At 38.0% G+C, this 288358-nt stretch overlaps 1 protein-coding gene and 1 pseudogene across 1 annotated transcript; one reads left to right on the top strand and one right to left on the bottom strand.

Annotated features, from left to right (window-relative positions):
* Positions 1-54717: 54717 nt before the first annotated feature.
* LOC122754692 lies at positions 54718-61392 on the top strand (annotated as a pseudogene).
* Positions 61393-87955: 26563 nt separating this feature from the next.
* Positions 87956-241956, bottom strand: DISP1 (dispatched RND transporter family member 1). Its single transcript, XM_043964541.1, has 9 exons — positions 241873-241956; positions 217394-217432; positions 155951-156465; positions 115783-115812; positions 106337-106460; positions 105351-105478; positions 104521-104618; positions 100717-100814; positions 87956-91600 (listed from the first exon to the last, which is right to left on the bottom strand). Exons 3-9 carry the CDS (start codon positions 156448-156450, stop codon positions 87971-87973), a joined length of 4608 nt encoding a protein of 1535 aa, XP_043820476.1. The 5' UTR covers positions 156451-156465; positions 217394-217432; positions 241873-241956; the 3' UTR covers positions 87956-87970.
* Between the last annotated feature and the right edge of the window lie 46402 nt (positions 241957-288358).

Genomic DNA, 288358 nt, shown 5'->3' with positions numbered 1-288358 from the left:
GATTTGAAAGGGGTATAGAGTGATTGAATTACTTTCCCATGGTGTAACAGCTGATAAGCGTCAGAGGTGAGATTTGAACGCAGGTCTTTCTGTCTGCAAATCAAGCACTCTTATCTTCCACATCACAGCACCTCTGGAATTTAAATATGTCACAGGATCAATAGCATTTCCCAAACATCAAACATAGAATCATAAATTTAGATCTGGAATGGACCTTAGAGACCACTGAACCTAACTCAATTTACATATAAAGAAAATGAGGCACAGAGAGATCAGGTGATATGTCTAGGATCACACAGTAAGCATCTGAGCCAGGATTCAAAAACAGGCATTAAAAAAATTCTGATAAAACTTGGTTACCTGAAAAGGTGAAGAGTTGCTTTCAAGCTGGGTATGGAAGGATGACAAAGTTTCAACACGTGGAGCATGGAGATGTGAGTGATAAGCATCATAGAAATGGGCAATGTCATTGCATAAACAAAGGGAAAAGAATGTGAAACTCTGGAAAATATTTAGTATAATCCAGGACATAATAAGGATCTTTCTCTTAGAAAAGCTGAGCAGTTTATATATCCATTTACATGGATGATATTTTGTTTTAAGTGGAAGTAATTACTTTTTTTTTTAAGTGAGGCAATTGGGGTTAAGTGATTTGCCCAGGGTCACACAGCTAGTAAGTGTTATGTGTCTGAGGCTGGATTTGAACTCAGGTACTCCTGACTCCAGGGCCAGTGCTCTATCCACTGCGCCACCTAGCTGCCCCAGTAATTACTTTTTATTCTGGGCCTGATTCTGACCAATTGATAAGGAAGAACTTATTGCTAAAATAGGAATAATGGGCACCAGGGGATGAAATGACCACTGCATCTTAGAAATCAAGATATATAATAATAGCTAGCAGATGGAAGACTAAGTGACTTGCTCAGGGTCACACAGCTGGTAAGTGTCTGAGATAGGATTGAAACCAAGGTCTTTATGACTCCAAGTCCAGATGTATAAAGCAGAATTCATAGGCTTTCAAGAAAGGATATATAGAATCTAGTGGTTTAAAACTCTTAAGAGAAGTCAACCCAAGAGAGATGGGAAGCTCCCAAGAATGAAAATCTGACATAAACACAAACAACTTAAATGAAGAAGAAAAAAGAAGACATAGAAGTAAATGAACAATTAATCAAATTGAAAAGGTCATTTAAGCAAGGGCAAGTAATTGAGGATGAATATGAAAGGGTCATAAACCTGTAAGAATAGTTAGTCACTATACATGTGTCTGGTGATGAACTTTAAAGATAACAAAAGAAGGGCTCTTGGCTAAGGGGCAAGACAAAGATGAAAGAACAGAGATCACTACTGTTCAGGTTGGATAGCATGATAATAAGGATGACAGAGGGATGGCAGAAACACTCAATTCTAATGTTAGCTCTATTATCTCTACTGAGGAGAATGATTTTAGGACTAGGAAGGATAGAATATGATTAATAGGGAGTTGAAAACCAAAGTGAGTAAGACAGTAAGGAAGCACTAACTACCACCAATTAATCCAAATTACCAAGCAAAATAAGATATCTCAGGGAATTAAAAAAAAAGATTTCTGACCTACTGATGGTGATATTTGAGGGGGAAATCATATAGAACTAAAGATTATAGAAAGGTAAATGCTCTGACTTTTAATGGGGAGGAGAGATCCTGAAGAGGGTAGAATCTGCAAACTATAGGTCACAAAGGACTTGACTTTTTTTTTTCCTAGAAAAATTCTTGAATGTATAGTTTATAGGTAGTTTTAGCATAAAAAGGAAAGCAGTGATGACCCAGCACAGCTTCATCAGTGACTATTCATGTTGGAAAATTACCATAAGGAATGACAAATAGGAAGACTTCAAAGAAATGAGAGAAATGATTTTTTCTAATATTAATTACCATTTACCATTGGGTAGATCTAGGATTTTTTCCCTTGTATTTCTTCATTTTCTAGTAGATTAAATAAACCCCTGAAGAATAGGGCTGATAATGAGATTGGATTTAACATTCTCCTCAGTCTTGTTCAGAACCCACCCAAATAGGGAAACCCATTCTGTTCTACTCAGGCTGGCGGAGCGGGGAGGAGGGAGAAGAGGTGGGAAGGGTAGATCCTTTATCTAGATTGCTTGGGAGTGGTCTGAAAGTAAAAGTAACATAATCAAAGTCAGGTGTCCCCCCCCTCATTAGAATAAATCTACCTCTCATTATAATATTCATTCTTTTCATGAATTCTTAGCCAATCAGGGGCCATCTCCAGTCATCTTGACCTATGTCTTGCCCTTGGAATCAGATGACTCTGAAGGAGAGAATGAGGCTGATGACTTTACAACAGGGCCCAGCGTCACTTAAATCCAATTCACTTGAAAGTTAAGACATTATCTTCCTGATGTCATTGGTCCTCTTCCAGAATGAAGAATGAACAACAACAAACCAATCAGAGTTGATTGCTGCCTATAGGGAACACCCACTCTTCCAAGGGCATATAAGCATCAAGAAGGTGCAGTGATACATCTTTGGTTCCTGTGAAATAGACAAATGACCAATCCTTTTATTAATATTCACTAGCCAAAATTAATAAAATTATTAACTACCCAGAAATTATAACTCTCAAACTTTTTATACATCACAGAAATATGAGAAATGAAACAGAGCAAACAACAAAAAATTATACATAATTACTACAGTTATGCAGGTTAAGTGGCTTGCCCAGGGTCACACAGCTAGTAAGTGTCAAGTGTCTGAGGCCAAATTTGAACTCAGGTCCTCCTGAATCCAGGGCCAGTGCTTTATCCACTGTGCCACCTAGCTGCCCCCCCTTTCTTTCTTTCTTTTTTTTGGTATAAATAATAACTTTGAATGGCAACAAAATTCAGATTTTTAAAAGCTGGGTAACACCAATACCAACTCAGGTATATTCTGATCATCTCTCTCAGAAGAACACACCTAAAATACAAGAGTTGAAAGTACTATCTATTGCAATCTCTTATGCTGTTGGGGTTTGGGGATATATAGTGTATGAAGATGCAGTTATCATTACCCTTTGGCTTTTATGTGATGTATCAAATCAAAATTTATCTACAATTTTATAAAGCACATATCATGCCAGATGGCTCTCATTTCCTTTTTTTGACTGGACTGATAAATCAAGCAATAACTATAGACATATAATATAGTTGGATTTCAGTAAAGCATTTGAAAAGGCTCCTTGTACATTTCTTTGGCCAGGATGTCAAGATGTATATTAGGTAATAATATGGATCAAATAATGGACAAAGCATAAAAGAAATATTCATTCAATATTAAGATGGAAATACAAAGGCACACATAGCAAGCTTGTCAGAAATGCAAATGACCCGAATCTAGAAGGTATAACTCAGGTATTGAATAACAGTCACTGTTTTAAAAAATCTTGGCAAGCTAGAATCAAATCAGGTAAAATGGAATAGGGATAAATGTAAAGTCATGCTTCTTGGTTTAAGAAATCAATTGGCCAAATAAAGGTTGAAAGAAACACACAGTTAACAGTTTGTGTGAAAAATATCTGGGGTTTTTAGTGAATGGTAAATTATACAGTAAATGAGTCAATAGTATGATATGGAACCCCCAGAATAGATGCATTAAGATAGGCATAGTGGGGGCAGCTAGGTGGCGCAGTGGATAAAGCACTGGTCCTGGATTCAGGAGTACCTGAGTTCAAATCCGGCCTCAGACCCTTGACACTTACTAGCTGTGTGACCCTGGGCAAGTCACTTAACCCCCATTGCCCACCAAAAACAAAACAAAACAAAACAAAAAACAATATAGGCATAGTGTCCAGAATAAGGATAGTGTTAGTCCTGCTGAACTTTTCCCTGGTCAGACCATTTCTGAGATTCTGTATTCAGTACTGAGGACCACATTTAGAAATATTTACAAACTTGAGTGCATTCCAAAGAAATCAGCCAAGAAGGAGAGAGGGGGAACAGTTGAATCAATCAACCAATGAGAATTAAGTAATCCTCCTACTTTGTGCCAGACATTAAGGATACAGATACAAAAAAATAGAACAATACTACACTCAAGAAGCTTATATTCCATCAGGAAGACAACATGCACATATATGTATAGAATAAATACAAGGCTTTTAGGGATCAACTAGTAATTGGGAGCCACTAGGAACTATAGAAACATGTAGGACATGCAGAAATGGGTGCTTGAGCTGTGTCTTGAATGAAGAGAGAGATTCCATGAGTAGGAGGTGAAGAGAGAGTCCATTTCAGGCCTGAAGAATGGTTGGTGTGAAGTCACAGAGATGGAAGATGGAACATGGTGTGAGAAGCAGAAAGAAGGCTGGACAATAGGAAAGGGAGTATTGTATTATGAGACTGGAAAAATAAGCTAAGGACAAGTTATGAAGGACTTTATAATGAAAACTGAAGGGAATTGAGAACCACTAGAGTTGATTGAGTCAGAAAGTGGAACAATCAGATCTCATTTAAGGAAAATAATTTTAGCAGGTGGGTGGAAGACATATTGAAGCAAGTAGAAACTTGAGGCAGGGAGACCAGTTAAAAGAACTTGAAATATTTAGGTTAGAGAAGACTTAGGGTGAAAGGAGGGAATATGCATTTCTCTACCACCCAGTATGTGCCAAGCACTGCTATGATCTCATTTGATTCTCACAATAACCCTGAAATGTAGCTTCTGCTATTATCCCCATTTTTTACAGTTGCAAAAAGTAAGGCAAACAGAGGTAAAGTGATTTGCCCAGGATCACACAGCTTGTAAGTGTCTTGAGGCCTGATTTGAACTCAGGTGTTCCTGATTTCAGTTCCAGTGATTTAAGTACTGTGCTACCAGGTACCTTCAAGCATTTGAAGAGGGATTCAACTTCTGCTTAGTAACAGAGGACAGAATGAGGACCAATCAATATAAGTTGTAGAGAGAGCTTTAATTTGGATCCAAAGAGGAAATGCCCTTTCATTTAAAGCTGTCCAGAAGTGGAATCAATCCATCGACCAATAAAAATGTATTAAATGTCTACTATGTGCTAGGCACTGTGCTAAGCATTGGGGATGCCCCAAAAAATGTCAAAAGACAAGTCCCTCCCCTCAAGGAGCTTATAATCTAATGGGGGAGACAATATACAAGTGAAGTAAGTTCATCCTTCATTTTTTTTAAGAGAACCAATGGCATCATGGGATGATGTCTTGCCTTGCATATGAACTGGATTTAAGTGAGGCAAAGTTGCAGAGTCACCACCCTTACTCTCTCTTCCAGAGTCATGGAAGTCCAGTGGCAAGACAAAAGTTAAGATGACTGCAGATAGCCTGGGATGTGATGGATAATTTCACTTTAGGAAAATCACTTTGATGGCTAAATGGAGGATAGACTGGAATGACTTAAGGCAGGTAGACCCACCAACAGACTATTGCAGTAGTCTGGGTATAATGTGATGAGGGGCAGAGTGGTAGCAATGTCAGAGGAGAGAATATATTCAAGAGATGCTGCAGAGGTGAAATCTACAGGCCTCAGCAATAGATTGCACATGGCGGGTGAGAGAAAGTGAGGAGACAAGAATGACCCCAACTTTGGTGCAGGCCCCAAGGTCCACACAACTGAATGTCTCTTAACTTCTCTGGGCTTCAAATTCTTCAGCTATTAAATGAATGGGGTTGGACTAGACATCTTCTAAGGTCCTTTCCAGCTTATGAGCTTATTATCCATCTCCTTGACACTTCCTAATATATGGGCTCAGTTGGAAGTTCCAGGGTCATGACCAGTATTGCCTCCCATTGGGGGCTCTCCCCTAGGGACATGGGAGTTAGTGGAAAGGCTGCTCTTCTGAAAGGCTGTCAGTCTATTTGGTCTCAAATCCCACATAGCTGAACATCTCTTAACCTCCCTGGATCTTGGTTTCCTCATCTGTAAAAAGGTAGGGTTAGCCAAATGGATCATGAAGTCCATTCCCACTCTAGACCCATCATTCTGTGATTGAAGCTAAAGAACATGTGCTTCCTAGCTCTTATCCAGCCTTTCTGTTAGCGTTAGAATAGATGACCTTTGAGAACGTTTCCAGCACCACAAAGTCCTGTGGCCTTAGGACAACTCTTAAGACACAGCTTCATTTCCCTGTAGACTATGTTTCATGGCCTGCATGTTCTGTTACTACCTGGTGATCACTCTTTTCCCCAGTACTTGCCTCATGCACCCAGGTTTCCATGTCTTCCTAGGTCTAGGTCTAGAGCTAGAAGGGACCTTGGAGGTCATCTAGCATAGTCTCTTTATTTCACTGATGAGGAAAGTGAAGTCCAGACAGTTCAGTGACATGTCCAAAGTCATACAGGTAATAAATGTCAGAGGTAGGATTTGAACCACCCCTGAGCAGTCACCTAACTTTAGAGAGTGTTTTTGCTACCCTAGAACAAGGCATCCATCCATGTATTTAAAACCAATTGAAAGAAGAGAGAAGGGAGAGAATGACTACCCAACTGAAGGTCTAAAGAGATGTTGTGCTAACCTCACTGTTGTATGCCTGTGAAACCTGGGCAGTCTACCAGCGCCATGCCAGGAAACTGAATCTCTTCCATTTGAATTGTCTCAGGAAGATTCTGAAGATCACCTAGCAAGATAAGGTTCTGAACACTCAGGCCTTTCTTGAACTGAACTGCCAAGCATTTAAACTCTACTGCAGAGAGCACAGCTTGGATGAACTGGCCATGTTGTTCAAATGCCAAATGTACATTTGCCTAAAAGACTATTTTAAGGAGAACTTACACAAGGCAAGTGCTCATGCAGAGGTCAGAAAAAGTGATACAAGGACACTCTTAAGATAGCTTAGAAGAACTTTGAAATTGATTGTCAGACATGGGAGACACTGGCAGAGGACCGCCCAGCATGGTGTGCCCACATCAAAGAAGGTGCCGTGCTCTGTGAACAAAGCCAAATTGCAGTAGCTCAAATGAAAATGTGAGATGTAAAAATTTAGAGGCATCTCTACCCCAGATGTTCATATGGACTATTTGTACCTGACCTGTGGTAGAGTTCATATTGGTCTGATCATCCATAGTCAGGCACACTGTACCTTGACCCCAACATAGTGATGTCATTTTGGTCCTCTTCAAGCATGAAGGAACAACAACCGACCTTTCCCATTTTCCAACAAGAGCCGTCAACTCCAGCCAGAGGGATTTCCTCATTATTCTCTGACAGAAGCACTCTTCCAATTCAATTGAACTCAGCTAATAGCTCTGAAGTACTCTGTTCAACCAACATTTATTAAGCACATCAGTTAGTACTTGGTTTTTTTTCAGTTACCTAATGTCATTTCATATGGCAATGGGTACTCTCTTTGATTAGATTATACACAGTAGAGCATTTGTTTTGGGCGCCTGGCCAGGCTCTGACCCTCTGACAAGCCAGATTCAAACAGTAGTTTAGATTGCTTGGACCTGCATAGGTAGAAGATAGTTCCCACAGCCACACATACAAGTCTCCTTGCCATAATATTGACATATTTGACTAGATAGTAACAGGAATTACACTATTATTGTTCCATAGGGGGAAAGAAAAAAACACTAGATCTGAGGTCAGAAGACCTGTGTTCATATCCTGCTGCTGTTACTACCTGTGTGACCTTGAACAAGTCACCTAGTCTTTAGAGCTGTTTCCTTCTTTATCTGCAAATGAAGGAGCTAAACTAGATCAGAAGCACCAAATGTCACTACAACATTCCCAAATGTAGCCCAGAGCAAATAAAAATGTGATTGGGAAATATTTAATAAAATAAAAATAAAATGAAACATAGATCTGTTGTTGTGTTGTTTGTCCTTCCTTCCTGAAGAGGGCCATGGCATCGGGGTGATGTCATGACTTGCACCGAATTGGATTTAGGTGAGGTAAGGCTGTGGAAAGTCAACAACCTCATTCTCTGCTCCAGAGCCATCTGGGTCTAGTGGCAGGATATACATCAGGATGACTGAAGATGGCCCCGGATGTTTGAGGTAATTGGGGTTAAGCGACTTGCCCAGGGTCACACAGCTAGTAAGTGTGTGAGGTGAGATTTGAACTCAGATCCTCCCAACTTTAGAGCCAGTGCTCTATCCACTCTGCCACCTACCTGCCCCATAAAACATAAGTAACATTACATTTTAAAACTAAGTCAATATGCAGTCAGCAGGGGTCCTAATGTACAGATGAGTGGCCCCCATTTTGATTTGAGTTTGACATCATTCAACTAGATGAACTCTAGTGGCCATCCCATCTCTAAAACTGTGATTTCCAACATACTAAGAGACAATGGATGTAAAGCAATTTTTAAACAGAGAGATACAGAGACACAGAGGCAGAGAAATTGGTTCTATTCTGAGGGCTTAAAAGAGGGGAAAGAAAAGAGAGGGTGGAAGGAGAAATACACAAGTGTAGAATGGAGGAAGAAAGAGGTAGAACTTGCTATTTCTCATAATTGGGATGCCTAAGAGTATAGAAACAAAGGAAGTGGTGGAAGAAATGGGTATCAGACAAACTTCATTTTTATCCAAAACTGATAAGAGAAGGTTGAACACACATACACACGTGCATTCATGCACACACACACATAAACACAAAATTTGGTGTATAAAATACATCAAACTTAACAGACAAACTAAAGGGAAAGGGAGCCAGGTGGGGATGGGGTTAAAAAGAGGATAAATACTGGGAAGGAAATAATCACAAGCAGAACAAATTACCTGATCCTGAAGGGAAAATTAAAGCATAGGGAGGGAATAGAATATAAGGGGGTGCCTTAGTTTGCCTCTTGGGCAATTTGAAAATGGCTGAACAAATTGTGGCATATGGAAGCAATGGAATATTACTTCACTATAAGAAATGAGATGTTACAAGGAGGTTTTTCCCCTTTCTTTTCCTCTTTTAATTGGAGGGTGGGGAGAGAAGGCTAGCAATAATGATCAAAATAAGAGGACCATTGTATTTTAAAAACATACAGAAAAGAGCAGAAAGCAGTTCTGAAAGTAACAGAATTTATTATATACTTTTAAAAAATCAAGTGAGTGGAGATTTATATCTTCATATATAATCCTCTTTTGTATTCTTCTATATGTATGAAATCATTCTTTTTTGGTGTTTAAGTTCAAAATATTTTTTTAATTAAAAGTAAATTATTAAGAAAAAAAAGTAAATGATTGGGGCAGCTAGGTGACGCAGTGGATAGAGCACCAGCCCTGGATTCAGGAGGACCTGAGTTCAAATCTGACCTCAGACACTTAACATTTACTAGCTGTGTGACCCTTGGGAAGTCACTTAACTCCAGTTGCGCCCCCCCCCCAAAAAGTAAATTATTTTAAAAGACAACATTTTAACTCAGGAAGAAAAGATGTAGTAAAATAGAAATGAAGGTGGGAAATTACCCCCATCTTTTTCTTCCTGTCTCTCTACAACCTCACGCAAGTCAAGTTAATAAACATTTTTCATATTCTTACTATGCGCTAGATACTACATTAAGTGCTGGGTATACAAATATGTACAAGCAAAAAGAAAGACAGTTGCTGCCCTCAAGGAGCTTTTGATCTAATAGAATCACTTCTACCATATAACTTCTAGTGATATGATACACCTCCTCTTTTTTTTTTTTTTTGGTGAGGCAATTGAGGTTAAGTGACTTGCCCAGGGTCACAGAGCTAGTAAGTGTCAAGTATCTGAGGCTGGATTTGAACTCAGGTTCTCCTGAATCCAGGGCTGGTGCTTTATCCACTGCACCACCTAGCTGCCCCTGATCCACCTCCTCTTAATGCTCCTAATGTGCAGACTCAGATCAGAGGCCTGGGATAATGATTATTATGCCCTGAGAAGGCTCCCCTTTGGGGGGGGAGGGACTTTCACCTGTGGAGGGTCAGTCATACCACTGGGATTTATTTGCAGGCCTTGTTGATCCATTTGACCGCAACATAGCTGAAGGACTTTCCCTGACATTCTCCACATTAGCCCCCAGGTGGCACTGTAGGACTGACCACAGTCACAGACCCCCTCCCACAGCCAGTTGTGCCCAACCCAGGGGCCCCTTTGGACAGAAACCATTCTGAACATAGTCTGAAAAACCTGGACAAAAGGCTATGCTTTAAACTCCAGCTTTGGCTTTCTGCCAGCACGAAGCCTTCCAAATGAAGGCACACGTCCAAACCCCTAATCTGGCCTGGCGACCTTTGGACACAAGAAACACCATTGTCCACTTACCCAGGACTGAAAGAATTCTGCTCCTTGCATCACCCTGCCCTCCCTCCCAGCCCCCCCAGCTCCCTGGATGCTGTTCAGCTGTCCCTGCTTGCTAGAAAACAGAGAGGTTGGGGGTTAAAGGCAGATAGAGTCCTGGATTGTGTCTTCTGGCATCTCCAGCCTCCTCTACTTTCCTCCCCCACCCCCATATACACACACACAGACCTCTGGGAGAAATCCCCAATACAGGACAACTGTCTCACCTTTATTCAGAGCCTGAGTACAGTCCTCAGAAAGAAAAACTTCCCTGGTTTTTTCACAGCCTGGGCCATCTGGCAGAGTAACAGTCCACAGACGCCTCCCACATTCCATCTATGAACCCAAACTTAGTGTTCCTGTAGGCTTGCTCAAGGGGGCCGGTCTCTGCACACATTGAGGGGGTTAATGAGACTTCAAAATTGGTCTCTGGGCTTTATATTTGTACCACTCATGTCAAAGTGGGCTGCAACGTGCTCAATTCGGTGATTCTGCTGGAAACAATTATTATTGTCCCATTGAAAGAGTAGGAGACTAGAACGGTTAACCCTATGGACCAGATGTGAGAGACCCTGGAGGCACCCAAGAAACTGGCACCAGAAAAGTACATTGGACCAATGGTTGAAAGTCGAGGAATAATAGAATGAAGCCAGACAATCCAAGCAATCAGCCTTCCCAGAGATGTAGTGACTACACCTGGGGTGGCAGGAGTTTCATCTAGGATGCCAGTCACTCCACATAAAGACCCTCAGTCTCTCCCTTCTCCATACCCTCCAGAATCCCTAGCCCAGGTAACATTCTTATTGTAACAAAATCATCCTAGAATCAATGCCTTTGCCCAGAGAAAGCATTTCAGCAGGAGGAATACCAGATACGCCAAAAGATGATTGGAAAGGATTTGGGGGCTGGGGGGGTATTTGTATCACACCTTCTTTTTCTCCCTATGTTGCCTGCACAAGGTCAAGCCTGATCTCTAAGACGCAGACCCTTTATAAGATTCTATGCTACCCAAGTGCAAGTATACCTTTCCGGTATATTTTGGAAAGAACATTAAACTGGGGTTCATGGTACTTAAGTTCCAATTCCTGTTTTGCCACTTATCAACGCTGAGGTCTTGGGCCTCTAATTCCCCCTCTTAATCTTGGGTTCTTCCACTGTAAAATAAAGGGGTTAGATGCCCACGGGCCCTTCCAGCTTGAATTCCTAGTTATCCAAACTGTTGGATTGCTCCAATCTGCTCCCATATCTGTCCATACTAGCTCACCCTGCTATGTAAAGGCTGAAAAACCACTTGCCAGGAATGTTGTAATAGAAGATTCTAGCACTGGGTGGGAGGTCAGACCATATGACCTATAGGGTCTCTTCCAACTCTCAAGATTTTTATGATTCTAAATTTAGACAATCTGCCTTTGTGTTTTTTTTTCTCCTAATGTTCAAAAATGCCCCCACCCTCGCAGTCAGCCTCAGCAATGAATTGCTAGACTAGAGAACCCTTCTCCTCTCTGACACTCAGTTATGGCCCACTGTGGGCCGCTACCAACTCTTCTGGGGTGGGAGGGACTAGAATCCCAAGCCTTCAGCCTGACTTTTTGACCTTGAACTATTACTCTACCTTTCTCCTCATACCCAAAGGAAAGGAAATCCCATAAGGTGGACTGGTCCTGTAGTTGAGACGTTATTCACAAACAGCAGGCAACATTCTTTTGTGTGTTGATTCCCTGAAAGAAAGGCTCAGCTGATGCTAGAGTTGAACCAGGTCTCTGGCGGAGGTTATTGGCTCCCCTTCTAGCTTGACCTCAGTCTTCCCAGAATGCTCTGTAATCCCATCCTTGGGGCTACTGCTTTGTGAGAGTTAGGTACACTAATTTCACACACACACACACCCAATCTAAGAAACTAAAAGGCTTGGAATGAGAGGACTTCCCTCATTCTGACACCAGCAGGGGTACCATACAAACTCCTTCAGGTAGAAACAGAATTGATAAAAACTTAAATTCTTGGCCCCCAAGCCATTCTGACCTGCTTCCCTGGAGAGGCAATATACAGGACCAACCAGGGGTCAAGAGATTTGGAAGAGAGGAACTGGAACTCCCATGGGGAAATCACTTAAACCTTTAAGCCTGTGGCAGCTGGTAGTAGTAGAGAGAGCACTGAACCTGCAGTTAGGAAGAGATCTGGCTTTAGACACTTCCTAATTGTGTGACCCTGAGCAAGTCACTTAACCTCTGTTGACCTCATTTTCATCATGTATAAAATAAAAAATAAAAGTATCTATCTTGCAGGGTTGTTGTGAGGATCAAATAAGATCATATTTGTAAACAGTGCTTAGTACAGTGCCTGCAACATAGTAGGTGCTTCATAAATACTTTATTCTTTAACCTCAGACCCCTTATATAAAAGGAGAGTAATATTACTTTTACTACCTCTTCTTACAGAGTTGGGTGAGTGACTATATATATGAAAGTTCTTAATACACACAAGAGCCAAACAAGGTTCTATTTTCCTCTCTGTCTCTCCTGATGCCTACCACCCCATGCCTGACCTCTCCAGTCTCTACAAGAGATCACCAAACTCCCTCTGAGGTACAGGAGAAAGGGGGCCAACTGAAGTCAGTGGGGTCAGTTCAAATCCTGCCACTGATGCTAACTATCTGTGTGACCTCAGGCAAGCCGCTGAACCTCCTCAAGCCTCAGTTTCCTTCTCTGTAAAACCAGAGGGTTGAATCAGGCCCCTTATATACCTTCTAGCTATCATCTTGGTATTTCTGTTACTACTCTTTTTGGGACCTCCTTTGCTTCAAGAACATTTAACAATTTGGGAGTCCCGTAAGAGAATTTACACTTCCTGAAAAGAATTGGATGTTTTGCAACTAAGAAGATCCCATGTTCAACTTTGATTCTCTCTATTTCTGTCTCTGCCTCTCTCTGTGTCGGTCTCTCTGCCTGTCTCTGTGTCTGTCTTTCTGTCCCTGACTATCTCTGTCTTTGTCTCTCTGTCTCTGTTTGTCTCTCTGTCTCTGTCTATCTCTTTGTCTCTCTGTCTCTGTTCTCTGTCTCTCTCTCTCTCTCTCTCTGTCTCTGTCTCTGTCTGTCTGTCTGTCTGTCTGTCTCTCTCTCTCTCTCTCTCTCTCTCTCTCTCTCTCTCTCTCTCACACACACACACCAGAGCCTTTCCCCACTCTAAGAATGACCTCTGCAGCAACCGTCCAATCAGGTGATTGTCTTTGATGGATTAAGCACATAGACTTCACCCAGCTCTCATAAATAAAAGGCAACTATCGATTCAGTCCTCTCTTGGTTTCCCCAGTCCATTTCAGCATAATTAGCATTTTATCTAGCCATTGCGACGTGGATAGAAAGGAGCAGGAGGGAAGAAGGTTGGCTCTCCAGCTGTCATTAAGCTCTTCGGAACAGCTTGCAGCAGGTGACTTTGGCTCGGCATGGGGGTGACATAGGCTAGATGCCGCAGAATCCATCGCCCTGTGAAAATAACTCAGTTCCACCACCCTGAGCCAGTCAGCCAGGGGAAGCTGATCACGGTGTCACTTTGCATTATCCCAGGTTCCCTCCTAGGAGACAGCACAGACATTACCTCATCTACCCAAGTCGTGACTTTTTCCAAGATGGAAAGGGAAAACATCTTTTTTTTTCCCTCCTTGGGTCTTTCCTGGCCCTCCCCACCCTCAAGATTAGAGAGAAATTAAAAACCAAAAGGGAGATGTAACTGACTCAAGGATATACTAATGTCCAATCCTTGCATGTTAAAAGGCTTGAAACTGGGGCTCCTGATTCCCCTGAGGTATGTCAAGTCACCATTTATCCTCACGCAACCAAATCAGCAAGCATTTATTAAGCATCAACTATGTGCCAAGCACTGTGTTAGGTGCTGGAAATAACAAAGACAGTCTCTAACCTTATGGAGTTTACATTCAATAAGAGGAAACATGGAAGAATATATGAAATATAAACAATATAAATATAAGATAAGGCATTTAAGTGGCACAATGAATGGACTGTGCAGCCTGGAGTCAGGAAGGCTCATCTTCCTAAGTTCAAATCCAGTCTCAGACACTAGCTGGATGACCCTAGGCAAGTCACTTAACCCTCTTTGCCTCAGTTTCTTCATCTGTAAAACAAACTTAAGAAGGAAATGGCAAACCACTCCAGTATCTTTGCCAAGAAAACCCTAAACAGGGTCATGAAGAATCAGGCACAACTGAAATGATAAACAATAATCATAAGTTAGAACCAAAATTTGCCTCTCAGAAATTTCCCCCTATTATTTCCAGTTCTGCCCTCTGGGACCAGATGGAACAAGTCTAATTCCTTTTCCACATGATAGGCCTTCAAAAACTTAAGCTCTTTTTATCATGCCTTCTCCTCTAGGCTAAACACCCCCAGTTTTTTCAACTGATTCTCACAAGGCATAATAGCAAGGCTTTATACCACCACAGTCTCCCTCCTCTAGATAAGCTCTGGTTTATCAGTATCCTTCTAGAAACATGAGTCTAGAACTGAACACAAAATCCCAATCCAAAGCAGGGTCTGGCAGTATTATCACCTCCCTGGTCCTGGACACTGGGGCAGTTAGGTGGTACAGTGGATAGAGTGCCAGGAAGACTCATCTTCCTGAATTCAAATCTGGTCTCAGACACTTACTAGTTGAGTGACCCTGAGCAAGTCACTTAACTGTTTGCCTCAGTTTCCTCATCTGTAAAATGAGCTGGAGAAAGAAATGGCAAATCATTCCAGTATATTTGCAAAAAAAAAAAAAAATGGGTCAAAAAGAGTCAGACACAACTGATCAACTACAAGTCTTAGACACTATATCAAGAATCCACATATTCTTATGCTCATCCCAGATAGGGTCCTCTGGAGGCCATGATTTCTCATTGATAATGAAGAATGGTTTTAGTTCCTCCCCGCCCCAACCCCCATTTGCTAAGGGACAAAAGGTAATTCTTGGAACTGAGCCTGGCTATCTGGTCACAGCAATGTCTGTTTGCTTTGTATGCTATGATTTCCCTTCCTTTCACAGGCACTATTGTTGGTCTTTCCCCTCATCTTCAAAAAAAAAAAAAGTTAAAAAAAAATTTAAAACCACAAGAAATGGAGAAGTTTTTTTTTTTTTAAACCCTCTATAAACTAGACCCCTTCTGAAAGTCACTTATCTCCAGACAGGAAGGTTGGGACTTTCCTGTTTAGACATTATGTCTGGTGAGAGGAAATCAAGATTTGAAATAACAATAATAATTACATAAGCTTATTATATGTTCACATCATCAGCATCAGAACACACTTCTGTTTATGTGGGGTTTTCCAAACCAGACAGACAAGGCTCTTTGAAAGATTTTTTAAAAGGGGATGTGGGGAGAAGACAAGGGTCCTTTGGCAATCTTTGGAACCTGAGACTTATCCTCTGGGCCTGCCCTATATTTCTCCGGCTACCAGTTCACTAAAATTAGGCAAAAAAATGGGTCATGGTGATGCCAAGTGTTCTATATTAGAGCTGATTGGGCACTTCTTACCCTGATAGTTTCTGGGACAGAACCTATGAGCTAACCTTCATTCATTCAGAATCACAGACTATCAAAGTTGATGGGAACTTCAGAAGTCATTAGTAGGAATCCTTTTTATAAAATCTCCAAAAAGTAGTCATTTAGCCAGCAATCCTTGGTATTGATTCATTCAACAAACATTTATTTTTTGCAATCAGCTAGGTGACAGTGGGGAAGCTAGGTGGCACAGTTTGGAGATCACTAGGCTTGGAATCAGGGAGACTCATCTTTGTGAGTTCAAATCTGGCCTCAGACTTACTAGCTATATGACTGTGGACAAGTCACTTAACCCTTTTTGCCTCAGTTTCCTCATCTGTAAAATGAGCTGGAGAAGGAAATGGCAAACTGATCCAGTATCTATCTTTACCGAGAAAACCCGAAATGAGGTCATGAAAAGCCAGACACAACTGAAAATTGACTCAACAAGGTGACACAGTAGATTGAGTGCTGAACTTGAAGTCAGGAAGACCAGAGTTCAAATCCACCCTGAGATACTTACTAGCTGTGTGATTCTAGGTAAATTACTTAACCTTTATTTGTCACATCTATAATACGGGGATAATCAAGGCACCTACCTTTCAGGGCTATGGTGAGGATGAGATATTTGTAAAGCACTTTGCTAATCTAAGTGATATAGAATTGCTTATTAATATCATCATCTAGTCCTACCCCCTTATTTTATATATGAGGAATCTCCTATAAGTCCTTCTGAGCATCCCAAGTTTTTGTTGTTTCAACATAGTGCCAGTGAAGTCCAGATTCTGGATTCATCTCCCCTCTTATTGGGCTAATAAATTTCACGAAGACAAGAAATTGTTTCACACTGGGGTAAGAGACTCTCCTCTCATATATATGTGTGTGTGTGTGTGTGTGTGTGTGTGTTCTTATGAACAGAGATTTTAAAGAAGAGATCAGAGAGTACTTTATAGTAGCTCGTATTTATACTTTACAGACTGATAGATCCTCACAACCCTATAATATGAGTAATTATTCCCATTTTCCCACCCCCACCCCCATTTGATCAATTAAAAAAAAACCTGAGGGTAAAGTGATTGCCTCAAGTCCTACCTCCAGGTAATAGCAAAGCCATGACCAGATACAGGTTTTTGAATCCAGCTCCCTTGTTCTAGCCACTGTACCAAATTGTCTTTTTATGCCACCAGCTCTCTTCAAGTATATCTTCCTGTGGGTTGTTCCGACCAATATTGTCTCTCTTGTGTTATACATCATCAGAGCACAGGAAATAGGATCTTTGTAGATTGGTGAGTGTTCCTTGTTAGCTCCCTTGACTTCAAGCAACCCCCAAATCTGTATAGCCAATCCTGATCTCTCTTCTGAGCTGCAGTCCCACATCACCAGCTACCCACTGGCTAATTCCATCTATATGTCCCATAGTCAACTCGAACTCAACATATATAAAATGCAGCTCATCTTCTTCTCCCCCAAAACTGGCCCTCCTCCAAACTCTGTTTGGTTTGAGAGCAAACCAGCCATCCTATCACTCAGGCTCATGACCTCAGACACATCCTTAACTCCCTCTGTCTCTCTCCCTTACCCTCTACATCCACTCAATTGCCAAGCTTTATAAATTCTACTTAACCATCATCTTCCACCTATCCCATTCTTTCCACTTGTATGTCCATGATGACCCTAGTTTAAGCACTCATCACCTCTTTTCTGGACTATTGCAGCAGCCTTCTAATCAGTCTTTCTGCTTGCAGTCTCTCCTCCACAAGACCATTTCCCAAATATTCCTAAAGCAGAGATCTGACCATGCCACTGAAAAAACTTCTTCAGTTCCCTATTGCATCTAGAATAATATACACACTCCTTAGCTTGATAGTCAAAGATCTTCCCCATCTAGTGCTGCCTTACTTATACCTATTGTGTGTTTCTCCCCTTCATGCTCTCTATGTTACAACCAAACCAATCCACTCTGTGTTTCCTGAATTTAGCATTCTACTCCTGTCCCTGGGTCTTTGACAAGCTACCCTCCAATGCTGAGTCCAAACCTGAAATGCACTCCCTTCTCACCTCCTCCTTAGAAACAACTTTCTTCACTGATAACTCAGATGCTCCTTCCTCTGGGTAACATTTCCTGATCCCTATAGCTGTTAGCACTCTTGAACACATCAAATTACCTCCTACTGGCTTATTTGTATATGTGTTTATATCCTCTAGTAGACGTTAAACCACTTAAGGGCAGGTCTGTTAGTCATTTGGTCTTTGCACAATACTCGGCCTCTAAGAGGCACTTTCTAAATGCTTTGCTGATCGATCCATTGATAAATCTTACTGATTTCAATGCTTGTTGAATTCCATTGGCCCTATTGCCATCTGACATCTTCCTAAACTCATGAAGAATAGTAAATCCTTGGTGCCAGTAGCCAACCCAAGGCTAGAAGCGGGAGGGGGGGTGCGGGGGGAATAGGGGATGCGGTGTTTCTAGCAATGTGTGAGTCCCCCTGCAGAGCATGTTTGCTCTTGGCCATGGTCTCCATACCAATGTAGTCCCTTTCCCCAGGGCCCTGGTGCTGAAGGGCTTCATTCATTCCCAGTCACTCAGCCACAGCCCCCTCGCCCCCTCCTTCCTTCCCTCCCCCAGTACACCCGTCTGTCTGTCTCCTTGGACCTCACAAGCCAACAGCTTCATTGCGCACATCAGAGGGCCCTCCAGTCAGGAAGTTTGCGCTCCAGCGACTTCTATTTTGGGAGCTTGGACGCAGCCCTGGAATTTTACAAGACTGAGAGGAATTGGCAGCACTGTGACACTTTCCTTTTGAAAGCCCCCAATGCCTCTTTCCCTCATGGTCCCCAAGAAGCAGGGGTGACCAGCACAGAGTGGACAGGGCACCTTACAGCAATAAAGAAGAGAGAATGCTCTACAGTGGACTGACTGGTAGACGAGGGAGGGCAGTGGAGAGACTCCTGGTCTGGAGGGACCAACCAAGACAGACCGAGCAAAGAGGACTCCATAGCACTGGAAAGAGCTATAGAATTTTGTACCCATGGTGGCCTCTAGTTAAACTCCGGGGCTCCGGATCTAGAACCACTTTCTAATATGTTAACTATGAAATAAACAAGCTTCCCATGAAGTGGGCTTGGGAACACAAAACTTCACACAGGGAAAGACTGTTCTATAAGCACCATCTCATTGATGTGGGTCCTTCCTTACAAGGAGAAACTCAGGAAAAGCAATGGGCCAGGGCAACCCATTTCCAAAACTAAGAAACAGTTCAAAGCCTAGGTCCCACTGTCCAGGGCTACCTCGAAACTCCCAAAATAAAAGCCACAGGAGCACAAACCTAGAGTTTGTGTTCATAACGAAGGAATATATAAATATATATATATATATATATATATATATATATATATATATATATATATATGTGTGTGTGTGTGTGTGTGTGTGTGTATATATATACACACACATATACATACATATGTGTGTAGTTTTTATGTATATAGTAATATATAAACACATATATGTGTGCATGTATATATACACACATATATATATACATGTGTATATGTATATATGTGTGTGTATCTATCTATCTATCTATCTATCTCTATCTCTTTATGTATAATTTCATAGAACTAAATACAAGAGGAAATGAACTACAACAGGAGGGACTCAGGTTAGACACTAGGCCAAACTTATGGGTTCTTTGTAGCCACTAACTTCAGGCAATGCTTTGAAGCGGAATAGGATTTGAGTTAAGTTTTAGAGAATGAGTAGAATTTGGATAGGCAGTGGGAGAGGGGAGGGCATCCCGCACAAGGGTATAAAGGTTGGGAGCAGGAGAAGAGAAAAACGACTTGAGTGAGACAAGGTGTGGAGATGCAAGAGATGTGTGGAGCACCCAAGGAGACCACATTGGCTAGAATAGAGAATTCATGTTGGGGAGCAGTGGGAAATAAAGTGAAAGCAGCAGTTTGGGGCTGGGTTGAGAGTGGGTCAGCCCATTAGCTATTCCCACGTGGAATCTCTCTAAGAACACACTGTGGTTAGACTCTGGAAGACAGGATTCCCCAACCACATCCAAGAGTGAGAGTTCAAGATGGTGTTACCTTCATAACCCATAGATTTTCTAAGTTACCTTATAGATGATCTCCTCTAGAGATATGTTGTTTGTATTGAGATAGGTTGGAGTAGTTGAGAGAGCACCAAATTTGGAGTCAGGAAGACCCTGGGTTTTAATCCTTCCTGAGGTTTTGGACTAGCTGTATAATCCTACCAAGCTGCTTAACCTCTCTTAGCCTCAGTTTCCTCTTCTGTGAAATAAAGGGGTTCAACTCAATGACCTTTAAGATTCTTTCCAGCTCTAAATATATAATCCTATGAATTATTTTACTGAGGAAATATTTATTTTTAGGAGGAGCAGCCACTTCAATGACCTGGAGAGGGTCATTCATAGGCAAATCTACAGTGTTGATTTTTCCAGTATCAGAATTTTTTCACCAAACCAATGGCCAACAAAGACACCAAATATCCTAGGAGGTAGAGGGGAGAGAGAAGGTTCTGAAAGGGTTCAGAGAGACTTTAGAAATCATCTAGTCAGTTCACTCATTTCACAGAAACCTGAGACCCACAGAGATAGGATTTGTGCCACTATTTTGCTGATGAAGAAATTGAGGCTAAGAGGTAAAGTAATTTACCCAAGATCACACAGTGGCAGAACAAGTATTCAGACTCAGTTCTTCTGACGAACCCTAGCATTCCCACTTTAACTATGCCATGTTAAGCATCTCTAGCATCTTTTTCTCGTGGAGATCAAAGAATAAAAAATTATTAAGCTTTTGTGTGTGTGTGTGTGTGTGTGTGTGTGTGTGTGTGATTGTGCTAGGCTCTGGAGATACAAAGACAAATATAAAAGTCTCTGCCCTCAAGGAGTTTAAATTCTATTGGAGGGGACATGTACACATATAAGTGTATGTATATATATGTATGTAACATACATATACATAAATGTGTGTACACACACACACACACACACACACACAAAGTTAAGTGCAAGGAAAAGAGGTAGTATAATGTAATAGATAGATCTGAGTTCAAATCTTGCTTCTGACACATATTGGATTTGTTCCTGGATAAGTTGCTTAACTTCTACATTGGTAGAGAAAGTTCCCTTGTTTGAAAGTTCTCTCTACCAATGAATTCATAGTTCTGGCTTCTATCCTCTAAGAACAAAATAACTTCTAAAATGGTGGTAGCAGTAGCTCTGGGGGACCAAGAAATATCTCCTAGAGAAGGTAGTGATTGAACTGAGTTTCAAAGGAAGCTAGACATTCTAAAAGGCAAAACTGGAGAAGGAGTATTGTGGTAAAAATTATTGGAATTTAGCTGACTCATTTGGGAGGGGCCACACCTGGCCCACTCTAAAGTTACATATGCTACTGAGGTCAGAAGGAGAACTCTCCATAGGCAGTTTTTGAAGGACCTCCCCTTTTGGGGAGGGAGATTGAATGCTCCTTGAGGGGAGGGGAGGAGTCACTTCTAGAATGCTGGCTGCCCTGCTCTGTTCTCTTGGTTTCCTGGTGATGCAAGAAAGCTAGCAGACTTTCCAAGTGTGGTGAGTGAACACAATAGACCTGAATTCCTTTGAATTAACTTAATTGGAACCGATCTGGGAATTATATAGACTTAGGTTTTAGTTAGGGAAAAAAAGACAGATAAATCCTCCTATTTCCTTATCTTTGATTTTTTATTAATTTCACCTTTGTTGTTTAATTAATTCCCAAGTAATAAAATCTGATCCTTTTGTGGAAAAGAAGCTGTAAGGCTCCTTTCTTATTAGCCTGGAAGAAATATCTAAAAGGGCAGTTAGGAGGGGAGGGAACTTTGAACCTAGTGGTCCCTCATTATTTCTGGGACCCCAATATTTCGGCGAGTCACCCAACTAATGCTCCATATATTAAATTTCGGACCCTACAGTTTATTCCAGGTAATAGAGACAGAAAATGCAAAGACACAGAGACAGGAGATGGAAGGTTGCATGTGAGAAACAACAAAAAAGCCATTTTATCTGGACTAGGGAGAGTGTGAAGAGGATCAATGGATCAAACAAACAAGACCGATTCAGAAGTTGACATGTCAATGGAACATTTATTTATTCACCTTAAGGATGTACCATGAATATGTCCTGATATAAAAAGATCTGAAAATTCATTGAAAGCCCCAAATCCATGCTTCTAAATCCCTAGGCCATTTTCTAGTTTGGGAGCCCCTTCTGTGTTCTCCAGGTGGCTGTGATGGGGTGAGGTTGAGAGGAGACTCCCCCCAAAACATAGAAGCAGCTGCAGACAAGCACCACAGCTTCTCTACAGGAATCAGCCACGGCAGCCTGGGATTCCATGCTCCTCACTAAGGGTCTCAGGGGCCTTGCTTCAGTGTAGGCCAGAGGCTGGAAAGCCTGGCTAGCAGCCTACAGTTTCTTAGAAGAAGGGGTCCTTCCTCCCTCACCTACTCAGAGACACTCACATGCTTGTTTCTTCTTCCTCCTCTTCCACTCTGCAGTAGGAATTTCCAGGTCAGTAGGAAAAGTACATCTTATCTAAGGGTACTTCTGTTCTCAGAGAGCTTTGGAGAAAAAAAAAAACCCAGCATCCAATATATCCAAAGAGAGGGACTTCCCAGCCCTCTGCAAAGCCCTGGGCCTACACAAGGAGACAAGAAGCTCTGCTTCATATCTCTCCCAGGCCATATACATCTGCACATTCTTTAGTTAAGGAAGACAAAAAGACCATTGGTATTGAGTGCAGATTCTTCCATAACCCAAGTGAGCACCTTCCCTACCCTGATGCCTGTAGATTAAAGCAAATGAACTCCCACTCTTGGATGTGGTTGGAGAAACTATTCTTCCAGAGTCCAGCCACAGTATACTCTCATTTCCCACATGAAAGTGGCTAATGGGCTTGCTGCTCTACTCCCAACCTAGCCCCAAACTGCCGCTTCCACTTTATCTCCTACTGCTCCATACACCAACTCTCTTCTTCAGCGAATATGGCCCCCTTGGGTATCCCAGATATCACTTACTTGCATGTTTACACCTTATGTCCATTAATTTGTTCCTCCTTCCCTTCTCCCCTATACTCTATACCCTTGCCCTCCCCTCCCCCACAACCTATGCAAATTCTACTCACTCTTCAAAGTTCACTCCAAGCCCCACCTCCTCTTTAAAGCATTCCTTTAATACCCCAGTCACAGTTCTCCCAGACTCTTAGGGTATTTCCTCACTATACCACTCACTTGGCTCTTAAGACTTCCTCATATGTTGTTTGAATTTTCCTGCCTTTGTGTCCCATCTCTCTAAGGAGATTGTAAGCTCCTTGAGGGCAAGGGCTAGGTTTCATATTCCTTTGTATCTATCCCTCCCTCACACACTAAAATAACATAGGTCTTGTGTTTCATAGCCCCCACAGTGCCTTGCACTTAGCAAACATTCAACAAATAGCAGTTAATTGATTGAATCAGGCTTACCTTCTTCCAGGAAAAACACATGCTGTCAAAGGTACCAGTGCTGATTCAGATTTAGAAAGAACCTTAAAGATGCAATCGTCCCATCTCTCATCCCCATTTTATAAATGACAAGTGAAGTAGCATATGCAAAGTCACACAGCTAGTAAATGGCAGAACCAGACGCAAACCCATTTCTTCTTCCAGCTTTCTTTCATGGGCACAAACAGACTACATACGAGTCTGCGTTGATTCACTTGGGTAAAAATCAGACTATTTGTGAACTGGCAGATAGGATCTGCCCAAATTCATCACAGCTTCTAACCTGAGGGTGCACCCCGCCCCCCATGTGGGCAGAGCATGCAAGTGTGGTATAGTCAGGAAGGGGAAAGGAAGGAATGTGCATTGATTAAGCACCTACTAAGGTCAGAGATCTATTCTACACACTTTACAAATGTTCTCATTTGATCCTCAGAGCAATCCTGTGAGGTAGGTGTTAGCAACCCCATTTCACACTTGAGGAAACTGAAGCAAACAAAGCTTATGTAACTTAAATGACTTTTCAGGTCATACAACTAATAAGTGTCTGTGTCCAGATTCCAGACCCAGCATTCTATCTATTGCTCCATCTAGATGCCTAGAAGCAAAGGAGTACTGGACTTAGAGTCAGTAGAAGACTAGTATTTTAACTTCACCTCTGTATGATCATAGTAAGGTCACTTAACCTCTCTGGGTCTCAGTTTCCTCATTTGTAAAATGGAAATCATAATACCTGTAGTACTTACCTCAAAGGGTTGTTTTGAGGACCAAATGAGATACTACAGCAGGAAGAGCAATTTGTAAATCTTTGGGTACTATATAAATGTGAGTTAATGGATGTTAGTTAATGTAAACTATAATAGTGATAAAGTGAGGTTAACTAAAGGAAATGCACATTTTATTGAGCTAAAAACAGCCAGTTCAAAAATAATTAAATTCATTGTCTTACTCCCATTTGAATTGAGTGAGAATGGTTTGGGGGTTATCTTAATTGTTTTAAATTCGCCAGTGTTGACTTAAGAATATGGTTGTTTTTACAACATTAACATAATTAAATGACTAATTTTATAGCTAATTTCCAAGAAAGACAGGTCTGGCTAATGTTAATTCTTATGAGAAACAAATAGAGGGCATACTCATAAACTGGACTTGTGCAATGGGAGCCCTCCCCCATGTTCAATATGACAATAAGTACTGATGGTGATGATTTCATGATGATAATATTGAAATTGTCTATTTGTTTTTCTCAGATTTAACCATAACTGGTCCACACTGATATTACCCAGAGTTTTCACATAAATGTATGTATATACACATGCACATATATCTGTTTAGATTTTAAAAGTTACTGGACTTGGGACAGCTACCGGCACAGTGGATAAAGCACTGGCCCTGGATTCAGGAGGACCTGAGTTCAAATCCAGACTCAGACACTTGATACTAGCTGTGTGACCCTGGGCAAGTCACTTAACCCTCATTGCCCTGCAGGAAAAGAAAAAAAAAAAGAAAAAAGTTACTGGACTTGTGAAAATTACACTGTGTAGCACAATTTCCCTCTCTTCTTCTGACGTTTATTAGTCATATCATCCTTTCTTACCTCCCCAGCTCTCCCCCTTACTCTGTACTCAACCTCAAGTAACTGCTTCCTATAGGCACTTTTCCATATCTGTCTCGTAGCTCCCTTAAATGCTAGTCAATGAGGAGCAGCTAGGTGGTGCAGTGGGTAGAGCACCGGCCCTGGAGTCAGGAGTACCTGAGTTCAAATCCAGCCTCAGATAATTAACACTTACTAGCTGTGTGACCCTGGGCAAGTCACTTAACCCCAATTGCCTCACTAAAAAAAAGAAAAATGCTAGTCAATGAAGTACCAAAGGAGAGGCTGAGTTAAATACAAAGCCTGGTTTCCCAAAGGATTTGAGCCAGCTCCAGCACCCTCCTGGAAACCAGGACCCACCCAAAGTTTGCCACCTCATCCCAAAGCACCAAATCCTTCAGGAATGAGCATGAGACCCCCAAAGGTGGCCAGGGTGCAGACTCTGCATTCCCCAGGGTGTATTCTATCCAGAGCAGATCAGAAGCCTGCTGAATATCCCTATTTCACTTACACCGGCTCCAAGGTCCCTTCAAACTCCCAGTCTATGTGACTATTAACATGCACTTATCCTTTTGTCCCCTGCTGTGAGAGCTAACTGGAATGATGCATTAATGACTCACTTAGCAATAATGAAGCAGCCATTTATCCTAATCAGGAGAACACTAATTACCCAGCAAAGTGCTGGAGGACCTGAGATGTCACCACCACAGTCACATGCACACAGACCCACAGATTCTTTTCAACAAGTTCTAAGTAGCCCGGGCTGAGGATGAGAAGTCCTCATTATGTTCCAAGTGACGAAAACTCTAAGGAAAAGAGGGACTTCTTGAACTCTTGAGAATCCAAGTGACTGCAGGTAAGAAATAAGTGCTGTCTCTAACCATCTCAACAGTGGATACTGCCAGGCCAGAGACTTGTCTGGAAAAAGAAAAACAAAACCCATATAGAGTGATGATGAATGCTACAACAGAAATATTGCATAGGTTTAGGGGCAGCTAGGTGGTGCAGTGGATAGAACACTGGCCCTGGTTTCAGGAGGACCGGAGTTCAAATCCAACCTCAGACATGACACTTACTAGCTGTGTGACCCTGGGAAAATCACTTAACCCTCATTTCCCTGCAAAAAAAAGTATAAATTAAAAATTAAAATTGCATAGGCTTGGCAAAGAGAAAGTGAGATAGAGAGACCAAAGATGACTGAGACAAGGCAAAAAACAGGGCTTCCCAAATGGAAGAGGCATTGGACTTGGACTCAGGAAGACCTACAATCTAATCAAGTCACTTACTAGCATATCCTGATTAGGATATGTGATTTGACTTTTCTGTGCCTCAGTTTCTCCATATACTCAAAGGTGGCATGGCATAGAAAGGCTAAAATTGTTGAACTGGGAGTCAGGGCCCTGAGCATGATTCCCACTTAAGACACTTACTTGCTATGTGATCATTTGAGGGGGGAGGGTTATTTGAGAGGGAGGTAAATTCACCATTTGTTCAGACCTCCCCACTTGTTTTGGTCACTGTGTAGACACAGCCTGAGGGAGCCTATAGCCAATCCCGTGTCCCTCTGGGGCTCAGCTTTTCTCCGTGGGGGAAAATCGCAAATATCCTGGATAAACCAACCTGGCTCTGGCAGCTCCGAGCCAATGACTGAGCACCTCACATCCCACCAGCCCCTCCTCCACCACACTTAATAACTAGTTTATAAATTAAGAACTGGGAACACATGGGCTTTTATAAGTGAGGCAAGATACTGGAGCTTTAAAATGTTTACCCTGCAGTGTTGGTCAGAGAACCAAACTGTACAGAACAGGTTGCTCAAACACAGAAAATGTGAAGGCCCAGAAATAGGCACGGACATCACTCAGGAAAACAAACCCACTGCCTACCACATGAGCGCAGAGAGGAGAGAGGGAACCTGAAAGGGGACTTTATGGGGTCTTGGGGTGTTCTGTTTTGTTTTGTTTTGAATGTCTGGCTATAAAAATCACCCTCCATATGAAAATCTTCAGACAGAAACCAGGAGAAATATCTCACTTAAGTTTTTTTTTTATTATTATTATTTTTTTTTTTTTTTTAGTGAGGCAATTGGGGTTAAGTGACTTGCCCAGGGTCACACAGCTAGTAAGTGTTAAGTGTCTGAGGCCGGATTTGAACTCAGGTACTCCTGACTCCAGGGCCGGTGCTTTATCCACTGCGCCACCTAGCTGCCCCTCACTTAAGTTTTAATGGAACTAAACTCTTCTAGTTTCCAAGACCCTTCAATGGGTGGGCTCTCTGGTATCTTCAATTGCATTCCCACCCATCCTGTCTATTCTGGTGAGATGGACAGAGCTCTGAGATGAGACACACTCATTTGGAGGTGGGAGGGTGGCAGGGGGAGGGGAAAGTAGGGGGAAGGGCTGGAGGTTGAGGAACAGGAAGAGAAATGGGAAAAAAAAATAGATTAACAGAAAGGAGGCAGATAGACCTCTGTTTGCTTTGGCAGTAATTACCTGGCTCGGGGCCCTGCCCAGGCCTTTAAAAATAGAACTGTTAGCCCTTTGGCATAAGGAAAAGGGCAAATGAGTGAAACTACATGAAAATAATTTAGAAAGGAAGATGTGCCTAGTGACGAAGGGTTGACACAAGAGACAAACTGTCCCCGATCAAGGAACAGCCTCTGTCTTCTAGCTGACTCCTACATACTACTACACACACACACACACACACACACACACACACACACACACACACACACACACACACACAAAGACATGTAAGCGTGTCTGCTGAGGCCCAGACATCATCAAAGACAGAGAGGCCTTCTGGGGTTTCATGGTGAAAACAAAATGAGGCACCATTTCTCTCTTCCCAGTTGTCACTCCATGATCCAGTCCCTTCTCCTCAATCTCCATGAGTCAAACAAAAAGTTTATGTCAGAATGTTTAGTGCAATATTGGACAGCTAGCTTTTCAGGGTATCGGAAGACCCCATGGGTTATGTAGCAGCAGGGGGATTCTATCACATGATTTTTGAGCTAAGAGGGACCTTAGAAATCATTTAGTACAACCCCCTCATTTCACAGATAAGGACTTTGAAGCTCAGAGAGTTATGTCTTGCCCAAGGTCACATACAGGTAACAAAGGGCCACCCAGAATTTGGACCTAAGTTTTCTGACTTCATAACAAGTATAGAAAAGCAGAATCTGGGGCAGCTAGGTGGCGCAGTGGATAAAGCACCGGCCCTGGATTCAGGAGGACCTGAGTTCAAATCGGGCCTCAGACACTTGATACTTACTAACTGTGTGACCCTGGGCAAGTCATTTAACCGTCATTGCGCCACCCCCCCCAAAAAAGCCGAATCTTAGGATCACAGACTTAGAGCCAGAAGGGATGTCAGAGGCCGTCTAGTTCAACCCACTCATTTTACAGATGAGGAAACTGAGGTTCAAGGTGGTTAAGTGACTTGTCCAAAGTCACAAAAGTCAGGATTTAAACCCAGGTCCTCTAACTGCAGGCCACCTAGGTGATGCAGTGGATAGAGTACCAGACCTGGAGTCAGGAAGACTCATTTTCCTGAGTTAAAAGCCAATCTCCAACACTTCTAGCTGTGTGAGCTTGGGCAAATCACTTCACCCTGTTTGTCTCAGTTTCCTCATCTGTTAAATGAGCTGGAGAAGGAAATGGAAAACCACTCCCCAAATGGGGTCACAGAGAGTAGGACACAACTGAAATGAATTATCAACAACGTCTAACTGCGGACCAGTGCACTTTCCACAAGGAGAAACTTGACTGTGGAGAAGAACAGTGATTCCTTTGTGGCTCACTAGTCAGCGATCCTTAACCCACCTTTGGATGGGACCCCAAGTGGATAAGGATTGAGATCTAGCACAGGAGCTAGCAGAGAAGCTGTCATAGTATAGGAAATGTGGGCCCTCCAGAAGAAGTGTCTTATCACAAGGGGAAACACTTCTGAACTCATGTTCAGTTCTGTCAAATTGACATCACACAAGATGACACAAGAGCAGAATAATCTTGTAAGAACAGTGTTGGGAACACTAAAGAACTGAGGCTGGCAAGGAAGCTGAGGATAACAAAAAAAGAGGTTTCTTGTTTTTTTATTTGGTTAGGGGGGTGGTGTTTGTTTTTAAAGCTATTGGATAGGACAGCCAGGTAGTGCAGTGGATAAAGGGCTGGCCCTGGATTCAGGAGGACCTGAGTTCAAATTTGATCTCAGACACTTCATACTTACTAGCTGTGTGATCCTGGGCAAGTCACTTAACCTTCATTGCCCCGCCAGAAAAAGGAAAAAAAGCAATTGGATAGATGGGGCAGGAAAGAGAATCAAAGATGGGATGGGACTGCTACTCGGGGCAGATGAGACCATGATATCTAACAAGGGAGAGGAGATTTCACCATTCTGCTCTTAATTTTATTTGTTTTTCTCTATCATAAAGATACAATAAACATGTATTAAGATTTTCTGGCTATTAGGCACTATGCTAAGCAGTAGGGATACAAATAAGAAAAAGAAAGACAGTTCTTGCCCTCGAGGAGTTTACAATTTAATAGGGGAAGACACACAGAAAAGGAAGCTGAAAAGGGAAATGCACCAGAGAGTACCTGACACAGGGGCATTCTGAAGACTGCAAAGCGGAACCATTCAGAGCAGCTGGTGGTAAATGATCTTTATGCTGAAAAGTACCAGGGGTGGGGGGGGTGCAGCTAGGTGGCACAGTGGGTAAAGCACTAGCCCTGGATTCAGGAGCACCTGAGTTCAAATCTGACCTCAGACACCTGACACTTACTAGCTGTGTGACCCTGGGCAAGTCACTTAACCCTCATTGCCCTGCAAAACAAACAAACAAAAAACAACAACACAGGAATAGGAAAGTCATAAGCTAGTAAGTGAATGACAACTAGCTGACCTTGATGAGTTCAGGCAGGTCATGAGGATTCCCAAGCTACTCTCTAAAATACTGAAAGAACTAGGAGATTTAATTGTGGAGCCACCTTAAGCAACCTTAGAGTGAGTAACTGGAGAGAACAGAGAGGTGTGGAAGACTAGGAAATCCCTTAATTGCCAAATCTGAATATCTGTACTTATCTCTCTTGTTCTCTTTTTTTCCTCTTAGATATTCTCTGCTCTCTGAGTTTTCACCACGCTGGTTTCTCTTAGATGCCTTAGCCTGTCTGATATGCTTGTCAGTCTCCTTTGCTGGTTCCTCGTCCGTATCCCACCCCCTATCCGTGGGTCTTCTCCAAAGCTGAGTCTTGGGCCCTCTTCTATTCTCTTCCCCAGTGACTATGTCAGCTTTCCTGTGTAATTATCACCTCTATGTTGATGGCTCTTAGCTAGCTCTTTTGTCTCTTCCGAGCTCCAATCATACATTTTGGACTGCCTAATGGATATTTTGAAATGGATGTTCCATAAGCATCTCAAATTCAATGTAACCACAACAAACCCCATCATCTTTCTGCCCCTTTCCCAAATTTCCTTGTTTCTGTCGAGGGCATTACTACTTTTTTCCAGTCTCTCAGGTCTGTAATTTCAGTGTCATTCTTGACTCCTTACTTTTCCTGACCCCATATTTCCATTCATGCCAGACCTTGTTATTTCTACCTCCACAACATCTCTCTCATCTGACTCCTCCCTGCTCACACAGCCACCACCATAGTTCAGGATCCAAGTGATGACAGATAGGAAATAAGCGCTATCTCTAACTATCTCAATGGTGGATATTGCCAGGCCAGAGACTTGTCTGGAAAAAGAAAAACAGAACCCATATAGAGTGAGGATGAATGATACAACAGAAATATTGAATAGGCTTGGCAAAGAGAAAGTGAGACAAACCAATGATGACTGAGACAAGGCAAAAAATAGGGCTTCCCAAATGGATTCCACAGAGAGGAAGAATGGCATGACAGAAGAGGCATTGGACTTGGACTCAGGAAGACCTACAATCTAATCAAGTCACTTACTAGCATATCCTGATTAGGATATGTGATTTGACTTTTCTGTGCCTCAGTTTCTCCATATACTCAAAGGTGGCATGGCATAGAAAGGCTAAAATTGTTGAACTGGGAGTCAGGGCCCTGAGCATGATTCCCACTTAAGACACTTATTTGCTATGTGATCATTTGAGGGGGGAGGGTTATTTGAGAGGGAGGTAAATTCACCATTTGTTCAGACCTCCCCACTTGTTTTGGTCACTGTGTAGACACAGCCTGAGGGAGCCTATAGCCAATCCCGTGTCCCTCTGGGGCTCAGCTTTTCTCTGGGGAAAAATAATAAACATCCTAGATAAACTAACCTGGTCCTGGTGGCTCAGAGCCCCTGACTGACTTGCCCAAGGTCACACAGCAGTTAGTAGGTATCCAAGGCCATATTTGAACTCAAGTCTTGCTGACTCCTACAAATATGTGATTTAATATTAATTCTATTCTCTCCATCATAGAAGGACAACAAAGAGACAGAGAGTGTGAAAGCTCATCCTAGCATCAAATGTGATGCAGGGTACACGCTAGGTATAAGTACTAATTGACCTACTAAAAAATCTTATTGGCTAAATGAATAAATAATTAGATAATGAATAATCTGGATTTGAGGTCTGGTGACTAGAACCCGTGGGTAGAAAGCACTGGTTCTGTTACACAATAAAGAAACTTGACATCCCACAACATTCTCCCAAAGTCCTAGGCACAAAGACACAGTTCATAAAATTGAGCTGAGCTGCCCAAATGAACTGGAAGACCCTCAAGGGATCCATGATGAAGGTGACCAGATGTCCCTATTGAGTAAAATGCTCTTAAATTCCAACTTCCGGTCTCATTTGACAGCAAGAATTCCCAAAATAAATATCTTACTGGTGTCTTTTGCTCTTTACTAGGTCCCGCACTTCTCTTTCTTCTCCTCTTCTCTCTGCCTTTCCCTCCCTCTTGTCAGTGAGTTATGTTTCCTTGCTAAATGACATGCTTTCTATTTGTTATACCCTGGAACCTCACTATCACCATTCACTTTAGATTAGAATGCCCCATAAAATGGGTGTCTTGAGCCCCATTCAAGGTGGCCTGATTACTTAGGAACTAAACAAATCTCTTCATTCAATTCACAAAACACTGATTCAATGCCTATCTTGGTCTCCCTGACTCCCCAATGATTAGTTTTCCCCTGAAATTACTTTGTATATGTTTGTTATTTTCTTATATATGTGTAATGGGTGTCTGAAGCATGCCCAGACTACCTAAGATGGTGTCATCCACATGGAAGATACTGGAGAAATACTTCCAGGAGACTGGAGTAGAGGAGCATGGATGGACATTCTACATTGGCCTAGCATGTGGTTGGGAGGAAGGAAACTCTTTCCATCGGCCATGTAGCCAGAACTGTCAGCATCTTCAAAGGGCCCGAGTCAGCACCTGCCGTGCCCTTGGCGGCTGCATTTGTATCTGAAGACTTGAGGTGCCTCCTTCACTGACAGTTGCTGAGACCAAGCCGTAAGGCCTTAGGGCTTTCTTCTCCCTTCCCCAAGATCATGTGGTCCCTGAGAAATGAGCCTAGCTCTTAAGCCTTTTCATTCATTTTCCATTCAAGCTTCAGGGAATGGAATCTCCCATACCGCCAAGGAGCATGAGCCCAGAGGCTGGTGGTGCAGCCAAGTCAGCACCGAGTGACTTATGTGGAGTGATCTTTGGGACTCCAGTCCAGCAAAAACCGTCAAGTTTCTTTCTTGTGTAACAGAACCAGTGTTTTCTATCCACAGGTTCTAGTCACCACCTTTGCACTTGAACTTGGTAGGATCAGTGCTATGTAGTAAGGGCAGTAAACTGTGAACCTAATTCTACCCCATTCCCCCCTACACACAGAAAACAAGGTGGTGTGGAGGGGATTGTGTCCCCAAGGTGTTGGGGAAAATGTTTGCATCTTTGTTCTTGCAACAGCCATGAAGTCAATATACCTTTATAAAAGCTGCACAATGCAATCTCTACTTTATCCTGTATATAGTTTGCTGATACATAGTTGTTTGCATACTGTCTTCTCCAGTGGACTGAGAGCAGAGGCCAAGTTTTTGCCTCTTTGTTTCCCAAGTGCTTAGCATAGTGCCTGGCACACAGTAGGCATTTAGTAAATGCTAGTTGACTGTTGATTGATTGTTAAGTGGTTAAATGAAACTGGGATACTAGTTACTAGGCCCTGAAAAATGAGGAAATAGTTAACAAGGGCTCAAATCTATGGAAGAGAAGAAAGACTTCCCACATTCCTCAGGGCCTAAGAATCCTTATATAGAGAGAAAAGTAATAGGCCAGGCTCTGAGAGAGTGGGGCCAGAAGCAGACATTTTACCTATGTATAAGTTACTTTCCTCAAGTAGAATGTAAATTCCTTAAAGGTTAGGGCTGTTTCATATTTTTCTTTGTATCTCCAACTCAGAAAAACAGTTCCTGGCACATACTAGGTGCTTAATAAATATTTGTCCAATTGAATCCCATAGAGCAGACCTAGAGGGCAGTGTGACACTGAGGTCTCAGTATATTTGTACAATGTCCCAACACTTCTAATCGAGCCTATAATGAATCACCTAGGAGACTCTCCTTCCATTTCCCTTCTGGCTACAGAAAGAAGATGTGCCAGGTATGTGTGCCTGCCCCCATTGCAGAATTTGATTTCTGGCCCCTTGATGTATACCTAAAGCTGAAGAAAGGGGTCACCAACAACAGATTTATTCTGAAACACAATGTCTCAAGAGACATAGATGCTCTGTAGATAAATAAATTAATTGATATAAATATAAATATATAACATTTCTTTTTTAGAGGCAAAGATGCAAGACTGCTCCAATGCTGACCTCAAGCATGAAAGTCTCTCTCAGCAGCCTAGACATTTCCTTTCATAAACTTTCAGGGGAACAGTGACCCCCAGGGAGCTATTGTTACCTGTAATGGAGGCCTGGGGCTGGGGAGGCACTTAAAGCACACTGAAGAGAAGATAACTGTCATTTAGTTTTATCAAACTCACTTGAGCATCCAAGACATAACAGGAACATCCGGGCCCGTGGCCAAGCTGTGTGAAGGCGGGGAACTGAAGAGGAGCCAAGGAAACAACCCACAGATACCCTTGAACACCAACAACACCTCCCCAGCAGGCTGCTCCTAGATGCAAGGAGACATGGTAGATGTGACCAAGAGATTATGGAGTACAATTGAAAGTGGGAAGAAGAGATCATGACAGCCTTCAGATAAATTCTGGCATTGGAAGACAAGGGTAACACCCACTTCATCAACAACACCCCCCCCATTCACCATCACACCACAGTCTTACCCCCAACAATTAGGCTGTACATGTGTTCCCCCCAGCACCACACACACACACACACACACACACACACACACACACACACACACACACAGAGTCAACTCTCCATAGATGCCCCATAACTTATTTCTTCCTCAGTAAACAGGAGAATATGGTAGGAAAAGTCTTGGGTAAGGAAGCAGAGTCCAAGTTAATTTCTCTGCAGGTCAGTCTACTGATCTGTAAAGTGGGAGTGATAATATTTGCCTTCTCCATCTAATAGGGTTGTTGTGAGGAAAAGCGCTTTGTAAACTTTTGAGTACTGGGTAATTATGAGCTGTTATTACTAAAATACTTTGGAAAGCACAAGGGATTACCAAAAAAAGCGAGCTATCATCACCATCACCATTATCATCATCATTTAGGGCAGAAGGCCTAGGAAGGAGCTGGGGAATGGAATAGAATGGAATCTCATGTGGTAGATCCAAAGCATACTGTGATGACTCTGCATGAGCCATTCCCTACAGTAAGCAGAGTTCCCCATGAGCAGCTGCAATTTGACAGAGATTCTCCAAGTAACTGGAAAATGAGAAGAGAACTAGACAGAAAACAAGCCCAACCCATGGTACCTACATTCCTAATGGGACTTCTATCTCTCTCTCCCTCCCTCCCTCCTTATCTACCTCCCTCCCCTCCCCCCCCATGTCTCTCTGTGTCTCTGTCCCCCCCATCTGTCTGTCTGTCTGTCACTCTGTCTCTATCTTTCTGCTTCTTTCTGTCTTTCTCTGTTTCTGTCTCTGTCTCTGTCTCTCTGCCTCTCCCTCTCTCTCTGTCTCTCCCCCAGTCCTGTGGCACTTCCGTCTTTCCGTCTCTGTCTCTCAGTTTCTCAATCTCTCCTCTGTGTTTGTTTCTATGTCTCTCTCCACACTTCCTGCTCTCCCTTGCCCCAGTTAGCATTTCATGGACCCTAGGAAAGCCTAAGGCCTCACCCTACTCTCTCTTACATCAGAGGCAGGTGCTCAGTGCCAGTCCCTACAGTGTGTGTATGGGTGTGTTGGGTGTAAAGAGAGAGGGATGGGACAAGAGCATACACACAGCTCCAAGTCCCAAATCACCTAAGCACTCATGGTAATCTGAATCTATTTCAGCAGGTCTTAGGATCCAAGGATCATAGAATTAGAGCCAGAAGGGGCTTTATAGTTCATCTAGTTCAGCCCTTTCATTTTACAGATGAGGGGATCACATTCCAAGGAAGGTGAGTGACCTCAGTTTGTGGCCCAGGTAGTGAGCGTCAGAGTCGAGATTTGAAACCGGGTCCTTGGATGCCAACTCGAGCATTCTTTCCCTCAGTGACTGCGGCCTCCTCTGCATGTTGGGATTCAGAAATCTCTTCTAGCATTTCATCCCAGTCCCGGAGGCCTCTCGAGGTTTACCATGCCTCTGAGGACACAGAATGTCACCGTGTCTGCTAGAAGCATTACCTCTCAAGGCCATTTCTGTCAGAACAGGATCACAGCAAGCTTTGGGGGCATTCCAAATCTGTGCACAGATGCAGGCAGGATACCTGCCTCCAAGGCAAAATTAACTCTGTGACCTTCTCGTGATCCATTGGTTGCCAGCTAAGCAGCTTTAGAGAGATTCAGATCGGAGCCAGAAGAGCACAGTGGCAAACTATGGCCCTGGGGCAGGGTGCTTGCACCTTCTGCCTTTAGTCACAAGAGTGACATGTCTCTACTCCTCATAATGAAGAACAAGGAGCAGATGAGGAAATGATCTGAGGCTTCCCTGTTCTCACTCCACCCCACCTCCTTTTCCACTAAGAAAATGGTTGATTTATTTCTCTCTTTATCTTGGAAAGGAGTAAACATATCAGCCAGGTGATCCAGAGGATACAGCAGCAGGCCTGGAGTCAAGAAAACTCCTCTTCCTGAGTTCAAATCTGGTCTCAGACATTTACTAGCTGTGTGACCCTAGGTAAATCACTCCACCTTGCTTGCCTCAGTTTCCTCAGCTATAAAATGAGCTGGAGTAGGAAATGGCAAACCACTCTTTGCCAAGAAAACCCCAAATGGGTCACAGAGTTGGAGCAACCAAACAACAATTCCATACCCAAATAGTTCTGAGTAAATCCTATTCATGTGAAGCATTGGTTTGGCTTGGCCCTTCATCTGATCATCTTCCCCAGGGCACATACAATATTTTCCACTGGAAAATCACACATTCTTGGTGTTACATAAATGTTTCATGATTGCAAGAACATTCCAACAAGCGCTTGTCGAGCCACTTGGAAAATGCCCCTAGTCAAAATTAGCAGAAATATATTCTCTCTCCCCTGTGCCCCAACAAAAAGAATAAAGAAAGAAAAGAAAAATATAATGTTATGGATAGTGATTAAGAGATCTATCTATCAACTAAGTCTTTCCTTCTGTGACTGAAGAAAGAATGGAGGAAACAGCAGACATTTCAACAACTCATCATCTTTCTTCCTCTAGGCTGCATCTGTATTAAGGCAAATATCAAATGAGATCACCCATATAAAAAAAGGCTTTGAAAATACAAAGTTTTAAATAAATGTGAGGCGTTGCCACCTTATTATTATTATCATCATATTTTATTCGCCATGAGAAATGAAAACAGGTATTTACATGACGTCTGAATTAGCAAAATGTTCCCATGTGGAAACGTGTGCTAATTACTAGCATTCTCACATGGGTTTTGATGACAGTTTCCATCTTGGTAAGCCAAGTTCAAATAAAGTTATTAGAGGAATAGACGTTCAGACCAAAAATGGATTCCTAATGATGGTCACCATAAAGCCCAAATGTTAAGGAGCAGATTTAGAGTGTGCCAAGCAGTAGGTCAAAGCAACGAGAGCAACCCATATAGTCTTCTGTCGCAATTACTTAACTCTGACATTTCAATGTGAAAGTAACCATGGACAATATGTACACTAATGAGTATGCCTATGTTCCAATAAAACTTTATTTATGAAGACTGAAATTTGAATTTCATAAAATTTTCATGTCAAAATATTATCCTTTTTATTTTTTTAATGATTAAAAATGTTTTTTTTTAAAAAAAAAACATTCTTAGCTCATAGGCCATACAAAAAACAGGCAACAGGCCAAAATTGGCCTGGAGGATAGGCTGACCATTTCTCTAGCCAGTCAAGATCCTTTGCGATACTGACTGTCTTCCACTGTGTTCATGATGTCTCCCAGATTTGTGTCACCTGCAAATCTGCATCATCTATGCCTTTATCTAAATCTGTGATTAAAAAAAAAAAAAAGTGGGGGCAGCTAGATGGTGCAGTGGTTAAAGCACCGGCCCTGGATTCAGAAGTACCTGAGTTCAAATCCGGCCTCAGACACTTGACACTTACTAGCTGTGTGACCCTGGGCAAGTCACTTAACCCCCATTGCCTGCAAAAAAAAAAAAAAACCCAAAAAAGTGTTAGAAACACAGGGCCAAGGGGCAGCTAGGTAGCACAGTAGGTAAAACACCAGCCCTGGATTCAGAAGGACCTGAGTTCAAATCTGGCCTCAGACACTTGATGCTTACTAGCAATGTGACTTAACCCTCATTGCCCCACAAAAATAAAAACAAAAACACAGGGCCACCCACATATCTATGGGGATCTCCACTGGAGACCTCTCACTTAGTTGAAATTATTAATAGATCCCTTTTTAATCATTAAACCCATTTTGAATCTATCTTCTTGTACTATCACCTAATCCATATCTATCTTTTCTGTTTTGCTTTTTTTTTTTTTTTGGTGGGGCAATGAGGGTTAAGTGACTTGCTCAAGGTCACACAGCTAGTAAGTGTCAAGTGTCTAAGGCCGTATTTGAACTCAGGTCCTCCTGAATCCAGGACTGGTGCTTTATCCACTGCACCACCTAGCTGCCCCCCCCCTCTATCTTCTCTAAAAGAACACTGTGAAATATTTGAACACTTTCTTCCTAGTTGTAATCTTATAAAAGAAAAAAAGGAAATAAATTAAGTCTTAGCTGACTTGTCCTTGGTGAAATCATGCTTTGTAAGCACTGCTCCTTTTTCTAGATGTAGAATCAGCATCTCTTTAATGATCTATTTGAGAATTTTCACAAGGATCAAAATCAAGCTTCCTGATGTATAGTTCACAGACTTTGATTTCTTCCCTTTAAAAAAAATAGGACATTAGTCCTTCCCTAGCCCTCTGATTATTGTTTTTCAGTCATCTCAGTAATGGATGACTCTTCATGACCCCATTTGGGGTTTTCATGGCAAAAATACTGGAAGGGTTTGATATTTCCTTCTCCAGCTCATTTTACAGATGAAGAAACTGAGGCAAACAGAGTTAAGTGACTTGCCCAGGGTCACAAAGCTAGGGTTTGAAGTTGAATTTGAACTCAGGTCTTCCTGACTCCAGGTATGGCACTCTATCCACCTAGCTGCCCTTCTGGTGTCTCCCATTTTTTACAACCTTCCACGGAGAGTGGCTTAAAAATTCCATCTGCCCATTTACAAGGTTTTCAATCCTTGAGGATGTCATTGATGTGAGTGTTTTCTCACTCTTTCCTTACTTATCTTCAGTATCAGCTCCCTTGTTGGTCATTTACCTTCTGTGCCTGACATGTAGTAGGTATTTAACAAATGTTTATTGATTGGTCAATATCCCAGGGAGAGTAGGATCAACCTTAATGCAGTTTCTACATAGCATTAGTCCCACAGAGTTCACTTCTAAATGTACCATAGCTAATGGATAGATGAGCCCACATCTTTGCTATGAATGGTCAAGATCAAATGAATACCTCAGGACTTTGCTCCTCACGGTCTGCTTTATGAGAAATCCTAATCTGGACTCCAGCTCCTGGATCTGTAGTGGCTCATTCTCCTGACCTTTCCACCACTCACAAGGTCATAGCTGTCTCTAATGTTGGTTCACTTAAAACGGGAAAAATAGGCAGAAGAGAGGTAGAAACAGCAGGAGAGCCAGGAACTCTTGGGCCACATTGCAGTAACCCCAGGAGGGATATAAAGGCCTGAGATCTCGCTATACACCAAGGAATCTAAGCAGTCCTTGCTTTTTTTGCTTGAAAGGCAAGGAAAAAGGACAACCAAACCTCACTTTGGCTGGTTAATGCATTTTGAATAATACACCTCAGTTAATCCACCTTCTGTCCTTTTATCACATGGTTAGCATATCAGAACCAGTTATGGGATGTCTGTTCATGCAGGGAACTTCCATTTGCTGTTGTTCAATAATGTCCAACTCTCCATGACCCCAGTTAGGGTTTTCTTGGTGAAGATACTGGAGTGGTTTGTCATTTCCTTTTCTACCTCATTTTATAGATGAGAAAACTGAGGCAAACATGGTTAAGTGACTTGCCCAGAGACACATAGCTAGTAAGTGTCTGAGGCTGAATTTGAACTCAGATCTTCCTGACTCTAGGTCCAGTGCTCTATCCACTGAACCATCTAGCTGCCATTAGACTATTTTAGAAATAAGCTCCATAGCTTCTCCCAATTGGGCATTGTATCATCTTAATATAGTGCTCAAGCACACCAACCCCCCCCACTACATGTATATAGATACTTCAGGCCATATATATTATTGTTGTTGTTAGTGATTATTTATTTCATTAATCATAATAATAACCAAAATAGCTCACAATTATATAGCTCTTTAAGATTTGCAAAACCCTTTACTTTTTACTTATGGCCTGGGTTTTAATGTTTGCAGTAAGCTATAATATATGCCAAGCCATGTTAGCCCTCACTGCCTCCTTGCCCTGGTCCCTCATGATCTGACTTGGTCTGGCCCATCCCACTGCTGACCATTACTCAACAGAGAAAACACACTGACTAAATATTACAAAGGCCATCCTTCAAAGTCCTATCATCTCTAGGACCATATCTAGAGATGCTAGTAACCAAAAGGAGCTCCTGCCTCTGTCTCTGATCCCACAGCCAAAACTGTTCACTTCCCAAATGAGACATTTTTAAGTCCCCCTGCCTTCAAAAGAAAGTAGCAGTGGGGCAGCTAGGTGGTGCAGTGGATAGAGCACCAGCCCTGGAGTCAGGAGTACCTGAGTTCAAACCCCGCCTTAGACACTTAACACTTACTAGCTGTGTGACCCTGGGCAAGTCACTTAACCCCAATTGCCTCACTTAAAAAAAAGAAAAACAAAAACAAGAGAAAGTAGCAGCAAAAATACCCCCTCTGCCTCTAAAAAAATCCTACAGTTTCTCACCCCGAACTTCATGGTCCCCAGCTCTGATCCCTGGGTTCATTCTGGTAGCATCGTTTGTGACCATAGAAATTACCAGAAGTGGTCAGTGATCTTCTGGTTTGACAAATATAAGAATAGTCATGCCCCAAATATTTGCCCCAGGAAGAAAACAGAACTCTTTTGTTCATATAAAGTTGACAAGAGAGGCAGGGTGGCATCAAAGCAAAGAAGACCTGGGTTCAAGTCCTATCTTTAATAGATATTGAGGGCAGCTAGGTGGCGCAGTGGATAAAGCACTGGCCTTGGATTCAGGAGGACCTGAGTTCAAATCCAGCCCCAGACACTTGACACTTAACTAGCTATGTGACCCTGGGCAAGTCACTTAACCCTCATTGCCCTGCAAAAAAAAAAGAAAAAAGAAAAAAGAAAAAAAAGAAATAGATATTGGCTCTATAACCCTAGGAAAGCCAATCAGCCTTTCATACTCTAGGCAATTCTAGTTGTAGAGAAGGTGTCAATTTGAATTGGTAGAGGTTGTTTCATTACCCAGGAATTATCATTTCTCAGTGGTTCAGATCAGAGTTTGCTTGTGCTCCATCCTTGATGAAGTCAAATTTACAAATCCATCTTCTTGTTAGTTACAAAACCAATGGCAGATCATTATCTCCAAACAGCTGGCTTATCAAGTTTTAAGTATTAATCTCTCAAATTCTAAAATTTTCACATGCAAAGAAGCTAAGGTACGTTGGCTGCCTTGTAGTCTCAGTCATTATTCTGTGTTCAAACAAGTTCTCTCACTTTTAAATCTTGTCCTTGTAACCTGTTTCTCCAACATTTTAACAGGAAAACAAAAAGCACATGGATTTTTATCAATTTTTCATGCACAAAAGTTCTTTTTCTGCCCCTTTCCACAAACTTTTCACATATGAATTTTTTGGTTATTACAGGCCATGAAATAGACAAACAAAAAAGTCCATAATGACCCTTAAATCTTGGGCAAATCACTTTTAGTGACAATGACAAAATGGCGGAAAGTAAGGTGGAGGGTGTTGAGTCACATGATAAGCATTAACTTAGCTACTGTCACTTTAAATGAAAGAGCTTTGTTTAATTGAAATCCAACTGGAACAAGTGAAGTTTGATATTATCACTATAAATAAAACAAAAGTCAAAAGGTAGTTGAAGCTTAATAATAGGATGGCTCAACAATTGTCCTTGGAGAAGCAAATCGAGGAGTTGACAGAGTTGATTTTGGCCTGTGACCACACTGGAGGCAATCCTAATACGATATATTTAAACAAATTATTGACATTAAAAATGGGAAATGGATAAAAGAACAGACCTTGACAAAGGCTACCACTATTTCTTAAGAAAGCTTAACTGTTGTAAATCAATCACCACTATAAGATCAAAAGAGTCTAGAAACTGCCCCAGCCAAAAAACACTTGATCTTCCTGCCAAGAGGAGAGATTTGGCAGCCAAAGGCTATGTTAGTTTATAATAAACTCATTTATAAAATCTTATAGAGGATTATGGCTGAAGATTACAAGCAGTATTACCTCATAAAACAGCTAGAAGCAGCAAAGGAGAAAACAAGTTTACTGAAAGTTTAGCAAGAAACTCAATTAAGCAAAATCATCCTACACCCATTTAAGGATAAAACTTGAAGGAAAACAAACATATAAAAAAGGGGATGGGTGGAATATGTTAAGATATTTATAATCAGTTATTTTCTCCATCAATGATAGTAGAACTATCATTAGAGTTAAACTCCAACATCACAGTCCTTAATATGCTGCATGAAGAAATATAAATGGCACCAAAAAAAGCAAAAATTGGAAAAGCATCATGACTGGACCAAGTATACACAAAGGAGGTCTGTGCTAGAAGTGAGACAGTTTTGAGGGCATTGAATGGCTAGTTCTTAAAGCAACATATTTGAAAATGAGAAAAGTACCAAAAGTTCAGCAGGAAAAAAACTCAGTTTTTATTATTACCCATTTTCCTCAAAAAGTGACCAAGAGAATATCAGTCACTGCTGAACCATATGGCTACTTTCCTGGATCTTCAAAATTTTTATATTAATAATCTACATACACAAAGTCATTCTTACTGAAGTTTTGAGAAGAGAAAGTTAGGCTTTTGCAAATTATTTTCTATAGCAGATCATATATTTATAGTTATACAAATGACTGAAAGGTTTATTGAATGCAAGGTCACACTGTGGTTAATGTTTGTTAACTAAGGATTAAGTAAAACACTACATTAAAAGCTCTCTTCCTAAAAGATGTCTCCTATTTATACATATGTCAAAACTCTAAAAGATTCTTTTAAAGATGTAACTACAAAAGAAACTTTTATTTATTTCATATTATTTTATTATATTCATTATATTATATTATATCATTTAATTTGTTTGTTGGTTGGTTGGTTAGTTAATATCAAACAAAACATAATATAGGGAGATATATGCTTCCTAAAAGTATATATCAATAGGATGGAAGATGGGAAAGAAAGAGGGATTCCCTATAGATGGTGCAATTTCCATGTTACTGTTTTCATAAGACATGACAATGATTGTCTTGAGTCTTAGAACCATCCAAAGCTTCCTAAATTTCATAATTACTTAAAAGAATTTTGCTTAACTTAGACCAGGCCATGTAATTAGATGAATCCAAAGATCTTGGACAGACAATGAAAATGGTCAAAAATTGGGCCCTCGATTGAGTAGATAAAGGTGCTACATTGCCCTTAGGAAATTGTGCAAGTGCTTTAATAACTTCAAATGTTTTCCTAAAATAAAGACCAATCTTTTCTTTTTATCAGAGTTTATTAACACCTTCCCCCCCCACCACCACCACAGTTTTTCCTATCCACAATCATTTCCCTACACATACTTTGAATGCTGCTTGTAAAAAAACAAAAAAAAGAACATAAAAATAAAAATCTGTTAAGCAAAACTGATCAACAAGGCAATTGTATCTAATAGTATAATGAAATATTCAGAGCCTGTAGTTCCCATCTCTTAATTGAGAGGAAATAAATGTGTTTCATCATCTGTTCCCTTGGATTAATATTGATCATTGCAATTAATCTATGTCTGACTTCCTCTTAGTGTTGTTTTCACTTATTGTAATCATTATATATATTTTCTTGGTTTTGCTTTCTTTACTCTTCTCAACTCTTCCATGTTTCTCAGAATTCTTCTTATTCCTTGTTTCTTACTGCACAATAATATTACATCACATTTATTTTCACAATTTGTTCAGCCATTTAATGAGCATCCATTTTGTTTCCAATCTTTTTTCGCTACTACATAAGGTGCTACTAGGAATACATTGATATATATAATATATATACACATATATGTATATATATATAAAGATATGTGTGTATATATACATACATGCATGCATTCTCTCTATATATATATATATCTATATAGATATATATGATCTATCTTAGACTTCCTTGAGGCATATGCCAGATAGTGATATCAATGGTCAAAAGATTTGAAATTTAGTAAATTTTCTCACATAATTTCAAATAAGTTTCCAAAATAGTTGTATCAAACGACAGCTCCTGTGATGCCATATTAATATCTGTATGGAACACAACAGCCCTCAATGAATTAATATTGGTCATTACTCAAAGGATAATGGAGAGAAGTATGGTGGATATGAGTAAGCTGGCTCTTCCCCATGCCTTGAATGGTTTCCCTCCTCATCTCCACCTCCTTCAAGTTGTAGCTAAAATCCCACCTTCTACAAGAAGCCTTTCTTTCTCTATTCCCCTTAATTCTAATGCCCTCCCTCTATTGACTATTTCAAATTTATCCTAATATATCTTATTGGTACATTGTTATTTAAATCTCTCCTCCTCATTAGACTGTGAGATTCTTTTTTTTGTTTTTTAATAAAGTATTTTATTTTTTTCCCGTTACATGTAAAGATAGTTCTCAACTTTTGTTTATACAAGATTTCCAACCAATTTCAGATTTTTCTCCCTCCCTCCCCTCCCTCCCCCCTCCCCTAGACAGCAGGTAATCTGATATAGGTTATACACACACACACACACACACACACACACATCATAACATTAATCCTATTTCTGCATTAGTCATGTTATAAGAGAAAAATCAGAGCAATGATGAAAAACCTCAAAATAGAAAAACAACAGCACCAAAAACAAAATAAATGGTATGGTTCTTTCAGCATCTATACTCCACAGTTCTTTTTTTTTTCCTGGATTTGGAGATCCTCTTCTATCACGAGTTCCCTGGAACCCCTCTGTACCCTTGCATTGGTGAGAAGAATATAGTCCATCACAATAGATCAACACTCAATGTTGATGATACTGTGTAAAATGTTCTTCTGGTTCTGCTCATCTCACTCATCATCAGCCCACGCAAGACCCTCCAGGTTTCTCTGAACTTCTCCTGCTCATCATTTCTTACAGCACAATAGTATTCCTTTGTATTCATATACCACAACTTGTCCAGCCATTCCCCAATTGATGGGCATCCCCTCAACTTCCAATTCCTTGCCACCATGTACAGAGCAGCTATAAATATTTTTGTACATGTGGGTCCCTCTCCCCTTTCCATGATCTCTTTGGGAAAAAGACCCAAAAGTGGTATTGCTGGGTCAAAGGGTATGCACAGCTTTATCACCCTTTGGGCAAAATTCCAAATTGCTCAGACTGTGAGATTCTTTATAGCAGGGACTTTTTATTTTTTGCCCTTTCCTCTATTTATTAGTTCCTGTTTATCCAGTATGTAGCAAGTTTATACTTAGTTGTTTTCCTGTCATCTCCTCCATTAGATTGTAAGCTCCTCAAGGACAGGAACTGTCTTTTTCCTTTCTTTGTATCCCTAGTCCTTAGCACAGTGTCTGGCACATAGTAGGTGCTTGATAAATGTTTACTAAATGATTGATTTTGGCAGCAATGGAAAGATGGAAAGAGGGAATATAAAAGGAAGTCATGGGAGAGCTGTTTGAGTAGAAAAGAAAGTTGGACAGTTATATAGAACAACTGAAAGCCAGCCTATAATACTGATACCAGTTCAATGATTAGATAGCTAGAGGAATATCCCTATTGGGTTAAGTGGACACCCTGTGGAAGATTTACAAGAAGACATGAATGAAAATTATACAAAATAAGAAAGCACAGATGGGATTGGATCTTAACTGTCAAAGGGGATGCTGACATCATTGAGATCATGGATATACTGAAGGATCCATAAGTCAGAGAAATCAGCAAGTCAGATTCTATATTGTAGATGTAAAATTTCTGAGCTCCCTATGGTCTCTGCTTGGGAAAAGCATGCTGAGTGATGGACATAGGAGGCATAGCACAAGAGAAACTGCAGCACAGGGTAAAAGTGACTAGCTAGGATAGAGCTGTAGACTTTAGAAGAATGGAAATGCTTTGGGACAGCTGCTATTGGGTATCAGGAAAAGGATCAACTAAAGATAAATCAAATCACTGAGCACCATTGAGAACCCAGCTTAAGCCAGGAAATTGAATCAATCGGCATGGCTTGGGGTTCATAACCCTATCAGCACTGGACAACTTGGGGAGCAGGTAAATGCTTGAGGTTACATGATTGGAAGTCAGTAGCTTAGGACTAGTGGAAGGTCAAAGGAGTAAGGAACTCCAAGGTGTTCAGAAGACTGCTATTGATATGGATGATCATGAGGTAAAAGTAACATGGGAAAATAAGTAGAGAGGAGGAGGAGGGGGAGAAGGCTGATGGACTTTAAACATAGGGAGGGGAGATCACAATAAGGGCAGAAAGTAACTTCAAAGAGTGAGGGAATAGGAGAGTTGGAAGGATTGAAGATTGTGGCTAGAGACGGGGATTTTAGAGTTCAAAACCTTAGAATGATGGAAATGTGACAGTTCTGAATGATGAAGGGATCTGTTTATGTTTAGCTATGCACCATCGTTTTGCTCCTTTCATCTGAGTCCATTACACTAATGAAAGAATGGAAAGCTTAAAACTCAAAAAGAATACCTCTTTCTCTCAGAGATAGAGTTCTTAACTATATGCTCTTGGTTGTTAGCTTCACTGAAAAATAAAATCATTTATTATTTTTGATAGAAAAAAAAGATCTCCCCTGCTTCATTCCTTTTTCTTTCCTCCATTCTTTCCCTTATTCCTCCCTCCCTTTTTTCCTTCCCCCTTTCTTCTTACTTTCCTTTTTTCATTCTTCCTTTCTTCTTCTTTCCTTTCTTTCCTCCTTCCTTCCTTTCTTCCTTCTTTCCTTCCTCCTTTTCCTTATCCACACTTTGTCTGTGGAGTATGCTCACCCAGAGCAGCCAGTTGGCACAGTGTTTAGAGCACCAGGTTTAGAGTTAGAAAGCTTCCTCTTCCTGAGTTCAAATCCAGCCTCAGACACATACTAGCTGTGTGACTCTGAGCAAGTCACTTCAGTTTCCTCAACTGTAAAGTGAGCTGGAGAAGGAAATGGCAAGCCACTCTAGTATCTCTGCCAAGAAAACCCCAAATGGGATCATGAAGAATCAAACGCAACTGAAAAACTGAACAAATATGCTCACTCCAGGAATCCTAGACATAGCCATGCCCCTTCTACAATTAAATGCCTTTTTTCTTTGTATCTCTGTGTTATCTGCTTTGGTCTTGGAACAGGGAACATTGAATGAAAACTTACAAGCTATGAATTTGAATAGAAATTGTCTGGTAGAGCACCATGAATTTAGGTATAGCTTTCAAGAGACCATTAGCTGCATGTAGACAAGGAACCTGAGTCCAATCAGACAGAAAATTGTGGGCAGAGCTGAAGCTAGTACCTACATCACTGCATAGTACAGAGCTCTTTCCACTACATCATATTGGCTTGTAATTCCACCAAAGAAAGTTAATAAGCAAAGGCATCAAAATAGGCAGGAATAAGTTTGTCAAGGACAGACCAGACAAACCAAATATATAGGCAGGCATTTCGTCAAAATACAAGGTGAAAAGGAGGGATTAAACTGGGTAGAAATGGAAGAATGAGATGTTGTTCTCCCTAGCCAGAAGCACGGTAAGTAGAAAGAACATTCCCAGGGAATACCCCTTCTAACAGATTCCTCATCTATAAAATGAAGGGACTGCATATACAAGGAAGACAACAATGTGAATAAGGATAAGGAAACTCAACTCTGAAGAATTTTTTTAAAAACCAGTTAGGTTTTTCAAGCTTATATAGTTAAAATTAAGCATCACCAATAAAGGAAAATAAATTATGGGATATATTCCCCTCATCATGGCAGAGAGACAGAAACCTATCAGGTAGAGTGTTATATACATTTTTAGATGAAGTCATTCTATTGGATGTTTCTGTTTCAAATTTTCTGTGATAAGAGAGGGTTCAATCTAATGGGGTAGATAAAAGGGGATTATTTGCAGAAATGACTATGATATTAAAACATAAGGCATCAATCTTTTTTTTTCAAATTAGGAAAGTAGAGGAAGTGGTCTCCAAGGTCCTTTTCATCTCCAACTCTGATAAGTAAACTAATCTTGTAACATTTTATATTTCTGTTTAAATCCTTACTACTTTATCCTAAAGGGGCAACTAGATGGGGCAGTGGATAGAGTGCTGGACCTAGATTCAGGAAGACATGAGTTCAAATTTGGTCTTGGACACTTATTAGCTATTTGACCCTGGACAAGTCACTTAACCCTATTTGCCTCAGTTTCCTCATTTGTAAAATGAGTTGGAGAAGGAACTGGCAAACCACTCTAGTATTTCTGCCAAGAAAACTCTAACTGGAGCCATGAAAACTCAGACATGACTGAAACAAATGAACAACCACAAATATTATCTTTCTTGTATTTCATTCTCTCCTTCCCTTCCCACTCCACCCACCCCCATAGGATAATAAACTCCTTGAAAATGGTGCACATGTCCTATTTGCTTTTGTATGTCTTCTAGAGGCTAGAACAGGAGTTCTTCACCTTTTCTGTGTCATTGATCCCCTTGGTAATCTTAGTTTTCTCTTACCTGGGAAAATCATTAATCAGTAATAATTAATCAGTCAATAATAATTAATCAACTAATTCCTAGTAAAGTATTAAAAATAGATGAGGGCAAGGGGCAGCTAGGTGGCACAGTGGATAAAGCACCGGCCCTGGATTCAGGAGTACCTGAGTTCAAATCCGGCCTCAGACACCTGACACATACTAGCTGTGTGACCCTGGGCAAGTCACTTAACCCCCATTGCCCTGCAAAAACAAAAAAACAAAAAACAAAAAAACAAACAAAAAAAAAATAGATGAGGGCAAAACATGTTACCCTTATAGGTACATATGCATTTTTAACACAAAAAGCCTGAGGAGACAATTACTTGCATCCAAAGGGACTAGATAAGTCATTTCCCCTCTCTGGGACTCAGTTTTCTCATATGTAAAATTAAGTTTTTAATGAGATGATCTGTAGAGTTATTCTGTCACATAAGAATGCCATTCTAATTATAGCATGTCATGCTATATAGGTAGGGAAGATATTTGGTATTTCTCAAATCATAGTACATGGACAACTACACCTATGCATACCTTTACCTCTCTACAGAGGGGCACTGGCAAGAGACAGATGTTTCAAGTTTCCCACTGGGCAGCAAGACACAAATATAGGCTCCCACTGTGGTCCTTTTCCTGACCAAGGTACTCATAGAATCTGCCCTCATCAGATTTCTCCTTTTCCACCAAATCTCAGAGCCCTAACACATGCAGGAAGTGAGTCATGGTCCAAGAAAAGAAATTTATCCAAAATTTTTATTTTTGAAATAGGAATAGTTATTCCTATTTTGAATAGAATAGTTATTCTATTCTAAAATTACAATAGAAATTTTAAAATATAAAATAGTAACAGAAGTATAAATTTCTGTTTTCAAAATATTTTTCAAAATTAACTATCACCAAACTCAGTAGTTGTCCTCCCACCCCCTTCCTAAATGTCTCTCCATTTAGGTCCTTACTATTTGGCTTAAGTATCATCTCACTGTACTACTGGACATCATAGAAATGATCTTTTAAAATTAGAGGATATCAGAATGAAAACCAAGAAGGAAAAGCACCTGAAATGGCAGAGAAGAATCTTAAGGTAAAAAAACAGCTCATCTTCCTGTAATCAGAGGGTTGAATAATTTCACATAGAGGAGAAAGAAAAGAACCACTAAATTCTTGGAACTAAAAAACAAATTTGAACTTCTTTTTGAATAAGAGGGAACTACCAAAAGGTTTTTTGACCTAAATTTAAGAGCCAAAAAAAAAAAAAAAGAAAAGAAAAAAGAAAAGAAACTTGAAGGAGGATTCATTTACAACTATATGTAGGAAGAGAAATCTTAACCAAATAAAGGACAGGTGTTATCACAAATGACAAAATAGATTATTTTTATTACATAAAATTTCCTTTGCATAAACAAAATCAATGCAGCTAGAAAAAGAAGAAAAAATATTAATCAGAAAACTTTTTACCTCAAATATAATGGATAGACGCCTACTATCCAAGATATATGAAGAATTAACACAAATACACAAGACCAATAGCCATTTCCCAATAGGTCCAAGATGTAGCAAAAAACTGGAAATGAAGTGGTTGCTCATCAATTAGGATGAACAAATTGTGACATATAAATATAATATAATATTATTGTGCCCTATGAAATTATAAATATGGATATGAATGATTGTGAGTAATTTGGGAATATTTATATAAACTGATACAGAATTAAATGAGTAAAATCAAGAAAATAATGTACACAATGATGATAATATAAAGGAAGACAACTTGGAAAGACTATGGAACTCTGATCAATAAAATAATGCCATAACTTCAAAAACTGAGTGACAAAGCATACTTCTTTTTTTGTTGTTGTTTTTTGGGTTTTGGTTTTGGTGAGGCAATTGGGGTTAAGTGACTTGCCCAGGGTCACACAGCTAGTAAATGTTAAGTGTCTGAGCCCGGATTTGAACTCAGGTCCTCCTGACTCCAGGGCCGGTGCTCTATCCACTGTGCCACCTAGCTGTCCCCAAAGCATGCTTCTTGATAAAGAGAGAATGGACTAGAGGAGGTATCTGGAGGACCAGTCTAGTCCAGAGGACTAGAGGACTGAGACTTACCTTTTCAGACACAATCGACATGATGTATTTTGCTCAACTTTGCTTATTTGTTATTTGTGAAGACTTACATTGATGGGGATAAGTTAGGGATAGGGATGGAAATGCAAAAAGAAGGAAAAACAAGAGCAACAGGAAATATTTGAAAAACTCAAAAGAAAAAAAAATTCAGAAATCCAAAGAAAAAGGACAGTTTTAATAAACACAAAATAAATTGCACATAACAGAAGTTCATCATTTCACAGGCCATACTCTTTTTTGTTCCTTTCATATTGAAATGTTTACATTTGTTAATGATTAGACTCATATTAAAAAAGAAAAAATTTAAAAACAAGTGATCTCAGAAAATGAACATTCTCTAAAGAAGACTTAAGCACCATATGTGGGGAAAATACTCCAAATCACTAACCATAAAAGTTCAACTTAAAACAACACTGAGGTTTCACCTCACACCCAGAATATTGGCAAACATAACGAAAGATGGAAATAGACTAGGAGTGACTTTAAGAAGACACACACACACACACACACACACACACACACACACACTCGTAATACTCTATTAGTAAAGCTGTGGTTTGTTCCCAACCATTCTGGAAAATAATTTGGGATTATGTAAGAAAAATGGCTAAGATGTTTATATTTTTTGACCCAGTGAACCCACTACTGGGGTCTAGGGGAGCCCAAGATGGAAAGCATCTTTATATATAAATGCAGCCTACTAGCCTTGTATGCATTTCTTCATCTCTGTGGAGATCTAAGGGGCCAGAAAATTATTGCTCAGAGGGAAACAGTTGGAGCAGAAATTATTGGACATGCCATCAAAAATTATGTTCTCATCTTCTCTATAATGGGAAAAAGACAAAAGAAGTGGTCTTGTCCCACAAATAACGAGGCAACTGGTGGTGCTGAGTGGGGTATTGGGCCTGGAGTCAGGAAAAGCTGAGTTCAAATATTTACACTTACTAGCTTTGTGACTTAGCTTTTTAACTGCTGTCAACCTCAGTTTTGCCAACTGTAAACTGTTGATAATATTAGCACCTATCTCATAGGTTGGTTGTGACAATCAAATGAGATAATATTTGTAAAACATACTGTGATGTACAACTTATATCAGATTGCTTACTGTCTCTGGAAGCAGGGGGGGAAAGTGAAAGAAGGATAGAATTTAGAACTCAAAACTTAAAAAAATAAAAGAACGTTGAAAAACATTAAAATTGGGGCAGCTAGGTGGTGCAGTAGATAAAGCACCAGTCCTGGATTCAGGAGGACCTGAGTTCAAATCCAGCCTCAGACACTTGACACTCACTAGCTGTGTGACCCTGGGCAAGTCACTTAATCCCCATTGCCCCACAAAAAGCAAAAAAACCCCAAAACAAAAAAAAAAACCATTAAAATTGTTTTTACATGTTATTGGGGGGAATAAAATACATATTTTTTAAAATACACATACTGTGCACAGAGTAGGCCTTACATAAATATTTTTGCCCTTCCCTTCTCCTAGTGGTTGATAAGGCTACTCAAGGCCTTCTTGATGCTTAAGGAGAGACTGTGGTACAGTTGCCAGCAAGTCTCTGTATCAGTGATTGGCTGGAAAGAGGTCCCATAAGTAATGGGCCTATAGAATGTAGGATGGGAGGTAGAGGATGAGGGAGAATTAAGGCAGAGCACAAAGGAAGGCAAAAGACACAACACCACAGCCCCAATCCAGGGGCTGTGCCTCCACCCTGGAACTGTTTCTGCCTCTGTATTCCCAGGGGCCTTTACTTTCTCTTGAAGTTTTCTTCTCTCTGACTTCTCAAACTTTCCCAAGACCTTCAGAGGCCCAAGAGTAGACAGGAGGGCAAAGTTGAAAGAGTGAGGGGGAAGCTACACTATGAGTCAAGAGTGGGGAATTTTCAGGCCTCCACATACCCCTGAGTCCTGTGGGGAATAAGGACCAGGCTTCCCTGGGGAAGCCTCAGAGTATTTGACTGTGGCTGTCTCGTCTGTTCTGACACAGAGAAGTAATGGGCATGGGAAGACAATGTTTCAGGTAGAGCAAGGCATGAGAAAAAAATAGGCCCTCAGTACCTGCTAGAAGGTAATACCTTTCCTGGGAATACCTCTATTTGCAGGCCATTTTTGTTCCCTCAAAACTTTAGCCTCCTAAACTATTAAAAAACATTCATTGGGCGGTGTGACCCCGGGCAAGTCACTTAACCCCATTTGCCTCACACACAAAAAACAAAAAACACACACATTCATTGGCAGCACAAACTCTAGAGCTGGGTTTGGAGTGGGGGGAACCTTGGAGCCACTGGGCTGTGAAGGAATTGAGGGCCTCTCTCTCTGCTTAGTTGATTGTTTTGAGTCATGAGATCAGGGACACATGCTCTGTAAGGGCCAGTGCTTCCGTGCCACCAAGCAAGGTCTAATTTCAACACCTTGCCACAAAAAGCACTAGTATACTTGTTCAGTCACGTCTGACTCTTCATGATCCTGCATACCATAGCATGCCAATACTGTCCATGGGGCTTTCTTGGCAAAGATACTGCAGTGGTTTGCCATTTTCTTCTGATGTGGCAAACAGAGATTAAGTGATTTGCCCAAAGTCAAACAGCTAGTAAGTGTTCGAGGCTGGATTTGAATTCAGGTCTTCCTAACTACAGGTCCAGTGCTCAATCCACTGAGTCATTTAGCTGCCCACTAGGATAGTAGGAGCCAGTGAATCTGGGTTCAGGTCCCTACTTTGATAACAACTTTAGGTCTTTCCTCTTTTGTGATATAAAGAGGTCGGACAAGGTAGTCACAAAGTTCTCTTTTAATTCTGAGACTAAATCTATAAGATCTGGATTGCAGTTAAATCCACTTAGGCTCAGTTTCAATAATAATTGAAATAGTTCTTTGTGATCTTAGTAAGTCATTTCTTCTTTCTGAGTCCTCAGTTTCCTCTTCTATAAAATCAAGGAGTTAGACTAGGTGGGTCTGAAGGTCCTTTCCAATTCTAAAAAAAGATATGTTGAAGGGTTTGGGAGAGAGGGTAACTTCAAACTTTCTCAAATTCCCTCTTAAAAGCATCTGTTATTATTCTACCCCCACCTCTCTCAATAATCAGTCTTCTTGGATGATTAAATAACTCATCTTAGTACCTAATCATCAAGAGTAATTAGCTAAAACAAGAAACAACTCAATGATCCAATAGAAATGGGTTGTCCTCACAGCAGTGGCCTGGAGGTGTCCCAAGGTCTCGGTCCAAAAACCGCCCCAAAATTAGCTTGTCCCATAATTCCTAAATATATTTCTTCATACTGGAAGCATTTAGGAGAGTTTTTAAAAGAGTGGATAATGTCAGAGTTCTAAAGTTTATTATTTCAAGTCTATTAACAACCCCACCTCCTTCAACCAGAGTTTCACCTCTTCTTCACACCCTACCTGCATGGGACTGCCCAAAGCTTGGTTGGCTGATGTTTAAAAACACAAACAAACAAAAAAAGAACAAACCCCCCCAACAATTATCCCATAACAATGGGAGGTCAGCAAGGGCTTAGAGGATATCTAAAATCAGAAAGGCACATCCCCAGGGCTGAAACATAAACCCTTTGTGGCTTCCTCGAAAGCCTGAATTTCCTAAGGAAGGGTGGACCCAGTTCCAGAGATGAGAGGGAACCAGAGAGGAAGGTTAGGCAGGGGCTAAGGGCTGCGGGGAGGAAAGGGCAGAACCTGAGAAAGGGAGGGTGATCCCAGCAGGGAGAAAATCCTCTAATGGTCACAACATCTGATCAGAATCTGTCTTGCTAATCCTAAATCACAACAGTGTGAAACCAGAGCAAGTGTGAGAGCCTGAGGATCCAGCTGCTTTTCCCATCAAGCCCCAGTCCTGCCCCAAGTCAGGGGATGAAAAGCGGCTCCCAGGTTCTTAGGGATGTAATGGATAGAGGAGGAGGATGTGACCATTTTCTAATCACTGTAAAATGGAAGTGGACCTTAGGGGGCATGCAAACACACAGCCGGAGCGGAGTCTGCATGGGAGAAAGCTCATTTTTCCTTCCTCTCTTTCAGCTGTTGATGGAGCTCTGCTACCCTCCCCATCCCTTTCGCCTTCACCTTTCATAGTGATCTGAGAATAACCCTCATCGTCGCCAATGTTTCCCCAGCAGCTCTCTTTAAAAAAAAAAAAACCCACACACCTGCCTAACTCTCAGAGACTGGAAATGCAGAGCCAAAGCTGACCAGGATGGCAGATTGGACCATGGCAGAGGCTCAGGAAGTACAAACCAGGAAAGGGTATATAACAAAATGGACAGGAGCAGCTGCCTTCTGCCAGGAGAAGGGAGATGGTGTGGGAGAACAGAAGTCAGTGAGGAGCAACTGTAAGAAGTAAGACAGACCCCTGGCAGACAAACCCAGGATTGAGGCCAGGGGTTAGCCACTAGAGATTTGTTTGGGACCAGCTCAGTTGCGGGGACTTGAATTAATGGGATGAAACTGAACAAAGGGAGATTCAAGGGGATTATCAAGCACAGAACATTGGCTGGCTAGCCCGGAAATATCTCAGGAAAGAAGTTACATGGCTTAAGTTTTCTGGGGAGCTGGCTGCTGGCATCAGTGTTAGACGAATGACCGTAGAAGATTGAGGCTTCTGTTACATTTGGAAGTGGGATGGGGTGGGGTGGGGTGGGGTACCATGCGGATTCCTCTCAAGAAGGCCTGAATTTATCTGACCCAAGTTTTAGTGTATTCACCTAAAACAGAGGTTCTTTACCTGGGGTCCACAGATCCCTTTACAGGGAGTCTCTGTCTTGGATAGGGAAAAACAATTACATCTTTATTTCAAAATAATTGGTTTCCTTTTAAATACTATGTACTTTATTTTTATTCACTTAAAAATCCTTTTCTGAGAAGGGGTCCATAGAGTTTTACTAGCCTGCCAAATCCCAATTCCTGTCTAGGTGGGTTGACAAACATTTATTAAGCATCTACTATATACCAGTCACTGTGCTAAGCACTAGGAATACAAATACAAAAAACCCAAAAAACAGTCCCTGACCTCACCAAGCTTACAATCTAATGAAAGGAGACACTATACAAAAGGAAGCTGAAAAAATTGGGGGAGGGGAAAGTACTCAGTCCAGAGGGGTGCAGCTGGATGAGAAATGTAGAGATGGCTGGCCAGGGTGTCTTCCTCCAATGGAGGTTCTGGTGTGATTGATCCTGGTTTGGGGTTGCTTCTTGTGTATCTTGTTTTCCTGAATATTAGTGAATGAAAGCATACAGACTTGGAGACAATTTCTGAGGTCAAGAGATTTGGAAACCAGGTTCCTCAGTCAATGATGGCTGTACTTTCGAAGTCCCCAGTCATTATTCTTGTACTCTTGGAGAAAATGACCTAAACCAGGACCCAAAACAAGCCCTGAACTAGATTGGCAGAAGCTGTGGAGTGGGAGTTGTTTGGACAGTTCATGTCTGATGTAAAATATGGAATGTCTGTTTGATGTTCCACAATCTGCCTATGTTTCAATGTTTATGATTCCACCTCCCAGCAGACTATTACAGGAATTGCATGTTAGTAGTTAGTGACTACTTAAGTTTTGTTCAATGTATGATATGAGTCTTTTGTGTCTTTTGGCACTTTTTTACATGCAGGAAATAAATATCTGTCCCATATCTGATTTGTAGCATACTTTGACTACCTGCTTCTTTGTGAACCAGACATGAGTTCAAACATAACCCTTGAGCAACTTTCCCCCAGAATGTCACTGTGTGGTATCCAAGCCAAAGACTGTGAGAAAAAGGAGCCCCTGACCCCTTTCCTAAGAACAGGCTCCTTTGATGACCAAGCTACGTCCAGGCCTTGTATGTGGGTCCAGAGCAGATGGGCCACTTAGGGGAAGGAAATAGGTGTTGTACTCTAGCCCCACAGGCCCAGTCTACCCACCCATCTGAATGTTAGACTAAAACAGTCACATTTTTCTTCAGGGATTTAAATATATCAAGGGGATGATCTATAAATACAGGAACACAAGCATAATAAAAAGGAGCCAGGAAATTTTGTAGCATCTTAAATTTTAAATAAGAAACAAAAAGAGAAAATGAAATCCATAATGACAAAAATGCCATATTAAAATATGCACATCATTTCATGTTTAAAATTTTAACAAGAAAAAATATCACTAGCATTAACTTTTTCTTGCAGAAAGCTGATTCACAGCATAGATACCCTGGGTCCTTTGGAGCACTCTTTGGGAAGTTCCTGGATCAGGAACTGCAACAGCTTGAAGTTCTCTTTCAGCCTCAGGATTCTAAGGCTTTCTGTGGTCCCAGTGACTCCATGGCAATCAAAGCACCATTCCTGGCACTCAGAGGAATGCTTTCAAGATGATAAAACGTGCCCCCACCCTTCCAACATTCAACAAGTCTTTCAGAACAGCAGGGAATAATCTAGCCTTGGCCCAGGGGGACAGGCCAATTGATCTGATTTAAATAGGGCTTTTTCCAGCTCCAATTTCCAGGGAAGATGAACTACATTATTTAAATCTGGAATGTCAGGGGTATCATAAGGTCAGGCTGAGAAAAATGAGCAGTTGATAATTTACTGAAACTAGAGGGCGGGGCTCAGCAGACAGGGCCACTAAACTCTTGGCAGCAGCTTCATATGTTGGATAAGTTAAAGAATTTCTCTGGAGGTTACCTTCCTCAAGTTAGTTGTACCTTCTCCTCCTGCCCTCCACCCCATCCCCTGGCTCATCCAGTATAGTTGTATGGACACTTGAAATATTCCATGCATCTTATTTAGACAAATAGGCAATGAACTAGGCCCAGAACTGAATAGGAGGAGAACAAGATGGATTGATTATCTTTGAGAAATTACATAAAACTTTTAAAGATTCCAAGTTTCTCAGTAAAACAAATACTTGATATTTAAGGAGCATTTTCCAGCTACAACGGATGCTACAAGTCACGTAATAGCACATTCTTTGAAATTAAGTATCATCCAAAGAAAAATGGAGAAGGGCATGGTCTGCGTGAGCAGGCTGTGACACATCATATGAAGAATCATGTAGCTATAAAGGATGTTAGGAAAGGGATATATGACCATAAAAAGAAAAAAACTAAAAAAACACTGGCCATGTAACAAGAGTAAGAGATGAAGAATGGGTAGGTTTTGTGTGTGTTCCATTGGTATTCAGGCAATATCAAGGGACTTCCAGCAGGGGTTCCACAGATTCCAAAAACTTCCATGGATAGATTTCAAGGGGTCTTTGTACTTGGATGGGAAAAAAATTCTATCTTTATTTTCACTAACCTCTAACTGAAATGAACAGTTCTTTCAATTATCTAAAAATACAAGGCTCAGAAATGTTCCATACCTTCACTAAGCTGACAAAACTGCTCCACCCCCAAACCACACAAAAGATCAAGAATCCTTGGTCTAGAACAAGATCCCTAGTACTTTGATTGCATCCCTTCATGGAAAATTTATGAAAACATCAATAAAAGTTGCATGGATAGATTGTGATCTGTACCACTGAACCAAGCAAGTACATTAATAAGCTTACAGATGCACTGAAATATTATTGATGTAGAAAAAAGTCCAGAATGAGCAACATTCTAAAGGAAATAAAAAGATTACAGATAATGCTATTGTTTTAATTTTTTTAAAGAGTGACTGAGAAAGTATCAACATTTATCAGGTTTTTTTTCCTCCATAGTCTTATTCCCTTCCCCTTGATATTAGCTCCAATTTATCCTGTATGTAACTTGTTTGTACTTGGTGTTTTCATGTTATCTCCTCCACTAGACTATAAACTCCTTGAGTGGAGGGAATGAGTTTTTTGTTTTTCTTTGTATCCCTAGCACTTAGCACAGGGCTTGACCCAGGATAGGTACTTAATAAATGCTTGTTGATAAGTGCTTGTTAATTATGTGTGTGTGTATATATGTATGTATGTATGTATGTATGTATATAATGTGTATATATTTGTTTTATCGATATAATTTAATATATAGTTTTTATTTTATATATTGATATGTAAATATTTTTAATTATATATGTATGTATTGTGATGTTTAAAATCTAGATTGTGGTCACCTTAAATTATAAGCTTTAGTACCAGTCTTTGGGCATTAAACATTTATTAAAGCATAAAGGTATTCACAAGTTGTTCAGGGGAAAAAAAAAATCCTACCTAGCCTAGAGTTCCAGCCAGGTTGGGTTCTTCCTCAAGTCCTCCTCCAGGAGCCTGCTTTAATCAGGAACTCTCCAGTAAGCTGATTGTGGAAGCATCTTATAGGTCTGGAACAGAGGCAGTCCTTACATACTGCTTCAAGCTGATTGGTTGGCATCATCCAAATCCATTGGTTTTGAAGGTGTTCTCAAGTTGAGTTCACAGTCTAGCTTCTGAGAACAATACCTTCTTAAGGGATAATCAGGTGTGATTACAATCCAATTAACTTGAAGTAGGCTAATCAGCAGTCAATCACTCTCACTTGATTCAGTCTAGATTAATCTCCAGGTGGGTCTTTGAGTATCTATGAAATCCCATTATTTCATCACAGTATATATATAATCTCTCTTAGAATAGTCTGTGCATGTATGATAGGTATCTTTGGTGAAAGCATGAAAAGTAAATCTTCTGATTCACTTTCATAGGTGATTTCTACAACAGATCACAACTTTATAGCCATACAAGCTAACTAAAAGATGTAGAAATTATGGAGCCTATTCTGTCTACTGTTTATTGTTTTTTTCTTTAAAAAGCATTTGATACCCCAGGCTGAGCCAAATGGCTACCACCCCCAGCTGCAGCTATAGCTCTTCCTCCTCCTGCTGTTTCTCCTTACTTTCCTTCCACTCCCCAGTAGCCACCTGTCCTGGCCTTCCTGTGCTACTTCTTCCCTCAGCCACACTGGTCTTCTCAGCTAATGTAAAATGGGGAAAATAGAAGGTTGATGGGGGTAGAACTGAATAGTGATGAACCTCTCGTATTCTCAGCTTTTTACACTGACTGGAGTCCAGCCTGTTAGACAGAAGTTATAGTGAAAGGAAGTATTCTGAAGGTGATGTTTGGGGAAACGAGAGAGAGAGAGAGAGAGAGAGAGAGAGAGAGAGAGAGAGAGAGAGAGAGAGAGAGAGAGAGAGAGGAATTGCTCCATTAATGATGGGATCAGCAGATGCTTGTCTAAGAAATCCATAGCTAGAACCGTTTTCATAGAAGACATGACAAAAGAACAGCAAGCATCTGCTAAGGAATTGCAATGCAGCTTGTTACATGAGTGCTACTGTTGTTATGCTTGTTCCATGAATGAACAGTGTAACTACTCTGTGGCAGAAATCAAAGATGCCACTCAAGGGTATGCTGATGCCTTGCAAGCTTCATAGAAAATGGCCTCCATGTGGTACATTATAAAGCCTTTAGAGGTTTGTTTAATTCCGTAGACAAAACTTCTTTCAGGATGGAATCCCACCTATTTACTGCAAATTTTGCATGTGGCTTTCCCCACGGCGTACAGAGAAGGGTGAGCAAGTATCGTATCTTCATCAAAATGCCAAGAATGTTGAGTGCTGCGACAAAAACCGAATGTTTTAGAAGGCGATTCTGTTACAGAGAAAGAGGCAGCTAGCTGGTGGCTCAGTTGGACAGAGTGCTGAGCCTAGAGTCAGGAAGACCTGAATTCAAACCCAGCCTCAGACACTGTCTGTGTGTCCCTGGGCAAATCACTTACAAAGGAAATGGCAAACCACTCCAGTATCTTTGCCAAGAAAACCCCAAATAGGGTCACAAAGGGTTGGGCAAGACTCAACAACAATAAATATGTCATGGAGACACAGTTGAATCACCAGCTGCAGGAGTACCAACACCTAAAAAGAAAAGCTTGTTCAGTACATCGACGTTCAGTTTGAAACTACTAAGAAATGTAAAAAAAGCTAGAGAAGAAGTCATCACTGGAAAGGGGAATAAACCTCAGTTCAGCTGTTTTCTCAATTAAGAAGTCAAGTATCTTTTTATAGGACTTAATTGAGACTTGAAGAAGAAATCACCAAGCAATTCCCAGTGTGGCAAAGAAATGCTCTGTATATAAAATCACCCAAGATTTGCTGGTTGCCTACCTGTATTACTATTCAGACGGTTTGATTTTTTTTTTTACAAAGCAAAGGAATATGTGCATATCAAAGTTCTTAAGGATGTTAAATTTCCTCTTGTGTTGGATGTATGGGAACTATGTACACCAGAACTTCAAGAAAAAGACAATCCCAAAGGACTAATGATGAAGCATCTTGTTTGAATATACACTGATATTGTTTGAATACAGTGAAGCATGATATTTTTCACATTCTTTTATTCTTTTTCCTTTTTTTGAGTCTTCTTGTACAAAATAACTAAATGGGAATGTTTTACATGATTGCATATGTATCACTTCTTTCTGATTGCTCACCTCTCAGGGAGGGGGAGGAGAGATCGGAGGGATAGAATTTGGGACTCAAAACTTTTTTTAATGTTAAAAAATTGTTTGAACATGTAATTTGAGGGGAAATATATATATGTTTTTTAAAAGTTCAAGAAAAATCTCCTTTTGGTGAAAATTCAAGGACCTAGAAAGCAAAAAAAGTAAATTAACAGTCAAAGTTAAATATAAACCATCTTCTTTTCCTGATGATAGTGGCCTCTAATAACCATGGTTATTATGACTTACAAGCAGTGCTGACGTACCAGGGAAGGTCTAGTTCTTCAGGCCATCCATTATTATGGTTAAAAAAAAGGAAATAAGATGAATGGATTAAGTTTGATGATGATAAGGTCAGCCATATTATACCAGAAGATATGGTGGTAATCTGGTAGTAGAGACTGGCACATAGGTTCAATTGTATAAGCCTCACAGAGTTGAAATAGTCAAAGAGAAAGCTTTATAATAATATTCATTTTAGCTATTTCTTACTAGGTATGATATAAACATGGTTTGTTAATCATTTCTAAACTCCAGAGCTTTAGAAGATATTTGAGGTGGTTCTATATTATTTTCTCTCATGTGTAGTCAAGATTGTGAAATAACATTTGAAAAGAAAAGGTTTATCTTTGGACTCTACTGCCCCGAATAAAAGGAACAAACATGAAGACTTTTTTTTAAAGGCATCGTTGCTTTTTTTTTTTTTTCAAAAAAATCCTAACTAGAAATGACTTTCAATCTCTACCTTCTGTCCCGGTGTTTGCTTTTTCTTTCTTCCTTTCCCAGCCTAAGATTCAGCAAGCAAATATTTATTGCACACTTATTATTCCATCATTTGTTGTTATTCTTGCATAGTTCAAACCACCATTCAAAACTGCCCATCCCTTTGCTTTATCTAACAAAGTTTTGGCAGCTAGGTGGTGCAGTGGAGAGAGTGATAGGCCTGGGGTTAGGAAAATCCATCTTCCTGAGTTCAAATCCAGTGTCAGACACTTACTAGCTATGTCACTTTACCCTGTTTGCTTCAGTTACCTCATCTGTCAAATGAGCTAGAGAAAGAAATCACAAACCACTTCAGTATCTTTGCCAAGAAAACCCTAAATGTGGTCACAAAGAGTCAGACATGACACCACCACCAGGACAAGAAGAACAACAAAGTTCTGCCAGAAGGTGGACAGAAACGTATTGCCTTTGTCATGTAATTCAGTGCTGCTACCCATAGCCCATAGAGATGTGACTACAATCAAGTATTTGTTCAGACTGACCAGCTGACTCAGTCTGTTCTTTCGCTGGCATTTTATGACTTCAAAATAAATTGTGAAAAAATCCTAAATTATGATAAATAACTATAATTTTTTTAATTTGAAAATGATAAAAAGCATTTGGTAGCCAGATGTTGAGGTATGAGACTGTGATCCCTGATTGACTTGCTTGGGAAACTTAGGCTGGTGGATTACTTGAATTCATGAGTTCTTAACTACAGTGAGCTAAAGGTGATCAATTGCACTTACTAGGTATAGCACCAATATGGTGAGCCTCCAGAAGGGAGTTGGAGGGATGGGACACCATCAAGTTGCTTAAGGTGGGATGAGCTGGTGAGATGGGAAGTAGAACAGGTCAAAGTTCCTAGGTAGATCAATGATGGGGTCAGGCCCATAAGTGAACACTGTACTTCCAGTCTAGATGACATAAGAGACCCACTCTAAAATAAAATATAATAATTTTAAAGCACTTGGCCCAATAGAACTAAATGAAATCTTGAACAAGGTGTCTCCTCTACATGAATTAAAATTATAAAAGACTGACAGATGGAGTTAACTTCATTCAAGAATCCTCTGAGTGTTGACATAAAGACAGCCATAAAACAGAAAGACATAAGCTCACTTATTACATTCCCCAATATCATAAAAGGTATCCAGCACAAGGTTCTCTAAATGATCCTGTTTGCAAGTAATATCATATTAACTGTGTAGAGCCAACTTCCTAGTTGGAGGCACCATGATTCAGTGGAAAGAGTGGTGAATTGGAGTCCAAGGGATAGAGGACAATTTCTGACTCTGCCACTTACCACCTGTGTAGGGACTGGGAAAGTCACTTAACCTCTTTGGACCTCAGTTTCCTCATTTGTAAGATGAGAGTTGGACAAAAGTCCTTTGTAACTCTTCATCTATGGCTCTTTGGAATCCAAAGAAATGTGAAAGAAATTGTCCTAATCACTCATAATGGAAAAAGAAACTGGAAAAAAAAATTCATGTTGCCCAGATATTGCCATTCAATTCAATGGGCAAGTTTTCAAGTTAGTTCAAGATAAATATGTAAACATGTATATTGTGTGTGTATATGTATATATTTCACCAAGTATTGAGTAGCAATAGGAAAGAAGGCATGGCAGCTTTTGAGAACTTGTGCCATCCTTTCAATGAGGGAGTTTGTATTGGAAAGAGCCTTGTGTTTGAAGTTAGAAGATATAGGTTTCAGGGGCATCTAGGTGGCTCAGTGGATAAAACACTGGCTCTGGATTCAGGAGGACCTGAGTTCAAATCCAGCCTCAGACTCTTGGCGCATACTAGCTGTGTGACCTTAGACAAGCTACTTAACCCTCATTGCCCCACCAGAAGAAGAAGAAGAAGATATAGGTTTTAATGCTGGTTCTGCTGCTTCCTACCTATGTGACCTTGGAAAAGTCACTTAAACTTTCTTGGTTTCAGTTTCCATATAACAAAATCCAAAATCTTTTCCAATTCTAAATGTATACTCCCCAAGTAGTTGCTACAGCAAAACAAACAAACAAACAAAAAAACCCAACCAACTTGATGCTGGGGAATTCCTGATTTGGAAATGCCCTCCACCGATATAGATTGCAAACTCTCTAAGATTTAGTAGATCATAGAATCATAGATCTAGAACTGGAAGGATCTTCACAGGCCATCTAATCCATACCTCTCACTGTACAGATAAGCATCAGGGGCAAAATTTGAACCCAAGTCCTCTGATTCCACAGTGGTCTTTGCCTAGTAGAAACTGATTTGTCTGGGTTCACATATCTAGTATTCACATACAAGTCGAGACGTCACCCTCATGATGTCATTGGTCTTCTTAGAAAATGAAGGACAAACAACAATAAGTTTGAGAGACAGATTCGAACTTAGCCTTCCCTGATTCCAAGCCCACTGTTTTATCCACATGTCTTGTTGCCTTAGTGGCTAGGACATAGGTAGTGACTACTCCTACCACCTGTCAGACCAAGAAAAATCCTCTAGGTGAGGATTTAAATAGTGAATCTAATCATAACAGAATTTGAAGAGAGGGGAGGGAAATAAGCATCATTTTATAATTTCAAAACCTCTATGGCTTCATCAATATGACTTCTCTCCACTATCAAATCCTATATAAGCATTATTTTTTGTTGTTGTTTCTCATTCTTTTCCTTTTCATATTCTATGGAGTTCAGACACACGTGATCCCAGAACAAATCATTCTCCTATTATTGTTATTATACTTAATACTTGGCAGACTATTGTGCAGGTGGATAATTGTTTAGGGTAATTTGGGGTTTTTGTAATTGAATGAAAATGCTGGGATGTCAACTCATCTTCTGTAAATTCACTGGAAGCATCCTTTGGTACAGCTCCAGTAGTAGACAGGATGGATGCCATATACTATTTCCTGTCCCACATGGTTTGGATTTCTCCTACTAAGTCTCTTATTTTGGAAGCTCTTCATTCCACTAAGTTTGGAATTTATGAGTGCTCTGGAAGGCAACATCTGTTTAAAATGTTGTTCTTGAACGTCTGGCTGAGAGTGTTGGCAACAGTCATTTCTACAATAACGCTACAGTACAGTATGGTTTATTTCCTGGATTTCTCAAGGATATTCTGAGGGTATATTTGTAACATGTGAATTCTTCATCTATTATCTTATTACTTAATACTGATAATGGTAATTATTATCATTACTCTACTTGGTATTCCCCTGATGCCTCTTAGCATCTTTGAGATAACCCTAAGTTCTATTCAAGTGGAGCACAAACTCTCAGCAGGTCTTATCAAGATGGGGGCAGCTAGGTGGTGCAGTAGATAAAGCACCAGCCCTGGATTCAGGAGGACCTGAGTTCAAATCCAGCCTCAGACACTTGACACTTAACTAACTGTTCGACTCTGGGCAAGTCACTTAACCCCCATTGCCCCTTGCAAAAAACAAACAAAACCAAACAAGCAAAAAAAAAAAAAAAGATGGAAAGGTCTCCAGTATGGAAGGAAACTGGCTATGAAATATGTACCTGCAATCCAGGGTCCACTCAGGCTAAATTTGGAATAGCTCTTCCCCAAAAGGTTATTGCCCAGCTACTGGTGATTTATTTGGGCAGAACAACTGATAAAGACTGCCTAGAAAGGTAGAATGGAAGCGTCTTGAGGGCAGGCACAGTTTCATCTTTGTTTGTCCCTGACAAAGTGCGTCGTACACTGGGGGTCAATAGAAGGATACAGATCTGTAATTTCATCCATATAGGGTGCTCTCAATTATGGAAACTTCTTTCACCAGCATAGATTGGCAATGGGACTGGAAGTTAGATTCTTAGAGAATTACCTGAGGGAGGAGAGCCTGAGGGCTGAACTGACAAAGCTAAGTGCAAGAGCATCAAGAAAAGGACAACCAGCATAATGAAAGGCTGAAGAGACCCATATACTGAAGGGACTGTAACGATTGGAATAACGCCACCTGCTGGATACTTACTGTAGAGGAGTTCTGCCCATGAAGGGAAGGTCTTTGAGGGCAAGACCAGGAGTCAGGAAGTGACGCGGGCTAGTGGGAGGAGGAAGGAAGAGACTGGCGCTCAGTCTCGTTTTCTTTTCCTCTGGACTCTGGTGGAGAAGGGAGCTAGAAATGTGCTCTCCCTTTAATAGATAGAAATCTAGGCCTTTTTCTCTCTCTTTACCAAATTCTTATTCTCCTTAATAAATGCTTAAAAGTCTAACTCTTGCTAAAGCTTATAATTTATTGGCGACCACTCATTAGATATTTTAGACAGTTTAGCTAGAATTTTAGCCCTTAACAGGACCACAGTGAACAGTCACACAACCAATGTATGGCAAAAGTAGGACTTGAACCCAGGTCTTTCTGACTCCCAGGCTAGTCCCCAGCTGCTCTACCAGGCTGCCACTTGCTTTATACATAATAGTTTCTTGATATTTTAAATGTTTGTTTAATTAAATTGAATTGGAGGGATTGTGATCTGTGCAATTGGAAAGACACCAATCCCAATGAAATTATTGATGTTTTGAGGTAATGAAATTAATTCTATTATTCTTAGTACTGCTGGTTCTATTATTATCAGATTAGCTATTTCAGCCCTGGGCTAGAGAAGGAGTTGAGTAGGTCAGAGGGACAGCACCTATACATCCCAGCCCATCACCAGGTCCAGAATAGAATTGGAGCAGTCAGTGAAAACCTCAGATTAATGCCAGGATATCCCTTCACTTCCACAACCAGTTAAAAAAGAAACAATTTCATTCTGGAATTTCCACTTGCATAGACCAGACTACTGTTTCTCACTCTCAACTGACCCCAAAGAGGATGGATGAGGAAATACACATTGTAATTTTTTTCCTCTTAAATCTGACACATATTTCCTGCCAGAGTTCTAGGTGACCCATTTCCAGCTTTCCTTGAAGAGGCTTTGAAGGGTCCAAAGAGGAGGAGATAAAGCTCTTCCAGCATATGATTTATTGTTAGAGGCAGCCTTGAGCATAGCAGGGCCATGGAAAGGCACTGGTGAGAAAGTCTAGGAAAGAGAAAGGTGGCTACCAGGGTACACTGGAGTCAGAATATACCCTGAGGCAATTGTGAAATTTTCATTATGAACATTTACAGCTCAGAAATATGCAAATGATACAAACTAGGACTTGATTTATCATTTATTTAATGCATCATTTATTTATTCATATTGTTACTATTAATGATATTAATATTATTGATATTTATTTACTGTCCTGTTGATTGTCTAGACATAAAAAAGTGATGGAGGACGTTTTAATAATGCAGATTAAACCTAAAAGTATGTCACAAGTACATTTTTTTTCCAGAGACATTTACTAGAACACCATTGATATAAGAAGTCCTATGATGTACCACCTGAGTCTAATATAACTTTGCTCACTTGGGTCTCACAACTTCCCTTTCCACCCTTACTATGCATTACTTCTCTTCATGCCCTTTTTTGGTTCAGCCAGATTGGCTTCCTTACTGTTCCTCATGACATTCCACTTCCCATCTCCATATCTTTGGACAGGCTGCTCCCCACACCTGGAACCTATTGTGGTATGGTGGATAGAATGCTGGAGTTGGAACCAGGAAGACCTCGGTTTAAATCCTGCCTTAGCTGTGTGACCCTGGATAAGTTCCCTAAATTCCCATCTGCGAGTACCTCCCCCCCAAATTGCCATGTCATTTTTTCTCTATATACAGAGAAGCAGGGCAGTATAGTAGCTTCACAGTCAGGAAGGAAAGAAGTCTGATTTCAAGTCCCATCTCTAACATATACTGGCTTGTGTGACCCTGGGCAAGTCACTTAGTTCTCCATGCTCTGAGTAACTCTAAATTGATAAATTGCAGAGAAGGTGCCAACCTGCATTGGCAAAAGGAGTTTCCTTATCCTGGCGTTCCATGAACTGATGAAATCATATATCCAATCTCTATCCTTATCCATATTCTCTATATGTTAAATGTGCACATGTTGTCCCCAATAAAATGTAGAGATTGTTTCATTCTCCCCCTACCTAAGATGCGGCATGGCACATAGAAAGATTTGTAGATATTGTTTGATGAAGAACTGTGAAAGATTTAACTATTCTCAACAATACAATGATCCAAGACAATCCCAAAGGACTATCAATGAAACATACTATCTGCCTCCAAAGAAAGAACCGCTATTGATGGAACACAGACTGAAACATTTTTTTTTCTTTTTGCCTTTTATTCAAGTTTTCTTATTCAAAGTGACTATAATATGGTGATGTTTTATTTAATTGTACTTGTATAATCTATATCTGATTGCTTACTGCTTCAGGGAAGGGGGAAGGGAGGGAGGGAAGGAGGGATAAAAATTGGAACCCAAAATTCTAAATAAAAATGTTTATGACTTTAAAAAGAAAGTTTTCTTAGATGAGCAATGCAAAGAATTTTTTAAAAAGAGAAAGGTTTGTTGTTGTTGTTGTTTTGGTTTGGTTTGGCTTGGTTTGGTTTTTGAGGCAAGAGGGGTTAAGTGACTTGCCCAGGGTCACACAGCTGTATCTGAGGGTGGACTTGAATTTGGGTTTTCCTGACCCCAGGACTGGTGTTCTATCCACTGGGCCATCTTGTTGCCCCACATAGTAGGTTTTTTAATAAATGTTTATTGGTTGGTTCATTGACTAATATGAAAACATGAAAGTCTGAAGACTTTCTGGTGTAGTTAATGGAAAGTTAAGGGATTTAGCTTTGTGCTCCGGTTCCATCACTGACACAGCCTTAATCATTCTTTCCCTCCCTGGGCTTCAGTTCCCTCATCTCTGAGATAAGAGAGGGTTGGATTTAATAGTCTTTAAAGCAGCTTCCTGTTCTAACAATCTATGATTTCATGACTCCCAACATTTGAGACTGTCAATGAAATGTCCAGTCCTTGTGTACATCACAGCAGGGTGGTGATACTTCTCTCCAAAAAGTCCAGACTCGAACAGACTTTTGTGGTTATTCAGACATGTCTGACTCTTCATGATCTCAGTTGGGGTTTTCTTGGCAAAGACACTAGAATGGTCTGCCATTCCTTTTCCAGCTCATTTTACAGATTAAAAAAACTAAGGCAGATAGGGTTAAGTGACTTGCCCAGGGTCAAACAGCTGGTGTCTGAGGCTGGATTTGAATTTTAATTCAGGTTCTCCTGACTCCAGGTCTGAGTCTCTGTGCACTGCATCACCTAGCTGCCGTAGGAGGAATTTAAACCTTCATTTTATGAGTGTGAAAACTGAGAACCTAAGCAGGTCACACACCTAGGAAGTGGTAAAAAGCAGGACAAGATCCCAGGTCATCTAACTACCAACTCTGTGCTTTTCCCCCTATGTTATATAATCTGGTCTGAGAAGGAGTGGGAATGAATATCCTAGGAAACTAGACAAGACATATGTATACTTATATACACCTCCCCACCCCCAGAGCCAGCAGGAATCCCACTCCACCCCCCTCAATACCTAGGATCACAAATTTCACTCTGGAAAAGGCTCTAGAAGTCACTTAGTCCAACTCCAGCTGAGAAACTGAGGCTCAGGGAAGTTAAAAGACCACCCGTAAGATACACAGGTAGGGGGGCAGCTAGATAGCAATGTGGATAAAGCACCAACCCTGGATTTAGGAGGACCTGAGTTTAAATCTGACCTCAGACACTTGACACTTACTAGCTGTGTGACCTTGGGCAAGTCACTTAACCCTCATTGCCCTGCCCCCCCCCAAAAGATACATAGGTAGTAAATAGTAGGGGTGGGATTTGAACTTTGGTCCTTGGAGACTTCACAACCATCTAGCTTTTCCCTGAAGGCACTCTGGGATAGAGTTATTGGTTCTCCACTTACTAAAGTATTGGAAAGGACAGAGCTAAGAGATACTGAACTTAGTGTACCCACTTCTCCAGTCACCCCTGGATGGCTTATGGAAGTCCAGTGGCACCACCCTTTTCCCTCCAGTCATGATGTGGCAGTCCAGCTGCCATCCTTTGCACCCCTTCCCCCACACTCCCTGAGGGAACAGGCACCTAGAATGCTCCTTTGATTAAAGGTTCCTATTCTGCTCCCATATCATCTTTCCTGCTATGCTCTGAGTTACTCTGTTTTGCCAGTTTTCCTTCGAAATCGATACCCTTCAAAGGATGCCAGAAGACTACTTATTGAATTCCCTTTCTGTAATGGGAAGACAGTGTGTGTTTCAACTGGGACGTATTAGCCTTGCTAAATGCTTTTAAGAAGTCTCCCCAGCCCCTTCAGTACCTAGCTCCCCTTCTAACCACAGATCGCCTGCTGACAGTGCGCTCCAATTTCAAATGCCTTCTTGGGTCCTGTGAAGTATTGGCTGTCTAAGCAACAGACAGCGCTGAACCCTCTGTGCCCAAATCGGAGGGCCCTAAATGGCCACATTTTCTAGATGTCCTTTGAAAATGCTTCTCTGGGAATCCGACTGCCCTCCCCTTTAATCCCAGTGGAAGCTCATTTGGAATTTCTGCCCTTCCCAGAACTTTTTAAATGGTCACCCAGGGCTTGCCCCGCCAGGCAGCGTTGCCACATTGGGCTGGCTTGTAGTCAGGGGCAGGGGTGGGAGGCAGAGAGGGGCCACGGAGGACAATTCCTGGGGTGGGTTTCAGGTTTTCTAAGATGGACCAATGTCCCAAAGCAGGAAGTAACTCTATTTACATAGTCAGGGGCTCTCCCTCCCCCAGAGGAAATAACTCTGCTTTCTCCATGCTACAAAATATTATGTTGCCTTGACTGAGGCAGACCTGTCTCTTAACATATGGAAATTTAGAGACAAAGCAAAAAAACAAAGAGGACTCCAACCTTCAATCTCCTGATTCCAATTTTCAGAAATCTTACTCAGAAATCAAGACCTTGAGATCCATTTCTGTTAGGAGCATAATCTGACAATAAAGAGGACCAGGGGGGAGCTAGTTGGTGCAGTGAATAAAGCACCGGTCCTGCATTCAGGAGGACCTGAGTTCAAATTCAGCCTCAAACACTTGACACTTACTAGCTCGTGACCCTGGGCAAGTCATTTAACCCGAATTACCCTGCTCCCCCCAAAAGAGGACCAGAATATTTGGAAAGGAAACCCCCTTTCCCTCCCCCACACTAATTACTAAAAGAGAAGCATTATAAGGCAGGCATAGTAGCCACATCCTGGTAAACCTTTTCAGCAGATGGGCTAAACCAGGGTCAGAGTGACCAGCAGGCCTCAAACCGGCTGGTGACTTAGGGAGATGTCTACCCAAGGGTGGGAAGATTCCCCACACCCCTGTGGGATGGGCAGAAGAGAACAATTTATTTTAATACCTATGAAGGTGGCTGAATCAGACACTGTGGAGCTTTGTCAGATAGTGAAGCTGCCAAGGTCATCCTGGGCATGAACAATCCTGACTTTTGTCCTACCACTGGACTACAATGACTCTGGAAGAGACAGTGAGGCCCAGACTTTGGGCAACTCTGTCTCACTTGAATCCAATTCACAGGCAAGTCAAGACATCACCCCATAATGTCATTGGTTCTCTTAGAAAATAAAGGATGAACAACAAACAACAAGATTGTACAGGTCAACAAGCCCACAACAGGCCCTAAAGCTTTGCTTTAGAAGTGGAAGGCCCAGCAGTTTAAAGTGTCAGGTACATAGAAAGGCCTCGATTCACTGATTAACTTTATACGATAATAATAAAAACTATCATTTAGTGCTTTAGAATTTGCAACATCTCTGTCCCATTTGATCTTCACAACAATCCTGTTATTATCCTAAATTTACAGATCATAGGATCATTGATTTCAGCTAGAAGGAACCTCAGAGAACATCTAGTCCAACCGCTTCATTTCACAGATGAGGAAATTGAAGTTCAGGAGTTAAATTACTTTCCCAAGGTCAAATAGATAATAATCATCAAAGGTGGCATTTGAACCAAGGTTCTCACACTCCAGTTGGTCCTTATTCTACTGGAAGACTTCCTATGCTAAGAGAAGTTGTATAATCTTTCTCTCTCCCTCCTTCCTTCCTTCCTTCCTGCCAGCTTGCCTGCCTCCCTCCCTTCCTGCTCTCTCTCTCTCTCTCTCTCTCTCTCTCTCTCTCTCTTACACACACACACACACACACACACACACACACACACACACACACACACACACACCCTGTTAAACAGTGGGGACCTGTCCTGGTGGATAGTGGTCGTATCATATGGTGCCAGGTGGAGACTTGGCAAAAGAGAAAGAGAATCATTGAGAGAAGCTAGGAAAGGAGGTGGTGATACCTAGAATAATGGAAGGAATAGTGTGCACTGTGATTCATTACTGGATTTGTGCCTTCACTGGTACAGAGTCATGTACACTGAGTAAGTGTTGAGGATCCCTGGAAGAAGAGGGTTTCTTGATACTATTAAAGAAGGAGGGGCAGCTAAGTGGTACAGTGGATAGAGCACCAGCCCTGGATTCCAGAGGACCTGAGTTCAAATCCTACCTCAGACACTTAACACTTACTAGCTGTGTGACCCTGGGCAAGTCACTTAACCCCAATTGCCTCATCAAAAAAAAAAAAAGATACTATTGAAGAAGGAGAGGATTGTTTTCCTGACATCAAGATCCTCTATGTTGGTAGCACAGTCTGTGTTTTCTTCCCAGTTAAACGAAACCTGTCTCATACTCAGTTACTTATTAGTCTAGTTCTTACAGGTGAGTGAAAGGCCTTTTCAGGAAGAGCAGACATAAGCCAAATTCTGATGTTCCCAGGAAAATCCTGAGTGGGGGGAAAGAGTCTGTCAGTCAGGAGACCACTAGCAAGTAAGTCAAGTACTTACTATGTACCAGGCACTGTGCCAAGTTCTGAAGACACAAAGAAAGGCAAAAACATGGTCCCTGCCCTCGAGGAACTCACATACTAATGGGGAAACAACATGCAGACAACTTTGTACAAGTAAGATATACACAAGAGTAGAAGGAAGGTAACCTTGGAGGGAAGGCATTAGCAGTGGAGAAGACCAGGAAGGGCCTCCTGCAAATGGGATTTAACCTGAGTCTTGAAGGAGGCTAAGGCCACCAGGTAGTGGATACACTGCATAGAGTGCCAGAGCCGGAGTCAGGAAGACACGAGTTCAAAACTGGCCTCAGTTTCCTCATTTATAAAATGAGCTGGAGAAGGAACTGGTGAACCCCTCCAGTATCATTGACAAGAAAACATCAAATGGGGTCACACCTGAATAACAACTCCTATCCAGAAAATCCCTCTTCCAATGGAAAATGTACCATTATCCTTCAATTTATGCTCTTTGAGTGTTTCCTGGGTTTGAGTGACTTGCCCAGGGTCACACAGCTAGATTCAAACTCAGGTCTTCCTTACTCCAGACCCAGTGCTCTATCTACTGAACCACTACCTGCCTCTGGTACATATTATCATCTGTAAAGAAAGGAATATATGCAGGTGAGTGAAACAACAAAAGCACCTTTACAGTGGTTCAGCACACAGAGATATTAGGAACCAAACTTGTTCTTTCTTAGGTATAATAATGATCACTGTAATGACTATTATTGTTTTCTTTGTCTTCTCTTCTTTTTGATATTTCTCAGTCCATCCTCCCAACCTTCTCCAAAAGCTTGCAGCCATCCTTTACCTCTCTAGCTAGATGTTTCCTGGAATTCCCCTCCTTGTTTTTCCCTCATGCTTCAGTCTCAGTTGTTAGAACACCAGCCCAAGGGTAGGACATTAGGTGTCAATTAGATGGTCTAAGCACTGGCAGAATTAATGCATACCCCTGAGGGTCATCCAGTCTGGTGGTTTCCATAGTAAATATCCCCCCGCCTCTGGGGAGAAAGCTTTCTTAGGCTCCTTTTTTTTTTTAACAGTATCAAACATAATACCATAGGTACCTGCCATCTATTAAAATAAACAAAATTCAAAGAATATGTCCAAAGTGGGGCATCTACTGGTGTGAACAACTTACTACTTTCTACTTCAATAAAATGAGGGTAATGACATCTACCTCACAGGGTTCTTGTGACAATCAATGAGGTAGCACTTGAAAAGCACTTCACAAACCTTAAAATGCTACATAAATGCTAACTGTTACTATTGTTGTTGCTATAATGATGATGATGATGAAGAAGAAGAAGGCAGAGTTCTAAATAAAAAATGGTTCTTGTCTGCAGAATGGAATTGAATTAAATTAAACTTACTCCCTTCTCACCTCTGCCTCTTGGAATCCTGGTCTCCTTTGGGACAGCTCAATGCGAACTTTTTTTATAGTTTTCAACTGCAAAGTTCTTTTAATGATCCTTAGCTTCTCACTGAAACAAATGCTGATCTTTTAAAATACCACTGTTCTTGTGGTATTGTTGTGTGTAAGGGTATGCTAGTAAATGTTAAACAAACAGCTCTATGAGGTGGGGGAGGAGGAGATGTACTTATGAGACACTTTTAAGTTGAATGTACATTGCTAACATGTTCTCCATAATTTTTAAGTCCAGACAACCAGAAAAACAATAAATAAAGCCCTGATCTGTATCATTTGCTAGTTTCAGAGGTGCAAGTGCTCACATTGAATTTTTTTTTAATTTTTGAGGCAATCAGGGTTAAGTGATTTGTCTAAGGTCACACAGCTACTCAGGTACTCCTGACTTCAGGACCAGTGCTCTATCCACTGTGCCACCTACCTGCTCCTCACATTGAAAGTTTAACCAGTGACTTTTGAGGGCCAATTTGAGCTGCTTCTAGCACACTCAGTGTTGATAGCCTGAGAGCCATGGGACACTGTCATCTCTGAAGTTAAAGATCATCCAAAAGGCAATGGAAGAAGGTATATCATGGACATGGACAGCTTACATAATACTTTACATAGAGGGAATTTCTAAAGAGAAATAAAATAAAGAATATCATCAAAGAAATGTATGAACAAAAAAAAAAGCAAATGGTTTGGTCACAAATGCTAAGAGGGAAACTAATGGAAGATCTTTGTGCTCCCCTGGTATCCTCACGGTGCCAAAAAGAATCAAGAGTTGTGGTATATGAATGTAATGGAATACTATTGTGCTGTAAGAAACGATGAGCAGGCAGATTTCAGAGAAACCTGGAAGGACTTACATGAACTGATGCTGAGTGAGATGAGCAGAACCAGGAGAACATTGTACACACTATCGACAACACTGTGTGTGGATCAACTGTGATAGACTTGACTCTTCTCAGCAATACAGTGGTCCAAGATAGTTCCAAAGGACTCATGATAGAAAATGCTCTCCAAATCCAGAAAATAAAAGAACTATGGAATCTAGATGCAGATTGAACTATACTATCTCTGGTTTTTTTGTTTTTCTTTTTTTGAGGTTTTTCCTTTCTGCTCTTCTAGCACAGCATGACTAATGCAGAAATATGTTGTGTGCTTTTTTCATTTTGGTGAGGCAATTGGGTTTAAGTAACTTGCCCAGGGTCACACAGCTAGTAAGTGTTAAGTGTCTGAGGCCGGATTTGAACTCAGGTCCTCCTGAATCCAGGGCCAGTGCTTTATCCACTGTGCCACCTAGCTTCCCTGCAGAAATATGTTTAATGTGATTGTACATATATAACCTATATCGGATTGCTTGTTGTCTTGTGGAGGGGGGAGGGAGAAAAAATTGAAACTAGAAATCTTATAAAAAACAAATGATGCAAACTATCTCTACACATAACTGGAAAATAATAAAATACTTTTATGGGAAAGAAAAAGAAAAAAAAAAGAATCAAGAAAGACTCCCGGGGCGGCTAGGTGGTGCAGTGGATAAAGCACCGGCCCTGGATTCAGGAGTTCCTGAGTTCAAATCCGGCTTCAGACACTTGACACTTACTGGCTGTGTGACCCTGGGCAAGTCACTTAACCCCTATTGCCCTGCCAAAAAAAAAAAAAAAGACTCCCCACTTGTTGGGTGCACCCTCTGTAGTGAATTTAAGGTATGTATTACCCATCAGACAGGATGGGCAGGCAGAGATGGGTTGCTCTCTTCACCATTGGAAGGAATAGCCACATTGATGAAATCAGCCAAGTAGTCAACAAATATTGATTAAATGCCTTTTATGTGTCAGGCACTGTGCTAAGCACTGAGGAAACATATACAAAAAGTGAAATAATCACAGCTTTCAAGCCAGCTCAGAGATCCTTTTGAGTATATTTTGACAATCTTTCTCTTCCCTTCCCCAAATCCCATCATAATAAAACAGTAATCTTTTTTAAAAATCACATTACTTTTACTAGAATGTATTTTCTTATCTTAGGAGATGGATTGTGTTACCAAGGGAGGCTGTAAAATTTTATTTTACAGATTGCAAGAAAAGGTTAAAGGACCTCTCTTTTTGAAATGGCTTAAATAGACCTCGGCTGAGGGGCAGTGGGATGGATTAGATGGCTCCTAGGGAATCCCGTCAAGGTCTGAGATTTTGAATTTGTGATTTAGTTCAAACATTTGTCCATGTCTTAAATTCTTGCTGCAGTGAAATGTACACCAACAGGAAATGAAACTTTATTTCAACATTTCATTTCCAAGAGCCATAACAATGATTTTTTAAAAATCAGCCTAATTTGAAGTTGACTTATCATACAAAGTTGTTTTCTTTGATCTGGAAATCAAATAGAAATGTCCTATAAAAATAATAAAACCCTCCTAATTGAGACGAATTAAGGGAATACAAGTCTGCTTCAGTGAATTATAGAATTTTTCTGGGTAGGAATAGATTTTAAAAAATAAATATCACTGGAAAACATTTATTATGTATCTCTTTTGTCTTTAAATCATTTATCTCTAGTCTAACTCTTTATGATAACAGCAATATTACTTTGGTTTTATTTTGACCTTTCATGATATTTTCCCTCCTTGAGGCCTTTCCCTACACTATTCCTTATTCTTTCTTTCTTGCTTGCTTGCTTGCTTGGTGGAGCAATGAGGGTTAAGTGACTTGCCCAGGGTCACACAGCTAGTAAGTGTCAAGTATCTGAGGTCACATTTGAACTCAGGTCCTCCCGAATCTAGGATTGGTGCTTTATCCACTGCGCCACCTAGTTGCCCCACTTATGCTTTCAATATCTTCCCTTCTTTACCTGTTGGATTCCTATCCATCCTTTAAAGTTCAACTAAAATTCCAGATTTGCCAGGAAGCCCTCCCTGATTGTCGCTGTTGGTAACAACCTTAGACTTTCACCAGCATTTTGTCTTCTATCTCTCTAAAATTTTCTTGTGTGCTATAGTTACCTATTTCAGAATGTGTCCCTTCCTCTCCACTCACAGAGGCACCACCCTCCTTCAGGCACTCATCACCTCTTGCCTAGACAATTCCTTCTAGCCTCCTAATTGGTCTTCTTGTCTTTATCTCTACCCTTTCCAATCCATCTTCCACACAGCTGCCAGAGCTCCTACTAAATATTTAGCCCTAGGGCGAGTGTAAATGTATACACCTCCTCCCTCTTACCATAATTATCATAAATTCTGAATTAATGAGATTTTCTTGTGTGTTTTTTTTTTCAGGATAGCATAGAAGCTTCCATTTGGATCCAGAATCATCTCTTCCCCAACACCCAATGCGACCATAGTGAGACCACCCAGGAAATCAAAGGGAGGATGGCATCTATAGGGGTCAAGGCTGGAAGCACCAGCATATCAACATTCCAAACAAAAATACAGAATTCTCCATTAACCAATCTTTGTTTGGTAATTTCCTACTTGTGTGACTAAAATACTCCAGCTCACTTTTTGTCTTCTTCTTTGCCTAATGTCTACCATCTGAAAAACTATCCTAGGTACAATCCCCATCTAGTCACGCTACCGTGCCCATCCTCACCATTATCTCAGTTCCCTTCATGTCCACCTTTCCCCCAACCCCATTATCTCCTACTGTTCACTCCCCTACTATCTGTGCTCTTTGGAAACTATTCCATGATTAACAAATTCTGGATTTAATCTGAATCTATTCACACTTCTCGCACTTCCTTAAAGACATAGAAAAGAAAGTTCTTGGCAGTTTTAAATGGTTTAACTTTGGAAACACATATGGTTTTATTAATGGAAATGATACTAAAGAAAATAATACTTTTTTGATACTTCCCCTTAAATCCTGGGCCTTTTTTTTTTCAGCCCTGTCGCTAAGTTACTCTGTATGTGTTATCTGCCTTTACTGAATAATTTTTTTTTCATTCATTCACTGAAGCCCCAGCCCCACCTCTTCCTGTCTATCTGTCTGTCTACCTATCTCTGTCAGGACTCAGCAGTTCTAGCAGTTCCTTCCCAATGCTGGCTTTTCTTTCTCTGGATCCTCCCTCCCCCATCCCAGTTACCCCCTGAGTCAGCATGTTTCTTGCACTCTACAGCCACAATCATTCAACAACCTTTCCTCCTACCATAGTTTTCTATCTCACATCTGTCCCCTTCTCTCCACTCACACAGTCACCACCCAAGTTAAGGCATTCATCCCTTCTTGCTTAGACTATTGCTACAGCCTCCTAATTGGCCTGTGATCTTTCCCCCTGGCAAGGTTTGGACTGACTCCCATTGTACCATCCTCTGTTGATCTTTGTCATTGACTAATACCTTTTCTTTCTCACCTTTACCATGAATTTTGTAGGGTGTTCACCATCTTTGTCCCTGCCCTTAGTGCTGCCTTCAACCTTGGAGACTTTACTAATTAGATTAACCACCTTAATAATATTTAGTTTCCATCATTTCTTGAATTAAATCAATCCACAAAAATGTTTCAGGCAATTTTGTACAAAAACATATCTGCACTAATATGGGTTGATCCTACTATGTGCCAGGTTCTAGGAATACAAAAACACATTTGTATTGGAATCCCCATTGCCTAGCATAGGATCTAGAATATCATCAGGTACTTGACGAAATACTGAAATGAAAATGAGACAAGTCTCTTTCTTCCTTTTGTAGCTTTGAAGCTCTGGAACCAAACTGGAGGGAAGAGGGAAGGATCATCTTCCCTCCACTTCTGAAGTGTGTAGAAATGAAGTCTACTACCCTCATGTGGTTTGGAACAAGTAACCCACTGATTGGAGCCAAGTTCAGCCTTTGTACCCAAATTGGTTTTCTGAAACACCAGGACTAAGTGGATTATTTACAGAAGAATTCATACTGAATAGAATTTCATAGTCTAACCATTCCTTGTACAGATTGTGCAAAACCACTGTGTAATCTCCCACAAACAGCAGGTCCTACACTGTAAGGAATTCTTTTTTTTTTTTTTTTTGTGAGGCAATTGGGGTTAAGTGACTTGCCCAGGGTCACACAGCTAGTAAGTGTCAAGTTTCTGAGATCAGATTTGAACTCAGGTACTCCTGAATCCAGGGCCAGTGCTCTATCCACTGCACCATCTAGCTGCCCCTCTGCAAGGAATTCTAACCAACTATGTATCTGCCCAGTAGGATGAGAGGGGATGGTTTCAGAGCAAGACAAAGAGACCCGGGTAGGGGAGGCCTATGGGATGGTCATACGGCTCTATATTTGTAGAAGATTGGTGAGTGAAGATTAATATGCCATGCACAGAAATTCAAGCTTTTTTTCTAAAGAAGCGCGTATCATAGAGAACAAATGGGCATTTCAGTTGTAAGCCCTACCATACAAACTTGTTTAAGCTGCACTTTGTTTGGGGGTGGGGTAGGGGGGAAGGAGGGAGAGGAAGGGAGATCAATCAAAGGACTCCCCCAAAGTTTCAATACACAGAAATTTGGCCCAAAGGAGCAGGGTGGGTTGTGGTTTTATGCACCATCTCTGCTGTGGCAAAGGGATTAGTGCCAACTACTAATTGAATCCCCAACTTTTATTGTGGCCAGAGATTCTGCCAAGAATAGCAGAGGGGTATCTATGTACCATAAAACCTCATTTATTTGAAATAATTGGTAGGGGAAGATGGAGGGGAGAGGGAAGCCAGGATTGAGAAGTCTGAATTAGTGAAAAGTCTGAATTGAAGAATATTTTAAAATAAATACCATCAATGTAGATCACACTCAAGAACATATGTTATATGAAACAAATATCAGGCAAAACTTTTTGCCAACTTGGAGTCCTATTGGCCTTGTTTGGCATAAATAACTATTTGTAACTTACACAGTGTCTTATAGGAGAAAGAATACTGGCCTTGAACTCAGGAGACTGGGATACGAATCCCAGCTCTGACACTTACTAGCCGTGTGACCCATAGGCAAGCCCCTGTTAACTTCTTTCAACTTCCACTTCCTCATCTAAGATTTCTCAGTCCAGTTCAGGTTGACCTTAGATGATCTCTGAGGTATCTGCCAATTCTGAGATTCCGTGGTTCAGCTCTATAAAACTGAGATAATATTCCTAACGTTGTTAGGAGGACAGTGGTTTCCAAGCCTAAAAAGCTGCAGCACTGTTAATGTTAGTTTTTAAGTATTGAAAAAAAGTTTGTTTTCTGAGGGAAGGCTGGATATTCTTCTTGAAAGTTTATGAACAGTCTTGGTTTGCTGTGCCTTGTCACCTCCAATGGAAAGTAGACTAGAGGAAGGTCTGACTTTGAAACCTGCCTCACATATTCAATAGCTGTGTGACTGTGGGCATGTCACTTAAACTATTGCAGCCTTTGTCTCCTCATCTATAATATGGGAATAAATGGTAGCATCTACTTCACTGGGTTGTGGTGAGGCTCCATTGAGATATTCTGTAAAGCTCTTTGCAAACTTTAAAATGTTACATAATTATGAATTATTATTATTATTACTACTAATGAGGGGACTTATCACTTTCCCACAAATTCGTTTTTACTAGCCTGTGCTCACAACAAAATGTCCTTCCTTAGGAGACCCTTTCAAACCAGAGGACAAATGTATGTGGATGTAGAAGCATATCCGGGTATTGCCCACTGTTCTCCGGAGCCATACGCTCAAGGGTTAAAACTATTAGAGTGGGCACCTTCTGAGGGACCCCAGTTCAAACAACAATCTATCCAAGGCAACTTGGTCAATTCCATAAGCATTCAGTAATCATACCATGTGCTTTCTTACCCCCCCCCCCCCGCCCCTCGCCCCCCACCCCCTGGTTTCCTTATACATTTTGGCTATGCCGTGGCCCCATCCATTCTCCACCATATCAAACCCTACCTCTCCTCCAGGACCCTGCTCAAACTACGTTGTCTAGGAAGCTTCCTTGGCTTCCCACCTGCCTCATCGCTTCTTTCTCCCCTCAGAATGCCCTGTGCACAGTTCCATGGTCAGCCCCATAGGGATAAGGGGTGAGTCATTGAGAACAACCCATATCTGAACAAGAAATTATCACAGAATCTCCGCTTTGATGATCTTTAATTATGGGGGACCCCAATCCTCCTGGGGTGACCCATTCTGTTGTTTAGATAGCTCTGAGTGCTAGGAAGCTATTCTTATCTGATGTGAAATCTGCCTCTCTGCAAATTCCATCTTCTGCCCTCTGGGGTCATGCTGAACAAGTTTAAACTTTCTCAAAGAGTAGAACCCTTCAAAAGTCTTGTTCTCCCTAAGACTTGTCTGGTTCAGGCTCTACACGTCCTTTTTTTCTTTTCTTTCTTTCTTTCTTTGCCTCGCCAAAAAAAAAAAAATAGATTACTAACAATGTCTGCTATGGTAAAGATACTGATAGAACCAGTCTGCCATCCTGCTGAGAATTCCAGTTAATTATAGCTTCTTTTTATTACTTATTGTTTAATTAACCAAAAAACCCCAACAAACCCTGTTTTCTTCTTCTGTTGGGAAAAGAAAAAAAAATATGCATAGTTATGCAAAACAAACCAAAAGAGACAGCTAAGGGGCACAGTGGATCAAGCACCAGTTCTGGATTCAGGAGGATCTGAGTTCAAATTTGACCCCCTTCACTTGACACTAGCTGTGTGACCCTGGGCAAGTCACTTAACCCTGATTGCCCTGACAAGAAAGAAAGAAAGAAAGAAAGAAAGAAAGAAAGAAAGAAAGAAAGAAAGAAAGAAAGAAAGAAAGAAAGAAAGAAAGAAAGGAAGGAAGGAAGGAAGGAAGGAAGGAAGGAAGGAAGGAAGGAAGGAAGGAAGGAAGGAAGGAAGGAAGGAAGGAAGGAAGGAAGAAAGAAACAAAGAAAGAAAGAGAGTCTTATCCTGAAACCTGAATCTATCACTTTTCTGTCAGGAGGCAGGTAGGTGGAATGGTGGTTGCTCAGTGGGTTGATCAGAGGTATTATGTTTTTCAAAGTTGTTTGTCTTTACAACATTGTTCTGAGTGGCAGGTTCTTGACCTCACAAAACTGAACATGGAAGTCGCATGGAGTTTCCTTTTGTCAGTTAACAATTATTTATTTTATTTTTTATTTTTGGCAGGGCAATGAGGGTTAAGTGACTTGCCCAGGGTCACACGGCTAGTAAGTGTCAAGTGTCTGAGGCCGGATTTGAACTCAGGTCCTCTTGAATCCAGGGCCGGTGCTTTATCCACTGTACCAACTAGCTGCCCCCAGTTAACAATTATTTATAATAAACTTACTATATGACAAGCATCGTGATCAAAAGCATGGTCCCTGTTCTCAAGTTCACATTCTCATGGCAGAAGCAGCATGAAAGGAATTAGCAATGTACAGGATAGATAAAGTCCAAATGGAAGGCGATCTCAGAGGGAAGGGACTAGTAACAGGAGGGACTGGGAATGTTCTCTTGCAGAAGATAATACTTAAGCTGAGTCTTGAAGCTAGGAGTTAGAGATGAGGGGGAAGAGCATTCCAGGTGTGGGAGACAGCCAATACAAATACATGGAGTAAAGAGATGTAGTGTGGATTGAAGAGTACATGAAGGGGAGTGAATTGTAAGAAGACTGAAAGGTTAGAATGAGGCCAGGTAGGGAAGGGCTTTAAAGGCCAACCAGAAGGGGCAGCTAGGTGGCACAGTGGATAAGAGCACAGGCCCTGGAGTCAGGAGGACCTGAGTTCAAATCCAGCCTCAGACACTTAACACTTACTAGCTGTGCGACCCTGGGCAAGTCACTTAACCCCAATTGCCTCACCAAAAAAAAAAAAAAAAAACAAGAAAGAAAGAAAAGAAAAGAAAAGGCCAATCAGAGAATTTCATATTTGATCTAAGAAGAAAATAGGGAGCCACTGAAGTTTACTGGGGAAGGGGCAAGAATGACAAGGTCAGATCTATGTTAGGAAAACCATATCGGCTGCTGAGAGGAGGATGAATTGGAGAAAGGAGAGACTTCAGGTGGGGAAACCAATTAGAAAGCTCTCATGTAAGTGAGAGGTGATGAGGGCCTGTACTAGAGCAATGAGTATGTGAGTGGAAGGCATGGTTCATCCTCTCCCCTCCAGGGGGCTCTCCATAGCACTTTGTACCTCTCATGTACTTTTACACTCTTATACTTTAACACTTTTATACTGTAGCTATTTGTGTACAGGTCTTATTTTACCTGTTTTAGACTGCAAAATATGGAGGTCATAGACCTACTTTAGTCAGCTGTGCATTTTGCCCTCAAGGAAAGAGCATTGGTGCCTTATGAATGGAAGACTTATAAATGTCTATTAAATTGAGTTCTGATCTCTACCCTTTGTACTTTTTATTTAAGTATGATGTGTAGTCAGAGATCCTAGAGCTCATTTTTTTTTTTAAAAGGGAGGATTCCTATTGGGCAGGTTAACACAGGGCCACTTTGCCTACCCACTCTCTCACCCACATTCCTGATTCAAAAGGAAAGATCCACGGTCAGAGTCCTACCTACAAGTAGCAACTCCCAACACCGACAAGACCAGGCAGGGCTCACCCTTGGGCATTGCTTTCTTATTAAAGATTTCATTCTCTCTGGATGGTCATAATTCTGATAAACCTTAAAAAGGAGGCTGATGCGCCTCATTAATATTTATCAATAATCAGCAGAGTAGTGGAATGCCATCTTTATTTTTAATGACTATGCACATGTAAACAGTATGGTTTGATCCTGCAAAAGTGATTAGTTAATGTTTGTTTTCAGTTACACTACCAAGGATAATTTCGATTGGTTTTTTAAATCACCCTTTTGATGGGCTGAGGCCATAAAAGGCATAAACATTAGACAGGTAACAGAAGCATTTACAGAACCCACCAGTTCTCTGCTCCTGATATTTTATTAACTGCTGCTATTGTATATGTCTTACCCCCTTACTGGACTGTAAGCACTATCAGGACTGAATACTTTGTATCTTTCTCACTATCTAGCAGTTTTATGCACACAGCAGGTACTTAATTATTGTTGAATTAAATATGTGTAACAAAATGTATTATATCTGGCACATAAATGCTGATCCCCAAGATTTATATACTCTCTGAGTTATCTTCCTTCTTAGAACTCCTTATATTGAAATTCTGTTCCTTTAAGACCCAGCTCAGAGCCACAGCCTCAAAAAACTTTCCCTTTTTTCTTTCCCTATGCTGCCACCTCTAACACATACTTTCTTGCCATATTTGGCTCATCCACTATGCATTTATCATAAGTCTAAATGATATTATAGTTAAATGAATACAAGCTTCATTTGCCCATTAAATGTTTTTAAGCTCCCTTCTATCAGAGATTACATTATTTTCCATTTTTTGCATTGTTGGTCCCTAGCAGCATCTTTTATCTACTGGGCATTTAATAGATACTTGTTTGTTGAATGATAATGAATGTTTAAAAAATGTTAACGCTGGCCAACTGATGGAGCATGCATGGATAGATCTGGGCCATGGCCATTTCTGGGGATAAGTGCTTAGCATTGAAAGACTTGGCATATGGGGATAACACAACCACTGAGTGGGACCCTGGGAAACTCCTCTGCATCTCTTCCCCTGCCCCAAGCAGTGATTCCAAAGCTGTGTTACCCTAAATGCCAAGTCCTTTAGCACTGAGTATGTGCCCCCAAAAGCGACCAGGGCTCAGGCATATTCCCACACATGCCCTACAGGATGGTCATTGTATAGCAATATTCTGGCTTGACACAAAAATCACTGGCCATAAAGCATTGAAATTTGAATGTCAGCTAAATACATTTTACAATAAAGTGAAGAAGTCTTAAGCAGGGAATCTGAATGCAGTAACGGTACTGCCACACATTATGAATGTAATTGAAATAAGTCCTTATGGACTTATCAGATTTCCATTTCTGATTATTTGTGAAAGCATTTAAAATTGAGTCTTTAGATTCAATTCTGGACATAAACTCAAATTCATGTTTCCATTCAAGATTGATTGTTTTTGTTAAATTCAATTAATTTAGTTAAGTCCAATGGTTGGAGTTTTCCCATCTCCTTTAAAAAACCCCAGAAACCATAGGTTCTTAACACAAACAGAACATAAGAGCTGGTTTCCATTTGGGACAATATCCACTAGGAATGTTTCCTAATCTTCCCATACCACTTATATTTCTCGAACTGCTATTTAGATTATACTTTTAAAAAGTTGCAATGACTGAGGCCTAGGCATGGCAGATTATTGGAAAGAATATTTAATAGCAGCTTAGTATAGTCTTAAAGGCTCTATTGATATTATAAATATGTGTATTTTTACAGTAATTACAAACAGAAAATGAACATACACACTGAAGATGTGTAGTTTACCCTTTAAATAATACAGCTATTCTTCCCTGGGGGGAAAAAAGCTCATTGCTTTCAGAATAATCCACTTGTTCAACCAAGTAGAAATTAAGTAAGTGGCTTGGCAGGAAAAATCAAGAACTAGTTTGGTAACATGGCTATAATCACCATAGGAAAAGCCATGACATTGTGCTGTTTAGCAGAGAACAAGGGAAAGGGTTTAAATAAGCTATGCATACAAGACTTATAGCCTGGCTACTACAGAGAGACTTTCTATCTCACTGCTTACAGGAATACAAATTAGTATTTAAATCTTTCCCCAAATCAAATACCTTCCAAGTTACACACATAGTTTATCAGGAAGAAAAAGGGCACTCCTTCCAAATGCAACTTAACCACTCATGTGCTGGCAACATCACTCTTAGAAGACGTGTCTAAATTCCTTAGTGCCACTGAACTGGAAATAATGATGCCTTATCTCTGTACGGCCCCAGACTCAAACTGAGTTCATAAAGTTTTCTAGGCATCAGCCAGCACAGGCTCACAAAAAGGCTCTGGAGGGAAAGAGGAAATATTTAATGTGACTGGCCATTGTATGGGAGGAAAATGAGCAACAGATTTAGTGACATAGTCAAGGTCACACCATAGATAAATGGTGAGATGAAAATTATACTTGGATTTTTAAATGATATTGTTTCTTCCACTGGTCCATATGGTCTCTCAAAGCTTTTCTGAATGACTGAAGAGAGGCATGATGTGTGGAGGATGAAAACCAAATTATTTAAATTGTATTTAGTGTCTAAAGACCATAGCATACTTCAGAATATGGATGGCTCTCATATTCTTTTCAACCTAGGAAATTAGGAAAAACAAAGTCAAATGATGATTAACATACTGGCTGTCTAGTATAATGGAAGAGCCATTGAGGTTTTTAAACATTTTTTTACTTTGTTTAAAAAAAAATCCAGACCAATAGAAACAAAAGAGTAATAAAAGTGCTAAGTCCTCATTAGAGTAAGATGTGTCTCTGAGGGAAAATCTACCATTAAGGCGGTGGCGCCTGCTCTCTGTTCTTATTAGTTTTTACTCACCATCGGCTGTTTTCAGGGCCGGGGATGATGGGCAGGACTAATTTGTATGCATTCTAGTGGAATAATTGATATTATGCTTTTTAGAAAATAAACTCTTTTGTAGGGAGTATTCCTAAGATCAGAGGACTCCATTTGATACCCAAGTCTTTCATTTAAAAAACAAAACCCCCAAATACATACAAGAAAATAGAAGGTGGCTGAGATCTGTCTGTCTGTATGAGGTTATAATGCACTAAGTATCAGATGACATCCTGTTCTATATGATGTGTTGTTTGAACTATTACCCAGAAGGCAGGCTCCAACAGCTCAACTCCTATAGACACTGATCCAACATTAGATATGCTATTGTCAATTAAAACGGCTGCCTGAAACCTCAGTTTCAAATCTCTCTTGGCAAAAAAGAGAACAATTCTGGGTCCTTACAGTATAGTAGAACAACATTCACAATGTCATCAAACACTGACGATTTAATCTACCAAATAACAAAAGAAATGAGTCACTGGAAAATCTCAGGCACAGAAGATAAAAATGGACTTTTCCCAAGAATAAAACACCCCAATGTAGGGATATTTTGGAGACCTAATATCCATTCTACCATGTGGAAAATAAATGTTAGTAGACCTGCGTCAACCAATCCTTTACTCATCTCATGTAGTTTAATACTGGTTTGGGTGTGTAAACCCTCTAACACCAGATTTTTATTAATATTCTTTATCTAGTTAGATACACTATCTTTCTTAGCAGTGAAATGATGGTTCAATTGAATACTGCTTGTGGCTGTTTTCCCAACCAATTTAATAACTGAATGAGAAAGACAATTATGGATGTCAGCTAACACTAAGAAGATCCCAATTTCAGCATGAACTTGTATTGAGCAAGTTATTAGTCTCAGGAACATTTCAAAAAGGATCTTCTTTTAATTGCCTCCCTTGAATGGCTGAGATGATCTATTAATCTTTGAATGTGGCTTCACCAATAATAAAGTGTTTTCCCATTGCTTGGCCCCAAAAGGCATTGTGGAATTACTGTTGGGACCATCTCTATATTGACTATTAAAACCAAACTCTTATAGCTTTGTGTACAGATAGGAGAAAACTTTCTATACTCAACTGATGTTAATTTTAATCAAAATCCAGGATGTCAAGAAGCAGTTAACTGAACCTGAATTGGGAAGGAAATATGACTGCCTAATAGAAGAGAAACTATGGGATCTAGGATCCCTGAGAAAAGAGAGGCCCTTGAACTCTGGGTGAAGATGGTTTATCCCTGACTATAAGTTGCAAAAAGTACTTTATTAGGAATAATTCTATAACAGTCATAATATGGCGCCATGGATAAAACATTGGCCCTGGAGTGAGGAAGACCTGAGTTCAAATCTGGCCTCAGACACTTGACACTTACTAGCTGTGTGACCTTGAGCAAGTCACTTAACTCTCATTGCCCTGGAAAAAAAAAAGGAAAAAAAAAAGAAAAATGGACACAATTTTCAGTGAGGTTCATCTACTCTTGAAAAAAGAATAAAACAAATATCTATGAGATGTTTTTCTGCTTCACTGAGGTTTCCATTTGGTTCCATGACTCAGTGTTAATCAAGGCTAAAATATTCATTTCTATGTTTTCAGGGTCTATTCTGAATTTCCACTTGAAAAGAAAGATTGAGACACTTTCTAAACTTAATATTTATTATAGTGTTTTTATTAAACTTTCACTGGAAAGTTCTGAGTGTGTTAATACAGCAGGCACATTGGCTTCAACGTTTGGCATCTGATAGTCCACAGAATGGCACTTCACCTTGATGACTCTACCACAACACTGGGAATTGCTAGGGTGAGATACATAACCACTCTCTCTCCTTAAACTATTAAATATAACTTTTGGTTCGTTTTGGTTTAAATGTTCTGAGCTTACAATTAGACCAGTCTGTGGTGAACTCAGCTCCCCCTTACTCTCCGGTTTGTCGGAAATGCCTTTGCTTTCACTTTCACTGACCTCAGAATTCCCTACTAGGTCACAAGTGTCTCTATTTTTACAGAGTTCCCTTTGGTTTGGTAACACAGTATTCTCGGGATCACAACATGACTTTATTATAGAGCTTGTGCTTCTGCAGACAAATGGTGAGGAGTCCACTGTCTTTGGAAGAGTCCTCAAGTTCTCTTCAATGCTCTGAAGACTATGTGCATTGGCATTGCTGATTTTCTCTTGGGACTGAATGTGTTGCACTGAATGGAGAAAAAAATTCCTGGGTAGAGAATTCTGCATTCCAGGTCGTTTTACTCTCCCTTGTAGGTGGGGACAGTGGTGGATATGCTGAATGGGATGCACAAAGCCTTCGGGGGCTTGCTGCACGGTATTGAGGGGTGCCATGCTATTCTGGGCCTGTACAAAGTTTCCTGCTGTAGGAGCACATTGGAAGCACAAACAGTCATCCAGCTGCTGGCATGAGTGAGGACTGTATCTCAAATGCTTATAGGCATGTGGGCAGCTACACCTCCTGTTCAGAGAGAAGAGCTGGCACATGGTGTGATGTTCCACAGTCGACTGCAACAAAGCTGAGCCGGTACCATTTTTAGTGCTTTTGTTGAGTTCACTGTTGTAGGCCGCATGTACAGGCACAACCAGGTTCTTTGCTTGGCCATTGAAAAATTCAGAGCAAATGTGGGTTTCTTCATAGGTTGCCTTCTCTGGGGTGTTACAGTGATGGGATGCCAGAGGTTCTAACTCATAAAATTCATGTTCTAGTTCAGACTTTTGACCTCTGGGCTCCAAATGATATGTATTCATGGCATGTGCTTTATTCTGTCCCTTGTTGCCTGGACTTGGAGACAAAGCGTGAGAGAAGGCACTGCACTGAAGCTTTTTAGGTAAAGGAATTTGGCCGCAGGTGCCTTGGGGTCCGAGGCATCGGCACATGCATTGGAAAAAGAAGGTTGCAAAAGCCCAACTGATGCACATGATAAGCATCATAAAAGTGCCCAGCTGAGTATAAGCCAAAACGGTGGAGGGCATCATCATGGCACCTGCTACAAAGGTGGTCAGGGCAGCCATTGCTATGGCAGAACCCATGCGACTCAAGGAGAAGATCACCTTTCCTTCTCGATCAGGATCTGGTGCCAGGCGGTAAGCAACCCCATAATGGACAGCAAAGTCTACAGACAGACCGACAGCTACTGAAATCGTGACAGATTCTAGGACATTCAACTCCCAGCCCAGGAGAACTAGGGAGCCGACGGTGACAAATATAGTTCCGGCTATTGAAACAATTGCATAAAGGCTTATTATTATATTCCAAGTTGTAAGGAGCATTACGCTAAATGCAACGGCCACTGAAAGACCCATGGCGATGAGCGTGCCATCCGAGAGACTATCTTGAAGATCATAGAATTCCAAGTTGCTGACAAACCAACCATTACTAAGACCTTCAGGAGCAGAACTAAGTTCATTGGAAATCCACGAGTCCACCTCTTTATAGAACTGATGCATTTTTTCATAGGCCAGCGTGAAGAGGTAGGTGCTCTGGAACTCCAGCACCACAGCCCTGATGGTGTCATTGATGTCAAACCTGGGCCCTGGGGTCTTGCTGTCCAGATGGTAGCCGGTGCTTCTTTCCAGCTCCATGATTGCTCTCTTGATACACAATTCAAAAATGTCCTGCTTGTAGGGGAAGCTCCAGTGGCTGCAGCATGGGTAGAGGGCAGGCTCATCACAATCCTGGTTCTCCATCCACTGCTTGAACGTCTCGATGAAGCAGCTGGTGAAGTCTTGCTCATCGGTCTGGTAAAAGAAAGTCTGATTTCTCAGCTTCTGGCAGAAGTGCAAGATCCAGAGCTGGGAGGCCGGGCTGGTAATGTTGAAGCTGGTATCCAGCTTCAATTTCCCTTTGCTTTTGGGGTTGAGTGGATTTCCATTATCCTCAGGGGACACACCCCAGATGACCGTGATGGGCATGTGCAGCTCTTCTCCATGGTGAACACGTTCAAACATGAAGAGCTTTTTGTACTCCGCGTCATAGCGTTCAAATGGGTGAGAGGACCTGAACACTTGGAATTCAGACAGCTCGAGCGAGGGCAGTTTCATCTTTGGATTAATGCACACAATGTACGCCCCACCTATGGTTAAGGCGAGGAACCAGAAGAGCCAGACATATCGGAACTTGATGACGATGCACGGTAACACTTTTTCAAAGAAAATCCGAGATGCTTCAGAAATGGCGAAAATCACTTTGTGGCACTTTTGACAAATGGCTGCCGTCCAGCAGTTTTTGTCGCTGTACATCTGCTGCTGAGGCTTCTTGAAGCAAGTGAATATATTGAGGAGATATCTCTCATGAAGCACAACTACGGCTGGCAACCAAGTGACCATGAGGACGTAATTCACCAGGATGGCAGTCCCGGCATAAACTCCAAAGCAGCGGATAGCAGTGATGTTGCTGACATAATTAGCGTAAAAAGCAGCTGCAGTGGTGAAGCTGGTGACGAACATGGAGAGCGCGGCGTGTTGAAGCGTGATGCTCACAGTCTCGGAAGTTTCAGCATGGGGTTTGTCAAATTTGGTGTAATTCCAAACATCGCACAGAACAAAAGCATCATCTGCTCCAATTCCAACCAAGATGATGAGTGCAGTGAGATTCATGAAGGGAAAAAACTCAAAGTTAAATACCACTCTATAGAGAAAATAGGACACAATCAAAGAACTGATGATGGCAAACATAGTCATCAGAGTGATAAATATGGACTTGGTGTAAACGCACATGACCAAGAGCACAATAACGATGGCAATGGCGGGATACACGGTATCCATTAACAGATAGTCCTGAAACAAACTGTGTTTGATACCAAACTCGATTCCCGTGACTGTGGTCACACCGTCCGAAGAGTTCCAGTTCTCAAAGTTGTCCAGGTAAATGTTCATCATGCTTTCCCCTTTTTCTGTGGGTGAGAAGAGCATGCTGTACTTTAAGGCCGGCACCACGTAGTCAATTGTCTTTGGGCTCAAAAAGTCTTTGTCCACCAGGTAATGGAGGATCTGGTAAACGGCGTTGTACTTGGTGCATTTACGAGGCACACTGGTACACTTGAGTTGATCCTTCCTCCGGGACACTATGTCCCAGCAGTCTGGCCTCAGGGTGCCATTGTAGTAGTGTTTGGCACAAGTTCGAAGCAGCTTCAAGGTATGGGAAACATCTCTCTCGACAATTTTTTGACAGGACGATCTATTGTTAAGTATAGCAATGTAGTTTCCCAGGGTCCAGCTGGGGCAACAGGAAGCAGCTGTGGCCCTCTGGCAGAGATCACCAAACTGGGAATGGGATCTGATCTGCACAGGGAGAAATTAAAAAGGAAAATTTTAGAACAGCAGTAAATACCTCAAATTATATCTTCCCCAAAAATAGGAACTGAGATTTGAATGAGGCTATATTATCTTCAATAATCTGGTTTTGTACCATATAATAATTTAGATTGAGCACCATTCTTAGTAAACAGATTATTTTTTAAATGCAAGGGATCACTGTGGTATAGTAGAAAGAGTACTGACTCAGGAGTCAGAGAACTTGGATTCAAGGAACCATGCTATTCATAACTGCATAATGCTTATCTTTCTACAAGATCTACTGCAGGTGACCCCCTAACATGCCATGACTCAAATGTAGCAAAACTTAATGAAAAGTTACTTTTATTTTACAGAACTTGATGAGATAATAACAAAATTCATTTGGAAAAACAAAAGACCTAAAATATCAAGAGAAATGATGGGGGAAAAAAGTAGGGACGAAAGTGAGAATAGCACTTCCACACCTTAAATTATATTATAAAGTGGCAGTCCTCAAAGTCCATATGGCTCTGGTTAAAGAATTGAAAGACAGATCAATGGAAAAGGCTAGACAAGGGGGATTCAGAAATAATAGAACCCAATAAAGAAGAAAACAAAAATTACTTAGGAAAAAACTCTTTATCTGATAAAAATCAGCTGGGAGAATTGGAAAGCAGTATGGCAGATATTAGGCTTCCTTAGACCAACATCTTACACCATATTCTACTCATACTATAAAAAAATTAGGAGAAGTACATTATATACCTCTCAAAGCTATGTCTAAGAGATTCATTCTTAACTTCACAAGAGATAGAGGCAAGTACAAAAGATAAAATAGATAACTTTGATTACTTGAAACTGAAAAGCTTCCATAGAGATAACATTAATGCTTCTCAGATAAGAAAGAAAGTGCTTGAAAGGGGGGAAAATCTTTGTAACAAATTTCTCTGAGAAAGGTTTGGTTTCCAAGATATATCTATATTTATATTTATATCTATAGATATATACACACATACATATATATCATGTGTGTGTATATATATATGTGTATGTATGTGTGTGTATATATCTATATCTATATCTATATCTATAGATATCTATATCTATCTATATATATATAAACTAATAGCCATTCCCCAATAGATAAATGGTAAAAGGATATAAACAATTTTTAAAAATTAAAAAAAAATTACAAAGTATTCACAACCACATGAAAGGATGTTCCAACTCAAAACAATAAGAGAAATGCAAATCAAAACAATTTGAGGTTTTGCCTCACACCTTGAAAATTGACAAAAATAATTTAAAAATGGCAACAGTCAATGTTGGAGTCAATGCTGCAAATGCAACAGAATTAGAAAGGTAAAGTGGGACTCAAAGGAAGAGACATGAGAAGATACCCTCACCCTACCCCTTCATGGAGGTGGGAGGTCCACAGTTGTTAGACACTGCATATGTTTTCAGACTTTTTCAATGTATGTATGAGTTGTGCTGATTCTTTTTTCCTCTCTACAAAACACTATTTGTCATATGGGATGGTTTTCTTGGAGGGGGAGGAAAGAGATACCTGGGATAACCACAGTGATATAAAAAACAGAAAATATCAATAAAAACTTTCAAAAAGAAACAATTTAAAAAGCCTATGCATCTGGAAAATTTTACAGGGTTTTCAATGACTCCAGGCTGCTAGCTGAAATAAAAACCCAGGCTTTTAAACATGAATATTTATCCCAATGTTGCTATATAGCTGTCAATCACGGAACATCACAATCTCCGAAGGATCAAAATTGTAGGTGACCCAAAGGGCAATGGAATGACATATGGTGAGAGCAAAATGAGCTGAAGAATATTACCAAATGTGACTTGTGTGCAAGAATAGTATCAAAGATATAATCCAGGAAATGCACAATAGAAGATAGAAGTGGACTAGGGAAAAGCCTCTAGTCTGTCTCCTCTATTGAGCATTTATAAGAAGACATGGCTAAAGTCAATATCACAAGATGAGAAAATGTAGATGGGTGGTGATATGCACCATTGTAGGGGGTACCCACATAGATGAGATCACGGATCCTCAGAAATTCTGAAGTATAATAGTCTGGAATTCCTCAAAAACAGGATAATTCATATTTGATTGTTTCCAGATAAAAACATCCATACATGCCAACTCAGAAAAAACTGAGCTACCTCATAAAGAAAAGGAAGTCTTGAAAAAGGATATGCCTATTTTTCATGGCAAGCATCCAAATTCAGCCTAAAAGGAAATAATATGCAAGTCCCGTAGGGTCATTCCACAGAACTGAGAAGGTACAGGGTGATCAGGGTCTGATAATCAGTTTTAAGTTGAGAAAAGATGAATTTTTGTACCATTTTGAAGTCCACTATGAGTTATAAGCAATGTATAATTAGTTGCTAAAAATAACCACCACTAAAGATAAAAGTAGTAAAGTTGCCAGCAAAAACTTGGAAAATAAGAACAGGATTCCAATCTTGAAAAACCTTTCTGAATAATATTGTTTTCTTTGTGCATTTGACAAAAGATTTGAAAAACCTGATGTGATAAATGCAGACCAAATACTAATCTGATTGTGGCTATCCCAAATGAATGCTAGTCATCTACCACATCTCCAATCCTCAAATTTAGAGATAGGTGTGGCTGGTGTGTGTTCTCTGGTAAAATATCCTTTGGAAGTGCCTGAAGGATAGGGTTTCTACAAGTATAGAATACTAGAACTTCTGGACGACCTAAACTACATGTCATGGCTCTTCACTTAAGAAATTTAAAAATAGTCATCTGGGCTATTCATTGATAAAGTCATCTCTGTTGACTCTTTCTTACTAAATACAGGTGAAAGAAAGCTGCACATCTATTTCAGGGAGACATACAATGTGCTTGGCAAACGGATCTATCTTCATAGGGCAGAATTATATATTTGGAAAGACATTCATAGGAATAATTTTAAAATCTTTGAAGCTTATAAAAATAAAAATGTGGTTAGTAAGAATGACTTCTTGTAATTCATGTTAGGAATACCAAGGCTTCTTTAATTCTAGTCATTCAAAAGTAGGGTATTTTAAGGAAGTCCTTCGGTTTATGTGGTTATAACATGCTGAAGAGAGCTTCCCTAGTTAGATAGTAGCAGGGGTGGAGTTGACTTCAAATTGGGGGGTGAGGAAGAAGGGGATATGAAAAGAATGAAACAGAACTTCATATGGTATCTTGGCTTTTAGATGTGGCAGCCTTCTGGGATATGCCATGAGAGAACAAGGAAACATTTAAACGGAGTGATTAAGAATAAAGGGAAGAAAGTTAAGCTACTGATCATGGGTTCTTCTAAGGAACATAATACTAACCAAAGGCACAACTTCTTCACCAAGCAGTTTTTGCTAAAGTTAACAAGAATGATACTTCTAAAACCTGTCCATAAAAGATAATACGTGCAAGTTTGATACTTGGGCTAGAACCTGATAATTTCCCCCTAGCACATACATACTAAAGTCACAATGGCTCTAGGATTGAAAGTGAGTTTTAGGACAGATTCCCACTCTTTCAAGAATCCCTTCTGTAGCATCTCTAACAGGTCATCCATGCTCAACATGGTGCTTTGATTGGCACCCCCAGGAAGGGACTGGAACCATATGAATTGCTCTAGTCCTGTATTTCCCTGAACAGTTCAAAAGAAATATAGGGAGAAAAGACAAAATCAGGACTACTCTTCTTTACCCACCTCCAATCTTCCCCTCATCATGGTTAGAAAATCATGTATTTGGGATTCTTCAAGACAGATAACCCTCCCTCATCCTTGATTTGTAAACAAGCTAAGGACTGAGTTTGGAACAGAACCCTCTCGACCACTTCATTACCCAGAACTGCAATCAAAATGCCTACAAAATAAGAAGAGTGGGCTGAGGTCCTCCCATAAAATAAAGGTCAGGCAAAAAAACTTTGGTAACTAAAATGCATCCAGCCAATGTCCTCTTTAGGGCGTCCAAGAAGAGGTGGAGGCCATCAAATGAAACTCATTTTCAAAGTGTCTAAGAAAATGGGCATTCTCACTAAGATGGAATGTGAAACAGAGAAGCTATTCATTGTGGAAATCAATGTCTGTCTACATTACAAATACAACTAGCATGTAATTTAAATGGAATCTGCTGGAGTTGGACTAAATGTGCCACAAATGCAGACAGGCAACAAATAAAACATCTGTTCCCATCAAGATATTACATTGATTACCAGACATTCCCTAGAGTCAAACAACTAGCAATTAAACTATTCCATTCTCTGTAATTTTACATGCATCACATCCAACTTGATACTCGATAATAATCAAGTGCGTGAGTACAATAACTAGGATTTGAAGAGGGAGAAAGAAAAAGTCCCACCAGATACTCACAGGGATTCAAATGTCTTCTCATACCACACTTAGGATAAACAAGCAAAAATCCTATAAAGGGCTGAACTCCTTGGGGCCTGGCACTAGGGGAATGTAAGGTATTATTATTATCATCATCTGAAATTGAGTTTGTTAACCATGTTTTATTCTTCAAACAGCTTTTTGTCATTCATGTCCTTTATAAAAAGGACCTACTATTCTGGCATTCACCAAAGAATATCTGAGATCACAGTGTAAACAACAGTACAACAGGACATTAGAAAAGACAGACATTTGGAAATTGTTTATTAGGTAAACAACTCTAAAAACTAAACACAATAATATATCTTTTTTTATACAAACACAATAACAAACATTTATTCATTGTGTTACATTGTGCTAGTAGCTCATAAGCCATTATCCTTGTCTTCAGGGACTTTCTAGTAGGAGCCTAAGAAAGACACCAACACAGAAAACTCAAACACAGTATTACCTGATACGTTACAAAACAAAGTTCTGGCTGAAGTCTGAGGTGACATGATTACTAGCTCTGGGATCAGGAAGGGCTTTGTGAAGATGGTACTAAATGAGTGGAACTCTAAAGGATGGGTAGGACTTCCACAATTCTGGAGGGGAAAGGAGGGCATTTCCAGCATAGAGAATTGAAAGGCATGAAGGCAAAAGTCAGAGAATGATCCAGTTGGCTAAATTTTTATTATTATTATTGTTATTATTTTAGTGAGGCAATTGGGGTTAAGTGACTTGCCCAGGGTCACACAGCTGGTAAGTTGTCAAGTGTCTGAGGCCAGATTTGAACTCAGGTCCTCCTGACTCCAGGGCCAGTGCTTTATCCACTGTGCCACCTAGCTGCCCCTTGGCTAAATTTTTAGTGAGTGGAAGAGAGTGATTCAAAATGAAACTGTAAAAGTAAGGTGATACTAGAATAAGAAGGCCTTGAATACCATGTAGAGGAATCTAAACTTTAGTTGGTAGGTAATGGAGATCCACTGAGGAATTTTGAGCAGAGGAATGACACAGAATGTTTCAATTATAAACTTATTCTATAAGTGACATACAAGATATATTGGAAGGAGAGAATGAAGATGGGAGAATGGATGAGATAATAAAGGTTCACATTTAAATAGTTTTCTGAGATTGACAAGGTGCTTTCATCACAATAAAGCCTGTTAAGTAAATTATCTCAGGTTAAGTGACTCGAAGCTGGGTTATGAATCCAGATCTTTTCTGGTTCCAAGTCCACCACTCTTTCCACCAGACCTTGCTAAATAAGACTTCCACCAGATTCTGCCAAGAAAGTGAGGGTAGAAAGAAAAGAAGATAGGCAAGGACAGAATACTGGGAAACAGCCATGTAGCTAGTCATAAGGGGTTGGGAAGAAGAAAGAAACCCAGTGAAGTAGACAGAGAATAAGTGGATAAAAAGGTAGGAAGAGATGCAAGAGAATAGTGTCTCTGAAACTAAGAGAGGAGAGTTTTTAGTACAGTTTCAGAGAATGTAGAGAACTTGAGAAAGATGATAACTGAAAAAAAAATCACCATTATATTTGGTGATTGGGGGTCACTGGTGACCTTTTTTTTTTTGCGGGGCAATGCGGGTTAAGTGACTTGCCCAGGGTCACACAGCTAGTAAGTGTCTGAGGCCGGATTTGAACTCAGGTACTCCTGAATCCAGGGCCAGTGCTTTATCCACTGTGACACCTAGCCGCCCCTGTGCCACCTAGCCTCCCCAACTGGTGACCTTTTAGAGGAGAGTTTCAGTATGGAGGTGTAGTAGAAGTCCAACTGCAAAAAGATGAGGAATGATCAGGTAGCAAGGAAGTAGAGGTATTAGGTTAGACAACTTTTTCAGTAAGTGAAAGGAAAATGAGAGATTATGTAAGGTATATTTACAGTCACTCAGTGGCCAAGTTAGTGATCCTATTCATAGCCTAACACTTACCTGCAAAGAATGAACTCCAGCTTTTTCCTATTTCAGATGATGACATGATATATAACTCTAGAGAGGGCATTCAGTTTTAAAGTGTTACAGTCATGGAATGGAAAGGAAAGCATCTATCACATTTAGTTTATTGTTATCAGTGTTTTATTTCTTTGATGGGGGCATTTAGAAAGAACCCCAAACTGAGAAATATTTTGGAAGAAACAGCCAGAACAACAGAACAGAGAAACTACTTAGGAACCCAGTGTCCAAATGAAGTAGGTTCATATGAGGTGAGACAGTAGAAGAACGAAGTTGGGTTTTACACTGAGTTTGTGGAGTCCTTTCCAGTGATTTGTCACAGCTCATATGCATGATACTGAATGGGGCATGTTCTAATATTCTCAGTAAGAAGGAATAGCTATAGAAAAGGAGCAATTTACCTACCCTTAAATTATCCACACTGCACTGGCTATGTTGATTAAGATGGTCTATGGTATTGTTCTGCTCAGAGCTGAGTAGAGAACAGATGCTCTTCACAGGAAATAATGACCAGTCTCAGTTAGAAAGCACAATGGATCACAAATATCTCTGATTGTTTTTGTGGTTGAGTCATTTAGTTGTGTTATGGGCCTAGCACCCCAGAAGTTTTCTGGGGGTACATCAAAGAACCTTCTCCTTGAGAAACTAAACCAAAGGACAGACACACCTAAGAGATAAGTGGCACTGGATGGGACAGAGCTAGCTCCAGGACCACCACCCTTCATTCCAGTCTCTCCCACCCCTGGGGAGATAAGATTAGGTGTGGCTGCTGCCTTTGTGGTGGGAGGAGGAGAGAGATGGCTTGAGGGATCCTCTGCCACCCCTCACCCAACTCCCCAGCCACCACCAGTGGGGGATGGTCCTCCCTCAATAAGGGAATTTTCCACAGTCAGATGATCAGCCCCATCAGTCCTCTTTAAAAAGTATCTGCCTGTCTCCTGCTCAAGGAGATTGGTATCTCAGAGTCATGCCTCTGTGCTATGCCTTCTCCCCATGAGAAGAATTCCAAGGATTTCTCTCTTTGTTTTCCCTCCCCAGCCCCTAAATAAACTATTATCATATGCTATTGGATTTGTGTGCAAGAAAATGTAATTCTTTTTTTTTAATTAATAAAGCATTTTATTTTTTTTTCCGTTACATGTAAAGATAGTTCTCATCTTTTGTCTATACAAGCTTTACGATTTCAGATTTTTCTCCCTCCCTCCCCTCCCCTCCCCCTCCCCCAGACAGCAGGCAAAATGAATGATTTTTTTTTTTAGTGAGGCAATTGGGGTTAAGTGACTTGCCCAGGGTCACACAGCTAGTAAGTGTTAAGTGTCTGAGGCCGGATTTGAACTCAGGTACTCCTGACTCCAGGGCTGGTGCTTTATCCACTGTGCCACCTAGCTGCCCCTGAAAATGTAATTCTTTAAAGAGGAATTCCTAAGAACCCCAAACCCTAACCCCTACCCCAAACCCCCTAACCTATTTCTCTATAACAGTTGTGTTCAACTCTTGTAACCCTGTTTAGGTTTTCTTGGCAAAGATATTAGAGTGGTTTGCTATTTCTTTCTCCAGCTCATTTTAGAAATGAGGAACTGAGGCAAATAAAGCCTAGTAAGTGTCTGAGGCCAGATTTGAACTCAGGAAGTTTTATCCACTGAGCCATTTAGGTGCTTCCAATAGCCCTAGAGTAGGAGTCAAAAGTCTTGTTACTAACTGGCTGCATGACTTTAGGCAGATCACTTCTATAAATTAATGGAATGGATTATGTCATTGCTTAAGGTCCCTTCCAACATTTAAATTCTACCAAATAAATCCTATTATAGGGCAATAACTTCACTGACGTCTTATCTAAGAGCATGCTACTTTTTTTTCCCAACCATGTAATAACTCAAGGTTTTATAATTATAATAAGAATATAATGAATTCATTTTCTATATGGATATTATATGTCTTGTCATGTTCATTTTTTATGTTGACATTGGACAGCAGTTTTCACTAGGAAAAATTACTTTTGAATACATGAAACTGGCAATTATTCCAGTCCCCAAGGCTGGCTTTATGCTTCCAGTATAAGTTGTCATTTTGGCTCTAGGGAGGATAAAGTCAGAGAGGAAGTGTCTGTCTTCTTGGACCCTTCAGTTTTCTAAAGGAACAACAAACTTTGAGCTCAGTGCAATCTGGATCAGATTACTTTAGCCATTTATATTGATACTGTATTTACATTCTTTGATGTCTCCCTTTTCCCAACCTACTCCCTAAATTTCCCTTTGAGGTCACTGGCCTAAATGACCTATTGATTGCAAGAGAATCAGGCACTTAACAGCATAATTAAGATGCTGACAAACTGCCTTGGGGGAAAATAGTAGGAACAATGAAGAAAGCCAATTCCTTTCTCCAGAGAAAAAGGAAAGAAAAAGCAACAAAAGAGGGGAAAAATCTTAACCATGGACTATTATCTTGGAAGGAAATATGCTGTGAAATAATAAAATTGATCCATCAAAAGAATATGAGTTGTAAAAAAAGGAGAGGTTTGGTTTTTTTGTTATTGCTGCTGTTGCTTAAAAGAAGAGATGATGTGTTTTTGAAGGTGGATGAATACAGAGACACTTTGATCCTGGATCAGAAAGAATGCAAAGCTGTTAGTGAGCTAGTGCTGGCCTGCTAGTGTTTACACCACAGTAGGTAAGTCATTTAAGTACTTTCATCTTATTAGACAGCAGGGTCAGCAGTATAAGGAGTTTCAAAAATATAACCTCATCTGTGTTAACAAGATTTTATTTTACCTACCCTTAAATTATCCACACTGCACATTGATTTAATTGCATGTAAGTTCCACAAAGTGTCTCCTCCTGTGGAGGTAAATACTACTCTGGAATATCGGTCACCTGGTGATAGGAAAGGAAAAAAGTTTGTGAATTTTTCATCTCTTTTTGTAAAGTGGAGATATGGGAAACAATTTAAACTGGAAAACTAGAGATTAGTTATATATAATGACTACACTTTTTTTTCCCATATATCCAGCAAAGGTATTTAAGAAAGCAAGAATTAAAAGAGAATTTCAACCGCATCAAAAATTGCAGATTTAAAAAAAATCCAATTTTATTCCAATCACTTTTTCAATACATGTGTAGGTTTGTTCAAAGAACTTGCCAATTAAATGGGGAGGGGTTGGGGGTGGTGGTGGAGGAAGAGTCTATTTCTAATCAGTTTGCAATTAGGTAGCAAAATTGTAAGAACTTTTAGATGGAAATTAATTGAATTCTCTTTCTAATTTCATGGCACCACATAGTAATGGAGGATTAAATCAAAGGATGTTACACTTGGGAACATCAAGAAAGACTTACAAGGACATTCCCACCTATGATTCTAAATGGAAGGTGGTAACAGATTTAAAATCAACTGGAAAATGGCCAGTTTAAATTCATAGAAAAGTTTTTTTTAAGAAGATAAAATATAAAATCTTATTGACATATCTATCATTAATATATAATTGTTTTTTAAGAGCCAAGTAAAATAATTGGCATTAACTTAATATCAAATAAAGACAACCCAGGTGAAATGGAAAATGAAGAACAATTAGCAAACTCACAAATTACTCATTTCCCTAACTGTAGCGCCATAACCTTTGTATCTCTAGACCCTATCACAGAGACTGTTGTATAACAGGTACTTAGTAAATGGTAGCTGACAACAATTTTAAAAAGCTAGCAATCACGTTTGAATCAGAAGCATTATTAACATATGAAATATTGAGTTTAGCTTTCAGGTAGGAGAATGAAACCTATACAAATTCAGACACATTTTAATTTGTAACCAGTAATAATTATAATCCAAATAGAATTTGTTAATTAAGAAATTTTTTAAATTGCTTAGACTATACAAGTACAAAAGAGATAACTAATGAACTTGACTCTTCCATATGAGAATATTATTTGTCCTTTAGCACAAACACAACTAATTGGAATCTTTAATTAATGTGAATTTTTTTGGTACTCTGCTTTTGTGAGAAAGAAAGAAATGGTACCCAAAAAAAGCCCCAACCCCACCAAACAAACCCCTAGATAATGTAAGGAACATAAACTTCTAGGGCATATCTTGGAGATGGAACCAATCATTATATGTATGCAAGCATGCATGTATACATACACACTTATGTGTGTATATAAACACACGTATACACATATATGTGTATACGTGTGTGTATATATATGATTGGGAGGATTGTGGTGGTCCTTAAATGTTCTTCAATAAAGAATTACACTCTCACACACAGTCCAATTAGAATTTTTTTTTCCCCCGTGAGGCAATTGGGGTTAAGTGACTTGCCCAGGGTCACACAGCTAGTAAGTGTCAAGGGTCTGAGATCAAATTTGAATTCAGGTCCTCCTGAATCCAGGGCCACTGCTCTATCCACTGCGCCACCTAGCTGCCCCTCCAATTAGAATTAAAGTGGTCTTTTATTTATTTAGTCCTAGGAAAGGGACCAAGTGGGAAGTCAAAGATTTCACTTCTCGGGGAGGAGGGCTTAGAAACGTTCTCCTCCTCCAGAGGGAAGGCAAAAGCTTTTATAGAGGATAGATGGAGTGTCCACTTGAAAACTGGACAGTTCCCTTTTGGGGTGGGGTGGGGAAAGCTGGAATGCTTGTCATATTCCTGAGAGTCGAGGGGCATTTTTGGAAATGATGGTCCTGACCTTTGAGGTTATCTTTGTCTCCTAGCTCTGGTCAGGTAGAAGCCACACCTTATTGATTTTTCTGCTATAGAATTTTATTTCCCCTTACTCCTTAGGTGTATACCTGTCCTGATATCTAGTTGGTCAATCTAAACTTTAATAGTCCCTTGATTCTTTGATATGTCTGTTCTGTTATCTGATTACCTTTGGTTTTGCTTCTCACAGGAGAAACTTCTTCTGATTTATCCTAAGCCCCATGCCAGGACAGATAGATTATTTGGTTATATGCTATATTTATATATAAATCATATGCACACACATATATAAACTCCTCTCTTATAAGGATATTACTTGGTTACATAGGCTATATATATCTTGCTTCCTTTAAATGTCTTTACTGGAATATATGGAAAGAAATGTGCGACCATTATATATAACTAGCCTCTAGTTTCCCAGTTTAAATTGTTTCCCATAACTAAAATATTATATACGTAATTTATATATATACATATATGATCAAATAACATTATCACAAGGAAGAGACAAGTTTTTTAGCTGTTGTTCTCTTTATACATTTGCAGGCATAGCAAATTTTAACATTTTCATACACACACACATTTAACTATATAATGAAGACTAAAGTTTAAAATAACTATGAGAAAGACATATAAGAGTCCATGAGAATTAGTATAATGATATTACTAAATCAGGAAAAAGTATATTTTAGAAATATCTCAAAGCAATATAGGGATAAAAAGTTTTATTGTCAAATATCAATTTATAAAAAATTCAGTGAACCAAAACACTCCATTTATAATTATTCTAATTAATCAATTAAATAATGTGTGCACATTTACTGCAGTGTTATATAAAAAGGTCCTACTCTGGTGTTTTATCATAGTTTGGAAGTGGCTCTGGCTTACCAAAGACTACAAACTTTAGTAGAACCTTTCAATATGCAAAAGCTTCAAGTATAGTCCAGTTATTTAAGAAGCATCTTGGTAAAGTTCAGAGAGACTCATCACCAGAGGGATGACTCTCAGGTATACACTTTTTCAGTCATAGCAACTTAGAAAGAGAATCTCCTAAGGTGTTTCTGAGGGGTTGTGAGATATAGAGATATAGATAGAGATGTATATACACATACATACACACACACACATATGTATATATATATATATATACACACACATACATATACACACACATATACATATACATATATATCAGGGCAATATCCATAAGGATGAAATCCTGCATACTTAAAGAATATATACAGGTACTTCCTTCAAGTGTGCATCTCTTTCCCTCTCTGCCTTTCTCTTTCTGCCCAATAGATGCTTGCAAAACAATGTCAGAGTGATTCAGAAGTGATCAGAAGAACAGTTGATCTTCACACTTACTGGGAGGTGCAATGGAAGTAAAAACTGTATTGGATAACTTAAGTATGTATAATATGTTCACTATATGTGGATATTCTAAAAAAACCTGAAAAATCTGTATTCCTGTAAATTTAATGATTATTTTGGAATTAATTATTAAATGTATTAAGTTAATAAATCTGTAAGTCTTTTAAATAGACTTTAACAACTATATTTTTAAAAAATACTGAAAACTATCTGGCAACAAGGTTAAGAATTTTATTAGATTTATGTCTATCTGGAGAGATCAATTAATCAATTAGCAAGCATTTATTAATGGCTTACCATGTGCCAGGCACTATGACTGGGCAAATTTTTAATCAACTAGAATCTGACTTATTCAAATACTGAACTATGAAGTGTTAATTAAGTTAATTAAGTTAAAAATCACTCTGAGCATGACAGGAATAGGGAAGCAGTCCTTGATGGTTTAACCCCTCACTCACAGCAGTCTAAGATTGATGAACACAGGCATAAAAAAATTATTACAAGACTCACTTGGAATATCACAGAAAAAGCTGTCTTTGTGGAAGTTCCATTCAGCTTGTCTCTTTTCTCTTTCATAATGATTGTCTGACCATCTGTCATCACGATGGCTGAAATAGAAGCAAAAACTTTTATCTTTCTATAAACCACATCTATTTGAAATTTGCTTTGATAGATTTACAAAGAGGAACAAGAGCACTATTGGTCTTCAGAAGTCAAGTCTTCTGGCTCATGATACTAAATACCAGAAGGGCTACTTAAAAAGCAACCTCTATCTTATTGCCTCATCTCTTTAAAAAAAAAAAAAGTAAATTTTTTTTTTGAAGGGCAATGGGGGTTAAGTGACTTGCCCAGGGTCACACAGCTAGTAAGTGTCAAGTGTCCAAGGCCAGATTTGAATTCAGGTACTCCTGAATCCAGGGCCAGTGCTTTATCCACTGTGCCACCTAGCTGCCCCCCCAAAAGTAAATCTTAAGAGAAAATATTAAGTTACAGCATCAGGCTTATAAAACTCTGTAGTTAAACATAGTAAGTCTCTAAACTCCAAAATTAACCTTCGTTTATGATAATTATTAATCACATTTATACAGCAATTTACCTCCACAATGCATTTCATTTAATAGCTGAAATTTACCATTTTCAAAGGCTTTGCTCATAACCATCCTGTGAGGGAGGCAGTGTAAGTATTATGGTTCTCATTTTACATATCAGATAACTGAGGCTCCAAAGGTTAAGTGACTTGCCCATGGTGATAGGGCAACCACACCACTTATAAGGCCTAAGGGGAATGCTGCCTTTAGTAGAATATGAGCCTAAAAATCACCCAAACAGGAAACTATTACCTTTTGACTTGCTCCTCTGCATATTTAAATGGATAATTTGCTAGTGTTGCTTTGTATCCTGTATTTTTCACCATGTTATTCCATGTGACCAGCCTCTGGCCTATGGTAGTCCCTCTTGGTTCAAAACCCTTAAGGCAAAAACATTATAAATCTTCATTAGTGTATTTCATTTCAGGTTAAGTATAGCTTTAATAGTATCTTGGGAAATTTCATGTCAGAGTGATACAGAGTTTTCATTAGAGGGCTTAGTTGTTCTTCACACCGACTGGGAAAGGTGAAATGCCTTACAGAATAAAATGACCTGATGGAAAATGATCTGCTACATTTAAATGACAGGTATTTGAGGATTACTGAGGCATCTTTTGCATGCCTCAGGTGAAACATACTCCCTCATTAGAAGCTTATTTTTCTAAATCTTCACAAATCCTTTAGTAAACTAATTCCTAGCATAAACTGAATGACAATGAAATAGAATTAATTTTTGTCATTAAATATATACAGATATCATTACCTGTTGGTTTAAATGTATACATACCTTCCCTTCCTCCAAATAAGGAAACTTTTAACTTAAAAACTGAATGTCATCTGCTATAAATACTAAAATTGATATAGCTTTCTCAGATAAAAAAAATGATCATGCTTCAATGTGCTTATAAAAACTTTACGATAGCATTCTGATTCTCTGTGAGGTTTCTTATATAATACAACCCCCCCTATTAAAAATCTCTGTTTATTACACATATGACATAAACGTAGCCTTTTGACTGGAACATGACACCAAGAAGCAGGAACTTTTGAATTCTGATGGTGACAAAAGTTCCTTGGCCTTTTAAGATTCATAAATAAAGGAAACACATTTCCCAACCTTCAGAGATGAGATTAGATAAAAGGGTATTAAATATATGTCAAGTCTCCATTGCTTAACATGATGACAGACAAAGAAAGGGAACTACACACAATCATTCTGTGTTGACATTTTTCCTTACCAGCAAGGGGTCGGAGAAGTCAGGAAGATCAGGTACCAGTATTCCAACCAGGGCACAGACCACAATGAGCACAGTGCACATGCCCAGGACCACCACAGGCCAGTCAGCTATCAAGGCTGCATAACTACAAGAAAACCATAGAAAGAGGATTTTAGAAGCAAGAAATCAAAAGGTTTGACTTCATAAGAAAGTAATGTGCTTTTATGTATACACTTGGGACCTAGAAATACTGGTAGTCAGATAGTATTAACGACTAGTTAAGTGGTAATAAATGTGTTTCTGCAAGTAAATTGTTGTTTCATTTTTCAGTGGTGTCCAACTCTCTGCAATGCCATTTTGAGGTTTTCTTGGCAAAGATACCAGAGTGGTTTACTATTTCCTTCTCCAGCTCATTTTACAGATGAAGAACAGAGGCAAGTAGGGTTAAGGGATTTGTCCAGGGACACATAGCTAGTAAGTATCTGAGGCTGGATCTGAACTCAGGATGGGTCTTCCTGATTCCAAGCCCAGTGCTCTATCCACTCCACCACCTAAATATAAGATTGCAATGTCCTTGAGGGCAGAGACCGCTTATTTAGATTTTTAATTTTTATGGTATTTTACAAATAATGGGGCCTTCAACATTTGTTGAATTTAAATTTCTATCTGTGGATAGTATTTTATTAAGCAATTGTCAAAATCATTTTATTTCTTGTTGCTTTTTCATATACTTTTATTTGTCTTTCCTACTTCCTTTTTCCCCCTTTTTTCAAACAAATCTTGTCTCATGACAACCAATCTAAAGGCCCATAGCTACCCTGTCATACTTTAGGAATGAATGTTTCAAGTAAAATCAACCTGTTTTATTTATTTGTTTGTTTGTTTATTAAGTGACTAATATGCAAAGGAAATATAAGGCAGTTATTATTCTCAAGGAGCTTCCAATATTATCCGCGAGATGCTCATGGTGAAACAAAGGTAGACTGACTCCCATCCAGTTCTTAGATCTGCACTCTATGTTTTCCTCTTGAGGCAGAGATTCATTCATTCCACAGATCTTCATTAAGTGTCTACTATGCCCAGAGCACTATGTTAGCCGCAAGGGATATACAGATAAAAATGACCAACAGCTGTCCTCAAAGAGCTTGATACTCTATTGGATTGTGAGAAATATCATCCATCAAAGCCTGGAAAGTACCTATCGTATTTTTATTATTTGTAAAGATTGTGGGCTACATTGTGATACAGGCTTCTTTTATTTATTTATTTGGCAAGGCAATCAGGTTTAAGTGACTTGCGCAGGGTCACACAGCTAGTAAGTGTTAATCTGAGGTCAGATTTGATTTCAGGTCCTCCTGACTCCAGGGCTGGTGCTCTATCTACTGTACCACCTAGCTATTCCATGACACAGCCTTCTTGAAGGCCATTGTTTTTATTTGGGGGAGGGCGAGGGGTGGAAAGCAATGGGGGTTAAGTGACTTGCCCAAGGTCACACAGCTAGTGTCAAGTGTCTGAGGACGGATTTGAACTCAGGTCCTCCTGAATCCAAGGCCAGTGCTTTATCCACTGCGCCACCTAGCTGCCCTCAATAGAATTGTTTTTTAATGACATACAGATTGTAAATCTTTAGAGAGATAATGTATCACAGAATATGCAATAGTGGAGAGCATTTATACAGTGCTTTAAAGTGTACAAAGTGCCTTTACAGATGTTAACTCATTTAATCTTCTCACAACAATGCTGTGGTATAGGTGTTATCCTTATCCCCATTTTAGAGGAGGTTAAATGATATGTTACAGTCACAAAGCTAATCAGTATAGGATTTGAACTCAGGTCTTCTTGATTCTAAGTCCAGTGCCTCTCTACTATGCCACCTGTCTGCCTCAAGAGAAAACATTATTAATGGTCAGCAATTAACATAGGAGGCAGCATGGTTTGGTGTAATAAGGAGCAATGGATTTGGGTTTAAAATCTGGCCCTGCTGCTTATTACTTCTCAGGGTAAGCTTGGGCAAATCTCCCAGTTTCTTCCTTGGTAAAATGAGGATGCTGAATTAGAAAGCCCCTAAAGTCCCTTCCAACCATAAACCAATGATCCCATGACTTTTCCCCACTTTTACCAAGACTGAGAAACTCTGAGAGGATCTAACTTAAAGGGAATAACAACAACAACAAAATTAAATTAACAGAGAGGATTTTAAGAACTCTCATTTCCACCAGATGCAGCTTCCTCGAATCTTGATTAGGAAAACTTTGGTCTTAGAACATTACTCTTCGATGCTCATAAAATGTAATTCATAATTTAAGACTATTTAGCTGCTCTATAATTTAAGACTACTTCTGGCTCATTTGAAAATGGGCTTCTGGCTCGCAAATTTAGTGATTATAATTATGAGCTACTTCTTCAAAACCATGCTGGCAGCTATGAATACAGTTCTGAAAAAGCTATTCTATGTGCCTAGGAAGAGATAACTATTTTTTTATTATTCATATCTTTTAAATTTATAAGGATACGCATCCAAAGCTTCATCCTCAGATGAGGAAATTAAAATATAATGTATTTCTATTTTCAAGTATAAAGTTCGCTACAATCAAAACTTAGATGAAAGACATTTTTCAAAGCTGTTGTTTTATGGCACTCATCCTAGACAGAAATTAGGAGATATAACCCTCTTTTCTTACATAAAATGAAACATAAGCATTAGGGCAGTGGGGTATGGCTGGCTGGCTGGAACCTCAGCTGGAATGGTAGTTGTAGGTTGTTACTTGTTACCTGTGTGACCTTGGGTAAGTCTCTTAACCTTCCTGGACTAATGTTTCCTTTTCTGTAAAAGAAGGGAATTGGACCAGATGGTTTCTGAAACCCCTTCCAGCAGTAAAAGCAGCATAACAAACCTCAATCCATGGAGGCACTCTAGACTGATAAGAGTGAGGAGCATTTTATTGATCATTGCCCTTTCCTAATTTTAGAGAGGAAGCAACAGAGAAGTTGCCAGACTTGCCACACCCAGAGTTTAAGTTAATAGCAGAGCCTCTGAGTCCAGTAGGGCTCTTTTCCATTAACTACACTGCTGCCTCTTTCACCTGTTAAATACTATAATGCTGAAAATGAAAACATTGTTTAAAAAACCCTTCTTTTTGAATTCAGTGATAATTCTTTATCCACATAAAAATCTTCTCTCTTAATCCTCTGATGCCAAGGATTTTTCAGGGCGGAGGGGGAGTGTTTTAAAGAGAAAATAAAAGAAATCAAGTTTCCTATTTATTGTCTCCAATATAATTCACTAGAAAGCAAGTTCTGGCACACACACACACACACACTCATTACAGAAAAGCTCCCCCTTTTTAATCTGGTAAGTGAAATACAGAAAACAATTCTTCAAATGCTTTTAAGAAAGCACATAAATCAAAATTTGCTGATTGTGGTTGTTCAAATGTAAATGCCAAGTGGTCAGCAGCTTTCAATTTTTTTTTCTTTTTTTTATCTTTCAAATTTCTACAACATACCCAACATACACAGAAATTCTCCACATTTGACTTCTTCCTCCACCAAATGCAAACTAAGATCAAAGTTACTTGTTTTGAAGCAAAAGGGTTGTTGGTATAAATAGCTCGATTTGGCTTTCCCAATCTAAGACTTACTCTTCACTAATGACAAGGATTTGTTTTTGTTTTTGTTTTAAACAGAAAATGAAAGAAATAAAACTTGTGGTTAACTACCTCAAACATAATTCACTAGAAAGCAAATTCTGGAATACACAACACATACATTCATAGCAATGAAATGCATTCATCTTATATTTTGAAAATCTCACTGAAAACAGCCTCAGACTTACATAACTATAGACTGTAGATTGGATCAATTTTTACGCTTTTTATCAAAGCAGGAGCTAATATATATATATATATATATATATATATATATATATATATATATATATTTTTTTTTTTTTTTTTTTTTGCAGGGCAATGGGGGTTAAGTGACTTGCCCAGGGTCACACAGCTAGTAAGTGTCAAGTGTCTGAGGCCGGATTTGAACTCAGGTACTCCTGAATCCAGGGCCGGTGCTTTATCCACTGCGCCACCTAGCCACCCCCTACTATATATTTTTTAATTGAGGCTTCCGAACTGCTCCACTGCCTTATGGTGGCTCAATTAGCCCAAATAACCATTTTGTTTTGTTTTGTTTTCTGCAAAGTACACACAGACACACACATACACACATCTCAGCACAGTAATTTAAGAGAACCTCATTGGATAATTGCCCTTCTTCCCTTTGAAAACATTTGGTTTTTATTTGACAGCTCAGGTCTATGCCATAGACGTGTGCTGACTGCAGATGGAAACTTTAGACCATTACTGATTTCAGCACATTTTTCCTGAACTCTTTTAACCTTGCTAAATGACAATCTAACTTCCTTATCCAGTAGATGTTTCATGGGCTAACCTTGCTTAGAGAAACTCTTACAATTCAGGAATGGGATCAGTTCCCTTAGCAGATATATTATCACGGTGTGAACACAAACCCTAAAAGTCAATTTCATTCATTTCTTAGGCCATACACAGGGAATTTGTTGCTTCCTCCAAACATTGTAAAATTCCTGTATATCTTTCTATTCCTTACTGCTGCCTATACAATATCCTGAAGATAAAATGAACTCTACAAGTATTTCATGTACTTTATGAAGTCTGGATAAGAGTATAATATCAAGGCAAGAATCTAATAAAATAGAAAAGCTAGAAAAGTTAAGGAAATTAAAATGACCTATAAATCCTTTCTTATGATCTCCTGAGAAAACTCTTCTTTTCCCCAGGTATCCAGGGTTATGATGAGGAACTTGAACAATATTCTTTTGTTCTTCGAAAAGTAAACCATAGGATCAATGGAATTCTTAAGAGGACTAGTCCCTTGGCCATAGTATCATTTTACACCTCCCTTTTCTTCTTTCCCCTTTCCCTTTGCCCCCCTCCCTCCCTTCCTGTTCTTCCTCCTTCTCCTCCTTCCCCCCCTTCTGAATTTAAGGACTATGTCTGTCCATCTGTCCAGCCTAAATAATGACCTGGTGACAGATTTCCTGAGTTCCTGGCTGCTATGTATACTATTCACCTAGGCTCTAAGCCTCAGGGCACTACCAGCTAATTATAAAATAGCTTGTTCATTTACTGAACAAATCTTCATAGAGCTCCTACTCTGTGCAACTTTAATCACCCTACACCTGAAAGCTCCAAAGGTGAATTTATTCCTCTCCAACTTTTTTTTTGGAAAAGAGGCTGATAATATTAAAATTAAGAAGTAAATCCACTATGGTATCGTCACATAGCAATTGAATGGGCAATGTAAGATAAAAGACATCTTTGTCTGATTTTCTAATTGGTGATGGTGTAGTAGAAAGAACACTGGTTTATGAGGCATAAGACCTAGATGTCAGTCTTGGGTCTGCCACTAACTCACTGTGTGATGTTGGACAGGTCATTCTGCTCTTCGGAGTTTTTTTTTTAGTGTCTTCATTTATAAAACATAGAAGTTGACTAGATAATCTCTAAGGTCTCTTGCAGTTATAAAATAATATGATTCTATTCTATTTTTGATAGTTTTCATGACTAAGATAAATCTTATAATGTAATGCAAAATCTTACTGTTAGTATAATCAAATTAACTTATGTTTACCCCTGTTTGCTCTAGAAAGGGATCGATGAGAAGAGTTAAGTTCAATTAGTATCAGTTAATGATTAATAATTAAACTAATTAAAATTTAATCATTTAAAGCCATGCTGAATCTATTGGGGACTTATATATCATAATAACAGCACTGTGTGCTTTCTTGAAAGGTATTATCCCCAGTTCCCACTGAATTTTCCATTGGGAAACATCATCATTCTTTAGCTGCCTCTGTGTTTCTGAAATTCTAAGGCCACTCTTCCCAAGTTGAGAAATTTCTCCTGCTAAACATATTAAGAATGTAAGCTCATTATGACCAGAGCCTAGCATACTTCTTTGGCACATAGGACTTAATAAATACTCATTGACTAATGTTAATATGTCTAGGATGTATACTGTTGGTTTGAAATAGTTGAACATTCAAAAAATGTCCTTTTCCTTTGGACTTATAATAGGCTTTTGGATATGTTATCAAGTAATCACTATGCTTTCATATGAATCCATTTAAAGCCACTCAATTCTATTACTTAATAAGTGACTTCTTTGAAAGTCATTTTATATATAGATAATATATGTATAAATATTTATAATAAAATAAAATTTTCATTTGATTCTCATGACAACCCTGGAAGCCATTGTTACCTCTATTTTACAAATAAGGAAGCTTAGAGAGATCAAGTGAATTAGTTGCTCCAGGGCATTGCCAGTAAAGATGTCCATCTCCAAGTCTAACCTCTATCCACTGTATCTATCACTTAAAGTCAAAACTAAGTGTGTAACCTTGGCCAAACAATTTAGCCTCTCTGTGTGTCACTTCAAACACCTGTTAATACTCTAAAACTCCAGGGCAGCTAGGTGGCACAGTGGATAAAGCACCGGCCCTGGATTCAGGAAGACCTGAGTTCAAATCCGGACTCAGACACTTGACACTTACTAGCTGTGTGACCCCGAAGTCACTTAACCCCAATTGCCTCACCAAAAAAAAAAAAATACTCTAAAACTCCAATGGACTTAGGATCTCATCAATGTGGGTATTCTCTCCAGTAATGCTGTTGGCAACTCATCTATAAATTTCCTACCCCAAGTGAGTGTCATCCATGTCTTCCTCTTTGTTGTTCACAGGGGAAGGGGAGGGTACACCCAACATGCTAGGAGCCTTCCTTATATTCTTCTGACATCACAAGGATGTTAATAGAGCACACCTCTCGCTTCTGTGACACGTTTAACTTCCTTTTCAATTATACATTCCTTTGATGACAAAATTTACACATTTTCTCTGGAGTTATCCCTGATTTGTGATTAGTTTGCAGACTGCTCATGTTCACTATGCTCTTCTTCATTGTTCTTTGGGGGATCCTTAAAAAAAGATATGGGAAAAGTCTTGGATTCCACCATTATCCTAAAAAAGGCAACTGAGAGAACATCAATAACAACGAACCCATATGCCTACCTTCCTATCTATAGACAATTTTCAAGAGAACAATCTACACACAGGAAAGACATCCTTGATAAGTATACTTAGAAGGGGAAAGGCAGCCTTTCTCAAGAGATTTTCAACAAGAGGCCTTTTTAAAAACCATAATATGACTAATTGAAAGATGCAAAAAAACCCCATGATCCTACTGTACTTATTAGCTTATTGACAATAAAGGATTTTAATTTGGTAGAACAAAATATTGCCTTATATCCTCATTCCAATCAAGGTATCTCCTATACAGGTGTCAACATTATACCATTGTCATACAGGTGAAAAAATACCTTCTGTGCCTTAATGGGCTATGAGGATAAGAGAAGATAAACAGATATGAGACTGCTCTGGAAATCAATAAGCTGTAAACGTAAAACGAGCACCTTGAGCCATTACTCTTGGAATGATCATTAAGAGCCTATAGTCTGTACTTTTTAGTATTACCCATCTTTTCTCTATTAGATCTTCTTTCTCTCTTCCTCTTCCCTCTTTCCTTTCTATCTCTTCACTCTTTCTCCAAGCTTAGCTGTATGTTTTATGCTCAAATTAATACTAAACCTAAAAAGGAAAGCAAGGGGCTCTTGGTAATCTATGTGGAATGATAAGCAAATTCCTGCCCCTGTTGAAACTGCATACGAATAAGGAGCATCTACAAGGGTACAGCATACATCCAATAGAATACTCTGATATCCGCCCCCCCGCCCCGTCTTATATGCTTGTGTTTAATAATCTATGCTTGCTATAATGCTATGCATGAAACCAAAAAACAAGGAGTGTTGTTATAACCTAAAGAGGCATCCAGAAACTGTTTTATCATCTGTTGCTGGACCCCAAATAAAGAAGGTACTGTCCACATCTTAAGAAGTTTCTCAGGAGATAAAAGGGCTTATAGATTCTTTCTTGTGTTACTACTGCAATAAACTGGGAAAGTGTAGTGGTAATAAGACCAGACTGGAACTTTTTTCTCAAAATACTCTGGACATTATACTCCATTTGGGAAAACCAAAAGTAAAAACCCTATAAATCTTTTCCACAGGTAAAACTCATTTATTTAAGAGACTGGGATTGTTTTTAGAAAAACAGAAAGTCATTTTCTCAGTAATGTAGCATATTTGCTTGATTAATCTCCTTCTCTTTTCTTTTTTCTTATTTTTACCACAAAGAGGGTGAGAAGTTGAAAATGGTGACTTAGCTGACATATTGCTTCAGAGAGATGATAATTCCCCTCAGCAGGCTTCATCACTATCAGCATTTAGAGTCCCTAAGCCAATAAGGATTTCAAAAGCCACTTATAGTTAGATAAATATAATGGTTTTATAACCAAACCTGCTCAGGGTAGGGGTATTCTGGCTGGTTTAGAATTGGATCAGAAACTTCATGGTTTTCTTTTCTTTTCTTTTCTTTTAATGCTGAAGAAAAGAGAAAATCCAATTTGGTGCAATGGAAAAGGCACTGAATTTGAAGTCTGAGGACATGAGTCTGAATGAATCCTGCCTTGGTCACGTTTTGTCAATGTGACCTGTACCTTCATCTCTCTAAGGATCAGTTTTCTCATCTGTAAAAGGCAGAGGTTGAAAGAGATGAACTCTAAGCGTCTTTCCAAATCTCTACATCCACTGTCCAAAGCTTCTGTTTGAAGATTTAAAAATAATTTTTTTTTAGGGAATAACAAACATACAAAGGAATAAGACTTTGCCCAGAGTAGGGGCTTAAAAATGTTTGTTGAACTGAACTGAGATTCTCTCAGTTTATCTAAAAATATTAAAGACAAGTACAGAATGACCATCATTTAAATGTACCCCTGCCATGAATTTGACTCAAAGTCAGAAAAATTGGCAGAATAATATTCCTCTAGATCCAATTAGAAACGGAAACCTTATCTATTACAAACAAGAATAGAAACTAAGGCAACTAGGTGATCCAATGGATAGAGTGCTAGATTTGGAATAAGGAAGACTGGAGTCCAAATCTGGTCTCAGACACTTACTAGCTGTGTGACCTTGAGCAAGTCACTTAACCTCTGTTTGCTTCAGTTTTCTAATCTATGAAATGGAGATAATAATAATTACCTCAAAGATTAGTGGGATAAAATGAGATACAGTATGTTAAACCTTTGGAAACCTTAGAGTGCTATATAAGTGCTACTTAAAGATTACTGTAGCATTCTAGCATTCTCTAAATGATTATAGCTAATGCAAATGGCTAATTTTGCTAGAATATAAAGGGCCATTTCTTCAGAGATTCAGGACTATCACCATAGCCTTAGGAACAAAATTATGCTCCCCAAAAATCATCTTTTATTTTTCTTGGGGGGGGCAGGTAAAAAGGTACTTGTTTTTACCTTTTTGGTAACTTGAGAGGTCTGGATGGTCTGAAAAAGAAAGAAAAGAAAAAAGTCCCATTAATTACAAATAAAGTACTATAGATTATAAGTTATACAATATTACATGTGTATATAGAGAGGGCCACAGAACAATGGGGAGAGCGCCACTCTGGCCATCAGAAAGACTGTCCTTTCTCTGGCACATATTACTTGGGCATGGGCAAGTTGATTAATTTCTTGGTGCTCTCAAATAACTCTTTTTTTTTTTTTTTGGATGAGCCAATTGGGGTTAAGTGACTTGCCCATGGTCACACAGCTAGTAAGTGTCAAGTGTCTGAGGCTGGATTTGAACTCAGGTCCTCCTGAATCCAGGGCCAGTGCTTTATCCACTGGGCCACCTAGCTGCCCCCGTAACTAAGAGTTTTAAAGAGTTATTTGAGGGGCAGCTAGGTGGCGCAGTGGATAAAGCACCGGCCCTGGAATGAGGAGGACCTGAGTTCAAATCCAGCCTCAGACACTTGACACTTATTAGCTGTGTGACCTTAGGCAAGTCACTTAACCTTGATTGCCAGGGATGGGGAGAAACAACCAAAAAAAACTTCTTAGTTACACAGGAACTGTACCAGTGAGAGGAGTTTCTATCCCTAGAGTTCCTAACGTTGACGAAATTACAGGTCTGGACCAATTCTTTGCTCCTCCTCCTCCATTTTCTCTCTCCTTCCCTCTCCTCCCCATCCCCTCTCATAAAATATATGTCTATTATTATAACGTAGAGGTGAATCTGTATCCTTGGAGGCTAGGCAAGCGGAGTACAAGCTCTGACAAGTTTCACCAAACTGGAAAGATTTCAATTATGGTCCCGGCAATAGACTGTATCTTCTTTCCAAGGACCACCCTAGCTAATTACAGAGACCATCATCATCATTAGATTGACCACTTTGTGACAAATTATTTGACCACAGCAACCCATGAAACAAGGAAAAATACCAAATGGCCTTCAGTTGTGTGCAGCCCACTTCCACTTTCTTTCTTTCTTTTTTTGGCAGGGCAATGAGGTTTAAGTGACTTGCCCAGGGTCACACAGTTACTAAGTGTCAAGTGTCTGAGACCAGATTTGAACTCAGGTCCTCCTGAATCCAGGGCTGGTGCTTTATCCACTGAGCCACCTAGCTGTCCCTCTCCCCCTTCCACTTTCTCAGTAACAATGACACTCAGGTGAATGAATGCAGCTTTCTTATTGGAATGCTAGCTCCTTGAAACAAGGAACTGTTTCTATCCCCAGCACTTTGCTTGTATGCAGCAGACACTTAAAAATTTTTTGTTGAATAAATAAACAGCAAAATGGTGGAAAACAGGGCTAAGGATGTTAAGATTCACACAGTTTGGGACCAGATAAACCTTAACTTGGCTGCTGGAAGTCTAAAATGTGACATTCTTGTCTGATTACCAACAAGCAGGCACATTACTAGAAGAAATTAATTTTATCATATAACATAACATTCCTACTATAAATAAAAGCAAAAGACAAAAGGAAGTTGCTATTAAATGGGAATATGGTTTAGCAGCTCTCCTTGGAGAGGCAAATAAAGGAGTGGGCAGAATTTTTTTTTATCATGAGTCCAAAGACCATTTCATGGAACACTAGTTATCTCGTATGTCAGTATTCACGATAAAACAAGTCCACCGTGAAAATAATTGTACTTTATATTGTGTTGCAGAGGATTAAGAAGGGGGAAAAAGGAACTCAATAAAATTCTCCATAACAAATAAATTTTATTGATATCCTTTGTTTTTACATCATCTACATTTCCCAGTGAATTCCTATCTCATTTTCCTCTCAGAAAAACCATGCCTTCTAATAAAGAATTTTAAAAAGAGGGAGGAAAAAGTTCAGCAAAACTAATCAACATTGGAGACAGTTAGGTGGCGCAGTGGATAAAGCACTGGCCCTGGATTCAGGAGGACCTGAGCTCAAATCCGGCCTCAGACACTTGACACTTTCTAGCTGTGTGACCCTGGGAAAGTCACTTAACCCTCATTGCCCCACCAAAAAAACCCAAACAAACAAAAACAAAAACAAACAAAAAACCCCTAATCAACATCAAAAATCTAATATTCTATGTAGCATCTTACACTCATTAGTCCCCCTCCTCTACAAAAATTCAGGGGAGATATTTTCTCTTATCTCCTCTTCCTCTATATTTAATTATTTAATTTAATTTGAAATCTGGTGGTTTCAATACGAATGTAGAATATAAGTTCCTTTAGAGAAGGGCTAATTTTGTTTTTTGTCATGCTATCCCTAGGATCTAGCACAGTGCCTGGTATAATGCAAGTGTTAAAAAAGAATTCTTATTGATTGATGGAAAGGTAATTTATATGTAAGAAAGGTGAAAAAACATGTTGGAAAACATGTGAGAAATGAGAGAGGTCAATGACTTATGAACTACACAGAAGCCTCATACCCAAATATGAATTCTTTCTTCAATAAAAGAATAAGAAGGCAGCAAACATGATGTGGAAGCATATTAAAAACCTTTTTTTAAAGAATTAATAAAGTATTTTATTTTTTTTCCGTTACATGTAAAGATAGTTCTCAACTTTTGTTTATACAAGCTTTACAATTTCAGATTTTTCTCCCTCTCTCTCTTCCCTCCTCCCTCCCCTAGACAGCAGGTAATCTGATATAGGTTATATATATATATACACATAATAACATTAATCCTATTTCTGCATGAGTCATGTTATAAGAGAAAAAATCAGAGCAATGATGAAAAACCTCAAAATAGAAAAAAACAACAGCATCAAACACAAAAGAAATAGTATGGTTCATTCAGCATCTATACTCCGCAGTTCTTTTTTTTTTTTTTCCTGGATTTGGAGATCCTCTTCCATCACGAGTTCCCTGGAACTCTTCTGTGCCATCGCATTGGTGAGAAGAATATAGTCCATCACAGTAGATCAACACTCAATGTTGATGATACTGTGTACAATGTTCTTCTGGTTCTGCTCATCTCACTCATAATCAGCTCACGCAAGACCCTCCAGGTTTCTCTGAACTCCTCCTGCTCATCATTTCTTACAGCACAATAGTATTCCATTGTATTCATATACCACAACTTGTCCAGCCATTCCCCAATTGATGGTAATCCCCTCAACTTCCAATTCCTTGCCACCACGTAAAGAGCAGCTATAAATATTTTTGTACATGTGGGTCCCTAACCCCTTTCCATGATTTCTTTGGGAAAAAGACCCAAAAGTGGTATTGCTGGGTCAAAGGGTATGCACAGCTTTATTGCCCTTTGGGCATAATTCCAAATTGCTCTCCAGAATGTAAAAACCTTTTTTTAAAATAAAACTGGAAATATTAGGAAATAATATTCCTCTCCAGACTTTCCCCTTTAAGAAAATGGGTAGAACCAAAGCTAAGGCCTTTCTTAGGGAAATGAATTAAGAGCAATAATAAAATTTAACTAATGTCTTCCTCATCCCTGAAATAACTAGTGCTAGGACCCACCCAAGAGAAGTGCCCTCTTTAGTACTGAAAGGAAACTTCTGATACAGAAAAGATACTTTTGATTCAGTCTGATTCCCAATCTAGATTTCAGAGAAGAGCCTCACTGATCATCCGAGGAGAATGGACTAGGAAGTAATGTGATGGTGACTTGGTTACTCAACAAATTGGGAATATGAACCCAAACTGTATTTTTACATATTGTGATAGTTTCTCGTTCAAGATTCCTATAAAAGTTACTTAAAATTGTCTTGGGGAACAGAGTCATTTGGAGGGCATGGGAAGTTTGGATATAGAATGATGTTAAATTAACCAAAATTGTTTCTGGCAGACAAGTCTAAATGCAGCATAGAGTATTAATATATACTTTTTTCACAATGATGAATAAAAAATACTGGCCCAAACAATGAACCTGGTTACATTTTAACAACCAGGAAAGAAGTCATGACATTAATGATGACACTAACAATAACAATAATGCTAATCACCAACCTTTACATATGTGCCATATACTGTGCTAAGCACTTTACTATTATTATCTCATTTGATTCTCACAACATTACTAATGTGGGAGTCACCCCTGAATCAAGTGTCTGTATATAGTCAGACTGCTAAATTCTTAGAGCAAAGAATAAAATTAATGCAAAGCCAGAAGAAAATAAAAACGAGAAAAAGACTTTATACCCATTTTTAAAAAAACTCTCGTGAACGATTTTTAATAATACATTTGACTGATGCCTCTTGTTTTCATATCATAGTCATTTCCCAATAGGAGAAATAGCTAAACAAAACCAACTAAAACAATGGTCTTTATTCCACTGAATGGAAACTTTTGATTGAGAAAGGTTCCTCTAGATCTCAGGGAGGAGTTTCATAGATGCAAGAGGAGATTGCACCAGACAGTATATGCAACACTTTGACCTGTCGTCCCCTACCTTCCAACAAAAAGAGAATGGTGTACTTTCTAATCTCATCTTTTGGGTTAAGACTGGGCATGCAGTTATTGATCAACCAGCTTCTTTTTAGTGTTTTCATTTTAACCATTGTAATAATTTCTGTATATTGGCTTTCTCCCATCTGATCTATTTAAACAAATTATTGAAGAACAAGAAATGGGAAATGGATGGAGGGAAGGACAATTAATTTCATAACTCATTTAACTGATAAAAATCACTTGCCAGAATGACAAGAGCATAAAAGTATAAGAACTGTCATCCTAAGAACACTTTTTCTACTTGCCAGAAAGAGAGAAGACCAATAGCAACATCGGTGTCGAATATAAAATTGTCTTATGGAGAAGGAAGGTGGAAGAATATAGCAGTAGCAATTCATAAATAGTAAGATACAGTAAAGAGGGAAAGACATTTACAGAAAACTTGGCCATAGACCCAACTGAGTCAAGTCATCCTGAAGACATTCAATCGTGACAATGAAAGGTCAATAAGTAGGCAAAATATGTAAAAGAGCTTTAAATGATTTTTAAAATAACAAATGATTTTCACCATTAAGGATAGTGAAGCCACCTTACATGGACTCTAATATCCTACCACCCAAGGTACTTAATGAGGAAGAAGAAATTGCACGGAGGAAAATAAAGATGAAGGAATTGAACAAACTAATTCTATATGGAGGTGGTCTATTCTGACCATGAGCAAATCATTTTACCTTTCCAGGCCTCATTTTTCTTATCTACAAAATAATACTACTCTAGCGCTACCAATCTTATAAGCTTGTCGTGGGAAAAATGTGTTATTAACCATAAAGACTTTTATAAATGTAGTCCATTTTTAAAGAGGGTTTTTTGTTTGTTTTGCGGGTCAATGAGGGTTAAGTGACTTGCCCAGGGTCATACAGCTATTAAGTGTCAAGTGTCTGAAGTCAGATTTGAACTCAGGTCCTCCTGAATCCAAGGCCAGTGCCTTATCCACTCTGCCACCTAGCTGCCCCCAAATGTAGTCCATTTTTGTTACTATAAAAGGAGGACAATAATACATATACTAAATGCTATGCAAATATGAGTTGTTATTGTCAATATCTATAAAAAGAGGGGGTTAGACAAGAAAATCTCTATGGTTCTTCCAAATTCTATCTAACGGGGGCAGCTAGGTGGTGCAGTGGATAAAGCACTGGCCCTGGATTCAGGAGGACATGAGTTCAAATCTGGCCTCAGACACTTGACACTTACTAGCTGTGTGATCCTGGGCAAGTCACTTAACCCTCATTGCCCCTCCAAAAAAAACCCAAATCAAGCAAACAAAACAAAAAAATTCTATCTAAAATTTTAGGATTACCACAATTTCACATTTCTATTCTTTCTTTTCCTGACCTAGAAGCTTCAATCAGGTTATCCCACCCTTTTAAAAAAAATTAGCATCCTCCACCATCTCTATTTCAAAGTACCTTAATTTCCTTCTAACATTCAGATCTCTATTTAAGTTCTTCCTTCTGTCAAAGAGTTTTAAACCTTCCTCTTTAATCATTCCTCCCTATTCTGTATGAGCAAGGTGAATATTAGTAGGTATGGATTTTTTCTAAACTTTATTGTGATATAATATGTATAGGTATGTTTTAAATCTTATATTTTAACTCTATCCAGTAAGAGACTCTTATGACAGCAAAAGATCATTCAAAGACCCACAACAATTAGCTCCTAATACAAGGAAGTTAAATGGATCTGTAGGTTGAGGGTTCTGGTGCTGAATATCAATATAACTGGATTTGTTACTGATTTCTTTGGGCCTCAACTTCCTCCTCTGTAAAATAAGGGGGACAAAAAGTGCCATATATATATATATATATATTCACATTAGCAAACTATAAAACATATTAACAGTAGCAAGGCAGGTTTTCACTGATTGGGGAAGCGCTAGACAAATTGTGGCACATGAATATATTGAATTATTGTACCAAACAAAATGACAAATATGAGAAATTCAGAGAGGTATGAGAAAGATTTCGGTGAAATGAGGCAGAATAAAGTAAGCAGAACCAGGAAATAAATATACACAATAATCAGAATAATGCAACTGAAAGTTCTATAATTATGATGACAAAGTTGAGCAGTGAGAACAGGTGTAGAACTGAACTGAACTTCTTTTCCTTGAAAAGGTAGGATATAATGGGTACAGGATGCTACATACACACACACACATATACTTGATAGACATGGTTAGTGTGTGTACATTGATTTTGGGTAACTTAAAAATCTTTGTTAAAAGAGAAAGCTAAGCTGGATAGCTGAGAGGACAAGCATATTTGGAAATGAATGTGATATGGAAACAAAAGGTAGAAATTAAACCTTTTTTGTTAAAAGAGGGAACAGGACTAGAAGATTTCTACTATCTCTTTTAGCTCTAACAGACTTTAATGATATGAAGACTATTTGCACTTTGGCAAGTTGCCAAGCTCAACAAAAGCCTTTTGATTTTACTAATAGCCCAGAAGACAAAAGCCATCAGCCAAATAAACCAATTGAGCATAGAAGTGTCAACACAGTTATAATAGAGTACACTAATTTAGTAATTGTTGATGTACATTAGCCAGGGCACATTTATATATAAATGATCTACAAAGAATCTTAAGTCTATATCCTCTACCAAAAAGTTCATGTCCTGGAAAGTACTTCCTATTTTTCCTAAAAAAGTGGAAAACTACTTAACCTAGTGTTTGATAAATCCAAAGACTCCAGCTATTGTAGTAAAAACAATATATGATAAAAAAACTGCCAGGAAAATTGAAAAGAAGTCTAGAAAAAACTAGGAAAATAGTAAGATCTCAGACTGTATACTGATATGTTCCAAATGTGTACATGGCTCAGTCATAAATGATGACATCATAAATAGAAGAGCAAGGAAGAAATTGCCTGTCAGATCTATTGATAGAAGAAGAGTTCATAAACAAAAGTTAAAGAGGATCATGGGAGGCAAAATTCTGATTACATAAAATTATAAAGATTTTGCATAAACAAAATAAATGCAGCGAAAACTGGAAAGCAGGTTTCTAAAACTAGAATCAAATTTCTCTAATAAATGTCTCATTTCAAATATGTTTTAAGAACTGATTCAAATTTATGAGAATAAAAGCCATTCCCTAATTGCTAAGTGGTTGAAGGCTATGAACAGGTGCTTTTCAAAGGAAAACATAAATATATTCAATACATACTAACAATTAGAGAAATAAAAATTTTTAAAACTCTAATGTTCTACCTTATACAACTTTGCTTATTAGCAAAGTTGACCAAAAAAGGACAATGACAAATGCTGGAGAGGCTGTGGGAAAACAGGCACATTATTGCACTGTTGTTGGAGCTGTGAATTCATTCACTGATTTTAGAAAGCAATTGGAACTATGCCCCAAAATTTATTAACCTGGAAAAATTTTATCAGACTTCAACCCAGCAATACCACTCTCAAGTCTATACCCCAAAGAGATCAATGAAAGAGTAAAAAGATACATATGTACAATACTATTTATAGCAAATTTGTGTTGTGGCAAAGAAATGGAAACTAAGGGGGAGTCCATCAATTTAGGAGTAACTGAATAAATTTTAGTATATAAATGTGAATATTATTGTGCTATATAAGACAGAATGAAGGGGACAGCTTCAGGAAAAATTGAGAAGACTTTTATGAACAAAGAGTGAAGTGAGTAGAACCAGATGAATAATTTATATAATATCAAGATTACTGTAAAGACAAACAATTTGAAAGACTTTAGAATTCTGGTCAGTGCAATGACCAACTACAATTCCAGAGGACTTTTAATAAAATATGATACCTCCTGATAGAGAGGTGGTAGACTCAGATTGCAGACTGAAATATTTTTTTGGACATGGTATATTGGGGGAATTTGTTTTGTTTGACTACATATGTTTATAATAGGGGTCTTGTTTTTCTTTCTCAGAGAATAGAAAGGCAAATTTTTGTTGACTGAAAAAAATAAAATTTAATTAAGAAAAAAAAGAATAACCATAAAGGTTCAATACAGGCCTTTTCATGGTGCCAAGTTTCTGGCAAAAGAAGTAATTCCAAAGAAATAAAATTCTACCATGTATAATTTGGGTTAGCACAAGATATAAATGCTCTTTCCTCCCCCTCCCCTACCTTCCCCCAGTCTACCCCTTAGAGAATGTTACAACCATAAATGCAATAAAAGTCATTGCATTCTTTCTGCCTTTAGTAACAAGTTCATTTTATGTTAATCAAAGCAATGAGCAGAAGTCTATTCTGAAAAACAGATAATTGGGGTAACCACAGAGATGCCTCCTGGGAAAACATAATAACCCTCTGAAGTTGCTATCCAAACAGATGTTCTGAAAAACCTACAGCATAACTAGAGGTAAAACATGATCACTAAGGTATATAAGAATTTCTGTCTTTAATCCTACCACTGCTGCTTTTTTGCAGTCAGAAAATACCAGAGGAGGTGAACAGCAAGCCTGCTAAGGAGGCACATACAGAAGGTCCTTTGTATAGGATTCTATCCAGTTCTTCTTTGCCTTTACATCTCCCAGGTTTCCTTTTTTTTTTTTATTAAACATAATGATAAAATCTTCAGCATGACTCTTTCAAGATAATATCAGATTTTGTAGGCTGATGAAGAGATTGGGTATAAAAGGCTAGACTGAACTGAAGTAAGATCATGCAGCTAAACATGGGGGAAAAAATCTGTCAGTATTTGCAGGTCCCTGTGATATTCTGCCAACTACTCTAACTACTTGGTCATTATCTTTTAGTGGAACACATAAATGAGGCTATGATGAGAATGAGAAAGAGAAAAGCTAAAGGCATAGTAAAATGGAGGTAAAGTTACATGGTTGGAAAACTAGGGGAAAGTAACCAGAGATTGCAGAGAAAAGGGAAAAGATGAGAGAATTTCTAGCAGGAAAATCAGAATGAACTACAGAGAAGACATATCAAAGGGGGCGGGGGGGGGGGGAAAGCAATGAGAAGAAATTCTTAAGCACAGAATCTAATAGCTTAGAGGGACCCTGGAGGTCATCTGGCTCCCTGACCAAGAATTCCCTTGACAGCCAGAGTCATCGTCTAGCATCTACTTGAAGCCATACACTGTACAGAACTCAGAGGTATCCCCCCTTCCATTTCTGGACAACTCTAATTGGTGCCAAGTCTCTCTTCGTATTGATCCTAACTCTGCCTCTTTGTAATTTCTATGGTAGGTTCCTAGCTCTGTCCTCAGGGGCCAATCTAAAGGAGTCTAAACCAAAACAACGCTTCAGGTACTTGAAGGCATGCACCATGTCCTTTCTTAAGCCACATCTTCTCTAGGTGAAGGTTTCCTGGTTTCTTCATAGGGTCATCCTAAGGCATTGTCTCTAGTCCTATTCATCATCCTGCTTTCCTTTTCCCATTGATACTTTATCCAGCTTGTCAATGGCATGAACAAATGCCATCAAAATGATGATGCTTGTTATGAAGGAGGAAGAGGGTTCAAGGATATGGTGAAGATAGAAGATAAAGTTGCTCTAAGGGCCACAAAACTTCTTTATCATGTTTGTACGACTTCTGCTTAGAAAACACCATATTTTTAGTGCCTGAAGTATCAATATTACCTAAACCAATCAATAAACATTTATTAAATGTCTAATATGTGCCAAGCACTGCGCTGTACCTCTATTACAAATTCAAACTTCAATGACACTGTGAGAAGTTAAAGAATGTCGATTATGTTCAAATAGTCTGGACAAAGTTATTTCATGTAATAAGGTAATGAGGAAATGAACTAAAAACCACAATTCAAGGGTTTTTAAGATACCACAGATAACTGGCCAGTTTTATTTCTGAATCTCTGAAATGCTTTAAGGGAATTTGGACTTCCAACTTTTCTGTGAAGCAAACAAAAAGAAGCAACCAAAATAGCTGTAGAAAATATTTAGGAGGCCAATTTTTAGACTCATTAGAAATCTAATTCAGGGCAATATTATGACATCAGATATTTCAGCATTACTTAAAAACAAAAGGTTTTAAAGTTAGTTTACCAAAAAATAAATAAGGTTAATTTACATGTATTAAATCCAGGTTGGTACACTGCTTTAGAAAAAAGATGAACTCAGAGTAAGAGTCACACATTTGCTGTGAATTCTTTTAATGACTTCCAACAAAAACAAAGTCATTCTTCATCATTAACTATTACCATGAATCATCACTGGCACACTTGGATTCAGCTGTGAAAATGAAATAGATAAACTGCAGACAAGCTAAGCTGAATTTCTAATCCATCTTTCATGCATCAGGGCTAAATGTTTATGGCCTGTGTCAAGTGACTTGAAAGATAACAATAAACACAACCACTTGTGCAGGGCATTTCCTGTATGCATAAAAGATAAGCACTCAGGAGTACTGGTGGTACTAACTGTAAAAAATGGAAAAGAGTCACAGTCACCCCTTAAAAGGGGGGAGTTTGGAGTATGTTTGAAAAATTAATTCTATCAGCCAAAATATCTGGCCTTTCTATTTTAGCTTCCCAGGTCCAGAAAATGGCATTTATGCATTTCCTATAGTTAAGTAAGACAGAAGGCTGCTGCTAAGCACACAGTTTGTCTGTTGGCATTAGCTGAAATGAGCTTTCCCTAAAGACTTTTTTTACATTGCTGAAACCATTCAGCATGGCAGAGTAGATGTTTTACCCTTACTAGCACTTCAAAGGAAAAATAAGGCAGTCACAATGTTAGGTGTGAATGAGAAACTACAAACACGTTTTTATCTAACCTCTAAAGTATATTCTGCCCTGTGTCAGTTATTTTCCCTCACTAGATAAGAAGTTCTTTGATAGAAGTGGCAGTCTTCCATCTTTGTAATCACCGGCCTCCAGCTCCCGCCCATGACTAGCACAGTGTCTTGCACATCACCAGTGCTCAATAAATACTGATTTATTAAAACACTATCAGCAACATCATCTATAAAAAAGAACAAGTGTGGAGACAGACAGACAGACAGACAGACAGATAGATAGATAGATAGATAGATAGATAGATAGATAGATAGATAGATAGATAGATAGATGAAGGATGGATAATTTATGAGTACAGTAAATTTCCATGTATACAGAATAGTTGGAGAAGGGGGGGTAATCAAATATTTGGATCAAGTAAGAATTACTGTAACTACCACAAATGGATCACCAATTTTAAAGAATTAAAATTATATATATGTATATATAACTAAAACATATATAATTCAACCCATTTTATGTCAATTCAACTAAAATATTGAATATCTACTGTATGCCTGAAACTGTGATAGGCACTCTGAAATTTAGCTAGGGAAACAAGACCTCTTTCCATGAAATAATAAGAAAATAAAAATAATAAATTAAATAATTAGTGTCTAAATATACACAACAGGAATCTGTGAGAATAGAGAGACCCATGTAGAAAGTGATAGAGTTGGAAGGCTTCTCATGTATCAGGTAAAACTTGGGCAGTGATTTTAAGGATGTAGTGGACAGAAGGTATCAAGGAAAAGTGAAGTCACAGAGGCAGAAATGCACTTGGTGTACCTGGAGGCAGTGAAGAGGCCAACTTAAATGGGGAGTGGGAAAAAAAAAGTTAGTTAATAATAATAGTCAATAGGGCTTGCAAGAAGGTTCTTTACAAGTATTATTTGATTTGGTCTTCATAACAACCATGGGAGGTAGGTGCTTATAACTATCCCCCTTTTACAGTTGAGGAAACTGAGGCAGATGGAGGTTAAATGACTTGCCCAGGATCACATAGCTAATAAGTAGCTGAGGTTCAAAAATCCCTTCTGACAGAGGCTATGGTGACCCTCAGCAAGTGACTTAAACCTCCTTTGGTTGGTTTCCTCATCTGTAAAATGAGCAAGCTGGGCTGGAAAGTCTCTCCAGTTCCTTCCAGCTGAAGATCTATGATCCCGTGAATACTTAATCCTGAAATTTCTTTATAATTCCAAATGTTATAGAATTAGAGTTAGAACTAGGAGGAACCTCAGGTCAACTAGTCCAACACCCATATTTTATAGATAAGGGAACTGAAGTTTTGAAAAGTTAAAAGACTTATCTACTAGCCCTAGAACTTGGGGGTATCAGAGCTCTAGTCTTCTCATCCCAAGATTAAAGTGCTTTTACTATTCTATCACAGTGCCTCTCTAAATGCTTCCGTTTATTCTTTGCATCCATAGTACCTGATGAAATATATCTGAACAAAGTGTAATCTAAGTATTAGAGGTAATATTAACGCTCCTATGAGGAAGTGTTTTGGGGGATCTTTATAATGCAGTTCATGTGATCACTCATCTCTGTTTTTAAGAAACTACTAAGGGGCCTAGGTGTTGGCAGTGATTTGGTGACTTAAAATCACACAAGGCATTAGAAAAACACCTTGAGACTTTTCCACATGGTTGTGGGCATATCTGGTTACTTTCTGAAAGAGTAGCCAAAGTAGAATGAAGCAGAGGGTAGTAGACAGAATACTAACTCTGAAGTCAAAGGGCCTCTGTTCAAATCCCTGCTCTCTGGCTTACTGTCTCTGTGACCTTGGGTAAGTCAGTTAACTTGTTTGGCCTTGATTTCCTCATCTATAAAATGGGGATAATATATCTTGTTCTGTCTACTTTACAGGATAATTGTATAAACAGCTTTTTTTCTCTCAGCAAAAAAGAAAAAAGGTATACAGGAATTATCAATTTTCACCTTAAAAAAAAAAGCCAAATGGCCATAATTGAGGATTATTTTGCTTTTCCATTATGAACATATAACTGTCTCTAAGATATGTAGAAATGTGTATATATCTGGTTATATACATTAGGATATCTAAAATATATAAGAAAAATTTTCAAGTCCATGAACTGTGCTTGTTTATAAAGTCATAAAGCTATTTAAGTAAGAAGCTACACTTTGATTCTAGCTGTAAGTTAAAGTGTGTGCAAGTATATTTTAATCCAATATGTATCACACAAGGGAGACAGGGTTATCATAACTTTTACCTTTTAACAGCTCTAATTAAGGTAAGGACCTAGAAATGATTAGTTTTAAGAACATATGTACATATGAAACCAAAATTCATTAATGTGGGGCTTTTTTCCTTCCTTTCTGTATTAGCTGATATTGACTTATTAGTTGTAACATATATGTATAATATATATACATATATAACCACATTATGCTTTTTTACCATAAAAGTTCATTTTTATTAAAACCTGTCTTATAAAAATAGTTTCCAAATCTTTGTAAAACAAACAAGTCTTTCACACATTTTAGTCCCCCTCTCCCTGCAAAAAATATTTAATGTTATATTAGAGATGCTGATGATTAAGTTTTCTGCTTTGGAAGGTTAAAAGTCACACCTGCTATCACATTTTGAAGGGCTGGGAAAAATGCATTAAAAAAAAATCCATGTGTATCAAAATGAATTCCAGCAGTGTAACCAATACCTTGCAGCTGTTCTGATGTCTTTATTATACTGGTCAGTAGGAAAAGCTATTCCTATGAAAAATTCTTTAGTTATGCTCCTAAGAACAGAAATACATAATGGAATTGACTTAGCTTAATTTCCATCTCCATGTTCAGCCTTTTCATAATTTAAAATAACAAGCGAATACAAACTAACTTTTACTAGTGAAGAATAAAGGAAAATCTTAACCCAGTCAAGTTCTTCAGAAACAATAGCGGGGTCTTTTTTTAATAGAGCCCATGAAACTTGAGTGTAAAAAAGGTAATATTGAAATATTTGAGCATAGGATTAGAGCCAAAGGAAATCGGATCGAGCTTAAAATGAAGCAAGTTAACAGAAAATAATAAAAATGAACAGCCCATGCTTGTAGGTTATATGTGTTTGGACTACTAGTCCTCAACATATAACAGGCTAAGGTATGTATGCTAGGTATATATACCATATGCCAGGTAAATTCTCAACATTCTTCATGCTCTTAATTCATAATTCTAAGTATCTCTGAGAAATCAGTTAGATACACTGATACCTACCATATGAACATTTAAAAATATTTCATCCTCATCATGGAGGACTGCCAGGAATTGACCCTAAAGTTCCACTCCAGGCTTTGCCACTAACTTTGTGACCTTTGGTAATTAATCTGAGCGCCTAGACACCCTATACAATGATAAAACTGAAGTTGATAATCTAGTTTACATTTCAGTTTTGAAACTCTACTGTAGTCTATTCCCTCCTTTTGTGGAATTTGAGATCATCAAATCTCTACAAAAAATGAGAGAATCACAGAATTTGAAAGTTTAAGAGTATTTCAGTGATACCTAGTCCAATCCACTCACAGAAGGAATTTCCACAATAAAATTCCCATAAAGTATATTCACCCTGCCCATTCTTAGAGACCTCTTGAGAGGAGGAGGAATCTACCACCTTTCCAGAAGGCAGCCCTATTCCACAGGATAGCTCTTTTGTAAGTCTAGAATCATGGGGAAATTAAATTCTAAATAATAAAAAAGTGCTCAAAGGAATTAATAATAAAATAAATGAAAACAAAACAACTCTGAGGTATCATTTTACTCCCTATCACATTAGTCACATTAACCCAGTATAGGCAGCTGTGAATTGGTTTCAGTGTTTTAGAAATTATTATACAAAAGCTACAAAATCATTCATATCCTATTGCCCAATGATCCCACCACTGGGTTTTCAAAGAGGCTAAGTGAAGCAAGAAGAGATCTATTTGTATAAAGATGCTCATAGCAGTATTACTTATTATACTAAACAGTTGGAAAACAGTATTAGCCGTAGCTGGAGAATGACTGGACAAATACTGGTATATTCACGTCACTGAATATTATGTTGTAAAGAAATACAAATATGAAGAATAAAAAATATGGAAGGATGTATATGAAGTACTACATAGAAAAGGAAACAGAGCCTAACAAATGAAACACACTATGGTGGGTTCCAGGGAAAGTACCCAGAGAGTGGCAGGGCATTTTTTTCAAGAAATGGTTCACAGAGGACCCCCTGTATACTGGCCTGCCCTGTGACAACATCACACCCTCCAATAAGAAGCTCAAGTAGCACCAGAAGATATGAGTAAGGACTATAGACACCATCTCTTGCTGCCATTAATCCTCCCTCTAAGGTTGAAACCAAAACCACATACTGAATTGGCCAACCACAGTCTCTCCCTTGTTCTGATTCAAATATGATGTAGAGAATGTGTGTGTGTGTGTGTGTGAAATTGTTCATATATGATATTCTGAGACTCTTGGGTATAAATAATACATAGTCCTAAGGGAGTCTGAGCTCTCACATTGAGACCTCCTCAATGACCTGGGAGTATTATACTCCTCCAGAGTATACTACGTCTTCCCCCATCCCCTTCTCCTGTTCCTCCCACTTCTCTTCTCCCTACTCCTATTGCCCAGTCCTCCCCTCACTCCCTGGACTGCAGACTGCCCTCAAGCCTCCTGTTCAACACAGCACTAAATAAAACATGCTTAAAGATGATCTCTCTTTCTGATATGCTTCTTACTGACATCCTTGACCCATAGGCCACTTTTATCCCTAGCTATAAACTAGATCCTCAAGCCCTTAGGATTTAGCTGACTGGCAGAGCACCTAGTATCTGGTGAGCATAGTATTGTGAGCTGATGCCAGAAAGCAAGGACTGAACAAAGAATCTTGTACTCTTCTGGGAGACTTCCTCTTAACATTAGTATATGAGTGGGGACCAGGGCCATGATTAAAGCACCAATAGTTTTGACTAAGGCACTAGCAACTGCATCTACCAGGAAATTTGTATCCTACATGGTAGAAAGCGAGGGTCAGCATTGAAACCATGTGCCCCCTAGACAGAAAGACCCAGAGGGACCCAGGACCCAGAACATATATGATGAGTACCACTATGCAAATGAAGATATGAAACAGCAAAGAAAAAACAAAACCAAAAACTCTAATCTCAAATACAATTGACATGGGGACTGAATAAACCTTTGTTTTTTGTAACAAACGATAGGCTGCAAAAGAGCAAGGTTACACGCATTGTCAGTTGCAATCACTTTCCTGTATTGCTTTGTGTAATAGTTTTTAGGCCTTTGGATTTTGTTTGTGGGTTTGTTTATATTTATCTACCATGACAAAACAGCATTTGTCAATCCAATATACAAGGTACTTTTCTATCAATATCAAGGAAAAATGATGAATTCTCTTTACCATATGACTTATAAGAATAAATCCTTGTAAGGTTTTTTTTATGGTTTACTCTCTAGCTGGTTTGGTGGTGTTAGTGCTATCTTGGGGTAAGTTTTCAAAGAAGGCCTCCTCTTGGGGGAGGGTTAGCAAATACAGACACCCCTTTCCTCCATGATCTTTCATGATAGTGTGGGTGTTAGGAACATGTCTGTGCAAAGGTGAATTAGTGCTGTCAGAATACAATGCTTAGTAATTGAGGTCATGCATGGTTAGAAAGGAGCTTTCAGAAATCATTTTGGTTCATTGACTTAATGGGCTTTTTTTTTTTTAAGCAGGAAAGTAAACATGCAAGGCTTCTCAAGTTAAAAGATTTTTTTTAAAAATTCCAAAATCCTTTTTCCTTGGTCTTCAAACCACCTGTCTAGTCATAAGAAAAAGTCAGTAGAAAACTTAAAAAAAACAAAAAACCCAAACCCAGCCAACACTGAAGAAGTTTCCAAAGCTGTAAGCAGTTTCATCTCACCTAAATGGTAGAGATTGTTTTATTGGCCTCTGATGACCTCTCAGGGTTTTTAGCCTCTGGATCGGATATGCCCATATAATTTGGGGCAGCCTTTTCAAAATGTCCCCTTACACCTTCAAATATTAGCCAAAGGGGCAGCTAGGTGGCGCAATGGATAGAGCAGTGGTCCTAGATTCAGGAGGACCTGAGTTCAAATCTGGCCTCAGACACTTAACACTTACTAGCTGTGTGACCCTGGGTAAGTCACTTAACCCCAATTGCCTCACTAAAAAAAAAAAAAAAAATTAGCCAAAACTTGAAGAGGAATTTAGAAACTGGTAATTCTCCTCAGGTTTAAAGAATTTGTCTAACAAAGGCAATTGGATGAAAAGGAGGAAAATAATAGCTGATATCTAGCACTTTACATATATTATTTAAATTTAACTTCTAAGGCAAACCTTAATCATAGGATATCAAAATCTTAGATATTAATTAGATATTATTAATTATAATATTCACATGTTATATTCCCAGTGCTTAGATTAGAGCCTGGCTCATAGTAGTTGCTTAATATATGTTTATTGATTTATTGACTGCTAGTGAATGAAGGCAAAGAATTAGAAAGCTAGAAAGAACCTTTAGAAGTTATTTAACTCATGCAAAAGTTATTTGTTCCAAAGCTATGGCATACACCTAAATCCAAGCCAGCCTCCAGAGTATTTTATATATATTCAGTGTCTGCGAAGCTCTCACTTCCATTCCCAAGAAATTTGATTCAGGATAGCTGATTCTTCCCAATCCCAATCAGTGTCAAAGGGTATCGGCCACAGTGGAAAGTCATGTTTTGGGGCAATAATTCTCAGAATATAAGGGCTCTCCCTGGATTCCTACACTTCACCTTCTTCTCTGTCCTGACTGTTCTTTCTTTCTTAAAAAACTTATTTTATTTTCACATCTCCATTTGCAAATATGCCTCCCCTCAACATCTTACATACGAAGCCATCTCTTGTAACAAAGAATTTAAAAAAAAACAGTTCATCAGAATTAACCAGTAATCAACTAACTGAGTCTGGCAGTATATGCAATGCCCCAAGAGAGTTACATTTTGTCCTCTCTTTGGAGTCTTCTGAGCTGTTCTTTCATAAAGACATATTTCTCTCTCTCTCTCTCTCTCTCTCTCTCTCTCTCTCTCTCTCTCTCTCTCTCTCTCTCTCTCTCTCTCCCTTTCTCCCTCCCTCCCTCCTTTCCTCTCTCTAATCTTGGCTCTTTCTATTTATTCTAACTATGGCAGAGATGAAAAATATTGGGTAACTCTCCCCCTTCAGACAACCTCATATGCTTTTAGAGGATAATTAAGCCATTCTTTATTCTACCTCTTTTCCAGGTTCCAGCATTTAAGTACTGATAATATAGTCAACATTGTGATAATAATACTAATGAAATCTAACATTTATTATCACTTTAAAGTTTGTAAAGTTTTTTACATCTATAATTTCATTTGATCCTCACAGTAGCCTTGTGAAGTCATTATCATGCCCATTTTACAGATGCAAAAAATGAGTCTAAGGCTTTAAAGTTAAGTGACAAGACACTATTGTGGGGGGGGGAGGGGGGGAGATACAAAAGTAGCAAAAGACAGCCTTTGCCCTGGAGGACCTAAAAGTGGTAAAACAAACACACACACACAAACCAACCAAAAACACAACAAACAAAAACACAACATACAGAAAATGCAAATAGGGAAAAAAATAAGGCAACAATGCAAGAAGTTATAAATTATATTTGTCTTTGACCAGGAAATATAGCAACACAGTAACCACTGGAGTAAGTTTATCCAAAGGATGCTTCTTGAAAGAGAGGATGGGGGCTAGACAAAAAGCACTAATGGGAATTATAGGTCTAATGACCAGTTTGTTTAGTATGTCAAGTTTTTTTCCCTAGCACTTTAAGTATTTAAAGAGTTCTCTTCTTTCCAGTTTTCTCAACCTATTTTGAAATGTGGAGCTTATAAATGGACATATTTTAGCACTAGGAATGTGAAAAATGCTCCATAATTCCTTTGAGATTATTTAATCTTCTAAGAAGGCCCCCAGGGGGCAGCTAGATGGCCTCAGTGGATAAAGCAGGCCTTGGATTCAGGAGGACTTGAGTTCAAATGCGGCCTCAAACACTTGACACTTACTAGATGTGTGACCCTGGGCAAGTCACTTAACCCTCATTGCCCTGAAAAAAAAAAAAAAGGTCCCCAAAAAACTGTACAAAGCATGTGCAAACCAGGCATTTCCAAGTTCAAAGTAACTCATAAAAATTGGGTTCATTGTAAACAAATGCTAGTCAACTATTAAATGGGCCACTTATATGCTGAAAACGAGAAATCAACACAGGCTGTATAATAAATGTAATTGGTCTTGCTCCTCTAAATAACTTCTACACAAATTCTATACAATGAAGTGCTTACAAAACTTTCAAAAATAAGTATTAGGTTTTGACAGACTTTCTACAAAACTTAATGACTATGTAATGGTAACTTAAAATTAAATTTCAATCAGCCAGATTTAAAAAAAAAATCCACACAGCCTTACTTACTTTCTTATATTTTCTTTGGTCTAAAGTTCAAAATCTCTGTTTTCAATGACAATGAGTAGTCATGCTTAACTAAAATTAAATATAAAAATATCTTCAGTTTAGAGATTATGAACTCTGACACTACATTTTTCCCAGGGGGGAATCTTACTTTATTTGAAGATCCTGTTGTAAATAACAATAAAAACAATCTTTGGCCATCTTTTGCATTCATCTACAGATGAAACTTCTTTAGGATGGAACTGGATCCATATCATAAGTAGGGCTAGTTTTTCCAAAATTCTTATGACAATAAAGCATGTTGATTTCTTTTCTTTTTAGTATTGGACTCCCCAACTAGCTTATCTTGTTCTCAGCTACCAATAAATCCTCCTAAAGCTCATATCAGATAACGACTACGAGTCCTAGTAAATTGCACCATCTTTAAAGGAAGCAGAGAAGTTGAGTCAAGACAAAAAGAGATTTAAGCTCAGCATAAGATTGTCTGAGAAGAAAAAGAGTTAAGAACCTTCTGCTTCGCAGACTCCAAGTCAATATAAAGATGAATGTCTTCATAATTAGAGATAGTCTCTCAACTTAACATGCCACTTTCCCCATCTCACAAAAGGCAGAAACTGGATCATTCATTTGCTGTCTGGAATAGAGTTCATACTTTGAGAAAGGTTGGATTAGATAACCTCTAACAACTCTTTTAATGCTAAGATCCCATGAAACATTGTATAGAACACATGAAAAGCACCTTCAAGACAAAAAGAAAGGAAGCACTGGCTATGGTGGTTTGGTATTTTCCTAGCTCTTCCGCTTCTGAATATAGTTTTTAACACTAGAAGGATTAGAATTTGAGAATACCTTGAAGGGACCAGACCAAGCTGTGTTAATTGACAGAGTATTTTTTAAATCCATAAAGCCAAGACAATAGAAATATTTGGAAAAAATTATTTCAAAGTAAGATTATAATATTTTTTGCTTCTAATGACACACCTGGTCCGTCTAGTGTTCAAATCTATTTATGAGGTGAAACTCAAACTGGATTTTGAAGGCTGAGGATTTGGATAGGTAGAGGATTGAGGAGGGAGGGCTTTTCAGGTAGAGGTAACAACATGAATAATAATCCAAGGCTCAAAGGTAGGAAAAAATACGTTGGGGTAAGGGGAAGAAAGGAGAGAACACAGAAGGCAAGCCCAATTTTGGCAGTGAGGTAAAGTAGAAGGAACCTGGATTTGAAGTCAGTGTAACTAGACTTGAATCCTGGCTGCTATTTACAAGTGAGGACATTTGAGTAGATAATCTTTAAAATCACTCCTAGGTGAAAGTCCCATAAGAAAATTTAGGATGTTCTGGTATGCTTATTATAGGAAATATATTAGGGGATCAATAAGAAAATTATTTTTTTGCAGGGCAATTGGGGTTAAGTGACTTGCCCAGGATCACATAGTTAGTAAGTGTCAAGTGTCTGAGGTCATATTTGAACTCAGGTACTCCCAACTCCAGGGCCAGTGTTTTATCCACTGCACCACCTAGCTACCCCAATAAGAAAATTTTTGAAGAGCCAACAACCAAAAGTTGTGGACTGCCCAGCTGAAGTTGAACAGCATAAGTCTGTCATAGGGCAGGCCTGGCTGGTTCTCCAACTATCTCCAGTAGGGTTCTGGATCTGTAATGGGGAGCAAAACAAGCAGATAGTAGAGGCAAATCCAAGTTGGATCAAAGATGCTGAAAAGGATAGACAACAGTGAGACTTGGAGTTTAGGGTGAGGTGTTAGGACAGTGTAACCAAAGGGAATGGATGGAGTAGCTCTTGTTTTGCCTCATGATCAGAGTGCATCCTTGGCTTTGACCTGAGATTTTTGGCTTACAGATAAAAACATGACTAAGCTGAGCCATAGCTACAACAGTAATATTGACACCCTTCCCTGCCCTCTCTCCTGATCCTCAGTTATGTGATATGCTAAGCACTTGACAAAGTGAGTGGTACACCCACACTTACATGGGCTTCTTAATTAGAAAGGAAAGGAGTAATCCATGAAATTAGTTACCACTGTATCCAGGTACTAATTTGGACACTACAATAATGAAAACAAAGCAATACAAACTGAAAATACAACATTAAAAGAATATGTGGGGGCAGCTAGGTGCTACAGTGGATAGAGCACTGGCCCTGAATTCAGGAGGACCTGAGTTCAAATCTGACCTCAGACACTTGACACTTAGTAGCTGTGTGACCCTGGGCAAGTCACTTAACCCCAACTGCCTCACCAAAAAAAAAAAAAAGAATATGTGCACAGATAAGTTAAATACACATTTTTTAGGGCAGTGAAGATCTGTAATTTCATTTATATAGGGAATTCACAGTGAGGATATGGGGGGATGTTCCCACCTTCACAGGAGGCATTGGGTCTTTTTTGGTTCCTGACCTCACCATGGCAGGTCAGATGATGGAGTCTCTTAGAAATAGTTAGATTTTTACCTTTCTCTCTCATCCTAGTTCTCTTTAATAAATACTTAAACACTTAAATGCTCTTGCTAAAGCTTATAATTTATTGGCAACCACTCATTAGATTTTAGATAGTATAGCTAGAATTTTAGCCCCTTAAAATAGGAACAAAATATACACAAAATAAATGCAAAGTAATTTGGGCGTAGGTGGGTTTGGGGGACTAGCAACTAGGTCATGATAGGCCACAAGAGGGAGATGGCAACTAAGCTTGAGTCTGAGCCTTAAAAGAACCTAGGGATTCCAAAGTATAGGACACAGCGTGTGGAAAGGTAAAGAGACAAGAGCCTGGTAGGCCAAGTTGGCCAAGCTACTGAGTATACAATAGTAATGTGTAAAAAATCTGGAAAGGCAGGTTGGAGCCAGATTGTGAAAGGCTTTAAATGACCAAAATGGGAGTTTATCACTTCTTCTAGAGGAAATAGGAAGCCCCTGGAGCTTTCTGAGCAGAGGAATAACCATGGTTAGACTCATGCTTCAGGAATATTGCTTTGGTAGTTGAGTGGAGGATGGATTAGAGAGGGAAAAAAGAGAGGCCAGGAGAAGAGTCAAGAAGCTATTAGGATAGGGGGCAGCTAGGTCGTGCAGTGGATAGAGCACCAGCCCTGGAGTCAGGAGTACCTGAGTTCAAATCCGGCCTCAGACACTTAACACTTACTAGCTGTGTGACCCTGGGCAAGTCACTTAACCCCAATTGCCTCACTTTAAAAAAAAAAAGAAGCTATTGGGATAGTTAAGGAAAGATATGGCAAAAGCTTGAAAACTAGGCTTGTGGCTATGTGAGGCAGAAAGGAAAGGATGAATGCAAAAGGTAGTAGGAGGGCAGAATTGAGTGACAATTGACAACTGAATGTACATGGATGGTGAAGACTCAAGAAGCCTGGTGTTACCGGTAAAAGAAAAAGGGATCTGTTTAGATGGGTATGGTGTGAGATGCCTGTGTAACATCCAGTTGGCAATATCTGACAGGTAGTTGCTTCTGTGGGCCTGGAAAGGTAGGAAGAGGCCAGGTTATGAAGAGATTTAAAAGACAACTGGAGGATTTTATATTTGATACTGGAAATAAAAGGGAGTCACTGGAGTTTATTAAATAGGGAGACTGCATAGTCAGACCTGTGCTTTAAGAAAATCAATCTGACAGCTGATTGGAAAATATACTGGAATGAGGAAGGAAAGAAACATGTAGAAAAGAGGAAGCTACCATCTCCTGAGCCTCTATAGCACACTGGATATTAAAACCCAATCCTGCATTTTCAACAGTTGAGTTTATTCATTCCTTCAGTGAGTATTTATCAAGCACCTGTTATGTGGAAAGCACTGTGGGATATATAAAGATGGCTCACTGAAATTTACCAATAGATCATGAAATGTTTAGTGAATTCATAACTCAAGCACAACAAACTCCTCTCCCCCTCTTTCTCCCATTCTCAGCAACTTGTACTGTTAAGCAACACACCGCCTTCCATGCTTATCAATTATAGGACTATAAGGAAATCAAAAGTAGGTCTTCATTAGGAAGAGACTGGAAAACTTTCAGGGATTAGATAAAGCTTTGTCTGCTTTGTTCCCACATTTTAATAATGATCAAAACATATGATAAGTGCATGAAAGAAGTACAAGGTGCTATTAGATGAGGGAGGTAGCATTACCAAAAAAGTCTGGAGTTTATAGGGCCAAACTTATGCTTTCTGGTTAGCCCAAAAATTAACACTTGTGCTGCATGTATGTAGCTATTGGAAGCTTTAAAAAAAGACAGTTGAACATGAAAGAAAATTAGTGCATATAATGGGACTTGAGAAATATGATTTGAAATCCCAGGATGCTTCGTAGCACAGTTACCATCATGATAACATTAGTTGTCATTTACTTATCTATATAACATTTTTAAAGTTTACAAAGTGCTTCATATAATTTTCTCCTTTTCAATTCATACCCTGAATTAACATTAGCAATGGAAATTATTATGCAGATAAATATTCTTTTCTGTTAGAATTTTTCAAGGTGACTAGGAGTTCTGGGTTTTGCTTTGTTTTGTTTTGTTTTTCTCTAGATTATTATACAGTTTTAAGGGGATGTTGTTAGAAATATCCTTTACATTTCAACAAATCGGATATTCAAGAAAATTCAGGATCTTGAACCACATTTTCCCCAGTGGCTATCATTTAAAACAAGGACACAGATTTCAATGCACAACACAGGATTCCCTATCACATCAACCCATCAGAATGATAAGCAGGAAAACCTCAGATCCCAGGAAACTTGCACCATGGAAGCCCCATGGCAGTTGTGACAACTGTACCTACCTTGGCCAACCACATTGCCTTGTCAGAAAATGTCACTCTCTCTCTTAGGTTTCCTTAAGTGTTTTGCCAAAGCAGCAATGCTTTTCTGAAAGAAGCAGTTTAGGCTAGTGGATGTAGGGTTAGAACCCAGGTTCAAAGCCCACTTCTGACATTTCCTAGTTTATGACCACTGATAAATCACTTAACTTCCCTGTGCCTTCTCTGATGTGTAAAATGGGTATAGTCTGCAGTACTGTCTGTTTGCAGATAACACTGTGCTAATTACCAAGCATTCTGGAATACTAGGATGTCCTAAACCTTCTAAATGGGATTCAAAACCACTCAAGAGTTTGGCCAAACTATCAACAGTGAGGGTTGGGGGGAGTGAAGAAGAGAATGCAGAATGTCTCTAGATTATCTTTTTTTTTTTTCGGGATAAAGAGGGTTAAGTGACTTGCCCAGGGTGACACAGCTAGTAAGTATCAAATGTCTGAATCTGGATTTGAACTCAGGACTTCCTGAATCCAGGGCCAGTGCTTTATCCACTGTACTACCTAGCTGCCCTCTAGATTATCTTTTGCAGTTAGTTGGACAATGCAATGAGATAGCTCATTTGACTTGGACAGACCCTGAAGACGGACAATGAACTGGATACGGTATTGAACAGAAGGACAAGGGCAAGCTAGAGTGCAACTGGGAAACTGAGCAGGGCTTTCAATGACCCCAAGCTTCTAAGTGAAATAAAATTTCACCTTTTTAATACTACTTTTCCAATGATATCATAGGGCACTAATCATGGAATAACATATGAAGAACTAAAATTATAGTTTCCTAAGAGAGTGGGTTTTCCAGCAGGTAATATACCATGGGATATTGCCAATGATGAATTGCTTGCATGAAATGGTAAGAAAGAATCTATAGGGGCAGCTAGGTGGCACAGTGGATAAAGCACCGGCCCTGGATTCAGGAGAACCTGAGTTCAAATTCGACCTCAGACACTTGACACTTACTAGCTGTGTGACCCTGGGCAAGTCACTTAACCCTCATTGCCCTGCAAAAATACAAACAAAAGAAAAAATCTATGACTAGGAAAGGACATGGGTGGATTCCATAGAGAAGCTAAGAGATAATGAATGGCACTGGTACCCACGCCATGGGAGGAAGGCACCCCAAGCATAATTAGCTTCAGGAGAAGCATGAGGGAGGTAGCATTACCAAGGCATATTTCTCAAGTCGCATTATGTAAAAGAGAAGAAGGTGCAGAAGGGTGGTGATCTATACCACTGGAAGAAGTGCTCATATTGATAAGTGCATGAATCTAGGGAAATATCATCTTCACTATTATTATTGGTGTTAACAACACCAAACCCCCAAAATAAATATCTGAAATTGGAGTAGTCAAACTGGGTTTTAAGCAGAGGAATTTCTAATGATTACTGGATAATGGCATCAGGTATTACTGCTACTAACAAATTAGAATCTAAAGGAATGGGGGAAGTTCAGTCAATAAAAGAGAAGACAGGCCCAGACTTTCTGAAGGGTAGAAGGACCAAACTGATCCTATTTAATAGGAATATTCCACTATTACAAATTACACATATGCCTGACTAATTTGACATTTAACAAACATTTACAAAGTGTCTACTATGTGCAATGCACTGTGCTACGTGCAAAGGGAATATAAAGATAAATAAGACAGGGTACCAGCCATCAAATAACTTGGCAGCTAAGTAAAGAGATTAGATAAGTAACTATAATATAAATGGGAATGTAAATGCATAAAAGAGTCTTAAAAATGTAGATGAAATCTAAGTGCTGGGGGCAGCTAGTTGGTGTAGTGGATAAAAGCACCGGCCCTGGATTCAGGAGGACCTGAGTTCAAACCCAGCTTCAGACACTTGACACTTACTAGCTGTGTGACCCTGGGCAAGTCACTTAACCCTCATTGCCACACCAAAAAAAAAAAAAAAAAAAAAAAAGAAAAGAAAAGAAATCTAAGTGCTTGGCACACAGGATTATGCTTAAAAAGGCTCTTTCTTTCTTTTATTCATTGATTCTGAATGAAAGAGATATCCGACTTTCTCAAAATATTGCCTTGGTTAATCCAGTCCAACATTCAACATGCCTTAGAAAGTTTTCTTAAATTGGATCTAAATCCTGAATATCCTTGTTCAGTGCCTTGAATATAGTGTAGTGTGTTCAATGTTTATTGAATTGAATTTATTTCACCAAGAAGATAAAAAGGTAAAAAAAACCATAAAAGGTAACTACTATTAAATAATACTTGAGATTTTATTATGCTTGAAGAAAGTCGTTAATTTAGCAGTGGCTTTTGATTCAAAATTACAATCTGTGAACACCTGTGGCGCTGATCAAATCAGCCATTACAATTCTCAGAGAACAAAAACATTTGCTATAAGGCAAAGTCCCATGAAGAGACCCTTAGGGAATAAAAGGATGGATAGTGAAAATATGCAGAAAAAAAATAATGTTGAAGCAGGCAGGGGATCTCACCCCTATACCAAAGGCTGCATATATTTCTACCCTAGAAATTTTCAAAATCAGTTAGCCATTCATATGGAAAATAATCTGTAAATGCTTTCAGCAGAAATAATGAAATGTACTGTACTGCAATACAGAGGTTAAAAAGTGAATATTTTCTTTATCTGAGTGACCAAAAACTCTACTCTCTATATGGTCAAAGTACGCTAATATACATTTATATGTAATTTGGATCTGACCACCTTAATTCAAGATAAGATTTTTCTTTTAAATCATACATTTTGTGGATTATTTTCCTTTAGAATATGCTTGCTACTATAAATGATTATTCTTGAAAACCACTAGCAATTTGTCTTCCCCTATATCTAGACATATGATGAATCTGACATTTCTTTCCTCAAACTGAAAATAACTAAATTCTTTTTGACCCCAAACAATGAAACCCAACACTTTAAAAACAGCAAAGATGCCTTCAAATTTAAAGTTACTAAGGAAACTTCTATAATGTTTGTAGCTTTGGACAGTTTTATTGTTTTTTTCCCTCTCTCTCTCACTTGCCATCTACTCTCAAACCCACTTCACTATTCACTTGCTACTGATTAGCTGGAGGGGAAAAAAAAAAAACACCCTTGTCCTCCAGCTGCTAACAACTTGCTATCACTGAACCCCAGACATTAACAAAGAAGGTTACAGAAGAGAGATGATGAAAGACTGTGGGAGGGTGAGAGAAACATCCCTTATAGCATAGTTCACACATATTTCCAAATCCCCAGGCCAACCCAAACAAAAATCGCTAGTGAAAGATAAACAGTTATCACCTAGGGATGTCAGTCCATGGGAATGCTGAAGACCAAAATGGTATACTTAACTGGGACTGATTATTTGAAAGCTGTCTCAATTAGCAATTAATACTTGTAACTAATCAGTCATTATAACCTCCTAATTGGTGTCCCTGTGTCTAGTCTCTCCGCTCTCCAATCTGTCTTCCACAAAGCTGTCAAAGTAATCTTCCTAAGGGAAAGGTCTGATAATGTCACCTCCCTCCTCAAAAACTGCCTTCCCAAGCTCCCTATTTACACCCCTAGGATAAAATACAAAACTTGTCAGGCTGTCTTTTAATGTCCTCCCAAGTCTGGCTCCAATTTACCTTTGCCACCTAATTTCATATTACTCCCCCTTAAATACCCTATCTACCAGTCCAAATGGACCACCAGCTGTTACCTGAATTGGACATTCCATTTTTCAGCTCTCACATAAGCTGTCTGATCCTCCTTGCATGGAATGCACATCACTCCTCATTTCCATATTTTCTTAATTTTATTTTTTCTTATTTATTTATTTATTTGTTTGTTTGTTTGTTTATTTATTTATTTATTTATTTTTGGCGAGGCAATGAGGCTTAAGTGACTTGCCCAGGGTTACACAGCTAGTAAGTGTCAAGTGTCTGAGGCTGGATTTGAACTCAGGTCCTCCTGAATCCAGGGCCAATGCTTTATCCACTGTGCCACCTAGCTGCCCCCCAATTTTCATCTTTTCTGATATTCCTTCAAGGCTGGTAACTTTTCCAGAGAGCCTTTCCTGAGCTCTGAAATTGTTGTTGTCGTCGTCCTTCATCAAATTAACCTTTTATTATATACTTAACATCTATACCTGTTTTTCCTAGCCCCACTTCCCCAAGCTCCTTGAGGGTATAGACTATTTAATTTAATCTTAGCAGCTGTCACAGTGTTTTGTACCTAAGGGGGGCTTAACAAGTTAGTTGAATTGAATTTTTTCGAATTTTTTTACATTTGCTTTGTATATAATCTAAATCCCCTCCAAAATTTTTTTTAAACTCCAAATAAAGTAAGTAAGCCTCTTGATGTTATATATTGAAATAGTTTACATGAAACCTATAAAAACAAACTTTTTGTTAATCACACATGCTCAAAAAATAAAATGGCCTTGATGTCATTTTTCTAGTCATTTCAGTAAATAGGAAAGGGATTCTATGATGTAGAATTAGGTTTTGGTGAAAGGTTTGGGATGGCATTTCCTCTTATATTATCAGTTAATTATTTCTTCTAAAGACTACAGAGTTCAAAGGCCCTACCAGATCACTAGTTAAAGAGCAGCTTTGCTGCTGTCCTCTCAAAGGTGAGGGAAGTAGGGCATGGGAAATTCATTTTCAAACACATCTTGTTTCTTCCACTTATTAGGATGGGAAGAAGTGGTTCTAGAGGTCAAAGTGTCACAGGGCTCCATGAATCCCAGAATGCCCCCTACCACAGGAACTAACACACACACACACACACACACACACACACACACACACACACACACGCATGCACGCACAAATTCACATAGATCTAGATGTATGAGTACATATGCATATCATAATTTAAATATCTTTAAAAGGCTGAAAAGTACTCTTTGCTTAATTCATGTAGCTGCTGTGTTGTTTGGTTAGACATAAAAAACAAAGAGCCTTGTGTCCTATATGTCTTATATTTCAAAGTTAGCCAAGCACTGAATTAAAGGACTTGCTTTTGCACTGATGTCTTTTCATACCAGTCTATTGCCTTAAGCCTTGCAGAAAACATGCTTAATGAGAACATCGTATACTGTTTTCTTAATAAGAGGTGAAAAATTATCATTAATAAGAGTTCCAAGAAAAGCTACTAAGAAAGCCAGAACTGCTAGATCTAAGTATAAAACTCCCCATCAAAACACTCATGGTACTTCAATACTAGTTACTCAATTGTCAGCTTTGGGGGGTGGGGTAGAAGGGAACAAGCAGTTGAAGAAAAGAACATTAAAGTCAATCTGGTGTTGAACACAGGATTTTATGGTCTTTACAGTTAAAAACTGGGAATGTTAATAATTTTAAAAGTAAGTACTTCATCTGATTATGTTTTCTTAGGTATTGGTGTTGTAGTTGAGTAGTTTTAAGCTTAACAACATTATATTTGTTTGAATCAGATAGTACAATTATTTTTAAGTAGTCTATGTTGGACTTTGTCTTAAAATGAACTGTCAAGTACCTCAAACCCAGTGGCAGTTGGGATGAGCAATTAACAAAAATCTAAGACTCATAAAAATTTTTAATTGAGAACAATTTTATAGATATTTTAGTTCATTTTCCTTGCTGAGTGAAGAAGACTGAGAAACAGAGATCCAGAGGTCTCCTTTAATGTAAAGCCTGCCCCCATTAAAGTGAATACTGCTGAGGATCTGCTGCTCCTTTCCCCCCCCTCCCAGGTATCTGTAAACAGGGGAGTCACCTGGAGTCTGAAAGCAGAAAGAACATGTTCCCGGGGTGATTTATACCAGAATATTAGATCTAGAAAGAACCTGAGGTATTATCTAGCTCAATTCCCTTATTTTACAAATGAAGAAACTGGCACATGGAGCTGTGAAATGATGATGTACCCAAGGTCTCAGAACTGGTCAGGGCCAGAGCTGGGTTCCTGATCCAGGTCTTCTAACCCCAAGTGGGGTACTCTATCCCCTCTAATATTAATTATAACAACAACAGCAACAACAATTTCATAGAGCATTCTTAATCTTGCAAAATGACAGATACAATATTTCATTTGAGCTTTACAACAACTCTGTGAGAAATTATTACCTATATCTACACACTCTACTATTTGAAGCTGCTTAGGTGTAGCGTGCTGATAGCTCCATGTGACCTTCAGTAAGCATCAACTACAAATAAGAAACTTAAGCAAGATCCTTTAATTATCATGCTTAGTAACTACTAGCTAGGTCCTTTCCTGGAAGTGAAAGATATGTGAAATTCAAATGATATCCATAAACATCATAATTTTCTGAAGGTAAAATATTTCACCTAAATGCAACAAATGAATGATGAGAGGTTGAATCCATCGACCTCTGAGTCCTTTCCAGGTTTAAATCCTATACTCTATAAAAGAGGGAGTCTGTCGACTTCCTGGGGTAGGTAACTAAGACAACTGAGAACCTCTCAAGACTTGTTAAATTTGATGAACATTTTTGCTGATTTCTGCTGATTCACTTGGGCACATTTGATTATGGTCCTTCAACCTCCAGGAACCAGAAATAATCTTCAACTCCTTTCCTACCTAGGGAGTGCCATCCCAGCTTGTTTATTCCAAAAACCAGTTGCTCTGAGTCTGTTCATAGCTCTCAAAGGCAGCATTGCCAAATCTATCTATAATACAGCTGAACACTGGAAGCAGTGACCCCGGACTAATACCACCCTTCTATCTCCTCTTCTCTTGAGGCTACAATTTTAAAAGTTAAGAAAGAAATGTGATGAGGACAAGGGAATAAATGGCTGTGGGGTATGGGTTAGAATTGGAAAAAAAAATTCTGTAAGGAGAGATGAAACAAACAAACCCAAGTCCTTTTAAATAGTATTTTCATGTTTGGAAAACCTTTGACCAGGTTTTTATTTTCAAATTTTCATTCTCTAAGCATGGTGCTTTACCTATTTATAAAGTCTGTTTCAAAACACATTTCGGTGACTCATAACCTTACAAAGAATAGGGACATATAAATATTTGTCCAAAGTACTTAAGTATTTGACAAATGTTTTTGGTAATATTTATGCAAAATTCAATCCATTCAAAATAGTTCATCTATCTGCCCCATAAAGGAAGAGCAGTTTCCGAAGGACATAATTTTTTTTTATATTGCTAACGTCTATATATATTCCTCCAAAGGCCTAGAAATATACAAAAAGTGAAGCTAGCAGGCACTGAATATGGGTTGACCATGTTGAGGAAGATGCATAGAAAAACCACCTTTATTAAGTATTTGGTAAGTACTTACTATTTACTGTACAGTAGATACTGTGATGACTGTGGTGGTAAATGAAAGATGCAAAAAGCATGGTCCCATGCCTTCATGACTCTTGTAGTCTACCAGATATGAGCAAATAGACAACCAAACAGGTGATATCTGTAAGCTGCATTCAAGTTTCTAACATGTTTTCCATGCCTCAGATAAGGGGTATGCTATATAATCACCCCTGCATGACAGTTATCACACTGAGCAATTTCACTGGAAAACAGGATGCAGAGAAAAGAATGCAGGAAAGGATTTTGAAAACCTGGCATACAATTCTCACCAACATAAAGAATGCTTTGTTCTAGATCCATGTCTATACATATACCCAGTTGCTCATTATGTGCAAAGACGACAGTATTATGAACAGATATCTCAACATTCGTATGTTTGACATGTTGCTGAAAAGTCTGACAAACGATCAATGATCCTTTCTACACTGAGCATCGTTCAATAAAAACCATCTGAAAACATTTCTACATAACTCAGTTTTTTGAATTATGAACAGTACTTAAAATTCTGTTGTGGGATAAATAAACTCAGAGATGGGAAATAGCTTAGAGATCATTTAGTCCAAGCTTCATTTCACCAAAGAGGAAACTGAGGTCTAGAGAAATGAAATGGCTTTTCCAAGGTCATATAATAACAAAGACTAGCAGCAAACCCAGGTTCCCTGACGCCACATATGTGGCTCCGGTCTGACAAGCCAAGTAGCTGCTAGGATTCAAACCATGCCTTCTCACTCCAAATCAATTCAATTCAACAAACATTTCTGTGCAAGGAACTACTTGAAGCATCAGGTATACACAAAAACCAAACCAAAAGAGTTTCTGCCTCCAAGAAGGTCCTATTCTCTAATGCTTTTTTCACTAGCTGCTCACGTTAAAATATGTGGCTTCTGTAAAAACAAAACAAAAACTGCTTCTATCTGGCTGCATTTTAGTCAAAATTATTTACAACACTGCAGCAAGAAAAGTCCTCCAGAGGTTAAGTTTTGTCACTTCTTTGTATTTACACGGAGCAGCAATTCAGCTAAGCTCTGGAGAGAGTACGCTTGATAACAATTACCCTTTTCCTGGAATCAGAGATGGAACTGTTCCATAACAATATCTTGTCTTTATGCCTCACTCTTTGGCAGATACTCCCACCCATCCTTAAAAGGGCTAAAATTAAAAACAAAAAAACCAAAAACCTTGAAATTTTCAAAATTTCTCCCTCATTCTTAGAAACCTGCCAAATAACTTTGCAGTAAAAATGGAAAGGGAAGAGGGATAGCTAAAGAATGCATCTGTCTACAATTCACAATGTTTCAACCACTCGATTTTATGAAGCAGTTGTTTGGGGTTTGGGGTTTTTCTTGAGAGCAAGACTTGTGATTGAGGTCAAGGCCAATTAAGCTCAGCATTCTGAATGTATTATATACTGTGCAACACAGAATCTGAGATTCAGCAGACTCTTGAATCTACTAATTTATGGTTGTAAGGGAAAAGTCTCAGAGAATATTAATAATAAAAACATATCCATTCCAGTTGACAGTCAACTGACTTTCCTTGGCAAGTAAAGCCTGGATCATTTTTTTTAAAGTTTACAAACATTATCACTTTTTGTTAATTTTGTCTGTTTCTAAGGCCTATAAAAATAAATCTAGTTTCATTCAAATCAAGACTATGCTTTACAAGAATTCTCCTAAAATGAACCTTCATAAGGAGATTGCCCCATTGGATACTTGCCCCAAATTCCCTGAAGTATTCACAAGAAAAAGGTTCGTGGACTTTGGTGCTTTAAAAAGATCCATAGGAGAAGACTTTTGAAGAATCCTTTGCACAGCAAAGAGATCAAATCAGTCAATACTTAAAGGAACTAATTCAGGCTATTGAAAATACTGAAGCTGGGACTTAAATACTTTGGCCAAATTAGTAGAAGATGGTATTTATTGAAAAAGACCTGGATGTTGGGAAAGTCTGAAGTCAAAAGGAAAAGGGGATGACAGCAGATGAGATGAGCAGATAGTGTCATGGAAGCAATGAACGTGGGCTTGGACAGACTTTGATAGCGGAAGAAAGAAGGGCCTGGCATGGTATGGTTCATAGGGTCACAAAGATTTGGCCATGAATTAACAACCGAAAAATAACAAAAACTCAACTATATTATCCTACATCCCTGTATTCCCCAAAGGAAAATGAATAGCCACTTAACTTATTGTTGAATTTTTGGCAATTTAGGGATAAGGTGAAAGAGTGAGCTACCAGTAATAGAGAGCTATCCTAGAAGCTAGAAGACGGGTTCAAATCCTGCCTCTGACAGAAGTGGCTGGGGGACCCTGGACAAGTCACTTAACCCCTCAAGTATTCTAGACAACTCTCTAAGAATAGAAATTACAGAGAAGGTGCTGACTTGCATTGGCAGAGGAACGATTCTCACCTGAGAGTTACCTAGACCACTGAAATCACAGATATAATCCCTCCCTAACCTTTTCTCAGGGAATAAAGAAGAAAAAGAAAGAAAAAACTAACACACAACTTCTCTAGGCATCTCCACTTGCTTTCCTCTATGGGGTATGGCAGTTTGCATAAGGATATTAAAAAACACACAAAGGATATAAAGAAATATAATCACATAATTATTAACCCACGGTTGAGCATTGCTCATAGGTACTGCTGGGTCTCAGCAGCAGAGAATGAAGAACTGAAGAAGGATAAAAATGTAAGAAAACAAAAGGAGGAATGAGAAAAAAGAAAGAATACAGAGAGAAAAAGTAGAGTGTGGCCAAATATCCCTCCAGGGCTGTAGGTTCATTTTTCTTGGTTTAGGCTGAAATATTTTTCTCCCTCTACCTATAATTCACCCTAAAGCAGCTGCTAGTTTGCTTATGGGGGAGCGCAGAGGTGGAGGAAAGGATAGAGGGAGAACTTCAGGCTGATCCCAATAAGGCTGTGACAGTGCAAATAGCTCCTATGTGATCAAAATGCTAGAGCAAGTGTAGCCCAGAGCAGAGTTCTTTTTCAGCTTAAATAGGACTCCAACCAAAAACCTTTAAAACGTAAGTGCTTTAAGAACTGAGTTTTGGTGAATATCAGTCTTGAAACAGATCTCTGAGGCCACATACATGCACCCAAACAAACACACATATGCCCTATGGCATCAAAGGCAGACCATTTTACTTTTGGATGGGGATGTTAAAAAGTTAACCTATTCTGTCTCTTTGCAACTCCATCCCCAGCTCTTCATTCTTCCCACTTGGGGCAAGTGGAATAAACATAATTTCTAGTCACCTTGCTTCTCTTATGCAGACTAGGTGAGCATGCATTTTTCTGACAGCTAGGCTGTATTGCCACAGCCTTATTTTCCACCCGTGTTCACTAAACCCCCCAATCTTTGACACCAAAGCCTCTGTCTTTTGCATATGTGTAAAGCTATTTTCTGGATCCAAGCATATGTTTATCCCTATAAAACTGCAACTTATTTAATATGGCTCATCATTCTGGTCTATCAAGATCTTTTGGGATCTTGAATCTGCCACATCAATTTCTTTAGATAGCTCCCTCTTTCCTTCCTGTCTCTTCTATGCACATTGTTAACACTCAAATAGTAGTTGCAATGATGCTGATGAGAAATGTTCTTTACTATAAGTTATTATTCTCAGTCTTAGAATTAGGAACTTCAGTTTTCTATATGTAGCCTTAACATCCAAAAGAGTTTGTATTGTACCTCAAGGGTTAGAAAGAGAGCAGATCTTATAGTCTTTCTGTAAATGCTGATGTTCATGCCTAGACAACTAATAAAAACTCTTTTGTGTTTTTTGTTTAATCAGATTCTATAGTGAAATAGAATAATACAGGTTTTAAAGCCAAGATTGTGACAGACTGCTAGAAAGATGAAACAAAGTAAGATAACACTATAGGAGACTTGTGGAGATGCTGAACTGTACATTCTTAGAAGAAGTCTTTAGCTTTACTACCATTTCATGCCTGGATAAGATATTAAAGGGCAGGACTCTTAAGTAGTAACAATCTCTTCTTTAAAAATAAACCAGGGGCAGCTAGATGGCGCAGTGGATAGAGCACTGGCCCTGGATTCAGGAGTACCTGAGTTCAAATCTGGCCTCAGACACTTACCACTTACTAGCTGTGTGACCCTGGGCAAATCACTTAACCCCAATTGCCTCACCAAAAAAACCAAAAACCAAAAACCAAAAAAAAACCCCCAAAACCTCCTTCTTACTTCTGACTTTTTAAAATAAAAAAGCCCAGCCACAAAGACCAACTAACTGATGAAAAGCGAAATGCTTGGCAATACTGACTCTGAAATTAAAATAGCAATAAAAAAGTGAAAGTGATCAAAAACAGGTTGAAAAGAAACATAGCAATAAATATGATCACTATGTACAAAGAGGCAGCAGGGGGAGTAGATATTGGCTAAGCTAGGTCTAGAGTCCTTGGGGTCTCTAACCAAAGCACTCTTAAAGCTTTATAGCTCCAATTCCGCTAGTTTACCACAGGAGGAATCCCAGGTGACCATCTGTCTATGAAATCACATTTGGAGAAAAGTGTCTTTGGCAAGTACCCAAAAATATCACCAGTTTCCTAGCATGATAATGAGTTAGTTACATTACCAGGTACCATTTATGGAAAAGGTAAGAGTGCTGCAATCAAGAATATTTGCAACACCAAATTAAAAGGTAAATATAGTTTGGGGCAGAAAACTTATATGCTATTTTTGGATGGAAAACTCCATAATAATTTGAACAATAATACGATTACCCTTTCACCTTAATACAGTAATAAGAAAGCCCAAATGGATAATTTATAACTTATTTCAGCAAAGCCAAGGGCAATATGACTGGCTCCAGAGAAATACTTTCTAGCTCATTGCAGAATCAAGAATATGGCCATGTAGTCTTTTAGAGAACCAGACAAAACAGGGTTTTAGATATGGAGTTCGGATAGAGACTATTACCTCCTACTTTACTCTAAACCTTTCCCAAACTGTTATCTTCCTTCATTCATACAGTACCCTCCTCATGATCTCTCTCTCTCTCTCTCTCTCTCTCTCTCTCTCTCTCTCTCTCTCTCTCTCTCTCTCTCTCTCTCTCCCTCCCTCCCTCCCTCCCTCCCTCCCTCCCTAATTCCTGTCATCTTTCAAGGTCCAACTCAAGTTACATTTCCTTTTCTTCTCCCAAACCACCACAACCCACTGTTATTCATTCATATTTTCTCTCTCTCTCTCTCTCCATGCCGAGCCAGACACAACTGAACAATAACAACAGCAATGGTATAGTTAAGAGTCCTGGACTTGGAGCCAGAAGGGTCTTGGTTTCAAATGAGAGTGATCATGGGCAAGTCATTTAACCTTTCTGGGGTGAATGGGGATAAAGATACCTGGAGTATCTATCTCACAAGGTTGTTAGGAGACTCAACTGAGATATGTACATAAAGCATTTTCTTTCAAAGTGTTCTATAAAAATGTCAGTTATTGGTATTACTATTACAATTATTTGTTACACTGTTACATTGTCATCTCTCCCACTTTTCTAATACTCATGAGCTTTCTGAATACCCCAAGCCCTGTCTTCCCTTGGTTTGGCACTCTACCTCTCAAGGAGTTAGTAATTGCAAAAGATACTAACAGTTTTCATGTTTATACAAAGGGTGTCCCAAAAGTTTTAGTGCAACTGTTTAGCTTTAGTAGCTTAAAACTGCACGAAGACTTCTGGGACTCTGTGTGTATGTGCATGTGTGCACATGTGTCTGTGCTGGGTTGCCTAAAGTCATAGCTTTTCCTTAATTCTGTTGCACATACACAAATGAGTTCATGTAACAAGTTCTCTGATAGTATCTTTAAAATAAAGGTGCTATATAATTCTTTTCTGATTGCATATATTTTATCCAAAAGTCCAAATTCTAAGGCTATGGAAAGACTGTCCCAACATTTTACTCTCCACAGTTTGTTGAGATTTTGCTTGTAGAAATGTGGCATTTTTCAATCTATCTTTAAAAATACCAGTAAACTTAAAAGTACATGTCAGGTTCTCATTCCTTTACAATTAGATCATTGACAAATGCTAGGCCTAAGGCTGGAAAAACTTGACACAACCCACTCTATTGAAAGAAGTAGTGACTTGCCCAAAAAGTTAAGATGTTATACAAAGTTCTCTAAAAGGGCATTAGCTTCAAAACATCATACTAACCTCTTTTTAACAAATGCTGGTTGACTTTTTACTCTTACAATGGTAACTTTTAGAATGAAAGTTTTAAAAAGCATAATTTAAAATTGAACAAGTAAAAAGCTGTAAGAAAAAAACTAAAGAGAAACTGCAATAGTTTTATAAACTGTATAATTACAATATTTCTAAATCATATAAAGTAAATAGATTCAAGAAGTAAATATATAAATACTTTCAGATCAACTTTTTAAAGTTAAAAAACAAATACTCTTAAATACTTTCAAACCCTGATGAAAAGATAAAAGGTTTATTATGTACTTTTTAGATCTGGATCTAATTAAAAGGTTAGTTTCTCCTAATCTCAATATCAATCTGTCTCTCTCTGTGTATCTGTCTGTCTGTCTCTCTACCTGGTATTTGTAGAATGTGTTACCATACCTCAGGTATATCCCATATTACCTACACATCAAGAAATCCCTTCAAACAATCACACACACACACACACACACAAACACACACATACACACAGTAGAAACAAATTAAGAACCTCCCCATATTAACTCATATTTTCCTAATACCATTAAAGTTCACAGATCTGAAAATGCTCTATGGTCTACGCTGTATGATTATTTCTAATTAGCCCCTACAAACACACAGTTCAATGTATTGGTTATGAAAGCAATAATTCAACACTATACAAAAAGGTTATATATAATCAGCTAAAATTCTTTGAGAAATGAAAGAACAAATATGACAAGGTTGGTTCTGTTTTATGTTCACATTTCATTAAGGGTGCCCACTATTAAGAACAGCAGGAGCCTTAATCAAACTTAAAGGATCACTTATTAGGAATCTCTCATCATAAAAAAATATGAGTAGTAAATACTAATTATCTCTCATGAAAATGGATAGCAAAAGCTATCTAAATGAACTTAGTATGCCAACATCAAGCTGTTTACATTTTATATTAAATTTCTCCTACCAAGACATGAGAAAAATAAGATTTTTCTGCAAATAGTCAATCCTAGAGAGAAAAGGAATATAATGGCCAAACAAGTTTGAAATGGATTTGAATGGATACTAAGCAGGAAGGTATAAGATTGTGTGAAGACGTCCATAAGAATAAAAACATCATTACCAAACTAGTACTAGGTTGCAAAGCATCTTGCATGTGGGTAGTATTTTTCCTCCAAATAACTTTTATTGTTCAAGGTTCCTTAACCTAATATCTTTGTGTCCTGACTATACCAGCTTATAGTCCCTAATCTCTCTCTCTTCTCAGATGGTACATAGGATGCAAACCTTCAGAACACTTACAGTCTCTCAATTCTAGCTGAGGGTGAGAGTGGGGGAATACTGACTGCTACTGTAATTCAGGCAACATGGTAGGTAATTTCTAGTTACAAGTCATTTAAAATAAAAGGTGATTCCCTCCCCCCCAAATGATTGACAGCTTAAAAAAACACTCTTTGAAAGAATTCCATTTCTTCCAGTTTGTAAAGAATTAATTGTTATTTGAGTTTTTTATGACCCCATCTTTTGGTTAGAATTAAAAAAAAAAAATCTCGGCACACACATTGGTCTCTGGGGCTCTGCAAATGGCATGGTGCTCCACTCACTGGTTGTAGCTGTTGCCATGGTGCTGGCACCTCATGTCATCACCAGTTGCCAATGCCTACACGGGCCTGGCAAAATTATAATGATTGGAAGCCTAGTGAGGACAGTCATGTGACTGTCAGAGCGGCCAGCCAATTGGCTGGGGGCTGTCTGGGGTGTGCTGGGAAGAAGGGAGGAGATTTGCCATTCTAGCTTCAAGCTACCAATTAATTCTTTACAAGTTACACCAGATGCCTGAGATAAATATTGTAAAGAAAAAGACAAGCTAAGTCTAACTGTACTACTTAAATCTTCCTCACACTGAGTTTTAAACAAAACAGAAACTCTCACGGTCAACAAAAAGCAAAACTGATAAAGTCAGTTGGATACAAAGTAAAATGTCACGTTTTGCATTCTCTTTGTAGATTTAACATTTACCATACCAAACCGACAAAAACAATTGTTTTGCGGTCTTTTCTTCAAATACCTTTCCTCTTCCTTTTTGAGAAGTAAACATGAGCAGTACACACACACTCACACTCATACACACACACCCCCACTCACACAATTAGCTGAATGTCAAAGGATCATCAAAACACTCACAGCACTCACCTTAGGTTGGGTATATGCTGCTGCACTGGCTGATGTTGAAAATGATCAGGCCACTGATGATGCAGGCAGAATGATGGAGAGGGTTGAAGACAGCAGGCAGTCTGATATACAGGTGAATGGTTTTGACACAGAGATGCAGAATACTCTGAGTGTGGCTGCATGCAACACGAGGCCACAGGAGATGGTACTGTGGGACCAGCTTGGGAATGGCACTCTTGGTGACTGCTATGATTATTCAGAGAGTGATGGTGTGGGCAAGGATGGCAGCATTGTGATAACATCTGGGGGGTTCTTTGGTTGTCTAAAGGCAGAAAAGAAGGTTTAATTGTGCCATTAATTTGGAGGCATCCATTTGGACTCACTTTTGATCTGGGTGCTTCTTTGGATGGGTGCTGTTGGATGGCAATGTCTCCATCACAAGATGTAAGGGTACTGGAGTTGGGCATAATGTCGCCATTGCTCAGAACCATGAAATCATTGTTTCCACTGCTCATAGCCATGCTCCAACTTCTTTGCTATGAAAGAAAACAAAGGAAAATGAGTCCTTGTTCAGAAATACATATGCTGGAAAGATAGGTAAAGATTTAAATTCAGTTAGGGCCATAAAGAAACAAATGTAGGGGAGGCATGAATTCATTCAACAGGCATTGGCTGGGTGAGCTTTCTATGCAAGGGATTGTGCTGGGTTCTGGGTAGGATATTAAGATAAATAGAATATAGTCCTTACTTTCAAGGACCCTACAATCTAATTTAAAATCAGCAAAATTGATTGCCTAGGAAGACTTCTGTATTTTAAAATAGTTAATACTGCAGAAATTAAAGATGCTGCAAAGCAGTAATAGAAAACAGATGTAAAGTTAAACATAAGTCATTAACAAATTCCCCTACTGGCCTGACCAATGCCATCAGCACTTCATGTCCTTGATGTAAACTACCCGTTCTCCATGATCATACTGCTCCCTCTTCAACTCTTCTTCTCTCATCTCTTCTTCCCTTCTCCTTAATGCTGATCTTAACTATACCTAGCTCAGATGAGCACCTGAACATTTCTGACATAAAACAAAAAATGAATGTTTTGTGACCAAAGGGTAATTTTGTTGCATGTGTCCATCCTGGAATTAATCAATCATGAAGAATTTATTAAACATCCTTTATGAGCCAGGCACTGCACTAGAGCTGAAAGTCTGTGGTGTGTTTGTGGGTCTGGAAGCCTGGATATTTTAGGAAATAGCTTAAAGTTTGAGTCTGCTTCTAAGTCAATTAATCTCTAAAAACAGAGTAAATAAAAGAAATAATCAACATATTAAGCCATGTAATATGGCAAATGAACCACCAAGTGTAAAAGTTGGGTGGGTGGGTGGGTAAAGGAGTGGAGGTGAAATGGATTGATAGCTAAAAAAATATCTTGGGGAAAAAATGAGGATTACTACTCTGAGAAAAACAAAGAAGAGAAATGCTATACCAGCATTAGTCAGCCACAAATCATTTCATTTATTTTCTAGGAGATATAAAATGCACCAAGTCTTATGGATGTGAGAGAAAAAATAATCAGTATGCAGAATTTTTTTAAAGTTTTAAACGATTTGTTATTTTTCAGCTCTACTGTTATCAGAAGTCTCTAAATAGTCAACAGAATTCTTAGTGGCCTGGTCAAGCTCAATCAACAAGTCACTGTAACACCAATGTATAGCAGAAACTACAGGAAAACAGGGAAAAGTGGTGTTCTTGGTCTCCTAATCCAAATCTGAAGGCTAAAGAAAGAAATTGAACCAAGTATAGTAGCAGCTTCACTGAATTTCTTCTAGTTGACAGAGAGACTCAGCTTTCAGAATAAAACTTTCTGAACTCCCAAGCTTAGAAATTAGAATGGAACTTTTCTCAATTTCATTTTAATCTGTGGGGGAAAACCTGTGGGAAATGCTGGAAGACATTCCTTCTTTTCAGTTTGCAGACATGATAATTTGAACAAATAGGGATTTCCCATAGAGGAGATTTTATTTCAGACTTTACACATCTGTAGACTACATAAGCCAAAAGCTTCTGAGTATAGAATGCCAGCAAGCATGCTAGCAAATATGCTCTCAGAATAAGGCATTAAAACTCTGATACTGAATGTGGATAATTATCAGAAGAGGATATATAACCACTGTATTAAAATGTGAATTTTGTTTCAATATCTTGTTTTTTAATTGTTTTTATTCCTGTCTTTTGTTGTTTATGTTCACCAGTTTTTCCCAGTATCCTTCCTCTTGCTCCCAGAGAACTGTGTCAAAGCAAACTATATTTTTAATTTAGAAAAAAAAAAAGAAAAGAAAAAGAGGAAGGAAAATTAACACAACCAATTAATACACTGAAAAAGTCCAAAAACATGGGCAATGTGCAACATTCTTCATGGACTTCCTACAGTGGTCCACAGGTGTTGTGTTGGAAGCATACCCGCACACTCCTTTTTCAAGTCATTCTTGTTCTTTGTAATTTTGTAACATTCATTTTTTATTTTTGTGTGTGTGATTGCTCTTTCCATTTATATTGTTGTAGTCATATATAGTTTTCCTTGCTCTGCTTATTTCCACTTTGCATCAGTGCATGTAGATCTTTCCATGTTTCTCTGTATCCATCACATTCCTCATTTCTTACAGTACAGTAATATTCCGTTATATTCATGAACCAAAATTTGTTTAGTCATTCCCTAATCAATGGATATCTATTTTGTTTCCAATTCTTTGCTATCACAGAAAAGTGCTTCCATAAATATTTTGGTGTATATGGGGGATTTATTCTTATCCCTGGCTTCCTTGGGATGTTAGCCCAGTAATGGAATCTCAGGGTCAAAAAACGTGGACATTTTAGTGACTTTATTTACATAATTCCAGATTGCTTTCCAAAACAGTTGTAAGGATCACATCTCCCCCAACAATGTGTGCTTAGTGGGTCTATCTTCCTATAACCCTTCCAAAACTGACTATTCTGACCTTTTGTGATCTTTGCTAATTTAAATGGTGTGAGATGAAACTCTGAGGTTGTTTTGATTTGCAGTTCCCTTATCATTAGTAACTTGGGGCATTCTTTTATCTGGTTATTAATAGCTTGTGATTCTTTGGAAAACTGTTTGTTTATAGCTTTCAACCATTTATTGTAATTAATAGTAGTAGTAGCAGCAGCGGCAGCACCTTAAAGTTTGCAAGCTTTCTAAATTTATTTTTTTATGCTCACAATAACCTTGAGAAGTAGATGCTATTATTATCCTCACTTTACAGTTGAAGAAACTGAGGCAGACAGAAGTTAAGTGATTTGCCCAAGTTCACACAGCTAGTAAGTGTCTGAGGCTAGAAGATCTGACCAAGTATCCTTGGCTTTAGGTCCAGTGCTCTATTCAATGTGCCCCCATGTTGTCTTTATTGGAGAATAGGTTATTGTGTAGTAAACTCTGATACTGAATATGGACACTTGGCAGAAGAGTTCACAACACCATTGCATTAAAAGGTGAATTTAATACAATTCTGTTTGTGCTTCTGAAAAAAAGATTCCTATATAAACTATAGCACCAACTATTGGACATAATTTACATTGGTTTATCTAAGTCTGACAATGCATCTCTCTAAATATCCCAGATGACAAAGATTCATTCATTCAACATTAATTGATTAAGTGCCTCATATATGCCTGGCACCTTCATGGGGCCTAAAACATAACACAAAAAAGTCCCTGCTCTGAAGGAGCTTATAGTTTACTGGGAGAAATGGAATGAGTATTTATGGATAAGTGAATGCAAACTACATGTCAAACAAATGCAAAGCCATATGGGGGTGGAAAGGATAATCAGTCAGGTCCTCATTGAGGATAACTGAAGTAAGCCAGGTATTCTGAGAGGCAGGGTTAAGGGTGGATTGATAGCCAGCATTTTTAGAGTACTTTAAAGCTTGCTCACTGCTTCACAAATAGGATCTTGTTTGATTCTCACAATCAGTTTTCCAACATTCAGTTCTGTTGATTCTTTTTTTTTTACATTTTATTTTATTTTTTAAAATTAATAAAGTATTTTTTCCGTTACATGTAAAGATAGTTCTCAACTTTTGTTTATACAAGCTTTCCAATTTCAGATTTTTCTCCCTCCCTCCCCCCTCCCCTAGACAGCAGGTAATCGGATATACATATATATATATATACACACACACACATACACATAATAACATTAATCCTATTTCTGCATTAGTCATGTTATAAGAGAAAAATCAGAGCAATGATGAAAAACCTCAAAATAGAAAAAACAACAGCACCAAAAACAAAAGAAATAGTATGGTTCATTCAGCATCTATACTCCGCAGTTCTTTTTTTTTTTTTTCTTGGATTTGGAGATCGTCTTCTATCATGAGTTCCCTGGAACTCTTCTGTACCATTGCATTGGTGAGAAGAATATAGTCCATCACAGTAGATCAACACTCAATGTTGATGATACTGTGTACAATGTTCTTCTGGTTCTGCTCATCTCACTCATCATCAGCCCATGCAAGACCCTCCAGGTTTCTCTGAACTCCTCCTGCTCATCATTTCTTACAGCACAATAGTATTCCATTATATTCATATACCACAACTTGTCCAACCATTCCCCAATTGATGGGCATCCCCTCAACTTCCAATTCCTTGCCACCACATAAAGAGCAGCTATAAATATTTTTGTACATGTGGGTCCCTTTCCCCTTTCCATGATTTCTTTGGGAAAAAGACCCAAAAATGGTATTGCTGGGTCAAAGGGTATGGACAGCTTTATCGCCCTTTGGGCATAATTCCAAACTGCTCTCCAGAATGGTTGGATCAGTTCACAGCTCCACCAACAATGCATTAGTGTTCCAATTTTCCCCTAACTGTTGATTCTTGACCCACACACAGGTTCTCAGGAGATGGGTAAAAGGTTCTGACACTCCCATCTCTCTGACAATTTACCTCGTTTTGTTGATCCACAGAGTTAAAGGTTTTTTTAGTGTAGTCAATGAAGCAGAAGTAGATTTTTTCCCTCTGAACTCCCTTGCTTTTTCTATAGTCTAGTTTGCAGAATCTTAAGCAAAAACCTTGCTGGAGTATGAAATGAGTGCAATTGTTTGGTAAATTGAACAATGACTTGCACTATTGTGATGCTGAATGGTTTGCCCTGCATTTGAACAGAGCATTCTATCATTTTTGAGATTATACCTCAGTACTAACTGCTTCTCTCATCCTTTTCTTGACTTCAAGGGCTATTCCATTTCTTCCAAGGGATGTTTCTTTTGAGGGGGGAGAGGCAATTGAGGTTAAGTGCACAGGGTCATACAACTAGTAAGTATCTGAGGCCACATTTGAACTCGGGTTCTCCTGACTCCTGGGCTGGGGCTCTGTTCTCTGTACTGCCTAGCTGCCCTCTTCCAGGGGATTCTTGGCCACAGTAGTATAAGTAATGATCACCTAAATAAAATTTACCCATTCCCATCCATTTAACTGACACCCAAGATGCTGATGTTTAATCTTTCCATCTCCTGTTTGACCATATCCAGCTTTCATTCCTTCCAAATAGATCAAAGACTTTTCTCCATCTATTTTAATGCCTTTGATTGATTAGAGCAATAGAGTTGCTTTCACCTGATTAAGGTAGGGACTTTAAGTGAGGTGAGGCAATTAACTGATTCAAGGAACCTCCACCCTAATGATAGAAAGCACTGGACTAATTACAACCTGGGTTATAATCCTGTCTTCCGCAAATAAATCTTGGGCAAGTGCAGTTGAAAGAGTGCTGGATTTAGAATCAGAGATGTGGGGTTTCCACCATAGTGTGTTTCTTCCATGTTCTGCCACTTAGGATCTATATGACCTTAGGTCTCTTTTAGCCCTAAATATGATCCTTGCCAAATCCAACCCCTCTACTTATACTCTATTCCCTGAAATTATCCCACATGTCTACACTCACCGCCTCCGTATCTCTTCTCTCATTCCTCAACTCTATATAATCTATCTTCTGAAATAATTAATCAACTAAAATCTTTATCTCCCACATTACTGGGGATATCTTATAATCACCAAAGTCCAAAGGCCTTTTTTGAGCCCTTATCCTTTTGACCCACACTGTTCATTGTACCATCTTCTTGGATAATCTCTTCTCTCTAGGTTTTCACTGCTTTCTCACTGCTTTCCTCATACCAATGTGGCTGTTCCTCAGTTTCCTCTGTTGAATAATCATCTATGCCCTGTTCCCTACCTATTGGTTACTCCAAGGCTCTGTCTATCCTAAGGCATCTTTACTTTTCTCTTGAAATCCTCTCGTAGTGATCTTATCGGGTCCCATAGGTTAAGTTACCATCACCTTGTGGAGGATTCCCAGATTCATAAATCCAGCCCCAGTCTCTTTCCCAAGTTTTACTCCCACCTCACCAACTGCCTAGTGACTAAAGGCTGAATTGACATGATTAAATGTAATAACAGAAGAGCAATATGTGTTGGCTAAATGAGAATTTTTAACATGCATAATACATGCAAGGCAGATGTGAACTCTCTGCCATCCAAGTAGGGTATTGATGCCAAGAATTCGGTCATAAAGAACTTATAAAGATTGGGGCCTATGAATAAGATAATGTAATACTGGGGAGAACCCAGGATGAACTGAGTGAGATTGCAATGGTGAAGTTCGGTCAATCGAAAAACAATAAAAGCAAGAGGAAAGGTAGGATCAGGAAATTTCTGTAGATGCAGTCCAGAACATCGAGCTGAGCTGGGGGTTCTAGTGGCTTAAATGATAGCAATTTTCATCTTTCAGTACATTTAGAATCAGTTTGAGTTTGAAGATAGGATGAATTTGTATGAAAATGCCAACGAGAGGGGCTAATGAGTGAGCTGGTTGACCTGGAGTAGAGGTAGGATTATGAGAAGAGAGTTGGGGAGGAAGAAATGGGTGGGGGAAAAGGAGAACATAGACTAGACAAATTCATGATTTAAACCTGTGCCAAAAACAGAATAGTAATGTATATAATTTATACACAATTTGTTTGTTAGTTTTAAAAAATGTTTTGCTCTTTAAAATGGCTGACCAGGGGCAGCTAGGTGGTGCAGTGGATAAAGCACTGCCCTTGAATTCAGGAGGACCTGAGTTCAAATCAGACCTCAGACACTTGACACTTACTAGCTGTGTGACCCTGGGCAAGTCACTTAACCCTCATTGCCCCTCCCCCCCAAATGGCTGACCACATATACTGTGATGCAGTGGGCAGGAAAGAGGTTTACCAGAGGAAAATTAAAAAAAAAAGGCTATGACATAATAACAATAATAACAACAATGATAGTTAGCAATTATGCAAAGCTTTAAGATTTGCAAGTTGTTTTAAAAATATTATCTCATTTGATGTTCACAACCTTTCCAGGTATGTGACGTTATTACCTTCATTTTACAGATGAGGAAACTAAGACAGACAGAGGTTAAGTGACTTGCTGAGGATCACACAGCTAGTTAAGTTTCTGAGACCAGACTCCATAGAAGTCAGCAAATACTACCACTTTGCTATGTGTATAAATGTAGATCCTTGGAAGGAATTTAAAATAAATTTGGAAAAAAAATTAATAGCTTTAAAAAAAAACCCTGTGTTTAAATAACTTGTTTTCTCCAGGGTAATAAGGTATATAATTTGCCAAAAGAAAGTTCTTCTTTAAGTTCTGCCTTGAGGTGTTATAAGTCCCTAAAGCAAGCTCTTTTAGTGAATTGCCTGCCTTTTATAAATATAATATGCCAAAATTAATATATCAAAAGTCAGTAAGCTCAAATTTCACTTTTCAGTTGGCATTTTTATGTCCTAAGTCCTCTGACAGTTTTGCAAGGTTTCTGGTCAATGATTGTTTTTAATCTATTTTTTGTAGAATATCAGGTAATCAGTCAGAATGAAAAAAATACAAGAAGATGTTGCCTAATACCAACTAAAGAACTTATATATTAAGTTGAGGTTTTTGTATTGCTCTTGGATGCCTATTATAATGCAACCATTTCAAACAGGATTTGCCTGCTTTTTGAGTAATGATTAATTATGAATCTTTTTAGTCAGAAAAATTCACTTCTCACTAAATACAGTTAAGATTTTTTTTCTGTAGTATATGCCTAATCTTGAAGGGAAAGACCCTCAAGGTCTCTGGGCCAAAAGAGAAACGATTGCTATTTACACTCACTCTGAGCCATCAAAACCGAAACAAATGACCAAGTGAGGCCTGGGCTGGGACCTATTGTTGGCCAATCAGTGAGAGTCAGAGTGATTGGGGTTTAAGGTGTGGTTTTTAAAAATGATAGAATAAATAAGTAGGGAAGAGGAAAAAAAGGAATCTAGCCCATTAACCCCAAAATAACTTGTTTTCCCAAGTCTCCCAAGGTCTCCTACTGCATCAGGGGCCATCTGCAGTCGTCCTGTCTATGTCTCGCCACTGGACCCAGATGGCTCCAGAGGAGAAAGTGAGTAAGGCTGGTGACTTTGCATGCCCCTGCCTCACTTAAACCCAATTCACTTGCAAGTCAAGACATCACTTTCCTGATGTCATTGGTCCTCTTTGAGAACTAAGGGAAAATAACAACTATATGCCAACTAAATGAAAGCAAGACTTTTTTGTTTTTCTCTTAACATGTTGTCATTCCCTATCAATTTATGCTATATAATATTTTAAAATTAGAAAATAATAATGAAAATATACTCATCAAGAAAGGCTAGTACACCAGATAAATGCATCCTTTTTCTCATATTGATTACTCGTCTGCACATCCAGATACAGAATTCAATCAATGTTTATGTTAAAGCTCTCAGACATGTTAGAGGCATGGGTAATCATTTACTGACTCAAACCATTCTATAAAGTAAAAGTAATTTGACATCACTTCACTATAATAAAAATTGAGACAAAAACTGATGAGATGATCAACAAGGAACATTTCACTGACATGGACATGTGGAAGAAAAAGGTCAGACTTCCTCGGATTAGATGGTTCAATACCAAATGGCTCTTGTTGTTCTGTGAGGGTCTCAATCATGCTTACAATAAATATCTTCCACTTAGAAATGAGGAAAAGATATACCACAGAGGCACTCAAGAGCTAAACAATGACATCATGACGATTACCTCAACACATCTTAGCATATATTGCCTGGATTACCAGAACCTGACTAACCATGACTATATGCTCTAAATTCTTGCTAATGATAATATCTTAACTCACAAGATAGTAAACCAAACTACTTAGCTCATAAAGTTCCTGGGGAACAGACACCTGAAAGAAACCTCATGAGACTTCATAGTAGCTGTCTATGCAGTCAGAAGTTTAAGGTACTAACAGTGTAAAAGATGCTAAGATACTAAATATCAACATTGTAAGAAAACTAGTAGGGTTGGTTTGCTAAGAGAGAGAGAGGGAGAGAGAGAAAGAGAGAGAGGAGAAATGATTGCACTTGTTCTGTGACATAATCAACGCCTTAAGAAGTCTCAGGAGACAAAACAAAGGGATGGGCATGTATAGAAGATGTCATCTGTGCATCAGATTAATAAGATTCCTGAAATTCCAGGTGATGAAATGCAAAAACTAAGACTAGATTAATAACAATTTCTTTTACCCAAATGACTAAATCTAGTGTTGAAAGATACATACATACATACATACATATATATATATATATATAGATCTGTACCCAAATAACCACATCACCATTAAAAGATGAAGGCAATGCTCAATGAATTAGATACTTCGCCAGTTATTAAGAAATAATGTAGATTTGTCCATTGTACCACCATTTCTTTCTTAAATTGATTTTACTTTATTAACAAGCATTTATTTTCTTTCCCTTATTCACCCCTTCCACATACACAAAAAATGAAAAATATCAAACAAAACTCCTGCAACAAATTAAGTTAAGCAATACAAATTCCCACAATGGTAATGTCCAAAAATATGTTTCATTCTACATATTTAGTCTATCACCTTCCTATCAAAAGGTGATATCTTTATCTACTCAGTCCTCTGGAATCATAGTTGGTCATTTCATTGACCAGAGTTCTCATGTCTTTCATTTTTACCAAGTTGTTGCTATTGTAAATTGTTCTCCTGGTTCTACTCAATTAATTCCTCATTAAGTTCATACAAGTTTTCCCAGGTTTCTCTGATACTGTCCCCTCTGTTGTTTCTTATATAGCACAATAGTATTCTGTTACACTCACATGCCATAATTTTTTCAGTTATTCCCCAAATGAAAAGGACTACTTTAGTTTTGGAGTTTTGCCAGCACAAAAAGAGATGCTGTAATTTTTTTGTATGTATGAGTCCTTTTCTTCATTCTTTGATCTCTTTGGAATGAAGGCCTAAGAATGGTATTGCTGGGTCATAGGGTATGTGCAGTTTAGTAATTTGGGGAGAAGAGTTCTAAATTGCTTTCATAAATGGCTGAATAAATTCACAGTTCTACTTGTACCTATTTCAAGTCAAATATTAAAGTTAATATTAAATAGTAAGATAAATATTAATATAATATATTAATATAATAATTAATATAATATTAAGATAAAGTTAATATTAAATAGTAAGATAAATTCTATAGCACAGAGCTGGACATATCTGTTCATGCCAGAGTAGCTTAGCAATACTATTCATAGAGTAGCAATGGATGATACTAGCTGACATCAAAAATCATACTTATTACTTTTTATAGAGTATGATAGTTAAAGTTGATGGGTAGAAAAAGAATATATGATCACTGAGACCAGAACATCAGGTTTCTGCTGATTTTTTTTAAATGCTATTCAAATTTTGGTTTCCTCCCATAGCACTTATAGCAAATTGCTCAAATAATACTTTGTCTTAAGATGAACATTAAAGATATTCTCAAAGATATACCATCTCTCATTACTGATGTTTAATTTAACATTTCCTAAAATAATTATAGGAGGTATGTTCATTTCCTGTTTTTTATTAGTTAGAAACAGCTAACAGTCTTACTCAATTAAAAATATTAATAAAATGCTTTTCATACATTTACCACATTATGCAAACATTTTAAAAAGCAATGTATTTTATTGTTATACAGTATTCAGACTGCTTCAAAATATAACAATCAAATCTTAAAACCTGATTTTTGAAAATAAGTAAAAAGCTATTAAAATGATGGTTGTAAAGACATTCCCCAAAAGAGAAAAAGACCTATTTGTACAAAAATATTCATAGCAGCTCTTTTTGTGGTGGTTAAAAATTAGAAATCTAAGGAATGACCATCAATTGGGGAATGGCTAAACAAGCTGTGGTATATGATGATGATGGAATATTATTGTGCTATAAGAAATGACAAGCAGGATAATTTCAGAAAGGCCTAGAAAGATTTGTATGAACTGGTACATAGTGAAGTGGGCAGAACCAGGAGAAAGTTGTGCATTGAGACAGCAATATTGTTTGATGAAGAATTGTGAATGACTTAACTATTCTCAATAATACAATGATCCAAGACAATCCCAAAGAACTATTGATTAAACTTACTATCCACCTCCAAAGAGAGAACTGATATTGATGGAACACAGACTGAAGCATGCTATTTTTCACTATCTTTCATTTTTTCTTTTATTCAAGTTTTCTTGTACAAAATTACTAATCTGTTCATGTTTTACATAATCACACTTGTATAATCCATATCTGAATGCTTACCACCTCAAGGAAGGGAGAGGGGAGGGAGGGAACAAAGGATAAAAATTGGAACCCCAAACTATAAATAAAAATATTTATTACTTTTTTTAAAAAGATGGTTGTAGGGGCAGCTAGGTGGCACAGTGGATAAAGCACTGGCCTTGGATTCAGGAGGACCTGAGTTCAAATCCAGACTCAGACACTTGACACTTACTAGCTGTGTGACCCTGGGCAAGTCACTTAACCCTCATTGCCTCGCCAAAAAAAAAAAAAAAAAAAAAAAAAAAAAGATGGTTGTAAATAAGGAAATAAAATTGCTCCTTATGTAAACAATCATTTTTGTCTTGCCCTTCTCAAGAGCTACCTGATTTTATAATATTAATCATTCTTCCAATAATAACTGTTGTAGATCTCTTCACTTATTTTCCTTTTAAAAATGGGCAGGAATAGGGGCAGCTAGGTGGCACAGTGGATAGAGCACCAGCCCTGGATTCAGGAGGACCTGAGTTCAAATCCAGCCTTGGACACTTAACAATTACTAGCTGTGTGACCCTAGGCAAGTCACTTAACCCCAATTGCCTCACCAAAAAAAAAAAAAAAAAGGCAAGAATAATAAGCTGAAATGTGGTAGAAGGAGGTCAGATCAATAACACACGGTCATCTCATTACTCCATGACTTGTCTTTTCTCTCCTGGACGTGCTTGTAGATTTCTTGGGATTTAAGAAAGTGTTTCCTCCTCAGAGGGTACAATTTCCACCTGGATGAAAGAGTTTCCTTGCTATATTAAACAGCACCACAGGTTCATCGGTCTTTTCCATTCCTTGCTACTGTGTTCCCTTCTTTGATCTTCCAACTTCCTGCCATAGTTTGAGATTCCTGCTCTGCTTCTTCAGATTCTTTCTTTTCCACTTTGTTTTCCCTTTGATGCACTTCGATTCTTTCAGGGATGCTTTCCTCTTTCTGGTTATCTAGAGAAATGGGAGGTATCTTCTGGCCCCTTCATGGTCTCTGCTAGTGGAGAAACCTTCCATTTGGTGTGGTTCCATGGCATGGGCAGAAACACAAACATGCCACATTTGCCCTGCTTATTTGCCAAGACTAAGTCCTGGGGCTCCTGTGGATAAAAAGGAAACTAACAAGCTGGTCTCTATACAGGGGCATCCTCTGGCACTAGGGGCTCCACAGTGAGACTTTATCTTTGGTGAGCTTGCCCTCCTATCATTATTGTTGTTGCTGTTATTTCGGTTGGAACTTTTCTTGCCTTTCCGTTCCACCTGAAGCTATCTGCTTAAGAGGTTGCTTAAGCAATTAAGAGGTTTCTATCAAAACCTTAAGGCCTGGTACCTTGCCCTATCACCCCCCCCCAATGTTATCTCAAAAACATTTTCTATAAAAGTAGATTTAAGAAGAAATCCATTGTCTTCATTTCTTTCCCAGGCATCATGCCATCACAGATTGAGAGTTGGAAGAGGTCTTCCTGTCGAAACCACTCATTTCACAGTGAAGGAACTGAGACCCAGAAAAATGCCATGACTACTCCAAAGACACAGGTAGCAAGAAGCAGAGGTAGGATTTGAATCCAGGTCATTTGACTTCAAATCCAGCACTCTTTCCAATAGATCATATTGCCTCTATTTCCTTTCAGCTACATCATAAATTGAATAGGATTTAGGTGCTATGCACACATTGTTCTATGAGAAAAGAACTTATTTCTTGATCAGCTATTGAAACAAAACTCATTTGCACATCGGAGATATTCTCTTTCCCCAAAGGGAAAGAAACAAATGCTGAAAGAATGGCTGCATAACCCTTGAATACTATTATTTCAATTAGAACTTATGGCACCATATACTATTTTCCTTACAGTTTTCACGAAAAACTTTAATCTGATCTTAAAGATTGCTTAAGGGGGCGGCTAGGTAGCACAGTGGAAAAAGCACAGGCCCTGGATTCAGGAGGACCTAAGTTCAAATCTGGCCTCAGACGCTTGACACTTACTATCTGTGTGACCCTGAGCAAGTCACTTAACCCTCAATGCCCTGAAACAAAAAAAAAGATTGCTTGTGTTTATGTGATTTTTTTTTTTGCTTGACTTTGAAGTTCTGAAATTCTGCATGCAATTATGTTAAATATATCCCCTAGAGTAACCAGGGATTCATGTATTTTTCAAAACCTCCTAAACTACAAAGGATTACCTAATATCAAATTCAGTTCTCCTATTCTTCCTGGCTTTACTCAAATGAAAACAAAAGAGCAAAGATTCACTTGAAACAATTTTGTGTGAATCCATATAAAGGACACAATAAAACAATATTTTTCTGTTAAAATTATTACATTTTTATAAGAGTCTGTTAAGAATATGGAAATAATGAGTTGTGGGATAAACTTTACTTACATAGATGCTGATAATGCAACAAAAGTTCTAAGGAATCTTTAAAGGAACTATTATTATTATTATGCTCTGAGAACTCAATAGACCTCTCTTTAAAAGTCCTCACAGCACAAATGTATAAGTGCACATAGAGAGATAAGAACGGCTCTAATACTGATATAAAGACCAAGGAACATCCCCAGACAATCAACTCTTTTTTGGATTTTCTACAAAGCCTTTAAAATTATTGATTTTAAACAAATATTCGCATAGACATTTTATATTCCACATTTCTTCAGTTTGGTTTTTAAAAGTACTCCTCATGTTTTTTTACATATATCTCTACACGTAACAATATTTTTCTTCCTTTTGTCTGGACCTGTAATTTCATTACTATAGGGAGCTCCTGGTGAGTAACTTGAAACAACACAGCTCAGAATCTTCTCCATAACTTCAGTCTTAGAGAGTAGCCTAAGGCTTCTGCCCTGTGGTCATTTACTGAGTACAGCTATCCTACAGCTGCCTAACATCAAGATCAGAGAATAAAAAAAGACCAGGAAGGTAAATGAGCTTATTTTATTCAGATGAAGAGTTCAGAAGTAAACTAGTCTCAGAAAGATATTTCAATACCTTTTTCTGCAGTCATCATATCTAGCAATTGCAAATCCAAAGACAATAATAAAAGTCAAAGTATGTAGACCATATGGAAATTAGGTAGGCTACTGTGAATACATAAAACATACATCCATCTCATATTGGCAACCAATAATCATATATATTCTCACATGATAAGGTATGTAGAAATGCTAAAAACCAGAACATAAACTATCAGAGGGAAGTTTTAAGGAATATTGCTCATTTATGTACCAAAATCTCAATTTCCTCATTTGGTTTTCTTTTTGTTTTACCATCTTCAACAAGAATGAGCTGATGAGTGTAAGGAGAGAGAAATTTTGGTTCAAAATGAGGTGGGTGCTTCTGAATCCAGAATGACCACAGGTACAGTGCTGTGCTGGAGTCAGTTGAGAAGCTAACTTAATTTTTTAGTGTAAGCATTTACAAACTCAGAAATTGGCAAATACTACAAATCAAGGCTTGATTTTCCTGGTGGTGGTGGTGGTGGTGGTGGTGGCTCCAAGAAGCTGTAGCATGAGTAGCAGCCCCACCACAGTAAAACCAACAGGCTAAACCAGGTTAAGGGTAACTGACAGGTCTCAAAGCCATCTGTGAATTAGGGAGGGAGTCTACCCTAAGCATATGAAAACTTCCCCCAGAGGAAAGGGTGGGTGAGAACAATTTGTCCCAATGGCCATGAAGGTGGCTAAAGCAGGTGTTGTGGATAGTCAGACATCCAAGACACCAAGGTCATCCACCCTATCCCAGGCCGTTACTAGTCATCCTAACTTTTGTTTTGCCACTGGACTCTGATGACTCTGGAAGAGAAAGTGAGGCTGAGGACTTTGTGAACTTTGTGAACTTAAATCCAATTTGTGCAGAAGTCAAGACACTACCCTGTGATGTCACTGGTCCTCTTTGGAAACAAAAGAGCAACAGCAACAACAGGCTTAAGAAACTGATTGAGAAAACGTTACTAATACAGATTAAACTTTAAAGTGTATCTTCTGTACATTTTTTTCCTGGGAAGCCAGTTGTTAAACATTTATCAGCATACATCTGGACAGGCGATTGCATCTCTCTCAAAATTAATAGAAACAGGGGCAGCTAGGTGGCGCAGTGGATAGAGCACCGGCCCTGAAGTCAGGAGTTCCTGAGTTCAAATCTGACCTCAGACACTTGACACTTACTAGCTGTGTGACCCTGGGCAAGTCACAACCCCAATTGCCTCACCAAAAAAAAAAAACAAAAACCAGAAACATCCCCTAAAATGATTTTTCAAGGGCAGTATTAATATTGCATACCATGAAAATGCAGTCTTGCTAATATTCTTTTTTAAAAAGTATCTCATTTTAAATTATAAGGCCATATAATTTGTACCACTTATCAATATTATACCAGTCAATGTACCTAACAAAACAATAATATCCCCTTCCCCCCAAAAAAGTATATTACTGTAAGTGGGTCTTCTGCTTTTCTTAGTATTCCTAATACTTCCAAGTCTGACTTCTGTCTAGTCAGCTAATTTTTTTTGAGACCCAAGTCTCTGAGGGTTCGTGTTAATTTGTACAGTTGATGTAATGCATACCTTAAAAATATCTAATAACTCCAAATGAAAGTATATTCTTTCTTCTGTTGAATGTTTCAAGTACCGCTTAATAAAATTAGAAAGTACTAGTATACTTTGACAGCTAGGTGGCGCAGTGGATAAAGTACCAGGTCTGGAGTCGGGAAAACTACTCTTGCAGAGTTCCAATGTGGCTTCAGACACTTATTAGCTGTGTGATCCAGGACAAGTCACTTAACCCTGTTTACCTCAGTTTCCTCATCCGTAAAATGAGATGGAGAAGGAACGGCAAAACCACTCCGGTATCTCTGCCAAGAAAATCCCAAATTGGGTCACAGACACAATTGAACAAGAACAACAGTATAATTTGAGTAGGTGTCTAACCCTTTTGAAGAGCCTTGTATCGGCTCCTGAAAAGACTATTGTTTAAAAAAAAAATACATGCCACTAAAAAGGCAAGGAGAGGGGGAACAATCTATAATTTGTACAATTAATGCCAAACAGTTTACACTAAGCTAGCAGCTGCCGCCTCAAGCGTTAAGCACTCCGGAAATGATTCCTGAAACAGGAAGGTTGGTGCATATTATGAACTTAGATTTGGTTCGTCAAATTGGACGTGTTTTAGCATTTGGATTAACTTCACCTGTTTCTTTGGCTGCAAGTGAAAGAAGTTTCCTCTGCTTTAAAGTTGGAGGGGTTGGGGGAGAGAGAAGAAAAGCTTAACACAACATCAGCTCAAGAAAGATCATCTGGTCAAATGCTTGCACTTAGACTGACAACAACGCGGACTTCATTTGCAGTGATGTAGTGGAAATTTGGAAGAAGTTGTCACATTGCCTCAATTATTTATGAAAGTTTTGAAGAGAGTTTAGGAAACAGCTAATTTGACTAATTAGTTTATTTAACCACTTATGAAAAATTATATCCTCAGCCTCTATTCAAGCCCCAAAATGAGATGTCTGAAAGCACTTCCATACAAACATGTTCTCCCGAGTTTAGTACCAGAAAAAAATTGAAATGCCTAATTGTATTTTAATACATCTTAAACCTTTTAATCCTAAGGTCACAGACAGCTTCCAGACACCCAGCCCATTATCTTCCCTCAGATCTCAGCCAAATAAAGGCCACTTGATGCTGTGGTAATAAACAGGACCCTCAAAAAGTGACAGTTCCCTCTCCAGGCCCTAAGTTTTCATTTGAAGCTATTTTACCTTAACTAGAATTGTAAAATGGGCAAATTTTACAGTTAAGTAACACCTCTGTCACCCCATCTCTCCAACAGAAGCAGTAGTATCACATTACTGGGCTTCACTAATGTTGCTGAACAGATCACAAGCATGCCCACCATTTCTACAGATTTGTAATACTTCAAACATCACAAAGACTCAATAATTAGTGACTCAAAGGAAAGAGCCCTGTGGGAGGGGAAGAGTGCAAATCAAACAGAAAATTCTATTCCCACATATTGGCAGGCAATCAATGGGATGTGAAGGAATTTTTAAAATGTCTTCTGTGAAGCCAAAACCTGAGATCAATCACCATAAAGCACTTAAAAGCTGTTTGACTTTGGTGGTGGTGTGTTGTTTTTAAATACTACATTAAGAATTATCTAGGCTTTTCCCACAAACGCCAAGCATCAAATACCAGGCACTTACTCCCTGCTGTTTTGTGAAGTTTTAGAAATAACAAATGAAATTTCCCTCGAGCAACTCCCCTGATGGGCTATGCCCTGCTGCCCAAAGACCAGCAAATAAATCTTCAAGTGTATCACTTTAAAAAAAAAAGCCTACTGCATAGGTTGGGGAAAATGTAGGCGTTTGTAGGTAACCCAAGTAAGGCCATTCTTATTAATTTGACAGACATCTCTGTAAGAAGGTATAAAGTTTAGGATGACTTAAAAAAAACCCACAAACAACTTTAAATTGTTAAGTTTAACTCTATAAGCTCAGGAACAAATTTAATACAGTTTGTGTCTCCTGCTCAAATGACATATATCCCATCCTAATGCTAATTCATTAGAAACTTTGTTTCTTGTTTGTGTGATTCTTGCTGGCTCAAAAAGCTGAACAAATTGGGTTTTTTCTAATTAATTAGATGAATGTTTTTTCATTCAACAAGTATTCTTAAGTAAGAATCTACTGTGTACTCAGGTAATGAGCAGATTTCTGGAATCTAAATACACAAGCCAGAATAATAATATGGTTAAAATGATATTTTTAAAAATAGAGATCAAGATTTAGTGAACAAAAGAACTCTTCTTTTTTCCTCTTGCCTTTCCTTAACCTCCACAGCAAATGTATGTTGCTTTTGCTTTTTCCTTTTCCAAAAGGTTAACATGTTAAGAATCTGTTTTTTCCTTAGGAGTCCATGACTTATTATTTCCTGCACTGAGATCTGGTGCAGGAGTTACACATTTCTGAGACCACTTCCACATGGCCCTTGTATCAAACTTATAACTCCCTCTCCGAGTTGGATCTCCTCTAAAATGACTTCAGTGAAATTGTCACTACCTGCAGTTTTCACAGTGAACAGCCATTGAGAGAACTAAAAAACAATAAACACAACCAAAAGTAACTCTGATATAACTGTTTGCATAAACAGGATTTATCTGTCGCATACAAATTTCATGTAGGGCTTTTTTCTTTCAAAGATGTATTTTGGAAAACTTCTTGGTTTGCATCAGATTACATTATAGGATAAATACATTTGTTAAAAAGAATAATGGTGTCCTATAGCAAATCAGTTAAATTTGTTACAGAGACATTTCCTGAGTGGTTCTAAATTCAGTTTTTAAAGTGTAGTTATAATTTATTCTATTTTATATTTTATAACTTATTACAACCTATATTTTATAGACTATTCATAATAAATCTTATTATTTCACCTTTGTAGTGAGTGATGTGACTCACCTTTTAGACCAAGGATCAGATATATAAGATACCAAAAAACCACCCTTCCTTATTTTCATATGGTTGAACAAACAGTTAAAAATGAAAGCTTATAACTGGGCAAGCAGGATTTGGGGCCATTCAAGTAGTCTAATACTTAAGCTTGAACTAAAAAATAAACAGAGGAAAAAGAAAGTCATTACGTAAACTTTTTAAAGTAGAAATAATTTAGTAGACTTAAGAGCAGGGAAAGTGGTAAAATCCACTGCCTACAAGCAAAGTACTGTCATAACTTTAAAGCTTATTTACATAGCTCAGTGACTTTCCATTACCATCCATCAAAGGGAATTGAGGTTTTCATAATTACAAGTTCCAAGATCTAAAGTAATACTACTTTGTGCAAAAAGGGGAGGATATATGTTTTATGCCATTTCTTTCAACAGCAATATTGCACGTATTATAATTAGAAGGATTTTCAAAAAAACTATAAAAGTGGGTCTTGGAGTTAGTCAGTATTATTGGGTATTGCCAAAAGGGTTGTCAGACTGGTATGTAATAAGTTAATTTTTTAAAAAAAAAGCTTCAGCTTTTTCATCAATCTTTATCAGTGGTGTCTCTTTTTCTCCCAAATCCTTACATTTTTCTGATGCTTAGATCAACTACAGATTTTAAAAGCTTACATGTGAATACTTGTTTTCATTTTAAAAATCAATACAAAATTTTAATGCAAATTATTTTTCTTCTAATTTAAGGAATAATCTATTTGTGTTCTATATATAGTGTAGTCAGAATCCCAACATAGGTAACATTTTATCATTTAAAAAGAATTCATACCAGTGTATTTGACCTAATGAAACACACTTAATGGAATTAAGCTTGCTGTCTGAGCAGCTCTTAGGAAAGTATCTACACCAAGATATCATCTTTACACATCGAAAGATATATGTATGTATGCATGTATGTAGGTATATAATAATTCACTATATATTTAACAAATATGGACATGCAAATTAATTGTCCCTTCTCTCATTTTCCAGTTTTACTTCTTTACTGAGTGATAGAAGACACTAACAAGGCAAAGTATAAAATAATTTTAGACTACTTTATGTCTTACAATGAGAATTGGTAAGGTAACCATACTTTTCCCAGCTCCATGAACACAGAACTTTCTGACCAGCCAAAAAATCTGTTTACATTACCTACCAGCTTTAGACTGTAATTCAAATAAACTCAACATGATTTAAATACATTCATTCAAAGTTTACATTGGTAAATGTGTGGGCTCCAGTAGTTTGAAATGCAGAATTACCATTGTGAACACAAAGAACAAAGCTGGATGTTAAATTATTGTTACCAAAATAAGAAAGGCACATGTTTAAAAACAAGAACAAATGTACTTACTTACTACCTTTCAGCCAAATGAAGAAACTTCACTGGGGATCTCTACAGGCTTCCTTCCCCAGGCTGTCTGATTTGCAAATGACTGCAGGAGCAACCCCAGTAGCAGCAAGAGCAGCAGCCACACAACAGAAAGGAAAAGTTGGCCAGAGCTGCCCTTACAAAGCAGGGAGACGAGGCTGAATGACAAGCACATGCAGATTGCCTTGAATTAGGCATGTTAGGGGGCTGGAACTTCCAGTGTTTGCTCTCCTATAGGACAGGAGAGTTTTTCTCCTACTTAACCCCTAGGGGCAAGGTCTTAATAATGGTAACAGCTGGCATACAGAGGGGCTTGATCCTAGCACAAGGTCAGCAAGTCAGGATATGAAGGTGACATGTAATTTCTAGCCTCTTCCTGCTTCTACAGGGAAGCTGCACAATGTGCTGTTTTTAGTTATAACCTTCTTTGATCTTTTTGATTTAAAGTTGCTTAGCTGAGTAAAGCCACGTTAGATGATCTTATTCTTTGCTTGCTTAGATGAAGTGTTACAGACTGGGTTTTCTGGGCACTTAAGGCATTATATTTACATCATATAAATCAGTTGCTTATTTCCACATTTCAGGGCTGCTTGTTACAAATAACTCATATTCATAATTTCAGGGTGGAACATTTACAAAGCAGAATACAGTGTTTTTAAAGGGGTAGGTTCACTGTAGGAAAGAAGGTATTGGTCAAACAAGTTATAATTGCTTTCTTTCTAGAAAATAATGTTAAATTAATCTTCCACTGATTAATCCATAAATTTAGGGCCCTGTTAATTACAAAATTACAAAAAAAAAAATCCTATAACCACATCACTTTAAAAAAAAAACCTTTAATAACCCAAAAACTACTGCTCTGAGCTTAGATGTGACATCAATAGCAAATGGACAATAATTCAGATGTTCAAAAAATACTACGAAATGTAATCAGCTTAATAAAAATTACTAGGAAAATTAGAAGGCTCTGTGCAAAAACCAAACAAATTGGCTCCACATCTCACATCATATAAACTCAAACTGAATGAGCATTTAAGCATTTTTTAAATTACTTTGGAAAACTGAAAAAAAATAATATATGCATTTGTCTCAACTATGGAAGAAGAGCATTTTTACCAGTAGATAAAATCACTGGATACAAAATCAATGATTTCAGTTCTATAAAGGGATTTTTGAACAACAGAAAACAACGTCTTTAAAATGAAAACAAAAAGAAATATTGGGAGCAATATCTGAAGTAAATATGCTAGACATTGGCCTACTACCAGAAAGAGACATATAAATACATATAAAATTCACAAGAATACACATTCCTCAATGAAGCAGTAATCAAATGAAATGCAGGCAATTTAAATACCAGCTGTTAATAGCCCAATGAAAAGATGCTGAAAATCAGAGAAATTAAAATCAAAACAATTTTTAATATACCACTTTAAACCCATTAGAATTGCAAAAATACCTCCAAAATGATAAATTCCAGTATTGGCATGACTTTTGTGAAATAGCTACTTGGATACATTATTATCAGAAATGTAGACTGAAGCAAACAGTTAAGGAATAATATATAAAAAAGAGTCATAAAATGTATCTGACCAAATTATTCCAATCTTGACTATCACAAAAACCTTAGAAAAAGAGGAAAAGACATCTACACAAAAATATCAAAGCTATTTTATAGCTTTCCAGAAAGTTGGAAGTAACTTGTCTGTTCAACAACTGGAGGATGACTGAATAAATTATAGCACATTAATATAATGAATATTGTAGTGCCAAAAAAGAAAAATATGAAACATTCGAGAAAATGCATTCAAAAAAACTATACATGCTGATAGAATTGAAAACAGCATTAATAGAACTGCATACACTTTGGCTACAACCCAATTTTTTAAATGAAGAAAAGAAAAAGTTAGGGGACACTGACAAAGTTTGAAGAATTTAGGTGAGATCTGAAAGGTGACATCAAACATAAGCATTTTCTTTGATTGCTACTTGTTTTTGTTCATTTTTTGGAGGCTTGTTAAAAGCTAGATGACTTGGATAAGATTTTACATTTTGTTTAATGTGCTTATTTGAGTGTTTTTGTTGACAAATAAGTTTATAATAAAAATGAAATGTCATAATTTAGTTAACTAGAAAATTTAACCAGTATCTGCTACTGACCAAGATAACATATGTAAAGTACTCTGCAGACCTAAAAATTTTACATAAATGCTACTTATTATTGTGAAATTTTTTGCCAAGCTTAAAAAAAACTATCTGTAGAAAACAAACCAAGTGAGAATAGATATTTACCATGGGGAGGGGGGAACAGTCTAATTTCAGGCTTCAAAGTCTTTAAAATATTATTGCAGACCCATGAAATTCATAAGACAAAAGGTTTAAGTACAAAATCTGCCTCCAATATGCTGTGTCATCTTGGGTAAGTAATCTCCCCTCTACCCCCACCTCAACCTTTTTCCCCCCTCTGAAAAATAAAAGCATTGGACTTCATGATATTCAAATTGCCTCTAAGTTTCAAAACTTATCAATTATTAGATGATGTCTCAGGTCCCTTTCAACACTGAGGCATTGGGATCCTTAAATTTAAATGAGGCTATTTATTCATCTTTGGCTATTTTTGCAGCACTCTGGTTTATAGTAAAGTTGTTACTTCCATTCTGGTGCACATGTTAACACTCCATACAAAGAATTGTAACATGAATTTTTCTAAACTCAAATCATTGGGAAAAAAATTAAATCACTTAAAACAATTCCAGAAACAACAATCTAAAATCTTCATCTCATATCATTTACATTATAAACTTAAACACTACTTCAGTTGACAGAAAAAAATATTTTTGATAGACTCTTGGGCACATATAAAAAATATATAGTTTAAACTGTACTTCTGGTGGTCTCTTATATTATACACTATCTATAAATAACAAACCAGTCTACTTCCAATCATCCTATTCATTTTCAACATTTCTTGTCTTTTAAAACTTACAGACTAAATATTCTACCTATTATTCACAGAATGCTATACTTATACATAGTTACATATTTACTATACATACTATACATATATACATACCATACATGCTATACATACTTACTCTCTACCCTTCCAGGATTATATAAAACAATACTGTCATTTTTTTTTTCTGGTCCTATTATCTACCTACCTTTTTTTTTTTTTTCCTTGTGCTGTGGTAGTAGAACAAGTGGCACTATCACTGGAGAAGAAAGACCTGGGTTTGAATCTTAACTTTACCCAAACTTTGCCCAAACTGAACAAATCACTTCACTTGTCTGAGATTCTGTCATCATCTGTAAAATGTAGGGTCTGGACTACATAACTCCTAAGATCTCTTCCAAGAATAACACTGTATGATTATATGACCATTAAAGAGGTTGAAGAGAGGGTGACACTAGAGTCTACTCTGTTGGTTAATTCTAACATATTTTCCCTCTCCCTCTCCTCCTTTCTCTTTCTCTCCTTCCCTCCCTCCCTCCCCCCTTCTTCCCCCCCCTTTCCTCCCTCTCTCTCTCTCTCTCTCTCTCTCTCTCTCTCTCTCTCTCTCTCTCTCTCTCTCTCTCTCTCTCTCTCTCTCTAAGTTGTATGCATGTTGTCTCCTCCTTTGACTACAAGTTCCTCAAGAGCAAAAACTATTTTTGCCTTTCTTTAATATCTCCAGCACTTCACACATAGTAGGCGCTTAGTAAATGCTTGTTGTTAACTTACAAGGTATCACACTGAATAGAGAAAAAATGAAGGAAGGACTATATCATAACCAGTCCTTTTATAGCTGGTGAGGTTGATTCAAAATTATTTTCTACATTGTAATTAACATAACATAAATGTTATTAACTTTTAAGAAAATATCTGATTGAGTGAGATGAGCAGAAACAGAAGAACATTGTACACAGTATCATCAACATTGAGTGTTGACCTACTGTGATGGACTATATTCTTCTCACCAATGCAATGGTACAGAAGAGTTCCAGGGAACTCATGATAGAAGACGATCTCCAAATCCAAGAAGAAAAAATCCAAAAAAATCCAAAAAAAAAAAAAAAAAAAAAGAACTGCGGAGTATAGATGCTGAATGAACCATACTATTTCTTTTGTTTTGGGTGCTGTTGTTTTTTCTATTTTGAGGTTTTTCATCATTGCTCTGATTTTTCTCTTATAACATGACTAATGCAGAAATAGGATTAATGTTATTATGTATGTATGTGTATGTGTATATATTTATTATACAAACCTATATCAGATTACCTGCTGTCTAGGGGAGGGGGGAGGGAGGGGAGGGAGGGAGAAAAATCTGAAATTGGAAAATCTGTATAAACAAAAGTTGAGGGGCAGCTAGGTGGCGCAGTGGATAAAGTGCCCTGGAGTCAGGAGTACCTGAGTTCAAATCCGGCCTCAGACACTTAACACTTACTAGCTGTGTGACCCTGGGCAAGTCACTTAACACCCATTGCCCCGCAAAAAAAAGAAAAAGAAAAAAAAAGTTGAGAACTATCTTTACATGTAATGGGAAAAAAATACTTTATTAATTTTTTAAAAAAGAAAATATCTGATTATCTTGATGGTCAGCACTAAATTGGATTGTCAATATTTATTAATTTATTATGACTGTGCTATTTATTAATTTTATTAATGACTGTGTTATTTCTCCTAGTGGAGTTTTTATTTATTTGCAAATTAGGACCACTAGTTTCAGACCAAAAAAACCCTGCATTAATGTTTCTGAAGACATTTTTTCCTTTTTTAAAAATGTGCACTGGGAGTTAAGGTCAACAATTGTAAATCAAAACACTTAAATTCTGAAGCATACATTTTCATAACCTTCAATTGTGTTTTAAACTTATAATTTAATAAAAATAAGCTTTGAGCTTGACATATTTCAAAGTGATTTAAAAACTTATCATTAGATAACCACTAGCCTGCCAATCAGGCTCAAAATAAATGACCTGGCAACTTTTTTCAAACAATAATTCGGAATTTAGTTTTCACAAATGGAATGTCAACATTAATAGATGAAAGTAAATCCAGATTTCACTGGCCACATCTGGATTCTTTCAGAAAAGCATATGTACAAAATTCAGATGAAGATCCTAAAAAAAAAAAAAAAGATACCAAGCTAAAGAATGGAGAAAAAAAATGAAAACCCTTTTCAGAAAGCATAATCCCTGCAAAAATCATATATATTTCCTTCACTTGACAATTAAAGAGCCAACTGCTATATATTGGTGTGGAATTCTGGTTACAACACTTCTTTCTGGCCATTCAAAGTCATTATGCACATTAGCACATTGTGAAATCTAAGAACTAAACAGATCATACAAGCTGGGGCACTAAGTTTAGGAAGGCAATTCAAAAGGGAGTCAGAAAAACTCCAGAACCTGGCCAAATGTAATTGTGTTCCAAGTTCATTTTTAAGTGGAAGGAAAAGATGTCATTTGGGGGGAGGGTTTAAACTATGCAAGTGGGAGGTCAGCCAGTAAAATGCAAAACAGAACTAAAGCTCGGGTGCTTGGAAATAACAGTAGAAATACACAACATAGATAAAAGGCGTGAGAATCCATAATGTTGACATCATCTTAAGATAAGACTAGGCCAAATACACACTACTTCATGAAAGGCCATAAATTAAAAGACATTTTCTGTTCTCTCTCATTCCAATTTTAACTTGAAACATCTAGGTTCTATCAGTAAGTCCTGTATCTGCTCCTATCACCTATATATGCTGCATTTATTGCCAATTTTCATTTTGACCTAGAAGCCAAGAAAAAAAAATGTGTGCATAATTACTACTCTAAATCATAATAGCCAATCCAGTTTGCTTATGGGGAGGAGGGCAAAGGGAGGAAGTAAGAAGGAGGAAAGAAGTAGGGAGAGAGGCTGAGGGTATGTGGGAAAAGAGAAAAATAAAAATAGGGAGGTTAACTTAGAATTCTGCAGATTCTTCATAAAGCATTTCCTGTACTGCATAGTATTATTTGGGATTTAGTGCCCTCTTTAGACTGATAGAATGTTAGCAATCAAAAGAACTTAAAGTTTGTTTTAAACTAGATTAATTAGAGGTCACCTGGTCCAATCATTTTACAGTTTCAGAAATTAGGGTTCAACTGCTAGGTTTATATCCCAAAGACATCCCCCAAAAGAGAAAAAGACCTATTTGTATAAAAATATTTCTAGCAGCTCTTTTTGTGGTGACTAAGAATTAGAAATCAAAGGGATGCCCATCAATTGGGGAATGGCTAAACAAGCTGTGGTATATGATTGTAATGGAATATTATTGTGGTGTAAGAAATGACAAGCAAGACGATTTCAGAAAGGCCTGGAAAGACTTATATGAGCTGATGTATAGTGAAGCGAGCAGAATGAGGAAAACATTGTGCACAGTAACAGCAATACTGTTTGATGAAGAACCGTGAATGACTTAACTATTTTCAGAAATACAATGATCCCAAAGGACTACTGATAAAGCATACTATCCACCTCCAAAGAAAGAACTGATATTTATTGAACACAGACTGAAGAATGCTATTTTCCCCTTTCTTTTATTTTTTATTCAAGTCTTTTTATACTAAATGACTGATATGGTAAAGTTTTATATAGATGCACATGTATAACCTATATCTGCTTGCTTACCACCTCAGGAAGACAGGGGGAGGGAAGGGAGGGAAAGATAGGACTTGGAACTCAAAACTTTAAAATGTTTATTTTTTAAATTAGGGTTCAGGTAGGTGAGATAATTTGCCCCCCATTAAAAGAGGAGTGATTGGCAGAGCCAGAATTTGAACCAAGGTCCTCAGACTGCTTTTTCTAATATACCATGCTGATGGTTATCTATTCAGACATAAAGACCTCACATTTTCACAGCTTCTTCATCTGCAGTGACCTTGATATCTACTCCTCTTTAGGATTTTCCTAACGATCTACCAATATATTGATGTTTCCTCTGTTTCCTAAGAAGTCATCCTTACTCAGAACAGTTCTGCCTCTGACTTTCCCTTTTCCGAACCTAGCTTCCTTTCCTTTTGTTACCCTTCCTACAAACCTACTGAACTTGGCCTTTATACTGCATTCAGACACAAAGGCTCCTCTTTTGGCTTCATTTGCCTGCCTACCCATTCTGGACCCCGAGATCAAAAATTTCAGTGATGCCTTTGCTAGCCATCTATCCTCTGACCTTTGCCTTGCTTAAAACCCTAAACTGGAGAGAGTTAAAATATTTTACCACTACAATGCTATCTAATCTCAAATGTAACTTGATTGTTCAACAATCATTTTACTCATCTCTTCTTAACCCCCTATAGAATTCTCTCCAAATAGCTGTATGATTAATAGGTTTATCTAAGGGTATACTGGTAAATATTTAACAACTGACTTTTGGGGGGGGGGGGACTACTTATAACACATTTTAATGCTTAATCTGTATTTTTAATATTCTCTCCATTACTTGCTTAAGTCTATACAACTAACAAAATAATAAATCAAGCCCTAATGTGTAGCTCACACTGAAATTTAACAATCCACTCTCTTGATCCAATATGAACTGGCTCTAGCAAAACCCTTGGATCTTTGTTGGAATGCTGGAATGGTTTATAGCCAGTTTTTTGAGGTAATGGGAACACTGTCTTGATCTGTCTATATTTCATTGGTTGGAGGAAGGCAAAGTTATCAGGTTACTGAAATGAAAGCTAGAACAACTAAAAACCAACAATTCAAACAAAGGCCTTCCTGACTGGCTGAAAGGAAGTACAGGCCAATGTGCCTAGGCTGGCCAATCTCAAATCAGCAAGGGCTGAAATGATATCATAACTACAGCTGTAAAACATTCCCCAAGGTTGACTGGGCCCTGTGTCCCAGTTACTACCACAGAGATACAGCCTAGTGTGTTTTAGGAAGGTCTTATGAAACTTACTATTCAGAGTGTCCCTCCAGGCAGGAAAGATGCTGACCCTTATCACAGATATACCTGTATGGGATGGCTGGCTGTCGGTTACAGACAGAGTAACCACACAGCACAAAAGCATCCAATTCAAAGAGCATTCAACTTTAAATCAGTGGAGATTTGGAACTGAGTTACACCTTTAACTCAATGTAACTTTGTAACATGAGCTACAGTGGAACTTTGGCCAAGTTACTTAATTTCTGAGCCATACTTTCCTCCTATGAAAATGGGGATAATAATATTTATGATACATAATACAAACCAAAGTAAAACATCTTGCACACCTTACAGCAGTATATGTGTGTGTGTGTGTATGTGTGTGTGTGTGTATGTAATTGCTATTAATATACGACAAGCTCAACTTGAGCCTTCAGTATGACAAAGTAGATAAAAAAATGAACACACCCCTAGGCTGCTTTAATGCCCTACAGGAGGAAAATGATCATCCCATTGTACTTTCACTTGGTTACAAGTAATACTGTGTTACAAGGAATACTGTGCTCTATTTTGAAAAATACAGTTGAGAAAGGACACAGACAAGTGAGTTCACATCCAAAGAAGGCCAACCAGAGTTACGATGAGACAAAAAATCTATGTGAAACAAGGGTTAAAGGCCCTGAGAATGTTCAGCCCATCAAACAGAAATCTTAGAGGACATGATAGTTATCTTAAAGTATTTATTTAATTTTTTTTTTTTAGTGAGGCAATTGGGGTTAAGTGACTTGCCCAGGGTCACACAGCTAATGAATGTTAAGTGTCTTAGGCCGGATTTGAACTCAGGTACTCCTGACTCCAGGACCGGTGCTCTATCCATTGTGCCACCTAGCCGGCCCTATTTATTTAATTTTTTTAAATTTAGTATTTTATTTTCCCCCGATTACATGTAAAAGCAAATTTAACATCTGTTTTTAAAATTCTGATCTCCAAATTCTCTCCCTCCTTCCCTACTCCCTTTAAGAAGGCAAGCAATTGAATACAGGTTATATATGTCATCGTAAAGTATTTAAAGGATTGTCATGTGAAAGATCATTTTTCTCAGTCCTAGACAGCAAAACCCAGAGCTATAGGTCAGGCTGCCGAGATGGAGACTTTAGTTCAATTTAAAGATAAACTTGCAAATGATTAGAACTGTATAAAAATAGAAAGGGTTTTCTCCAGAGAGGTAAAGAATTCACTGGAGGCTAATGATCATTTATTGGAGATTCTGTATAACAGATTCCTGTTTGTGCATGAGTTGAAGTAGATAATTTCTGAGATTCTTTCTAACTCTGAGATTCTATCATCTGTATTATAGTTATTTCTGTACTTCATATGTTCTTTTAATCTATATGTTTCATGAGGTCAGGTACCAGGTTTTACCTAAACTTTGTATGTCTCTACCTTTACACCACCTCCTGTGCTCAGAGTACCATACACAATAAGCACTTAATAAACATATTTATTGAATTAAGCCTCCTCTATTTTCTCCTAAAGTGCCTAAAATGGAGTCAGATTCTTGATGGGCTCTTTACCTACAGCATATTAAGGTTTCAGTGGCACCTTTGAGAAAAGTTGTCATGAGAATTCTTTTGGGGGGGGGCAATGAGGGTTAAGTGACTTGCCCAGGGTCACACAGCTGGTGTCAAGTATATACGGCCAGATTTGAACTCAGATCCTCCTGAATCCAGGGCCAGGGCTTTATCCACTGCACCACCCAGCTTCCCCTGTTTTAAGAATTCTTAAATAAAAGACAAGCTTAGTTGAATGATTTTAAGGCAGTACTGTTTGCTTAATTTGGTGCAATTCCACTAGAGGATAGACCACCCCCAAAAGAGTACAGCTTGTGTCCCTTCAGCTCCTAAAATGACCAGAGGAATCATTAGGTATATGTTACCTGGCAATGGGGAAAGGTGAACTTAGGGTGGGAGATAGGAAACAAAACTGATGGGGCCCTGGAGGCATCAGTCTAGGGCTGGAGGAAGTAGGGAACAGCTCGGCTACTAGGCATAGGTCAGTGGGCTATGAAGTACAAGGACAGTAGGGAGGAACATGGATGGAGAAGAAACTCTCTTCTGGATATCCTCAGAAAAAGCTTTAGTCTCCTTGCCTGGTTATAGCTCTGACCCTGACCTTGTGAAATCACAAATGAATAGATGTTTGTTATTAAAAATAACTACATAATTGACATTTATACAATCTAGTTCATGCTTTTTTTGCAACTTTCTCTAAAGTAAATTTCCACACAAGTCTAAATAGATAATCTGCACCCTGTTTTTACTAGGTAATGCCATAATGAACATTTCTCTGAAATACTGTTTTGGAAGGACAGGCTTTAATGTGAGGGAAATGAATGAATATGGTAAAATATCATTAAGACCCAAATAATTAAGAATTTGTGAGAAATGAAAGACTGGATCAAAACTTTTGTAACATGTAAGAAGGAAAGAATTTGCTAAACAAAGAATATAAGCAGGATTGCACAAAATATCCTACTTTAAAAAATAAACTTTCCCAGAATTAGTAATGCATTTAAATCACCACCACGAGAAAGACTGACATTTAAACAGCACTTTAAGTTTGAAATAATTTCCTCCCAACAAACATGGGGATATACAAGCACTATTATTATCAATTTACAAATGAAGAAACAGAGGCACAGAGAAATAAACATGTAGTAAGTGAGGTGAGAAAGGCAGGATTTGTTTAGATGTTGGGTAGCACAAAATGAATTCTGAGGTTTCCTTCAGATTCAGAAATTCTTTAATTCTATGAAAATCACAGTCTGCTTGGTTCCTTGAACTCTCAAAAATTTTTACTACAAGTATGCTTCATGAGATGAGATCAAACAACATAATTTAAGTAAAACACTTTGAAAACCTTAAAAGACTGTATGATGTCAGTTATTATTATTATAAGGAAGAGATATACTTCTGAAAAGATATATTTAAAGTGCTACAAATAGAACCCAATTGTCCACTAATTTAAATTTTAAAAAATGAAAGATGACTAGTGCCTGGAGTCATGAAATATCACTATTATTATCTAGGGTAGTTGTAATAGTGGTATGATTAAAGGAGGAAGAAAAAAGGTTCAAAATTCTATAAGCTAAATTTTACTCTAGGAAATGTGTTCCCTGACTTTCCACATAGTGAATTCATATATATCAAAGGATATCTGCATTAGGCTCTTTGCCCTTCCCCACACCAGTAGAGGTCACTCAAGCAGCCAATATACAGGCTTATTCTGGGGCTAAACAAATAAACAAAGCAAACAAAAATGTAACCAGAATTTTTCTTGGCATTAATAAAAAATAATCTAAAACTGGAAATTAATATAATAGAGAGATCTGTGTGACAAAACCTTGAAAAATACTGGAGTAACATTTTGTAGGCTAATATAATCCTTGGTCTTTTGCTTCTTTGGCAATAAAGCTTTTTTCAGTAGTAAAAACATTTTCTGTGATGAGGCAGTGTCTTAGGAAATAAGGTAGAAACCTTCATCAATATAGTAAATTAAATCTTAGCTTTGGCTACTTGATGACACAGTGGATAGAGTGCTGGATCTGGAGTGAGGAAGATCTGAGTTCAAGTCCAGCTTCAGACACTTACTGGCTGTGATCCTGGGCAAGTCACCTTAACCTGTTTGCCTCAGTTTTCTCCTCTGTAAAATGGACTGGAGAAGGAAATGGCGAACCATTCCAGTATCTTTGCCAAAAAAACAAACAAACAATCAAAAGGGGTCACAAAGAGTCAGACACTACTGGAAATGACTAAATAATAACAACAACAAACCTTTATCTTTATTTGGGTAAGAACTAGAAGTTTTGTGGATTTTATTGCCAATTAAAAAGACTTTACTATTCAAAAATAAAATTTACTTAACCAAAAACTCCTAAGAATTACTAAATACCTACTGTGCCCAGAGTTCTCTGCTAAGGAGGAAGTATTTTGATAAAGCACTGGGGTTATCAGAAACCAAAGTCTCCACTAATGATAATTCCAGGAAGAAATATAAACCAGAGTGTGTATTTTGAAGTTGTTTTTATTTTAAAAGCCCTACAGTTTTCAGGGCAGTAAAGTCACAAAGGAGTATGTAAAGATACTCCAAAGGAAAAAAAAAAGATAGAGGTTATGCAACATTGACAAAGACCCACAGATGTCAGCAGATGACAGAAGCAAAGAAAATAGGAGGATGCACATCCTAACTGAAAAACAACTATAAAAAGTAATCTGATCTAAAAATGGGAAAACTAAAACACTGGGTATTTAAATTCTTCTAACATTTAATCTTTCCCAAAGTAGCAAAGGCAGAATCAGAGTGATTCCCTCATCTCCCCTCCCCCAAAGTATAAGGGATTCATTGCATTTTCTGGGAATGAGAGAGAAGGGAGAGGCAGAACATCTCACATTTTATAATATCAAAACAAATTGTCATATTTGAGATAACTCAAAATATTACAACCTAGCAAAGGCTATCAAACATTTCCTTGTGATGTGCCATAATTTAAAAGCAAAGCTTAATACACCCATGGGCTCTGGAGCCCTTCCAAAGCCTCCTTTCAGTTTGCAGTACAAGATTTCAAAATAAGATATGGTACCTTCACTGTAAAATTTCCTGGCACTGGGTGTGCCCCTTAACTGAAAGCCTCTCTGTTTTGACTCTAATGTCTACTCTAACCCTCTTGTAAACTTCCCAGCAAATTTTGAAATCATAGTAATTTAAATGAATATTCAGAGATTGCTAATTAATTAAAATGCTTGATAGACAACCTATTCCTGTGTTTACATTAGGATGCAGTAGATTCATTGGCTTTTTTTCATGCTATTACATAATGGTGACTTTAACCCCAAAGTGAAACTTCAGACAGTAATAATCTGGGCACTCACACATAGATGCCCTCCTGTCATCTTTACCAAGTCCTTAAATTGAGCCAAATTATATAACATAACTGTTCATATATCCAGTTTTATTTTTTATACATTTTGTAATGTGTAGTAATATTCTCTTTGGCAAGATGAAAGATTTGTGCTAGCTAAACTTTTTTATTTTTTAGTGAGGCAATTGGGGTTAAGTGACTTGCCCAGGGTCACACAGCTAGTAAGTGTTAGGTGTCTGAGGCCAGATTTGAACTCAGGTACTCCTGACTCCAGGACCGGTGCTCTATCCACTTCGCCACCTAGCCGCCCCGCTAGCTAAACTTTTAAAACTATAAGATAAAAGACATTGAGGTTAATTATTTCACATATATAAATTATATATATATATGTGTGTGTGTATATGTATGTGTACATGTATGTGTATATATACATATATACACATGTACATACATATATGTGTGTGTATATACATATATAAAAATAATATATATCAGGAATGGTCTTATGGTATGCTGAAAACACATGCATTAACCTACTTTGCTTAAAGTTCAAATAGTTCAAAAATTATAGAACTAATGTTATGTCTGGTTTCAGAAATTTTTTTAGACCAGGTAAAATTCTCTCTGATGTAGCTAAAAGAAAGCAAAGAATAAAGCAATAATAACAATGGAAGAAAGCAGGGGGTTATTTATAACAGACCAGACAGATTCAAGAAATAATTGTTAGTCTCATTTGGGCCTCTAAAAACTTTTAAAACATCCTACAGTTGCGGTTTTATTATTTTAATTTCATTACAAAGTATCATTCTCAAGCATATACATTTGACATGTGCCTGGGTAAAATGCTACTTTATATGCTACACTTAGAAATATGAAAGGTAAAATTATACTTCACCATATTTAAAGAACTCATGACATCAAGCTCAGTAAATTCTATCCGGGAATCATGGGAGTTAAAATGGCCAGATGAAAAAATGTGAAAAAATGAAAATCTGATTCATGAAGACTGAAGTATGTTCAGGCATACTCATCCCATGAAATCTATAGGCCAGGACAATTCTGATGACCATCACCCATCCTGATAGTTTGGATTCCCCTTAGAAAAGAAAGAAAAAAAGAGAGGAGAGGGAGAAAAAAGGGAGAAAGAGGAGAGAGAGAGAGGGAGGGAGGAAAGGAAAGAAGAAAAGGACAAATGTTGAATATTCCCAGAAAACTTTCAGAGCAACAAAAACAAAGTTTACATAATTTTACTGAATAGAAAATACTATCTGAAATATGTAATGCCATGAAGAAAAAAAATGTGTTGTCATTTACTATTATGAATAGCTTTATCAAAAGAGTCCAAAGCATATGGGGAAAGAATACTATGAAAATGACTTTTGCTTTTAAAAGGAGAGGAAAAAATGACCACATGTATCAGTGAGTTGCTTAAAACATCCCAGCATTTAGACAATACTCTTTCAGCAAAAGACCTCAAAGAAATTCCTACTTTAGAGAGTAATGACTAATAAGTCGTCTGCAAAATCTGAAACAAAGAAGCAGTGTTATAATCATTTTATGGAAGAGTTTTTTTTTTTAAGTTAACTATGTACCATAAAATAGATGAGAAGCACAGAAAAAAAAAAAACCACTGGACTTCTGGTTCTCAATTTTGTTTTGTTTTGTTTTAATATAAATGAATATATACACAAGGAAAAATACATTTGAGGTGCAGGAGAAAAAGAAATAAGCAAATTCCTTGTTTCATTCAAAGTTAAGCCATCTGCTTTATTCAGTCATTCAACAAGTTTTTTCCTCCCTCCTCTTCCCTTATTGGTTTCAGATGCCCTGGGTCAATTACCAAAAATTCCTTTCCATGCACTCTACTCAACATCTTCAAGTCACATCTACTTATGCATTACATTTCTGACATTAGCCCTTAACCATATCTATGATATTATGCACTCTCCCTTCCTATCCCTATGGGATATTAGGCAATACAGTATTCATTTTTCCAAATGCCAAATTGCAATCTTAATAACATATATCCACACCCTTCTTGCTTTGGAAAAAGTAAAACCCAGTTTCCAGTATCCAGGGATTTAACTCAGAGTCGCTAGATGAAAGTAAATTGAACTGTCACTAAGATTTTTAAATTATCTCTAATCCTGAACTGGGTAGGAATGTGTCTTTTACTCAGGGAGTAAAGATGGCACTATTTTCTTTCACCACCACCATTACCTTTCTTGCTGTCCAAACTGCACAGTAGTCACAATGAAGGTAAATGGGTATGTTGGTGTGTTAATAATAACTGGTAATCCTGCTGCACATGTATAACTTCTATCAAACTGCTTGCTGTTTTAGGGAGGGGAGAGCAAGTAAGGAGGAGAGAAGGAGGGAGAGAATTTGAAACTCTAAATGTTAAAAAATAAATTTTTTTAAATAAAAAAATTAAAATGAATTGTTTTTACATGTAATTGGAAAAAATAAAATATTAATAACTTGCAATCCTGGAATCAGTGCCTAAAACAGCAAAATATATCCCTTTCCCCCAAAAAAGAGCCACTGGGGAAGCTAGGTGGTGCAGTGGATAAAGCACTGGCCCTGGATTCAGGGGTACTTGAGTTCAAATCCGGTCTCAGACACTTGACACTTACTAGTTGTGTGACCCTGGGCAATTCACTTAACCCTCATTGCCCTGCAAAAAAACCAAAAAAACCACAAAACAAGAGCCACTGCCCTTATCATAACTACATCCTACTTTTCATCTTGGAGAAGTAAAAGGAATAATTTGAATTCCCTTCAATCATTGTCATTATGACTACAACCCTTCCTAGAACTATAAACTTTTAAGGGCAAAGATATTTAAGACCTCTTTTGGGATGATATAGTTTGATTTATCACAATAAATTTTAGTAAACTGTGTTTAGATAATTCCTATGGTCAAGTCTCTAAGTTGCATCCCTTGTGAGAAGGCATATACCATAAGAAAGTTATGTGGGAAGACTGATGAAACAGCTCAGGGCCATAGTGCTCATGATGCTTTCCCTCCTGAGGGAATCATGCTTTAGTTGGTCTAAAGAAAAAATGCAACTCAGGTTAATAATTAATATGCACACATATCAAGAAAAAATGCTCTTCTTATCCCAACTTCAAAGCATAGAGTACTATACCTTTGGTTTAATGAATTCTGAATAGTAACTTAATTTGTACATAGTAATATACTCAGACTGCAGTATTCCACTGTGTTTGAAAGCTCAATTGTGCTCTCTACTCCTCACCCTTAAAGAAGTTTTAATAAAAAAGTTCCTTTTTAAAAAACTTAAATCCTGGTCCCTTTGATCTAGGCTAACTTCAAATAGAGGAACAGGGAATTTTATAACAACCCATAGTGACTTTAATGATTTCCACCAGATCACCTGGCATCACTGTAAGCCCACACCCACCAGATTAGGGGAAGTATATAGCAACATTAGGTATACAAAGGAGATCAAAGTGTTTTTACTTAAAATCTGGGCTTACCCCCCCCCCCGAAAAACCCAAAATAAAACAAAACAAAAAAATCCAAAAAAACCCAACCCTTAAAAAGGAGAAATTTGACTCTAAGATCAGTAAACCACTTAAGTTCAGAATATGATATCTGAAATGGAAATAGGACTTTAAATTTCCATTTCTTACAAAAGTTACTTTTTTATAAGCAAAAAATTAAAGGTAAATTATAGGTTTTCAATAAAAATGATAATAATGATGTGATTTCCCTTTAATTACATTACATCTCAGTTCATTTATATTCCTTTTCTTAGGAAAGCCTTCTTACAGATCACCATCATTACCCCAAAGATGGTGGTATTATTCCTATTTTTCCTTCACCCCTCTAGAGAACGTATCTTTTCTATCTATCTCATACCCATGCTTTTACCAAAATTGTATTTGGCAGAAAATAATTATACATCATATATAGAGAACATAGTACACTGACAGTACTTAGTGAAGATTTAACAATAGCCATGATACTATAGGAGTCAATTTTACTTGGGATTAAAGAAATACTATAAATTAGAACAAACACCCCATAACCATTTAGGTCAGTAGGCCCTATTGAATGACAATTATGTTAATGTGAGCATTACCTTAAAATCTTTAGGCAACATACTTCCTCTAAAACCACCACACTGGAAATTAATGCTGAAATGAATGTGATCCATTGTTTAAAGCAATTGTGGCTAAGAAAGAAAGAAAACTACATGGAACAAAATCTCATTGCTAAGAAAATAACTAAATATAGCTGTTACACTAAAAAGGATATTAAATTGTAGATGATTTTAATATCTCTATGAACTGATGTAACTTACGTTTTAAATCAGTCACCAAACTAAGCTCTATAGAGATTGCACCACTGGGCAAAGAGCCAAGTTTTCAGCTTTGAACAACATGGTTCTGATGCTTGTCCTGCCAAACTCTACATTTTTACATGATGTGAGAGTTCAGTGCAAGCTAATCATCATCATTATCCAAGAAAGATAAGACTCTGTTCATTAATTTGTATGACTAGTTAATATTTCCGAGAAGAATTTGGCCTGAATTTTTTCATTTTTCTCTTTATCATTTTATACTTAAGGTTTTGAAGACCTGGCTAACTCCAGGAAAAGAGGGGAAAAAATCCACATCTCTCCTAACATCAAAAGAAATAATTTTAATTTATGATATGTCTTGGCTTCAATCACTTTTTATGGTCTATCTAAGTCATAAATCATATTCAAGTTTTTTTTGTAAGAATTGCAGTGCATTTTTGTAGTATTTTTATTAGCAGAATCAATCCATAAATTGAAGGGTTAGATAAATTAAAGAATATATGCTCCTTCTGCCTTCTCTGTAGATAGCAGATAGAGCACCATCCTGCATTATTTTTTATCACCACTATATCTTATGCCAGTGCTAAAAGCATTTCCCTTTAGTTCTCATATTTTTCTAGCTTGTATATAACATTCTACAATGTTTAACCAGAATCTTCAGAGATCAGTCATAGAGATGATCGAAAATTCAAACAAAGTCCAAGAACATATTACTTTGCTGATTCAGATTACCCTAAGTCCAAGGGGTCTATGAACCAGAAGAGGGCTTATAAAGGCCCAGTTCTCTGGCAGTGAGAAAGATGGGAGAACTTAATCCAACAGGACAGGGGATGAAAGCAGTGAGGGGAAATAACGGAGGTTATAATGGAGAAATAAATGGTAGTGAATAGTAAAGTGATGCACAAAAACAAAAAAGTTGGGTGGATGTCAGAAGTGACAGCCCACCCCCAAAAAAAAGTGAGGGGAAAGAAAGTAGAGAAAAGGAAACAAAAGTAAATTAAGGACTTTGTGATGAGCAACTAAGGACAGAAAAGATTAACGTGATACTCTATACCACTGATGCCAAACTCAAATGGAAACCAATCACTGTAGGCCCACATATTGATTTAGAAAATCACAACTTCACATTATCCATGTTTTATTGTATTTTTATTTATTTCCCAATTCAATTTTAATCTGGTACCACTTGGGAGGTTTGCAAGCTGTCCTGTGGGGCCCAAATTTAACACCTCTGTTATATACAAAAAAAAAAAACAATATAGAGGTTTCCAAAGGAAGCTAGGTATTTTGTACCTGTCATATAAGACATGACATCCAACTTTCTGATTTGTAAAAAAGAAAAACAAACAAACAAACAAACAAAAACTTGGGAAAACTCAAAACATCATAAAGGAACTGTCAATTCTACATAACTAGGAAAAAGGACAAGCCCAAGACTATCATGATACTCCCTTGAATTCTGGAGATTTATAGGCTCCCTACCCCCAAAATAAATAAATAAATAACTCTCCCTCCCCTCCAATACCATATGCAGCATTGAACACATAGGAACTGAATAATGTTTAGAGCTTTCAAAAAGCTTAGATGATCAAATGAGAAAATGTATATGACAGGGGAATAAGCATTTATATACTGCCTACTGGCGGCTAGGTGGCGCAGTGGATAGAGCACTGGCCCTGGAGTCAGGAGGACCTGAGTTCAAATCCGGCCTCAGACACTTAACACTTACTAGCTGTGTGACCCTGGGCAAGTCACTTAACCCCAACTGCCTCACTAAAAAAAAAAAAAAAAGAAGAATGATACAGTTATATACTGCCTACTATATGCCCAATATTTGTGCTAAATATTTAACAAATTTATCTCATTTGATCCTCACAACTACCCTGCAAGGTAAGTGATATTATTATTCCCATTTTATAATTAAGGAAACTGAGGCAGACAGGGGTTAAGTGACTTATTCAGGGTCACACACCTAGTAAGACTCTGAGGCCATATTTGAATTCAAGTCTTCCTGGCTCTGGTTTAGTTTACAGAACTAAACTCTGGCAAGTTTACAGAAAACAACCTATGAGGGCCAGCTAATGGACAGAGCACCAACCCTGGAGGCAAGAGAACTTAAGTTCAAATTTGGCCTCAGATACATACTAGCTGTGTGACCCTGGGCAAGTCATTTAACCCCAACTGCTTCCAAAAAGAAAACAATCTGTAGACTGTTATGCATTTAAATAATAGCTAAATTTTATAGTGAGATTTAATGTTTGCAAAATACTTTATACATATTATATCATGTGATGGGTGAAGGGGAAATGGGGGTGGGGCAGTACTTATTGGTCTCAATCGTCCCTTCTCATTCTAAATCTATGGCTCTGTCCCAATGTCCTTTGTGAGGTAGGTGCTGTTATTTTTATTTTTACAAATGGCTAAACTGAGACAGAGAAGTTGAATGCCTTGCCTACAGTCACACTACTGGTGTCTGAGGTGGGATTCAAACTCAGATCTTCCTAACTCTAAGTCCAACACTCTACCAATTATACCTGGATGGACTCTTAGTAAGAGGGATTTCTTCTGAAGGCCTAAAGCAGAGATTGGCAAAGCTCTTGTTCTTATGTGCCAAAAAAAGAATGAAGACCAAGTGCCACCATCACCAGACCCCCTTCCTAGCTAGTTTTAGTCATTGTAACAATCTCCCCCAAAAGCCCACATCTTCCTCCCTTTCTCCTCCTCAATGAGTTGTCACAACAATTGGCTTATGTGATGGGAGAACAGAGGCCAAGCCTTTTGGCAGCCCATCTTGGAATAGTTACTGATCCTTTCCGGGAGGGGTGTGTGTGTGTGTGTGTGTGTGTGTGTGTGTGTGTGTGTGTGTGTGTGTGTGTGTGTGTGTGAGGATTTGGTTTGTTCTTATTGTTATGACAGCCCCAGGATGTATTAAAGTATTATTGGCTAAAATATTCCTTAAAATCCAATTTAAATGCCAACTCTTTCATGAAACCTTCCCTCATCTCTTGCCTACTCAACATTTCCTCATATGGTCACCACCAATAGCCCTTGTTGGTAAGGATCTTTCTCCTAAGATCTTATAGACCATTCCATTTTACAACTCTTTAATGTACTTAACATGCAATGTTGTGCATTGTAATCATCTGCGTGCTTAGCTACTCACTAGATCGGGAGTACTAAACCTGGAGCCAGTGAACTTTTGAAAAACCAATATTTTGATAACTGAATTTTAATACAATTGGTTTCCTTTGCAATTCTATGAATTTTCTTTTGTGGCTAGGCTTTGCCAGACTACCAAAGGGGTCCAGGACACAAAAATGATTAACAACCCCTGGACTAGACTCGGGAAGTTCCATGGAGTTATGGATGATGTCATATCTCAACTTCATATATCCTTCAATTCCCAGGACAGCCCTATACACACAGTGGAAGCTCAAAAAATGTTTGCTCTATTGAAATACCTGAACCCTCCTGAGGATGTGATACTCCTGATTCTTCTTAACTTCTGAGTTGTTATTTTAGGAAACTTCTTAGCTGTTTAGCTAGGTGAAGGGAGGATAATGCCAGAGTTAAATTACATAATTACCCTCCAGACAACAGAAAAAGAAGGAAACAAACTTCAATTTTGGGGAGATGTTCTCTGTAGTCACAATGCCTTTTTGAATTAATGAACACAAGACAATTTATTTAGCAGACAGATTATGCTGTGCAGATTGCAAAGTTCACAAGCACTGTCTTATTTGAGCCTCATAATAACTCTTTGAGATAAGCAGGGAAAGGATTAATATCCAAGGGTTGGTTTGGTTTTGTTTTTAAGATGATGCTCAGTGAAGTCGTATGACTTGCCCACGGTTACAGAGCCAGTAAGCTGTCAAAGCTGGACCAAAACCCAAGGCTTACTCTTCCAGTCAATGCTCTTTCCACTGTGCTGTTCTGCATCCTGACCTTTTACAGTAAAGAACATTATGTCCTTTTCCAAAACCCTTACTGTTAAATGAGCTGCTATCTTAAGGATTAATTAGATGACAAAGTGACAAACAGGTCTCAACCAAGAGTTGAAGCAAAACATAGCTGGGCCCTTTCAAACTATTTCCTCACCCAACAAAAATGGAAACTTAAAAGCAGTCTGGGACAATAGCAAGTACTTACTTGAGAATAAAAACAGAAATAAATTACTCTTAAATTTTATGAGAAAAGCATATAACTCATTCATATCATCCCTAGACTCTGACAAAAAATTATTAGATCTTTCCTGGAAAAAAATGAGTTAAAAACTCTGCTTTTCCATTTCTGTTAATTATGAGAGAACTCTCAGCAGACTCCCACTGCTTAGGGGTCCAAGTTCCTTGGCCAGCTTTCCAGGCTCTCCCACAATCTTGTCTCAGTTTATCCTTCTACCTTTACGTACGCTGGCCTTTTACACAAACTTCTACTCCAACTATTCTCTTCTTTGTTCCCAACATGCTTTCAATGCCTTACATATAATAGGAGTTTAATAAGCATTAGCCAAGTCATACTTCATTTGAATTAGCTGTGAATATATGTGTAATAACAACAATGCCATTTATCTTCCAAAAATCCCTTTGCCTTCATTATCACAGGTAAGTCTTAAAACAACCCTGTGAAATCAACACTACAGATATTATTATCATCATTTTACAGCTAAGGCACCTGAGACTCTGAGATGTTACAATAATTGTCCAAAATCATACAGCTACCAAAAATACTGAAAGTCAAATTAGAATTCAGGTCTTCAAGTTGCCATAAAAATAATGCTAGTGTTCCTCTTATTTGCTTCCAATCACAAAAGGTCAAAAGAGGTTCCAAAGACTTTCTTCTTCCTAGATTCTACAGAGCAGTAGTTCAGGTCAATGGGACTTTTACCATATACCTGCTACTATCTTGGGGTCAACAGAAAATGTTCCACATCAGCTCCAGAACTTCCCCCATTACCCAAGTGCACAAAATTGTCATGAAGTGCCTTAAAAACCATGCCTCTTTAATACTACAAGACAGGACACTTGCCCCTATGTTGGGTGTCCATGCTCAGTAATGCAAACCCAACTGATTACAGTCCAACACCATAATCCATCTCCAGATTGCCAATTGAGTGCAATTCAATTCAATTTAACAGATATGTAATGATCACCTACGATGTGCACAAGCACAACTAGACATTGAGGATACAAAGGCAGAAGCAAAGAGCCAATATTTAATCTCAACTGAGATACAAACATATGCTGTAGACCTGATACATTTTGATTCAGAATCTTAGACCTTTAGATCTTTTAATCCAATCTAACACCATCTACTTTGCTTTTCTTCTTCCAATGTCTTTCCAAATAGGATGAGGTCATCCAAATTACCCCAATACCTCTCAGTAATTCTTTCTACTTACCACTTTTTCCATGGGCTGGGAAATAAATATTTTGGGTGCATCAACTCAAATTAGTTAAAAACAACAGCAACACATTGAAGGAACAACAGCAAGCATATTAAAAAGGTAAATGCTGTTTTTCCTTAAGTTGTACAGCTATGAAAATTCTACCATTCTCACACTATGGAAGGTCCAGCATTGAAAATCACTGGCTGCCTAGCAATCATATCAAGACATCCTGAACTCATGGTATAATGTACTGATCCACTTTAGTTCTCATATTCAGAGTTCAATGGGCCACACTCATCAAACCTTCCAAACTTCAATACTATGACTATGAGTGACACATAGGGACTATGGATCTTCATAATGAATGACAGTAGTAACTAACAGCCAATTCAGGTCATCCTGAGAACCTCTTTATCAGAGGAAGCAATTTTCAAAGTCTGCTCTTGAAACGGTCAAGAGTGAAGTAGATTGGGCACAACCCACATCCCACTCATATAGTCACAACATCCTTCCTGAGATTCTTCAGGCACTGGAAATTCTCCAAAGTCAAACTTTTCTGGATCCATCCCTAAGCTCGATATTTCAATACTTCCTTGATGATGCCTCCCAGCACTGTCCTCAATTTTCCTGCAGATTTTGCATTGGAGACATTAATTACCCAAGTATTTAGGTATCCACAGCCAGCTTGCTATCTGCAAGACTACTAATAATCTGAATACACTAAAGTTGGTCCCAATCAATGCTGCAACTTCAGGTGTTTCCTATAGTGTTCACTCTCTCAGTGATACCCACAATGTCCCCAGGGAACTTCAAATACATTCTGACACAATCCCCAAATGGAGCCCATATGGAGTTGCCCCGGCGTACTTTCTCTCTACATCATCCTTTTACCTGTAGGATCCAATAAATCAATTTTGACTAGCTAGCTTCCTAGAAGCAGGGGAGAGGGAAGTTATTGCTATAGTCCTGAGTGCATGACATTGTACAGTCCCCCCCAACTCCAAGGACTTGAGTTAGTGTAATAGGGATCATGAGGCTCTGTAGCAGTTTCTCCAACCTAAGAACAAAACTGGAGGCTTTCTCTTCCCACAGTTGACAGTGTTGGTAAACAGAGAATAACGTCATGTAAGTGTCTTAGTCAAGTTAATCCCTTAATCATGTCTCCCTAAAAAGAGACTAGTTGTTCATAGTGCCTCCCCCTCCCAGCTGTATTGCTTGAATGACAGCTTGTCCCACATTCTAAGCCAATGCCTATGTTGCTAATGGATCAGTGAGGAGGGTGTTAGCACTAGATCTCCATCTGTTGGAGTGGCTATCTCTCCCTTTAGTAGGTCTTTTACATAATCCTTAGACCATTCAGTTTTCACCACAAGAGCTTGAAATTCACTCATCAACTCCTAGTGCAGGAAAGGGGAAGATAGGGTGGGGAGCGGAAGAATGGGTACTTGGGGGGCAGTTAGTAACTATTTTCCAAATACAGTATTCCCCTAGTGATTTATCTACCTGGGGTTCTGGGAATGTCTCCACAATTTCAGGCAACTGAAATAGTAATTATATCATCTTCCTTCCTGTATATTTTGCTCATCATTTTATACCCTTTTAAGAAGTCCACAGAATAGTCAATCAGTAACCATTTATTAAGTGCCTACTATGTGCCAGGCACTCACTATGTGCTATGTGTTGGGATACAAAGAAAAGTAAAAGATAGTCTCTACTCTTGAGCAGCTCATTATCTAATGGTGGAAACAACATGCAAATAACTAAATGCAGACAAGCTAGACACAAGAGAAACTGGAAATAATCAGCAGAGAGAAGGCAACAGAATTAAGAAGGGTCAGGAAAGGCTTTCTGCAGAAGGTGGAATTTTTGATGGGACTTTACGGAAGCCCATTTAAGTACATTAAATGCATGGAGTATAGCCACTGAAAATGACTGAAATTGGGAGATAAGACTATCTTGTTCAAGGAAGAGAAATGAGGCCAGTGTCATTAGACTGAAGAGAACTTGGGGGTTTGGGGGTGTATAAGGTATAAGAAGGCTAGAAAGGGTGTAGGACAGGTTATGAAGGGCTTTGAAAACCAAGCAGAGGATTTTATATTTGATCTCAGAGGTGACAGGGTGACACTGGAGGTTATTGAGTAAGTGGGGAGATGAGATAGGGGAGTGAGATGGGGGGGGGATGACCTGCACTTTAGGATGATCACTTTAATAGCTGAGTGAAGAATGGACTAGAGGTGGTAGAGACTTATCAGACTGGTGGCCTAATTACATCACTGAGCACCAGTTGTCATATAACTTGAGTACCTATAATACCAATTTTCTTAGTTGGCAAGAATATAGCTTCATTTCAACACATATAATTATATGAAATCAAATTTTCTTGGATAGTTATATCAGGATAACTAAAGATATAACTTATTAAACCAGAAAGCTAGACCCATTTTTTTAAAAATTGCTTTATCATAGTCCCAAACTTTAAGGTAGCCTACGCTAAGCTGTCAATGATAGTAACTCAAGGCAATACAAGTAAATTATACATCAGATCCACAATCCATCCTGGATCAGCCTCCATAATGTTACCTATATGCCACCTGGTATATTTCCTCATAGGCTTGGGCTCCTCTTTGTGTGGTTTAAATGCTAATCTCCATGTGAAATACATATCCTCTACAATTAATTAAGAATTAGATATTCAGTTACTTCTGTTTTAACAGAAACCTTTTGGTAAAGTTTGTTTCTGATGTTTTGTTTCATTTTCTATTAATTCTCAACATTCATTCTTCCAAATGACATATTTCAATTCCTCTCTTCCTAGCATAGTTTCTCTCTGTCTCTGTCCCTCTCTGTGTTTCTATCTCTGTCTCTGTCTTTCTCCTCACTCCCCAAATTGAGGAAAATAGTACAATATCTTGGCTGTCTGGAACAACCATCTCCTATAGCTCTTAGTTTACAACTCTCTGGAGACCGAGGTTCTCAGTTCTGCTGGTTCACCTTCTCCTAGCTTGACCAACAGTGGTTTACCTGTCAATATATTTCTAGTTGGCTCCATGTCTCAGGTTCCCTCACTTTGAACTCCATATATCTCTGCAGAAATCTCCTCAAACCCAGACACCTTAAGCCAATCAGAATCCATGTCTCCTGATACAATCATCCTGCACTGTAGGCACAATCCCAAGGGATTTAAACTCTGGGAAACCTCTACCAGAGTGGCTCAGGCAACATAGGAAACACAGTCTGCTCCTCATCTTGGCCAAGCTAGCTGTGTCCAGTGTGTCTGTGAAAGTTACTTCAAAGGACTAACGGATAACAATTTACAAGAACCAAAGCATTTCACATTTAGCCAAAACCTTGAAATCTTTTTCTCTACAACTTATGTTCTCTGAGGTTAACACAGAGAGGATAAAAACCCTCAGGATGTATTCTAAATCTAAAGGCAGAGTTAGGAAATCATTCTGTGAAACTGATGGTAATAAGAATAAGTGGAAGCAATTTGCTACAGGTAGAAATCACCCAGAATTACCCAACCTAAAAGATGATTTGTCAGTGTGTTGCAGATAATTTAGAATTATGCTAAATACATGATTAAAATGGTCAAACCTATAAAAGGCAGAAAGGTCTCATACACTCCAAAAAATTCATAGCAGCACTTTTTGTAGTAGAAAAGAACCAGTAACCAAGTAGATGCCCACTGATTAGGGAATGTCTATAACAGATCGTTACATGAACATAAATACTGTATTATATGAAATGATGACTAGAAAGAGTACTGAAACCCATAGAATAATTTATATGAAATGAGCAGAACCAGAAAAATTTATATAATCAATCAGTCAACAAATATTTAAGTGCCCAGTGTATGCCAGTGTGTAATTTAAGATTCTAAATGTGGATTCTAATGTGTTCCCCCAGTTTGGGGGAAACTGACTAAAAATCATTGATAAAACGAGTTTAGGTTTTTAAGGGTTTATTGGAAAATAGAAAGAAAAAGATTGAGAACAGAATTCTAACAGTCTGGCATTCCTATCTTTCCTCAAATCTCCTGTGAAGTCCTCTGCCGCCACCACCATCAAGTCCAGAAGCCAAAAGGGCCAGCGCCCTCTGCGCAGGCTCCCTTTCCTCCTCCCTGTCTCCTCCCAGACCATAGGAGGCTCCTCCAGTTGATTGGCTGGTAGACTTGATAGACAGCACCCATGAGCAAGCGTCATTTCCTGATGCCAAGGAAAAGCCACAATGCCTCTGAGGCATTTTCCTCATGGTGGAGCTCTCCACAGCAAGTCTCCAGTAGGTGGCGTCATTCCAATCATTACACCAGGCACTATGCTAGGTGATGATATACAAGTACCAACAATCTCGATTCACAAGAAACTTGCATTTTAATAGGGAGACAAGTTCATGATGAGTCTTCCTGACTTCAGGCCCAGCACTCTATCCACTGTCCCACCTAGCTTCCCTAGGGTAGAAGAGGATAAATTATCAAGGTACCACAGCTTAATAGAGATTTTTCTTAAAAAACAACCAACTCAATTTGAATTCTTTACCTGTGCAGATTTTGTTTCCTCCCCACAAAAATATAATATCCTTGAGGCTAGGGACATTTTTGTTATTGTCTCTAGATCCCTAGACTTTAAAGCACTGCCTCATAAATGGGAAACCCTTGATAAATATTTGTGTTAAATTTAACTGAATCGGGGCAGCTAGGTGGCTCAGTGGATAAAGCACCGGCCCTGGATTCAGGAGTACCTGAGTTCAAATCCGGCCTCAGACACTTAACACTTACTAGCTGTGTGACCCTGGGCAAGTCACTTAACCCCAATTGCCTTACCAAAAAAAAAAAAAAAATTAACTGAATCAAGCAAGGTTCTGAGACAAAGGTTCTATGGAGTGGATCTTTCTGTGGGTAGACGGGTTACATTTCTTAGGTCAAAGAAACTTCCTAGTGAAAATTAATATATAGACATTTTACTTTTTTGAGTTTTAATTAATTTTTTTCAATTAATTAAAATCTACATTCTTTCTCCCCTTATGTGCCCTTTTCAATGACCTCCAATTAAAAAAAAAAAAGGTAAAACAAAGTCCTCATGATAAATGTGTAAAGTAAAAAAAACCATATTACTTCAATGGCTATGTCCAACAAAGTCTCAATTTGCACTCTGAATCCATCAACTCTCTGCCAAGAGGTGGGCAATATGTTTCATCATGAATCCTCTAGAACTATGGTTGGTCATTACACTGATCAGAGTTCTTGTCTTTCAAACAAACTTGTTTATTTTTATGATATTGTTGTTGTTACATAAATTATTCTCCTAGTTCTTCTCACTTCACTCTTCATCAGTTCTTACAATACTTCCCAAGTGTCTCTGAAATCATACCTTTCATCATTTCTTATAACACAATAGTATTCTATTACATTCAGATACCATAACTTGTTCAACCATTCTCTAATAGATAGGCACACCCCTTGGTCTCCAGTTTGTTGTCACTACAAAAAGAGATGACATAATATTTTTGCACGTGTGACTCTTTTTATCTCTTTTTGAAATCACTTTGAGGTGCAGATTTAATAGAGGAATCATTGGGTCAAAGGGCATACAGTTTAATAACTTTAGGGGCATAGTAATAAAATGCTTTCCAGAATGGCTGGACCAATTCACAACTCCACCAATAGAGCATTAATATATTTTGTTTTCCCACAGCTCCTCCAGGATTTATCATTTTCACTTTAAAAAAAATCAAAACAAAACAAAAAGGTTTTCTAGCTTATAAATCAATTTCTTGTGCTTGTTGATTTAATGACGGAGAGTTTGGTCAGAGTAAATTATTCTACCAAAACCTGATTATCTCTGGATTAACTAATAAAATGAAGTTTCTAAACCTGAAAACTGAGGACCAGACCCCCTGGCCCTGAAATGATTTCACCAAGGTATGAAGACCCCTGAGCTCTAACCACCTTATAACATTACAACATACAGAATTTTAAAATGTTGCTTTGAATAATTTGGTATAAGATGTCCAATGTCCAATAGATCACTAAAGTTTTGTTGATTCAGTCTTAGTGATCAATCTCTCAGATTTTCCTGCTCCTTTAGAAGTAGTGTGGTGTGGTAGAAAGAATGCTTAGCTGACACACAGTGAGTGCTAGATACATGCTCATAGATTGGTTAGGAGTCAGAAAACCCATTTGGAGCATGAACCTTAGTTTCCTTGTCTCTAAAATGAGGGGATTTGACTTGATAAACTCTGAGGACTGTTCCAGCTTTAGAGCTTTGATCCTATGATCCTCTTAGAGCCCCAGCTCTGCTCTATCCTATCTGTGAGCCTGCTGGAAACACTTAATTTTCTCATCTGGAAAATGTGAATGAATAAAAAAAAATGGAAAAGTCACTTATTAAGTGATTACTATGTGCAAAGCACTGGGGATACAAATAGAAGAGCCAGTCCATCCTTGTTTTCTAAGAATTCACATTCTAAATGGGGGGTGGTGGAGGAGACATAGAGGAGGTCTGAGTTCTAAGTCAGATGGAAAGACCCTATGGGACACGGGGTATAAAAGCAAAGCAGATGGGAATGTATATTCTTTAATGTAATTTTCATTGAGGAAACTATATTCCTTCCTAATGTTGAACATGGATAATAACATTAGCTCCTTCACAGGACTATTATGAAGAACTTGCTTTGTAAATCTTAGCAAGTGCAATTGAATTGTGAGCTATTACCATTTTTCCTTCCTATTTGCAGGACCACCACTCTAGCCCAGGCCCTCATCACCCAACAGAATCTGATTCTTTTAAAAGGTCTTAGATTCCATATCATCTGAGTTTCCACAGAGAGTGAGAATCCATTTTCTGGCATCTCATGTCATGATTAGAAGCCAGTTTAATCCATCTCCCTACTTCCAATCTCTTCTTGTTCCATTCCACCTTAGACATGGCCAACAGGAATGCCAGCATTTATATCCTGGCAGTCTCTGATCAAAAACCTCTTCCTAACACCAAAGCTTAAATGGCTCAGCCTAGAAGTTAAGTTCTCACATTACATGCTTTTCCCCTACTTTTTCCAAACTTACTTCCAGTGACTATTCCATTGGTCAGATCTCCCATTTTCAACTAACCTAGTATTCCAACATACATCTTTCCTCTATATTACACATGTTGATTCTCTCTCCCCTAAAAAATTCTCCACTTTCTAACCTGCTCACACTGTCTTATTTGCTCCCTCTTAAAATGAAATATTCATTTTTGAGAGGACTAACCAGAATAAGGGATTAAAAAATAATACACCACTATTTAGATCTCCATGCTACACTTTCTTAAGTTTCATTGATAATTTTTTATACTATACTCACACAAACATATATTTCAACATTGAACCCTCTCATAACAACAAAAGACATTTAAATAAAATGAACTGATAAACATTGTCTATGTATACAACATTCTACAATCACAGTCTTCAACCCCCAACTCTCTATCTAGAGTAGAAGTTTTTATTTTATTTTCTTGTATTATGACTGGCTTCTCAGAATAATGTTTTTAACTGCATTAAATAAAATAAATAGAATTAGAAAGGAAAATATTGAAAAGTAAAGATTTTGTGTGTGTGTGTGTATATATATATATTTCTTTTAAACAGATTTACAGAACCCAGGTTAAGAACCCCTGATTAACAGGAAAGTAGGGGACAACTAGGTGGCTCAGTGGATAAAGCACCAAGCTTGGATTCAAGAGGACCTGAGTTAAAATATGGCCTCAGACGCTTGACACTCACTAGCTGTGTGAACCTGGACAAGTCACTTAACCCTTACTGCCCTGCAAATAAAAATAAAAAATAAAAAACCCTGGAAAGTAGGGTATTTCATCATCTCTTTCTGAAGAATATGACTTGGCATGCAGTTAAGTTTTACAATCTTAAATAGTATTGTTTTCATTTATATTACTGTAGTCATTGTGTGTATTATTCTCTTGATTCTACTTATTTCACTGTGAATAAATGTGTATATCTTCTCACATTTCTCTAAATTCCTCAGATTCTTTGTTTTTTTTTGTTGTATGTTTTTTTGGCAGGGCCATGGGGGTTAAGTGACTTGCCCAGGGTCACACAGCTATTAAGTGTCAAGTGTCTGAGGCCGGATTTGAACTCAGGTACTCCTGAATCCAGGGACGGTGCTTTATTCACTGCGTCACCTAGCTGCCCCATTCTTTATTTCTTATAGAACAATAATGTTCTATTACATTTATATAACACAATTTGTTCATCTATAGCCCAATATCGATTGAGGACTTATCCACTCTGTTCGGTTTTTTACTACCACAAAAATGCTGCTTTGAACATCTTATTTTACATAGCATCATTCAGTCTTTGACTTCTTTGGGGAATATGTCCAACAATGAGATCATGGGGTCAAAAGATATAATTAATTTAGTAACTTTTCTCATGTAATTCCAAATATTTTTTCCAGGATAGTTAGAATAATTCACAGCTCCAATAATATATTCATATATCTGTGAAAAGCCATTACGCTTCCAACAGTAGCTATTTCTGTCTTTTATCATCTTCAACAATGAGTATGAGATAAAACCAGAATTATTTTAATTTGCTTTTCTCATATTAGTGATTTAGAACATGCTTTCTTATGGTTATTAATATTTCACACTTCTTTTGAAAACTTTCTAATTTTCTTTGACTTTTTATCTACTAGGAAATGCCTATTGTATATATATATTTCAGATAAGAGACTAAAATATTTGATGCAAAGATTCCTCCCCCCACTCAATCTAGATACATTGATTTTATTTATGCAAAAGCTTTAAATTTTATATGACCAAAATTGCCTCTTTTGTCTAGTGGTCTCTAATTCTTTTTTTGTTACAAATCCTTACCTTATAGAAATGAAACTTCTCTTCCTCTAATTTTTAATGATTATACTTATGATATGATTTTTAATGATTATATTAACTTTTATGCTAAATTGTTCACTTGGAGCTTATTTTGTTATAGGTGTACAGTGTCTAGAAAGTTTTCAGTGTTTATTCATCACAAATGATGCTAGTTCCTTTATGTTTATGGTATTTTTTATATACACACATATGTGTGTGCATGCAATACATATATATATATAAATACACTATACACACATATACTTGGATATGCATATATGAGCCCATAAATGTGTGTGAATATACACATACATATAATATCATATTAAAGAAGATAACTTCCATGCTAGATTTTTCAGGGTTTTCTAAAAGATAGTACCATATTTTTCAAAGGTTTTTTTTTCTGACTATTGATATAACAATAGGATTTCAGTTATTTTTACTATTATGCTAATAATTTTCCTAATGTTGGCCCATCCTTGTACATGTGGTAAAAATTCAAGTTGGTGATGCTGAAATAATTTATGCGTGTACTTGACAAGTATTTGCATCAACATTAACTAGTGAAATTTAGTTGCTAGTCTTTCTTCTCTGCTTTATAATTCCTATATTTGGGGATGAGGGCTATATTTATCTCATAAGAGGAGCTTGGTGCATTTATTTTTTGTATACTGGTCTGAAAAGAAATTCTTGTAAGTCAGGTTGTTTCGGTGCTCTAAGCAAAGGGAAACTACTAATGTTTAACTTTCTGAAGAACATCCAGTCATTTTCCTTCTCTGACCCTACATTCTCTCAGTTGTAAAATCAGTTTTAACTAGATGACCTCTAATGTCATTTGCAGTTTTAAATTCTACGACCTTATCTTTACATAGGTAAAAATATAGGTAATTCCTATTTAATTTGCACTTGAAACTAATTACTTGTAATCATTAAGAAAAACTCCAAAGTTAATTTTCTCATTTTAAAATTTGTCCTTATTTGAGATTTTCAAAACAAGTTTCCATAAGCTAATAAGTCTGAATGAAGTCATGTACATTATCTAATGCTAATAAATCCATGGAGTAAATGTAATTTACTAATGAAAAGGATGCTTTCACAGGCCAAATTAAATTAATGAATAATCATTTTACCAAAAGTATAACAAATGATTCTCTGCAAGTGCTATAAAATTTTATGTAAATTCTACTCAATATTAGGTATTTTATGCAATTAAAATATAATTTATAAATACGAAAGATTTTTGCAAAAAAGTCTGGACTATTCCAGAAATAAGCCAAAACATAATTACTATCAAGTTCATATATTAACATTTGAAGCTGATGTCTAGAATGATGCTATATATTATTTATATAGTCTGGAAATGAAAAGTGAAATTATTATTTAATTAGCTACTTCCAAGCCAAAGTTAACGGTTGCTTGAAAATGAGACTCATTACATGATTCCATAAATGCATACTGTAATGAGGTATATTACCATGCAGCTGTACAAACATATTTACTAGACACATATTCTTTTACCACAAGTGAACATTTTCCATTATAGGCATTACTACTGTATGCATCCCCAGTTGAACTGTTTTGAAAATCAATAGAAAGACAAAATATTTTCTAAGATTCAACTTTATAAAAATGCTATTTTAAAATAAAAATTCATTGAATTGGCCATCTTCCCTTTAAGTTTATTTTTAAAATATCTTCATGTAAAAAATAATACGAGTAATTAAATTTACAGTAAAGGCCATTAAGCTCTTTGATTAGCATTTCTCATCAAACATGTAACTTTCTTAGCATGAGCAGAGCTTTCTAGGATCTCTAGATCTATAATCAGAGAAATCTAAGAGGTGTACCACTTATTTAAAATATGGTCATTATTGTTGTTCAGTTGTTTTTAGTCATGTCCAACTCTTTGTGACCCCATTTGGGGTTTTCTTGGCAAAGATACTGGAGTAGTTTGCCATTTTCTTCCCCAGCTCACTTTACAAATGAAGAAACTGAGGCAAACATATTTAAGTTACTTGCCTGCGGTCACACAGCTGGTGTCTGAGGCCAGATTTTAACTCTGGAAGAGTAGTCTTCCTGACTCCAGGTCTAGTACTCTATCCATTGCACCATCTAACTGGACTAACAGAACCATGTCTGTGTCAAATAAAACCAGAGTTCCTATATGATCCAAAAATTTCTCTTTTCCTGAGATAACATGAACTATTACAGTAAAAAAAAATTTTTTTTTTCTCAAATGAACTTTCTGGGAATATACTCATGACTAAAAAGATCAAATGCTATTTAACAAGCTGGCACACACCCAAAAGTTCTGAACTGATTATTTTGCTATTGATCTGTCATGAAGGTTAAGTGGTTGAAGACCAAAGTAGCAATTAAAAACAAAAACTTGGGACACTAACAAATATATCTTCTGTCCAAAAAGTAGTTACTACTTCAACTTGGGAGGTTGCTGGTTAATTTTTTTTGGGGGGGTGGGGGGGTTAAAAAAGAAGAGAGGAAGAAGGAGTTAACATTCTATGATTCTACAATCTGACACAAAAGCAAGTACTCTCATCCTTTGTTTTTTCAGGGGATTTCTAAAAGTAATGCACACAAGAACATTTTTCTTCCTTTGTCTAGCACTTACACCCCCACCTTTTCTGATTAGGAAACTGAAATTGGCAGCCAACTTTTCTTCCACACAAAAGGGCTCTGAGGGGTTTGAGTAAATGGACACTGCCACAGCTCATACAGACGGTTTTATTTGATCTCAGCATTGCTGACACACTAATGAAGGCTGAAATATACAAGGCAAAAGAAAATTATATTTGAGCACAAATTTAATGTTTATTCACTGCACTGTCTTCCTTTGAGGGACTGCCCAAACACAGCTCTCCCAGTACAGAGGAGTCAATCTTTTCTGGCTGGTTGTTAGCAAACAGATGGAAGCCTGGGAATTTCTCCTGTACTCAGATAAATCAAGGACCTGGGCTGCTAACCTTCGGTACCTTTAGAAAAGGATGTCAAATCTCTCGGGGACTCTCTGATTTCACATAGTTTATAGATGAATCTCAAATCACCTTTCTAAACTAAGCTTTCTAAAAAGTAGGGACTCACAGAACAGCCATTTAAGCAATACAAACTCCTAAAATCAATGTACAATGTTGCTTTTTTTACTCATCCAGAAGAAAAGGAAATACATGAATAATGGGAGCAATTTACGACACTAATCTAATTTAAACCAAACCTACAAAGATTTATTAAGCAACTATGAAGTTCAAGGCACTGCATTAAACCTTGGCAATACAAAAACAAAAGGATAAACAGTCCCTGCCAACTTATGTTAAACTCGGGGTGGTAAAATATAAAAACATAAGAATTTCTGGAAGACAAGTGCAATAGTTAGAGTCAGGAAGAATGTGAATCCTATTTCAGACACCCTTACCAGTTATGTCACCCGTGACAAGTCATTTACCCTCTCACAAGTTCAGTTTCCTCACTGGTAAAATGCAATAATAACAGGACTTACCTCATAATGTTATTGTGAGGATCGAATGAGATGATACATATAAAGCATTTTGCAAACCTTAAATTGGTATGTGCATTAGTTATGCTGATGAGGAGAATGATGATGATGATATTCTGAGGAAAGAGATGTTTGTCTTTTGTTTTTGAAGAGGGTCAATGACATCGTGGGGTGACGGCTTGATTTGTCATGAATTGGATTTAAGTGGGACAGAGTTTTGCAGAGTCATCAAAATTCAATGGCAAAATAAAAGTCAGGATGACTGATGATGGCCTAGGGTGCAGTGAATGACCTTGTAGTCTTCAATGTCTGACCAAGCTCTAAGTACTCCATAGCAACTGCTTTAGCCACCTTCCTGGACACTGGCACAAATTGTTCTTATCTGCCTATTCTACTGGGGGGCGTTTTCACATGCTATGGATAGTCAACTCCCTAACTCACAGATGGGTTTGCGGCCCATCCATTACCCTCAACCTGGTTTAGTCTGTCTGCTCTGACGATTTACCAGGTTGGAGCTGCTGGACATGCTACAGCTTCTTGGAGCCACAGGTGAGAGTTGAGTTCCATATAGAAAACAAAGGTGGACATGGCATCCTGAAAAGGCCTCAGCAAGCCCTCACACCAGAGGTACTAGTCCTCCTTGAAAACCCCATGTAACCCCGGGAGGAAAGAGCACTAAGGGGAGGCAGGAAAGGCTTTCCAGAGGAGATAGGGTGACTCAGTTGTCTTAAAGAAAGCTAAGGAGGCTAAAGATGAGGACCTCACCTCTTTACCAGAAAAACTGATGGAGATGGCCCTTCTCTTTGCCAAGGTCAATCCTTCTATTTGTGCCCTTGATACCACCCTCCTCCTGTCTTCTCCAGCAGAGTGACCCCAATATCATCCTTCCTCTCTCCCTACTCACTTTCTCCCTGCTGACTACAAAAAACAAACAAAAAAGACCCCTGTCTCCACAGCCTCAAAAACTTCACTTAGTCCCACCACCCCTGCTTCCTGTATCTCTACTTCCTTTCTCTGACCAACCTCCTAAAAAGTTGCCTAATCAGTCTCCATTTCCTTTCTTCTCACTCTTTTCTGAACTCTCTGCAATCAGGATTCATTCATCAGAAATTGTTCTTTCCAAAGTTACGAATTATTTCTTAATTTCAAAATCTAAAGGTTTTTTTTTTTTAATCTTCATCCTTGACTCTCTCTGCTGCATCTGACACTACTGATCACCTTATCCTACTGGTTACTGCCCCATCACCAGATTTTTGCGACATCACTCTCTTTTGGTCTTCCTACTACCTGTTCAAATACTCCTTCTTAATCTCTTTTACTGGATCTTCATACATGTCATACTTATTAACTCCAACGCTCAGTCTTGAGTCCCCTTCTTTTTCTCTCTCTCTGTACTTGACAATCTCCTTAGCTCCTGTGACTTCAATTATCATCTCTATGCAGATGATTCCGAGGATCTGTGCATCTAACACTAGCCTCACATTGCCAACATTGTGCCCACAAATGCCCAACATTAGATATAGAACTAGATGTTCTATGAAGTCTCAAACTCAACAAATTCAAAACCAAAGTCATAATCTCTCACTGTCACCACCTCCATACCACCCCTCTTATATATATTCCTACAAGTGTAGAAGCCATTAACAACCTTCTTTCTACTCTGTATGTATCCTTAACATACCTTTATATTTATATGCTGTTTCCCTCTTTCGAATGTAAACTCCTCGAGGAAAAAGTTTTTTCTTTCTTTATACCCCCACTATTTAGCAGTGTCCGACACATACTAAGTAATTAATAAATGCTTGTTAATTGACTGATTGATTAGTGGAAAGGGAATGAATTTGTAAGATCTGCTTTTAAGTCCCAACTCTATCACTTCCTACCAATTAGTTATGACTTTGGGCAGATTATTTATCCTTTTTGTGCCTTGTTTCCCTCTTCTGTAAAATGAACAGATATTCTTTAAGGTCTCTTCTAGGTCTAAATCTATGGAAGGTAGTGTAGGCGCTTTTACCTTTAAGTGTAAATCTAATTATATTAAAAATATTTTGATATAGTACAGCAAACTTCATTGTTTGCTGTACATTTCTGTATCACTTAATCTACCCTGTGCTTAAAAGACTATCTAGAAGATGAGTGGAGAAAAGAGCAAAGACACCAGTTTTGTAAGTTTCATTTCTGGTACCTCAAGGAAAATTTTTAAAAAGGAAAGAAAACATCCTCTGCTAATTTAAAAATTATTATCTCCTGTTAAGATCAGCTCCCTGCTTTCAAAAGATCCATATGCAGCTATACACACCTAAGGAAAAGCCGGAGGCTTTCCATTCCTCAAGTTAATTTCAACTACCCTTGAAAGAATTACCAAGAAATAATAGCCATATTTATTCCAATAAGAATGAACATAACTCAGAACTTTGGCTAGATGTCTTTTTATTAGTAATTTCTGAAAAGACTACAAAGTGAGAATATGTTTCCTTGTTGGTCATTCTTGATATTCTTATTTTCTCTCTCTCTCTCTCTCCCCCAACTATCGTGTTTGTCTTTCAGCATTTCCTTTTCTGTGTACTCTTGCTTTTGCCCTCTGAACTTCATTTTCCCATTATTTTCCTTTTCACCTTCCTATCTTCCTTAACTAATACAATATAGAACTAGAGTTAACTTTTTATTGTTTTCTATATTTATTGAATAGAGTTTCCACTTCCTTGTTCTTAGGCAGTATGGTAAAATGGAAAGACAGTCAGCCTTGGAGTCAGACTTAGGTCCAAATACCCCTCTGACATACAGTCTGGATGTGTGACTTTAGGAAAAATCACTTAACTTCTCCCTGACACAGGTTAAGTCTCTAAGACTGTAAGTCTTGCGGTGCAAGTAATGATTTGTATTAATGTGAACTTTCCCACTCTCCAATAAATAGGTGATCAAATGATATGAACAGTTTTCCAAAGAATATGTGAAGTAACAACCATGTGAATGAATGCCTCAAACCACTAAGAGTAAGAGAAATGCAAAGCAAAGCAACTGCGAAGTTTTTACTTTCACCCAGCAAATTGACAAAGATGATAATAAGGGAAAAATCAATATTAATGGGGTTATGTAAAGGTAGGCATAGTGATGCATTGTTGGCAGAGCTGTAACCTTTCTGAGAAAGAATTTTGTACAACCATTCTAGAAAGAAATTTGGAATTATGTAAATAAAGTAGCTAAAATGTCCTTAAACTTACACCTAGAGATTCTACTGCTAGGCATAAACCCAGGGAGGCTGACAAAAAGCAAGACTCTATGTATGTCAAAGTATTCATTAAAATATTTTTGTAAAATATTTATAGCTGCTCTTTACGTGGTAGCAAGGAATTGGAAGTTGAGGGGGTGCCCATCAATTGGGGAATGGCTGGGCAAGTTGTGGTATATGAATACAATGGAATACTATTGTGCTGTAAGAAATGATGAGCAGGAGGAGTTCAGAGAAACCTGGAGGGTCTTACGTGAGCTGATGATGAGTGAGATGAGCAGAACCAGAAGAACATTGTACACAGTATCATCAACATTGAGTGTTGACCTACTGTGATGGACTATATTCTTCTCACCAATGCAATGGTACAGAAGAGTTACAGGGAACTCATGACAGAAGAGGATCTCCAAATCCAAGGAAAAAAAAAAGAACTGTGGAGTATAGATGCTGATTGAACCATACTATTTCTTTTGTTTTGGGTGCTGTTTTTTTTTTTTTTCTATTTTGAGGTTTTGCATCACTGCTCTGATTTTTTCTCTTGTAACAGGATCAATGCAGAAATAGGATTAATGTTATTATGTGTATATATATATATCTATCTATATGTATATAGATATATAGATATAACCTATATCAGATTACCTGCTGTCTAGGGGAGGGGGGAGGGAGGGGAGGGAGGGAGAAAAATCTGAAATTGTAAAGCTTGTATAAACAGAAGTTGAGAACTATCTTTACATGTAACGGAAAAAATAAAATACCTTATATGTAAAAATATATATATATATATATATTTTTTTTTGTAGTAGCAAAGAATTGGAAACAAAGTAGATGTCCATAGACTGTGGCTAAACAAATTTCAGCACGTGAATGTAATAGAATATTAGGGTGCTGGGGAAAAAATGGATACAGAGAAGTATGGAAAGACCTATATGAACTAATGCAAAATGAAGTAAATAGAACTAGGAAAACAATAGACACAATGACTACAAAAATGTAAATGTAAAAAGCAAAACAAAAAAGAATGATGAGAAATTATAAAGAACAAACCTTGCCCCAAAGAAGAAATATGAGAACCCCTTCACACAGCTTTACAAGGGACAGGGGTCCCCACTAGCATTAGAAATTGCATATAATGTCAGGTTCTTTTGATTAAAGGTTTTTTTTTTACTCTTCCTCCTCTTTTTAAAAAAAATCTTTTTTTGTAAAGGATAGCTCTCCAGAAGGGTCAAAGGGATGGTTATGAGGAGAAAAGCAGGCAATGTGAAAAACAAAAGATGTCAACAAAAGTCTATTTTTTAAAATGGTGTGACTTTGGTGGGGGGGAAGGGTGGGTTATTGGAGTCCCTATACCAATGAAATGTTTCCTGTAAAAAAAAAAATTCTTAGGCTAAAAATTAGATAAGAGGGACATTGACAGTTGCTGTGATTTTTTAAAAATCCACAACCAACCCTAAATTTAACTCTCTGTTAGTGATGTCCCATAGAAAAGTGCCCCCCCCCACTTCTACTAGAAGGAAAAGATGAAATATCTTTAAGTGATATTAAGCAGTAGAAGAAGATTCACTTAACAGTAGTACAGAGGCAGAAAACCTTTAGGGAATCTGATTTGGATAATTACATGTGACCTCTATAATCCAGTTATAAACCCAATTAGATATAATCTTCTGTTCTCTGTCCCAAGCCACAGCATAACAATTATTCAGAGTCATGTGTGGTATAAGGAAGCACATGGGATTTAAAAATGAGAGGTTTAAATTCAAATCCTGCTTTGTGATTTCCAACCTAGGTGACCTTTAACAAGTTACTTCATTTTGGGTGCTTCTATTTTCTGATCTATAAAATAAAGGTTTTGGATTCTATGATCCCTAATATCCTTCCCATCTCTAAAGCCTATGGACCTAAGACCACTAACAAGATACTTAACTTCTCTGAGCCTCTGTTTCCCCATCTGTAAAATAATATTCAGAGTATACACTAGGTGGGGGGGCTTTTAAAAAGTAACAGTTATTATTTTATTGTATATAGAAACATCATGGCCAGAAATACTGATTGCTTTGCCATACTTTCACACTCCTTCAAAAGTATAAAAGGAATGTATTTTTCAAATTAAATTCAATTAAAGTGAAATAAAATGAATTTTGTAGTGAGAGCATATTAAGAATTTTACCCTACATCTCTTTAAATACAGAGACTAGAATCATCCCAGAGTATCACAAAATTTAGGCTGGGAAACCTTAATTTAATATTAGTGGAAATTCCATGAGATAAGTAATGAAAAAAAGATTAAGATTAGTGAAACTGGGGCAGCTAGGTGGTGCAGTGGATAGAGCACCGGCCCTGGAGTCAGGAGTACCTGAGTTCAAATCCAGCCTCAGACACTTAACATTTGCTAGCTGTGTGACCCTGGGCAAGTCACTTAACCCCAATTGCCTCACTTAAAAAAAAAATTAGTGACATCTCCAAATTTATGTTCCATCAAAGTCCTTTGACATTTAACATGGATTAAATCCAAAAATCTTTTTTTAATGAAAAACAGTAGAGACCCTTTAATGACATTAACAAGAGAGTTACGACCTACAGATTTAAAAAATAAATAGAATGTGTATTTTGAGGAGGTCATGAGCTTTATTACAACCCATCTGAGTTTTTTAAATTATCTAAACAATATTGTGTTAGAATGACCAGTTAATCTAAAACATTACAGTAAAATCTTAGAAGACAAATAAATATTAAGAAATAATGAAAATACTTCCATTATAGTTCGTAATAGATTTATAGTAACATTTCATTAATCTAGGACTCACCTATCTGGCAGTCACACCTATCAGGACACAGCAAAGAACCTGAAAGTAAATAAAAATCCATCTGAGCAGTCAAACATAGCTCGTAATATCCACATGCTAAAAAGCTTATATACTTTACTCATAGGACTACTCTTCAGGCTTTAGTTCAAAGTCTGTTTATTCTTATTTCTCACACTATTTAGCAAGCTTGGTCATAGAATCCCCAAGTCCACAGCAAGTGTAAAGTGGATTCAAAAGGGGGAGGGCTCCGTCAAGGCACAAGTCAGATAAAGGAATTCAAATAATACCAACTTCAATCCATTTTGCATCAGTGCAAACAGCACTACAAATTTCAACAAGCCCCAAGGGCATCAATGTATCACAATATTGTAACAATATGTAGTGATGATATTGTTAGTAATATCATTATCATTATTAACAGATCAAACTTAAATAGGACTTATGATAACCCAAGCTATCAACAAGGGTTAAATCATGATCGGTAGAATGCACAGATAAGCAAACTACAACCTGTGGGCCAAAGCCAGACACCTGTTTGTGTCCAATAACTAAGAATGGTTTTTCCCATTTTTAAATAAAATTTTATCATATTTTAAAATGTAAAAACTATTCTTAGTTCTCCAGTGTACAAAAACAGGTATTAGCAGGCTAAATCTGGCCCTGAAGTAATAGTCTGATGACCTTGGTATACTTTAAGAAAGAAGGAAAGTAGGGCCAGCTAGGTGGTGCAGTGGATAAAGCACTTGCCCTAGATTCAGGAGGGCCTGAGTTCAAATCCAATCTCAGACACTTGATACATACTAGCTGTGTGACCCTGGGCAAGTCACTTAACCCTCACTGTTCCACCCGAAAAGAAAAGAAAAGAAAAAGAATGAAAAGAATGAAGGAAAGTAAGGCAAATTTCAATGTCAAGTTGAGAAATAATAAAAAAGTACTAATGCATAAAAGGGTGGCTAAAAAAAGTATTAGTGCCTAAAAGAGCCGAAAAAGTGCCCTCGAATATCCCCAAACCTTTGCAATTTAGATAACTCATTAATGGAAATGTTAGATAGCTTAGATTATGGCATACTTTGATAAAATTGGATTTATCCATATACCATTTGGAGCATTCTTTTAGTAGCACACAAAACCCACTCTTTCTCCTCATTCCTCTTTTTTCTCTTTTTGTAATATAGTTACTTTGCCTTAAAAAATGGTGCTGCTATTATTTTAATGAGTAGAATCCATTGATGACTATAGAGTCAATTACCAGGTTAGCAAGAAGCAAATAATCTAGTTAGAAGTTTAAAGACTACCTGCTCTATCCAGCTTCCAATTCTGGAGTTACTTCACTGTTCCTTAAAACCTCCAACAGGAAATGTAATGAAATGCAAACAATTTGACAAATGATAGATTACTTAAATAAGATTTTGCATTATCCATGTTTTGTCTCTATTATATGAGCACAGATAATTTAATTTGGTTAAGATAATATACCAACTTTACAGTTTAAAAATAACTCAAAAAGAATGTAAAAATAAAATTCTGTTCAAATTTTAAAATAATTAAACTATCTGGAATTTAAAATTTCACTAACCTAACTCGTTTATACAACAGACTTTTTAATCTTTACTAATCAATGGAGTATAGTAACCTAAGATTCTAAACAAAAACCTTTGTAGGGTGTTAAAAAGAAGAGAATTGCCATTTGAAGAGACTTATTAATACAAAAGCTCTGTTTAGTCTACAGAAACCAATACTAAATTTCCAAGTGCTCCTGCCAGATACTCATACCTTAAAGCAGGGTAAAGTACTGACCCTTTGCAAAGAGGATATAATTTCGGAATTTAATCTTGCTCTCTTGCTCAGCAGGAGAACCAAGTTTAAAGGTTTTTGTTTGTGTTTTTGGTGGAGGGGACAGAAGAGAGGATGATTTCAATCAATGTGGGGAATTCACGGAGAGATGAAAATTTCATCTACGACTTCAGATCATATTGATCAGATATGCTGATCTATATCATCTGAGAGCATCACCTGGGTCACTGATTGTTTTGTGGGGTTTTTTTTTTGAGGATTATGATGGAAAACAACATTTATTTCAGAAAATATTTTTTATCATGATTATGTATATTACTATCAAACAACTCTCTGAGATTATATGTTATAGAGGAAATGCAGATCCCCATTGGTAGAGGGAAGTACTCACTGGGAACTTCTGTTATTTATAAAATCACAGGAGAGGAGAGGAGAGGAGAGGAGAGGAGAGGAGAGGAGAGGAGAGGAGAGGAGAGGAGAGGAGAGGAGAGGAGAGGAGAGGAGAGGAGAGGAGAGGAGAGGAGAGGAGAGGAGAGGAGAGGAGAGGAGAGGAGAGGAGAGGAGAGGAGAGGAGAGGAGAGGAAAAGAAAGGAAATATGCATTAGTAGGCCGACTTTGAGAATACTCCCCCTTGGTGTATGAAAGCTTTGCAGGATTCACATTGGGTAGTCACATCTATATTTTTTCCCCAAAATAGAGCAACTGATACCTAAAATGGCAGAGCATTTCCCATGTTGCCTTGGATTCTTGTAATGGATCACTGAATATTTAAATGATTTGCCCAAGGTCATATAGCCAGGATATAGGAGAAGCAAGATTTAAATGCAGATTCATCACTAGTCTTCCCAACTTCAAAGCTAGTGTTGTATCTGCTATTCCACCCTTCTTCTCTTGGAGTTTATGACCATAATTAAACTACATATTTCTTAAGTATTTTCATACACTGGGACAAAGTCCAAGACAATACATTAACTCAGGCAAGTATATTTTAATTGCTTCTTAGGCTATTGAAAATAGACAACTTTTAAAACTCCTAAATAAAATCTTCCCACCATTAGATTTTTTTTTTTTAGGGTTTGTTTTTTTTTTTTTTTTGGTGAGGCAATTGGGGTCAAGTGACTTGCCCAGGGTCACACAGCTAGTAAGTGTTAAGTGTCTGAGGCCGGATTTGAACTCAGATACTCCTGACTCCAGGGCCAGTGCTCTATCCACTACACCACCTAGCTGCCCCTGCACCACCTAGCTGCCCCCCCACCATTAGATTTTGAAAAGCTTTCCAGTCTGTTCTTTTTGCCTTTTCTCCCTGTTAATCAAGATTCCAATCAAGAGCAGTTTATAAAGGTACTTACGAATATTTTCAGCATCAATATTTATTTTCATGTTTATATATATGCACATATATGTCATATATGTATGCACACACACATACATATATTTGTTTTATACTGGCTCTAAAAACATCAGAAATTTTTTTGGTTTCTTTTTGTTTTGGGGGGGATTCTTTGTTTTGTTTTGTTTTGCTTTGCTTTTGTGGGGCAATGAGGGTTAAGTGACTTGCCCTGGGTCACATAGCTAGTGTCAAGTGTCTGAGGCCAGATTTGAACTCAGGTCTTCCTGAATCCGGGCCAGTGCTTCATCCACTGCAACACCTAGCTACCCCTAATCAAAATATTTTTAACACATGACTGTATCTCAATAACAGTTTACCTTAAGCTAATATTTTCTTCTTTGAGACACCAAGAGGTTACTCTCCAGGTACAAAATTTTAGCCTTCTCTTAGAATCATAAGTCTTATTGCACTTTCAAATGAAAAATGCCAAACATTAAACTAAATGTATTAACTTGATGGAAAATAAACAGATCTAAGCTATTTCTAATCAATCGATCAATAGCATTTATTAAGGATGCTATGTGCTAGGCACCCAGTTAAGCAATGAAGAGACAAAAATCAATCAGTCCCTACTCTCAAGGAGCTTACATTCTAACAGATTAGAGAATATGTGTGTATACATATATATATAAATGTATACATTATATATACAAAATAAATACAAGGTAAATTGGGAAGGGAGTGAGTGTACTGAGGGAGAAGAAAAGTGGAAAGCTTTCCCAGAGCACTTAAGTCTTAAAGGAAAGCAGGGGATTCCAAGCAGAGGTGAGGAAAGAGTACGTTCCAGGCATGGGAGAAGAACATGTAGTGAAAAATCAGGTAGAAAGGAGATGTTTGCATGTGTACGTGTGCGTGTGCGTGTGCGTGTGCGTGTGCGTGTGTGTGTGTGTGTGTGTGTGTAACATTAAGTAAGTCAGCATGGCTGTACTGCAGAGTACATAGAGGGGAATCACACCTAAGAAGACTGCAAAGGTAAAAAGGGGCCAAGTTATAATGAAATTAAGATGTCAAACAGAAGGATTTATATATGATACTTGAGGTCATAGTGAGTCACTGGAATTTATTGAGTAGTGGTAGAAGCAGGGTGTGTGTGCCATGGTTAGAAATTATATCTCAGGAAAATCAGTTTGATGGTTGTTTGGAGAACAGTCAAGGATAGGCATGAGTACGAAGAGCCAAAAAGGAAATTACTGCAATAGTCTATTAGAAATTAAATGACAAGATTTGGCAGCTGAATATGTGGGGTGAAAGTGAGGAGTGAAAGAATATGTTAAAGTTGCAAACCTGGGCTGCTGAGATAATGGTGGTATCCCCAACCCTAATATGGAAGTCTGCAAGAGAAGTGAGTTTGGAAGAAAAAAATAATGAGTTATGTTTTAAACATGTTGAGTATGAGATGCCTAGATATATGGATCTACATCATCATCTGCACTGAGATGCTAATTCAACCCATGAATCTGATGAGGTCACCAAGTAAGACAGTAAGGAAAGAGAAGAAAGCTGAGTTAAAAGCCTTGGAAACATACCCAAAGTTTGAGGGAATGACATGGATGAATCCTGGAAAGAGTGGTCAGACAGGAAGGAAGAGAACCAGTAGAGAGAGGTGAAATGAAAACTTAGAGAGAAATGAACATCTATGAGGTAGAGATGGTGAAGAACATCAAATGCTGAAGAGATCAAAAAGGATGAGATTGACAAGAGGCAATTAAGAGATCACTGGTAAGTAACTTTAAAGAAGCTTCAATTGAGTTGATGAGACTATAAGCTAGATTGCAAAGGGTTGATATAAGAGTGATATAGGGTGGGCCAAAAGTCATCAAGGGGTCTCATGTTTTAATACCTTTCTAAAAATTATTTTTTCTTGGGGCAGCTAGGTGGCACAGAGCACCGGCCCTGGAGTCAGGAGTACCTGAGTTCAAATCCGGCCTCAGACACTTAACACTTACTAGCTGTGTGACCCTGGGCAAGTCACTTAACCCCAATTGCCTCACTAAAATATATATATTTTTTTTTCTTTATTTCCTATATATATGAGATAAAGAGATAGAGATAGAGATATGGATAGAGATAGATAGATATAGATATACACACAAATATATATATTTATTTCCTATACTGTATATGACACTATGGCATTGTAAATTAAAAAAATAAAGGAGTTATTAAATATTGAAACCCCTTCACGACTTTGTAACTTTTGACCTACTCTGTAGAAGTGGAGGCATCTAGTGCAAATGGGTTTTTCAAGAAAATTTGCTGAGAAAGGCAGAAAAGATATAGCTAAATAGCATGGATGGTATATCTAGTAAAAGTTTTTGTTTGTTTAAAGGATGGAGATCTAGATATGTTCATAGCAAGGAAGAAACAGTGAAAAGGGAGAGACTGAAGCTAGGGAGAGGGAGATGACTGTGAAACCAATTTGCTGAAAGAGAAAGCAAGGGGAAAGGAATAGAGAGTATCCTGGAAAGATAGTGGAATAAGGCAGGAAATTATCTAGTTCTCCCTAATTTCCCACAAAATACTTTAAAATAATGATTCACAGTGAACTTTAGAGCTACAGAAAGTATTACAAGTCAGGGGAGAGCAACTGTCCAGCCTAAGACAACCTGGAAGGATGTTAGGTGAGACCTGACCTCCCGGGGTGGTGGTGTGGCCCAAGTGAAGTTTAGATACCCAGGATCAGATACCACTGACTCAACAAACAACAAGCCCTGAGGACAGATGTGTCAGGCAACACCTTCTGCCCCGTGGACAATGTGGGGGCTAAACATCTAATTAGGGTAAAGTTGCAGGGCCCTCTGCTAATACTGGGCATGGGACTCAGGTGCACTGACAAGATACAGTCCTGTGCTATCGCTGTGAGCAAGGAGGAGTGAGAACATGCTGGTTAGTGACGTTGCTGAGGGGCAGCGACTCTGCTGGTTGTGATCACTCACAGGAGAGCAGAGTCAATTCCAGAGCAGAGAGGTGAGCAGAAGCTTGCAGCCTCTGGAGAAACCACAGGGAGTTAGAACATTTGTAGTTACAGAGTTTCTGGGGGCCATGGTCTTGGCCCAATGGTGGAAAGGAGTATATGAGATCAGGTCCCCAGATAAAGCTCAGAAAACAAGAGCACAAAAAAACCAGAAGACTGAAATATTATCCCCCACACTTTGGGGTTAAAGACCAATTCTAACATAAAGTTCACAGCCAAGAAACAAGCTGCTTAAAATTAGTAAGCAAAAGAGAAAGAACCTGACCATATGTAGCTACTATGGTGATAGAGATCTGGGTTCAAACTCAGAAAAAGACATTGAAGTCAAAACAGCTACTTCTAAAGCTCCAAAGAAAAATGTAAAATAGTCAGAATCCCAAAAAGAGTTCTTGGAAGAGCTTAAAATGGACTTTAAAAACCAAATAAGAGAGGCTAAGTAAAAATTAGGAAAAAATAAGAGTAATGCAAGAAAACCAAGAAAATGATGAAAAGATAGTCAACCAATTAGAAAAATATATCCAAAAACTTATAGAAGAAAATACCTCCTTAAAAATTAGAGTTGGATAAGAGGAAGTGAATGACTTCATAAGACACCAAGAAATAATAAAACTAAATCAAAAGAATAAAAAAAAATAGAAGAGAATGTGAAATGTGTCATTAAAAAAAACTGACCTGGAAAACAGATTGGGGAGAGACAATATAAGAACTGATGGACTGCCTGACAGTTACGATTTTTAAAAAATAAACTAGACACTAAAATTGAAGAAATTATTAAAGAAAATTGCTGTGAAGTTTTAAAACTAGAAGGTAAAATAGAAATTGAAAAAGTCTAACAATCACTACCTGAAAGAAATCCCAGGATGAAAAATCCCGGCAACAGGGTAAAAAAAAAGGAAGAGAAACAGTGAGGAAAAGGAGTAAAGGAGACAATCCCAGAGGCTGATATAAAGGAGCTGAGAGGAGATGGGAAGAAGACAAACTCTCAGATAATGAACTTTGTTTTTGCAGTAAAGTATGAGGAGTGGATCTCAGCTAAGAAGGTGGTAGGAAGGAGTACCCTAGCAAGCTTAAGGATGAAAAAAAATGATTTGGAATAGCTTCTGTAAGGAACAAGATAGAAAAGAATAAAAGGACTGTCTTGCTATAGTGGGTACCTTATTGTAGTTAGATAACATAAATTTGTGGTGTACCTAGTCAGTACCTAGTCAGTGTGATTTCCTCTAGCTCTATTCAGCAGCAAATAAATAACAATAATAACAGCAATAACAATAGCTAACATTTATATAGCGCTTTATAAATGTTATCTCATTTTATCCTCATAATAACCCTGAGAGATAGGTGCTATTACTATCCTCTTTTTGCAAATAAGGAACTGAGGCAGGTAAGTGACTTGCTTGGAGATAATACAGCTGATAGGTGTCTGAAACTAGATTTAACTTAGGTCTTCCTGACTCCAGGTCCAGTACTCTAACCTCCATGCCACCTAGCTGCCTAAAACTGAGCAAGTAGATGGTTAAGTATGCCAGGACCAGGATTTATCAAGGAATAAATTATAAAAGAATAAAAGTTTGAGGGATTCACTGGTATAAAACTCTATAGTTGGTTAACTATAGAGTTGAAATTAAGAAGAAAAGAAAGAGAAGTCAGAACAAGGATAGTAACTTGAGGAAATACTAACAGGTGGAGGGTTTAGAGGTCAAAAGGAGGGCAGAGAGAATAGATCTTAGAGGATTGAGGCATAAGAATGATAGATTATGGACAGATAAATGAATGTCAGACTTTTTAAAAAAAAAATAAGTTCCATCATGAAAATTTCTAGGACTGACATCTGTCTAAGAAGTTCACATGTGTTTTTCCAACATACCAAATAAAGTCTACTTCTCTTTAATAGGTCACTTTAATGTGTCATTGTCAATACGGGCTCAGATGAAATTAACCAGTATAAAATGGTAGTGGACCCAGTCATCACAGTTGCAGGACTTCCTCCAATTCTGTTCAAATCGCAAATAAGTAGGAGTAGAGGAGGTAGGTAGTAGGAGTAATCCAGGGTTGGGGTTTGGCAAGTTATGAACATTGATAGAGCAAAGGACCAAGGGACTGGAGACAGCAGAGGGAGAGTAGGGAGTTGAACAGACTGATTAAGGGGTTGAAATTGGGAAGGGAGGAGAGTGAAGCCAGACCAGGGGTGTTGCCTGACAAAGTACTGAGGATTGGAAAGACATGGTGAGGTCAAAAAAGGAATAGAAACCGAACAGCTAAGGTTTAATGGTATGAAAGTTGAATAATGGGTCTGTGATTGCAGCAGACAAATGGCTGCTCTTTTCCCTGCCCTTTTGTGAAGGGACGGGGGGGGGGGGGGGGGGGGGGGGGGGGGGGGGGGGGGGGGGGGGGGGGGAGAGAAGGATGTGCCAGCCCCACTACAAAAAAAAAAGGCCAGAAATGCCTAAAAGAAATGTTATGGGGGTAGGGGGCATGGAGCCAGTAATGCTAAGAAAGAGAACAAGGAAGAAGTTTGGGGAAGCAAAGGCTGCCTCTCAGCAAGATGTAGGACTTCTGAGCCAAAGCAGGAAATAAGAGGATCAGGCTCCAGTGAGAGTGAACAGGTGGAGCCTTTGGCAGAGGAGCATGCAGCACTGATACATGCTATAGAATATGTAGCATCCCAGTGAATTAAGGCTTCTGGATCTTTCCCAAGATTTATTCTACTGGTGGCCAGAGCTTCCAGGTTTTGAGACAAGATCATTATTGGACAAAGGGTTAAGAAATGGCACTTATGTAGAGATGAAATCTATTTCCTACTGCTTCACTTGGAGGACAGAATTCTAACTACCTCTGTGTTCATTACTGTCCTGAGTAAATATTCTCTATTTAAATATTGATGGCAAACCATGAATTGTTTCCAGGCACAAAATCTAAAACCTCTGGCTGGGAGAGAATAAATAAAGCCAGATGATTTTCCCAGAAAAAGCCTCTGAGGAGGGGCAAAAGTCATGATGTTGTTACTGATGCCTCCAAAAGTGAAACCAGGTGATCTATCCTTAATCAGTATGTAGCTTACATCATTAAGCATTACAAAAGAAAACATGGATTTCAAGAAGCTAAAATGGTATCGATTCCAAATGACAGAAAGCTTAACAGGAAGGGGATTTATATAGAGAGATAGTATTAATAACGATATAAATATCAGTAATAAATACTTGACATTTACATATACATTTACATATTCAAAGGGTACAAAATACTGTAGGTACATTATCTTAGTATCTCAACAGGGCAGCTTGGTGGCACAGTGGATAAAGGAGCAGGCTTGGAATCAGGAAGACTCACCTTTGTGAGTTCAAATCTGGCCTCAGATACTAGCTGTGTGACCCTGTGCAAGTTACTTAACCCTGCTTGCCTCAGTTTCCTCATCTGTAAAAAGAGCTGGAAAAGGAAATGACAAACCACTGCAGTATCTCTGCCAAGAAAACCACAAATGGGATCTCCAAGAGTTAGAAACGACTGAATGACAACAAGTATTTCAACAACCCAGGGAGAAAGGTGTTATATTCACTTCATGGATGAGGAAATTGAGACTCAAGAGGTCATGACTTCTTAATTAATATTTATTGATTATAGATGTTCCCAGATATGAATTATAAGGATAGTGTAGTATAGTGTAGTGTAGTGACTAGATAGCAGGCTTTGAGTCCAAGGAGACTTCAGTTCAAGGCCTGCCTTTGACACATAATGATCTGTGACCTAGGGAAGTTACTTCCTGTCTGTGTTCTAGGCAACTCTTTTAAAACTATAAGGTACACAGAAGGTGTAGACCTGTATTCAGAGAGGGAATTTACTCACATGGGAACTTCTTATCAAATGAGATAATATTTCTAAGGTACTTAGTACAGTGCCTGGCACAGAGAAGATGCTAAATGAATGCTTATTGTCACCACCTTGCCCCTTCCTCACTGCCATTGAAATGACTGGTCCAGTCCCTATACCTATGAATCTTGAGATATATAAACTCAGATGATGTGCCATAAAAGAAAAAAAAACAAATAATAATAAGCTTAAGATTTGCTAATAAAATTGGATTGTTTCCACCCCCCAAAAAATGTAATTTAGAGTCTTGTGTTTTTAGAGCTCCTCTAAATGCTATAAGCCATAATCTCAGAGAAAATGACCAGGTCTTTTAAAATAACAGGGTTTAATAAAAGGGCTTATGTTTTTCCTCAAAGAATATAGCTAGTGAATATCAAATGTCAACAGCTGGTCTGCAAGATATCAAGACAAAAAGGAGAAACAAAGATGACAGTCCAAATGCACTACTGATGGTGAAGGCTGGTGGGTTTAAGATTTAAATGGAAGACATGTTCCTCTGATCCATGATTCATAGGGTATATTTCTTAAAACACTGGTCCAAAATGCTTCTACTTGTATTTTTATTATGTTCTAAAATTCCAAACCCTTCAGTGTCAAAGACAGAGAAATTAAATATATTTAAAGAACAGTGGAGTTTTTGACCACAAAAATATATTCTGAAAATTTAAGTTATAGATGCTTTAAAAAACGTCTTCCCCGAGGGAATGGGGCTCACCTCATAACTTCTAGATTCCACCAATACTATTAAGTACAGAATGCAATTATTAGTGACAGGTTCATTAGATTACCTCTTACAAGTCACTAAAGCTTCCTAGAACCATAAAGGAGTCATTATAAATATAATAATGTCAAGTGTCTTTTTATTACATAAATTAATGACAAGACTCAAAGTTATTTTACAAACAATCTGATTAACATTATTAAAGATAAGCTGTACATTATCTTTGCTTTGGATAAAAGTAGTGATATCTAAGAGGATTGCTGGCATGTTCATAGTACAGAGGGAAGAAGTAGCCTTTTGACTACTGAAAATGATGGAATAAATAAGCATTTCAGGCTTTCTCCATTAAAAAATGACAAGTAGGGGGCAGCAGCTAGATGGCGCAGTGGATAGAGCACTGGCCCTGGAGTCAGGAAGACCTGAGTTCAAATTCGGCCTCAGACACTTGACACTTACTAGCTGTGTGACCCTGGGCAAGTCACTTAACCCTCATTGCCCCACCAAAAGAAAAGAAAAGAAAAAAGAAAAAATGACATATAAATCTTCAGATTATCTAGGCAGCTAAGATTTTTTATTTGAAATTAATCTAGTTCCAGCCAGAAAGCACTAATAAGCAATGTTAAATCCTAATGCTTCTGACAGACACTAGAAGACTTTTCATACTGTTTCATGAAGAGCTTTGGAATCTCATCAGAAATGCTAGTTTTAATCTTGTGAAAACATCACCATACAATTCTTCTATATAATTTATCCAGATTCACGGACCTACCTGGTCTTGATGTCTAATCATTGACCCAACAGACAAATCCATCCCTGCATGAGTTAAATAATTAAGTAGATTCAAGTGGATAAGGGATGAAAATTCAAAATCTTCAAAAATGATAATAATCTGAGAACCCACAAGTTAAAATATATAAATAGAGATTTCCTACCCCTGGCTCATTCTCCTAGCCCAGCAGTATGAAAGGCCCTAATAGCAGTAAGGCCCAGGGAAGCTAAAAGGTTACTGGAAGAGGAAGCAGAAGCACACAGGGTGAATCCTCCTATGGAGGACCAGTGTCCCTGTGAAATGGGGGAATCAGTAAATCAATATTCACTGTAGTAAATGTATTTTAAAAGTCATTGAATTAGCAAACTACCATTTGAAAATTCAAGAAGGATTTTGTTACAAACAAGTTATTGTCAAAAAATGAAAACATTAAGAACAAAGACTTTTTGGGTACATTTGAGATGACAATTGTTCTTCTATGAAAGTAAATTCCATATAGAACTAAATAGTTATTTTAATTCCTCCTTCCAGCAACTATTTAAAGGATTTCGCCAGGAAAACCTTGAATGTCAGTGATCTTAGCAAACAAGAACTAGCCTTTTAGTTTTAGTTTTAATTTTTTTCAATTAATATGCCTTTGTCTTTAGCTTTCTTCTACCTCTCCACCTACTAAAAACCAAAACAGAATAAAATCCTTGTAACAAAGCACCATGCCCAGAATCAGGAAGACCTGAGTTCAGGTCCAGCCACAGACACTTACTAGTTATGTGACCCTGGGCAAGTCACTTAAACCTGTTTGCTTAAATTTTGCAAAATAAGCAGGAGAAAAAAATGGCAAACCACTCTAGTATCTTTGCCAAGAAAACCCCAAATAGGGTCACAAAAAGTCAGATATGATTGAAACTACTGAACAACAACAGCAGAAAAAAAAAAGTGCAGAGTTGAGCAAAACCAAATCCCATGCTGTTTATGTCCAAAAAATGTGTAACTCATTATGTATATTTTAGTCCCTCACCTCTCTGGGAGAAGGTAAATAATATTCTTCAACATCAGTATTCTAGAATCATGGTTAACTCTTGCATTGAAAAAGTTCTCAAGTCTTCAAAGTTCTTTTGCTTTTACAATGTTATCATATAATTTGTCCTCCTAACTTCAATTTGTATCAATTCACAAAAGTCTTCTCATATTTCTCTGAAACTGTTCCTTTCATCATTTCTTATAGCATAACACCATTCTATTACATTCATATACCATAATTTGTTCAGCCACTCCCTAATTGCTGGACACCTTTTTAGTTTACAGTTCTTTGCCACCACAAAAGAGCTTCCATAAATACTTTTTTTTTTTTTTTGCAGGGCAATGAGGGTTAAGTGACTTGCCAAGGGTCACACAGCTAGTAAGTGTCAAGTGTCTGAGGCTGGATTTGAACTCAGGTCCTCCTGAATTCAAGGCTGGTGCTTTATCCACTGAGCCACCTAGCTGCCCCAATACTTTTGTATATATGAGTCCTTTTCCTCTTTTTTTTTTAATCTCTTATTGCAGGATAAAAAGATATGCACAGTTCAGTAACCTTTTAGATATAGTTCCAGATTGCTTTTCAGGATGGCTGAAAGAATTCACAATTCCACCAACACTGCATTAATGCGTCTGTTTCCATACAACCTCTCCAACATTTGTCATTTGCCTTTTTTTTTTGTTATCCTTGACAATCTCATAGTATAAAGCAGAACCCCAAAGATGCTTTGATTGGCATATCTAATCATTAATGATTTAAAGCATTGTTTCATATGGCTATTGATAACTAGCCTATCTCCCTTTAAGAATTGTCCATTCATATCCTTTGACCACTTATCCACTTATGACCTAGCCTCAAATGGATATTTCAATAACTGGGACAAGAAAATGAAAATTTTCATCTTTAACAGGCTGATGTTCACTTCTCAAAATAGAAAAATGAAAAATATTCAAAACAATTATTTCAAACATTTTTGTAAGTTCTTCAAAACCCCAAGTGGTCATCTAAATATATCTATGTTATCCAGTTATGATTTTAGGCATAAAATAAAAAACATATTAGAAATCTTTATTTTAAAGAAAAGTACTCTGCCAAAAGCCAGGGGATGTCATTTCAATTCTATCAGCATTTCTCATTTGCTACCTTTTAATAGAACTTTTAAAAGAAACATGGAAGCACTGAAAAGTTAGAGTAAAGCATTCAGGTCAGGCTAAATATATTTATTTATCATTCCATAGCAGAGATAAGACTTGTAGGGGTCAAACAAAAATGCAACTTTCCCTGGATTGAAGGGAAATTTCTTTAATACTGGTTTTTCCCTTATTTTGAGAAATTTTTTGTTTACCTTATTCTTAAGTTACATCTTCTCCCAAGCAAAATTTAACTCACCATTTTTCTGAGACTCTTAAAAATTGGCACATAGAAGATACATCTTAAAATGAGTTCACCAGTCAATTGTATAAAAATTAATTCAACATGCAGGTATATAAACTTCTAGAGTTTAGTGAGCCTGTTTCACATTTGTTATTATATCCTTGGGCTCTCTAATACTTTGCCTGGAATGGATCAGAAGCTTAATAAATAAATACTAGTTGATAAACTGATTGATATATAAAATGCCTGTTATGTTGCAGGTATTATACTAGGGAAATAGGAACACAAAAACTAGAAATAAAAGTCTTTCTTCGCATAGCTTATAAGACAACACAATGAGCGGAATAAGATGTGTATACAACTATAATAAAAAGAAAACTATCAGTAAAAGAAATTTGAAGAGGTAAAGGATTCTTTTCTGGTGGGAAAACTCAGGGAAGGTTTTAAAATGGACTTGATGATGCCTGAACTGGAACGAAAAGAAAGGAAGGCAAGACCATTCTCTTATCATAGAAGAATTAATTAATCAACAAACATTTATTTAGTACTTAATTTGTGCAAAGCTCTTGCCAAGGTACTAAGGATACAAAGACAAAAGTAACATAGTCCTTGCCTTCAGGGGGCTTATATTCCATCAAGGGAGTCAACATTGTGTTATTTGAAATATTGTGGGACTAGCTGGAGTTTCTAAAAATATTGCTACTTATAAATTAAAGGCTATTGCACCAGTTTTGGCAGTAAGCATTTTTTTTTTTTTGGTGCTGTAACCCAGGAATGAACCAAGCATTTATTATTAATTAAGATCCCATATTACTAAAGTATTGAACATGTGTCTATCTGACTTCTCCAATAGTTACAGGCCTTACAGGCCTGAACAGTTGTGTACCCATCATGAAGAGTCCCAGGAAAGGCAATGGGGAGAGAGGGCCAAGAGTAAGAGAGTAAGAGATGAGCATAAGAGAGAGACCCTTGTGTTCCCAGGGATTTTTATCCTCTTTCAGGTATAGGCGAGTCACCACACATTGATCTAAGCTAATTGGTTAGCATCATTCAGCTCCATTGATTGGCATGACTTGGGGGGTGGTCAAGGTGTGTTTCCTCCCCTAAAATCAGAAAGGTCAATCTGCATTCCTTTTGTTAAACTGAAGGCTCATCCCAAACTAGGGAGGGGGAAGGGGAAAGAGCAGCCAACAGTAACAGGTCTGGGTTTCTCCCAGAAGTCCACCACTAGTAATTATTTTCTCACAACATATATATGTGTATGTGTATGTATGTATGTATGTGTATATACATATATATGCAAAATAAATAGATGGTAATTTGCAGGAATGGGGGAGGTATTAAAAAATGGAGAGAGTAAGAAATACTTTCTAAAATAAAACCAAAAGATTTATTATTCACCTACTCTTTGGACATCAAGTTTTATCTAACTATCAGAAAAACAAGAATTTGTTTTAAGTATTCTGTTAAAACTGAAAAGCTCAAAATGTGGACTATTCCTTTCCATTATGTCTAGTTATAATTTACCTTCTCCCTATCCACAATATTCTGCTAGCCTATAAAAAGCTAACAAATAGTGAAATTATTTCCCTTTTAAAACAAATGTAAAGATGATAAGCCAGGAAATTTTAATTCTGCTTTCTCTTTTTCTCATTTTCCCTTCCTATAAAACCCATGGGAAGAAACTATTGAATTCAATTCTAAGTGGTGCTCAGAGAAGAAGCATAGGCATACAATGTTGATTACCATTGGTTCCAAGAGTTTTGTACAAGCCTATCACATCTTGAAAAAAAATATTACTTAGGGACCTGTTATGCTAAGCAGTCAAAAGGAAGGAGGAAGGAGAAATGGTCAAGGCTATATGTGCTAAAATGTTTCTGGCTGTTCTCAGAAGTCAAATGGCACATAGTGAAACTTTTCTTTCCTCCATAAGCAGAATGCACATTAGATATGATCACTTCCAAATTCTGAAGATGTTAGAGAACTAAGACCAAAGGATCAAAAGCATCCTACCTTGAAAACTATTCATCTTGAGCATCTCTGCCGAAGCCACCTCATCAAAGAATCAATGATGACAATGGTTTGGTGATCTCATTTCTGGTTATTTTTGTACTACTCCCTTTTGAACAGATTCTAACCAAAAACCCTCCAATCTGTATTCCAAGGAATCAAAACCCTAAAGGAGGTACACAGAGCCATCAATCTGGCACCAATTATCAATGGTACAAGAAACCAGTCCATTTGAAATCAGTTGAGATTTTGAACAATGAATTTAACAATAATAGAGAAAATACAACGACAGGTTTCCTTTAATTGGAAGAGTATAAAAAAGTTCCAGATGATCTGGCTATGATCAGAAGAACAGCAGTCAAGGAAGATAACAAAGAAGCAAGAAAATAATGGCTTATACTTCAAGCAGTCTCACAAATATTTCAGAAATGTGCTTGCCTTAACAGGCTGGATGAGAGTAACACACACCAGCTTTTATTTTGTAAAGCCCCTTTAACCTGATATCTAAGCAGAAATCTGATAGTTTGGTATCTCTAAGCCTGAGTCTTTATACATTTTTTCTTCCCAATCAAAATCCATTTTAGCTTGCTTATCTATCCCAATCAAATATCATGTTTGCATAATATTCAACTTACAAAGTCACATATTTATCATTAAATTGATCTTTATCAGGATTCTACAGCTGTAAAAAGCATAAGTGCCCCTGAAGCTTTTGGCAAATTCCCATCAAATCACTTTGAACAGCAAATCATCTGCCTTTTGGCAAACCAAATTAAACATGAAAAATCAATCTCTCTCTCTCTCTCTCTCTCTCTCTCTCTCTCTCTCTCTCTCTCTCTCTCTCTCTTTCCCTCCCTCCTTCCCTCAAACTATTATTAAAACACATATGCCAGCTCAAATCACTTTTAAGTATCTTCAACCCCCTTCTGGCAATGGATTTTTCTCTCTAAACTTCTAGGTCAAAAGACTTCCCCTATGTAAGCAGAGATTGCCTTGAATCACTCTTCTTCAAAGAAGGCTCAACACAAGACAGACTGGACTAGCACAATTCTGACACTAAACCCCTCCCTAGCTTCCTGCACCTTTGGAGCAGAGGGGGTTAGTTAATGCAAGCAGAGAAACTTCAAAGACTTGGCACATGGCCATATTTATACTCAGCTGACTTTTGTACCAAGGTAATCCTTCTTAAGGAAATTTAGCTATTACTACCCAAGGGAGAGGTACATTTTATCTCCATATAGTTATCCATTTATTATAATAATTTTCAGAATTTACATTTGGATTTTATTCTTTCAACAATGGTAGAAACTTTGGGCTGCTTCAATACATTCCAAGTAAGGATTAAAAAAGCCCCCAAACCAAAAAAATAACTACTAGCAGTAGTGCTAAGGGAGGATAGGAGAAGGGAAGACAATAAGCATTTATTAAGTGCCTACTATGTGACTGACACTGTGCTTTACAAATATGATCTCTTTTGAGCATGTAGGAAAGAGCAGAATTTAAGTTCTTTAAAGGCAGGAAGTGTTCGGGTTTTCTCTTCACATGCTCAGCACCTCACTCACTCCTTATTTAAAGCAGGTGCTTAACAAATATGTTCGATTGAAATGACAATAAAATAGCAGAGTTAGAGCTAGAAGGGAAATTTGAAGAATATCTTGTCCAAACAACCATTTTGGGTTTTTAAGTTAAAATTTTTAAGTGTGTCTTACTGATGCATCACAATATTTGCAATCCACTATCCCCTACAGATTAAACCTTTCCTTGTAACAAAGAAAAGCAATCAAGCAAAAAATGAGATCCAGTTTTAGCCCCACCTGCCAATGTATACAATACTTTATTCTCATAGTCCTTTGATACTGTTGGTGTATATGTCCAGAACTGGCATCACTGGGTTAAAGACTACAGAAAGGGGGGCAGCTAGGTGGCGTAGTGGATAAAGCACCAGCCTTGGATTCAGGAGTACCTGAGTTCAAATCCAACCTCAGATACCAGATACTTACTAGCCGTGTGACCTTGGACAAGTCACTTAACCCTCACTGCCCGCAAAAAAAAAAAAAAAAAAGACTACAGAAAGTTTTGTCACTTTTCTTATATAATTTCAACTGAAACCCAGGATAGCTGGATCACTATATAGGTCCACTAAGAGTACAGCAAAATGTCTATTTTCCCACTAACACTAGGATCATATTTTGTCATCTTTGCTATAATGAGATGAAACCTCATACTTGTTTTCATTTGTTTCTCTTACTATTAATGATTTGATTCATGTTTTCATTTGATATTTATAGTTTGCAATTCTTTTGAAAATACTTTGTTCATAGCCTTTAACCACTTATCTGTTGGGGAATGGCTCCTAGTATTACATATTTGTGTCAATTCCCAACATTTTTTTGATTTTATATTTTACATGATACACTTTTATCACTTCATTTCTTTTCTAATTACATTTTCATTGATTTTATTCATGGATAAGCTTTTTAATTTTAGTTATTCAAAACTAATTTATCTTTTATGATCTCTATTCCTGTTTAGTAAGATGTCTTCCCCTAGACATAGCTATAAAAGGTACCTGAATTCATTCTACCCTGTTTCATGATGTGACATATTCAAATTGTGTATCCACTCAGTTTATTATGGTATATGGTCAATAAACAAGTATTTATTAACTATGTATCAGGAACTAAATTAGGGTTAGGGGACTAAAAGATAAAAATGAAATAGTTGCTGACCTCAAGGAGCTTACATGGAGAGCTAAAATTGGGCAATAAGATAATGGTTTTATACTTGTTCTCTCCCAACTTGCTTTCTCGTTTTCCTGACAGTCTTAGCAAAAAAGGAATCCTTTCCCCAATAATTGATGTTCTTGAATTTATCAAACATTGCATAACTATTCTCAAATTCTTCTGTTTCTTATTTGTGAAGGGTTTACCTACATATCTTGCTATCTGCCCTGACAAGATAATTTGGTACAAGGCAGTGCTAGCAGCTGGGGAGATGAAGAAAGACTTCACATAGAAAAGGCAGTGCTGCTGCTGAACTTTAAAGAAAAGGCATGGGCCATTGCCTGTCATCTCAACTTTTGTTTTGCCACTAGACTTTGATTACTCTGGAGGAGAGAATGAGGCTGACAACTCTGCCCAACTCGGCCTCACTTAAATCCAATTCATGAGTAAGTCAAGATATCACTTCCATGATATCATCGGTCCTTTTATAAAAATGAAGGACGAAGAATAGACAACAACAACAAGCATGACTACAACACTTTGCACTATGACCTTTCTCCCCCATGTTTTCTACTTCTTGGCCTAAGTACAATAAATAAAGCAGTATTTCTACTACTACTGGAAAATTTGGTATAACTATCAACTGCCCAAGGGTATCCATTCATAATCACTGGGATTCCCCAAATACAAAACTCCCCTCCCCTGTCACCACTCCCCTTTCTGTGTTACCTCCCCTATTAGAATGTAAGCTTCATGAGGGCAGGAATTGCCTCATTCTTGTATTTTTATCCCTAGAAACTAATATAGTGTTCTGGAACAGTAGACAATTAATACATGCCTTCCCATTCATTTATTCATAGTCTACTCCACAGATTTACATTCCTTTTAAAAAAATTGTTGATGAATAATATATTATCACATAATTTAAAGACTAGTACTGAGATGACCCCTTTATTTGTACTTTTTGTCATGATTTCTCGTGAGACTATGGACCTTCTCCTCTTACAAATGAATGTTTTATTATTTTGACTAGCTCTATGGAGTATGACTAGTAATTTGATTGTCATAGTACTAAAACTATACATTTATTAAGGTAATATTGTCATATTTATTATACTAGCATGGTTAAACCATGAACAGTAAATATATTTAAGTGTCACACTGTTTCAGTCTCTACTTTTTTTTCCTATAACCCATCACTTCTGTGTACAAACATGATCCTCAGTTCTCCCTATCATTTATTTTTTATTTTTTTTGCAGGGCAATGAGGGTTAAATGACTTGCCCAGGGTCACACAGCTAGTAAGTGTCAAATGTCTGAGGTCATATTTGAACTCAGGTCCTCCCGAATCAAGGGCCAGTGCTTTATCCACTGGGCCGCCTACCTGCCCCCCCCATCATTTAAAAAAAAACAAAACAGGAAAAAAATCATTTGATCTTGTTACTACACCCCCCACCCCGTCAAGCCACACCGTTTTGTCTGCTCCTTAGTTTCTACTTTTAAAAGCAATAATTTACACTCTCTTACTCAGCCCCCTAAATAAGTTCCTATTCTCACCATTTAAAGTAATATTTATGAAATGTCTACTCTGTGCATAATTTCAACAAAAGTTACAATTTTCCACTTCCAGTTAGATTTTTATATAGTTAGTTTCCAATTAGATTTTGATATAGGGAATAACTCAACTCGAATTTTATCTCCTGAGGGAAAATTTCCTTGCTATCCTCCAGCAAATGATAATGACCTTTTCTTCCTCTGATTTCATAGACCTGTTTGTACATCTGTTTATGTTTATGTACATGGTTATTTCAGTATTATCATTTTTATTCTAGCAAGGAAAATTATTACCAAACTAGAAAAGTTAAAACAAAAATGACTAGTGAGGAGCTGAAACCCCAGACAAGTAAGAATATGTATAAAGATCACTTGGTGAACCTGAAGTGAGGTCAAATGAACTGGATACAGGAACGTATATGCCAGCTACTATAAGAATTTTCTAATATGATTGATGAACTGCCACTGGTGGTTTCTGAAAAATCACGCAAAACAGATGCCACAGAACTTGAGATGGGCAAATCCTTTACTAAGTTCCTAATTTTCAATAAGGAGAAGTGAAAGGATTCTATAATAAGTCTGATTTTGGATTTCTGCTACATTCTAGAATGTATTGTTAAAGACATAAGTTTCATGCTGGCTCAGCACATCTGCAGAGACTAGAATACACTCCTTCCTCAGCTCTGCCCATTAAAATCTCTCTCTTCCTCAAGGCCCAACTTAGATGCCATGTGTTCCATGATGCCCTCCCCAATCCCCCTAACCATAATGTATTTTCAGCTTTGGATCTCATACAGTGTGCTGTTTCACTTCTTATGAATTATTTTTCATTACATGTATTTGTGTGTGTCATATCACATTGATTGAAAGTAAACTCCATCAGAACCATTATTTTATCCCTGTATCCTAATACAGTATCCTTAATAAATGTTTGGGCAGCTAGGTGGCACAGTGGATAGAGCACCAGCCCTGGATTCAGGAGGACCTGAGTTCAAATCTGACCTCAGACACTTAACACTTACTAGCTGTGTGACCCTGGGCAAGTCACTTAACTCTCATTGCCCTGAAGGAAAAAAAAGAAAAAAATAATAAATGTTTGAATCACTGTCATCATTGCTAATATCCATGAACAACTTTCCAGTGGCCATGAAAAGGACTTAACCTACAAGTTAAAAAAAAAAAGATCAGTTATGGTTATTATGCATGTTCCTGTGAGTCATCTGCAAAGCCTTGGGTATTACTTAGCATTAGATGGATAGGGACAGCTAGGTGACACAGTAGATAGAGCACCAGCCTGGAGTCAAGAAGAAGAGTCTTCCTGAATTAAAATCCAGCCTCAGACACTTACCAGCTGTGTGGCCATGGGCAAGTCACTTCACCTGGTCTTCCTCAGTTTCCTCATCTGTAAAATGAGCTAGAGAAGGAAATAGCAAACCATTCCAGTGTTGTTGTTGTTTTTTTGCCAAGGAAACCCCAAATTATAAATGCCCCCAAGAAAAATATTTTAAAAACTGATTTTTCTCAAATAACAAAAAAATGTTTTTCCTATCCCAAATGTAAATTTTACTTAATCACAATTCCTCATACACTTTAATAGTCAGTATCTCCTTATCTCTTTCCCAGAATTAGGCCACCACATAATTAGTAGTCATACAGGCTGCACCAAAGAGGCTTTTTATAAAAGACAGAAAATTCAAATAGTATGATTATAAAATGTTTTGCTAGTTTGAGCAGGTTCCCTGGAGAAGTGGGTTGGAAAAATGGAAAATAACAAAACATTACAGCAAGCTTCAAAGTTGTTAGAAAGGGGGAAAAACAGAGGGGAAACAAATGTAACGGATGTTTTAAAAGTTTTCCTCAAGTCATTCATGAAGAAAAAAAATTCCCTCTACTTTAACCTGAAAATTTGCGGCCTTTTTTCTCCCCCTTCTGACAAAGGCATACACATTTTAAGCCCAAAGCACTCTTAAAAGAAGATCTCACCAAACTTTAATTTCCTTCTCCTTCAGCTATTGTAATGAAGTTCTTCTAAATATTTACCCTTCCCAGATGACTAAAATAGGATGAGATGGAGTTCCTTTGTAGTGCAGATGATTGGTGCAGACCTCTAGTAGTAAGAAGAAATTCTCACGCCAACCCGGAGTGGAAATGGATTTAGAAAGAGGCTCAGAGGTTGAAATAAAGTAAATCATTAAATAAAGTAATGATTAAAATATTCAAATTGAAAGATAATATGATTATTCTCAGTAATATAAAATTCTATTCCTTGGTCTTTAAGGAATTATTATGGACTAATGGGCTAAAATGAAAAGATATGGAAAATTTCAGGTTTTCATGTTTCTGTTTTAGTTGCAAATCAAATCAAATCATTTACTACATAAAGTCACTAGCAAGGAATTTTTCTTTCAAAATTTGGATACTGTTCAAATTCTGCAGCATAACAATGTCTTCTATCTCAAAAATAAATTTAATAATAAATAAAATTCAATCCAGCACCCACACCATAAAATTCCTAAATGAAGATGAGTCTGAGCCCTGTAATCTGAATTTAGGACATGGTAGACAACATTTGTTGCCAATAAGGTGAACATAGAATCTACATGTACATACACAAACTCCTGCAAAGGCTAACAAGCATTTTTTCAGTTCGTTTTTAAAGATGAAGAGGGCTTTTTCCTCAAAACTAAGAGAGAACAAAAATTCTTCTAACTCTGAAATACCAAAATAAAAATGAACTATGGAAGGTGTAAACTGTGACCAACTTTCTATACAATCAGCACATAGTCTTCATCCTAATGCCAGCAAGCCTTGCCAGCAACTCCATTAAGGAAACTGCAAAGGAAAGTCAACCTTCTTTTTTTTTTCAAGGTTACAACAAAAATAGCAGAGGGGAAGACATTGTTTCAAAAATCACTTATCTGCACATCCTGCCCATTTATTTGAAATTAATCCCAGTGAATAATTCCCTGAAATAGAAAGTTCTGTAGAAGCAGCAGCTCTAATACACAACTGATATGTCCAACTCCAATAGAATACATGACCCAGGATGCTGTTGGCCTCCAAAGTTTTTTCAAAATGAAATTAAAACTGAAATCAAATTTACTAAATATGTAATTTTCCAATTCAATGTGCCTATTCTGTGTGTTCTGCCAGAAATAGATGGATGGGAAAGGGAAATTGCATTTTGAGATGATCTATGAAAACTTAGACTTGTTCCTAAACCCTGGGATAGAGCAATACTTAAAGAATGGAAAGCAGCCAGCTGTGAAAAGGTTCTGACAAAGAGGAAGCATCACAGTCATCTAAAACAATGGCTCTTGGGGGTAGCTAGGTGGTGCAGTGGATAAAGCACCAGCCCTGGATTCAGGAGGACCTGAGTTCAAATTTGACCTCAGACACTTGACACTTACTAGCTGTGTGACCCTAGGCAAGTCCCTCATTGCCCCGCCCCACCTAAAACAAAACAAAAAAGGCTCTTCACTGCAAGAGCAGCCTATAGGAAAAGCAATCAGCCAAAGGGGCCAGGTGAAGCACTCTTCAATAGATAATTAAGAAAAATACCTTCTCTTTATTGTTCCTGTTATAGGGTTAGGGTTAAAGTTTAAATTGGCCAGCTAAACGAGGCAGGTAGATGGCACAGTGGATAGAAAATGGGCCCTGGAGTCAGGAGAACCTGAGTTCAAATCCGGCCTCATACACATGACACTAGCTGTGTGACCCTGGGCAAGTCACTTACCCCCAATTGCCTCACCCCCCCCAAAAAAGTCTCTGTCCTTTAAACTAAAGGACACACGTCTGGGGTAACTCTCCTTGAGAAGCTCAACTGAAGGATGAACACACTTTGAGAAGCAAGAAAGATAAGCCTATTAGGCATGGCTACTGCCTGAGTGGCACCAACAGGACAGAGAGAGCTTCAGAAATCAGAACAACCACCCCTCATCCACCTTCTCCCAAACCACCCCCAATAAGGGCTCAGGTGATCACCCTATCGACCATCTGGAAAAGCTATAGTCTTTCTCTTGTTCAAGGAGATAGGTATCTCAGAAAAGGTCTCTGAACCATCTACCCATAGTCAACTCTCTTGGTCAACTTTCTCTAGCGCCTTAATAAAAGATTATTTTATTCTAATTGTATTTGTGTGCAAGAGGGTGTAATTGTTTAAAGGAGAATACACAAGTACCCCCACCAACCGATTTACTTGTGACAGTTCCTTTCTCTGAAAATATTATCAGACTTCAATATGTTCAGGGATCTGTGATTTTGGTCAGCACAGGTCCCATCCCATTCATACCTTTGTTACATGATTGGTCTATTTCTTTTTCTGTTCAGATCACAGGATCATAGATTTAAAACCAGAAGGCATCTTTGGTGGTTATCAGTCCAATTCACAGATGAGGAAACTGGTGCCAAAAGGGATGATGTGACTTGTCCAGGGTTCCACAGCTAGTAAGTGACAGAGCCAGGATTCAGACACAGTTAGTTAGCTCTTCCTGATTCCAAATCCAGTATCTATCTCCTTCTCCAGGTTGATTATCAACCCAGATAAGATCCCTCCCATCACTTCGCATAAATAGATTTTAACTTAAAATGTATTTGACAGCCTATTTGAACCCATCACATAGACCTCTTCACTGCCCTTGGGTTCACATACAATTGTGACTCTTCAAAGATTATCGGATTCCAGGACTCACCAGAATACAGCATTACCAGAATAGTGGTAGATTTTTGCTTAATATCAGTTTGATGATCCCAATCTGCTCCCTGAACTATTGGCATGCATGTATGCACACACACAGGTGTGTGATATGCATATCTTATATGCCATTTATGTACATAGACACACATACACTGTGTGTAAATACACATGCACATATATAGCAGCAGCTAGGTTGTGCAGTGCATAGAGCAGCAAGCCTAGAGTTAGGAATACCTGAGTGCAAATTCAGCCCTTGGAAAGTCCCTTAACCTTTCTTTGCCTCAGTTTCCTCACTTAGCACAGAGTCTGACACATAATAAGCATTATATAAATGTTAGCTGCTATTATTATCATTATTATCATAAGCACATATATACACACATGCATATACACACATAAATACATGGTATCTGTTACAGGTTAGGACTATTAAAGTTTAACCTGGCCAGCTGACACAGGTCTTCTCCTTGAGACAAACCTTGAAGCAAGAGAGATAAGCCCATTAGACTGCTGCCTGAGTCAGGTGAGGGAGACAGAGATGGCTCAAGAGATTGGAGCCACTTCTTGCCCAACTTCCCCCAGCCACCACCAGTGCGGGATGGTCCTCCCTCGGGTGATCACCCCATTGGACCACCATCAGTCCTCTATAACAATATTTGCCTGTTTCCTGTTCAAGGAGATAGGTTTCTCAGAGAACCACACCTCTGTGCCATGCCTTCTCCCCACGAGAAGTCCAAGGACTTCTCTCTAGGTTTCCTTTCTCTAGCCCACAAATAAAATATTATTTTACTCTAATTGGATTTGTGTGCAAGAGGATGTAATTTTTTAAAGAGGAATTCCTAAGAAACCCAACCCCCACCCCCACCCCAACCTCCAATTTCCCCCTAACACTATCCAAAGTCTTAATGAAGTTTTAAGATTTAATGGTCTAAAAAGCTTAAACCTGCACTAAGACTTCTGCGATCCCATAAAGAGATAGATAGGTAGATATAAATATAGATGGGGAGAGTGAGTGAGGGGAGGGAGAGAATATAGGTAAAGATATACACATAGTATATGTAACCCCTGTATTGGGGTAAGCCCTCAACCTTTAGACATTTCCTTTGCTGAATATTACTACTTATATCATCTATAGCAATGTCATTTCTTCTTCAACTTCCAACCTTCATCAATAATTCAAAGAGGCAAATTGGAATTAAAATTTTAAAATGAGGGGGCAGCTAGGTGGCACAATGGATAGAGCACTAGCCCTGGAGTCAGGAGGAGCTGAGTTCAAATCTGGCCTCAAACACTTAACACTTACTAGCTGTGTGACCTTGGGCAAGTCACTTAACCCCAATTGCCTCACCAAAAAAAAAATTTTTTTACAAATGCTCTACTTAAAATAATTTTGATTTATATTCCTATTGCCAACAAAAGAGGAAAGTGGAATATTTAAACTCAGTCTTCAATAACTATGCTGGCTGCTTCATCACCAAGGGGCAAACTGTCCCTTGAGATAGTAGAGACAGTAACTAAGTCTGTTTTAAAACAAATAACAGGGGGCGGCTAGGTGGTGCAGTGGATAAAGCACTGGCCCTGGATTCAGGAGTACCTTGAGTTCAAATCCAGCCTCAGACTCTTGACACTTACTAGCTGTGTGACCTTGGGCAAGTCACTTAACCCCCATTGCCCCCACAAAAAAGTTTTAAAAATTAAAAAAATAAAAACAAATAACATCAATAAACAGCCTCCTGGAAGAGGATCCTCCCTCAAAAGACTAACTTAAGCATAAACTCTTATACGTGCTAATCTCTGATAGACCAGCCTCCTTAATTACTCACAAGACCAAAAACAAATAAACAAAAATAAAAGCAAGCAAACAAAAAAAAATTCACTAAACCGACAAATAAACATACATTAATTAAAGTACTTCCTTTGTTTAAACTTCCCCCCCCAAGCAAATTTTACCTTTTAATCCCTTCATGTATAAAAACTTAATGCCATTAATACTGGTGAATGGAATTGGCTTCTAAAGAAATTCACAATTCTTCAGAAGTCCAGTGTTTTGTTTTTTTCCTGAAAGACCCTTTTATTAGAATGAGGCAGCTTCTCTACAGTTTTTTAAAGCATTAAAAAGGAACAATTTGAAGTCCTTACTTTTCAAATGAAGTACAAAGCAAATGAAATAGAATGTGTCTATGAGGTTTAAGCATAACCTATATAAATTATGCCTTTTGTGTAAGTATTTTTTTAATGTATAAGGTATTTTATTTTTTTTAATGTATAAGGTATTTTATTTTTTCTGTTACATGTAAAGATAGTTCTCAACTTTTGTTTATACAAGCTTTACAATTTCAGATTTTTCTCCCTCCCTCCCCTCCCTTCCCCCTCCCCTAGACAGCAGGTAATCTGATATAGGTTATATCTATATATCTCTATACATATAGATATAGATATAGATATACATATATACACACACACATATATATACACATAATAACATTAATCCTATTTCTGCATTAATCCTGTTACAAGAGAAAAAATCAGAGCAGTGATGCAAAACCTCAAAATAGGAAAAAAAACCAACAGCACCCAAAACAAGAGAAATAATATGGTTCAATCAGCATCTATACTCCACAGTTCTTTCTTTCTTTTTTTTTTTCTTGGATTTGGAGATCCTCTTCTATCATGAGTTCCCTGGAACTCTTCTGTACCATTGCATTGGTGAGAAGAATATAGTCCATCACAGTAGGTCAACACTCAATGTTGATGATACTGTGTACAATGTTCTTCTGGTTCTGCTCATCTCACTCATCATCAGCTCACGTAAGACCCTCCAGGTTTCTCTGAACTCTTCCTGCTCATCATTTCTTACAGCACAATAGTATTCCATTGTATTCATATACCACAACTTGTCCAGCCATTCCCCAATTGATGGGCACCCCCTCAACTTCCAATTCCTTGCTACCACGTAAAGAGCAGCTATAAATATTTTTGTACATGTGGGTCCCTTTCCCCCTTCCATGATTTCTTTGGGCAAAAGACCTAAAAGTGGAATTGCTGGGTCAAAGGGTATGCACAGCTTCATTGCCCTTTGGGCATAATTCCAAATTGCTCTCCAGAATGGTTGGATCAGCTCACAGCTCCACCAACAATGCATTAGTGTTCCTTGTGTAAGTATTAATCTCTCAAGTGAAGATTAGAGTAAAAATTACTGCCCACTCCTATCTTTCCTCAACTCACCAATTATGCCAATAAGAAAGTGACAAATTACAGGTGCATGCTCTGAATACTGCAATATCCTGCTGTTCGGTCTTCCTGTCTCAAGTCTTTCCCTACTTCAATCCATCCTCCACTCAACTGCCAAAGTGATCTTCCAAAAACACAGATCTGACCATGTCACCTCCCAACTCAAACTCTTGTTTAATTGTTTTTCAATCGTGTTTGACTCTCCATGACCCTTTTTGGGTTTTTCTTGGCAAAGATACTAGAGTAGTTTATCATTTCCTTCTCCATATTATTTTATAGATAAGGAAACTGAGGCAAACAGGGTTAAGTGACTTGCCCAGGGTCACACAGCTGGTAAATATCTGAGGCCAGATTTCAACTCAGGAAGAGAAGTCTTCCTGACTCCAGGCTCTGAAGACTTACTGGGCCACCTCACTGCTTCAAACCCTAGAAACTCCCCTATTACCTTCAGGATCAAATAAAAATTCTCTTCTGGGCTTTTAAAACCTTTAATTACCTGGATCCTTCCTATCTTTCAAATCTCCTTATATGTTACTCCCTTCCATGCACTCTACACTGATGTTCTTTGTGTTCTTCCCACACAAAACTCTGTCTCCCGCCTCTGCCTTTTCACTAGCTGTGTCTCATGCACATAGGTGACCCAGTGGATAGAGCACTGGCCCTGGAGTCAGAAGGACCTGAGTTCAAATCCATTCTCAGACACTAGCTATGTGACCCTGGGCAAGTCACTTAACCCCAACTTCCTCTAACATCCAGGGCCATCTCCTGATGTCCTGATGTACATCTTGCCATTGGACCCAGATGGCTCCAGAGGAGAGAGTGAGGTTAGTGACTTTGCACAGCCCTCCCTCACTTAAATCCAGTTTACTGCAAGTCATGACATTACCCTAATGTCGTGGTCCTTTTTGAGAAGGAAGGACAAACAACAACAACAACAACAACCCATGCCTGGAATGCTCTCCCTCCTTGCCTCCTGGCTTCCTTCAAGACTAAGTTTAAATTTTACTTCCCACAAGAGGCCTCCTGGTCCCTGTCATACTACTAGGGTGTCTTACCTATGAGATCGCCTCCCATTCACACTGTCTGCATCATGTATGTACATAGTTGCTTATATATTATCTCTCACACACGTGGGATCCTTGGGGGTGGGGACCATGTTTTTGCCCTTCTTTGTATTCCCAGCTCCTAGTACAGTGCCTGACATTGTAAGCACTTAATAAATGCATGTTGTTGTTGTTGATGATGATGACGATGCATATGCGGCCACTGCTTCCCCCCATCACACATCACCAGTCACTCCTTGAAGCTGGCTCAGAAGTCTCAACATGGATTTGTAGCAGGCAAAGAAAAATGTACATGCTCCAAGGACCAGACCACCAATGGCCGGTCCCCTCCATTACATTAGTGACCCATTACATTGCCCTGTATTTGGCTGTATTTATTCTCTTTATATTTATATGTTCTTTTTGTCTCTCTTATTAGAATATAAGCTCTGAAGGGTTATTTGATTCATTGTATTTGAATCTCTAGTGCCTATCACAGTACACACAGCACATAATAGGCTCACAATCAGTATTTATTGATTGTTTAGAATATTGACTATTTTCTACCTAAATTGATTTCCTCATTCGGTGTCATACCAAACTAGAGCTAAAAACAATAATGACAAAATTTATCTAGAAGAACAAAAGATCAAGGATATCGAGGAAATCAATGAAAAAATGTGAAGGAAGGTGGCCCAAGAGTAATAGATTTCAAACTATGTTACAAAGCAGTAATCATCAAAACAATCTGGTGCTGGCTAATAAATAGAGTGTGTATCAGTACACAATACACAGTAGAAAATGACAATAGTAAAATAGTGTTTGATAAACCAAGGTTTAGGATCAAGAACTCACCACTTGACAAAAATTGCTGAGAAGATTGGAAAGCAGATGGGCAAAAACTAGGCATGGACCAACATCTCATACCAAATACCAAAGTCAAAATGAGTACATGGTTTAAATATAAAGGGTGATATCACAATTAGGAGAGCATGGAAAACATAGCTATCAGTTCTATGGGTAAGGGAAGAGTTTATGACCAAATAAGAGAAGAGAGGATCATAGTTAGAAAAATGGATAATTTAGATTAAAAAGATTTTGCACAAATAAAACCAATGCAAACAAGAGTAGGAAATTGGAAGGTAGGAGGTTTTTTCTGATAAAGGCCTCATTTCTCAAATATATAGGTAACTGAGACAAATTTATTAAAATTGAAGTCATTTAGTTGTGTGACCCTGGGCAAGTCACTTAACCCCAATTGCCCTGCAAAAAATAAAAAAATAAAAATAAAAAAGTCATGATCCAAGGATATGACTATACAATTTTCAGAAGAAAAAAATAAAAGCTTTCTATAAGTATATGAAAAAAATGCTCTAAATCATTAATAATTAGAGAAATGCAAATTAAAATGACTCTGAGGTACCACCTCACACATATCAGATTAGCTAACATTACAGAAAAGGAAAATTATAAATGCTGGAGGGGATGTGGAAAAATAGGGACACTGGTAGAATTGTGATCTAGTCCAACCGCTCAAGAAAACCATTAGGAACTATGGCCAAAGGGCTATAAAACTATGGCTACCCTTTGACCCAGCAATACTACTACTAGGTCTGTATTCTAAAGAGATCAAAGGAAAAGGAAAAGGACGTATGTATACAAAAATATTTTTTAAAGCTCTTTTTTTTTCTGGTGGCAAAGAATTGGAAATTGAGAGGCTGTCCATTAGTTGGAGAATGGCTGAATAAATTGTGACATATTATTGTGGTGGAATACAATGTGCAATAAGAAATGATGAGCAGGCAGATATCAGAAAAACCTGGGAAAATGTATATGAACTGAAGCAAAGTGAATTTAATGGAACCAGGAGAATACTGTACATAGTGACAGCAACAGAACATGGTTCAGCTGTGAAACTGCTTCTCCCTCAATATTTACATTCACTATTTCTGTAATACGCACCTAATGTATGAAGTGAATACAACAAAGGAGAACAATTTATACAATAATAACATAAAGACAAACAACTTTGAAAGACTTAACTCTAATAAGAACAAAGGATCTGTGATAAAACATGTCAGAGATATGATGGACTCAGAGCACAGATTGAGATTTATTTTTATATTATCACTGCAAAAATTTGTTTTGCTTTATAAATATTTATTATGAGTTTTGTTTTTCCATGTTCCATAGAAGAGGGAAAAAACCATAACTTTTTGTTATTTTACTAATTGTTAATTTAATTTGGTCAATTAACTTAATTGAATTTTTAAGAAAAACAAATACTTAATGTAGAAAGGGCCATATTTAATAATAGTTTTCAATATTTTGTTCTTTTCTTCTATTTCATTTTATGACCCTAAGTCATAACTTTCTTTCTAGTACTCATATATACACCTTGTAACATTGAAACTGTAGATTAAAGAATCTCTTCAAAGAATCATGAACGATTTTATAGTTTGACTTACCACATACACCATAAGCTACCAATTTTACCAATTATTTTTGTTATTTACCATGCAAACCTTTCCTCTTCAACTCCCACCTAAATTTGTGCTTTCTTTTGATATATTATTATCTAATTCCCACTTAAGGTCATGATAAATTATAATAGGTAAAATGCTAATGACCAGATTTCTATACCATTTAAAAATACTTCAACAATCTCCCTATAGAAACAGCCATCCAACAACATTCAGTTATATTAAAGTTGAATCTCTAACAGGATGTCAGACAAAAGATGAAACTATTCCATTTTTCCCCATAACTGCTCTGTTATGTGTATTTGGGGTTGGGAGGTGAGGAGGTACAGAGGAAAGATAATTCATAAAACAAACCAATTAGACCTTAAAGTGACTGTAAAGTCTTAGATCACAAGCCCAGTCTTATACAAACTTGGTAGCATTTCAGAAAGAATAACTTTGTTTACAATTTGCTTATTATGAGATCTTAGTTGTATACCTAATGTAGAATAAATAAATGTCTTTATGGGGGGAAATAGTTTAACTCCTGAATATTAAAAGAAAAGCATGCATAAATAGAATATGACAGAAAACCACTAAATAAGATTAAAAATCTTGAAGATATTTCAGTCCACATGTGTGTATCGTTTACAAATACATTGATATTTTAACTGATTTCATGCAGGTTTTTTCCCCTAGTTTTAAAGTTGTATGTGAAGAACAGCTGTGTTCATGGTTACATTAAACATGTGAACAAGAGAATGCTGGTAAATTTTATTTTGAGAAAACTTTTCCTTTGATCAGTTTCCATGGTAAAAACTTTTTAACACCTGAGGCATCACATAACCTTAGAGAGTCACAAAGGTATCTACATGAAGCTATTTAGAATCTTATATGCTTTTATGACTTATGAAGTCATATAAATTCCAGGAGGATATTCAGATCCCTGCCCCTAAGCAAAAACTATAACTGCATTGAAAATAATTGATGTTTTGGCCAAAAGAAAAGTAAGATGGGTATTAATTAAACCAAGGGCATTATGAAGATTTATTAGCTTGTCTTAAGTTTGGAACCATATTTAATCTTTCTTTGGCTAAAATATCAATGTTTATGACCTTGCTGCTAAATAGGATATTTTCTAAAGTCCAATAGGGATGCAAGGTGCTTCCATCTATGAAGTAGTATAAATCAAGAATCTGGACACTGTAACTTGGAGGATAGGGAGAGGGAATTATAAATCACCTATACAGGCATAGTTCATGATAACTAAATTCAAGAATCTGCCCACTATAATTCATTACTGTGGAGTTACACCATAACAGAATTGGTCAGCAGTCAGATCTTTGAACATTTGTTGTGTGTGATAGTGGAAACTATTTCAACTAACTTCACCCTTTACTGAGTTCACCCAAATTACAAGTCAATAAGAATAATAAGGGGGGAAAGTGCCCTCTAAGAGAGTCTGTGACTTAGCTGCCAAAGTGCTTCATCTCATGGGATTTTTCCCTGAAGTAAAATATAACACATAAGGTCTTGGCAGTCACAAGCAGAAATTTTGATTCAATGTTTCCCAATGGTTGTGAAAGATGAAAAGAAAAAAAAAAACACAGGAAAATGGGAATACATTGCCTATACCTTGCATAGTACTTGTCATGAGGAAGGAGAAAGGCTTGTAAGATGACTATGCATAGGGGATACTAAAACATGGTTTTATTTAGAGAAATACATTATACCAGAATTAATTCACACCTCCTTCTATCCTAATTTCTCCTAACATTCTCTGCCCTTATGGAGATTATAGTCTAGCAATGGAAATAAACCACAGACACAAATAAACATAGTATATGGTACCATTCAAAGAAAGACACATAAAATACTTGCTTAGTTCAAAGGAAAGAAAATTTACTTTCAGCTGAGGAAGTGGTCCCTCGTCCCTAAGGAAATTAAATTCTATAATAGCAGTAAACTACAAATACAAGGGAACGTTGGTCAGGGAAATATGGGGGACTGAAGTCTGGAAAGTCCTAGGGATGGTGAATTGACCAATAGGGCAGTTGAGGAAAGGAGAGTCCCTTTCCAGAAGCAATAGTAGCAGCATTGATTTAATTTCTGTACTTGAAGCAAGAGATAAAAAGGAGAGGGGAACATTTGTGGCAAGACTAATGAAAAGATATCTAGAGTGGGCAATTGAATGGGATGTAGATGGAGCATGGACAGGTCAGGGGCCAACTACATAGAGTGGACTACATAAATTTCCATTCACTTTCTTACCAATTAGGAGAATTTAACCCCAGGGCAATAATTCCAAAGCTGAATAAATTAACTTCACCAAAGATCAGAGACATGGTTTCTGGAGATCTGGGATCAGAAGCTACTATTCCAGGTGAGGAGGAGAAGAATAGTAGAAAGGCTGACAGATATATGGTCAAGGTGGTCAACTAGATGAGATGTGAAGCATATTGTTGGGCCAGTGAGGAGGTTACACGAGTTTGCATCATTAATGAAGAAAGCTAATTTCCACAGTAGGAATTCCAAATTTAAATAAATTCACTTCTCCAGGGACTGGGAGTCTGTTTCCTGAAGGTCTAGTCTAGTGGGTACTGTTCCAGCTTGGGAGAAGTGGCATTAAGCAAAGCCAATGGCAAGATGGCTAGAATTCAAGAGACTTGGTGGTCTGAGCTGGACCAGACTCAGACCAGTCTCCTGGTAGTTTATGTTCAATATTGGAACAAAATGAGATACTCCTAGTTCATTCAACAGTTAAGAAAATGAGATTTTGCTTAGCCATAGCAGGAGAAGTTATAATTCCTAAGTAATTTAAGCACTAAATATCAATTGCCATAATAAACAGGCAAAAAAGGGCCTAAAAAATCACCTCAGTCAGCAAATATTTCATCTCTTTGCCAAGAAGAAACATATGGTGGCAAAGGGCAACACTGATTTAAAATATAAACTCATTTTTTAAATCTTAATGGGGGATGGTGGAAAATTATATAAGCTCATAATTTTCAAAATGAATAGAAAACAAGTTTACAAAAATCATGGTGAGAGACTCCACTAAGAAAAATGATCTGAGGTACTCAAGGATAAGACTGGAAAGAGGACCACAAATGCATAAAAAATAGAAAAAGGTTGTAAAGATCAATATAGCAAACTATCAAGGATAGTAGAGCTACCACTAATATCACAGACCCAAACATGGTACACAAGGGAATGGAAATAAAACAAGATTGGGAAGAACAACCAGGTTAGACCAAGTTTACATGGAGATCTGCATTGGAAGTGGCACAATTTTGAAGGCATTGCGAAATAAATTCTTACGGTATCAGAAAGAGTTTAAGATACTTAAGGCTTAAAAGAAAATCTCTGAACTTGTTGCAAAAAAAAAAAAAAGCACTAGAGAGTCAAAAGGCAACTCATAAGTTGGCTTTTCCAGCCTATTGTAGGAGAAATATCCTAACTCCAGACCTCAAGCAAATTAGGCTAGTTTTTCCTTAAAAAAAAAAATACAGAAACCATTCTTGAGACTTGATTGACTCAGGGGGACTAAAGACTTCACCTCCTCCTAGTCACTTGATAACAAAAGAGCTATGAAGATTCAAGGTATTCTCTCTAGCAAAAACAAAACCAAAAACAACAAAAAACAATGGGTAGCTCAGACAAGGGAATTTCTCTCAGAACTCAAGATGTCCTTAACACATTTCCTTGTTGAATATCCTTTTCTTGCTATGATTAAGTACATCTTTTGTTGTTAATTGTTGAGTCTCTTATTTTGTTTCGATATCAAAGATAAACTCCCAGGGGACTGGCCAAGTCCAGAATACAGCAATAAAAACATTTTTAAAAATGAGAATAATCGATTCCTTTGACAGTATAAAAGAAAAAGAAAGGCTTTTACAAGTATTATTCTATAGCAGGTCTCATCTTCATAGTCACACAATTGACTGAAAGGTGTAGTGAATAGAAAACTCCACTTATGCTTATTATTTATTTACTATAAGAAAATCATCTGACTAGAGCAAAACATCACCTTAATACCTTTTCCCCAACAAATGTTTACCATGCAAATGCTCAAAATCACATAATTCCTTGATATGTTTAACAAGAGAGATTGTTAACCTGATTATTAAAATCCACTAAGGCATAAAAAATAAAGAAACATCTTCACCAAAGATGTTCATCTCTGTCATGGAAATCCAATCCAGAGTCCAAAGGGAAAAGGGATTCATAGAGCTGGTAAGGTCTTTCAGATACTTCCATTTGTAGATGTGGTTGTGCAGATTACATCATGTAAAACCTCCAAAATGAGATATATAAAATCATTGAAAGTGTTCAGCCTTAACATCCAAAAAGGAAAAGTCAAATAGCTGGGGAGGGGAAGAAGAGGGAATGCTAATAGTTCAGACTGTGGTATGTAGCTGGATAGATAACCCATAGAATTGGCCCATCCCCACATGTTTCTTGAATCCTTTGAATGAACAAAGAACTGGGATCAGAACTGAATAAGAAGAGAACAAGCTGGATTGGCAAGCCTTTAGGAAATTGTGCAGTACTTTTAATGAACAGTAGCATCTCCCTGAAATGAAAAGCCATCTTTTAAAAATAATAATAGCTAGCATTTACATTATACAAATCACTTTACGCTATCTCTTTATCTTTATAACTACCCTGAGAGGTGAGTGCTATTATTGTCTCCCTTTTACCGATGAGGAAACTGAGGCAGGCAGAGGTTGACCTGTTGAGGGTCACACAGCTACTTATGTTTCTGAGGTCAGATGTGAACTCAGGCCTTCCTGATTCCAGGTCCAGTGCTCTATCCACTTTGCCACCAAGGTGATTAAATAACAATATTCGTCTAGTCATGCTTCATGGCTACAAGTCATGGAATCTGTGTCCAAAGAATTAAACCTAAGGGTCATCCAAAAGGAAACAGAAAGGTAGACAGTGGCATGAACAGGCAGCAGCATGTTACCTACCAACGACTGTGCAAAAGAAGGTTGGCATCAGAAAGAGATATACCCAGTCATATAACAAGGATGAGGGCTAGTCAATGGGTAGTCCATGTGCTCAATTGCATTGTAGGTCCCTATCCCATATGGGGTCTCATGACTGAATGTGGGGGTCATGAAAGTTTTGACAACAGTAAAAGGTTATGTCTACCTATTTTATCCTACCTATATACCTGGGGTTGCGAGTGGAAAAAGTTTAAGAAGCCCTGCTCTATGGGTATCCACATAAAGTTAAGAAAACCAGAAGGTCCATTGCATTGTGGGTAGACCCACATGGAGGATTTATAGGAAGTAATGGACAAGAGTGGCACAGAATGACTAATCATGAATAGATTCCAACCTCACTGTAGAAGAGAATGCTCACATCAATGAGACCACAGAGTAACAGAATATGGAAGAAGTATGATGAAGCACTGCAAAAACGTAGTGCTTCAAAGGATTGAAGAAAAGGATTATAGTAAAAGATTAAAATGGAAGAGATCATTTGTAAAGATTAAAATTAATCTTGGAACTCACTTTTGTTGCTGTTCAATCATGTCCAACCCTTCATGCCTCAATTTGGGGTTTTCTTGGCAGAGTTACTAGAGTGGTTTGCCATTTACTTCTCCAGCTCATTTTATAGATGAGTAAACTCAAGCAGACAAACAACGTAAAGTGATTTGTCCAGGGTCACACAGCTAGTAAGTGTCTAAAGCTAGATTTGAACTCAGGAAGATGAGTCTTCCTGACTCTAGACCCAGCACCCTTATCCACTGCACCATCTAGCTGCCCCTTTCTTTGTTAATCAAGGTATGTTTAATATTCAATATATGAGAGACTTATAGTTTCATGATGAAGAATTATAGAATACACATTGAAATTATGCAAACTCAATGCCAATTCATGAAAAATAAGGAAATATAGCATAAAGAGGGTATATTGTATATTAAGTTTTTTAAAGGGGTCTTTTTGTTCTAATTAATTCGCATACATATATTTGTACATAAGGAAAGGGATTTTAATATGTCAATCTGTATCCTAGGTCCATTCTATAAATAAAGGAAGGATGTCAGAAGCGTGAATGGTAGGGGCAGGGATACAGAGAGGAAATGAGAGGAAACAGATCAGCCAAGAGACAAACAGCTGGAGAGGAGAGAGCTCAGCTGGAGTATAGAGTTCCCACGATCTCCTCTGCTGGCCTCCTCCCACTCTCTTCCTTTATTTACAAAGGGGTAGAGAGAAGACAGAGGTTGACATATGCCTACTGAGGTAAATACTGGACCCTGATGACCTTGTGATGGCCTGGGGTTTGCCTTGATGACTTTTACCAGCCTTCTACTTACTTCTCCTGTGATTAGTGGGGTTCCCAACAAGGTGTTGCATTAATAGCAGACTGCAATGAGGCAGATTGGACTAAAGAATGCAGTATAAAGATGTGACTAAAAGAGTAAATACATTCAGGCACCTCTTCCAAGAATATCTGTCTCTAATGTGTGCTAAAGAGTTTAGCTAGAAAAAGGGTACAGCAAGACTTAATTAATGTTGGGGGCAATTTCTTTTTTAGGTTAAGTACTAAGCATTTTTTAAAAAATTATCTGAGGACCAAAAAAGGGGAATTTATAAAGCAAATGCAAAGCCACTTACTAAACAAGGATACAATTAATAACAAAATTTATCTTTGTAAGCAAGTATTCCTGGCTTTTGGCTAAACATCTGTACTAATTGGTCTCAATACTAAGTACGTCAGGCAAATTTCCTTAATCTTAAGAAAAATGCTCTTTAGGAAAAATTTCTATTTGATTTCTTTAAAATGGAAAGTATTCTGGGTTGAAGAGCCAGGTTTCTGCTATTCAGTTTGAGAAGTCTATCCTTTCAGTTCGTTTTTACAAAATGAAAAAAAAAAAGGCAAAAGGGACATGTCTATAGTATTTGAGAAGCTATGTGGGAAGAAAGCATTCTCAAAAGTAAGAGATGATCAATTTTGAGCTTTCTTTGTTGAGAAATCAATCTTAATGAATCTAAAACTGTCCCACTCCCCCTTGTTCTAGTCTCCCTTGTCTAATAATATGACTCATGGCAAATACTTAAGGGTATACATAACGAATTCTCTATTGGAAATCGCACTGCAAATATTCTATTTATCATATTTTTGATGGGAGAAAAGGAATTGAAATATATGTGTATATGTATATATATATATATGAGGTTTCTAGAACTGAAATGAGGAAATAAGGCTGAAGGAATTATTAGTTTTAATTGCATCAGAAAAAAATTAAAAACACATTTCTTAGGGTTTTTGAAATTCTACTTCAAGAAGTATTGTTGTTACTAATAGCTATACTAAATTATAATATTTATGACCTCTGAGGTCAAAGGTGAGCAAAACCCTACTGTTTTTCCCCAGGTTATTCATAGAGTTAAATAAGATTATTTGGAAGTGCATTTATGGTCATCAGAAATTTCTAGCCATATCCTCATAAGTTACCTTCCAAAATTCCTGTCCAAAGTATTTAATGATTAGCAGCCATGAAGTAGAAACCCTTTCTTTAAGAACAGCAGGATATGGTAGAGGAAGAAAACTTGGATGAAGTACATATTTATATAGCAGCCAAATTACTAAAGTTTAAGAAATACTAAAAATGTTTTCTCTTCACCTTTGTGAACCAAAGAAAGTTTTAATGCTAAATATAACTTTTATTTATCTTATATATTTTTGTATGTTTTTATTTTTATTTTTAATACAAATCATGATGTTCTACCTCTCAACCCATTCAAATAGTGGTAACTGTTTTATCCTCTCTTTAATAAATTTGTACCTCTTAATTTAATCAAAAACTTCTCATGGGAAAATATGTACATTTCCTCAATAACTAACTATGAGGGAATGGAGTTAATTTTCCACTGTATTAGAAATTTACCATATGAAATATTGTTTAGAATAAGTGAAACATCACCTGAAGTTGGGATATACATTTTGGCTACACATACATTTTCTTTGAAATGAAATATGATCCATATTGCAATAATGTTACTAATATGAGGATTATTAAGCATTTTTCCCCAAGTCACTTTGGAGACTCTGCCAAATAAATAATTATTCTTCAAGATGGGATATAAAGGATAGTACATAGTTATAATTTTAGGAAGAATTGTTTTAAAACTAGCTCACACATGCTGGGCTTGATGTTTTGAAACAGCAGAAGGTGATGATGGTTAAGATAAAGAAGTGACACAGATGTAGGGTGAGAGGAAAAAAACAGATCCTGGCATCATAAACATATGCTAATGATTTTCACCCATTAAATAAAAGGAATAAAAGCAAATCTCACTCCATGACCCAATCAGACAAATAGCCTTTTCGAAGACTGATCAAATAGTGGTAGCACTTACCACACACACAAAAAAATAAGTTACCTGCAATTAGAATTACCATATGAGGTTAAACTGATATCCCGTCCAACTCAACAGTCTGTCTCTGACAGTGCTAGCAAAAGGTATTTGGACAGTTGTCCTCTGATAACATCCAAATATTAGGTAAACACCCTGAAAAGAACACCAGTTTTCTGTAATAACCTATGGTAATAATAATAGCTAACATTTATATACCGCTTTAATGTTTGCGAAGTGCTTCATATATATTATCTAACTCTGTGAAGTCATCATTATTATGATCCCCAATTTACAGATGAGGAGATTGTTTGAAAGAGGTTAACATGACTTGACTGAGTCACCTGGCTGATCCTGATTCCAAATCCAGTGCTCCATGCACCAGCCCATTTAGCTGCCTTCACAATGTTACTATCATAGAAGATCCCCAGATATCTCTAATAAGAGGATCTGGGCTCAGTTCCTAGATCTGCTATCTACTACCTATGAGCCCTACAGTAAGTCACTTCACCTCTCCTGGCCTTGATTTCCACATATGTAAAATGCAAGGGTTGGAGAAGATGACTGCTAAAGTCCTTTCCAAATTTCATCTATAGTCCTTCATTTGGCTCAAGACAAAGCCTAGTTGTATCAGTGCAAATGAAGCCCATTGCCTCGAGTTTCTGGAATTTCAGGCATATTATCATTTGCCTCTCAGGGGGAAAAAAAGCAAACACTGCTTTTAAGTCCAGAAAAAGAAAATTAAAAGCAGTAAGGAGCCATACCTGGATTAGTAATGAATGACAGCAACACAGCCTGTAACTATTTAGTCTCATCTGAGCCGGAAGGAATCTCAGTGGAGGAATTTTTGGCTGGGTCCCTACCATTTGAAAATTAAACATTGACCCATGGAAAGTGGAATGTATCTATGCAGATCATGGTAACGTAGGGGCTCTTATGACTAAATATTTATATGAGATTCAATAAAGGCTGGCAAGTAGGAATAAAGTTTTCATTCACTTAAGCAATATCAAAAATAAATGATAGTGACTGACCTAAAAATACTCTCACCCTAAAGTTGATACATTTTTAAAAGAAAATCCTTTTCCCTCAGGATCCATTTTTTTCAAAATATTAAATGTTATGTTAGTTTAGGCTTCCTATTGCAAGCAGCTGTGTTCATTCCTTCTTGGAACCAGGAACCATGATCAACTTGCTTCTATCACATATGTGGAGAAAAATTCCATTCTTATTAGATGGGAAATGTTCATTCTAGTCATTAATGCTATATAGCTTCCACCCATTATTATTGGAGAACAGTGTTCTCATTCCATCACTCAAAATCTATAAAAAAAAATGTTCTTCAAAAATAAAGTAATGCTGGTTTTTAAAAGGACACATTTTACATTCCAGAGGTATGTTAGTCATCTCTTTAAATTTTTATTACAGTAAGGCATCTGAGTATTAACTATGAAAATCAGGAAACCCTTTACATTATCAGATTTAGAGTCCTGCACTTAAAAAGTACTTTGATGCTGATTACTCTGATTATTTCACAGTCATTATTTCAAGATATTTCAAAGAATAAGATTCATTATTGGATAAAACATATGCCTTTCTAAATCAAGTTCAGCTTGATCTTCATTGGCCATTGAAATATACCATACCTCTTTCTAAATGCCTTACCATAGAACACTTAAAAACACTGCAGTATATTCTCCCATTGAAACAGAGGTCTAGGAACATAACTTTACTTAAGAATTAATGGGTTACATATGTAAACCCAAGAAAATTGGAAAAAATCTATGAGCATTACTATAATCTCTGCAAATCTCCAAATAATGGCAGACTATATATATATATATGCATAGTATATGTACACAGATGTATAGTATGTATCTATACACATATTTGTCCCCATATACATACACATATGTGCATATATATACACAAAATATATATAAAAATACTAACTCAGAGTTAACGGACAAAAAGATAGCAAGTCCCCTGTACATACGCCAAGAGCAACATATGTGCCAGTCTCTACTGGCACATTAATCTCTACCAATGTGCTATCCAAAAGCCACTGCCATTCAGGACTTCCCAATATTGTCTCAAAATCACCAGTACTTCCCCCAATTATTCCAATAGCAAAGGAAACTATGAGTATGTACACGCAGAACCCACTTTTTCTCTTGTGGTGGAACCTAGCTAAATAATTGATGGGTTAATCATGGCAACAGAAAAATAAAATGAACATTTTATCAAGTCATTGATGATTTATTAATGTAATTTAAAAAATAACCAGAGAATCTTATGTGATTAATCGATTAAGCAACAAGCTAAAGAGCAAGCTAAAAATCTGGTTTAATTCTATTAAAGAAAGCAGAAATCAACATACTAGCATTTGTATCTGTCAGTGGAAATGGTATTTGTAGTAATCACTAAGTAGCTAGGAAATAAATGATAGCTCAAAACCATCCTCAAGTACTGATGACTGTCTCAACTATATGGGAAAAGATATCACTGGCAAAGAATCAAAATATGACTAGGATTTTTACAATCAGCCTGAGACCAGGAACACATTAATAGCAGATAGATAAAGAAAGAACATAGCAAGGAAACAAAACTTCAGAAGGGGCTACAGAACACAGGATGAAAAGAGAAAATAGGACAATATTCAAAGGAACCCATGAGCAAAACTTATTTGATCTTTGTGTGTAAAAGGATTCAATGAAATGAGGTACTTTGAAAAGTCTACCAATTTCTTTTAGTGAGCTTTTTTTTTTTTTTTTGCTCAGGGCAATGGGGGTTAAGTGACTTGCCCAGGGTCACACAGCTAGTAAGTGTTAAGTGTCTGAGGCCGCATTTGAACTCAGGTACTCCTGAATCCAGGGCCGGTGCTTTATCCACTGCGCCACCTAACCGCCCCCTACCAATTTCTTTTAAAGTAACAGTATGTTGGGGCAGCTAGGTGGCTCAATGGATAAAGCACAGGCCCTGGATTCAGGAGTACCTGAGTTCAAATCTGGCCTCAGACACTTGCACTTATTAGCTGTGTGACCCTGGGCAAGTCACTTAACCCTCATTGCCCTGCAAAAAAAAAAAAAAAGTAACAGTATGTGAGGGGTGACTTTGAAAACAACAATGGTATCAGAAACATGTGCAAAACACCTAAGACCATTTTTCAAAAATAATGGGTCATTTTAACAAAATTTCCCATTGTGCTGTAATTCAGGCACATGAACATGTAGAAGATCAGATCGTTTTACAGATGTATGTTTCTCACTATTTCCAAACAGGAATTACTCTTCTTAAATACCTTAATCTCATTTCTATGATCATTAAACAACTCTCAAATTACCCACTTAAAACATCACATGTTCCCCCACTCCCCTCCCGTCCAAACAAGGATGGAGGATGGCCCAGGGAAAAGTAGCTACAAGAGGCCTTGGTGAAGGCGGTCAAGGTTGTCATCATTACTATTCCTCTGGAGAAGTTTTTTCTAAGTCTTTACAATTTCTCCCAAACAATATCTCCATTTTTCTCCTTCACACTCAGATTTTCCCAGAAGAATTAAAATACAGTTATCCATTCCACACCGTGGGGGCAGTGGTTCAGTTCTCCTGTGATGTGGAAAATCCGTGTAAGATGTTTTGGCCCTCCCTTCATACCAGAGAAGTCTGAATAATTATGGCATTCAAAGATAAAATATGTTGATATTATACAATACTATACATATATTTTATGCATTTTTGAGTTATCTAAACTTTTTCTGTGTCATATGCTAGCCTTTGCATGGCATCTGTGGCTTAGGTAAAACTCTCTGAATTCCCATTTGATTTCTTACACCGACCCACAATATATCGAAACTGTGATGGGGAAAGTCATGATGTGGAAGGGATAACTGTATTTGTAAACCTCACTCAATGAATTTATGTCTCAGAAGGCCCACAGAGTATAGAATGAGTCTGTCCTCGATAGGGTTGAGTAGCAAGTGATAAAAATTCAACAAGTATTTCTTGAGTGGTCACCATGTGCCAGACCCTGTGCTAGGTGTCAAGGAGAATACTAAGATACAGTCATTTTACTATCCAGTAGAAGATTCACACAAAGTATATGCAAAATAGATACAATTTCAAGTGGAATCAAGAAAGGCAATGAGAAAGGGCATTTCAGGCAAAGAAGTGAGATAGAAGGGTAAGGGCACAGGAAAACGTGAGGAAGCATGGGACATGAAAAGGCAAAAATGCAGATTTGATTAGAATGTAGGGTATGTGAATTGTATGAGTCTAGGGTTGGAAAGGTAGTCAATTCATGGGGAACTGTGAATGCTAAGCTTAGAAAATTGGACTTGATACAGTATGCAGCGAGGAATCAGTAAAAGCTAGAGAACAGGAGAAGGATGTGATCAGAGGTTTGCACTAGGAAGACTACTCTGGCAATGATGTATAAGACAGATCAGAGCAGAGACCATTTGCAAGTTCCCTAGTCTCTACATAATCTGGGGCCATCTCCAGTCCTCCAGATGTATATCTTACACTGGACGCAGATGGCTCTGGAGGATAGAGTGAGGCTGGTGACTCTACACAGTCCTCCCTTACTTAAATCCAATTCAGTGCAAGTCATGATATCACCCTGATGTTGTGAGATAATAATTCTTTTTTTTTTTTTTTTTTGGTGAGGCAATTGGGGTTAAGTGACTTGCCCAGGGTCACACAGCTAATAAGTGTTAAGTGTCTGAGGCCGGATTTGAACTCAGGTCCTCCTGAATCCAGGGTCAGTGTTCTATCCACTGCGCCACCTAGATGCCCCGATAATAATTCTTAATAATGGACTTTTGGGGGACACAGGAACTCTCCCACTTAAGGGCTTAGCTTAGGAACTTTACCTGGTCTCTTTTTTTTTTGGGGGGGGGCAATGAGGGTTAAGTGACTTGCCCAGGGTCACACAGCTAGTAAGTGTCAAGTGTCTGAGGCCAGATTTGAACTCAGGTATTCCTGAATCTAGGACCGGTGCTTTACCACTGTGCCATCTAGCTGCCCTCACCTGATCTCTTTTAAAGCCAGCCCAGAGTCAATAGAAAAGGAAATCAGACTCAGTAAAATAGAGACAAAAGAAACCTTACCTATTTAAACGCTTTGTCCCTCAGAGGGTTTGTCTTTGCACTAGGCCCACCACCAAGTCATGTCAACCAATGGAATTGAATGATGCTAGCCAATTAGCTTTGAGCTCTGTGTAAGAGCCGCCCCTAGGGATGGAGGAAGGCGACCACAAGAGGCTTAAAGGCGGTCAATGCTCTCCTAACATTTAAATATGATTTAATAAATGCTCCCTGCCAAAAACTGATGCTATAGCCTCTAATTTATAAGTAGCAATATATTAGAAACCCCAGCTAAGTTCCCCAATAATTTAGAACAGAGACAGGTTTCCCCCCAATATTTCAAATGACACAATGTCATGGTTCTCTTTGGGAATGAAGGGCAAACAACAACAACAACAACATTAACAGTCTTTACATATCTACCACATTGGTCTGAATATAAGCTACTACAAATGCTTTAACATATTTCATACATACACACACACACACACACACACATATATATATATATATATATATATACCATTCGTATATATATTTCTATACAAGCATACACACGCTTATAAAATGGGAGCCTTGAGAACAGATAGAAAAGGTCCTAGCAAGGCAGACTGACAGGTGAGGTCCTGAGATATGTGGTGTTTGTAGCAAAGAAGAAACAATACTAGTAAATTATCTATATTCCAGCTTTTAAAAACAAAAAGCCAGTAGAATCAGACTACAAATCCCACTCTATGTATGTTTCTACCTTTTATTGGATGGAAGAGGCTAGAAGTTAGCTTTTTTCCTCCTTCAAGTCCATTCATAAATTATATTCAGTGCAAGCCTCAAGTAATCATTTTTCCACCAGTAAGGAGAGTCTTATGCAAATGGACTTGAAGCCCTTTTTTTTTTTTTTTAATACAAATTAGATTTAGGTGCAGGGAGGTAGGGAGTGGGAACCATGTTATAGTACGGCAATGTGGTACTTCAAAAAGGTAAACCATTTTCAGCAAAGAAAAGAAGGCCACCTTGAGGACTTTTGATGATGCCTAGCGCCTGAGAACTCCTGACAAATGAAAAACAAACCCTGGCACCAACTTACTGTAATTCTGAATATAGCTCAAACTGAAAAATCTCTTCCAAGAAACTAAATATAAATAGGTGTGAGTGTGTGTATGTGTGTGTGTGTGTGTGTGTGTTGTATAGCACCATTCTAAATGCTTCAGGATAACACAGTTATGAATAACATCAGCAGCAGTTTTTAATGAATTTGTTCTGACTTCTTTTTTTGTTTTGTTTTTTTGTTTTGTGGGGCAATGAGGGTTAAGTGACTTACCCAGAGTCACACAGCTAGTAAGTGTCAAGTGTCTGAGGCCACATTTGAACTCAGGTCTTCCTGAATCCAGGGCTGGTGCTTTATTCTCTGTTCTGACTTCTTGCCCAAAAGATCATGGTCAAAGTTAAAGTTAGATCAATGAATTAAAAGGAGAATTTCTATTTCCAAAGGAATTCCTCCTTCCCTGGGTTTTTAATATGACCACATAGAAAAGGAATGAACTAAAATCTCAGTATCTTCTTCTCTAAGTTCTCAATTTTACAGGTTGCCATGTTGATTCATGTAGGTGAATGAGTTAAAGAGCAATCTTGGATCTTTGGCCAACTAGGGTAATATAGGCTTATTCCCTGGGGATGGAAAAGAATGGAACAAACAGTGAGTACGGATATTATGGGTGGTGTTGTTATTTGTCCTTTTTGTGCCTAGGGTCACACAGCTAAGTAGGTGTCAAGCATCTGAGGTGGAATTTGAACTCAGGTCCTTCTGATTCCAGGACCTGTGCTCTATCTACTGCACTACCTAGCTGCCCCAATAAACTCCTACATTTAGCTTTTAAAGCCTTTCACAAGATGTGACGCTGGGCAAGTTATTTAACCCCAATTGCCTCAAACATTCAGGGCCATCTCCAGTCACACCAATGTATATCTTGCCACAGGACCCAGATGGCTCTGGAGGAGAGAGTATGGTTGGTGACACTGCATAGCCCTCCTTCTCTTAAGTCCAATTCACTGCAAGTCATGACATCACCTCCTGATGTCTTGGTACTCCTTAAGAATGAAGGACAGGGGCAGCTAGGTGGTACAGTGGATAAAGCACTGGCCCTGGATTCAGGAGGACCCGAGTTCAAATCCAGCCTCAGACACTTGACATTTACTAGCTGTGTGACCCTGGGCAAGTCACTTAACCCCCATTTCCCCACCCCACCCCCCAAAAAGAATGAAGGACAAACAAGAATTTTATGGGTAGAGAGAAAACAAAGGAAAAGAAGGGATTTACTGTCTGTTGTTTACCTGAGACAACTGTGGTAATTAACAAATGCTCTGAAAAAAAGTCAGATAATATGGTCTGACAAAGGAAAGTACATTTTTTCTTCTTGAAATTAGAATGTCTTGGAAAATTCAGAACATGTGAACACTGAACAGATAACTCTTCTTTGCTGACATTCTAAACTCACTGCTATGCCTCTTGATAGAATCTTGACCCTGAAAAAAGTTATGATATTGAAGACATTGTAATGCATTTTATTCACTAGACCGCTATTATACTCTAACCCACCCTCTTGTTTTTCAGTTCCTACCCTAAGATCCCTAATATAGTTATAACTCTCTTTACAAATTACCAGAGACAGGGACAGCTAGGTGGCACAGTGGATAAAGCAGCGGCCCTGGATTCAGGAGGACCTGAGTTCAAATCCAGCCTCAGACACTTGACACTAGCTGAGTGACCCTGGGGCAAGTCACTTAACCCTCACTGCCCTGCAAAAGAAAAATTACAAGAGACTTTTCCTTGAAAGTTTGTTAAATAAAGAAAAGCTCATTAAAATACACACAGAATCCTGAAAAGGAATTAAAGGAAGAGGATAAAAAATTGTGATATCTCGTATGCTGAAATTAACTATCTGAAATGTAAATAGTTACACTTATTGCAAGTTCAGTTGGTTATATTTCTGTTCACTCTTAATATTTCATTAAAAATGTTTAAGGTAGTTGAACTCAGATTAAATACAAAGCACAATTTCTTCTTAGAAGACATGATGAAACATACTAACTTCTAAGTATAAATGTGGAGATGTAAAAGGTTCATATGATTTTATTTAATTTCCTCTTTCTCACAATGGAGGGATCTATTGACTGAGCAGGGGAGGGAGTATATATCAGCAAACTACTATGATGTAACAGTACAGGCATACCTCAGAGATATTGTAGGTTTGGTTCCAAAACACCACAATAAAGCAAATATCGCACATGAATTTTTTGGTTTCCCAGAACATATAAAAGTTATATTTACACTATACTGTAGGATATCACCTGTGTAATAGCATTATGTCTAAAAATACAATGTTCATACTTTAATTAGAAAATACCTTATTGCTATAAAAAATGCTAACCATCATCTGACTCTTTAGTGAGTCATGAGGCTCTTGCCTTGAAGGTGAGGGCTGCTGACTGATCAGGGTGGTGGTTGCTGAATTTTCTTAAAATAACACATTTTCTTAAAAACAATTTTCTTAAAACGACATCTTCATTTTCTTAAAATAAGACAATGAAGCTTCCCGCATCAATTGACTTCCTTTCACAAAAGATTTCCTGTAGCATGTGATGCTGTTTGATAGCATTTTACCCAAGATAGAACTCTGAAAATTGGAGTCAATCCTCTCAAACCCTTTATCAACTAAATTTATGTAATATTCATTGATATTGCTGTGTCTCCGGGAATAGGAAGGTCCAAAGAGAGGGAGAGAGATGGGGGGAATGGCCAATCAGTGGAGTAGTCAGAACACAAACAACATTTATCAATTAAGTTCTCCATCTTATATAAGCATGGTTCACGGTGCCCTAGTAGTAACATCAAAGATCACAGATCACCATAACAAATATAATAATGAAAAAGTTTAAAATATTGTGAGAATTGCCAAAATGTGACACAGAGACAAGATATAAAGTACATGCTGTTGGAATAAATGGCACTGATAGACTTGCTTGATGTAGGGTTGCCACAAACCTTAAATCTGTAAAAAAAAAACAAACAAAAAACACATATGTGCAGAGAGCAATAAGGTTTGCCTATCAGCACTCAAAGGTGTTGATCGATGTTTTAAAAATAAACACAATGATATTTATCTATGCAATGGTTAAAGTATTTTGTATGTATTTAAATATCAAATGTGTACATAGACATATATAAGTCAACTGATACTGACTCTGAACATGCACGCACCCAGGCACTTTCAGTTGAATAGTTTACAGTCATGATCCACATTTATTGCATTGGTTGCCAGCTGTTTCCCTTTAGTTATTTTTAACAATAGTGTTTTGTTTAAGCTGCCTTTTCTAACCGTGGATAATTTTTTTTTAGTTACATTGATCTTGAAAGGTTTATGGTATACAGATTTGGTCTATTGCGTCCCAGCATGGTTTTGATTTAGGAAGCCTTTTTTTTCAGTGTCCTGTGTTCATAAGTAACTGCATCCTTCTCAGATTTCCAGTAATTGGGATTTTTCACATGGTTGTCAAGCAGGAAAGTGTAGAAGAATGTCTGCTTCAAAGCCATGCACTCTTGACATGGTGTTGCTCTATGACTGAATGGCCAAAATCATCATATCACAGGTGTGAACCATATAAAAACCAGATGCTTGGTTAGTTTTGAAATGCATTAATTTGTGTTTCTAAAAATTCAAATCAATTACCAGTATTAAGTCATAGAACCTGAGGACTTAGGTGCATAAAATAAAAAAGATAAGAGAACACAGAACCAAAATTATATCTAAGTTGTTAATATGAATTAAACACCATACAGTCTACATGGTTAGGAAAGGAGAGGAGAGGAGAGGAGAGGAGAGGAGAGGAGAGGAGAGGAGAGGAGAGGAGAGGAGAGGAGAGGAGAGGAGAGGAGAGGAGAGGAGAGGAGAGGAGAGGAGAGGAGAGGAGAGGAGAGGAGAGGAGAGGAGAGGAGAGGAGAGGAGAGGAGAGGAGAGGAGAGGAGAGGAGAGGAGAGGAGAGGAAGAGACAACAAGTACATATGCAATTACATACAAAATAAATACAAGGTTATTTTGGCAGAGAGGATACTAGTATTTGGAGGGATCAGGAAAAGCTTCCTGAAGAAGGTGCAACTTGAGTTCAGTCTTGACAGTACTAAGGGATACCTCAAGGAAGAGGGGGAGGTCAGCCAGGGGTACAAAAGCACAGAGACAGAAGATGGAGAATCCTATGTGAAAAACCGCCAAAAAGGCCAGTTTGGCTGAACTGGATTATTCTGGGGAAAGGAATAATCTATAATGAGACTGGAAAGATAGACTATAAAGTTTCAAAAGCCAAGGAGAGGAGTATATATATGGTTCCAAGGGTAAAGAGAGTACAGAGCTAGGAGCCAGAAAAGAAGAGCTCAGGTTCCAACTCTTGACACATACTTGCCCTATGCCTCTCCCAAAAGGCAATAAGGAGACACTGGAGTTGGCGGGTGGAAGGGAAGAGAGAGAGAGAGAAAGAAGGTAACATGGTCACATCTGTGCTTAAGGAAAATCTCTTTGGTATTTGTATGGAGGATGGATTGTAATGGAAAGAGACTTGATGCAAAGAAACCAACTAAAAGACTATTCCATCAGTACAGGTAAGATGCACCCGACCTAAGGTTGTGGGTGACTGTGTGAGTGGAGAAAAGGAAAAGATGTTGTGGAGGCAGAAATTATAGAATCCAGAAACAGAACAAATATTTCACAAGTGGTGTCAAGAATGACACCAAGATTGCAAAATTAGGTGACCGAGAGAATGATGGTGCCCTCCACAGTGACAGGAAAAGTGTAAAAGAAGAGTTGTTTGTGGAGAAGGATAATGAACTCTGTTTGGGGACATGTTGATTTGAGATATCTATGCTATGTCAGCATGAAAGTTCAATGAACAGCTAGTTCAGACTAGAGCTGGTAGTTATTTGCATAGAGATGAAAATCCAACTCATGAGAACTAATGAGGTCACCAAGTGAGAGATTTTGGAGAAAAAGAGAAGACAGCCCAGGATGAAGTCTAACTTACAGTTAGGTATGTTATGGATGCAAAAGGAATTGAAAAGGAGAGGTCAGACATGTAGGGAAAAAATCAGGAGCAATTAGTATCAGGAAATCTGAGAGTAGAGAGAATATCCAAAAGAAGACAATGATCACCAATATCAAATTACGCAGAAAGGTCAAGAGGGGTGAGGACACAGAAAAGGCTATCAGATTCGGTCGAAAAATATAAAAAGTCATTGGTGACTTTGGAGAGAGTAGTTTCAGGCAAATGATAAGGTTGGAAACCAGATTTTACAGGGCTGAGAAATGGGAAGAGGGAAAATGGAAGAAGTGAATACAGACAGATTTTCCCAGTATTTTGACTGAAGGAGAAATTTAGGATGATAGCTTAAAGCAGTGGTAGGTTCTAGGGAAGGTTTTGTGTTTGGTTGGTTGGTTGTTGTTTTTTTTTTAAGGTTGGAGAGATTTGAGTATGATTGTAGAAACCAAGGAAGGAACCAATAGATAGAGGGAAATTAAAATTCAAAGGAGAATAAGCTGCTTGACAAGATGGGAAGAGATAGGTCGAGGGCACATACAGAGGAATGTCCCTGTCAAAGAGAAGGACCAGTGGATAGAGCACCGGCCCTGGAGTCAGGAGGACCTGAGTTCAAATCCGGCCTCAGACACTTAACACTTACTAGCTGTGTGACCTTGGGCAAGTCACTTAACCCAATTGCCTCACTAAAAAAAAAAAGTTTAAAAAAAAAAAAAAAGAGAAGGACCATTATCAGAGATTGGAGTAAAAGATGAAAGCGAGAGATGATGTTTAGTGGTTTTGATATACAGAAGAGAGTAAAGGAAAGAAAATGCTTACAACAAATGGCCTATATTTTCTCAGTAATCTGTGAGGAGAGGTCTTCACCTGGGGAAGAGAGATCCTGTGTTTTATGTCAATGACTTAAATAAAAGTATAGATAACCTGACCATCAAATTTGCAAATGATATAAAACTGGAAAGTATGATTACCACAATGAATGACAGGATCTGAAAAGACTTAATTGTCTAGAAAGTTGCTAATAAGTGATAAAAAAAGTGATAAAAGTAAAGTTTTTCACTGAAATTCAAAAATCAACTTCCTAAGTACAAGATGACAGAAACATGTTAATTAATTAAGAGCAGGAATTGTTTCATTTCCATCTTTTTAGCCCTAGCACCCAGTAGAGATCCTAGCATATATAAGTGCTTAAGATAAGCTTGTTGATTGACTGGGGGTGGGGGGGAAATCTTGTGACATATTATTGTTGTTGCAATCTAGTGGCATGTTTCAAAAGGTATAGCTTAGGGGCAGCTAGGTGGCGCAGTGGATAGAGCACCGGCCCTGGAGTCAGGAGTACCTGAGTTCAAATCCGGCCTCAGACACCTAACACTTACTAGCTGTGTGACCCTGGGCAAGTCACTTAACCCCAATTGCCTCACTTAAAAAAAAAAAAAAAGGTATAGCTTCTAGAACCAGGGAGAACACAGTTCTGCCATCCTCTGCCTGGGTCAAATCATATCTCAAGTACGTGTATAGTTCTGGGTATTGTACACAGCTTAGGAAGAACTTAGGTCAAAAAGAAAAAATGCAAAATCAGGCAACCAGGATCATTTGAGAAGATACCAGTGATAATAAACTCAAATAGATATAGGGGCCACTAATTTGTATACAAGGATTCCTGCAGGCCATATGTTGATTTGGGTTTTTTTTTTAAGTAACATTATCTATGTTTTATTGTATCATTATTTTGTTAAATGTTTCCCAATTACATTTTAATCTGGTTTGGCAACACTCAAGAGTATTGCAAGCATGTGTCCTAGTTCTCTGTTCTAGTTCACACAACATAAAGATCAAGTGAAGGAACTGGAGATGTTAGGTGGTGTAATGGAGAGAATTCTGGGCCTAGAGTCAGAAAGACCTGAGTTCAAATCCCAGTCTTACATTTATTTATTAGCTGTGTGACCTCGGACAAATCATTTAACTTCTGTTTGACTCAAGTTTCTTCAACTACAAAATGGGGAAAATAATAGGTAATAACTACAACACCACTCTTCTTAGGATTGGTGTGAGTACCCCCCAAAAAATGATAATTATAAAGTACTGAGCATAATGCCTATCACCTGGTAGGCACTGTATAAATGTTAGTTTTTGTTGTTGCTTTGTTGTGCTATTCATCATCATTATCATGTAATCCTAGAGAAGAAAAGATTCAGGGGACACCTTTATCTGTCATCATATATTTGAAGGGCTATCATGAGAAAGAGACAGAAGGGCAGCTAGATGGCTCAGTGGATAGAGTGCTGGACCTAGAGTAGGGAGACTCCTCTTCCTAAGTTCAAATCAGGCCTCAGACATTCACTAGCTGTGTGATCCTGGGAAAGTCATTTAACCCTGTTTGCCTCAGTTTACTCATCTGTAAAATGAGCTGGAGAAGGAAATGGTAAACCACTCCAGTATCTCTGCCAAGAAAGTCCCAAATGGGGTCACAAGGAGTTGGACACAACTGAAACAAATGAACAAGAACATGAGGAAGAGGGATTAGACTCCTTTGGTTCCAGAGGACAGAACTAGGAGCAATGCATAGAAATTACAAAGAAGCCAATATAGGTTTAACATCAGTAAAAAAATTTGAATAATTAAAGCTCTCCAAAAATAGACTGGGCTTCTCAAGAGATGGTAGGTTTCCCTCATTAGCAGCCTTCAAGCACAGCCTAAATGAGCATTTGCCATTTAGTTATAGTAAGGATTTCTTTCAGATATAGGTTGCACTAGATGACAGCTAGTGTCCCTTCTGCCTTTCAAATTCTGTGATTCTTTGAAATGCTGAGGGCATCATGTTTTTGTTAATAGTTATTAAGTCTGTATATTTCATTTAAATATGAAAAAGATGACATCAAGAGGACTCAAACTTAGAGCAATCTTCTTCCATGGTGATAAGGAGATTGCTCTGTCTCATCCAAAGCTTGGAGAACAACAGCAAATCCTGATTTGCTGAAGAAGCAAAAGACATTAGTTCTGATCCTAATCAACTACTAACTAGCAAAGTGACCCTGGGTAAGTCACCTAGTTATGGTGGCCAACTATTCTAAATTGCTAATCCAAGCTGATAAGCATAGACAAAAACTAGCTAGTATAGCCTTAGACAAACCATAGACCCACTGACAATCTAGACAACCCTAATTCTTCAAAGTAGATTTGTTAGAGAAGAACTAACACTCTGGCACAACTACCAGGGGCTTTTCCTCTCGAGAAAATGCCTTTCTTTAGAGTAGGAAACTGGAGTATGAAAAAGAAGTATGGCAACCATATAGCTATGGTTTTCCAAGATAGTCCATATGTCAAGAAACTAAAGGATGCTTCTAAAAATACTATAACTTGGTTTGTTAGGACATGGTGCTAAACTTTCAGGTAATTGTTACAAGCAGAAATATGCTGGACCCAACTCATACCAGCTCTCAATTGTTAAATCTTCCTTGTAAGCATTTATACCTCAGAAATCAACAAACACCACAAATTAGGGCTTAATTTATTGCTTTGTTGATTGATGGAGAAAATATTAACAACAGATTAAAAATATGTTTACTTTTTCCAGAGCCAGATATCAAATATTTACTACAGCATACCTCTGATATAAGATTTTGAAAACAATTCAACTATTTTTTAAATCTTAATCTTTATGCAAACCGGTTTAGACACAGCAGATGCCATTAGATGACCTATTTAACCAAAGACAACATATCTACATGTGAGCATGACAGGCTTCTTACCTATTCTAAAGAATAGACAATGTCACAGAGTCAAAGAATCTCACAGTAGGTGAGACCTCAGTGGCCATATAGTTCAACCTATGTAAAAAAACAATACTCGATAAGTGATCATCCAACCTTTGCTTGAAGACTTCTAATGAGGGGGAATTACTACCTTATGAAAGATCCCATTCCATTTCTAGATAGCTCTAATTGATAGTTGTTGGGGGTTTTTTCCTGATATCAATGCAAATATGTCTCTTTGCATATTCTACCCATTGCTCCTAGCTTTGCCCTTTGGGGATAAAAAGAAAAAACTCTTAATACTGCCACATGAAAGTCTTTCAAATACATGAAGAGAGCTCTCATATTCCTTCTTAGCCCTTTTCCAAGGGTCCTTCAACTAATTTTCAGATGGCATGGACTCGAGGCCCTTCACCATTCTAATTGTTATCCTTGGAAACTCTCTAGCTTATCTCCTGTAAGAGGGCATTTAAAAAAAGGCAAAGTCATTTTGATGAAACTCTTCTGTTGTGTCCCTGAAGATAAACTCAGCTTTTGCTTTAAAGAGGAACAAAAAATGACCTGAATTTTATGTATGTGTATCTATTAGACACATTTTAAACAGATCACCTAGATTACCATAAAAATAGCTGCAGTTTATGCATCAATATCTGTTGCAAAGGAAAGAGGTAGAGAAATTCTATAAGAACTAAATTTATCCAAATGAACTCAGCATATGTTTTAATATTTAATATTTGGAGACTTTGATACAGAAGTGGGCATTGGAAGGGCATCAAAAAAACATTGGGAGCAACATTCAGAAGAAAAGAGTTGCCAAGTCTTATATATTATTCAGAATCCTCAAACTCACATATGAATAATTTGTTCAAGAAGTGAGTTGGGAGGTATTAGGACAGGGTAAGCACAATTTCAAAATAAAATTGATTATATATTAACAGGTAGAAAATGACTAGTGACTGATATGGGAATCACTTTCCTTTTTTAAAAAATTTATTGTACTTTTAATTTAGGGAATAAAATAAGCATTCACATAACATAGTATAATAATAATTTTTAAAAGATGATTGCTTGGGGGCAGAGCCAAGATGGCAGAGAGAAGCCAGGAAGTTGCCTGAGTTCTCCCAAGTTTCCCTCAAAAATGTGTTGTTTAAAAATTTAAATGTGGATTCTAATCTGTCCCCCCCCTACCAGTTTTGGGGGGAAACTGGCTAAAATCACTGATAAATTCACCAAGAGTTTAGGCTTTTAAAGGTCTATTAAAAGATATAGGATAGAGCAGCCAGGTGGCACAGTGGATAAAGCACCGGCCCTGGATTCAGGAGGACCTGAGTTCAAAGACGGCCTCAGACACTCGACACTTACTAGCTGTGTGACCATGGGCAAGTCACTTAACCCTCATTGCCCCACAAAAAAAAAAAAGATATAAGATAGTAAAGAGAGAGAAAGATTGAGAACAGATTTCTTATAGCATGGAAATCCTAGCCTTCCTAACCTCCCACATGAAGTCCTGCCACCAAGCCTATGTCTCCAACCCAAAGAGGAAGAACCCCTCCACCAGCATCCACTTCCTACTTCGTGTTCTCCTCCCAGAAATGGGAGGTTCCTCAAGTTGATTGGCTGGTAGCTTTGATAGACCCTACCCATGAGCAAACATCACTTCCTGATGCCAAGGAATTGACCACATGGCTTGCCCTCAGACACCTTCTCCTCATGGCAGAGCTTTCCTACAGTAACTCTCCAGCAAGTGGTGTCACTCTAATCGTTACAGAAACAACATTTAATCAAACCTCTAAACGGATTCTGAAATTATAGAATCTACAAAAAACAGAGAGACACAATCTTCCAACTTGAGATAATTTGGAAGACTTCAGGAAAGGTCAGTCTTAGGCGGGCAAGGGGGGAGCACAACACTAGCAAAGCGCAGCTCACAGCGCAGTGCTGCACTGAGGGGTCTGGGCAAGTCAGCAGGAAGCTCTTGGCCACAGTGGAGCAACTGAGGACCCTTGATCCTGGCTCAGCAAGCTGGTGGTGCAGCAGGTCAGTGGTGAGATCCACCAGCACCAGCTGAGAGGGCAGATTGCCAGCTGGAGGGCCACCCACAGAACAGGCATGACCAGGCCTGACCACGCCCAGAGCAAGCGCAGGGAGCAAGCCCAGGGCAGTAAGAAATCCATAAGCCATAGAGGCCTCAGAGTAGAAAGTCAGTGACAGAGCTCCTACACCCCAGCACAAGAAGCTTGAAACAGTCATCCTTATGCCCAGAAGCGGACCTCAACTTTAACAAAATAAGCTGCAATATGAGTAAGAAACAGAAGAGGGCTCTTACCATTGAGAGCTTCTGTGTGGACAGTGAAGAGCAAAACAGAAACTCAGATGAGGATAATACTCTCAAATCGCCTACATGTGAAGCCTCAAGAGGGAAAATGAGTTGGTCTCAAGACAAAAAAGCCTTCTTGAAAGAACTCAAAAAGGATTTTCAAAATCAATTGAGAGAAGTAGAAGAAAAAATGGGGAGAGAAATGAAAACAACACAAGAAAATTATTAAAAAAGAATCAGCAGCATGGAAAAGGAAGCACATTCCTTAAAAAATTCATTTGGCCAAATGGAAAAGGAAGTGCAAAAGCTTACTGAAGTAAACAATACCTTAAAAGATGATTGCTCATCAAACTGCAAATCTAGTATGTACAAATTGTTGTTCCTTTTAAATATATAATAAAATTATCATGTGAATTTCTTCCTTTTCCTTTTTTTCTTCCTCCCTCCCCCACCCTAGAGATAGCTACCATTAAACATAAACAGGTATGTATATATGTATATGTAAAATTATTCTATATATGCTTCCATTTATCAGTTCATCCTCTAAGTCACTGTCCAAAAGAGTAGTCTGTGTATAATAAGACCCCCAACTTGTCAAAGGAAAGCTCAAAATCAGTATCAAATTAGAAGATGTGGAATCCACATTATTTAAACAAGTTGTTAACACTAAAAAAAAGTAGGGGGAATAGATACAAGAGAATAGACTATGACCATTTTCTTTTTATTAAGTGTTTTAAATTAACAAGCATTTATTCTCGGGGCAGCTAGGTAGTGCAGTGGATAAAATACCAGCCCTGGATTCAGGAGGATCTGAGTTCAAATCTGGATTCAGACACTTGACACTTACTAGCTGTGTGACCCTGGGCAAGTCACTTAACCCCTCACTGCCCCATCAAAACTACAAACGAACAAAAACATTTATTCTCTCTCCCTCCAACCCCTCCCCCCATTTGAACAATAACTTCCCTCCCCTCTCCCCCCCCCAAAAAAAAAACCCTACAACAAATATGGATAATCAAGTGAAGAATATTTCCTCACTGTCCAAGTCCAAAAATACAAACCTTATTCTGCATTTTGAATCCATCATTTTTCTGTCAGGAGATGGGCAAAATGCTTATTTTGTTCCTTTGGAATTATGGTTTGTCCTCTAATTGAATAGAGTTCTAAAATCTTTCAAAACTATTTTTCTTTATAATATAATATTCTTGTTTAATAAATTGCTTTCCTGGTTCTGCTCATTTTACTTGTCATTAGTTCATGCAATTCTACCCAGGTTTCTGGGAAACTGTCCATTTCATCATTTTTGTAGTATAATAATATTCTATTACAATCATAATTTATTTAGCCATTCTCAAATAAGTGGGCACCCTTTTTAGTTTCTAATGTTTCACTACTATGGAAAGAATTTATTTAATTATATATATGGGTGTGTATACATATATATACTAATATTTATAAGTATAAATTTTATGCGTGTATATATATATATATATGTATGTATGTATGTATGTCTGTGTGTATGGGTCCTTTTCTTCTTTCTTTGATCTCTTTGGAGTATAGTCCTAGAAGTGGTATGGCTTTGGGAATATAATTTGAAATTCCTTTCTAAAATGACTATACTATTTTAACAACCCCACCAACAATGCAATAATAATAAGTAGTAGTAGTAGTATTAATAATAATAATAAATAATAATGGCTTTTATGTAGCAGCTACTATGTTAGGCTGTGCTAAGCACTTTACAAATATCTCATCAGATACTTGCAACAACCATGCAAGGTACATGCTATTACTTCACAAATGTCCATTTTACAGTTAAGGAAATGGAAGCAAACAAAGGTTAACTGACTTGCCAAGAGTCACACAACTAGTAAGTGTCTGAGGCCAACTTTGAATTCAGGTCTTCCAGACTCTATCCACTCTGCCACTTGGCTGCACTGGTAGGCCTGTGTTTCCACAGTCCCTCCCACATTCGTCATTTTCTTTTTTTGTCATATTTGCCAATTTTGTGGGTATGAGGTAGAACTCGGGCTGCTTTAAGTTGCATTTTCCTAATTATTAGTGACACAGCATTTTTTCATGGCTTCATAGTTGCTGATAACTTGGATTTCTTCCTTTCAGAACTGCCTGTTCCTTTTCTTTTACTCCAACCACTTTCTAAGAAATTTACTGATATGTTAGTTGACAGTTTAGCACAGTGCCTGGCACACAGCAGGAACTTAACAAATGGTTATTGACTTGTTGACACAACCAAGAGACCAAAAAAGCCTAGAAACCATTTCATCCAACAAACACCTAACTTCCTCGCCAAGTTTAGAAATATGTCAGCCAAGAGCAACAGATTTAAAATGTAAACTCATTTGTAAAATCTTACAGAGGAGAAATGGTAGATGATTATGATCAGGAGCTGTATCATAAAACGTCAAGAAAGTTAAAGAAAAGTAAGTTTACAAAAAGCTTCGCAAGAGATTCATAAGTCAGGTCATCCCAAGGGCATTCAAGAATAAGGCAAAAAGGAAGAAGATAAACAGATAAAAACATTAAAATATTTCTATAATACTTTTCTCCATCAATGATATTAGAGCAACCACATTTGAATACTTATATAGATATATATGAGGAAGTAGAAATGGCAGCAAGGAAAACAAAGATGGAAAGAAAAGTTGGAGTAGATCAAGTATACACAGATATAGAGGTGATCATTTCAAGGGATCAATTCTTATGCTTTATGAAAAAGAGAAGGGTGCCAAATACTTGGAAAACAAATAAGGCATCATTACTATCAAAAAAGGCAATGAAGTAAATATGAGTAACTATTGACCCATATACATTGCAAAATCTTTTGAGAATAAGCTATATACATATCAAGAACATGTTTGTTAAAGGTATGAAATGAGAACAGCTGTTTTGCAAATATATTCTGTTGCTGTCATTGTCATTCGGTCATTTCAGATCCTCAGTGACCCCATTTGGGATTTTCTTGGCAAAGTACTGGAGTGGTTTGCCATTTCCTTCTCTAGCTCATTTTACAAATGAGGAACTAAAGCAAACGGAGTTAAGTGACTTGCCCAGGGTCATACAACTAGTAGTGTCTTTGGCCAGATTTGAACGCAGGAAGATGAGTCTCCTTGGTTCAAAGTCCAGTGCTCTATCTACTACACCATCTACCTGCCCCCAAATATATTCTACACAAGAATAGCAGAATATAGTGGATAAGAGAGCTGGCGTTGGAGCCAGCATGAATTAATGAATGAAAGGGAATTTTTTATTCATGTACTATGTACCATGTACTCTGCTAAGCACAGAAATACAAATAGTGAAGATGGTCCCTGCTCTCAAGGAACTTGCATTCTAAGCAGAGGAAACAACACATAAAGTTTAGTGGTGATCAGGGAAGGGATTCAGAAAATAACAGGGAGACAGCTAGGTGGCGCAGTGGATAGAGCACCAGCCCTGGAGTCAGGAGGACCTGAGTTCAAATCCGTCCTCAGACACTTAACACTTACTAGCTGTGTGACCCTGAGCAAGTCACTTAACCCCAATTGCCTCACCAAAAGAAAAGAAAAGAACAGGAATAGTGAGTAAAGCCCTAAGAGAGTAGATTGAAAACACTCTTTCCAGTAGCAATGGCAACACTGATTCAATCATAGTTCCAGAACCAGAAATCAGGAAGAAGGGCAATAAGGAGACAAGTCAGCTGGCAAGAAGATGGCTGAGAATACAAACAAAGCTAGCCTGGACTCATATGGAAAGCCATAATGAGCAGTCATGAATCAGGAAAGTTGGGGAAGGGGGAGTGTTTTAGGGGGGGAAGTCCAAAAGGAAGTTCCTTCAGGGCATGTTCTCTGGTCAGGGTAACAAGAAAGCTATCAAAGAGATGCCTAGGGAGTTTTTAAAAGAGGACCTGGATCCAAGTTTTACCTTTGACCCATACTAGCTGTGTGATCCTGCACAAGTTTTTTAACTGATCAGTGTCCTAACACAACTCTCTAAAACTAGTTACACAAAGGGTAAAGATATTCATTGGTAGTTGAAGTTCCTTACCAGGAATTTTTATACTGATAAAACCACTGGTCCAGTGCAAAAAAAAAAAAGAAAAAAAGAAAACTCTACATCAGACCACATCTTTACAGTCATATAACTAGTGTAGAGAATATAAGATGCCATTGTGTTTATATGCAGATTATAAAAGAGCATCTCACAGAATAGAGTATAATATTCCCTCCATTAAGGGGCAGCTAGGTGGCGCAGTAGATAGAGCACTGGCCCTAGAGTCAGGAGGACCTGAGTTCAAACCTAGCCTCAGACACTTAACACTAGCTGTGTGACCCTGGGCAAGTCACTTAACCCCAATTGCCACAACAAAAAAAGACTTCCCTTCAACAAAATATCATGCATATGATCAAACACTGTAAGAAGAAAGACAATTTTGTTTTCTGATTATAAATATCAGATGAGGCATAAAATAGAGAGAAGCATGCCCACCAAGGGTGTTTGTCACCATCACTGAGAATATTCAGTTCAGACTTCAAAGGGAGAAATCATTCCCTACAGACAATGAGTTCTTCTAGATACTCTTATTTATGAATGGAATTGTACTAATTGGACCAAGCTCCAGAACACCAAACTCCTTGTCTCCTAAATGAGATTCATAATCACTCAAGATTTCAGTCTAACTATCCATGTATGAGAATACTTTTTTGTCCAGGCCAGAGGTTCTTAACCACTCTACAGATAGATTCAAGGGATTCATGAATCTGGATGGGAAAAAAACCTACTTCATTATTTTCATTAACTTCTAATTGAAATTTAGTTTTTCCTTTAATGATTTGAAAAATATTATTCTGAGAAGGAGTCCATAGACTTTTCCAGACTGCCATATAGGTCCATGACACAAAGTGGAGAACCCTTAAACTAGAGGACAAAAAGGAAACTTTATCTTTCTATTCTCATAGCTAGGCACCTTCCTAGACTGTGTACATGTAGTTGAATGCAAAATTAATTGGGCTAGTGTACCAGTATCTTGGATAGCAACTACAGATGGCAATATTTGAAGAAGAGCAGGCTGGATTGCCTTTGGAAAATTGTATAGTGCTTTTAAAACCTCAAATTATTCCTGGGAAAAAAGCGTCCATTTTTAATATTCTTCTAATGATGTTTATGGCCCCAGGAGTCAAAAGACCTAAAATATGGCCCCCAATTCACTGAGAAGTCAACCAATAGAAAACACATGTGAGGATATCAAGGAAAGACCTAGAGAAGAAGAGGTTAATAAGATGAGGATTTCAGGGAAAAAGATCACAAGCCTGGCATGAAGTTATATTATAATTTTAGTGATGGAGTATTTCAATTATCCAGAAATCTGCTGCAAATCTTTGTGAAAAGCACAGGAGCTAATAAAGTCTGGATTTGCCTCAATAAAAGTTCCACCCTTCAAAAGGCAGAGGAATAAATAAGAGGAAGTTCTATTCTATATATGATTCTCACTAATACAGAAAAACTGATCGTTGGGATGGAAATCATAGGAACTTTGGAAAGAAGTAAGCACTCCTTCCTAGAGTTTGTAATAGAAAAAGGATGAAAAGCTAGCATTGGACATGGAAATCTAGATATTAGACATTAAATATAGATATTAAAAGATCATATTTCAAAAAGTTATCGGGAAAAACAAATAAGATTCCATGAACTAAAATGCTACAGGGAAATTCAGTCCAGGAGAGATAAGAAGCTCTTAAAAATCAAAGGCTGAAGATGCAAAGGGGAATTATTCTGACAAGGAAAAATAAGATGGGATGCACAAGGAACTCAACAACCATCTTGGATATTTAAAAGAAGAAGAAGAAGTATGGAAAAAATAATAAATAACAGGACAACTATAAGAATGTGGAACAGGAGTGCTAAAGTCTTTATTGAGCTGAGGCTGTTGAAAAAGTCTGACAATAAACATGATTTGACATGTTTTTAAGTCATATTGAGGCAGCGAGGAGGGTCAAACAAAGACCCCTTCTCAGAGTAGATGTGCTGATGATAAATGACAATAGAGAGAAGGCTGAGCAATTCAAGTCTAAGTTTACTTCCGTTTTCGTTACAAAAGAGATCACCTTTGCTCTGGAAATGACAGAGCAAAAAACGCTAAAAGGGGGTGGATAGGCAAAATAAGTAAGAAAATTTCAAGACATCTCCTAGATGCTCTTGAGGAACTCCAGTCACCTGGCCCATATCAACAATGTCTCCTGGTCCTGAAAGGACTGGGGGATGTCACTGCTGAGTCACTGTCAGTCAATCAACATGTATTTATTAGGCATCTATTTGTCATATACTGTGCTAAGTAGTGGGAAGGGAGAGCATTTCAAGTATAGGGGACAGCTAGGGAAAATGTCTAGAATATGGAGACAGAATGTCATATACAAGGAAAAAGGAGACCAATGTCACCGGATCACAAAGTACATGAAGGGACGTAAGGTATAAGAAGATTGGAAAAATAGGAAGGGTTTGGGTTATGAAAGGCTTTAAAAGCCAAACAGATGATTTTATATTGAATCCTGGAGATAATAGAGAGTCACTGGAGTCTACTGAATAGGGAGTCCTACACAATCTTTAGGAAAATTAATTTGACAGCCGACTAGAGGTGGATTAGAGAGGGGAGAGACTTGAAGTAGAGGCCAACTAGAAGGGTTTTGTAGTAGTCCAGGGATGAGGTAATGGGGGCCTGTACCAGGGTGGTGGCAGTGTCAAGGGACATAAGGGGCATATAAGAGAAATGTTATAAAGGTAGAAATGTAGAAACAACAGGACTTGGCAGATGACTGGATATGGAGCAGGGTTGGTGAGAGAGAGAGGGAGGAGCAGAGAAGAGATGAACAGGCACTGGTGAAGCCACCCAGCGCCCTCTCAGCCAAAAGAATTCTCTGAATCAACTGATTGAAGCAGATCCTCTCTAGCTGCTCAACTGCTACTCTGGGTCTTATCTCTCATTTTGCTGACAAGCTGCTTTGGCTCAACTTTGACCATCCATCGTCCTCCCTGACCTCTTTTCCACTCCTGATCCTCTTGCTGCTCTGCCTTTGCTGATGCTGTATTATCTGGACATGCCTTCTTCTAGGACTCCTGAACTCTGCTTTGGCTAACTAGCTACTGTTTTCCACATTACACTGAATAACCAGCCTGCCTCTCCTTAATGTGATTACTTAGCTGTGTGTGTGTCTCTCACAAATATGAGAAATAGTGTATCTCTATTTTAGATAGGAAAGCATATGAGAAATCCATTGTACAATGTCTAACAAAACTCTAAGCATTCCACAGTGCCTGCTTCAGCTGCCCTCATGGCCAGTAGGGGCCCAGGGGAAATCTCCCCATGCTTGGGGTAGACATTCTCCTAACTCACTGATGGGTCTGAGGCCCGTCAGTTACCCTCAAACTGGATTAGTCTGTCTGCTGAAAGGGTTTTTCCAGGGTATGGCCACTGAGCATGCTACGGCTTCTTCCCTATTACTGTCAAGTGCAACATCCTCCTCCTGATACCTCAGGCTCACAACGGAGGAGTCATTCTGGATTCCTCAATATGCCCCACCCCTATATCCGATCCCACTTTAGTACAAGCCCTCACCTCACGCCTAGACCACTGCAATAGTCTGCTGGTACATCTGCCTGCCTCAAGTCTCTCCCCATTCCAAACTATCCTCTATTCAGCAACAAACATGATTGTCCTAAATTGCAGATATAGCCAAGTCACCTCCATTCCTCAATAAACTCCAGTGGCTCCCTATTGCCTCCAGGATCATATATATTTTGGTATTCAAAACTCTTCGTAACATAGCCTTACTTTGATAGTCTTCTTACAACTTACTCTTCCATGCAGTGATACTGGCCTCTTGGTTGCTCCATAAACAAGATACTCCATCTCTCGGCTCCAGGCATTTTCTCTGTCTGTCCCTCCAATTAGAAGGAAGCTTTTCCCACCTCCTCTTATTCTGCTGCCTTCCCACTTTGAATTATTTTCTATTTATCCTGCTTGTAGGTTATCTGTACATATTTGATGTTTGTCTCCTTGAATTGTGAGCTCCCAGGGGCAGCTAGGTGGCACAGTGGATAGAGCACCAGCCCTGAATTCAGGTGGACCTGAATTAAAATCCAGCATCAGACATTTAACACTAGCTGTATGACCCTGGGCAAGTCACTTAACCCCAACTGCCTCACCCCCCCACCCCGAAAAAATTTCGAGCTCCTGGAGGGAAGTGATTGTCTTTTGTCTCTTTTTGTATCCCCACCACTTAGCACAGTGAAAATGGCACGAAGTAGCTACGTAATAAATGGTTATCAACTGACCTTTAGTTACTAAAAGAAAAGGGAATGTCTTCATGGAAATTGGGTCATGAAAGAAGAAAACATGTCAATAAGTAGAGATGACAAATGTTTCAAACAGAGGGAAGGACCCACACAAATTATGAGAGGTTGGAAAAGTGGGGCAAGTCTGAGGAAAAGATCACACCTAGAATTAGAAGAAGGGTCAGAAATCATCTAGCCCAACCCTTTCATTTTACTGATGAAGAAACCAAAGTCCTGGAAGGTGAAGACACAGGTATAATATAAAAATGAATTTAAAAGCATTCATTTTTATTAAATGCTTGCTATGTATCGAGACCTGTGTTAAGCATGAGAATCACAATTCAAACTCAGGACTACAAATTTAGTGTTTCTCTCTGTAATGTACATGGTCACCCCTCCTGGTAAAGAAGGCCAAATGAGATCTGGGAAAAGATAGTAGCCTAATTTGGTCAGAATACAGACTATGAGAAGGAAAGGAGTGTGAAACACAGCGAGAAACTTTAGTCAGAGTGTAGGCCTTAAAGTCAAAGCTAATGAGTTTGTATTTTGCTTTACAAGCAATAGTGAGGTCACAGTAAGGTCTTTGAGCAAGGTAATGATGTGGTCAGATCTGTATATTAGGAAGATTATTTTGGTGGTTGTTTGCTAGATCCAGGTTGTTTTGCTGGTTATATAAGCAGAGATTAAAGCATAGGACACAGTTTTATTGCTGTTTTAAGTTATATGATCAATAAGGACAATCTACATAATTTTCAATTATCTTGAAAATATTTCTATGGGTTGCAACTTTTTAAAAAAAAATCTGGTTTGGGGGACAGCTAGGTGATACAGTGGATAAAGCACTGGCCCTGGATTCAGGAGGACCTGAGTTCAAATCTGGCCTCACATACTTGACACTTATTACCTGTGTGACCCTGGCCAAGTCACTCAACCCTCATTGCCCTGCCAAAAAAAAAAAAAAAGATCTGGTTTGTAGATGTTTCCATTGGCAGTTATATAATTAAATTATTTTCAACCAAAAGATTTATACAGAGATTCCAAAAAGCATTTGGGAACAGGAGTGACAGTTGTTACATGTCAAAGCAAACAAAAAAATATATATTATTGAACTGTGTTTAACAGTTTGCAATATGTTGGGTCTTTCATTACTTTTGTTTTAGAGTGCCAGGGAACAAAATGTAGAGCCAACTTCTAATGCATGTATAAAACTATTTAATACTTAATTATAAATTTCTACAGCACATTTCATAAGCAAATTAAATCAGTTTGTAAGCATCATTTTGAAGAAAAAACTGTTTTACTAAACCCAGTACTACAAAAATAATTAGCAACATGTGGCCTTAAAAAGAAGGGGTTTTGTTTTTGTTTTAATTGCTAAGTTTTAGTATTTTACTATTAGATAAATGATTTAACAATTTTCCTTGAAAAGTAGGGTCAAAAAGTTCAAGCATTTTATTTCCATTTAGCTCAGTTGGCTAAATTCTAAGTAATTATTCTTAAAATTCAAGCATTCTAAAGCAACTCCTATCTCCTTACACTCAGTGATCTATAATTAAAATTAAGTAACTGTTGAACATATTGGGAAGTTGGTCTAAAATATGACCCTCAGTAATTTGGACTATTTACTTAACATTACATTTATCAAGGTAAATCCCATTGTAATTGTTTTCTTCTGTTTCCTCAACCACTTGGCATGATGCCACATAATGTACTTTTTTTGCACTTTAGAAAGTTCAATATCTTACTTAGAAACAGCTTTGAAAATTGGCACATGGCCTATTTGCAACTGATACTAAAGCTTAAATACCTTCCCAACAAAGTTACACTAACTTCAAAATATTCTAGGCTCAACCATTAAAATGTTTTTGTTTCGGTTACAACACTAATGAATACCAAATGTTAACATTTGTTTTAGCTGGTCTATTGCGCTAGGGATTTCACTTAAAAGAAAAGGTTGGATCAGCTCCCCATTATATAACTGAGAGCAGAACTGTCGATATGATCCTATGCACTAATCCATATAATGTTTGAAAGATTTAATATTTAAGTTTAAGTTCAAGCATCAAAAAAAGTCAAATTCAGAAAGCCAACTCAATTAATTGTCATATTTTTTCCTGCAGAATAAATAGCAAAATCTTGGTTTCTTTTCTCCACATGGAGATTCTCTTTCTTCTTGAACTTGGATAAACACAACCTTCACCTTGATTGTTCTATTCCCTTAAAGTGAGGTGAGAATGTTGTACTTCCTTACAAATGTAAAAAGAATATAAACTGTCTAAAAGAGGGGGAAAACACTCTTCAAAGTATTTATAGTCCATTAAGGCTTGGCAAATAGAACCAATATGACAGGACTTTTAGGAATGCATTTATCAAATTCTCTTATCCATCACTGCTAGAGAATGACTCACTGTGAGTAAGATATGAGGATTTCACCTTCAAACACTGGATCCTAAAGAGGCTGTGGAGATATGTGTGTCCCTCTCTCCACACTTTTCGATTTAACAGAAAGAGACTGGCCTTTTAAAAATATTACCAGGGGGCAGCTAGGTGGTGCAGTGGTTAAAGCACCGGCCCTAGATTCAGGATCTGAGTAGTTCAAACCTGGCCTCAAACACTTGATAATTACTAGCTGTGTGACCCTGGGCAAGTTACTTAACCCTCATTGTCTCGCAAAACAAACAAACAAATAAATAAATAAATAAATGGCTAGATGGATGAATGAATAAAATTTATATCACCAAAGTGTTCCTTTACAGAGGATGGGAAACTAGGCAATACCTGTCCATCACATATAGTCTCAGGGGGCCTGGGGAACATGGCATGTTCAAAGGTAAGCATATACATAATAATTAGTGTAATAGGAAAACATTCCATAAGAAAACCATTCTGAATTCTGGACCCAAATACCCAACGTTTGGATACCTTATCATTTGGAAGTTTGTACTTTTATGGCATGAAAAGCCCCCTCTGTAACTTCCGACCACTCACTACTCCTAGTTCTTTTCTCTGGAGCCAAAGAGAAAAAGTCTAATCCCTCTTTCACATGATAACCCTGAAAACAGCTCTCATGTCCCCTTTAAGAGTTCTCTCCAGATGAAATACCCTAAGTTTATTTTAATATTTTGATAATGGCTTTCAATGCAATTAATTTCCTTTGTAATTATGTATTTTACATAACACATTTTAAAACATTCTGAGAAGGGGCCCATGGGTTTCACCAGATTGCCAAATGGGTTCGTGATACTAAAAAGGTGAATAACCCTTGTCCTACGAGGTCTCCCTCCTCAAATCTATCCTTTCTAGATCAATCCTCTACACAGGTGCCACTCAGAGGGATTTTCACTGATAGAAGAAATGTAAGCAAGGCATATTCCAATACATCCAATTCATGTACCCATTATACAGATTAAGCTCTGACCATGTCACTCCCCTCCTCAATAGGTCTCTCCACTTTCTCTCCTTTCATTCTCTTCTTAACCCCTTACAATCCAACTTCTGACATAATCATTCCACTGAAACTGCTGTCCCCAAAGTTACTAATGATTTCTTAGTTACCAAATCCAATGGTCTTTTCCTTAATCCTCATTCTCCTTCACCTCTGTGCAGCCTTTGACACTGTTGATCACAATCTTTCTCTAGGTTTTTGGGATACTACTCTCTCCTGCTTCTTATCCTATCTGAGCATTCTTTCTATGCCTCCTTTTCTGGGTCCTGTTCCAGATCAAACCCCATGATCCTCTAACAGTGTCACTCAGGGTTCAGTCTTGGGTACTCTTTTCTTCTCCCTCTTTACTACTTCACTTGTTGATCTCATCAGCTCCCAACACCTAACATACTACTTTGCTTATAATAAGTGCTTTCTAACACTTGGTGATTATAAGGGAGGTCGGTGGCATTACAAAAACACTTGATCTTTGAGAAGCTAAATGTTCCTCTAAATTCTACTGATGTATTAAGTTAAAAGATCAGAAACATTGTACAAAAGCCACATAATCTTTACTTCCTGAAGATATGACCTTCATAGTTAGCATTTAATATTTATTATGCCCTAAGCTTTTTTTATTCAGGATGATATATCTATTTGAATAAACATTTGTCCTTTTGCAAAACTACAGTTAAAGTCATCATCTGTTATGTTAGCCAACATTCTATATATAAAGTCCCACATGATAAACAATTGTTCCTTGAATGTAGTATTAAGGAAATAAGTTCTCTCTAGATCAGTAGCTATTGCTAATGCAACAGCATTTAATTTGAGAGAAAATAACTTTATAAGCCATTGTGTTTTCCTTTTTATTGTAAGTACATGGAAACTGAGAACTAAGTCTGTTATCTATTACTTAGCCCTTTTAAACTCGATTTTCATTATTTTAAACTGTCCTATAAGAGACTGCTTTTAACTTTATAAGCCATCTTACAAATAGGGCATAAATCCTAAATATTTAATAAGTACTATCTAAATATATTCGAGTCAGTATTTCTACTTTTAACATAAACTCAAAATAGGCTTTCACTTAAACACCAACTAGCACCTCTGAAAGAACTAAGAAACATGCTGCCCTTTGAAAGTATTTGAAGGTACATCAAAAATGTTTCATGGTATCTAAGCCTTGTTAAAATATGAGAGTCTAACACTACAATGTTCAGAAAAGGACAGAGTTATTTCTTGGTACGTTATTTAAGATAAAGCTATTGCTCTTTCTCTACTCCTATTTCTCCACAAAAGTATAGGTAGGGCCTCATTAATGCAAATAATGACTCCCCTCAAGTGGTATGATTATTCCAAATTGCGGCACCATATATGTCCACATTGGGCTGGAAGCAATGATGGTTCTTGTACATAATTATCACTTCAAATGCTAAGAATTTGGATATGGCCCCTTCCAGGGATTCATCATTTGTACTAATCAGGAGCTCACTGTATGTCAAAGTTACTTCAACATTTTGTCAACAACCAAGAAGTACAAACCACGAAAAAAAAAGTTTTTAAAAACATAATTTTCTAAGAGATGATTCCAATATCAGAAATATCTGACTCAGGACATTAACTCTTTCTGAATATTTGTACACAATACATTCAGTAGATTAATATTCCTCTTAAGAAACTTACTGCTAAAAGAACAGAAACTTGTGAATACTATTAAAGAATTTCCAATAACAGAAGACACAGGTATATAATATACTCTTAGGGTTTAAATAAGAAGTTTCCAGGGCAGCTAGGTGGTGCAGTGAATATAGCACTGGCCCTGGATTCAGGAGGAACTTGGTTCAAATCTGGCCTCAGACACTTGACACTTACTATCTGTGTGACCCTGGAAAAATCACTTAACCCTCATTACCCTGCAAAAATAAACAAACAAACAAACAAACAAACGAATGAATGAATGAACAATCGAACAGATTAATTAATTAATA

This window comes from Dromiciops gliroides, chromosome 4 (genome assembly GCF_019393635.1).
Source record: "Dromiciops gliroides isolate mDroGli1 chromosome 4, mDroGli1.pri, whole genome shotgun sequence".
Classification (NCBI taxonomy): Eukaryota; Metazoa; Chordata; class Mammalia; order Microbiotheria; family Microbiotheriidae; genus Dromiciops; species Dromiciops gliroides.
Note: the sequence above shows the minus strand (reverse complement) of the source record. Positions and strands in the feature narration are given on the sequence as shown.

Bases quoted from the DNA above. Each gene is read 5' to 3' on its own strand.
- DISP1 (XM_043964541.1), bottom strand. From the start codon at position 156,450: ATGGCTATGAGCAGTGGAAACAATGATTTCATGGTTCTGAGCAATGGC. The intron at 106,461-115,782 runs GTAAAAACAAGT...GTTTTCTTGTAG, and splicing joins CCTCTCAAGTTACCAAAAAG to TTATGCAGCCTTGATAGCTG. The intron at 104,619-105,350 runs GTAATAGTTTCC...CTTCTATTTCAG, and splicing joins GCAGAGGAGCAAGTCAAAAG to CCATCGTGATGACAGATGGT.